The sequence below is a fragment of the Eleginops maclovinus genome, chromosome 16, assembly GCF_036324505.1.
Source record: "Eleginops maclovinus isolate JMC-PN-2008 ecotype Puerto Natales chromosome 16, JC_Emac_rtc_rv5, whole genome shotgun sequence".
Classification (NCBI taxonomy): domain Eukaryota; kingdom Metazoa; phylum Chordata; class Actinopteri; order Perciformes; family Eleginopidae; genus Eleginops; species Eleginops maclovinus.
In genome coordinates this window covers 11107340-11388207 of record NC_086364.1, presented here as the reverse complement: position 1 = coordinate 11388207, position 280868 = coordinate 11107340, and the positions used below count along the sequence as shown (strand labels likewise).

The window sequence follows — 280868 nt, the reverse complement described above, 5'->3', positions numbered from 1 at the left end:
TCTATCATGATTCTGGACAGCTCTCTTTAAAGCAGAAAAAGGATTATCATAGCAGCTTTATGGCAACATTTAGGCATCCCCTCTGTTAGACACCTTTCTCCACTTCAATGTCCCCCTCTTTGACTCCCTCCAAATCCTTTCTGGCTTTTTAAAATCTAATTCCAGCCCACATATTCTTATCGTGACTGCTCTTGTATGAGATTTGGCTCTGTCTCTCTCTGGAGTTGGGTCACCTTGAAAAGTCTCTCTCACCCTCTCAGATCACTCACGTTGCTGACGAGTATTTGCCCTTCTCTCAGTTAAGTGCAGTGAAAAAAAGGAAGCAAGATTAAAAAAAAAGGGGAAGATCTGTGTAATACACCCAGTCCTTGGGGCACTGTTTTTTGAGCACATATTTGCATGTTTGACTGAGCTGACCTACTCTCATGGTTGGATAATGAAATGATGGGCCCTGGGGTACAGACACATAACATGGCTCCCTCCTACCTAACACAACTCTTTAAAGTCCCAGAGCCCATAGTTCACAATGCATGATAAACACACACTCCGATTGAAAGGTTCATGAATACATCCTTGCTGAAACAGGCCCATAATCACAGGAAAAGTTAAAAGCTACTTTTGGGTCATACTTTTACGTTCTTCCAAGACTTAGACAGGAAGATAGACACCATTTACATATTTCCACAATACATACAGCTGAAAACGTTATGATGGTTTCCATTATTATTACAATTGCTTTGTCTAAATTTTACTAAGTTAATCATCTAATTTTTCATTAAATCCCATTATTTTTCACCGCATTTTTTATCTCAGCTATTCATATTTTGATAGCGTGTCAGACAATTGCGACCCGGCCCGGCCTCAGCCTCTCAGCAACTTAGTTTATTTACTAAAGTTGCTACAGAAGTAGCTAAGATAAGCATAAAGACTGCATGACAGCGGGTAACAGCTAGATTGGCTCTGCCGTCGTGAAAAGGTCCGACACAGAGCACCCCTCCATAAGACAGCTAAGTGTTGTTTATGTAAAGATTAAACAGACAAAACCAACCTGGTAGTGAGCTTTAGAGATGCCGGCAGAAGGATTTTGTTACCTTTGGACAGAGTTTGTTCCTCCGTTAGCAATCTTTGTCCTCAGCTTAGCCAACATGTGGTCGGCTTGCTTTGGCCTTTTTATGTTGTCATCTTCTCAACAGTGTTATGTAATATCTTACACTACCTTATGTTATATACTTTGTCATATTGTTTTACAGTACAATATATTACGGTAGAACATACTTTATAGTACCTATCCAGGGATATTTGCATAAACTAGAGGCTGTTATTTCCTCAGTGGTGAAATTGATATACATAACTGGTTTATTGATGATGACTGTGAAAATCTGAGGGGTGAACTTATCATAGATAGTTGCCATGAAGTTAACAGATTGTGTTAGTGTGTGGTGACAGCACTGACCGTTTGCTTTATGTCTGGGATGCCGATGCGGAACACCATCATGGCAATGTGGGTGTCTTCAGACGGAACTGAGCCGGTGCTGCGCTCCTTCAGCCTCCTCTGCTGCTGCTGCTGCTGCTGCTGCTGCTGCTGCGGCTGCTGCTGCTGCTGCTGCTGCTGAACGTGATTGGCTGGTTGTTGGTGCGTGGGTCCAGGATTGGACGAGTAAGGGTTTGTGGTGTGTCCAGGGTTCCCTGGCCGGATCTGTCTGTCCCCCGTGGGTCTTCCGGCCAGTTTACCTGACTGCCTGTGTCCCTCAGCCCTGCCTCCCCTTGACAAGCCACCTCGCCTGACCTCCTCCACCACCTCCTCTTCATAGTCTTCCTCTTCCCCCTCCAGCTCCCCATTCTCCTCCTCCTGGTCCTCTTCACGCTCATCTTCTTCCATTTCCTCCTCCTCCTCTTCCTCCTCCTCTTCTTCGTTCTCTGCCCCTGGATAGAGATGTCGGTTGTTTCCCAGCATCCTTTGTTGCTCCTCGTCGCTGGACAGGGGGCTGAACGGCATCGTCATGGTGACAGAAAGGGCGGCACAAGTGGCAACATCATCATTCCCAGAGAGACACTGCAATGTGAGGATGAAAGAGAAGACATGAATAAATCAAAGACAAAGAAAATCTGCAGAAGTTTGTTCGGAGTAAGTTTCCTCCACGGCTGTATTCAGGCCTCCGAACCACATCAGTCCTACAAACTCTGGTCTCTATGGGAACAGATTGCTGCAGTTACAGACACACAGTACTTCTAACCCTCACCGCATGATGACATACTATTCACACCTCATGTATAAATGATCCCACTTGTGCGGTTCCTTTTCAGCTTTCAGATTCATTCAGACATTCTGCCTGTGCTGTAACGCTAAGATGACAAGACGTTCTACCAGTCTAAGGTGGCCAGTGTGCTCTTCTTTGCCGTGGTGTGCTGGGGAGGAAACACCAACAAAAGGGATGCTGAAAGGCTGAACAAGCTCGTGAGGAAGGCTAGCTCTGTTGTTGGGGTTAAACTGGACAATCTGGAGGAGGTGGCTGAGGGGAGGACGAGGAGGAAACTGGACAGTATCCTGGATAACCCCTCCCACCCCCTCCATGCAGAGCTAGTGAAGATGAGGAGTACGTTCAGCCACAGACTCATCCCACCTCGGCACAGCACCAAGCGCCTGGGAAACTCCTTTGTGCCTGAAGCCATCAGGCTGCACAACAAGGGGTTAACCATGTAACTCACTGACAATAACCCGGATGGCACATAAAGCCTGCACTTTTGCACAATAACTTTGACCTGCACTCTCTTTCTGCACACATACATGTGTACATGTTTAACAATACTTTCGCTACTTATCTGTATATATATTTTTTATTTATTTCAATGTGTGTTTCATATCCCTGTGTGAACCTGTACTGTTTTACCTCTTCTCTGTTGCTGCATAAACAGTTGAATTTCCCCATGGGGATTAATAAAGGTACATCTTATCTTATCTTATGATTGAACCTTCAGATGCTTCTTGTGTCTGATGCATGAAACATATCAGTATTTCACTCTGAGCAGTTATACTATGGCAGTTAGTATTATACGATATTGCAATATGGTCAAACATAGTGACACATATTACTTAACTGAGCTCTTCAACACAGAATTCTGTGTGAGGTGGCTCTGTGTGTTGTATGTAGTAGAAAAAAGAACATCAAAACCTTGAAAATAAAACATTGGAAGAATATATTATAGACAAACAGTTTATGTTGATATGTGTGCCAGGGCAATAAATGGGTAGATTATCATGACATGTGGTGTGGTTATTCAATGCACCTAGTGGATAAATCGCTGTGTTTTGGCATTGTCTTGACCTACCTCGTGTAAAAATGACCACTTTTACATAAGCAAAACCAAAGTCTATTAGACACATTTTCTCAGCACTGTTAATTTCAATGTTGCAACTTGATCATAGTATAAATTAAGATTCAAATGTTGCCATTACCTTTCTTCTATAGCTTCCATCAGTACAAACTTAGCCAAGCCAGCAAGGGTTGAATGTTATGTCCAGCATATTGTTTTGTATATTTTCTGTATTGTCATTCAATCAATAAAAAATCGTAGTCTTGTTAAACTATAGCTGCTGAGACCAATCAACATCTGTGAATATTGAAAAACCCAAAACAGTGTTTCCTTCAAACAATGTTACTTTACAAAGCCAACAATATCCTCAGTAAACTGATTAATTGTTCTAACCTTATATAGCAGACTGCTTGTCACTGCACATCTTCTATACAGACAACAGCTCTTCAATGATAAACTATGCACTAAATTGCTCTTGCCATCACCCATGAGAGAGTGAGAAGCCACTTCAGAGCATCAGTGATGCAGTGCTGTACTCAAGTGCAAGCTGAGCAAGATAACAGATGTGTCCCTGGTGACTACTGGTTGGCTTTGAACACTTTTTCAGGATTTTCAGCACCACTACATCCTGGACAGCTCCACACAGAACCAAACAGCAGAATAACAAAGGGCAGGGAAAAATAGAAGTGTGGATGTGGATAGATCAAATAAATGTATCATTCAATAATAAAAGTTACATTTTAACTTAAGGTATTTTCTACTTGCTATTTCTGTTTGTAGTGGTAATCTACATTCATTCATTGTTTTAAATAATGATTGCACTAGTTATCTGAAAACAAAAAACAAAACTGTACATTACATCATTTCATATGAAGCCTTTCGTCTAAACATTCATATGGAAGAATAATCAGTATCATGTTTGCTTTATTTTTTCTCTGAATGAATACCAAGTACAAGATAGTGAGGCTGTTTTAAATTGAAAATGGAGTTTGTGTGTGTGCTTGTGGTAAGGCAGCGAGGGAAACAGATCCATGTTGTGAAGGCAAGAAAAGTGTTAGACACAAATGTCAAGACTTCCCTCATGGGACGCTGAGCTAAAACTACCAGCTGTCCAGATCGAAAAGAAACAGAAAGGAAGAAGAAAGAAGAAGAAGGACTACAAGACAATGTAACAGAAAGAGGACCTACATTTTGGCAAAGGATCTGACTTTCAATTCCTCACAACTTGTTTGATTTGGAAGATAAAAGAGTGTCATTAGTGGAGATTATTAAAACTTTCTGCAATGACATTTTCCTTTCCTGAAGTATCATTTATTTGCTGCCAGTGGATCACTATCTACTTATTGCAGTCTGTGCCATTTAGAGGCAATACAGAAAGAAAATGTACTTGATCTCACAAGAATATGAAGGTAAACAGCTTTTGAATCTTGAGATTGTTTCTGCTTGGAAGATAAATGTCTGTCTGCTTTCTGTTTCAGTTTCTTTTTCATTCTCACACAACTCACACACTGAGTTCATGCCTGGCCGCTGACTCGGGCAGCATTTCAGCCTCCAAAACTTGTTAGCAATAAAAGTTCTGCTCACAGTCATGAAGAACAAGTGAGAAGCTAGATGATTCTGAATCAAAACGCAGAAAAATGAATAGAAACAACATTCAGATTGTACAAACCAAGCAAGGACAAATAAAGGACCATGATTATCACTTAGTGTCTTGTTCTATATGTTGCAACTTAAATATTACAAAAACAATCCAACTTAATACATCTCATTTTATTATCTCATTCTATGTTTTGCATGTCAAATCTTTACATGGTTGGTGAATAATATAATACAGCCATATGATAAATGAAGTGGAGGAAATGGCTACAAAATGCATAAATGGAAGGTAAATAAAAATACAATACTTGAGCTTGGGGTCTTGTTATAGGTAGCTGCTACAGCTAGACGAATTGGAAGCTTCGGAAAGGATATTGAACCTCTTTCCAATTTTGCAACTTTTGCAAAGTTAATGATGCCTATATAAAGCTATTGAGTGCTGGAGATATAGAAGAAAAGCGGATAAATTAAAGCAAACATGAGACTGAAAAGAGAGAATAGACAACAGGGCAATGTTAGAGGGAATTGAAGAATGAAAGAGACAGAGAAGGAGTGAGATAGAGAAAAAAGCAACGTTTGTAAAGTCTTGTCAGAAAGCTGACCAACCAGAAAGACATACCCAAAGCAGATATGATAATAAAGGCAAGAGAACAATTCATATTTTTGCATATTGCTGAGTAATCAAAGATAGGGGAAGCTAAAGAGGAAGGGCATGGAAGAGGATGAAAGGGAAAGCAGTCAGGTAGGAGGGGGTGATCAGATGGAGAAAAGAGGAGAAGGAGAGAAGAAAAGGAGAAAAACAAAGAAAGGCAATACAACATGTGCTTTAACACATGGGAGGAAAAGCATGCACATAACATACAATGCCAAAAGCTAAATGCTAACACATCTAAGTTAAGCATCTTAGCATTAGAGTTCATCACAACTTATATTGTTGGAATGTCATTAGCTTGTGACCTGATGTTGGCGCTTGAGATAAGGTTAAGGCTCCTCAATTTATTCAAGATCATCCTTAAGACAGGGCTTAATGAATGTGTCTACCAAGTTTGCAGGCAATACATCTAATAGTGTTTTGCTCAAAAGCACAAATCTAAATCTGATACTGGTGCTAGACAGACATTAGGTTACATATGCTCAGAGGACACTGCATAACTTTACCAAATTCCATGGCAACCCCTTCAGTAGTTCTTAAAATGTTTTCTTCTGACCTACAAATACCAACCTCATTTCAATACTCAAGGAAAAGTTAGATGAATGTGACCACTAATATTTGTCCAACATTTCATGTCAATCCATCCAACAATGGTCTAAAAATATAAGTCAGAACCACATTTCAGCAACGAACTATCAGACTGACAATGACATCCTTGAATCGAGAGAAATAAGAAAGATAATGACACAGGGTTTAAAAAAAGAGAGAGTCTGAAAATGAAAGAAAGGAGGAGGATAGAAAAACAAAACACATGAGGATTTGATGATGGAACAGGGATGACCCAAAAGAACAATGAGAGGAAGGAACTGAATGTGAAAGGTGGCTGTGAAATCAGTGGGGTGAAGTCATAGGGCTGGATGTTGGAGAGCAGAAAGGAGCAGAAGGCAGAGAGGATGAAGGTGGGGTTGAACCATAATACTACCGCCAACATTTTGGTTGAAGCTGCCAACAACCAGAGTTAGTATTGCTATTCAATGTATTGAGATATGGCCTTTTCTTCTTTTTCATTTCATCTTTTTTTGCTAAAATAGACTCTGAAGCACACCTCATTAAAGCAGGCAGAAGTATGTATTAATGCAGGTTATAGACTTGAAGCTGTTGAGCAAAATCCACCACACCACACAATATCTGCCTTCCAAGCAATTAATTGATTAATGTAGAAAATAATCTGCAGATTTAATCGATAATGAGAATAATAATTTGCTGCAGTTATTCTTCGTTTCCTTTTTGGTTTTTTTTAAGGATGATATGAGCTATCCTGATAGATGCAACTGAGAAAAATTAACATGGAGTTAAAAGGCTAAATCCAAACTTTTGAGAGAATCACTCAACCTCAATTAAGCTGGAACAGGACAGGACAAAGAGAAAATTATTAAAGAGAAAGTGATCATCAGTTCCCGAGAGAAAAGTCATGACTCACACATAAAAGACCTTCATAATGACTGCTCTGTGTGTGTGTGTGTGTCTATCTGAGTAATCATCTCTTCATATCTCGCTGATATAAATCTTTATGTCTCTTTCTATCCTCTATCAGTCTCCTTGGAAAGCTGTTTGAGGTCAAATAATTAACACTTGAGGTAGCTTAGGTTGCACTCCTCAGCCAATCGACCACTTTCTCTATACATGGTATTGTTTCTGGGCCAGTAGCAGTGAATTCCTGGAGTCTTGTTATCACACTCTTTTTTACAGAGAAAACTTCTGCCTCTAATTATAAATGCTAAATTATAAAGAGTATAATTGGCATAAGGAGATTTCAAACTGTATTTGTTTTACAAGCATTGTGGTGTGTGATACCTGCCCCAACCTTTTCACATTTGCTGTAAATTCACTTGTTCTCTCGAAAATATCAACCAGGTTTTATTTATGTCTGTTCTGTTGGCAGTGTCACTTTCAATTGTTTTTGTTGTTGAGTCTCAGATTTAAGAGACAGCAGGGTATTTGCACCCACAGGCTATTCTTAATTTTAATGATGAGTGGTGATATGCTGCTGTGTTGTGTATACAGTTAAGTTATCTCTGAATCTTTATTGCCTTTTATTTGATTTTTGGTCATTTATTGTTGCTCTGTTGGCTGTAGAAATTAAACACAGTACTCAATGATTTGTTATATTTCGTCCTATATTTATTCTGGTAGTAACCCTGATATAGAAGGAAGGGCATACTGTATTTCCATTTGCTGTTTTGGCCATAGTAAAATATGTTAGGCAACAAACTTTTCAAAAACAAAATGTAAAGATGAGCCATTAACATGTGGCTTAAAAGATGCAAAGCTCACAGAAAGACGTGGCATGCTAAGCAAAACAGTGTTTTGGCAAGGGAAATCTCCTCAATTTCCCTCGGGATAAATAAAGCTTCTTGAATCTTGAATCTTGAATCTTGGAACAATGGATTTGATCTATGTTTGTTAACTCAAGACACAGTTGCTAAGTGTAAATGTTATCCAAATATGTCCTGCTGCATACAAACCCTGGGGCCGCAACTGAACCTGCCGTTGTTTGCAGAAGATGATGAGCAGAGGGAAATAAGGGTTATGAAGCAACAGTTCTACTTTCACTTCTGAAAAGAAGGAAAATTAGGTGACTTTGTTTGGGAACTTGCTGGAGTCTTGACCTGGTTCGCCTAAGCTTCAATCCATCTATCTCTATGATGCCATCAAAAGACTGATATCCCAACAGCAAAGTGACATTTCACCTCCCTTTCTCTTTTTATCTTTCTCAAATACACATGTATGCACATGTGCTTTCTCCCTCCCTCTCATCATCTCTCTCACCCTCTCTGGTTCACCGTCTCTTTTACAGTATGTAGGACATTGTGTGTATATAGATAGATATTTTCAGTGTCTTGGTCCCCAGGAAATTTCTCTGGGAAACTTCCAAAGAACAGATCGCCCCACTTTCTTGCCAGTAAACTGGAACGGCCAATTTCCTTTCCTCCTTGTTTGACATCTAAACACAAGAGCACTCTAAACGCTCAACTCAACTTAAACCTCACTGTAAGCTGTGCATACAGATGGATAAAGGGCAATAATGTGTGTAGCCCTCTGGTGAATTGAGCACATAAGTATCACCCTCCAACATTGAGGCATCCACACTGGAACTGTACGTCACAGAAAATGTCGATCTAAACTGCAGGGACCAAGGAGGGCTAGAGCAAAGGAGAAGCCACGTGTTTTATGCTTGTTCTGATGTAACTATCCCTTGTGCTGTTAAACTAGGGTGAGCACCAATGGAGGAACCTGATTTGAGAGACGAAAGGGCTGGGTGTACAACAGCGTCACTGGTGTTAAAAGCATCATGAAAGTTTCATAGAATTAGGTCCAGGACAACTCTGAAAATGAGACCACCACATTTTGTGTCCTAGAATCTTCTTTCTGAGCACCTCACCCAACCTATTCCCACAGTACTATACACTCAGTACTAGTACATTGGGGATTTAGGCCAAAAGCTAACATAGTGATGCTAAGCAGGTATAATGTTTACCCAGTTCGCCATCTTATATAAGACTCTTAGCCTGTTGGGATTTGCTAGTTTTCACTCAGCAAAACGTCCAGTTGATGGGATGAACGGAAATGATTACATTTAGGATTTATCAACTGAAAGTCATGAATGTCTTTTCTAACTCTTGTTAAAACCCATCTAGTGAAGTGACACATGATGGTGCTAAAAAAAAAGGTTTATCTTTAGGGTACCAAAGATATCTGATCAAAAGTTTATGGCAAACCAATCCATCCAGTAGTTGGATGCTATTTCAATTTGGACCAAAGTGGTGGAAGAACTGTGACTTTCATAAAAACATGATAGATGATAAAAGTCTGGCCTCCTATTTTTCAAATATCCTTTTTCAAGATTATAAAGTTACCTAAACCCATATTGAAATGTTAATGAAGGGCAAAAACACCACAACTGCAAAACATTTGCCAACATATTCATGCTAACAACAAATCAAAAAGCTTTCATGCTGACAATGAGCCCAAAGACATCTATCCAATTCTGCCTCTCTGATATGTGAGCATCAAAAGAAATCATACAGTAGTACAGAAAGAGGAGACAGAGATGGTGGGGGAAAGCAATCAAACAAACTCCCGGAAGGCTCTCTATATATAGAGACAACAGTGGATTATAGTAAAGATGTGAGTGGGTGATTGAAGCTTCTTAAAGACATAAAAAGAAATGACTGTGTGAGCACTTTTTAAGGGGTAAGAGTGACCCAATAACCAAAATTCCTGTGGTTCAAAATGGTGTTTACCAAACCAAACCAAACCAAACATAACTCACAACACAGTGACTAATAAGGTATTTTGAGTTTGAAATCTTGTTTCCCAGACTATTAAGCTCAGTTAATGTTTGCTGACAGCAGGGCCTGTCAAATCCCCCAAAATCATAATCAGCACTGGTAGGCCTAGTGCTAGTTGTTTGGACTGCTTAGGTCACCTGTAATATTTATATGTATACAAATGATTGGAAGGTTGCTAATGTCCCTTAAACCAGAGCATAGCTAATTTTCTTATGTATTAATCAAACGGAGGTCAGGTTGTTTACAAGGTGCTGTCACATTTTGACATCTGATGAATGAATCAAAAATAAAGCATGCTTTTTGACTGACCATACAAGCTAATACTCTTTACATATTCTGCAGTTTGTTTAACCTTAAAGCAAAATTATTAAAGTTATTAAAATAACTGCTTAAAAATATGTTTTATTCTACAATGACTCATAGGGAGAATGGTGTCTCTGTCATCCCACCCTTAGCGAAAAAGGATGTTCTTACACTATTCAACCAAAATGAGTGGGTCATACAATCTCCTGAAAGTAGCGTTACAGAACTAAGTTAATTTTGATGAAACTGGATCATATTCTGTGAAGGAAATGTATTCTGGTTGTACACTGCCTTGACTCTGTGTGATTTACATAGTTTCTTGATGAACAGAAAGCTTTAATAATTACTCAAGTAAGGCTAAATCCTAACTTTTGCTAACAATAGCTGCTGTCAGCTAGTAGCTGGTTTTTGACTCAGTTAGTCGTGCTGCTGCTAGGATATGATCTTTGGAGTGCTTAGAGGACGAGGTTGGAGGTAGAAAATGTTTGGTAATTTTGCTGTAATTTTGTGCGATTGAAATAATTGCTGACAAATTGCTTTATTATCTGCCAATTGACTTCTTGATTTTTAGACTAATCTTCACAGCTCTACTACATTATAATAAAGCAGCCTTGTACCGCCAGTATTTCTCTGAATGCATGTAAGAGGCTGCAGTGTTTGATGAAGCTTCTCTATTCTCCACAGAACAGAGAAAGACAGTCAATCAGCCGGGGAGATCTCATTCAAATAGCTTGCTAATTAATCAACTTTATTTGTCATCTTTGCTAAATCTCAGTGGGACTGCTCAGAATCTGTGCTTTTCAGCTAGTCACTACATATACTGTCTGTTTCAGAGAGCTGAGTAATATCCCAGATCGACAGACTCATCTCCCTTGTCTGGCTGAAGAGCTGAAGAGGTGGTTCCGCTCAGAGTGGCAGGACCCATTTGATGGTATCTAGGGCCGCACTGAGGGAAAAGTTGGGGCTAATAGTTGGCAGCGCTTAGGGAGATCATGAATAAATAAGTCACAATGGGAATAGCTGTAGGGAAGGAGACTGCCTGAACATACGATGGGCTGTGAAATATTAAAGGTGGATGCTGTGTCAAGGCTTCAGGCAACAAATTGGAGCCTGACCATGTGGCAATCTCCATGTTGTTCCTTTTGGTTTTTAATCGACATACAGGAAGCAAATCAACTTTACATGTACACCTCACTGGTTCATATTCACAAGAGCCTGCTGAACTGTTTAGCTTCTTTCTCCTCTGAAGACCTGTCAGAAAGCGTCAGCAGAATCAGCCCAGCAATGGAAGTTTTGATCTCAACCCTCTGGGAGTTTACCAAAGCTGGGATTTGAGATGAGCATGCAGCTCTGACATACAAAAGTCAGCTTTTATATTGTGGTTGGTATTAAACACCATAAACTAGGAGACCTAATGAGAGCTCTGATTCAAATCAAATTGTCTAACACCATAAGGTGTAACAAGCAGGGAGCCAAAAGTAGTGAAAAGCTGTCATTGTTTGAGAAAGCCTTGTTTGACCAACTGAAGGGATGTTTTTATAGCTCCCTGCAGTTCAGCATTGGCTGAATCAGCACTTCTTCCATGAGGGCCTGTGCTTCCACATTTCACGGCTTGGAATTGAAAATCTATTTCCTCAGACAGATACAGACTCCCAAATAGACACAACAATTAAACGCTTCTTCCTGCTACTTTTTCTTAGACATTTTTGGGGATGGGATTTTTCCATTCGAAGATTACAAATTAATTATGTATCATGTCATAAAACACTTTAATATATTTCAGAGGGAAATATCTTTCATTTTACTCTGTTAAATGTATTTGGAAGATGTAGCTAATGGTAACTACACAGTATATCATTTGTTGACATTATAACTCAAATTGATTTAAAATATAAAAGGTTGAATACAGTATCCTCACTTTCATTTGTGTATTTAAATACCATTTTTCATGACTAAACTATATACAGAATTGTTTTGTTGGGATTGAGGATTTTTCTGATCTTTTCAGAATCCGTGGAAGAAGAAAAAGTAAAAATCTAGATATTTACAAGCAATTAACACATGCCCGAATCCCCAAATCCCCAAATCCCCACTCTGGTTAAAAACATTAAATGAACCTGCTTGTCCTTCTACTGTATTTCAATAATCCACTAAGAATTGGATACATTTGATGTGTAACTGTCATCTGTGCTTCTTGTTATCTGCTTAGAAAGTGACAAATAAGTAACAAAGAGCAAAACGACTGCGAGCCACAGATTCCATCAGACTTCACAAACTCCAGGGGGGGGGGGGGGGGAGCCATCACACACTTACTGTTTTAATACAAGCTTTACTTAGGCCAATCATTAAGGCTTCACATTAAATGTTTCCTCTAGGCAACTTCTGCTTCTATCAATCCATTCCTCTATAACAAGCTTGTTTCTCTTTCCCTTCTAACTTAGACTGACAATCTCAACAGATTGTGGATCATCAGCAGCCACACATACGATGCATGTTTTGCAGATGTATCCACATGCTAAGGGAACTGACACTGATATACAGGGGAGCTGGCAAGATGTACAATTTTTTTTATATATAACCAACATCCACACTGCCACAGTGCATATCCACTGTTACTATAAATACAACCAGCTGTGCTTCCATTATTAATGCAGCGATACGCCCAAACCATCCCTGGCCCAAACACTGCAGATTCATCATCTCCCATAAACTTTAAAACACCCACTGCTGCCTACTGCTGATGCAAACTGACAAACATAAACAGGCAGAAAAAAGGTGCATGCTCACACACCAACACACTCTTCGTTCCATGAGAAGTTCACTGGTGGAGGAGGAGGCCGTCAGAGAGGAGAATCGGCATGAAAACCAAAAATAACACATTCCATCTTGATGACAGATCAGTTACTGTTTGAAAATATTGCAAAATGGAGGCACAGGGCTGTAGCTCAGTGTAGGTGAATCAAATTATCAAATTAGGCTCTATTCCTTTTTGCAGGAAAAAGCAATAACACATTAAGATTTAGTACTGTTATGTTAAGAGGCTGCAGAGAGAATAATAGATAGAGGAGCTCATAAACTCTTTTTGTAATGCCAAAGCCAATCACAACATTATAAAAAATGTAGAGTCAAAAGTTAAACCACGCAGATTGCATTTTCCATCAGCTGCATCTGTTTCCAGACAAGATTTGATCTCTGTCGAAAAATAAACAGATGCAGCTCAACACCTTTCAATCTGAAATTGCAAACTGACTCCAATTCGCACAACCACCAAGTCATTAGCAGTGACAGTAACATCAGCAGAAATCTCAACAACACCACTGCTATGGACAACTTCATGTGCTGCCCAAACATCATTAAGCTATGCAAAATCCTAATATTTATTAAACCACGACAGAGAGGCTTTGATTTTCAAGGAGCGACATTAATATATTTTGCAGTATGTAATGCCAAACATGATAAGATACTTTACTTATGAATAAAACGTTTGATTTTACACATTTCTCTCTCTGGTTAAATCAAATAAGCCTCTGATAGATAAAATAGTATTAGACTTGGATACTCATTGAATGCTACTCAAAATCTTATCAGGCTGTAGTTCTTTCTTTCAAGGCTTTTGGGAATAGCAGTGAGATAAATACTCACATATTTTGAGCAAAATATATAAAGTGTAGTTTGTTTGGTTTGTGGTCACTCAAATTTGTTTAAATCCAAATAGGAGTTTATTGTGACACAACAAATTAATCATTGCCTCACAACATCTAATTCTGTTAAATCACTCATTGTGTTTTATAGTAAAGAAATGTACATCCAATTATTATCCAACCACATCTACAGTTTCCAAACCGTAGATTTCCAAGATGTATTTACGTCCTGAAAGCTGAACCACCTGAACAGTGCTTTCAAGTAAGTAGCTCACATCTACTGTCTTTCCCATAGGACCTGAAAGCAGCATTAGATCCTACGGCTGATGTATGCTGCTGCCTTCGATCATGCACATACACAAACACACACACGAATCAAACCCCACCCAGCACCTCTCCCCTGCCGCCATATATCTGCTGCTGCTAAATATAGCAACCCCACTTTGATGATGCAGCGGTGACTGTGGAGAACTCGAAATACCCCACTCCCCACTCCTCCCTCCCCCTTCTCTACTTCTCAATGGTGCAATTAGCCCATTGCGATTAGCAGTAATAAACTGAGAGTGGATTCATGATGCATGGAGGAGTCTGGCCAAAGCCCTGCCCCATTGTGCATGACCTAATGAAGTGGCTAGTATGGCTTTATAAATGTGCCATGAGTTGAGTAAGCAGCCATAGCGTATTAACTAATAGGGGAAACTACTTGGAAAACGTGAGGCAACACGGGCTGTGCCAAAGTGAAAAAGTGATTTCAAAATAAATGTTTGACAAACAGAAAATGTAACTCCTCAGTTAGCATTTTCATTAAAGCTACATCCCACATTTTTTAGCTAGCAAAAACTGGGATAAGGAAAGTCTTAACAAGTTATAAACATAGTACTTTAGGCTAATACCTGTGTGTAAGCTGAAACATTAAATATATTTACTTTTATAATTAAAACTTACATCAAAGCATGTAATCCCCCCCCCCCGAAAAAAAACCCTAAATACCTCCATTCATAAAAGCTACAATGTTTAAATTGAAATTGTGTAATATGGAAAAAGTATTCAGCTTAGCTTCCCTTCAGATTTGTTCCAACTATTTTCATAAATATATTGATATAAATACAATTGATGGGATAGATATTATATCCTTGACGTTCTTTTATTTTTTAAAACATTAAAAAGTTGATGAAATTGTAAGGTAACAAATCTGTGAGCTGCTGTTTCTTTTTGCATATCTGCAAACATATAATTTTGATCTGTGATATTGCCCTATCACACCATATGGCTTGCTTGCAAAGATTGGATTTGCTTTAGTTAACCAAGGTATGTAAGACATTTGAACTAAAGAAAAAATAGATCTACAGACACTCCAAGACTGTCCAAACAGTAGATATCACAGTATTCATTTACTTTTTTAGGGATGTTTCACTTACAGATAACCTGATTTGACCTCATCTAACATTTAGCAGTTTGAACACTCATTCAGACACTTTGAAGCTACACTTATACTATATTAAAGGAAATGGGCTTCGTGGCAGACAGGCATCACTTTTGTACATCAAGGCAGGTAAAGACAAATGTACTGTTGGTATTGGGCTCCTGTCTCCTAAGCACCTTGACACCCTATTAATATTACACAGAACCATCTCTCTGGAATGATTAAACAATCAGGGTGTAATGACTGACAGGGCTGGAGACAGAGCTACTCAATAAAAGTTTGGTGGATAGAGTTATTACAGAAAATAGGAGAAACAAGAGAGAGGACAATGCTGAAGTAGGACAGAGCGCACAGGAGGCCCATCTGTCCCAGATCAGTCGTCTCCTGCCGGCAAGAGAGGTAGAAGGAAAGAGTGAAATAAGAGAGAAAGAGGGAGAGAGTAAACGAGATGGCTAAATCTGGAGTTTTGATCTACATCCCCTTCTGTGCAACCAAAGTGAGGATTCACTCCCTGCACTCAGGCAAATATACCAAAGGAGAGATCAAAAATTATAGTATACGCGTTAAACCTCAAAAAAGGCTCTTGACAAGTTGTTAGCATCGTGCTTACTGAACAAAGGGATATTCAGTTTAAGATACACAGCGGTAACCTCGTTTTTCTTCCTCTATGACCCCGTGGAAGAGGTTTCAGAAAAAACATGTCTTGAAAAGAATCCGAAACATTCCGCTCAATTAACGTGTATTTTCATTAGGATCGTTTGCCATCTTTCATACAAGTAAGCCATGGCGTGGTAAACAATCATTATTTTCCCAAGCTTTGTGGAATCAAATTAGTGGAGAGAAGAGGTTTTGGTTTACCTGATCCCAACATCAGGAATGCCTCTGGTGTAAATGCTAACTGTATGCTGTGTTTTCTGTGTTTGAAGTAGAACTTAAGTGTGGCATTCCAAAACACGGTTAAACAAGAATTAATCAAAAGCATTTCCGTTTATTCATCTTTTAATGGGTGGTAAATTCTGACTGTTAGCTGGACCTTAACTCTGTGCCAACTTACACACAATATGACCACAAGTTAATCAACGGCTTCTGCATCAGTCTATAAAATATGATCAACTCAGCTTCAACTGGCCAAATGAAATGAGCTCCCAGATAGTCAAAATAACAGATAAGCTAAACTGGGCCTAACCTCTGAACCGCATCAGACTAAAGACTACAATTTCAAACACTGTGTACATCTCACAAATCTGCCGTTTGATGGAGCAAATAGCAAGACATAAAGTTGTTTTACCAGATTATTGCTGGACTCTAAAGTCAAAATTCCAGTTTCCTCCTTTCACCCAAATTTTGTTCACCAAAGACTAAATAGAAGGTTGTCCAAGTCAGAGGGTGAAATTATTTGGCTTACTGATTTCAAAAGGGGTTAGCCTGTAGCAATGAACAAGGTGGGGATGACTAGGTCCATACATAAAGAAACATAAACTATTTACTGCAACACATTAGAAAGTGACAGTTTTTTTATAGGAGTGAATGAAGCACAACTTAAACTGATCTGCGGTGCTTATGTTAGGGTGAAGCAACTTCTTGACAAGAGTTTGATGATAAGAGGGCAGTGCGGTTGCACCCGAGAGATTTAAAGAAAAATCAGTACACTGTCCCCGAGGCGACACATCAACAAGAGCATGAATAGTATGTGCAAGTGTGAGTTACTATGAATGTGTGGGCGAGGTGCCCCCCATATGCCATTGTCCAAGTCTTAGTGAAACCGAAACTGAGCAAACAATGCCTCCAACAACAAGTGGTTCGCAATTTAAGTTTCAACACTGTTACATTATGCCGAAATCCTCCTCACAGCTCATAGCAACACTCGCAGTACAGAAGAAGGGGTACTTATGTGTGTCCTGTAAGTGACCTGCCATCATCTTCCTATGGTCTGTATTCAATAGAGGCGTCTATAGATAGACTCACATCAAGTACAGAGATGACGACAAGCAGCAACCAAACACATGTTTCCTGCTGGCAGGGTGACCCAGTTTGAACATTAGCTGTAAAATTAATCTGCTGTTTAATGCATTTCCCACAATTTTAATGCAAGGTGCATCTGTGTCTGTGTTCATCCATGCATTCACTGCCTTTCACGCTCCAGTCAATATGTCAGGGTAGCATAAGAGTTACGGAGGGATTTTATGCGCTGGTTAGCTTTTTAAAGTCAACTCTGTGCACTGAGCTGAGCAATAGAACATCAGCAACCCTTGGCATGCACTAAAATGTATGTGGGAGGGATTATGAGTTTGACAACAGTAAATCCAAGAGCTGACAAGAAGCATGTGTCACACATCTACCTACAGCATATCTCTGTTTCTTATTGGGGGTAACAAAATGTTCCGATTTAAACTTGACTATGCCTTGTGTATAAATCTTTGCATCCCTCCACAGATGCATCCTCCTCTTTTTATTTGCCCACTTTTCTTGTTGTTCCCTCTTCTTGTGCCTCCATGTAAAACTAGAAAAGAGTATTCATCTGCTGGCGTCATTGAATAATCCACAGCCAAACATTGTTTGGTTTGCTTTTATCTGTGCATCCTTTCAGCACATCCTTTAAAGCCGTTTTTCTTATTCAATTTATTTTTCAGTCGACTGTTTATTTTTGTGCAACTGCTGCATATCTTAAAAGGCAGCCTTGAGATAGAGAAGTTCATGTGTTACATCAATGCAGTCAACTTGAACATGCAATCCCCCTCCCCACCCTTACTGCGCACACATACACACACACACCCTTCTGAGTCCAACACTATCGCTCCACAAACATGAAATCGTATTCTCTTCTGCCTTGCCATGCAACCCCCCCCCCCGTTCCATCTCCATGCATGTCTCCTTGAGACAGAATAAAAGAAATGCAGAAAAGACAGAAAACATTCTTACTCTCTTCTACAATCCCTGAAGAAATACAGAAATGCCTCCTCAGAAAAAAAGGGACACAAGTAGAAAAAGAGAGAAGGGGGAGCCCAGCGGTTGCCAGTTGCAAAGGAGTAAGGAGCGAGGAGGGGCGAGCAGGAAGATGATGAAGACTGGATAAAGGGAAAAAAAAGAAAAGATAATCACTGCTGCAACAATGAAGACCCTCCTCTTCCCCACAGCCGCTGTTGCCCCAAGAAATTACAAGGAGCCCGGCGTGCTGCTGTACGCTGAGGGATGGAGCATTATCCTCGCTCCCAGCCCGTCCTCCAGCAGCAGCAGCTCTGTAGTAACACTTCTCTCTGCTCAGTCCGGCAATCTCCCCATCCCTCACTCGCTATCCTCCCCTCCACCCTCCACCCTCCCTTCAGCATGTTCAGAGTCCCCTCTCTCTCTCTCTCTCTCTCTCTTTCACTCATTGTACTGGTTGGTTGGTTTTTTCTCCCTGACCCCCCCTCCCATACCTCTCTCTCTCTGTCTTCCCCCCCTCCTCCCTCCATCTCTCCCTCCTCAATCATTACCCGGATACAGGGCATACCCCTCCCACCCTTTATCTCTCTCTCCCTCTCTGTCTTTGATGTTGTGGAGTCTCTTAGCTGTGAAAAACTGTTTATTTTTCCTTCTCACAGAAAGCTACATAGAACAAACCGGGGTCCACTCAACAGTGCAGTGACACACATATCAAACACACATAAAAGAGTATCCAATAACTAGCATACAATATCAACAACAAAACCACACATCAATTAAAGCGACATTTCTCTTTTAAATGGATGCCTTCCATAATCCGACCATTATTTCCAAACATACAGAGCAGCACAAATTGCAGCAGTGCAGCCAATATGTGTCTTTTCTCTGTCACACAAACACGCACAGAAATATGAATTAGAAATGAAAGAGATGAGTATAAGAGGATGAGGGAAGCCACTGCTGCAATGCTTATTACCATAGGGGGGGGGGGGGGGGGGGAGAGAGAGAGGAGTGTGGGTGGAGAGGGAGCTTTCTACTGACGAGCTGAACTGAATAGCAAGTAGAAATCAACTCCATTATACCAATCAGTGGTGAGTGAAGCATGTCAAACTTGCCTCATGGCTTTAATGAGCTAACACCTCTTTAATTGCTGGATATGAGTAGGAGTATTGGCGGGGGGGGGGCCATAATGGTCGTGTACATGTAGTCACAATAATCAAAGAGAAAACAGATTCTTCTCGGCAGTAAGATCTCCCTCTTGTTGCTGATGGTGGAACCTTTAAAGACTGTGCTGGCTTGCTTGACACTTGGTAAATCAGAAGCTCTTATGGATTAAAAGTGAGATCCCAGGGAGTCCCAGACCTGCCAAAAAAACACATCTGCTACATAGATTTCCCCGGTGCGAAAAAGTGTCAGGTTACAAATGATGTTCACGCTATATGTCAGATGTTGATGGATATCACTGGTTCAGAAAAACAGTACTAGGAAACATGGCTTCTTAAACACAAACATGTTTGGATTCCGATAAGGACTTCATATAAATCTTGTATCGTTTACTGTGCATCTAAAATAGTCAGATTTATTAAACTGGATTTTTTTCTGCAGACATTTAATTTGTATTATTGAGATTGTCTATTTGATCTTGTCAGCATATAACTGCGATATAGTAGCATTTTCTTTGTATGGCATTTTCTATCTTCTCAAAACAATATATCTTGGGAGTTGGGGATTTACAAATTCTGATACCATAGTGCTGTTTTAGTTTGCACTATTTTTCCTGTTGTGTTTACCATTTTGCTTAAAACCGGTTAGATTCAAACGGTGCATTTTAGTCATTTAAACTTGAAAAAATGATTTCAGGGGCTCAGGCTGACAATTGTTTGGATTAATTGACTGGTCTCTGAAACATTAGAAAACTCTGAAAAGGTATCATATGTAAAGTCCGTAAAAACATGATTATGAAGAAAAACAGAAGCAATATCACAAAGGATGTTTTGGAATGGTAAATGGATTATAAAAAAATACTCATAACTCATCACCTAATGGTCAACACTTTAGACATCAGCTGTTTTCCAACTGAATCTGCCGTCATGGCCCTGAATTAAATATAGCTTGCTTACAATTACCATACTACATGTTTCACAAGATGAATGTCATTGCATCATATCGCAGGCATGGTGATGCAGTCCGTGCCAATGGTCATAGTGACGGTCAAAATGTGACCTCAGCTCTTGCTCAGTGGTGATCATAAACATCACCGTCCCTCATTTAAGTTCCTCTCATTAACATTACATCCATCAACTCAAAGCATAGCATTTGAAAACGGATGAGAATGAAATGTAACCTTGCACAGCGGGGGCTGTCCACCTCTTCCCTCAATCATGACTCATACGGAGCTAACTTTTTCACCCTATTAAAAGCATTACACCCTCTGATCTATTGGTTCTTTAAATATGTGTGTATTGATTAGTCAGCGTACACCCTCCAGCACTGCTGCTTTGACTAATTGAGTCTGTATATATGTATGTAAGGGGTTTCTTTAACAGCTTTTGTTCATCATACTCAAGCAGGACCAACAGTATTAATTGGTTGAAAGTAAGTACTGTAAGCAGTTGCAGTAAGCTATAAGGTTTGCTGGGCTTCATCAACACATGCCACTGCAGTTTGTAGAAGGAGCCAGGGGAGTTGCCCTAATAGCAGACAGACAGATTTAATAAAGAAAGATGGCCATAATAAGAGCAATATTCCTGCTTGTGCAGCTGACACACACAGGGTTTTGGTTGTAGTCATAATTTACACTAATACACTGACACCTCAGTCAGTCATTTGGAGCCTCTGCGACCTGTCACCTGGGAAATAATGTGCAATGCTAGTGCACCTTTCTAAAGCACTCTCCTCCTAGCCTAAGCTTGTTTCTCAGGATTACACACTGACTGTGTTTTCTTGCTCTTTCCCCACAAGGGTTTCTGCTCTACTGCTGATGATGGTGGTGGTGGTTAAAGCTGCACAAACTGCAACTCAACACAGTCAGCCATTTCACAGGGCTACTGCTGCTGTGCAACTTTCATATGACAGATCATTGTCCCCAGAGAACTTAACATAGGGAATTGAGTCATGAGGCTACATAGATTTAATGGAACTCTGATGTTCACAAGAGTAAAACAAGAAACATCCAAGGTTACTTACTAATGAAAATTACAATATGTGGAAAACTAGCAGGGTTAAAACGTCGGAAAATATTTGATGTGGCACAAAATTGAATTCTCCCACATTTTGAATAAAGAAACCCTGCATGGCGTACACAAGAATAAAAGCAGTTGCTAAGTACTCAAGATGTATTCTTACATACAAACTACTTGATTATTTATAATACATGCTTCAACTATTTTCCAATCTTCAGAAAGTAGAGCCATGAGTGTGCTATTTTTCTTACACCCCTATCACTTACATAATGTGAAAAGAAATCTAAATATTACAAACTTTTTTTCAAGGCATCAGAATTTGTTTTCCTTTTATTTCCCATAAAATCACCCCAGGACCCCTTAGCTCACCCGTTTTAGGAATCATTGGACTGAACTACCCAACATTATGTCAAAAAAGTTAAGCTCCACGTTGACCATGCAACAGTAAGGAGCTGCTTATCCTGAACAATGAAACATCCATTTTAACCATGTAATACTATAAATAAAATAATAGTTTATCAGTCAAAAAGGGGACATTTTACTGCAGAACCAATTGGTTCTTCCGCCACTGCTCAGCAGAATTATTCTGTGTCCTGTTGTAACAGAGAAACACAGGTTTTTTTTAATATGTACAATCTCACTAATACAAGAAATAACATCTCACCCTCTTTCTGTCCTAATTATAAGAAAACTATTATACTTGGCATCAGAATTAACTGCTCGGCTGTCACTGAGAAAGAAATACACAACTGGGTCATGTGCCGAAGAAGAGGAGGGGATCGAGGAGAAAAGCACTGGTTGTAAATTTCCCCTGTGTGGGACTAATAAAGGTATTCTGTATTCTGATGAAAGAACAGGTACAGAGGAAGGCTGAGCAATAAACCAGGAGGATGAACGCTCTCCCCAAGATCAGGAAACTAAAGATAAACCAAAACTTAAACTCTTAGGAGACAGTTACCAGTGGTTAGGCACATCTACTCAAATACTTTGCTCCTTACAATTTTGAGTTTGCATCTATTCTACTTCTACACATATGTATTTTCACATATATATGGATATTTATAACCAATAGATAGATACATGTTTTCTGTTTTATATGATACTACTTTTTTTTTTTTGTTGACAAAACAGAGCAGCCTTAATCTGAAAATGATAAATATTGAATTATTTCAATATTAGGGACATTTAAAAAGACTATATAAATGTAGGTCACTAGATATGAGCAGATTTGGGAACGAGATAGGGTTCAGGCTTGAGAAGTAGACTCAAATACAGAAAACATATAAAAAGAATGAATTATCTTTAATGATATAGCTACATTTATACATTTCTACAGCAGACTTTCATTAAGACTAACTGCGAATAAGAAAAAAGACAAAAGTTTTCCTGTAACAACTGAAACATTGAATAACATGTTGAATGCTGGGAAATTAAATACTCAGTCTAAATCAATTCATTATTTTGTCCTATTAAATAATAATACAAAACATTTAACAGTTTGAACAATCAATGTTAAATATAAATTACATAAAAGCACCATTTCAAGGATGAGGATATTAAAATAAATAATTGGCCTTTCCTTATCAAGACAGTACAATTTCTTAGTAATGAAAGGCTGTGCAGTCACAACGAACACTCCTGCCCACTAATGGAGAATGGGTTCAACATACAGTACATGAAATGAGGGATTGTTTGCATGACTTTCATAATCAACAACAAGTAATTCTGTTTGTGTAAAGACACAATTGTGTTGCTCCATCAACAACAACAAAAAACATCTCTATGTTTTACTTTCTGTATAATAACCGATTTCCTTGAAAGAAAAAAAAAGATAACAATAAAAAGGGAGACACTCCGGGAGAAGATTGTCAGTTTTCTTGTAACATACATATCTAAACGTTTCAACCTTGCTGACACCCATAACAAAGATGGTGTACTTTACCTCAATCCATCAAGCACAACAGCCTGAAAAATAAAACATTGCAGTTAGTTTTTTAATCTCAACTAGGTACTCAAAAGAGCAGCTGTGAAACCTGCAGTTCATGTGGTTTCCCACTAAAGTTGTCATTGAATATACTGTATATTAGTTACGGTGAGGAAATCTTTTTACTGTACACCGTTCATGCACAAGCCTTTCACTAATGCAAAAATGACTAATGATCATAAACAGTCACAGGAGAAGGTGCAACAACACACCTTAATTTGATCCCTTAAGACCTGCCTGTCAAACACATGCACACACACACACACACACAAAATGAGAAAGGAGCTTACTGTGAGTATAAAAGAGGGTTAACTGTTTCTTTAAAAAGTCACAAGAACATATCAAAGACTGAGGCACAAAGCTGCCTTCTTACACCAATACAAGTACCAGCAAGCAATGATGGTGCTCGTGTCTTGACCGACATACATTGTATAGAAAAAGTCATACTATGTTACAGTACATAAAAGGGCTTTCAATGTTTACTAGGCCTGTAAGTCTAAAGTCACAAATATATTTAATTAGCTATTTTATTCATACATTTTTGAATTTGGACATTTAAAAAAATTGATGTGTATTGTTTACATTTTTGACAAATCATACACAGTAGTTTTAACACACTGTTACATCTGCTTTAGATAAAACTCCTCTGTAAGTCATTCATACACTAACAGTCAATCAAAATGGTAATTTAGAAAAGTAAACAGGCTCTCATGAATGGAAGATTCACATTACAGTGCTTACAAAAACATCTTGTGGCAGAAACTGTATTTCCCCTTTAGCAAACAACATCCAAACTGTGCAGGGGTATAAATCAATCCGAGTACTGGAGATCTAAGTCTACTGTGCCGTCCGTCACCACTAGCCTCACTCTCTTGGGTTTTGTGGGACCCATTGAATGAGACAATGGAACAGGTCCATAGTGTTGTGTGCCTTGATGTTCCCCAGGCTGGCACTGTTGCTGCATGTCCTTTCTGCAATGGTCATCCTGACCTTTGAGCCCTGAGAATCCACCCAAAGAAAAAGATGCTGGGTTAGACAGCTGGGGTCCACAGGGCTCAAGAACTAGTCTTCCTTGGGTGCCTGAAGGTTCCATCAGACAGTGGTAGGTGTAGTTTGTTGAGCCTAATCCTGGGTAACCGTCAGCCCCATCCCTGAGACCTAGGGTCAATGAATGATCTCCACTGAAATTAAGTACGTAAGGAGGACCTTGATAGCCATAAGGGAAAGAGGCCGAGGAGGTTGAGGACTGACTCTTGTTTGCTGGTGCCGGCGTACCAGGAGCTGTAGTCTGAGCCACTTGGGGATTGTTGTGCTGAGGCATAGGAGAAATAGATGAACTGAAGCTAAAATCATAGGGATCTTGCTGAATAAAGCATGACTGGTGCTTATCTGAGGTTGACGAAGTGGATTTCTTGTCTTGTGATGATGAATAACCATCAGACCCTTTGCTAGGAAAGAAAAGGGGTCTTTGCATGTTTTTGAAAGTGAAATTATTTTCACCACTTTCGTGTTTGTCAGATGGCATTGTATTTTTAACAGAAGACAGAGGTAAAGAGTTGGGTTTGTTGAAGTGAGGGTTGGACCTGATGGGGTTGCTGGAGGATCCAAAATGTTCAACATCTTTTCCAAACCCATGAACAGAAATGTTGCCTTTATGATGACTGCCAACACCGACACCTAGTTTCTGACTCTGCTGGGTTTTCTCAAACGCACCAGATTTTGTACCAAATGTTCTAGATGTGACAATCGGGCTGCCAGCAGCCATGGCGTCTTTACATGGTGCACTATACAGGTTCTGACTCTGGTTCCCCCCCTGATACTTAAGCACCCTGTGAATAACTGTGGAGCTTTTCTCTTGGAATTTGAAAGGATTATCGGGAGGATTTGGATTTTTTAAAGTGAAGAGTTGAGCAGAGGGGAATTTGTTAACAGTTTGAGATGGTGGAACAGACTTAGTGAAGCAACTCTGGGGCACTCCTCTTGCTGTCGTTGGCTGACAACTAGAAAAAGTCTGGGATTTACTAGGAATGGTCATACGATGGAAGGGGCCCTGGGTTCTAATGTTCGAGTGGGCTTTCGGTTGGCTGGTGCTCGCCTTTACATTGATGCATGGTGGGGTTAAAGTAACAGGAGTTTGAGATGTAACAGAAGATGGTGTTGCACCAAACAATCGAGGCTTGCTGACCACAGGAAAAGACTGAGTTCTGAAGTCTTCTCTGGACGGTCTCATCCCTGGATTTTTACTAAAAAGTCGATCCTTAGCAGTGAAGTCAATGTTGCCTAGAGCTGCAAAACCAAAACTGGGGTTGGGTTGGTTTCTGTCTTTGGGAGCATCCCTCACTTCACATTCCAAAGGAACAGTGTCACTTTTGGAAGAATTGAAACCAGGAAAAAACTGCAGATCCTCATTTGTAAAGTTATTTCCTGGACTCGGAGGGCCAAGGTACGGCGTCTCAGTGGCCCATGTGTCAGACGGGCTGTGAGAAAGGGGACTGCTGAAAGGATCAGTGGGAGCATCCAGTGAACACAGATCTGATGGGGACGATGGAAGTATATTCTGTGGCTGATAATATCCCTCAAAGTTGAGGCACTGAAAATCCAGAATATCATCGCAGCAGTTTGTGAAGTTAGGCTCACCAGATAGCATGGTATCTGCAGTTGTGAATAGAGGAGACTGGGATGGGGGCTGGATAACAGAATTACAAGCACTGGAACAGGCTATTGGCTTTTCCAAAGTCTGAGATGAACACAAGCCCTCTGTGAGCCTGGAAAGACTGTTGTCAATTTGTTGTAGAGTGTGACTAAGACAAGTGGTGGGTGTTTCAACAGGCACACACTTTCGTGGTCTCTCCATTTTGTGCCTCTGTTTCCTTCCTCCGCTGTTCATCTCTGGCCTTTCAGTGACTGCATCTGCAGTTGAGTATACCACTTCAGTTTTATTGTCATTAAGAGGGGAAGACAGCGACAGTGGTGACAGAGACAAGGAAAATGGCTGCACTTCTGTTTTCAAAAAGGCAGAGTTCCTGTTAAGTCTTTGGAAAGGGAACTCTTCTTTGAGCTTGCTGAAACTAGGACATCCTTTATTTTGTTTCCCTAAAAGGTGAGTGCACATCTCTTTCTTTACTTTTGGCTCTACTTTAAGTTCAGTTTGTATAACCCTCTCTTTGCTGTCCACCTCCCAAATATCCTCCGTCTTTCTGCGCAGTTTAATTACTGGTAATGGAAGACCATTTGAATCTAATTCAGGCTGCAGTTTCTGTTGTGACCCAGTCTCAAACAAGCAGCAATTATTTACATAATGATCTTCAATTTTTGTTTCTTTTGCTACAGCTGGCATGTTACTATCAGTTTTACAGTCCTTGATTTTGTCTTGCAGCAGTTTAACTCCATCTGGATGTTCCTCATCAAGCTTTTCTGTAATCTCAATTTTGGCTTTGGGTGTTTCACTGGGTGCATGTACATTTTCGAGGTCTTTTTCTGGTTTTGTGTCTGAGGAGGTATTTGTTTTAATTTCACTCAGCTTCTCACCTCTTTTTTTCAAATGATGCAATCTGCTCTTTGACTTCTTACTAGCCTGTACATGTGCCTGAGCTGCCTCCATCTCCATGTTTAAAATTGATACAGAATCCATGATTGCTTTAAAAGGGTCACAGGTCATCAACCCATCACACTTTTCTGTTTTTAATGCCATATTTCCCAATCCTGCTTTTTGCATCTCCCATACTCTCCCTCTCCTCCTCTTAAATCGGATCTTAAAATCGAGCTGCGGCTTCATCTCCTCCAAACCACATTGGTGGATTTCTGTTTCAACCTCATCATGTTTTTGGGATGTATTTGGAACAGGCATTTTAGCACGATCCCCAGCCTGTTTTTCCTTTGCAAGCCTATCACTCACTCGAATCGGAGTCTTGTCAATGTCCTGATCTTGCCTCTCTATTTTAATCTTCCGAACTTTTCTCAAAAGTTTGTGTCGCTGAACTTCATTAGAATGGGAACGAAGCAATCGCTTACAGGAGTTTTGTTTTGCAGTCCATTTGGGGTTTAACCTCTGGAGCTCTGTTCTCCTACATCTGCTTTTCTTATCTCTCTTCATTTTGCTACTCTTCAGCTCTGCAGATGAATTTATCTCAGTGGCTTCTTTAGAAGCTTGATCTGAAGCAGAAATCACATGTTGTTCAGAATCTATTTCCACAGAACTGCGAAATGTACGTTTTTTGAGCGGAATGTTGGACTGTACGTGCGCCTGTGTATTTGTACCTGGATGCAGATTACTTGCAGATTTTGCTGTAATGCGTGACTTATGAGGTAGTTGGTTAAAGCATGGGGCCGATGGGTCATTATGCCTTGGTGACGACAGAAGCCTTAAACTGTCCTCACTCAACTCAGTCTTCAGTAAAGCCGAACCTTCTTTTCTAAAGTGTCCCCTTGTTCTTTGATTAGCTTCTGCCATTGTTTTTGCTGTTCTAGGCCTCAACTGTCGTTGCCTCAACATCCTTCTCTGCAACAAACAACTGGACCTGCCTCTTCTTGTTTCACCCAGTTCTTCCTCCCCCTCAGCACTTACTGTTTCTTCAGAGGGCGCGGTAGAAACCCCTCTTCCTACAATATCATTGTGTAATATCTTATCTATTAAAGGTGCATCTCTTAAAATATCAGACAACATAACCCTTGCCTGCTTTATGACAATATCTTCCTCAAGCCTATTTACTGGCCGATTAGTTGCACTCCTAGTCGTTTGTTCTGCTAGTTTAACAGTTCCCTCCTCAGCTTTAATTTTGTCATACTGTATGATATTTGGTTCTTTAGTTTTTTCACTGGGCACAATTTTACATTCTGCCTCTTTCACTTCTTCCAGGCCTGTGTTATTTTTACATTCCACAATTGCAGAAGCTGCAATTTTCTTTTCTTCCTGCCCTTCAACTTTGCCTTTTACAATGTCCTGCTGCTCTTTCTGTACGTCATATATTTTTTGTGATATCGTTTGTATTTCTATAACTTTATCATTTCCCCCTTTCTTGCTGGGGGATAAATCATCTACAGCTTCACTTGCTTGGCACTCCCTTAAATTGACTTTATCAATGGCTTTGAAAAACATTTCCCTTACCCCTCTGTTACCTTCAGCTGAGCAGGTCTCTGAGCTTCCTCCCTGCCTCTGCTGAGATCTGGACCATCTTTTTTCTGACTGCACTGACAGAGGTGCTGGTCTGGGACACTGGCTATGCCTGGTCCTTCCACATAACTTTACAATGTCTTTCCCATCTGCTTTTACACTTTGTGGCAACGATAACCTTGTTAGGTTTACTGTTAGGTATTGCTTCAGGGATATTGGTGGATTGTCTCCAGATTCCTTTGTGTTATCGGTGACACTCTGAAAGACTTCCAACATGGCTGATGCCCTGGTAGTCCTTTGTTCTGTTTTCCCAGCAGCTGGGTTTTGAGCCGTGTTGATGATGCAGGATTCAGTGCTGCTGTACTTGTTGCTTTGACTCTCTGTGGTGGCTCTTTCAATCTTCTCCTGTGTTGTTGCACTGCAGATTTTGTCATTTTGGACAGGTTGACAAATGGTTGTAGTGATCGCTGTGTTGCTGGATCCTGTTTGATACGCGAGCGTGGTTTGAATCATGCTTCTTTGTCTTGAAGAGTACCTCTGGGGAACTGCCCGCCTATCCAACACTTTGACAGATTTCCCATTAAGGCCTGCGCTGCATCCTGTTGGGCCACTTTTCTGAAGAACTGACATGGAGGAAGTTAGAGTGAAAGGCTTCAAGTTTACCTCACTGTTGTTTTCTACACCAGTCGAATTCAGTTCACTTATCCCATTATCTTTTGGCCTCACTTCTTCCAGCTGTTGAAGCAAAGCCCTTTCTTTGCTTTTTGGATTCTTACAATTGAGTAAGAACTCCACCGAGTGGCGCCGTACTCTGATTCTAATGTCCTTCAGAGTGAAGTCAGACCAATAAGGAAGTGTTCGACACTGGCTGTCTGTGGAGGATTTCCCTCCGTGCCTCCCTGATAGTCTGAGCTTCTCTCGTCTCCACTTCTTTGTTTGACAAAATTGTCTGTTTTTCAAAGCATTTCTCCTCATCTGCTGGGTAAAGGAATTCCTTGAAGGGATGGCTATGAATAAAAGACAAAAAATAAACAGTTAAAGTTGAAGCATTTCTTCTTTGCTTAATCCTCATCAGTATAAGCAGTGTACAGAAATCCTGCTTATTTAAAAAAAAACACAGACATTCTATTGTATTCAACTATATGAAAGACTCTTATTAACTTAAGCTTATTAACCTTTTTCCAGATATTTAAATAATGAATTAATCCACTGATGAGTTCTACTAGCCCTGAAAAATGTATTACAAAGATTGCTGTTTTGAGTACCGGTCTTCAAATGTCTTGTCTTGTCAAAAGGAACAAAACAAAGAAACAGTTTTAGTTTTCTCTTTGTCTGGAAGCAACTAATCATGTATATTGGCCCAAAATAACAGCAAAGAGTAAAACATGTTACAGATGGCATGATACTACGAGTATAAAAACAATGAGCATTATAAGGAGATTGTAGAAGTAGTTTATCTGTTTCTTGCAAATAATACAACTACAGGAACAGCTGTCATACTTGAAAATATTTTATATATCCTCATAAGATGCAGGGATTACTCGCAATCTCAATTAATTCACATCACCTGTAGTACATGCTCATACACATATATACTATGAAGATTTAAAAAAAACAAATCCATATCTATTTAGCAGTGTCAAACAATTTGTATGTAGTCTAAATGTTTAAGGATATGATGTTCTGTTTGTTTCCAGAAAGGTCATCACATTATTGTATAGACGTTATGGTTATCGGTTGGTACAAGGTTTTGTTTTGTTATGGTTACACAAGCATACACGTTCTTCTTATTATGCTGAAGATTTGTTTTGTCTTAACCTAACTCATGAAAAAAAAAGAAGTGCTTAAGGGTTGTTTAACACTAAATTAAGCTACAAAAGTAAACGTGTTTCGATATAATGCTACATTGAATCCTGGCGTCACGAAGAGGCAACACACTCTGCTCCCTTATCAGGCTCAATTCACCTTTAGATTATATACAAAAACACGTTATCCAAACAGGGTCTGAATGACTGCATTCACAGTAGTATCTGTTTCCAAAGAGTGAAACTGATTCCATTAACATATCACTGACTGCATTAGACTGAACTTAAGTCAATGCCCCTGTATGTGTATCCTTTGAGTACATCTATGACTAAAACGGCCCCATACCTTGTTTGCTAACAAAATATTGGCAGGGGGGCAAAAAGTCAAATTCAAAATAGAAAAAAAATGTTTAAAATAATTCTTATATCTAAGTTTATATTTTTAAGTCTGAAAACAGAAAAAATGTCACTTAGTTGGCAGAATTTGAGATTTGAGGGCCTAATGTGAAGGACAATAAAACAGGCAAGTGGTGAAATCTGACATTTCAAAAAATATATTTCAACAAATATTTTCTCGTCTTGATTTAAATGTAAGGTAGTAAATCTGGAATTCCAGCCAAGTTTTTTACAAATGATGTGCTGAGTGGACCTTAATGAATGAGCCGTGTTGGTTTTCCTAAAGGCGTTTAATTTGATGGTGCATTTAACAACCACTGAAGTGATGAGAACAACTGTTGAGCTTTTAGTAAAATATCTGCCATTACCAACATCACTGCTTTATAATTCATTGTACAGCTGATATTCCTGTTGGTTTATTTCAGCTACTTCTGTCTTGCTGAGAGGGCTTTTAGGAAGCAAGCAATACAAATGATCTGGCTTTTTTTCTCCTTATTTTAGAAAGATATATATATTTTTTTTTAATCATAAAGCAGTTACCTTTAAAGATTCCTGAGTGGGCTCCTGGTATTATCGTCCTTGCAGCGAAGTGACCCTTCTCTCGGTGATGACGAAGCAATCTCTCTCTAAGGCGGTACTTTTGCCCCACATGGTCCTTTGTTTCTTCACATTCTGGCTGCTTTCCTTTGTGTTTGAAGTGACCCTCTCCATTCCTAACGTGAAAAAATAATTTTAAAAAAATTAACCCAAACAGTATTTTCGATTCTGATAAACAATATCTTCAGTATTTATTTATTTTAAACCGAGCAGTTAAAAAGGTTTTATCGAGCTGACAGACACACCTCTCACAGGTGCAGCATTCACACATTTCATTTCCTTCGCCGAAAAAGCTGGCACCATAGAAGCACGTGATCTCCTCCCCAGGTGAAATGGGTCGAATCACCTCGACACACGCGATATTCTTCTCCCCTGGGAGGAACTGGGCGGGTGAAAAGGGGAAAGAAAAAAAACAGCAAAAGACAAAGGTTGGTTGGCCCATGGGATACATTAACAAAAGAACAGTTAAAAAACAGTAGAGTATATTTCTGTTTCTACTTAGTGTATCTGAAATGCATTAATGCAAACATTTAACGATTGACAGAGTCAACATTTTGAATGATTACCTTGCAGTTTGGTTTGCAGTCTTCAACCCAGGACAAACAAAGAGAGATAAAGACAGAGATAAAAGGTTACAAGTTATTCATTCCGTCACAGCAATGACTGAAAGTCTTGCTATTATGTTGACCTGCTTGTGCAGGATTCATTTTGCAAAAGTCTCAAAGGCGAAGCTGATTAACTCTCAAACGTTATTAAAAGATCTCGTCAGAGAATGCCCTTTGAGTGGACGGAAGAATCAACTTGAAGTTCCCTGCACCTTTTGTACACATTACAATTCAGTTCATACCCTGGGCTGTGATTTTTAAATTCACAATAGCAAGGCCTGCAACAGGGTTTCTTTGTTCATTGGTCTACAAAATGTCAGTAGTGAAGAATCACACGACAATTTCCAACACCCCATGCTGACTTGTTCTATTTGACATTCCAAAACCTTACAAATATTCAATTTCTTATTCTAAAAGACTATGAAACCTTCAAAAGGGAAGTTATGTTTAAACAATTAACCATAAATTATCGTTGACTATTTTTGTATCAATGTATGGTGAATTTGTCATCTCTACAATCGTTGTGACGATACATAAAATACCAAAGTAATTCCTGCACTTTAAGATACCTTCACAAATGGTTCATTTTTTTGACACATTTGAATGTTTCTAGAAACACATTTTCTTTACTATAATTCAAAGCTTCAATCTTGTAATTTATTGGTTATATCTCCAAGTTTGACAAATAATAGTACAAAAAATTCTTATATATATTGTTAATTTGCACAAAATGTAAGAAGTCTTGTGTTGAGACGAGTGATGCTCACGAATCAAACAGAAAAGCTTATCAAAGATAGAAAATTACTCAAATTAATTTTTCAGTGTTTTTGTTTTCTCAATTTTGAAATGAATCTCACAAGCAAGCACACCAATCAGCAAGGAACATTGTGAATTGGTCAAATATCTGTGTGCTTAGAAAATATGAGTCATGGATGCAAATAAACTCACCATGGTTAATGAAAGCTGCAGGCCCAAGCCAGAGCTGAGTGCAGCGTTTGCGTGTTGAATACATCACACTGAAATCATTGACCCCTGCCCTCAAGACAGTGCCGTCGGTGGGGCTCAGTTCTGCTATGCAGCCCAGCAGGACCTCCACACGCTCTCCTGCAAACCTGCGACAAAACATATGAAAGCCACATACCGATATAAAATAAAAAACAAAAGGTGAAGGAAATGCTGCCTTGATAAATGTGCGAGAGATTACCATTGCCTCGTTGAGGTAATCTTTGCTCCATTTGTTTCTGAGGAGTATCTGTCACAGGACTCTATTTTGACTCCACTATCCAGTAGGAAGGCATCAAGGTAGCGATACACCTGCAGACAACAACAAAAAGGTTTGGATTATATTCTCCCATTCAAGTGACAAATTCAGGAGTCAAAATGTAGCTTTCTATGAACTAATCCAGATAATATAAAACAGAGACCTTTGTCAACTTATCTATTGGATTAAATATTTATACAGTTTCACAGACTTAAATATATCAGCTTACATGTTGTCTCAGCAGCTCCAGTCGATGGATTCCTAATGCATTAAAATAGTCACCAGCGTGTTCGCCCACTGTCAGCGCCTCAAACGTAGCATCGAAATCATGCGTACGTTGAAAGCGCAACAGGGTCTCTTTGAGGTTACCCCAGCGCCGGATCTCTGGTTGGGGACTGATAAAGAAAGAAAGCATAAAATGGCTTTTAAGACAAGCAGAAACAGTTAAGGAAAAAAGATAAGTCTATATAAAATCTATTTTATCTAGTATTTTAGATATACATTTAGTCTCCATCAGCATTGATACTTACTGTGTTAATAGACTAGTAATTTAGTATGTCTTGGTAAGATAAAAAAAACACAGAAAAATAAATAAAAATAAAACTTCTCCAAAATTAGTTTCTTTTTTTTTGAGCACATTTTTATTAAGCAATTGCACATCAAAATACAAAAATACAATACAATATTGCAAAATTAGTTTTTTCTAAATGTAACATTTATTTTATGTTGTGTTTTTTCCAAATCCAAGACATCTTTAAATTGTGTCTCTATATTGACACTTCATGGAGGGGTTGGGTGTCATGACACCATATATATACACAAAAATCAGAACAGAAATATAGCATTGGTGCAGTGCACCTAAGAGGCAGAAGTAAACGTTGACTTATTTAATAAGGAGGCAAGCACCCTTTAATAAAATAAGAAAGGATAAGTAAAAATATTCATTTATTTGGGATCCTCCGATATCCTACTATAAAAGGTTAAAACTTCTCCACCTAAATTGACCGTTGTACAACAATGTTGAGTAAGTCATTACCTGATGTTCATCTTGTGGGTGCTGAAGCCCAGCAAAGGGTCCAGCACCAAACCGGTGGCCAGGTCATCGGTCTCACACAGCTCCTTCACACTCATTCTAGTGCATCCGTCCATTGCCTCCCACCATCAGCATGCTGCAATCACCGGGTCAAAGTAACACTACGAATTATATGATGACAACAACAACACACCGTAATCATCTACAGCTTTGCATCTCAGCAGAGAACGCAAATTACGTAACATTAGGTTAATAACTAATTCACTTTTTTAGGCAGGCTCACAGCCCGGTATTATTTGTTTGATATAACGTCACACTATGTTTACAACCACAACTTGGTACGGTTAGGAATGTGACCGAGCCCCATGTTAGCTTCCCCATTAGCTTAACGTTAGCTTAGCATGTCAGCTTGCTGGGAAAATATGCGTTATCAGCTGAGGAGTGAAGAAGCTAACATTAGCATTAACGGTCTGCAGCTAACGTAACATGAACTGTATTAGATTGTTGCCGACCTGTGAAGCAATATGCTCTCATACGCAATGTATACTGTTAATGAGGTTTTCCAAATACATACCTGGGAGGGTTTTGTAGTCGACAAAAGTATCGTCAGATAGACACTTTGTTACAAGATGCCTGATTGCTCTGGCAGGGAAAGTTAGCCTAGAGCACAAACAGCTAGCTTTCTGCCGTCTTTCAGGCTGGTCCGGGCAGCCGCGTACGAAAATGGAGGCTCTTCGTCACTTCTGGAATGTGTTGCTTATTTGTTTACGATTTTGAATCCCTGATTGAATGGCAAAAGGTTGAAAAACACCACGCGTGGTAAAAAGTAGCTTCGAATGGATATGTTATGCTGCTAGCTTACTAGCTTTACACAACCCTCTTCTAGTAGCAAAAGTTGATGGGCAACGTTCGGTGCAACCGAACTAGTTTTGGCAACGCCCACATGTTACGCTATTCGCTGAGGTCAAGGTCATTTTTTTACAAATCAGGGGTTTTAAGCTCAGTGATTGGTCAGGCTTTCTTGTGGGTGGGGGCAACTCGTTTAGCTTTGCTGTTGATCCAGAGCAGAGGTGAGCCATACGTATGTTCCCAGCCCAGCATAATCCTCAACGGGGAAAACATGTTTCTCACTACATCCCGAAAATGATATAGACGTGCCAATAGATGTTGTCCCTATTCCTAATGGCATATTAGCAACGGTTTGTATACATAATTGGACCAAGTTCTGGAAACTTCCTCATTAATAACATGACTAAAGGGAAGTAGTTGACTTTTAAATTAATACGTCAATAAATTAAATGATATACTCTTTAGTGATATTCTACTTGACATGTGTCTCCAAAACAGAATTATGATTATTAATGAACACATTAATAACAATACTTGCTAATACATTTAAATAGGAAAATTAAATGGAAATATGTTTTTATATCTTGTTTTTAATTACGTTCCTCACGTTTTATATATATATATTTGTCATACTCTGTAGGCTAAAGCACTTTGGGCTGCGTCAAGCATGAAAGGTGCTATATAAATACAGTTTATTATATAAATAAAGGTTATTTTTTATTTTATTGATTTAAAGACAAATTTAATACAGTGGTCACTATTTGGCTGCTGCAAAGAATCTAACATAATCATTCACAGTAACTGCCAGCCAGTACAGAGCAGGAATGCTGTCACCAGTTGAAATACCATAGCCGCCTGCTGCATTTTTAAACTTCAGCATAATTCAATATACAAGCCTGTTTCCTATATTGTGTGCAAAACAAAAAACAACTTAACAACATCAAGACTATTATTAAGCGATTGTGTCATTGTCTTGGGTTAATGTATTGATTAAATGGCCCATCAATCGATTTTAATGTGATGCATTTCTCCAATCTTCTGGTGTCTTCAAAGTTTTAAAGTTGCCTTCAAAGAGCATGTTATCTTAAACAGTTTGAAATGTGCAAATCCTCTGTGCCTGATGCACACCTTGCCTTCTTTGAATAACAAACTAACCTTTGGTATCCAGAGAGTCAAAGTCCAGGCTTATTGATCCTGACCCCCTTTGGAAAATAGGCATACAAATAGTTTGCTAAAACCAGAGATACAAAGTTTGTCATTACTGTTTTGAAACCAAGATTGTTTTTGTAATTGCTTTTCCATATGTATTCTAAGATGTTCAATTGAATAGCCTACATCAGGGGTGTCCAAACTTTTTTCACCGAGGGCCACATACAGAAAAATATACGGAGAGCTGGGCCACTGATAGAGGTGAATATTGTCTCATAAGTTAAGTTATAAGTTAGCAAAACAAATCAAATGTAGGTGAATAATGTGCGACACTTGAAAACGCTTTCAGAAAGAACAGCCTACATCCTGTCTGTCTTTAGGGTTCATTTACTCTGTTGGCAGCTCCTTCCTTAAAACAGAAGCCTCAGATTGCTGATAATAAGAGTAAATATGAAAGTTACATTTCAAGCTGGTTATAGAAATACATTATTTAGTTTTTTTTTTATCAACTAAGATTTGTTAGAAAATGTTTTAGATTCTAAATGACTGAACTTATTTTAAATTGGGCTCATTAATATATCTGAACATATATATTTGAGAAGTACAATATAAGACAAGCAGAAGTTTAATTTGTGGGCCATATTCATTTTACTTTTAGAATGTGCAGAGGGCCGCTTCAAAATGGCCTGCGGGCTGCATTTGGCCCCCGGGCCGTAGTTTGGACACCCCTGGCCTACATCAACACTAATGTATAAACAATGAACACTATTCAAATTAGATTCACCTTCAAGGAATATTTTACCCCTATGTTTTTTACACAACTGCCAAGAAAGAAGAACTTATCTAGACTGTCAATCACGAAGCAAACTGGAAACAACCCAGAGTAGTGCAACTGCATATTTTAAAAGGCGTTAAGGCATTCAAGCTACCACAGACTACATCTCCAAGGACTTGAAGGGAAACTCAAACATCACTCAACAACGGGTTAGGGCTCATTCATCCATCCTATTATAGTCCAGTCATTCTCTAATTACACGAGAAATGTATGTTCAAACATATTAACATTTGTACACATACATATATTTGGTCTGTTCACACTATCCAAGGTCATCAACAGCCTTCTAGGATTTACGAGCTGACTGCAGTGACTTCACTGTAGAGAAGATCAGTTTGTACCATAATAAATCTAGAGGACCATCACAGGCAGCCTCAGCCACCTCATGTCAATGTTAATGTATTTGTTTCTACTAGTGGCTTCTTTCAAACAAATAGAGTTTTTTCACTTACAGTATACAATCTGTACTGAATACATTATTACTAACAAGATCTGTTTGATCCTTTTTCCATTTTTAAATGAGATAGATTTCTCAGAGATTTTCTGGGTTGGCTGTTTTGCTGTATAAAACAGAACATTGTGATACAATTTACAGTATCTATTTCACATGTTTTAATTCAGTTGTTTCTTAAAAGCACTCCCAGCAGGTTTTACACCCCAGCACCATTTTTAAAACAGAAGAGGAAGAGGCTACATGGGAATATGGAAAGAGAAAGTCTGTGTTGTAGATATTTTATTCTTAATTGACCTATTACCTATTAGTCAGGTAAAGTCAAATAAATAACTAAAGTAAAGGCACACAAAGGGATAAAGAATCCACTGATACCGAACTATTTGACGGACAGAAAGCATCCGACGCGTAAAGAAATAAGAGACTATAAAATCTGAGGCCTAAAGACTTGTGAAAGTTTCTAGACTAAAGCTGACACTACTTTCCAATTCAGGTAAAAGTGAAATATTGAAATGTATCTGACTTTGCAGTCAGACATGTTTAGAAAGAAACCAAACACAATTATGCAAATTCTATGTTTTATTTTTAGCTTGTAACAGAGACAACTTGTGATTTATTTGGAAACAAATTTAATACAAATAAAAAATACTTTTAATTTCTATTGTTTCTTTCCGTAATTATAATAATCTAATAATCTACCTAGCGACAGTGCATGGTGCAAAACATCCCTGATTGATTAAAAAAATCCTACACTAATAAGCTAGCAGTATTTAGCATTGAATTTATGAGTAAAATAATATGAACACAAAAGTAGTTAAAGACCAGATTTTTGCGGAAATACTAACATTACACATAGAGCAACAATGCTTTAAGCAAAGGTTTGTACAGCTCTGAAAATGGGAATGATTCTGGCCTTTTTTGGACCAATTATTCAGAAGACTGAAATCTACAAGTTCAATAATGTTTCACTATTTTCTCTAAAAGGAGCCCCCACATTGTTGAAGACACATCTCTCAGTTGGGAGATGGTCTCCATAATATCATAACACCCATGCCTAAATTTCCTTTTATCCTAAAAGATTTTATCATCAGACATTTCTGTACATTTTCAGATCCTAGACATCATATCAACTTTATTTACAAAAGGCGGGCCTGTATTGTTAACAAATCAAAATGACCTTTAAACTAACAAATCACTGTGAACATTGTTCCCTAATGGACTCAAGACGCCACAGTTGGGCTCAACCTATTTCAGAAACGGCAAGCCATCCGACTGGTAAATATTACTATATTATTACTTACTATATGAATAAAAAATATGATTTCCTCATACCATTTATTTTATTTTAAATTTCACTTCCTGAGTTGATCTTATATTATGGGGCAGGATGACAGCTGAAAAACTGCTTCCCCACCCTCTGAAGTATGTGCGTATGCCTTGCACTCAACTTCACAATATTTACTGCCTTTGCAATCTGGAACGCTGCTGTTGCATGTGCTCATACTTGGACAGAGGGCTGAAGAATGAGGACAGACAGCAGACTAACAAAACCAGACACACCAAGTATGTAATAGAGGGAAACTATGTTTGGCTCATTAGAAATGGGCAGTGAAATACCCTGAAACACTGTAGAAAGAAGTATTTTCACCAGTTGCAACAGCCAGTGCTGAACTATGGACTGCTTTCACTGGGGACACCCTGTATGCGAACTTAATGCATGGAAAAAGGGAAGCAAAATTGCCAGTTTGTGGCATTATTCCTGACAGAACAGCATTTATTAAAAAGCCTGTACAAACAAGCAGAAACGTCTTTTTGAGTGTGAATTTAGGTAGGTTGGCTGCGTTGTTTGGGAGTTCACAGTTGTCGATGGATCCACTCTGTCTATGGCTCTTTATGCTTTTATCAACAAGGTGCAAAAAGAAAGCAACTCAAAGATGATGACTGCCGTCACAAGCAATGCAAGCACTTCCATATTCTTGCTAAAAATAATTTACAAAGCACAATTGAAGAAGCATTCAGAATGATTTAACAATGCATGTACAGTGATAGCTGTTCTCCTGGTTATTACCCGACATTGCAGCCAAAAATGTAATCTAGGTTTATTTTGGATTTTCTGCAAATGATTGCTTTGGGAATTTTATGTTTTAGAGTAAAACAATTACTTAATAGTATTCCCCATTAAGATTAAAGGATCATCTGCAAGGCTTTGAGAAATGTGGTATAATACTTCTATCCTAACACTTCTGCCTTCAAGGCTCTTGTTCCTAGTTCTAGCCTTCCTACCACCCTCATTCAGTGGGTTTACATTAAAATAAACCCACGCTTTATTTTCACGAGGGTCTTAACTTAGGTGGTCTTCTTGACTAGAGGACTGGAAAGTAAGAGCAATGATTCACCATCATTCATTCACCATGTGGAGAACCTTCTAGCCACTTTCATCAACTTTCTTGAGTATGCGGTTTTAAAAGCTCAATACAGCTTAAGAGTCGGATAAGATTAACTTCCTAGTCATCCCGCTGAAGATCATTAACTACTTGTTCTTAACAATCAGACATTAGAAAAAAGACACATTTAAGAAATTCTAGTCAAAAGCCTTTTTGTGTTAAAAACAGGCAACATCTGGTTCTAAGACCACCTTTGGGCAATTCTTTCTTACATCTTTGAATAAATTACACTAAAGAACCATGTCAAATTATCCTTTGTTTGAAGTATTAATGAAATAAACCGGACCAAAATAATACATTTCAGTGTCTATATCTTAGTGGGTCCAATTCAGAAGACATCTCTTTAAGCTGCTGTATTGTCAGTTTAAGCTACCACACTCGATGACAAGCACAGCCACTATGCTTGATGGCAAAGGTTGCTGACAAACACAAAAGCAATGGCAAACAGAGTGATCAGCGTGATGGCAAAATTCAAATAAATGGTTATTTTATTCATCGTACTTTCAGTGAACTAATTCATGTATCTACAAAAAAAGAAAAAAAATTAAAGAAGCAAAACTATTTCACATCCATGTTTGCGTTCTCAAATCATTGGTTTTCAGGGGGAAAGGGGAAAAAAGTATTATTTCATGTGAATCCATTTCATTCAAGGGTGCACCTGCACATATGTCCACCTGTGCACCCAGTGTGTGGTATGTGCCATTCCCATTTGACCGTGCAACTTGATCCCACCCCACCCTTAACCACCCATCACACAGACATACACAAACCTCTGAAACAGGATGTACAAAAGCTTGTGTTTAGCATTAAACAGTGCAGGGCCTTAACATAAACAGCTAAGGCTCCTCTTTCTCTTTGCCCCTCTCCCTCCTCCACTACACCCAGGTTTGAATTTACATCACAGAACAGGAAGAAGAACCCAGCTCTACAAAATGACAAGGAAAAATGAACAGAGGAACAAGAGGAAGAAAGAAAAAAAACATACATACAGAATACAGCATTTCCCTCTGTATCATTCTCACTTTCTTTTTTGTTTACACACTCACACAAAAAAATGCACGCAAACAGACAAACAAACAGTTGGTTTTAAAGAGAAAAAACATGATTGAACCCTGGACACTTGTCTGCTTTGTTGCCATTTGGTGACGAGGGAGAAACAAGTTTGGGATGTAGAAGAAAGAAGAGTGTTGGGTAGACAGCAGGGTGGCAGGTTGTGGAAGGGGTATCCAGCGCCTGTTATTTCTTGGCCTTGGCAGCCTTGGCTGAATTTCGCGGCGGGGTGACCGGTCTCCCAGATCCCATTCCTCCTCCTCCGCCATAAGGATACAATTTCTTATCTGCTGGCTTCAGAATCTGAGAGAGAAACAGAGGAACTCTCATTTAGTTTGACGGAAATAAACAGTAACTTCTGCAATGATGAACAGAAAAACTTTTTATATAAATAGTAGAGGTCAACTTAAGGCATGAAAACTAAGATAAAACATTAAAAAAAAGTACAACTAATGATCCATTGTGTACGATTATTGTTTAACACAAAATACATGCAGATGATTGCACTTTTTTTGATTTGTTTTATTACAAAGAGAACAAACAAAGGTTCTGCTTTACACACCTGGAAGGAGCACATGAGTGTTTCATCCACACTCATCATGGCACCGGCATTGTCAAACTCTCCACAATAGTTGGGAGCAGAGAATAAGGTGACCAGCTGCCTCTTTGCGAAAAACTCATAACCATCTTCCACCACCTGAGGAAGAAGAGGAACAGTCAACAACACAGACAAAAAAAACAGAAGCCAGAAAATCCAGAGGTCAGTCGGTAGCTCGCTTGTTGGTACCGTTTTGTCCGCTTGGTTGAGTGAACCAACACCGTCAGATTTTCAACTGAACAGGAACACTAGAAGCTACAGTAACTTTGGTTGACATGGGAGATTGTTGAGAATATTAAATATTGGCATATTTAAAGTATAAAATCCTAACAATAAAGCAAACTACATTCAGAAAAGAATAAGAGAGGACTAATGCAAATCCTAGAGCTTCAGTTTCAGGGATACAAAGCTTACTGGCTAGACATTACCTGATGCGCCCTGCATATTAGGTCCATGTCGTGTTTGTGCAAAAATTTGGCCACCACATCCGCCCCAAATGTGAAAGAGACGCCACGGTCGTTTTCACCCCAACCAAGCACATCTTTGTCTGGATCGGCCCAAAGCAGGTCACACAGCAGACCCTGGTCAGGCACGTCTGTGGGTCGCATTACTCTGCGGATCTGCTCCATAGACTGAAGATCAGGAGAGAGGCCTGGAGAGAAATCATAAACACATCTGGTTCTTATCTTCTGATGAGTAAGATTCAAGCAAGTTCAAGGAACCTAGACGAAACATTTCAAGACTCTGAACCTTTATAAATTTAAAAAAATATATATATTCACAAAAAGACTTTATACCCAAAGCAATCCATCTTTATTTTCACTTTTATTATTTTAGCTGTATGTTTGGATGATGGGTATTTAATGCTTAGCTAGCTCCAGTCCGCTATGTGTCTGTCGTGAGACATAACGTTGAAAAATCACGCTTTTTTTTTTTTAATGGAGGCATATTTGTAACTTTCAACACAGTCAAAATTAAGCATCTTTCAGGAGTGACAAACCCTGAATGTGTATCACCTAATCCTCATAACATCTGATTATATATCCTCAGCGCTTACCTCCATGACAGCAGAAGATTTTCTCATCTACAATGGCCGCCACAGGTAAGCAGTTGAAGCAGTCTGTGAAGGTCTTCCACAGCTTAATGTTATACCGCCGCTTACCTACCAGCCAAAGAGTAAATATGAGACACAAGTGCACCAGCCGAGAGAGCAGATTTGACATTTATCCTGTTTTCCAAAAAGGTACTCAGCACTTACACTCGTCATAAAAGCCGTAGATACGATTAATAGAGGCGCATTCATGGTTTCCACGCAGAAGGAAAAAGTTCTCTGGATATTTGATCTTGTAGGCTAGGAGCAGGCAGATGGTCTCCAGTGACTGCTTCCCTCTGTCTACATAGTCTCCAAGGAACAGGTAGTTGCTTTCTGGGGGGAAGCCTCCATATTCAAACAGCCGGAGCAGATCATAGTACTGGCCATGGACATCACCTGCAGAGGGCAGCAGAGGAGTGCAGTCTTAATGCCATTACACTGCTACTGGGTGTAGCTGCTGAGTAACAATACAACTGGCATTTACAGAGGAGCAAACTGTCAAGTTAATCAAGAACCAAACATCAGGTGATCTTCTGTTGCATTAGTCAGTCTGCTGTGTCACCACTATGGTAGTTCACTTGGTTTGATTCATTTCTTAAGCTTATTGAGCACTCCATTAAAGCTCACCGCAGATTTTGAGGGGAGCCTCTAGTTCAAGCAGGATTGGCTGGCTCAAGAAGATTTCACGGGACTTCAGGCAAAGGCCACGGATCTCGCTCTCTGTCAGCTGGACATTCTTCCCTGGTCGAGAACCCTTGACTGGAAAAAAGAGAAGATAAAAGACGTTTTATGGGAGATACAGTAAAAACACAAAGACACTGCCATAGTCCGAGCTGTAAAAAAGTCTGAATGGACAAGGACACAAGGAGTTAGCAATGAAACATGACCCTCAGATATTGAGACTGGAAACCAGACTGGAAGTAGAGTACTCACAACAACCAAATACAGGAAAATGTTAGACGAGTCTCACAGCACATAGGCAGTTCACCAAATTATTTAATGGTTATTGTGAAGGTTTTACTCCTCATTTTTAAAACGTTATTTACTATCACGAGTTACACTTTACATCTAGCCACAACACAGCAAGATGATCACATGCAGTACGCAGAGTTGCAGCATCTGAGAAACCCTGATCAGTGGAAACTTGTCAGCCTCAAAGGCACGTCTTTCTGCTTATGTGGCAGATTAAAGCCAAGCTAAGGAACAAGAGGAGAAACCCACATCCCCTTTAGCTGATCTAGCTGCTGCAAAGACATTGTAAACACGTAACTGGGGCCTTTTTAATATGCACTGTTAAGAATGACACATTGCTATGACACTGGTTCACAACCAAGGCCAGTTAACAGAAATCGAAATAAAATCAGATGTAACTGTATCCATCATGTTATGATGATATTACATTCTCTTTTTGGCAGTCAACTACTTTGCTATCTGACAAATTCAGAAGGCTTGTCAAGTGTGTAATTGTCATAGTTTATACACTTATTATCCACTGTGAAAGGAGCCAACCCAAGATAAAACTTCAACAAGGAACCAAGTTTATTTTACTGAAAACTTATCTTTAAAAAAACAGCTGAAAATGTTACTTAACAGAAAGGGGTCTTACAGGCAATCTGAAATTATTCATTGAAGTATCACCAACGCTCATAATTTAGATCAAAACATTTGCACATTGACATGCCAACTGTGGGGCGCGTACGTGATGCCATGCAACTCTATCTCAGCGACTGTGAGTACACTCTGGCCTTACGCAAGGCTGGTGGAGTTTGGAATCTGGTTTGTTTGCATCTCTGGCGGAATGATATCACACCCTCATTTCCTACATGTGCTTCTTTATGCCGAAGTAAATCCCAACAAAAACGTGTATAATCTGACTAATGGCCACTCTCTTTCCCACCCAACGAATGACACCACAGCCTACAGAACAGGTAGTGTGTGTACAGTCATGACACACTTGCCTACAACTGTCTTTGTGACAATTATCAATATAATACTGGGTGTGAACAGAGCTCTCAAGAATGTTTCAGTTGTGAGGTGGATAAACAGACAAATGCTTACATTTTTAAAGCCAACTAACCAAAGTGAAATAGATCACGGGTGAATAAAAACTGCATAACTAATAGCTCTACTCAAAGTACATTTGTTTAACAACATTAGGTCTGTCTATCATTTGGGAATTATTGTTACAAGTAAACCTAATCTAGTTCTAATAATGCCTGCACAACACTTGCAAAGGGACAGTGAGAGTATATCTTTTTTTACAAATAGTTAGAAAATAAATCACACTTTCCTGAAGTAGAAACTGAAAGTAAGTCCCCTAACAGTGAAAAGTAGGTATAAATAATACTGCAGTGCTGCTTGTCACTTAAACCAGGATTACAGAAGGCTAAGCCCTGACAGAGCTTACGCCAAAGTTAGCCACATAGCCAGTGGGCAACAGCGAGCTTATCAAGAGGGATGCAGACAAAAGGCTTTCCACTACGCTGATCAGGGGGCAGAAAACAAAGAGCTGGACCGGCACAACAGAAAAGCCATTTGGGTTCCGGGATTGCTGGAATCAACAGTTGGTTTGGTCCAGCAACTCCTGACTCAGTGCTGGACGTTCTGGCTGAGCTCAAGTGATGTCACGCTCTCCAGACAAGCTATGAGCAACACACACTCCCAGAGTTCACTTAGTAATCCAATTGAAACAATCACTATGCAAACATGTTCAATTGGGTTGGTCTTGAAAGCAGTCCGCAAGCACGAAACAAGTCACTTGTTCTCCATAGAGGCTGAGCTAGCATGGGATATATTTGATCAGTCTCTTAATGCAGTGAGGCAATTATTCTTCACTAGTCTTCAACAGAGCGGCAAACACAATAGTGCTTTTTTTTCCTGGCAAGAGGGTCACTACAATAAAACCACAAATGCTGACAATAAGGGTCCAGTGAGTTACATAACAAGATACAAAAAATACTGCCACTGTCAGGCTTGTTTGTCTTCCCCTGTGTTTGGCAGACAACCTTATCAAAACCAAAGTATAAAAATCCGTGTACAAAACACAGCATAACAAGCAGGGTCCAGAGTCAAATGCCCAGGCGGTACTGCAGATTCACAAACAGTGTACACCGGCTCGGTTTAGGCTGATCGTGAGGAGACTATATACAAGAAGGTAAATAAACAAAGGGCTAAGGCCAAATGTATTTACAGCCTCGGAAACATTTCAGTGCCCAACATCCAAATGTCTTTTTATAGATGGAGTATGAATCACATTTTTTTTTTATGTCACAAGACTCCTAGATCTGATGTGGTTCCTGCCACAAAGATGTCTGGATACTATATTCGCACCCAGTGAAAAAGGTCAACTACAGAGGTCACGACCTTATTCTGTGTTCTTTTTATGTGAACTGTACAGTTGGGTCAGAGGAGATTTATGCTTCTGTTTGATGTCCACGGGGCTCCTGTTACACAACCATCATGTGAAGATAAAAACAGCCCCGTTTCCCTCACACACAAGCAACTCCAAGCATAACAAATCTGTCTGCACACATTGTATACAGTGGGCATGCAATGGAGCAATTGCTCTTATCAGTTTGTAGAGCCAATGCAGATTACAAATCACTCCATATAAAGTATCTTTTGTGCAAAACCTTTCTAGAGAACACTTTTCACAACTCTTTTGGAGCTATACTGATAGATGCGATCACAAAAATTGTTCGAAAATGTTATTTTAAGTATGAAAAAATAACTGATGCAAACATTACATACAGCTCGGGAAAAAATGATAAGACCCATCCAAATGTTTCTTAAATCTTTATCTCTACATGTATGGCAGCCATTTCAGTGTTTGTTGAATTCCCATAAAGAGAAATGTGGTCAGTAGTTTATAGAATAACATTTTAAAAATAATAATAATTTAACTCAAAGAAATATCTATAAACAATAAAACAAGAGAAAATGATAATGCTGAAGTGGTCCCTTATTTTTTTCCGGGGCTGTATATTGCTTCAGAAACAGCAGTAGAGTAGAATAGAAGGCCGAACAGCAGTTTCTCATAATAGTGTGAGCATGTGCCAATCAAAGCGTCTTTGAACACCTCATTAACAAATCACTCTAGGGAAGGTTGTGGCTGCAAATTGTAATCAGAGCCTCCACTACAAAACAGAAAGCACAACAAAAGTGCACCCATGTAACAGAAGAAGCTCTGGTGGGAAAAGGAGATACAAATGTTTAAAGAAAACTATGATTTCAAGAGTGCTCCTACAGTGAGCAAGTGTCAATGTACTAATGTGAATGAAAACAACGTCTTAAAAAAAAAGGGTATAGTTATTCCCATGCCGCAAATCATCCAACCTACAGGAGTGATTCAATAATTATAGAATGAAATACAAGTAAGATATCACCTCTTAACAGGAAATACATTAATAAAAAACCTAAAGGTATGAGTAGACTTCATTTGATAAAATATGTTACGTTCCTCCTTTTTCGTGCCACTTGTAACGTCACCCATTTCGCCTTGATTTGCATACAACACAGTAACATGCAATCTTACAAAAACAGAAAGCGGAAACCATAACATAAAAGCCTTCACCAATCAAACAACGCAACAAACGTTTAATGACAAGTGTTGTTAGGGTGTATGTGGCTACAATCCTTGGTTTTATCCAAACGCAACCATCGAGCCTGAGAGCACAGCAATCTTAAGTAGGCTACTACACCATACTGTTCCTACCTTTAACTTTAGCCGACTTACCTGCTGTATAAAACACACATCTCTCTACCATCAACATTTGCAATTTGTTTTAAACTAAGTATAATACTGCATTAGGGGTTTAATTTTCCTCACCTTCCAAGAGACGCTGAATTATAGAGTCGATGTTTAATTTGTCCGGCTCCGCCATTTTCTTTATTTTCTGACGTTCTCGGGCAGTCAAGTCCTTGGTTTTCCGTTTTGCACCCTAGATATTAAGAACAGACAGAAAAAGAAACCGAAACTGACAGTTAGTCATAAAATGCGTTTTTCATCAAATCAGTGAATCAATGAAGGCGTTGTACTCAACAATCGAGCAATGTTAGCAGACAAAAAATAATGAATGAGCCTACGCGAGCTTGAGCTAACCAAGCTAGCTAGCTATTAGCCCAGTAACATAAGCTAACGTTACACATACACTAACGGCTAGTTAGCGAATGTTAGCTATGTAACATAGCTGTAAACAGACACAATATCCTCGAACCTTTTTATTGGGGTGGACAATAATCCTCCCTGGGGTGAATTAAAGGTAAATATTTATCCTCCGAGATCAATCTTGGCCCCTTTCCTTGGGTTTGTCCGGGTTCCTTCCCTCTTCCCCCAGGAACTTTGAAAGAGGGCCGTGTCCACCAAAGTGTCTACGGTAACGTAGGAGGCTGAATCAAGCTCTTCACACGTTTCTAAGAAGATGATTGGTTCATCATATTTAAAACCCACATTCTCGCGTTTGATTGGACGGCTGCTGGTCCCTTCGCTTAACCGCCTCCCTAGCCGTTTCTAACAGCGTCAATCTAAAAGAGAGAGATCACAGGGCGCCCTCAAGTGTCAAGAAATGAAATAGCATTTTACAGAAGATGTATTACATTTAGAATCATAGGTCAACACAAAACAAATGTCATGTTTAATACTTTTTATTTTTTGTTTTAAACCATTATTAGTAATAAGACCATTACTAGTTTTTTGAATTAGAAAACAAGAAGTGCGCTGCAAACTACTGAAGAATGTCAAAAAAACAGCAATACATCTACTGATCATCCTTGATTAAGAGGTCAGAATCAGAATACCTTTATTCGTCCTACAGAGTGGACATTTTCATTATTACAGCAGAAAGAGGCAAAGACAGCTTAATATTACACCCAAGATACTAAATATATATATACAAGAATCACACAATTTACAAAATACACAAAAATAAAGGTATAGCAGCCAGATATGTATTGCACAGTTATTAACACAACAGGGGGTGTTATAGTCAGTGTTGTTATATGTGTGGGGGATCTACCTGAGGCCATGATGGTTATAGTCAGACCGCTGCAGTAAGGAAGGACCTGCGGTATCTCTGTGAGACACCGCGGGTGCAGCAGCCTGTATTAGAGGGGACCATTTATCCATTCTTTTTCTGTCGTTTATTTGGTAATAATTATGTTAATATGGTGCTACTAGCCTACTAATGATGTAGCCTATTACTTGCAATATAGCTTGAAGGAATAAGATAAAAGAATGGAAATTAGTCACATACTGTTTAAAGTCCTTTAAGAGACTTATAGTTGTCAGACTTGAACTCTAAAATAATTTCTGAGACCATAAATGAGATCATGATAATGGAACAAAAAAGCTAATTAGGCTATTTGCATGAAGTCATTTTGCTGCTGAAAACAAATATCTTGACTAAAATAATGTTAAGTGGGCTTGAACAATGTCCTTTGGGTTTGTGTTGATGGATCCCATCAGGGTTTCTGTGACATTTACAATGTTACATAAAACAAAGAATAATAGGTAAATCCTTACTGGTCATGTCTTATCTTCTAGTTAGTTTATACTGAAAAGTCATGATCGATCTTATGGGTTTCAATAGCATAAGTTTCCTGACCATGTTACCAACTTAAAAATTAGATCACAAGCACTTTTCGCTCAGTTTACAGTGGCAGGGACAGTGAACAGATGTATGTACATGTATTAAAGCACTTGTGTAAACTAATTTGAGGTACTTGTTCTTTATTTGAGCATTTCAATTTTTTTATCATAATAAAGCAACATTGTAATATATTATATTATAACATTCTATATTATAATAAGGGGTCATGTTCTTGGGTATTTCTGCATTGTATAAGGACTTTAATACTTTTATTTGATCTAGCTACTAACACTTCTATAACTTAAGTACCATGTTTTAATACAGGACACTTACTTGAAATGGAGCTTATTTAGTGTGGAATATTGTTACCTTGATTCACTAAAAAGAAAAGTGGTACAGAAAGTCAAACTGCAGTCTTAACTAATTCAATTGTGGGTTGAATCTGCAAATAAGTAATGCTCATTGTTGCTGACTTTTGGTGTTATTCTTTTTAAATTACAACAAAGATTGCTCTTAGATGAATATTAAAGTTGATGCAGCATCTAGTCAAATTCAGTAAGTATCAAGGTGAAATGGGAATTTTGTTTGATTGCTCTGAACAACTTGGTATATAGAGAATCAGATAATTGTCTGTCTCTTTCACATCACTGAACCCTTTTTGAAACTAAAATCTAAATTGGTCTCTAGATTATGCAAACCAAAACTATGTGTGTAAGTTTGAATTTGTCTGTGTGTTTCTTTATTTGTTAATAAAGTCTAACCATCTAAAGTTACAAAACAATCCTTTTTGTTTCCTCATTTGCTTTCTTCCCATGATCCATGAAACCTCTAGTACAAATCTTGCGCAAAATTCCTAAACCCACTCCGTGTCTTTGTTTCCTAAATTGTTCTCCTTGTTCGTCATCAGTTTCGAAAGAGGTAGGTGTATAGGAAGTAGGGGATCTAGGGGTGGTTTGCAGGTATGGAAGTGTGGGCGTCTTTGTCTGACGTCAGTTATCTTTTATCGATACAACCCGTGATGTTTGCAATCACAATGAGTCACTCACTCTCATCAATAATCACAGCAACATCTCTGTGTTTGTTTTTATACATTTTGAAAAAAGACAACTGATGCAATCACAACACTGTTTTTCCTAGCGACTCTGAGATGTATCCACAGCATTGTGTTTCAGTAGAAAGAAGGTGACAAAAGAGAGGGAAACATGCATAAAAGACAAGTCCAGTCTGGTCTTGAGGTCCTTCCCTCCTGTGCACTCCCCTGTTGGAGTATAACCCCACCCTACACCTCACATTCCTCTACAAATACCCCTTCTGATCTCTGCACAACACTTGTACATCAGAAAACAGCATCTTCAAAGCAACTTACACAGGAAGAAAGGAAGAATCTCAACAAACACTTCATCACTTTTACGTTTTTTTCCCATCAAGTCTACGGGACAACGAATAAAAGGTATGCATCTTTTTCTATCCATTTGTCATTCTAATGGACAGCCTGAACTAAAATATATGTAATTCACAAAAACATTTTTTGTCAAAAATACAATGATTGATGTTTGTCTCATATTATTCCCAAGTTACAATGTTCAATCTGCTCTGTAAGTTTGTGATCTGTGTCGGGCCAAATACTTCAAGTTAGATATTATGCCCTGGTCTAAAACCATCCCAAGCTACCCTGTTCTACTGGAAAAATGTGAATTTATTAAAACGTATTGGAAATATTTGTTCTTAAAAGTGAATGGTCATCTTTGGGAATAATATGAGACATTTCTTTATTGACATTTACAACACAATGTGCTTTTTCTTGGGGTTTTCGGATGCTTAAGAATGATTTGAATTGTCTGTGTGGATGAAGACCAAAGGAAAGGGCTTTGTTGCATGTGACTGGGTTTAAAGCATAAAATATGTTAAATAAAAAACAAAAAAATCCGAAATTATTTTAAGCACATTTGTTTTTAATATTTAGTGTAGTTTAAGCACCCGAATGTATGTACAATTTTGTTTTGTGTAAGTTTCAATTATAAAAAAAAAAACATCAAAAATCACTAATTAGCAAAACAAAACCATGCTTTCAAACTTATTCTAAATGTTAAATAATATATTTCTAAATATTAAAAATCCTCTTAGTTGTAAACAAAAATATTGCTTAGTTTTTTTAATGCCAAGAATTTGCATCGCTCATTATTGTTACCTGCCATTCAGTTCTTTCTACCTTTTCACTCAGATTCAATTTGCATTAAGTTGAATTGTAAACAGACCCGAAAATAAATCAGTAAGAAAGATGTTCCACGTAAGGGAATTTGAGGGAGTGGTTCCACATAGGAAGAGATGCAGAAGTCCAGGACCTGTCCAGACTTGAAGGAGTTTCAAAACATAGCCCAGAGCAACACAATCCTGTAACGGCCTGTCAGAGAGATTAGATGTGTGTGTGTTCAGCTATGTGATCACAAAACCCTCATACAGATTGCAGGTAACACCAGAGCAACAACAGCTAAAGAGCTCTTACAACTCGGATCATGACAGGATTATGAAGGCCTCCTCCTCCTATGATAGCTGCGAATTAAAAGTTATTGAGAGAAAAAAAACAATCACTTAAACTAAACAAAAATTATTTGGGATGGATTCCTTCCCTCATGCATTTCCTTATTGTCCTTTTATAGAATGGGATCTGCTGCAGTTCAGATTTTGTGCGTGACCCTCGGGGTCTTGGGCTTGATTGGGACCATAGTATGCTGTGCCATCCCAGGCTGGAAAGTGTCCTCCTTTACGGGATCTACCATTGTGACTGCACAGGTAATGAAAAGGGAAGAAAATGTATAGGTATGGCAGGAATGTAAACTCAACATATAATTCCCAACATAAATCCAATAACACTGGATTAAAAGCTACTCAAATGTAGTGTTATGTAGTATGTACTTGAATGTTATTTAAGTACAGTGAAAAGCCAGCACAACCAATTTTAGCATGATAAAGATTTCTGATAGGCCTACTGCTTTATGTGCAACAGACAGGATTTAGCCACATTTGAATTAAAACTGATCCCATGATCATAGTCCTGGTGAGTCATGATTGTGTAAATAAACTTTTTAAATTGTTGAAGTAATGGATATTTATAGTATCTATAGGCTACATAGATTGTTGAGTAGAATTGTAAAGTAGCAGAAACACGCATTTACTGTACATGTACGTTAGTTACTTTCCACCAATGAACATACAGTAAATGATACTATTCTCAGATGACTCACCTCTTTCTTTCTGTCTGTGTGTATGTTTGTGTGTGAGTAGAGCACTCAGGAGGGCCTGTGGACAAGCTGTGTGGTGCAGAGTACCGGCCAGCAGCAGTGCAAGAACTTCGATTCCTTGCTTGTTTTGTCCTCGTTCCTGCAGGCCGCCCGTGCCATGACAATCATCTCTTGCATGTTGACCGGCCTCAGCCTCTTGATCCTCTTCTGTGGGGCCGACTTCACTACCTGCATAGAGAACAAAGATGTCAAGCCCAAGATCAGCCTGGTGTCTGGGATTGGCATGATTCTGGCCGGACTTCTGCTGATCATCGCTGTCAGCTGGTTCGCCCACAATGTTGTGCGAGACTTCAACAACCCCTTGGTGGCTTCTTCCCAGAAGAAGGAGCTGGGGCCATGTATCTTTGTTGGTTGGGTGGCTGGCATTCTGCTCCTTCTGGCCGGGGGTCTGACCTGCTGCTTCAGCAGGCGCAGTTCTAGCTCCGGTGGAACCGCCAAGTACTACAGCAATGGCGCCTCTGCCCCCAATAAAAACTATGTGTAGATCTTTTTTAAAGGGGACTGGTGTTACACATAAATTAGCGGGGGTTGATATAGTTGGTGAAAGACTGGCAAACAGCCAAATGGATTACATCAGGGGATGTTTTGGGGAAAAACTGAAATGTAAATATTGAAATTGTCAATCATTGGTTTCTTCTATAGTTATGCTGGTGATGTTTAGGTGCTGGGATGGTCATTAGGTAGTTGGATGTAACGGAAAAGGAAAACAAATGTTATACATTCTGTAAATTACACAGGTTTTGTGATCTTAGAATAAGCTGTTTTATTTGTTTGCTGTACAATATAAATGATATTGACTATGATGTTGTAGCTGAAAGATTTATATATTTTCTGTATTTTTCTTGAAATATTTGACTTTCAAAGTTTCTTTAAAAAGAACCACCAATGTGCAAATTTAAAGGTAAGATTCAGAAAATGTAAAAAGAATATTTGTTAGAGGAACAATCATCTGATAAACTAAGCAAAGCATCTAAAGAATCGCCCAGACTCTTAAGATCAACCCTTTTGATTATTACATGTGTTATCATTTCTATTAGGTCTACTTCTTTCCAATCTTGTTTTTATTTTTCATCTGAGTGCACGTGTTTCTCTGATGATATGTTCTCAAAGGTCTACAAGACATTTCAAACTTGCTATATACCATTTGTTATTGCTCATTTTGTATTTTTATCATTTTATATGACGATGAATCAAAATAACTAAAAGTTGGCATAATTCAAAGATGTGTTTCATGTTTATTTTATTTCACAAAAAAAGTCGAAACAGTATTTTGAAAATACAGAGGATTTTATTTTAAACTAAAAGCATATATTAAAATAGAAATTTAAAAAGTTGATCAGACAAACCAAATAAAAAAGAATTAAGTTTCATGCCACAGAAGTTTCATAACAACTGCTCCACTGTTTCTCTGTTGACATTTGCATTTAATTTATTTTTCTTGTTTATTAAATTCCTCTAGTTTGTTTTTCTCCAGCTCTCCAGCTCCTTCACACGGGTGGTCAGCTCCTCTATTGCTGCTTTCAGGTCTTTCACTTCGTTCCTCAAGGACTGAACCTCCTAAGAGACACAAAAAGAGTCAGGATGGGATGGTGAATGTTTGATTACGCATGTATTGAAAGATTGGGTATAATATCTTGTTGCAGTTCTTAAACTAATTTTAAAGACATGATTTTCCAGAGCAATACAAAAATGGTTAATGTCCTATTCAGTATGCAGATCAATTACTTCTATACCAAAGTTTAAAGACACTTGAGCACAAGTCAAGAAGTTTTTGATAGTACAGAATAATTATCAGTAATGTACATTAGGTGTGTGAGTTATATTCCTATATATATTGTGTTATCATAATAACGGACATCCTAATGTGTAATTAGGACATCGGGAAGTGTGTTTTATTTCATTTTTATACATTATTAGTTGTTTCTAGATGTATCTAAATGGACTATATTTAATATTTAAATTGACCATTGTTGTCCACAGTTTTTTGGATTAGAAGTATAAAGTAACATAACATGGAAATACTGAAGCAAATGTTTTTCATTGTGTTACCTGATTAAGTTTACTTATTACATCCCGCAACTTTAAAACAGTTTGAACCCTAAATGTAAGGCTTTAAATGTCTCACCCCGCTGTTATCTGGTTGATTCCCAGCAGAAGCAGTCGTGGTCTTCAGGAGACTCTTGTGAACTTTGAACTCCTTAGCTTTGGTGGTTGCTACAAAGCCGTCCTTTAGAGAGATCAGGATAGGCTGACCATCTTTTCCCTGAAACCACTCATCAGCTTCCACTGAAGGCTCAGGACCGATGGTGTCTGGATACAGGTCCTCCTGGAACAGATCAGACTGCACAGGCACAGAAGGAAAGAGTTAAGGACAGAAAAACCCAAAATAATTTAAAACCCACAACCACATTTAGATAAAAGTACATAGTAGTGTATACCGACCTTGCGTGGCACCGTCATGACAATGGGCTCACATTTCCTCTCGTGGAGTTTGTAAAACCTGAAAAAAGGATTGTACATATTCTAGGTTAGTCTAGATTAAGATAATATGTTTTCTGTTGAAGAAGTTGAAACATGGTAATATAAACATTATAAACAGGTGATGCATGTATTCACCTGGTAATTTCACATTTGTTGACTTCCAGGCCCCTCTTGGGCATGCAGCCCATCCCCTTTTGGCTCTCCTTGCTGCTGTACATGGACAGGTAATGGACATAAGGGGCTTCATCTGTCACCTCAAAGTAACGGATACTGCTGTCCCCCTGTGAAAAAAATATGTGAGTCAGCTGTGTGTGTGTCCTCGAGGGTGAGACAGACACATTTCATTCGTTTCAACATTCTAACCTTGCCACAGAGGTAAACAACGCCAGTATCTGGGTCAAAAAATGGCAGAAGGACGCCACTACCGGTGTCCAGTTCCTGCAGCGTCAGTGGCTCTGCAAAGTTCTTCTGTTAAACGACAGTAAGATACAAAGAGTTATACGTTTTGTTATATGCAATGTGATTTTATGTATAAAAAAGTCTGCTTGAGCATTTGCAAGTAAGCCAAGGAATTATTTTTATTGAGATTTATGTGGGTTATTGCAAAACAATAACGCCCTTAGCAATGTAAGCTGGCAGTTGTGAAACAGCGGTTTTGTAAATTCAGTTGTAAATAACAGATTAGTAATAAATGACTAACATTTTGAAATTAGCATTTCAAGTATGTCAAACTTTGTGATATTCATTATTTAGCATCATGTATGAGTAGAGCAGAACAGAATGCTGTTTTCACATTTATCTTCTGAAATTCATCAAACCATAACTTTGCTTGCTTCACTGAATTTTGTATAAAAATGAATATTGTAGAGAAATAAAATACATTTTAAAATATGTCATCAGGGGATCAGAATAACAATAATGAATGTTATTGAAGTGAAAATGTTTTTGAAAACAGAGAAGACGGAAAAAACTGTGAGAGACTGTAGTTGTCCAGGACTTGAACACTCACCGGGTCCCACAGCGCCACCTGTCTCTCACTCATGCGACTAAAGCCGGTCGTGAGGATCTTCCCGTCGGACACAAACACCGCCCTGACAGGCCTGGAGCCCTCATGAGGCTTCTCCTTCTCCTGTAGGTCAGAGGAGGAGCACAGCACAAGTTGTTCGACAGAGCCATGTCAGTTGTGACAGATTTATTCATATTCTCATACATTCTGCGTACAATCTTAAACGTATTATTCATATATTATAGAACTCCAAATTATACAATAAGTCAATTCACCAATTAGTCTATTGACAGAAAAATACAGAAAAAACATTGGCTGGTCCAAGCATTTCCATGTTCCTTTTCTTTCTTATATTTTAGTCATCTTCATAGCTTTAGAAAATCTGATAAACTGTATACTGAAGACATAATTTATTTATGAAGCAAATGATGGTCAAGAAAATGACTGGTAGATTTATCAATTATAAAGTAATCCATAGTTACAGTCCTCAGCCTTACAACATAAGGTGAATTTTTTCCAGATGTTTGCAGATCGTTGTATTTAATGTAAAAAGACATGTTTGGTAAGTATTTGGTGCTGAGTCACAGGAAAACCTACGATGAGGACGGTGCCCTTGCGTGGGTCCAGCACCCGCATGGTCTTGTCTTTGCAGGAGGTGAGTATCTGGGAGCCATCCTGGTTCCAGCAGGCGCTGTAGATGAGGTCAGTGTGAACGCTGTCGATCCTCACCACTGCCTCCCCACGAGCCACGTTCCAGAGGATCACCACATTATCACAGCCTGCAGGGACACATCAGCAACAAAAGTGGTTAATAAAACGACTGTGAGGCTTCACAGTAGGTCAATATATGGTTATTCAATTACAGTATATATCAACTGGAAATCAAATTCTAGTATATTTGTAATATTGCGCCATATAAACGCTTTTGTCTTTTTCACTGACTTGCGATAGTGATTCAGCTTCAGCCAAAATAATGAAAGCTTTGGCATTGACTTCCCTAAAAAACCAAGATAAAATCTAAAAATGCTTAAGATGGATACACTTTCTCAGTCACTGAATGCTAAAAACTAACATTACAAACAGAATGAGGTTGCAAGATAGGTTGCAGTTTTAACGTTATGACAGATAATTGAATGTCATTTTATGATGGTTTGTATATTGGATTAATCCAAAGGGGGAAAAAACTACTTATGTTTTGTGCTAGCTGCCACCAAGAGACTACTTTGCTAAGCCACGAGCGTGCTACAGCTGGAACGTCTATTAATTAATGTACTCATTGTATATTAGCAGCGGTTAGAGCTCTTTGATTATTCAATTATGTCTATCTAACATTAATATCCTGAAAAAATCTACTTCAATCACATTGCCCAGTCCTAGGAGCTGTCAGCTGTTGGAAGGGTTATTCAGCAGAAGTGTGTTGTGTTAAAACCGTTCTGGTAATGATGCAAACGTAAGTTAGTGTCACCAGGAGTGTGATCAGTGTTCAGAGTGAACAATATGGGTAGAGGTTGTGATAACTTCCTGTTCAACAAAGGTGCAAGTTTAAGTCAACAAAACATCTGTGAACTTTTACCATCCTGGTTCCTAATGCTATTCATGTCCAAGCTGCAACATATGCTTAGATGGACTTACATGATCTCACGAGCATTGAGCAATGAAAGGATGTGAGGTTTTTTGAAGGGCAAAGTCTGTGCTAAGTAATCTGAAGTAGTACATGATAGAGCTGTGATACGCTTAAAGGATACCTCCTCATTAAAATAACATGTTTGAATAGAAGTGCTCTCCAAACAGGCTTCACTGCTACCAAAGAGATGCGGTTTTACATTTTAAACAGGCACAAACTGTTTCAGTAACAGTACCTGCACTCATCAGCACATTGTGGGCGGTGGGGTGCCAGCATAGGATGCCAACACGTTTGGAGTGACCATCCAGCTTGACAACAGGATCTGTGAGTGGCGAGGTCAGGCCGCTATCCGGGATCTCCCAAATCTATTTTCCAACAAAACATTATAAGCTCTAAATGAACACATTACAGAGTAACATTACAATACAACATCATGTCATGAATAAATAAATATCGGAAACACTTGAAGGATCAAAGTTAAGGGTCTGATACAATAGAGAGCAGTATTGCATACCATGACACTGCAGTCCTCAGAGCCACTGGCAATGATGTTGTCATTGTGAGGACAAAACTCAATGTCCAGGACCGGCCCTGTGTGTCCGCACACAGTGGGGTAGGACATGTCGATACGTCCTGTCTGAGGAGAGGAACATCCAGACAGATTGAAAAAGCGTTAGTTAAATCCAAGGGAATTTCAGGTTACACACAACAGGATGGAGTTCTGAACATGATGATTTAGTCAAGGTAATACAACATATTTGATACTCAGCTGATAAAAATGCCACAGCTATGCCTCCAATTACTTCTAATGTCTAGTGGGTTAGAGAGGAGATCAGGACCAGGGAGAGAGAATCCCATTGCTCCACTGGTTCTCCGTCTGTGGCCTAATCTGAGCTGCTGCGCCTCAAAACATCAGGACTCATCCAGGGCAAAGTTAATGTGAAATTTATGTTTCATATGTTGGACTGGAATTTCTGTATCGACATTTTTTCAGCACATGATGTCAATCATATCTGGTTCCACTAAGTGTCTGCGGTTGTTTTTTATCTAATTGGTTTATTAATACAAACCAGTACTGAAGTCATCAATCCTCCAGAATTAGACAAACACCATAGCAACAATATTCATTTCATAACAGAATGAATATTCCATGTCTCCACAGTAAATTTCTGTGCAATTTCATGCCCACTGGTGCCTTAACAAATTTTATCCCATGATAATTTATACTACAGGAGAGATAAGACCATGAATAATGTGTACTCTGCAGGGTTCACTAGGTTATATTTAATACATTTACCATTGAAATCGTATTTATAACTTTTTCACAGTCATACCGGCCATATGAAAGTATGATACAGTAACTATATGGCCTAGAATGATTTACGATAGCGTTTAAAATAAATAAATAAAATACATCCCAGCAGATTTTCAAAACAATTTAACTGATTCAATTACCATGCCCTGGCCCACAATCACTTATAAAAACATTTTATACCTAACATTAGTGACTGTAAATCAAATTTACATTTTTTTTATTGCATTCTTTTTGAGGAAACGGAAAGTTAGCTTTCAAGACTTTTTAAGACCTGCAGATACCTCACAGTATGAAATGCGATGAAGAAAACCATATGAAAGAATAACTGGGTTGAAGCCACATCCTGCCCTGCCTTAGCTGACACAAACTCCTAATATGGTGAAAACTTCTCAACAGCAGAGCGTGTGACGTGTAGAAAGACTCAAAGTCGGCATCAAACTTCCTTATTTAGCAGAATGTGTGAAGGTGACTGGCAAACTTTCTTTTTATTAATATAAGCATGATAAAACCTCACACCATCTGAAAACATAATCTGAATTGTTTAACACATCCTTAAATGGTATTATGAGAAGTAGAAGTGTGAGATATTCTTCTTCTAATCTTGCCAATGCAAGCATTTCCTGTGACCCACCTTGCTTAGGGGCAACACCATGAAGGCTCCTCCGCCACTGGCATCCACAATCATGGCCACAAACTTTGGGTTTACAGAGCAGAAGTTGCTGTCCCACGTCATCTGAGAGATTCGGATGTCATCGTAGCATTGGTCAGCTTTCACAGCCTGGCCAAAGACGTGACGGAACTTACTGGACCTCACAACCTTCCTGGACATGGTGAACTGAACAGAAAGCAAGGGATATTATGAGGACAGGCACAGAAGGAGAAAGACAGATGTATTTGTGCAGGAAACCTGTGGCAAAATAGTCTCTAACATTGCAAACAGATCTACTGGTGTGCAGTTAAAAATCACACCAAACGTCCTCATTTGATTGCATGTCAAACTAATGTCAAAAAGAGTTACCTGTACAATTTCCTTTTATATCTATGCTTGTAGTTTTTATGTAGAAATGAACTGACAGACACGAAACAGACGTACAGATGAAGAACACGACGGAGGAAGACAAATAAAAAAAGAGGAAGCAAAAGCTTTCACAACTGCTTCCTCTAGTCTGTTTGTGACTGCTGTCTTATTATCACCCTTTAATTTTGGATTTAGTTTAATAATTGCTCACGCTGAAGGCAAGTGTACAATACTACAGTATGAAAATAACTATGCCAGTATTTACATCATTTAGGCTGCATGTTCCTTATGCCTCAGAATGTGAGAGAAACACAAAGCGGCAGTTACACCACTTCCTTCAGAGTGAGCAACAAAACCACCAACCTTGCTTTTTTTTGCTCAAATTGACGTTCACATAATCATTCTCTCATAGATTTTCTCACAGGTGTTCAAACATATTTTGCAAAACAATGTCACATACCAAAAAAGTAGCCATTGCTACTGAACAGGTATATATGCTAAGCATCAAATCATGCACCATCCAGTCGATACTCATTGTATAACAATCAAACCATGCATTATTTTGCAGCAGAACCACCATAAATTACACAGAATAGGTTTTGCTTTACCTCCATTTGTAGATTTTACTTCCTGAAATCTGCAGCCGCGCCTAAGCTCAGACTCAGAGGAGCACAACAGCTTTTTCTGCATGTGCATCACAAGACCTCTCTAGCTGCTCTGCACCTAATTTAATAAACCTTTATAGAGTGAGTTGTAATTTTATCAGGAGCCTAAATGCATGTCAATAATCTCTCTCACTTTCTCTCTGCCCCTCTCTGTTGTGATGGAAAACATTGCATGGTGCAAAAAAGGAAACAATTCACTGAGCTTGAAAAGCTGAAGTCAGGCCATGAGGAACATGATGATCACATATGCTAGACTCAAATCAACATCATTCTGTTATTGTTACCTTTTTTTTTAAACCTTTGGTTTTGTACGTGTCAACAAACTGTGTGACAAACTGTGTGACAAATGTTTCAGGCCTACCTGAGAGTCGTGTGGGGGCGATTCAGCTGAAGGAGTTTCGGCAGAGCACCAAACAACCTGCCACCAGAATGAGGACTTAGAAGAGACAGTAGGTTAAAGTACATTTCAAAAGGACATGGAGGAAGTGAGAGTTTCAAATGAAGGTGGAAGTGGGAGGTGTCTTGCATGACATTTTGGGGTTGAAAAACTGAAGAAGTCAACATGAAGGGGAAGATGGTACAATTTTTATGAGCTCAATCTCTAATATTATAACAAGAATAAATTGTGCGAACAATGTAGATGAGTCTGTTTCTGTTTCAATGAAAGCAGAATCAGGACGTAATTACCAAACATGCTATATTGCAGTTGAGGGCTGAAGGTTCAATTTACCCTGAAATCTGAGAGGAAAAGTTTAGATGAAGAAAAACTGAAATGTTTCACTCTCATTCATTATATGTACCGAACCAAATCCCTATATCAAAGAAAATTGATGATAGTGGCAGTGATGGGCAAGTTACTTCCAAAATGTAATTCAGTACATATTACTTATTACTGTCTTTGTAAAGTAATAAGTTACATTACATTATTACTGTCTCTGAACTGTAATGTGTTACACTACTTTTGCGTTACTTTGAGTTACTTTCCCAAAAATAACCACAAAAGAATGGCTTTAAATGCAGTTTATTGCAGCTCAACAATTAAAGCTATCTATCTGGCAGTACATGCTAAAAATTAAGGAAAGAGCTAGAAATTAAACTCATGCTCCGTTTAAGTGGGCTAAATAATATTTGATACTGGTAACATTACGTCTCTGTGTGTTATTAATAACATGTTAGTGGAGCCTCTGCACGGCCCAGTAACCTGCTGTATATGAACGGGTCTCTATGGCAACGTTAGCTCACCTGATCATTGGTGTGTTAATGGGGATTTGGCTGACAAGCTTTCTAAAAGGCGGTGATTCCACAGAGGACAGAGGCTGCATTTCTTCAACACTCCGCCACGAGTCTCTGAACTTCTCGGGGTTCAAGCAGCAGACCGAGAGAAAGTCACCTATGTTGCTTTGGCCTGCGCGCACTCCTGTCTTTTTCTGTTCTTTTCTCCGAGCCCGCAGCTCTGCATTGTGAATCTGTTTCTGCAGCCGTCTTAACCAATAGTAAACAAGCTTACTGAGTTACTATTCTACCTGCATATTTATTTCTGTGGTGTTGGAATGTCTCGCGATGTTGGTGAATTCTTAGAAACAAAACACCACATCATTTCAGGTTAAAATGTGTTGTAACTGCGTTACTGAGAATTGTAACGGGTATTATATTACCCACATTTCAGAAGTAATGTGTTATATTACTGTGTTACAGCAAAAAGTAATACATTACTGTAACTCCGTTACTTTTGTAACGCGTTACACCCAACACTGGATAGTGGAGATCCAATAAGGAAAAAGTAGACCTTCTGGATTTCACATAATTCAACCAATAGTACACTTCCAATACTACACTCAATTTGAACTTCAAGCACTACAACAATTTCCTTCATGAAAATCAGTTTACGAGTCATGGTGAACTCAATATATACAGTCTATGGGTGAACTTAGCTGTGAATTAAGCCTTGTTAAGACTGACGTTAGCCAGGAGAGTTCCAAAGAAGGACACTGGTTTTATTGTGGAAAATTTAAGATCAAGCAATGCATCTATCTGGTTTTTTTTTTGGTTTTTTTCTCTGATGTCTACAAAGAAGGTATATAACTTTGGTTGATCCAAAAAATGTCCAGATGCGGTTTTACAGGCCCATTGAATTGCCTTATTTGGGGGCTAATTTAAACAATTATGATGAGCTCTGCTCTGATTGGCTGGTTGACAAGGAGCAATCCATGACTGCCTCAGAGCCCACAGAAGTAAGTGAAGTTCGCGAAACTGTAAGAGATGAGCCAAGGAGGCTATTGGCATCCAACCTTACATGTTTGAGCCTTTATCGGAGGAGGAAACCGATGAATTTGAAGAACAGCCAGTTGGTCGGAGATTGGAGAGCAACGTTACGGAGTGGTAAGTGTTAGCGTTAGTGTTTCCAGTAGCTGGTGTATGCAAACGTTGGGGCTGGACTACCGTGTGTTACATCGGGATCAGTGCTCGAATTATGTTTTTGTCTTCAAGGGGGTCTCTCTATTTTATAAAAACAAGTTGGACTCCCCGCCCCCCCCCCCCCCATAACCTAACATGTCAATTAAATAGCCGCGAATAGGTGCGAATGGCGCTTTTGCGCACGGTAGACACAACTTACACACGTAACACACGCACAACACAACAGACAGATTTTTTGGGGTTTGTTTTACAGAAATCGGTTCCATTTAATTTAAACATATTATTGATTGTCCATATTTCATTCCAATATCGCAATACATACAAATACATAGATTAAACATATTCTTTTGAATTTCAGTTTAGCTAGACTGTGAACTTATGCATTATGTAGGCTATATTGGCTTTGTCAAACAACATAGAAGAAAGCGCAACTTCAACAGACATTCTCAGCACTTGTCAAATCATGTAACCCAATGAACGCATATATAGACAAAACACTCGCATCATGTAGGCCTAACAATTCAGTTCGATGCTCTGATCATGTTTGACCGTGTTGGGCTTTACGGAAATAGATTAAACATATTCTTTTGAATTTCAGTTTAGGGACAGGCTAGACTGTGAACTGTTATGCATTATGTAGCCTATGGCTTTGTCAAACAACATAGAAGAAAGCACAAGTTCAACAGCAAACATGACATTCTCAGGACTTGTCAAATAATGTAACCCAATGAACGCATATATAGACAAAACTCACCCATCATGTAACAATTCAGTTCGATGCTCTGATCATGTTTGTTGGGCTTTACGGAGACAAAAGAGACCAAACTGCCCTGCTCTCAGCTGGCTGGGGCCTGCGCCCAGGAATCCATGATGCTGATGTCCGGTGGCCACTCTTAATCCATGAGTGGACAAACGGCACGGGGTTGAATTTCTCAATAGGAGGTCCATTCAAGTCAATGAATAGCAGGGCAGTGAGGCTCGCTGCACGCAGTCCGTTCCTAGTTTTATCGTCTGTGTCATTGCAAGCCGAGAAACCCCTCTCACACTCCGCTGAGGTCGGGAGTATAGTGCGGCATGCGACGATAAGTTTCTTAAGAGTATTCCCCTGAGAACCTTGAAGCTTCCAATCTCGGAATTCCTCGATAGCCTCGGTAGAAGATTCACAGAGGAGTTTTGCGAATCTCCCCACTTCGCGCTCTCCAAATAGCATTAGGTCTGACCTCTCTGCAGGCCAAAAGTGCTGATCTAGAGGCTTGAGCATGGCAATAAGTTCACTGTCAGGAAGACGTGATCTGAGATTATCAAGGATGGACTGATAAAACTGGGGTTTATTAATCTTAGGCTGCATTTCCCTAAGCACAACGCCTTTGAACCGACCACTTGCTATGCCTGCGCGAATCTTGGATTCCGTTTTACCGGCATCTTCTTTCATAGCAGACAGTATCTCGATGGTTTGATGGATTTGTCTGCTGCCATCCACCAGAGACGTGTCCCTTCTCTGTAGTCTCAATGAGAGCCCCTGCAGTTCACGAAGCACATCTTTCATCACTGCCAAATCGGAGAGGAAGCCAGTAGATGTCAGATGCTTGAGTAGGCCACCATACTTCGCCCTCTCCACACCGTTGCGCGAGGCATCTTCGCTGGCCATTGTAAAGTGCTGTGCCAAAACAGGAAAATCTTTCACCACAGCTTTAACTGTCCGGAAACTGCTTGCCACCCACCTGATTGTGAAGACTTTGCCTATTTTTAAAATCTGCATGTTTAGTTCCCTAGCAGCATTTTCAAGCTCCCGTGCGTTTTTGGTGGATTGGTGATACAGACTATGAAGCTTTGAAATAAAAATGTCAAAATGGTTGCACCCAGCCACAGCCTTCAAAGAATCATTAACAGCTAGTTCTAATCGGTGTGCCAGGCAATGTACATCCTGCAGTCGAGGGAAGTCTTGTTTAAGTCTTTCAATGAGTCCTGTATGCCTACCGGTAAGGACAGCGGCTCCGTCTGTGGCTATGCTGATGAAGATCCTCTTAAGAAATTCTGCCTCTATCCCCACATTTTGAAGACTGTCTTTTAACGCATTGTAAAGAGATCCTGCATCTCCTTTTTCCAACTCAACAATGTCCAAAAACACGTTCTCTACATCTCCATTACCTGTTACATCGCACCTCATGTAGATAATCATATAGGAGCGTCCATGCACAGTGCTTTCATCCAACGTTATGCTGATACGTGAGTCGAGTTTCAAGACATGGGAAACAAGTCTTCTTTTCATTTCATCTGCTATATGTTTCACAATAGCAGCACAGGAGTGATCGGAGCGGTGTGCAGGGCCCACTGTTGCACCATTAAGCTCATTAACTGTCATGATCGGCGTCATTTTGGTGTATGGCAATCTCTCTTTGGCTATAGTGTACGCCGCCCTAAATGAGCTTGATGTAACGTCGATGGCAGCCAAACTCAGCTCTACAACTTTGGTGGGCAGAACATCTTTTTGTTTTAATTCTGCTATCTCCACTGCTCTTTTATGAGCAAGGCTGTCCCGGTGCAGGTAAATCTTCTTACGTAATTGCTTTTGCAATGAGCTACTGACGGTCCCATTAACCCATGCATCCGAAAGGTGCACCCCAGTCTTTTTTTCATGGAGCAAGAGAGTTTTTGCTGCCTGGCAGGGAGCGCACCCAAGGCCACTCTCACTTGTACACAACCATGGATTTCTCTCCTTCCACGATCGCCACTGTGTGAGCCCCCAGTTCTGAGGCAGGTGGCGCAGGTGCTTCAGTTCCATATCGGTCCCGGACCCCGACCCCGTCTCCGCAGCCTCTTCTCCGTCCAATTCCTCCTCAACGTCCTCATCGTCATTGGTAAGTGTCCCAGCTAAAACATCATGATGACTGGTTGTAGCCACAACGTCCTCTGGCTCAGTAGAGTTAGGCGCCTGGCTAGAACTAGCTGTTGCTAGGCCATTTTCTGATTCTAAATCTGCAACTATTTTTGTTTTTTTAGTGGTAAAACCGAAACTGGTCAGGGCCGAATATGAATTTGTGGCCTTTTTTTCGGCGGCATAACTGGCAATTACATTTAAATTTAAGATGTGTTGTTGGTCTTTACCTCAAAAGCACATTTTTATGTGACTTCTTCGGACTTGCGAGTGCTGTCAAATCGATCTTATCCAGTTTGCTCACGTAGCCTAGTGGTGTGGTGGTGAAGTGCAGTATGCTGCGCTCTTGAGCGTATAAGCACGTCCGGTATTAGCCTATTTTAATGTAACGTCTTTAATGGTTGGAGACCGCAAAGGGATGGATAATGAGTGTTGTTTACGATTAAATTACAATGCAATATATGGCAGACACCTTCAGATATGAGAGACCCCCTCAAAAATTTGACTTTGTTGCTTTCATGGGAGCCAGTCATCACTCTATGGGAGCTCGGCTCCCTCTGGCTCCCACGTAATTCGAGCACTGATCGGGATTGTTGTAATTCGCTTGTTTTACTGCTGTGATATGCGTATTCATGATTTGCACGTGAAGGAGGAAACAATGGTGTTTGAGGTTCACGGTATGTCAGTTCCATGTACCGAACTGTCCTTATTCAACTATGCCAAGGTAAATACAGTTTTCCATTCTATGGCACCTTTAAAGTCAGTATATCACCCTCTGGTGCTTCAATTATGACAATACTGTCTCTTACAAATTATGGACATGCAATTCTACAATTCTATTTAAACACCTAACCCTGGGCTATAACTTTAAAATAACCAGTGCAATTTCAACTCTAATTTACTTGTTGAAGAGATGAGGTTAAATAATACCCAGGTTTTATTACAGAGCTCAGAGAAATTACATTTTTATGCCTCATAATAACACTGCCGGAGCTCCAAGTCCTAACCCTCTATCTCTTTAACACACACACACACACACACACACACACACACACACACACACACACACACACACACATACACACACCAAGAGAAAAGAAACATGGATGAAAGAGATGGCCAGTTTTAAAAATATAGACTTCAGTTTATTGCACAATCATTGCTGGAGACAGAGGAGTGCAAGAGCCTGTCTGTTACACAGGACACTGATGTTTGACAGATGTGTGAAACAACAGCACAGAAACAAAATGTGTTTGTGCACACACAACGGATAATGAGGCACTCTGGGGATGCAGTCAGCCCCCGTCAGTGCAAAAGGGAGAAATTAATGTTAACAGATTTAATGCTTGTATGGGCTCTGCAGGAGAGCTCTCACACACACACACACACACACACACACACACACACACACACACACACACACACACACACACACACACACACACACACACACACACACACACACACACACACACACACACACACACACACACACACACACACACACACACACACACACACACACACACACACACACAAGGTTAGGAAACATAAATAAAAAATAACTGCAAACCAACGCAGACATTAATACAAGATGTCAATTATTTTCATTTGCCTGCAGTATGGCTACAATAATGCCTGCATCAGTGCACATGAACTTTCACTAGATGGAGCCACGCTTATTCCTTTGTCCGTTAGAAAATGTGACAATGCACATATGAAATGATTATAACAGACAGACCCTCCAGAAATCTCCCTTCATCCTAAAGGAAAGGGCTTGTCTCATTATCTGTACACATTGACCAGTGTCATTATTAGGATCCACAGAATAACAGTTATCAGAATAATTAGAATATAACAATACAGGTAGTCCATTATAAACAGGTCATTAACAGGCTATCCGGCACCTGTGTTATATTAAAAAATGAATTTGTTATGTTAGTAATGTGTTCTTACATCTTGTCATTTTTTTCATTTAAAACACAGCAGAAGGACAACATTTGTCAGGCCAGGTTTCACTCCTGTAACATGGTTTTCTGAGAAATATTCCACCTTCTTTGTCCCTTCTGTCCAATCTGTTAGCCAGTTAATATAAACAAGTTGGACAGGCGGAGGTAAATGGAAGTCTTGCAGCCATGTTTCAGACAGCAGAGGACAGGCCTTGAATGTTACAGCTACTGTTATGGCACCCTGAGAAGTGGGAGACCCAGGATGTTGGAGCATATCCCTCTGTTACAGCGTATCAGAGAGCTGTTTCAAACAAACACTAACGGACTTCACTGTTACGTATCCTTCGGCTGATAATGCATAGATAGACCAGTGGTAGTCACGAGGTATTAACATGCCTGCCAAGATTCCCCACAATAGTAACAAATCATTCTTTACCAACATAAAAAAATACTGGTTACATTTAAATGATCAACGCATTCTTAGTAAGGGTCACAAAAGGTCAAACAACTCTACATTAGCACTGAAACCATTTTTTTCTGTGTCGTTCACATACATATGGACACATCTAAGCAAACACACATCTTGGATATTAATCTGAAGCTCCGCACCGAGCAACGTCCCTCACTCATAATTCCCTTTGGCTGTGATAGAGAGCAGCAGCTTCCGTGAGGCAAAATTCCATTTCTTTTTGTCCTATATTTGATTTCCTTAACATATTGTGTATGTATCCAAAAAAAATTAAACAGGGTATATCGTTTGCATTGTATGTATATATAATCTACATACATGTATTTACATTATTTATATGGACTTTAAATTTTTCAGAACTGTAATTTACTTTCATCCAAAGCCCTTTTTAGAATGATGAAGAGTGCAGTTTATTTGAAAGTTATGTTATGCCTTTTTGATCTTAAAACCTCCCACTACCCGCAGTCTTTTTCTGGAGCGAGTGACATGGCCTGCGGATGGCTACAATAAATAATTTCCTAACACTATGAGACATCAGCATCTGTTTTATAGCTACTTTCATGCATATTTTTTTCAGTTTCATTCAGTGGCCAATAATACATTAGTTTCAGCTTTTACATTGTACCACAGTCCTATAGGTAATCATCACTGGGTCAGAGTGACACTAGCAGACATTAGGTGTCTGACTTTTAATCAAGGAGAGAGGTGGGGTGGACATAGTCTGAGACTTGTGTATGTGATTAAGACCATGTGAAATCTTTATTCACCTATGATTCAGTGTCAGTACAGGAAACAGAGGATGTGCTACACCTCAATCGCTGCTAATTTGGCAAGATGAAGTGTGTCTGAAGGGATTGGCAACTAGTCAGTGGGCGGCTATGACTGTTGGCATGGGAAACAAGTGCAAAGTCATTAAGAAAGTAAAGTCAGCCTGTGGAAAACAAATCATCACTAGTCTTGAGCATGAAGGAACAGAGCAGTTTTTTTTTTTACTCAAGAGAAGTGCGTGAGATACCACAGAGGAACACAGTGGCAAAACAATCATTGACATTCACACAGAACTGATACATAAGAGGAGGGCCCAGGGGTTCATTCCTGTGGGTTCTCAGCTAGCTCAGCAAAACATTACTCCGCTCTCAAAAAGACACAAGTGTTTAACCTCTATTCAGGTTAAAAATATCCTCTCACAGAACACAAATCCAACTGCAGAGCATATTTGGCGCATTTAAATAAGAAAACATAAATATTGGCAATAAAGTGCAGCATTCTGTGGCAACAATGAGTGACCCTTATAATCCATCGATATCAAGTCAATGTCCAGGCAAACATCCAGATACATAAAAACATTCTCCTTCAAGTTTTTAAAAAAGGACATTAAACCTTCAAAGTCTAAGATCATATTCCTATTCTGTAAGACTGTTTGTCTTGCCGATTGGTGTGACTGTTATTGTAAATGGCAATGATAGACAAATCATTTTTTACAATATTACTGAGTGACAGAGTAGTCAAAAATCCTTTTGGAAAAAGTATGTAGTTAGAATATATGAGGAGCTAATCCTCTGGATTTGCACGGTTATAGAAGATTTTCTCTGACATCTGTCTTGATCTGTTGTCCTGCACAGCTACCTGATTTTTTTTAAACAGCCGGCAGAAACACAATGTTACCTGTATCTGTAAGTAAATACAACTGAGTAAAAACATTAACAATTTTAAACATTTCACAACAGTGTTTTGTGCATAATGTTCCAATAGTCAGTTGCATTGTAAAGATATTTAATTGTTTAGGTATTAACAATTACTTTGGGAATGAACAATTACAATTAATATTTCAGTGTAGTATTTGTCATCATAGTGCTTGTTCATGTCTGTTCTGTCATATTAAATTGCACATTGAAGGGCTCTTCTTCAGAATGAATGTGCATAAAAGATTTGAACGCAGCTTAACACTTCAAGGTTATAAAACCTCCTCTTCAGTAAAGAGTAATAGTGGTTACAATCTTCCTTACAACAACACCGTTTTTAAATGTGTGCACTAGTCACATGAACTGCCAACATGCTAGCATCCTCAGGAATGAACCCCTGCACCCATTTTCATTTCCTCGTTCGTCATCTTGTGACATTACTGACAAATCAGACCTACACAGGAAACAAGTGGCAGTGTCAAAAAAACAAGTAAACAAGGACGGAAGAACCCTTCCAGTAAAACTCTGTCAGTTGGACGTAGTGAAACTCTACGAGTGCTTTGTGCAGCACTTACAGTATATACATGTAGTATAAAATAAAAGTGAGAGGGTGTCTGAGAGTGTGTGTTGTGTGTGTGTTGAGCATGACATATGGATGTGCTGCATAGATAGCAACAGTGACATCTGAGAGGACTGAGCATGTGATATTTTCAAGCCTAGAACCGTCTTCCCCAACCAAACTAACTAATGCTTTAGTAAAACTTCTATTATTAGGCAAAGGCTTCAAACTCAGCACAAACTTTTCTAGAACCTTTACTTAAGATGTCATAGTGTTCAATACTCAGTCATTATATTTAGTGTTTAAAATGTACCATTGTGTGTGTGTGTGTGTGTGTGTGTGTCCGTATACTCCTGTGTGTCCATGTTTACGGAAAGACACAGAGTCAAAACGCTTGTGCATGTAACTTGACATACTTGAGCCTGCATTGGCACAAAGTACCTGGATGGATGTAGATATGGACATTCTGAGTTTGGGTGCATGAGGTGAACACATGCACGTACGACACCTCGCTGCATCAGTTCCCCCTGATGCCTTCTTCTTCCCCTCCCCTACGCAAACACCCCCCTCCCCTTCCTTGAACTTTAGATCCTAGTGCTCCTTGTGAGGGGGGGGGGGGGGGGTCAGCAGGGGGGGGTCAGTCTGAGGGACAGTTGTAGCTGTTGATCCACAGCAGGTCGTCCAGCACACCCCAGTGCAGGTAAAGAATGGAGCCTACCACCAGTACATGCATGATCTGGTGGCTGTTGCACCAGTAGTCAAAGAGGCCGGGGCGGAAACGCTCCGGAATGCGTGTGATGTTGATGACCCCGCCCAGCACGGCCAGCGCATCCATCATGAGGAAGTGGCGAAGTGAGGTGGGGCTGCCACCCCCCATGCCTACCCCACGCAGAAGAAAAAAGGAAAAGCGGAACAGCGCCTGCCAGGCGAAGGAGCGGAGCCGGCGAACGCTGCTTCGCGCTGTGACGGCGCAGTAGATGGCGTGGCTGGACAGCAGGATGTAGACTAACAGGGCCACAGTGCGGATGAACGGGTAGCACAGCAGCGTGCTGTAGACAATGGGCAGCGCCCCTGAGACAAGAAAAGAAACAGAGGAGAGTCAGCACAGAGATGGAGCGCTGTTGCCCTACTCAGCACGATGTAACGCCTGGTGCAAGCCACAGCGACACAGAGGTCAAATTGTTTGTACGGAGTAACACTGTTTTTCCAGAGTGTGGTGAGCAGCACTCAAATCCCTTAATGTTTAGCCACTTACTGTTTGTGTTGAATACAACACTCAACTTGTTTGTCCGTTTGGAAACTTCTGTGAATTAAAAATTCAGGAAACAGGAATTTGCTGAAATGAATTAAGCTCATATGGAGGGCGACGGCACTGGGTCATGATTCGGTGCACGTACCCAAACATAGAATACTATTTATGTATGAGTATGAAGCACAAAATAAAATTTCACCATTAAAGGTTCCGCCTGGAAACTTTTAGCTGCAAAACCGTTATTAGGAGATGCTGAGATTAGCACAACAAACAAATGAGCCTGCACGATGATAACACATGAGCTGAAAATGTGGGATATGATGGTCAAGCAGGTGGATCCATTCATTGTTCATTTGACTTAGCAGGAAGAGCTTAGCTGTATGTTTAGATTATAAAACACAGATATCCAGTCTCAAGTCACAATATTAATTATAAGTGTGTTATCATCAGAATATGTTATATTGGCAATCTAAATAGTTTCAACCTAGAGTTGATGAATAAGAAAGAATACTGCTTTTGTCATTTTAATAGGCTGCTACAAGCAGCATGGATAGATCAATAATCATCAACATGGATCATCGCTTACATTGGCTAATTTTACTCTGTAGTCAAATATGTTCGGACTAATCAGTGCTTGAACACCTCGGAACACAACACTTCCATTGTAAATCATTGAAAATCAATAAAGGGTACTTCCACCCACAAAGTAAACAGATCAGCAATAACACAAGGGCGGTTAAATGACAAACAGAGAAGAAATCTGCTGAGCTTACCCAACGTGTTGATCATGCAGATCCCACACACGTCGAGTTTGAGGAGGGTGTGGTAGACGGGCTCCCCTCCCTCGTGGTTCATGAAGAGGTGGTAGAGCACAGAACCCAGCTGGGGCGACAGGCAGGCCAGGAAGTGCACCACACCCAGCCACGTGACGCTGATCTGAGACCAGGGGATGTTGAGCGGCAACAGCACCAGGAAGCAAACCAAAGGGATGCCTGGAGAAACAGAGACAGCACAGGTTGTTAGAGGAGGTTTCACCTTGATTGAAGTTAAAGATGAAGCTAATGTGTAGCTCCTGTCAGGGCTGCACACACACAATCCTGAAACACTTTTAAAAGGAGATGCTGCACTCTGTGGCATGTATTTAATTAATCTAGTGTCCTTCAGTACATTCTTCACACTAAAATATAAATGGATTATTTACTGTTAGAAATTTCTTCTTGTGCCTGGGGTAAAGTGCATCTGATCAAAAACGATCCAATAAGGTTTCATGTTTGTGATGTATTATCTAGCTCAGGACTTTCGGGGCCTGTGCATGTCATTTTTCAAACAGTGCTGAGTGTGTGCAGACACCAGCAATAATAATGTGCAAGAGAGCAGAAATCTACATGATGACCACAAACGTATCATTGTTACCTTGTGAGTGGAAAACGAAGCTACAGCTATTTTTTTTCCGTTTTGGTTCAGCTAAGAGACATTTCAAACGGTCACATAGCTTCAATGTATGTTTCTCTTTTGGGCAAGGGAGAAGTGTTTACTGCTATGTTAGCAGAAATACAGACCTTGAAATGTGATGCACATATAGTTGTTACGATCATTTATCACTCCTTATCCTCACAGCACACATATTGCACTCCATTCCTTTTTTTTTTGCTCACTCTGCCGTTCCCAATGTCAAGGCATTTGTCCCAGCCAGGTGATACTGGCATTGCGTTCTACTGTAACACATCTATTTTAAGCGTGTTATCTCTGCTCCTCCCCCGACTCGTCCTGAGCTGACCGGCTAAAATGAGCCCCACTCAGGGTTAAATACAGTAGAGAGGACCTCCTATGAAGGCATAAACGCAGTGAAGTCTGCTGAGCTGAGCTGCGGGCAGGATGTTTTCAATTTATATGCAAAACAAGTCATCAGGAAGCAGCTCGTGAAACTTATATAAAATGTTACAACACAATAAAAGACTCATCTGAGCTGCATGCAAAGCTCTGCATCTTTTCTATTTAATTCAGAAGACTGGGCAAAAGCTTGTTGCCCTAAACATCACTGCCTTATATAGGCAATAATGTTGAGGGTGTCTGCAAGGCCACATGCTCAGCTGACGTAACAGGAGTGTTATAAGATTGCACAGGGCCACTTCCCTGATGATCACTTCTGCAGTTTATTCTGTGACAGCTGGCAGTTAGAAGTGAAGAAATGACCTTCCCAATTAGGAAGTTGTCAGACTCACAGGAGTCTGTGAACACACTGATGATGTACTACACCTTCCTACAACTGTAGGAGGTTTGTTATTGGTATTATTTCTATATTATAGTCTATGGTATTAAAAGGTCATGCTACTGTGGGGCTACTGTATTGGCAGCCTGAAAACAAGCAGACACATCAGTCTCACCACTGACTGCACTGATTAACATATTACTACAATTAATTTTGCCTTGTACATTGTACTACCCACAGATTGACATTGTTGTGTACCCACAACTTTTTTGACCACATGGAAAAGCCACTCAGAAAAGACATTTAAGGCAAACTTCTGCTTGTAAGCAAAGAAACACAGCTTTAATACTTTTTATTCTGAGGGCCTGAAGAAACGTGGTGAAAAAAGTATTCATATATTTTACTTAAGTACGAGTAAAAGTTCTGAATTCAAGATGTACTTTGCCAGAGGCCATATCATACAACTTGAAATACAGTATTTAACTAATACATTTGGGTGGAATCAGCCTTTACACTAACTTTTTACTCATAGGTATCTGGTTGGGCTGAAGCCAATTTTGTACAGATAATAGAGCTGTAGCCATTTATTTTTAATCAAGTGAAAGAAAAAGTCAACTGAAGCTATTTTGATAATCCCTAAATGGTTTCTGTTAGTTACAAGTTATATGGATTTGCTACTTATGTTTTGAAAAATTAAATAACATTTGAATACCGATATTTTTGGACTGTTGCTTTGACAAAACAAGATATTGAAGGACATCATTTTAAACATTACAAGTTATGGTTGGAATTTGTTTCACCATTATTGTATGTTTCAAAGTCTAAAACACTGATAAAAACAGTGCATAGTTGCAGACAAAAGTTTGTTATATTTTCCATTAACCTGGCATTATATTCGTGTTTTATGTTTCCACTTGTTTTGTCGAGCACACTGTGATGCAAATGTTGGTGCTGTACAAATAAACAACATTGTTCAAATAACAATATCTTAAATCTTAAATGCACATGGTCAAAAATGAAGGGGTTAATTCATGTATGCTTTTATAAACATAAATGGTCCATGCATTAGATGTGGCTTGGCATCCTTCCGCAGGTAAGTACTGTTGTGGGATAATACTCAAAGTCACACAGCAATCTCACCTGCTGACTAAGCAGCTCATGCAGAATTTCTGTACTCACCGTGAGTGTATATGTTTCCAAGTTCATTGTGCAGGTAAAACAGGCTTCTGATGCAGTCTTGCACAGAGGAGCTTGGCCGGTATCCCGTTAGGACGTATTTGTTGAACTGAAGATGTGGGGGTGAACTCGCCCAGTCCAGCAGCCTGGGTCCATTCAAATATGCCATAGCAAACAGCCCCGTCAAAAGGACGCCCCCGAAAAAGTAAAAAACAGACTGTACACCTACATACACATTTAATAGGATTATTGCAACTAAAACCTTATGGGATACCATTGGTGTTGTTTAGGGGTTCTATCTTGTGCTGTTAGCCTCCTAGCTTTGGCGCTAGTCTCTCAACACCGTGTTATCAGCGCCGCCGCTGTTCGCTCTGAAACGCCGGTACCTGTGTGAGTGTCATCCGCAAGGCTGGAGACAGACACGGCCAGCCACGTACATGGTGCGAGCTCGGGACGGTCATTACATTTGGCATCTAAAAAATGTCTGTGAAGCACCTAAAAGCCTGCAGTGGTTGAGAGGCAAATTGTCCCTCGTCATGTTAAAGCCACTTCCTCGTTAGCTAGCATTCCGGTGCAGCAGCAGGACGGGCATGAACGCGTCCCCGGCGGCAGGGATGCTGTGAGAGGTCCATCCAACTCCAGAGGGTGCTAGCTCCTAGCGGTCAGATCTGCAGTAGAGGACTAGCAGGTCATACCTTTAGTGTAATGAGAGCAACCCGGAGAGAGATGCTTGGGTCGGTTCCGTTTGATGCTGACGAGCTTTCGTAACGCGTTATAAGAAAAAAACAGATGAGATCCTTGATTCTGGAGCAGAGATTTAGGGAAGGTCTGCGGGCTAGCCAGCCGGGCAAGTCGGCTACCGATGTCCAGTGACTGGGGATGAGGAAGCAGAAATTTGAGCCGGGTGATTTACAACACATGCAGTCCGGTCCGTGAAGCTCACTTTCTTCAAAATCTGTTCCACACAATTATATCCCAACATTATTTCAGGCTGGCTGTATTCCTTGAAATGCAGTATCTTCCCTGGCGGCCTTTAGGTCCCCTGCATTGCCTTTTACACAACTGTCAAGCTACAGAGAACAACAACAACGACACTTCCGCTCACTGATTTCAAAATAAAACATGGCTCTATAAACGTGCCACAATATTTAGCATAATATTCAGATAAAGACTGCTCATTATGTCATTTTAAGGTAGAAACGCTCGAACATTTGATCATTTACTATGTAAAGTCGTGTTTCTTTTTAATGGACCTGAAAATTAATCTGTCTTATTTATTTTTTTAAATATTTGGTTTATAAAAGGAAATTATTGTAGAAATGCTATCCTTTATTATCCAAACAAACAGATCTAAGCATTTATTGCAAAAAAATATTGTTTTTTTTAAAACACAATTATTAATACACGCAAACTCTTTGATATTATACCTGATTAAGGTAAAAGGGCACATTTTAGGCCACAATTGACCATCTACTTGTCCACTCCCTGCCCTGTGTACAGCATAAATGATATTATACCCTAAATCACTTATCTTGGACTACTTGCACATTATAAGTATCATTGTACTTGTTGTTTATCTTGTTGTCCGCTCCAGGCAAATATATATGTGTTCCTCTACATAATGTAATTGACTATATAAAGATGGATGACAATTAAGTCCCTCTTATGTAACTATCATGTGTTCATTGTTTCTAGGCTTCAGCATTGGGATAAAATTATCCCTATAGGTTTTCTTAGTGTCAATTTGATTTAATACAACTTCATTAAAGAAACAACATAGAGAGTTGCTAAACCTCTACAAGGAGTGCAAGAGTCATCTTGACTGTTGGTACGTATTCTCTAACAGATTTGCAATTAACCAAATAACCCAAGCCTCGGGCACATAGTGACCTAGTGACCAAGTAGTTTTTCTGGAACTCCAAACAAAATGCCCTCTAGTCTATACCCAGTTTGTAATCCATCTTTTTTTCTAAAAAGGCGAAGAGTTTTCACTTCTGGTCTTATTCTGTTCTACTGGAACCACTCTCATGTTGCTCGGTGTCACTGGCAGTAAATGCCGACACCGACTGAACCACAGCTGCCTTCAGCACAGACGGAAATAGTGCAGTGGGCAACACATCTCACATTATAAACAGAGATAGCGTTTTTATTTTTCTCAGTTATTACGAAAAACAAATAATTTAATCAAAGCAAAACATGTTTTTCTTTCTGTAATAATATTATATTTAAGAGAAAGAAAAAGTCATGTAAATCATGTGTCTAAAGGCCTAGACCCATTTACGATCATAGAATAGGTATAAAGTGTGAGCTTTACTCATGAGAAACACGCAAACAGCTGCAGGTCTATAAATGAGTTGCCACATAACACTTTAAGTCCAGAGCTCAAGCTCTGTGCTAGATTCATTTGTATTTTGAAAACAAAAAAAATACTGTCATAATAGGCTTCATTTTATTATTGAGGTATTTTTGTGTCTTTTAACAAATAAAACACGTTTAAAACATAGAGTGTGTGGTTCCAATATTAGGCCTACTGCACAAAAGTAATTCATGCACTTGGATTTAGACTTTTCCGAGGTGCACTTGAAGGCAGCAGGTGACGCCAGTAATCCTCTAATAGGAGAGAACTGAGGATCTGCAGATGAATCACCCCACCTCCACCTCCACCTCCACCTCTCACCCCTCTGCTGCCTGGACCTTTCGCCATGTAACAGCCTACAGCCACACCTCTGTGAGGCTGTGACGTACAAGCACCCCCTCCCCTTTGGACCGACCAAATGTCACGTGTTCATATACAGTGGGGCAAAAAAGTATTTAGTCAGCCACCAATTGTGCAAGTACTCCCATTTAGAAAGATGAGAGAGGCCTGTAATTTTTATCATAGGTACACTTCAACTATGAGAGACAGAATGAGAAAAAGAATCCAGAAAATCCCATTGTAGGATTTTTAATGAATTAATTGGTAAATTATTGTGGAAAGTAAGTATTTGGTCAATAACAAAAGTTCATCTCAATACTTTGTTATATACCCTTTGTTGGCAATGACAGAGGTCAAACGTTTTCTGTAGTCTTCACAAGGTTTTCCACACACTGTTGCTGGTATTTTGGCCCATTCCTCCATGCAGATCTCCTCTAAAGCAGTGATGTTTTGGGGCTGTCGCTGGGCAACACGGACTTTCAACTCCCTCCAAAGACTTTCTATGGGGTTGAGATCTGGAGACTGGCTAGGCCACTCCAGGACCTTGAAATGCTTCTTACGAAGCCACTCCTTCGTTGCCCTGGCGGTGTGTTTGGGATCATTGTCATGCTGAAAGACCCAGCCACGCTTCATCTTCAGTGCCCTTGCTGATGGAAGGAGGTTTTCACTCAAAATCTCACGATACATGGCCCCATTCATTCTTTCCTTTACACGGATCAGTCATCCTGGTCCCTTTGCAGAAAAACAGCCCCAAAGCATGATGTTTCCACCCCCATGCTTCACAGTAGGTATAGTGTTCTTTGGATGCAACTCTGCATTCTTTCTCCTCCAAACACGACGAGTTGAGTTTTTACCAAAAAGTTCTATTTTGGTTTCATCTGACCATATGACATTCTCCCAATCCTCTTCTGGATCATCCAAAGGCCCTCTAGCAAACTTCAGACGGGCCTGGACATGTACTGGCTTAAGCAGGGGAACACGTCTGGAACTGCAGGATTTAAGTCCCTGGCGGCGTAGTGTGTTACTGATGGTAGCCTCTGTTACTTTGGTCCCAGCTCTCTGCAGGTCATTCACTAGGTCCCCCAGTGTAGTTCTGGGCTTTTTGCTCACCGTTCTTGTGATCATTTTGACCCCACGGGGTGAGATCTTGCGTGGAGCCCCAGATCGAGGGAGATTAGCAGTGGTCTTGTATGTCTTCCATTTTCTAATAATTGCTCCCACAGTTGATTTCTTCACACCAAGCTGCTTACCTATTGCAGATTCAGTTTTCCCAGCCTGGTGCAGGTCTACAATTTTGTCTCTGGTCTCCTTTGACAGCTCTTTGGTCTTGGCCATAGTGGAGTTTGGAGTATGACTGTTTGAGGTTGTGGACAGGTGTCTTTTATACTGATAACGAGTTCAAAAAGGTGCCATTAATACAGGTAACGAGTGGAGGACAGAGGAGCCTCTTAAAGAAGAAGTTACAGGTCTGTGAGAGCCAGAAATCTTGCTTGTTTGTAGGTGACCAAATACTTATTTTACCGAGGAATTTACCAATTAATTCTTTAAAAATCCTACAATGTGATTTCCTGGATTTTTTTTCTCATTTTGTCTCTCATAGTTGAGTTATACCTATGATAAAAAATTACAGGCCTCTCTCATCTTTTTAAATGGGAGTACTTGCACAATTGGTGGCTGACTAAATACTTTTTTGCCCCACTGTATGTGAGTGTGTGCATGTGTGTGTTAATATGCAAAGGAAGGGACAGTGTATTGCATCATGACAGGGTAGGGCAGTGATTGGTATAGTGCATAATAAGGTGTGTAATGTGCCATGGGGACTGTGGGCATCCCCCATGGTGGCAGTGTTTGTGCCCCACAAAGTCCAACAGTGTTCACAGACCCCTGAGACTGGTAGGATGGCTGACCCAGGGATTCATATGTCAATGTCTTTGGAGGTCTCCTGTCCCGTACTGGTCGCCTGGCTGGTTCACACAGAGGGGTGGTAGATCTATCATTGTCAATGTCACATCTGGCTGGACCATTTTGATGTTGATTCTCAGTGTCCTGTGCATGGTCACTTCCTGCTGTTTGTTCATACTCATTGTCATTTATCTGTTCAAATTCCTGTTCACTGGATTGGTCCTGCTCCATCAGTACATGTTCCTCTGGTGTGATCCTCAGCTGTCGTATTGCCTCTCCTGTCGGTGTGATCAACCGTGCTTGTTCATGTGAGGATGGAGAAGTCACAGTGTGTCTCTGGGGCACATAGGGAAGCGTGGTATGTGGACTTTGTGACTTAGCTGGCCTGGACACTCTTAACCAGTATTGTGCTCGGGGAATATCATCATCAGACGAATCACTGCTTTGAAATGGTTCTCTCTGTCCATGCTTTTCTGTTTGACTCCTATTCTTCTGTCTTTCTTTGGTTGCTGTTTTGTTCTTGAACTGTTCAGGCATACTCACAGGTAAGTCATTTACCATGTGGAGAAGATTTCTGTGAAGAGTACGTATTTTATTGCCACCTGTCTCGGGACACACTTTGTAAATGGGGCTCTCATTTACCTGTTCTTTAACCACATACACTGTTTGTTCCCAATAGGACCTCAGCTTTCCCGGCCCTCTTCTCTCACTCAGATTACGAACCAGGACTCTGTCACCGGGCTGCAGGACCACTCCCCTCACATGACGGTCATATTGTCTCTTCCCTCGTGCGCTGGACTGCTGGCTGTTCTGAGCTGCTATTCGGTAAGCCTCTTTCATCCTCACAGCCCATTTGTCTGCATACCCCTGTGCTGTTTCCGACTCTTCTTCACTGGATAGGCCAAAGAGCAGATCTACTGGGAGGCAAGGATGGCGCCCAAACATGAGGTAGTGGGGTGAGAAACCTGTGGCCTCATGTCTGGTGCAATTGTATGCATGCACAACCAGTGGTAAGTGTTCCTTCCAGTTACTCTTTTCCTTCTCTTGCAGTGTTCTCAACATCTGGAGTAAAGTTCTATTAAATCTCTCTGCAGGGTTTCCCTGTGGATGGTACGGAGTCGTTCCGGAGTGGCTCACTCCAGCCAGATTCTGCAGGGTCGTGAACAGGACATTTTCGAATTCCTGGCCTTGATCGTGGTGCAGCCTGCCCGGAAACCCAAACCGAGGAATAAAGTCATTGAATATTTTCTCTGCAGCTGTTCTGCCTGATTTGTTCCGTGTCGCATACACTTGGGCGAACCTACTGAAGTGGTCTATACATACTAAGATGTAGTCATATCCTCCTTTGCTCTGTTCCAGATGCATGTAGTCTATAGACACCAGCTCCAGGGGTGCACTGGTCGTGATGCTTCCCATCGGTGCTCTGTCATGGACCACAGGCTTCTTTTGCTTTATGCAGGGGCATTGTTTTGTGACATAGGCCTCAATGTCCTTTTTCATAAAGGGCCAATAGAAACGATCTCTTGCTAGCCCAATAACCCTCTCTGTACGAGAGAGGTCTTGAATATACATTCTATAGTAACTCAGGAACCCAAGTAACTGGCGCACTTACCCCACTGTAGTAGGTCTTTTCTCCCTCAGTGACATCACAGCCTGTATGTCTTTTGGGTCTACTCTCACACCATCAGCTGAGACTAACCTCCCCACATACTGTACCTGACCTCTGACTTAAACAGCTCGCATTTTGTGGGTCGCAGTTTGACACCATGGCGTTGCAGGGCTCTCAGTACTTGACGTACTGCACCAACATGATCACTGACGGACTTGGAATGGAACAGAGGATGTCGTCAAGGTAAGGAATACAACATTCATCACGCAAAGTGGCAAGCATCTCCTCCATGCTGCGCTGAAATGCAGCAGGAGCATTGCAGAGACCAAATGGTATTCTTACCCACTCATGTAGACCACAGGGAGATATAAAAGCTGTCATGTGGCGGGATCCCTCAGCAATGTAGCCTTGGTGGTAGGCTTGGCCCTGGTCGAGAATGCTGAACCAACTGTGGCCTCCTAGAGTGTCTAAGAGGTCCTGGATGCGAGGCAGTGGGTGGCGATCTGGTACTGTTTTCTGGTTCAACAGTCTGTAATCAATGCACAATCTGAGAGTTCCATCTCGCTTCCTGACACAGACTGGTGCTGCAAAAGGTGACTTTGACTTAACGATCCAGCCTTTGACAAGCAGGTCTTGGATGTACTGTTTGACCTCTTGGTAGAGTGGTTTGGGAATGAAGGCATATGATTTTTGGACTGGAATGTCATCTTTGAGATTGATGGTCATTTGGAGGCTGGGGATGTCCCCAATATCACCGTCATCTCCAGCAAAAGCCCCTGATTCCTCCAACACCATTTGTTTTACCTCTTCATGTTGTTCACTTGTAAGATGGCTGACGTCCACAGGTGGGTGCCACAGTGATGCAGTGGGTGATGTCTGGTCAGGGCTGGATACTGGTGAAGAGTTAACAGTATTTACCTGGGTGAGTTTTTCATAATTTCTGGGACAGTCTGTCTCTATGACCTTGACAATGGGTTCAATGCTGCCTAGAAGAGTTCGGCCTGGCAAGGTCACATCATGGTTGGAGTGATTTGACACTGGCACTTTAATGAAAGGTCTGTCTGTTTTGTGAATTTCCATTAATCCCGCCCCTATAACAAGCTTCTCCAACTGTGCACTGTCAGGTGTGGGCTCAAACAGCACAAGTGGCTCTGGGGGGTTAATGTTTGCTGGGACCCGGCACCTAATGTAAGCTACATGACCTGCTGAAATGGTGACTTCTTTAAAGCCCACTTTCACTGCAGCATGTTCTTCTTTTGGAACTCTCTGAGTCTGTATGAAATTGACTATGGTCTTTACATTGGCATCTTCAATCCCCATTGCACCAGCGAGGAGGGCAGACAGGATGGACATAAGCTTAGGTTGGCTCTCATTGTTCTTAATAAGTACTTGGATTACATTAAAACCAATTAATGGTCTATCTAATTCCAGGCGACTCACCAAAAAGGGTGCACGGATGGATAAGTCTGGGTCATCATTGCCTCGAAGGTTTACCACTACCTCCACCCATCCATCATATGGGACGTCATCTCCGTGACGGCAGACACACTCAGATCATCCAACAGTTCACTGAGAGGTCGAGCATCTTGGTCAGGTAAGTAGCTACTTGTTCTTCCAGGCACGGTCGAGTAGGCTTACATTGGCTCCTGTGTCCAGTAGGACAGTGACAGCGTAGCCAGCCATACTGCATTTCAATAGGGATTTGCGGCCAATGAGTGGAGCTATTAACTTACATGGCTGGGTTGTGTTGTCAATCTTAGCTATGTTGGCTTCACTAGGTTTATCTGGTTTTGCTATTGAGTCTTTGTGGGGTCGGGACATGTGCTCAAGACCGGTCAGGGGTTGTCCCTCTGGCCTGGGGGAGTAGCGTTGTTCTGGTGTTTGAACTTGTGTCACCATCTGTTTCAAGGCCTCCATTGCCTGTGTCAGTGCCTCAACCTGTGCACTTAGTCTCTGTATTGTGTTGAATTTTTTCAAAATCACAGAACCGACGGCAAAATTCTCTGTGCAGGTCGTCCAGTGATTTGCAGTATTTCTTCGCATTTCGGGCTGCCTCTTTCTGCACGGCGAGTGTGGGAAAATGTGTGAAAGATTTGTTTGACATTTGCCTGGAGAATAAAACCAGCTTGGATTTGAAGGCTCTCACATTTGTGTGCATGTCGTGCACAAACTGATCTTTCCCCTGTAGCTTCACGTTCAGTTCATTCATGTGTGAAAATATGTCCACAGCAAACGCAAAGTCACAAAGCCAGTTTGTGTCGCTCAGCTCGGGGAATTCGTCGAATTTCCCCATTAACTCCAAAAATGAGCGAATCTCCTCTTTGAGCTCCCAGACTCGTTGAAGCACTTTCCCCAGTGTCCGAACTACGGGGGGACTCGGGGGATCCGACAGCAGCCCGACGTTTTTTTCCAGTTAAATTTGGCGATCCATCCGTGGTGACATTGGCAAGTTTACTCCAAGGTAGCTTCATTCTCTCGATGACAGCAGACACCTGTTCATATAAGTCCTCTCCTCGCGTTTTCCCTTTCAGTGATTCCATGCTCAAAAGCTCCTCTGTTATCTCAAAACTGTCGTTAATCCCTCGGATAAAAATTAGGAGCTGAGCAGTGTCTTTTATGTCGTTACTTTCATCCATCGCTAGTGAATATAACTTAAAAGACTCCGCCTTTTTGTTTAACTCACTGACTATATCTTCGTCAATCAGTTCCACGTGGCGAGTCACTGTCCTGCGTGATAAACTGATTTTTTCAAACTTGGCTTTGCTCTCCGGACACAAGAGACCTGCTGTCTCTACCATGCATTCTTTCAAAAACTCGCCTTCGGAGAAAGGCTTGCTAGCCTTTGCTAATTTGAATGCCAGCAAATAACTTGCCTTGGCACTTGACTTTTGAATCGCAGTTTGTCGGTGAAAAAAGTTCTGTTGACTCTGTAAATTAGCTGCCAACCTCTGAGCAGTAGCCACCCGTTCTTGTGTTGATTGCTTGCTAGCATAGTTTGCATGCTTCGTGGCAAAGTGACGGCTGATATTGTACTCTTTGAAAACCGCAACAGTTTCTTGGCATATCAGACATACAGCCATTGATCGAACTTCAGTGAAAAAGTATTTTGTTGTCCACTTCTTATTAAACACTCGGCATTCGCTGTCCACTTTCCGTTTCTTTGGTCCGCTCATTTTCACAGAAGGGCTCAATTGAAAATAAAGAGTGCCGTATTTACCGCACTATAAAGCGGTTTAAAATCCGGTGCGCCTTATGGTGCGGGAATACGGTAATATTCGCCACTCCAATAACGGTTAATGTGGTTAGAGTGCGCCATCTATTGAGGAAACGTGGGCATTGCAGGGAAAGTGGAAAATGAAGGAGTTTTTACTATAATCTGGACAAGTTCGGCGGGCCGGATTAAAAAGCCTAACGTATGTGGCCCGGGGGCCGTGGTTTGCCCATGTCTGGGCTAGGGTGTTGTGGTTGTGTAGTGACATGTGGTGGTGTGGTTTGTGCAATTGAGATAGATGTCTGTGCAACCTCATCTAAAACAACAGGCATTTCAACCAAATGACATTGATGTATCACCTTCAAAACAACATCATTCAATGACAGCAAATGACCCATACCCTCGTCCTCAGACTCAGCTAAGTCTTCAGATTGCATATATGTAAGGATATGGTCTATGCAGTCTTCTTCATCAGTCAGGGTCAACTTGTCTGCTCCCGGCTGGTCTGTTCCTAGCGCCATCGCTACCTCGTAAGCTCCAGGACCAGAAAGTTTGTATAGCTTCTTTTTGATGCTCCAGATCAGCTCCTTGCGTGCTGCAGACATGATGTGTGTTGACGTGTTGCGCCTGCTGAGCTAGCAGTTCGGCTCCCTTGCAGGTCAAGACCCTCTTCACTGGTCTCCCTTCCTGGACACCAACTGATGACTCCTTAGCTGTAGTCACGTCACCCCACTTCTGTGGTCACAGGCTGGGTGGTGCCTCACTCCAGCAACATGTAGCCGTTCTGGTCTCGATGTTCATTTATCACTGGATCAGCAACCGGTACACCTGTGGCAGCGGCGCCAATCCCGGACGAGCCCCCAAGAATCTGTTACAGGTCCCAAGTGAAGGGACCAGCGGGCAGATTGCTGTTATAACAGAAAACGAAGAGCAGCATGTTGCTTTACCATGGCAGCCCTCGTAAGAATTTATTGAGAATAAAACACATACAGTATTTATCCTTCTTCTCATTACAAAAATGTTTCAAATGCACATATAGCATGTTTCACGAGGAATATGAATCCCATATTGATGACTTTACTCTCTGTCATTCCACATATACATTATACAAATATCTCGATCAATGAGCCTCACAGGCAACTTCTTGAGAGCTAGTGAAAGTGAAAGTTTAACTTAACACATTACACCCTGAAACATAGGAGATGCAATATATTTGACAATAAACATAACACACAAAAAGAATAATGCTGGCACGGGAGGTATCATGTAATTTAAACAAAACGGGAGTTCACACATACACTATCAGCGCTACACTGAGTAGGGTCCATTAGCTTACTGTCGCTAGCACCCATGTAAACCAAAATAAAACTGTTCCCACACTCTACAGACTATCGCCGTTCTTTTTCCCGACATTCTACATACTAATAATCAGGTTTGTGTTTGTTATGCTTGTAACATTTCACTGACCTGTTAAACAGAAAACGAAGAGCAGCATGTTGCTTTACCATGGCAGCCCTCGTAAGAATGAGGAGGTTCTTACTCTCCACAGAAAAGAGACGCTTCCCGGCCAATCAACACACTACTAGTGCCACCTATTGGCCACAGCATGAAAAGGCACTGCTTTTAAACAGGATTACATTATAAATCAAAATACAATAAAACCACAATGTGACCACATTCTGTGTGGGTCACACGAGCTTGGTGTTTAGCACTAGCTAAACGTTGCTGCTAGCATGCTGTAGCAGACTGGCTTGCAAACTTTATTTTTCAACTGAAAGTGGCGTTTTTTTGCAATGAGCAATTGGGCAATCTGTAAGGGCCCACAGCACAAAGAGAGCGAGAGAAAGATAGACGATAATCAGTATAGCCGCTCATTTCCACGTTAAGTCTGCTAAATGTAATGTATTTTGTGCAGGCGGGTGGGGTGGGGGTGAGTTCAATAATCTCTGGATCCCAGGTCACACACCACTGCTTCCAAATAAATTGTATTTCTTCATAAAGTTTATATAGACTCATAGTGTCACATACATGTCATACGCCCAGGACAGCCTCTGACAATAGATATTCATTTAAATAAGGAACATTTTTTTATTCTTATGGTAGGAAACTGGCTGAGGCCATCAACATGCATCAGTCAAACCAGGAAACGGTGAGTCACGAACATGACCTTTTGTGTGTATTTTAAGACATTAGACAGTACGCTGCACTAAATGGCTACATTTTGAGGAGTTAACTGAAATGTAATCCTTCTTGATTAATATCTGTACGAAAATTGAGCAAATAAGTACTCCTGGGTCAGACCAAATGTTGAGTGGGATAATTGGAAAGTCCTCCATCAGAGGCATTTGGTGGAAAAATCTTATCTTTGCCATTCACTTTGCAGGTGTTTGGTATTGGGCACTTATGGCCCTTCCTTTTTTAAGAGAGTTCCTTGGAGTATATTTGTTGCTTAGATTTATTAAATAATGATATAACGTACAGCCTAATTAGAGTGCATATTAAACGTAAAACAGGAGAATATAATATTACCATGTACACATGTTTTGTCTAAAACTGTTCTCTATTCTTACACAGCAGAACCTGGATCAGGATTCCTCTGACCACAACTCTGACAGTGACTCGGAAGACACACATGATGGTGGTGGAATTACTGTAAGTAATCTACTAACTACTACTACTACTACTAATCTACTGGTTTCTGAGTTTGACTATTTCACTTCCTCTAAGACTTCTTTATTCTTACACCTCAGAACCTGGATCAGGATTCCTCTGACAACAGATCTGAAAATGCACATGATGACATTACAGTAGTAAGTAATTTTAACAGGCAATGATCTCACATATGATTTTCATGTCTTCAAACCTTAAAGATTTTCCTAGCTTTTTGTTTTTGTTTTTAATTAACCTAAGCCTTTTTTTACCCTGTATACAACAATGCCACACATTAATATTTTTGTGAAATCTTGATTTTATGCACGTTTCCTAGTGCTTGTGTTTGTGAACTACTCCTTGGACTTAAAGGTGCACTGAAACCATTGCTGCATGGTTTCAGTGCGTTTTTTTAAAATCTCAAATTGTAGGCATCTCCCCTTCATCAGCTAGCTGCCTGCCCCCTGAATACACTGTGAAAAAGTGCGGTCTCTGGAGACTACACTGGCATCACAAACGGCTAACAAACACTAGGGGCACAGTGCCCCAAAACATAACAAACCAAGTTCATGGTGCCTTCCAGCTATCTACTGTTGGATACTCATGCTAATCTATAAACTCTGCTCACTGCCCCCTTATATGTGCACATGCACTAACCAACACCCACTCCCTCAACCATGTTATCGGTGATTGGCTGGAACGTGGTTTGTTATGTTTTGGGGCACAGCCTGTGCCCCTAGTGTTTGTTTGCCACTTGTGATGCCTGTGTTACACCGCGTTTTGTCACAGTGTATTCAGGGGGCATGCAGCTAGCGGATCAAGGGGAGATGCCTACGTTTTGAGACAAAAATAAAATCGCGCTGAAACCATGCAGGAATGGATACTGCACCTTTAACTGTATTTTCCAATTACAGAGCCTGCACACAGACCCTGAATCCGATGAACTATACCAACAAATTTGAGCCAAACAAGAGAATTATCAATCTTCAGTTTTGAGGACAGTGCTGATTTTGTTGTGTTTGAACCACTATGGCACTCTTTTACTGACTCTGAATCCAATGCTAGTGGAGAAGAATTTCCCGTGGAAGACAGCACTGATAAGTCAGTAAATGAAGAAACACATTTGGGAGTAGGTGATAATGAAAGGTTTCCTCCAGTAAATGATGAGCCACTTTACACAGGCTCACAACTAACCAAAGCTCAGAGTTGTTTACTTATACTTTCACATGCTTTGAGACACCCACTTACTGGTGTGGCCCTGTCTGATCTTTTAGATTTTATTAATATCCACTGTCCAGAAAATGTTCTAACTTCCAAGTATCTGTTCTTAAAAGAGCTTAAACCAATACAAGGTAACCTAGAATGTCACATACTGTATATTGTCCCAACTGTGAATATAACATTGGTGACCAAGTCACTGATGGGAAGTGTTCTGTATGTAACTCTACATGGTATAGAAACAGCTCATTGAAGAATGGAAATTTCTTCCTGTACTTACCCATCCAAACACAACTGGAACATCTTCTTCAAAGAGAAGATATTGCATGTTGTCTTAAGTCAGGAAATGGCACATGTATTTATGTACAAAATTATGATGATATATGTTGTGGTACAATGTATCATAATCTGAGCAAAGATGGTGGCCCACTAGATAATCCTCCTGCATTTTCCTTAACATTAAATTGTGATGGTGTTCCAGTATTCAAATCATCCCAGTATGGAATTTGGCCATTACAAGGAATGGTAAATGAGCTTCCTTATCATGTCCGTAAAGAGAATGTTTTACTTTTTGGCCTATGGTTTGGTACTACATTTTAAAAACTTGATTAGATGTGGATTTATTATATTTGTCGATAAAAAACATTTTCAAAGTAAAATTTTCTCAACATGGCTCACTAACATTTTAACTTAGGCCATCATATACAATTTCAAAAAACACATTATGATTGTGAAAGTCTTGAGAAACTCACTGTGTCACATACTTTTATTCACACCTAGTTTGGCCACAGACCACTGCTACGTGAAAAGCTTTGTATCTTCACTCTTGATCATAAAGTGTGATATCCCTTTGTTTAAACACCCCACTATTTATCTCTATCACCATGGTGCTACATTTAGGAAATGTAGTTGGCTTGAAAAAAGTGTTACAGGGCAGGAAACAGGTTTTGATGTGATGAAGTTCAGCAGGAAATGTATGTTAGTTGACCTGCCACATTATGCCAACATTTATGCATGTATACCTCCAAGTTCCAGTGTGGAGGATTGAAATGTCATGTTGAGGATGAAATGTAATGTGTAGGAATAAAACGTTGAGGATGAAATGTCATGTGGGGGAATAAAAGGTGGACTCAAAGAAAACATTTTTATTTGTTGCTGCCATTTTTTATACAGTACATAACCATATATGGTCCATCCATATGGCTAATGTTAAATATAATGAATGTCATGCAAAATCTGATTTGCAAAATCTGATTTGGAGCTTGTTTAACTCATAATAAAAATACTTTGTTTCAATAAAGATACATGCAATAATGTAACACAGTTTTGTTTGCACAGCAATGTATTTTAAAATACATAGATCAATATATAGCAATAGGTTTCCCATCCATATATTGCTATATATCTTCAAATATATCAGGATTTTTGTCATATGTTGAAATATATTTTCTAATGCATTGCAATATAAGTTCTATATATTGCAATATACTTTTGTTTCGTAAGGCCCTAGGCCAGGGGTGGCCAACCCGCGGCTCTCGAGCCGCATGCGGCTCTTTGCCCAGTCTCATGCGGCTCCTCAGCTCATATGGAATTTTAATTGTGTGAGGGTTTTTTTGCGCATATGTATCCAAGTTCAAAAAGGGTTAACGACACACAAGTTCCAGGCCAGTCGTTACACAGAGTTTTCGACACAGAAGTGCTTTAGCCAATCAAAATGCAGATCCTGCCGTACAGGAGGCGGGTTCTACTGCACTCGCGATGTGACAGTGAAGGGAGAGATCTGCTTCTGAACGGCGAAAATAGAACTCAGATACAACCGTAATAACTCAATACAAAGTTGTCAAATCAAAACGGTAACACTTTGCAGTTGTAGTTGTGTGAGAGGGCCTGATCACGGAAAGCTGGCCACCGACATAGAAGGACTCCCGAGTTGCTGAATTGCGATAATGAAATAAATACGAGAGAAAGTGCATCTGTCAGCAGAGCTTCTGCCAGTCATAGGGTCAAAGTTCAGATAGTTATCATGCGAGGATAATTACCTAAAATACACTCCATTTAAATAACTGTCATGAAGCAGTATTTGAACCAACCTTAGTCATGGGTTTGTTTTAAATACAAACATTTAAATATTGTAGCCAGATTTGTAAAGGAGTGTTCAAGGCAATGAATGCCAACTTAGTTCAAAGAAGCAACATGCAGTAATACAAAAATAGTTTTCACATGATGAAGTGAGAGTGTGTGTGAGGCAGTGCACACACTCTTAATGGCTGAAAATAATTGGCCTCTAGTCTTAATACTGATTTCTGTCAATATCATGGTGTGTGACATTTACAAGAAATCTGGCTGAGCAGAGGTATGTGTGTCTGTGTGACAGAGTGTGTCTCTATTGGAGTGTGTGTCTTTGAGTGTGTGTGTGTGTGTGTGTGTGTGTCTGTCTGTCTGTGTCTGTGTGTCAATTATTGTACATTTTTAGATTTTCATTTTCTATGTGTGAGAGATAGAGAGGGGCACAGAGGAATAGAGTGAGGGAGCACACCAGTGGCGTAGCTATACCTATTTTAGGTGAACTTCAGCCCACCTAAAAACAATTAAATCCCACCCAAATGAACATTTTGAAATTGAAGAGAAAAATGTATATATTTTTTTATGTCTCACATTAGTGTTAAGAGTTGTGCCCCCTCCCCTTACCAAGACCACACAGTTCTATGGTGTAGCCTCTTAATTTTGCTCTCAAAATGCACCAGAAGCATGCAATTCACTTTAAAATGTTTTTAAAATCTGCCCGGGGAAGCATGCCCCCGGACCCCCCTAGAGGATGTGAAGTCCACCCCACTCAAACTTCGAAACTAGCTATGCCCCTGGAGCACACAGAAAGGGTGAGAGCAAAAGAGAAAGGGCAAAAGAGAATTGGGGGGACATACATCCACGATGTGTGTATGATGTGGCTCTTTGCTGTAACACAGTCAAATATATGTCTCTTTGTCTCTGACTGGTTGGCCACCCCTGCCCTAGGCTATGTTTCCCCCCTTCATTACGCTGTTTGAAGCTTTTCTCGTCACCACAGGCCCAGGGGCCCAATGACTCTTATGTCAGAACGCATTTGCAATTTTCTCAACATGGCTCACTAACATTTTAACTTAGGCCATCATATACAATTTCAAAAAACACATTATGATTGTGAAAGTCTTGAGAAACTCATGGTGTCACATACTTTTATTCACACCTAGTTTGGCCACAGACCACTGCTACGTGAAAAGCTTTGTAGCTTCACTCTTGATCATAAAAGTGTGATATCCCTTTATTTAAACACCCCACTATTCTCTCTAACACCACTGTCCCCCCCAGCCCCCCTAGAATGTCACATATATTGTCCCAACTGCAAATATTATATCGGTGACCAAGTCACTGATGGGAAGTGTTCTGTATGTAACTCTACATGGGATAGAAATATCTCATTGAAGAATGGAAATTTCTTCCTGTACTTACCCATCCAAACACAACTGGAACATCTTCTTCAAAGACAAGATATTGCATGTTGTCTTAAGTCAGGAAATGGCACATGTATTTCAGAAAATTATGATAATATATGTTGTGGTACAATGTATCATAATCTGAGCAAAGATGGTGGCCCACTAGATAATCCTCCTGCATTCTCCTTAACATTAAATTGTGATGGAGTTCCAGTATTCAAATCATCCCAGTATGGAATTTGGCCATTACAAGGAATGGTAAACGAGCTTCCTTATCATGTCCGTAAAGAGAATGTTTTACTTTTTGGCCTATGGTTTGGTTCTAAAAACCAAATGTTAATACATTTTTACAGCCATGCACACAAGAGTGTCAGTCATTATCAACTGTTGGCTTCAAGTTACACCGAAACAACATTGTAAATCATTGTAGAGTGATAGCAGCTGTTATGATGTGTGATACAGTTGCCAGGCCCAATCTGCAAAACATGACCCAATTTAATGGTCATTATGGGTGCAGCCTCTGCCTACATCCAGGTGAACAAGTTCCAAAGGGAAATGGAACTGTTAGGGTTTATCCATACAAAGATGTTCCAAAAAGGGATCATGCTTCAACTCTAACTGACGCAAGGGAGGCCGTGCGTACCACACAGTCTGTGAGAGGCATTAAAGGGCCCACATGTCTCGTCAACATCCCACACTTTGATATCATATCTGGAATGCCTCCTGACCATATGCATAATGTACATCTTGGAGTTGCGTGGCAAATGACAAACATGTGGCTGGATAGTGAACACCATGAGGAGCCATACTATATTGGTAAACGTGTTCCTGAACTCGACCAACAACTCTTGAGAATTAAACCACCTTGCAATATCACAAGAGTGCCCCGCTCTTTTCAGCAAAGGAAGTTTTGGAAAGCTAGTGAATGGCAGAACTGGTTACTTTTTTATAGCATCTTTGTCCTAAAGGGAATACTACCAAATGCATTCTACCAGCACTGGTTAATCCTTGTCACCTTCATGTTCTTGCTGTGTAAGGACACTGTCACATCAGAGGGGTTACAAAGATGTGAAAAACTGGTTGTTGAGTTTGTCAAACAGTTTGAAACACTGTACGGAAAGGAAAATGTGTCATTTAACGTACAGTTATGTCTTCATTTGCCAGACTCTGTGAGAAATTGGGGATCCTTTGTGGGCACATTCAGGATATATTTTTGAGTCTTTTAATTGGAAGATACTGAAGATGTTTTCATGGCACCCAGTGTGTTTCCTTACAAATAATGAAACAATTCACATATAGACAAGTGTTGCCTCTTTTGAAAAACAATGCACTGAGAAATGCTGTGCCTAGATGTATACAGCTGTATAACAACTTGACTGGTGTAAAAAAGCTGAAATAGTTTGAAAGAGTAGCAGATCAAGTTATGACACCCCCACCCACCGCCACCCACCAGACCCCCCCCCCTACCCCCCCCCCCACCCACCGCGACCCACTGCCACCCCCCCCCCCCCCGCACCCACCACCGCCAGCCCCCCCCCCCCCCCCCCCCCCATCAGGTCCTGCCCTTCATCCTTGTCTATAAAAACAAGTTCTGAAAGTGATGCACTATCAGACTCAAGCAATGAATGTAGAAACGTGCAGGACAAAAGGTTAGTGACAGGTAAGCTGATTTGCTCTTTTTGAGACACCCACATTTTACTTTATGAATACAAAGCCTTCAGGTATCTGTCAAGAGTCACTGTATTCTTAAGTTTAAAACGTTATGCTATTTTTTATTTTGTTCTACTTTCAAATTGATGGTAACAATCTTTAAGAGTGCTTTGGACAGTATGATTGAAACAATATTGGCCAACCATCCTAAATATTGCAGTTCAAAGTGGGAGGACCGTTGGATAGACAGGAGCAATATTTCTACAGAAACATTCCGCTTAAATAAAGAAATAGTGTTAATGTAATTAGGTTTTTTAGCATGTGCTAAAATATGTTATATGCTACTCCAGTTTGGAATTCATCACTCTAATCAGCAAAGTATGGTGTAGTAATAACCAACATCAATTTCCCATGATTTATATTTATTTTTCAACTAATTAACTTCTTCAATTGATAATAAATCATGTTTCTTTTCCAGGCGAAATCATCGTTAGTTTCTTATCACCCAACTGAACAGAAACATGTTTCTGTTAAATATTTGCATCTATGCCAGCCTCATGCTGTCCCTCCCTCAGTGTACATATCTATCATGCACAGAGGGGACACCCAGACAGTGTCTTGATGCAGAATTTGCTCCAGGTACCAATTTGGCCGGCGAAGGCTTTGATATCACCAAAATGGAACGTAAGGGAGCCTTTGTGCTCGACATGAATCAGTGGAAACGCAAGGACAAAACATGCACCCTGTGCAGCAACCCCTATCTGGAGAACAAAAAGCAAAAGCTCCCCTTGTCAGTCACAGACTGGATACCAAAGCAGTCCTGCAACATGAAAGTGTCTAGTACGCTCCACAGATCCAGTGAGTCTCTGGTCAGTTCCAGCTCCTCTTCTGTGGATAACAACTGGAAATTCAATCTTGATGTTAATGTGGGTCAAAAGAGCGGGTCATTGATGCTAGCTGGTACTAATTCCAAATTGGCTGAATATTCCATGGAAAAAACTAAGAATGACAAGTTCAGCTTCACAAGCCACAGCATGTCCTGTGAGTACTACAGGTAAGAACACGGGGACTGGGATGAAACTTTTCTCTACACAATCCCCTTCATGCAAAGAGAGATGTTATTAAAAATGGCACAAATCCTGAACTGTTGTTTATTTATTTTTAAATTATTTTTTTGTCTGGTTTCACTTCAACAGCTACAGAGTGTCCAGCACTCCCAAGTTGCACAGAGAATTTCGGAAAGCATTGACCCAGCTTCCCAAAGTCTACAGTCCAGAATTCAAGCAACAATTTTACAAAGTGATTGACACATTCGGCACCCATTACGTCACCAAGGTAAAGGAAAATTAAAGAAAAAATAAAACAAAAAAAATCACGTATATTTTCTCAAACAGCATGTGTTTAAATATATCATTCCAGGTGAAGTTGGGGGGAAGTGTTCAGTCTGTGACCAGCATCAGGCAGTGCCAGGCCAGCCTGCAGGGCCTCAGCATGGAGGAGGTTCAGATGTGCCTTGAAGTAGAGGCATCCGCCAGCATGAATGCTGCAACAATAAAAACTGAAGCAAAGCACTGCAAGAAGGACATGGACAAGATGGAAAGCAAGTCTTCCTTCTCCAGCCTCTTTAACGACAGGTACTTTCCCATATTTGTTATGTTTTCAATGTATTGTAGGACAACAAATAACGCTTATTGTCACTATCATTAATCAACAGGTTATTTTCTATTTACTATAAAAGGTCATAAATAAAAAGAAAAATGTCCATCCCAGTGAAAACCAGCTGAGTGTTATACAGTGGTTCTCAAACTGGGGAGCGCCCTAGTGGGGGCGGAGGTAGTACTGCAGGGGGGCGCGTGAAGCTTGGGAGGAAGTTGTAAACAAATATTGGTTGTACTTTGTTGTAGTAAAAATATCATAATAATAGATGTCTTATTTCTTATTGCTACATCAAAGTTATCTTACACATTTTGACGAATCAAATTTTACGTTTTAACCGCTCTCTTCACAAGAGAGAGCTCTCTTCTCGTGTGTGCGCGGGGGGCGGGGCTGCTCGCTCACAGACACGATGCAGCCGGGTGCATTCGGATCTGCGGGGGACAGGGAGCACGGAGTGTTCAAAACCTACACTCTACAAGGCTCGACGTGGAAAATGCTCGTTTGACGTACATATTTTTCGCGTAAACAGGAGAAATCCGTCCAAGCAGCTGGCCGAAAGGCATCATCTTCGGACGGAGAGATGCACAGTTTTATATTTATTATATTTCACATCATTAATCCAAATCTGTAAAGTAACTAAAGGTATTAAAGAAATGTAGTGGAGTAAAAGTACACCATTTACCTCTGAATTATAGTGGAGTAGAAGTACAAAGTAACAAAACCTGAAATACTCAATTAAGTACAAGTATCTCAAAATTGTACTTAAGTACAGTAGTTTAGTACATGTACTTAGTTACTTCATGCAGGTATGGTATGTGTGCTAGCAGTCCAGAATCCACGATATATATTAAATAAAGCAATTTTAATTTAATTGTTTTATTCATTTTATTCTGTTTCCAATTTTTGGGGTTTTTCCTTAAACAAATAACAAATAGAAATACCATTAATTTCACAGTTGTTTATGTTGTATCCATAATAACATATACAATTATAGTTGAATCTGTGTGTTGTTATTATTAGCAGAGAAAATGTAAAGTTTGTACAAATACATCCTATCTAGTACGGAACCGGGTTCGGGGAGGGCTTGAAAATATTTCCATTACCCAAGGGTGGGTGACTGTAAAAGTTTGAGAACCACTGGTTTAATAATCAACTGTCCTCCACAGGTTTACAGAAATAAAGGGGGGCCATACCACAGAGCCTGAACTTCTCTTCTCTGCTGACAAGAATCCATCCGCCTACAGAGAATGGCTGAACTCACTACTACTGAACCCAGACATTGTCTCAAATTCCCTGAACTCTCTTCATGAGTTACTGCCTACTAACGCCCCTCTCCGGAAGAACCTGCGTTTAGCCATTAGCCATTACATCCTGGAGAAAGCCCTGTGGAAGAACTGCAGTGAGCGCTGTCAGGCTGGCATCAAGAGCGACCAAAGAGATTCCTGCGTGTGCCAATGCCACAACGAACTTGCTGTAAACCAAGACTGCTGCCCGACCCGTAAGGGCATGGCACGGGTCATCATAACTGTACAAAGGGGTTCAGGACTGTGGGGAGACCACAGCACAGCCACAGACGGCTATGTTAAGGTGTTTTTCAATGGGCAGATGATCAGGCGTACCGCTGTTATTAACAACAACAACTATCCACACTGGTCCACTGTCATAGACCTGGGCGCTCAGGATGTGTCCTCAGGAAATAAGGTTAGATTTGAAGTGTGGGATCAGGACAACAACTGGGACGACGACTTGCTGGGACAATGTGAGAAAGCTTTGACTGCAGGAGACAAGCAGGATCTCTGTAACCTGCAACATGGCCAGCTTTTCTACAAGCTGGAGGTGAAATGTGCGCCGAGTCTGAGTGGAGATTTATGCAAGGACTATAAAGCCACTCCTATGAGTCAAAGTCTGAAGGAGCTGTACGTGTCCCGTCATGCACATCCAGTTCCAAAAGCCATTCTTTTAGAGATGGGTGTGTTTGTGGATAAAACAAGCCCACTGAGCAACCAGAGTCTTACTGCAGAGACTCACAAGTATGATTTGAAGTAACAACTGTGTTAGGCTTTACTGACGCTGATATTCAAGGAATTACATGTAGCAACATTACTCTTATTGTTTTAATACGGTAAACCAAAGCTAAACACATCATCCATATCTGTCCTCACTAACCTATTCTGATTTAGTTTTAACATTATTAAGGTCATCTTGTAGAAATAAAAAAGATGTGTTAGACAAAATACTGTTGTTTTAAGAGCTAGAAAGATAAAACAGGAGTTTCAATATATTCATTTATCTTCATATTTGCATCATATAACGCTCATTATATTGTATTCATTTGGCTAGTCTTTCACTGTTCAGCAAATCATATTCAAGTGATTTTAGTTTAATACTTTGCCGCTTCTACTTACCATATTTTTGGTTATGTTTTTTAAATGCATTTTCTTTTTTTTTCTATACAGGCATTTATTAAAAGTAGGTAGGTCTATTACTATTTGAGTCACATTTTTGCTAATTATATTTCTGACTTGACATTAGAGGAGTGAGGAATATAACGATCAAGCTTTTTGTATCGATCACACATGTATTGCCATTATAAATAGTTTTCATATATGTTATAGTCAATTACTGTACTGCTTTTCTTTGTCTCATACATTGATATGTTTTGAATGTCAGTTTCTAATCTTTTTGTATACTTAAATAAAAGACTTTAATCCTGCTAAAACAATACTTGTTCATATTGGTGTAGGTTGTTTGCAAATATTCATTTTCTTTGCTGAAACAAGCTCAGTTCCTATTACATGGCTAATTAAGAATCTTATACAATATTATACAACTATTTGTTTGCTTTTTGTGTGTCATAAACTTAAAAAATTGATCATTGGAGTTCTCAAAGAATGGCCACAGCCCCCCACCACTTCAGAGAACATAAGGTTTGTGGTATCTGGTTCATTATTGACTGGAAAGCGAGCCTTATAGTTTGATGTTGTCACTATCGGTTTGAGTCAGTCTATAGACCACCAGCTCCTCCCTCTCAGCATCAGGGCTGCTCAACATCCGTGGAACTTTAAAACCACTTTTTCCCCCACCTCTCCTAAAGACCACTGTCACCAAACCCCCTCACCACCTCCTGCCCTGTTTAAAAAAATGCAAAGCACTGATAATAATGCTCACAGTCAGTTTCACAAGTGCAGCGTGAACAGGCAAGACGAAGGTTAGTCCAACCTTATGCACTTATACTGAAATATTCTTTCACTTTATTTGAATATACACCACGACCTGTGGGTTATTTCATAGTGTGTTGAATTATTTAGCCTCCGGTAAACAGTTCATTGCAAAATAATTGGGTAACTCTATGGTAAAGCTTATTGTTGTTACATTTTGGGGGAACAATGGTCAATGTTTCATCATCGTTGGTATTTGACTAAGAATATAAAATGTAGAGAAGCAATAGTCACAACATTTGGGAGTCTAATTATATCAAAGGTGCTTAAGAGATCTTAAAATCAGATTAGGTTTTCATTTTTGCAGTATACCTTATCCAAAAAGAGCTAAACAAAGGACAGTTTTTCTAATGTTAAGGCAAAATCAAAAGGAATACATGAACCTTTTTATGTTGAGGGACATTTGTCATGTGCTCAATAAGACTGGTAAACATATTTTGACCATCCAGTGCTTGTCACCCTTGTGGCAAATGAGAAGAGAGTTTAATGGTGCCCAACCAAGTTTTTATATAGTTCTACGGAAGTTCTTTTATTTAAATGTTTATCATGTTTTAGGATGTTTTAAGTATAATGGAACACTTGACTGAAGAGGTGTTTATGAGTATGAGGAGGTTTAAAAATGTCAAACACACCTTTAAGAAGAAGTGACAAAATGACTATGTACAAGGACCAAGTACTAGTGGTGAAGTAATGAACTTCTCCAATTGATAATAAATCATGTTTCTTTTCCAGGCGAAATCATCGTTAGTTTCTTATCACCCAACTGAACAGAAACATGTTTCTGTTAAATATTTGCATCTATGCCAGCCTCATGCTGTCCCTCCCTCAGTGTACATATCTATCATGCACAGAGGGGACACCCAGACAGTGTCTAGATGCAGAATTTGCTCCAGGTACCAATTTGGCCGGCGAAGGCTTTGATATCACCAAAATGGAACGTAAGGGAGCCTTTGTGCTCGACATGAATCAGTGGAAACGCAAGGACAAAACATGCACCCTGTGCAGCAACCCCTATCTGGAGAACAAAAAGCAAAAGCTCCCCTTGTCAGTCACAGACTGGATACCAAAGCAGTCCTGCAGCATGAAAGTGTCTAGTACGCTCCACAGATCCAGTGAGTCTCTGGTCAGTTCCAGCTCCTCTTCTGTGGATAACAACTGGAAATTCAATCTTGATGTTAATGTGGGTCAAAAGAGCGGGTCATTGATGCTAGCTGGTACTAATTCCAAATTGGCTGAATACTCCATGGAAAAAACTAAGAATGACAAGTTCAGCTTCACAAGCCACAGCATGTCCTGTGAGTACTACAGGTAAGAACACGGGGACTGGGATGAAACTTTTCTCTACACAATCCCCTTCATGCAAAGAGAGATGTTATTAAAAATGGCACAAATCCTGAACTGTTGTTTATTTATTTTTAAATGATTTTTTTGTCTGGTTTCACTTCAACAGCTACAGAGTGTCCAGCACTCCCAAGTTGCACAGAGAATTTCGGAAAGCATTGACCCAGCTTCCCAAAGTCTACAGTCCAGAATTCAAGCAACGATTTTACAAAGTGATTGACACATTCGGCACCCATTACGTCACCAAGGTAAAGGAAAATTAAAGAAAAAATAAAACAAAAAAAATCACGTATATTTTCTCAAACAGCATGTGTTTAAATATATCATTCCAGGTGAAGTTGGGGGGAAGTGTTCAGTCTGTGACCAGCATCAGGCAGTGCCAGGCCAGCCTGCAGGGCCTCAGCATGGAGGAGGTTCAGATGTGCCTTGAAGTAGAGGCATCCGCCAGCATGAATGCTGCAACAATAAAAACTGAAGCAAAGCACTGCAAGAAGGACATGGACAAGATGGAAAGCAAGTCTTCCTTCTCCAGCCTCTTTAACGACAGGTACTTTCCCATATTTGTTATGTTTTCAATGTATTGTAGGACAACAAATAACGCTTATTGTCACTATCATTAATCAACAGGTTATTTTCTATTTACTATAAAAGGTCATAAATAAAAAGAAAAATGTCCATCCCAGTGAAAACCAGCTCAGTTTAATACAGTGGTTCTCAAACTGGGGAGCGCCCTAGTGGGGGCGGAGGTAGTACTGCAGGGGGGCGCGTGAAGCTTGGGAGGAAGTTGTAAACAAACATTGGTTGTACTTTGTTGTAGTAAAAATATCATAATAATAGATGTCTTATTTCTTATTGCTACATCAAAGTTATCTTACACATTTTAACGAACCAAATTTAACCGCTCTCTTCACAAGAGAGAGCTCTCTTCTCGTGTGTGCGCGGGGGGCGGGGCTGCTCGCTCACAGACACGATGCAGCCGGGTGCATTCGGATCTGCGGGGGACAGGGAGCACGGAGTGTTCAAAACCTACACTCTACAAGGCTCGACGTGGAAAATGCTCGTTTGACGTACATATTTTCGCGTAAACAGGAGAAATCCGTCCAAGCAGCTGGCCGAAAGGCATCATCTTCGGACGGAGAGATGCACAGTTTTATATGTATTATATTTCACATCATTAATCCAAATCTGTAAAGTAACTAAAGGTATTAAAGAAATGTAGTGGAGTAAAAGTACACCATTTACTTCTGAATTATAGTGGAGTAGAAGTACAAAGTAACAAACCCTGAAATACTCAATTAAGTACAAGTATCTCAAAATTGTACTTAAGTACAGTAGTTTAGTACATGTACTTAGTTACTTCATGCAGGTATGGTATGTGTGCTAGCAGTCCAGAATCCACGATATATTAAATAAAGCAATTTTAATTTAATTGTTTTATTCATTTTATTCTGTTTCCAATTTTGGGGGTTTTTCCTTAAACAAATAACAAATAGAAATACCATTAATTTCACAGTTGTTTATGTTGTATCCATAATAACATATACAATTATAGTTGAATCTTTGTGTGTTGTTATTATTAGCAGAGAAAATGTAAAGTTTGTACAAATACATCCTATCTAGTACGGAACCAGGTTCGGGGAGGGCTTGAAAATATTTCCATTACCCAAGGGTGGGTGACTGTAAAAGTTTGAGAACCACTGGTTTAATAATCAACTGTCCTCCACAGGTTTACAGAAATAAAGGGGGGCCATACCACAGAGCCTGAACTTCTCTTCTCTGCTGACAAGAATCCATCCGCCTACAAAGAATGGCTGAACTCACTACCACTGAACCCAGACATTGTCTCAAATTCCCTGAACTCTCTTCATGAGTTACTGCCTACTAACACCCCTCTCCGGAAGAACCTGCGTTTAGCCATTAGCCATTACATCCTGGAGAAAGCCCTGTGGAAGAACTGCAGTGAGCGCTGTCAGGCTGGCATCAAGAGCGACCAAAGAGATTCCTGCGTGTGCCAATGCCACAACGAACTTGCTGTAAACCAAGACTGCTGCCCGACCCGTAAGGGCATGGCACGGGTCATCATAACTGTACAAAGGGGTTCAGGACTGTGGGGAGACCAAAGCACAGCCACAGACGGCTATGTTAAGGTGTTTTTCAATGGGCAGATGATCAGGCGTACCGCTGTTATTAACAACAACAACTATCCACACTGGTCCACTGTCATAGACCTGGGTGCTCAGGATGTGTCCTCAGGAAATAAGGTTAGATTTGAAGTGTGGGATCAGGACAACAACTGGGACGACGACTTGCTGGGACAATGTGAGAAAGCTTTGACTGCAGGAGACAAGCAGGATCTCTGTAACCTGCAACATGGCCAGCTTTTCTACAAGCTGGAGGTGAAATGTGCGCCGAGTCTGAGTGGAGATTTATGCAAGGACTATAAAGCCACTCCTATGAGTCAAAGTCTGAAGGAGCTGTACGTGTCCCGTCATGCACATCCAGTTCCAAAAGCCATTCTTTTAGAGATGGGTGTGTTTGTGGATAAAACACTGAGCAACCAGAGTCTTACTGCAGAGACTCAGAAGTTTGATGCAAAATAACTGCATTTTTTCTTTGTGTTTCATGTTTACGTAGCAACATCACTCTTCCTATTAGGTGATACATTAAGCAAGACCTGTAACCATATACTGACAACCGTGATTAAATATCTAATGGACACATAGAATGAGATGCATGTCTTTTGGGAAAGATTGGTTTATGTGCTGACAAAGCGACTGCAATGCAATTAGGATTTTACTAAGGCGTTTTACAGTTTCTGTAGAATGTGTTAAGAGTCAGAAGAGTCCATTTAGGATCTCTGAAATCAACTTCAGCAGAAGATCCAAAAGGAGTGAAATAGGTTGCTAAAATGTTTAAAACAGTTCTGGTATTTTTTTTATACTGTATCTGTGTTTAGGTATTTTAAATTTGATTATACACATTGTTCTGTTCACCATGGCTTGGGTTTTTCAAAGGACAGCAAAGCATATTTTAAAAGTCCTTTCAGTTGCAAAAATGTGAGTTTGAGTCATTACAGTTTTTACTTATTGATATATTTATTCCTTTTTTTATATACTCTAACATAAAAAGAATCATGTTCTGAAAGTCTATGTATAGTGCATTTTGTGTAGTATTTTATTACTTGTGTGATGTGTGTATTGTAATCATGTCATTATTTTAAAGGTGTTTGTTTATCTGTAATAAAAGCATTGCATCTGAACCATTTGAAGTACTTAATGTTTCATTTCTTTATTTTTAGTTTTCATTTGAGTGTTTGTGTTTCTTAGGTGTTTCTGTTGCCTGACACTAGAAAGGAAGTGGTAAAACTTCCTGTGTACGGATGAGGCTTTGCTGATGCTGTTACATAAAACAATGTGTGAACAATAGTTTTACTCAGATGCTTCTATTCAGCAAAATATTACATATCTTTATTGGATTAAAACAGCACATCCTTTTATTATTTAATTTTAAAACATTGAGGTACATTTCATGTACTTAATGAACAATTATGTTTATCGATCACCACACATTTTATTCAGTGTTGACAGAATAAGACTGGTGGGGCACTGCATGTTTAGGACCAACAAGACAAACAGGTAACACATTCCCGCTCACAGAAGAAGACAAAGGAGGTTATGAGAAAAAAACAAAACAAACACAACAGGACAGATGCAGGGAAACACACAGAAAGCTTTAAAAACACATGTAACTGAACACATTATGTAAATGATCCTCTTTAAGAAGTCAAGATTATTTGAATTAGCCTGGGTAAAGACAGAGACAAAGAGGAAGGGGGAGGAACATAAACATATTGAATCAGGAAAAAAAGATGAATTTGATTGGTTTATGATGGACACAAGTATGCAAAACTATTATACAGTGGCAATGAACTCATGCACTTCCGCCCTTTTAAATGTAAATAATGTCATGATGTTTTTAACTGTCCTTCCCGCACTTATTGTAAACCCTCCAACAGTCTCACCTTTGTATCCATTTCCAAGGGCAGCGTTTCCTCCGTCATATTTGCCAGCTTGCTCTCCTGCGAAAGGATCAACCCAGTTCAATGTTATAAATGTGTTGAGAAGAAAAATGGCAGCAGCAAGAACAGGTTTGGACCTGTATTAGCCTACTCAGCCACACACTATGCAGGCCACAGACCCTTGAGTGGGAAATAATCTATAATGCATGCAGTTTGTGTGACAGCAATTTAAGTAAAAGCTCATGTGCATGTCAAAAATGAGAATAAAGCATAGAGTTCATTTTCCCAAAATAGCTTCACTTTGTTTGTTTATAACAGGAAAAGAGCACAGTACTATTTAAACACATGCACGATGGCACAATAGTTAGTTATGAAAGCTCATTTGTAGCACAAATTGTGCAGTACGCTATAATATAGTGCAAGAAGACATGACTAATAAGGTCGCCAGATACAGCTAAGGGAGAGGAAGTTGATCATAAATAAGGAAGTCTGAGGGTTTCTTGCTTACCCAAGATATCTTGAGTGGCTCCTAGCTGTGCACCGTATCCTTAACAAACACAATCAAAGGAGTATCATATTTAATACAGAGAAATGAAAATTACGATTTCATTTTTGTTATGATTTTTGGACATCAGGAGTAGCTGGAGAAATGTGCGCAGCTAAAGTGTCTACTTAAAAATTGAGATCTCAATTATGCAAGACATACTGATACTAAAATACTTATTACTGCCATGCTCATGTAGCTTCATCCGTGAAGTGCAATCTTGTATTCTGGTCTTGACGAAGACATACAGAAGGGCCTTGTGCATTGTGTCAAAGGATGTTTCTTAAGGTGAGAGAGTGCATTCAAAATCACCTGTTTGCTGAGGTACATATCCCCCAGCAGCTCCTAAAACAACACAAAATACAAACTCGAAATTCATTCAGGCACATTTTCATGGTGAACTATTCCTTTGGATATTGTTGTGTTCATAATTAATAAGCAATGTTATCCATTTGCTCTACTATCATCTTTACTGGAGTTGAAACTTGACTGGGCGTTAGTAATAAAAATGAGCCAACACCACGCTACCTCAGAGAAAAAAAGCCAAACGATTTTCCATCTGACAGTTTCTCACATTTTATCGCTCTCTCATACACACACAAACACCTACTCACTCCTTCTCACCATATTTGTTGGCAGTTTTGGCACCTTCAGCACCGAGGTTGAGCTGCTGGGCAGGGTACGGGTAGCCACCATCACCTGAGGGAGTGACATTGTTATACATCAAGTATTCGACTGTTCTGTTTGCATGTTCTGGTAAACTGACTGGATTCCTGACAGCCCATATGTTGATTTCATGTTTGTTATTGTTTGTACAGCCATTTAAGGCACTTAATATTGGTACAGAATTCAATATAGTGACAGGAGTAAATGTAGGCTCACAAATCTCCTGCAAATGTTATTTGCAGGGCCGATGAAAGCGGGGTCCATTACTTTGGCAAATCCAGACACCATAGGGTACATTAATATGCTAACACCATGTCAATCGCATTTTGTCATGGTCAGTCAACACTTACTGTAATAAGTTCCAGTAGTACTAGAATTAGTTGCATTAGTATCGTAGTTTGAGTAAGAGGTAAGGTTGCAATTGCTTCTTAAAGGAATAGTTCATCATTTTGGGAACTGAGCAAGTTTGTATTTTTTACCTGCAGTCACTTAGTTTACATTGGCAACAAAATTAAATTGTATAAAGAGGAAAAGAGTTTAATACTCTAAAGCTTAAATGGGCAGATGGGAAAACTTACTCATGTCTATTTTCTTTCCACTGTTTCACATGTACATGCTGTAAACCAGCTCTGTGCTATCCACAAGTTCATGTTTGACTCTTGCATGGAAAGGCTTTTCGACAGAAGCCTGACTAATAGTGTGACAGAAGGATGAGGTCATGTCAGCGCTGCTCACCAAATTTGCCACCAGTTTGGTCGAGTCCTCCACCAAGTGCTCCTGAAAGACGACAACAGAGGCTTCAGAGACATACTTCACAGAAAATATATTCATGGCGTAGTTTTCCGTGTCTTGTTTCCCATGTGTACATTTATAACACAAGTGCATGGCAGCTAGAGTTAACATACAGTGTAAACTCTGATCATGCCCCATCCTTTAATCTCTTACCATATCCTCCCTGGACTTGTCCAGCATAGCCTCCTGTACAGAGGGCCGGAAAAAATCAGGGAAAAGATCAATAACATGCAGTTGAAGCACTGTTTATCTATTTACACCTTTAAATGTAACTATGTGATAAGCATCTACATGAGGAGGAAGACGGAAACCATTAGATTACCTGGTCAGCTTCTTTAAATAAGAGACAATAGCTACACCCAGTGGATAAAATATCACACTGGGTGTCCTCTTATTTCTTCAGGCGTAAAATGTTGCAGCTTAAAGCGTCTACTGGTTAGTGCCATCAACTCTCATGGGTTTAAGCAGGTTTTAACTCTGCAAAACTGTTACCTTGGTGCTTCCCTGATTTGGTCTCAACACCATCAGATAACTCTGAAGTGTAACCAAGTCCTGAAACACAGTTCTAATTATCATTATACTTTGTCTGAGAGCTAATGACTAACCTTTTTACCATTTTTTTGTCCTTTTTCTTTAAACGACACTCACCAGCCCGATGACCATCGCTGTAACCATTCCCGTAACCTGCTGAGAGAATAAGCCATATGTAAAAACAATTAGAAAAATATTAAACTTTAAAGAATATATATAATTCATTGGAGTATATGACATTTCTGACTTTAAACAGAATTTAAAAAATACAAATGTTCAGGGGAGTTTTCCTGTGATATGCCTGTGGACAAAGCTTTGGCACCAACATCTCAGAAAACAACAAAAAAGACACCAAACTCGGAGGATCCTCCTGTCTTCACTAAACATCATCACTCCTGTCAGTGGTGGTCCTGTCCTGCTTAGTCATTGTAGTCAGACACTTTGGAGGATAAAGTTCAGCTTTTTATATTTAAAGGATCCTCTATGTTGTCTTCTTTAAGTGCCATTATACATGTTTGACTGGTAGTGTTTTGAATTTTGTACAAATGGTAATAAGTTGCCATTTACCGTAGCCATTGCCTGCCATGGCACCCAGGTGTCCTGTTGCTCCCTCACCATAGCCTGTAAAGACACATTCGTAGCATCTTGTATGGGACATCGACTCTTGCTATTTCTGCATTTTTTTTTTTTAAATACATAAATATTTAAGTAAGGACCAATATCATAAATTATGACATGAAACACTTCTATAAAAACAAGACTTGCATGCATACAAAAAAAGAGGTAAAAGCTTCCATGGGAGTCAAATTTACAAAAAACAGACTGAAATGGTTTGTGAGTAATCCTTTGATTTTTAAAAAAACACTATCAATTATTCAACAGAAAAGATAGAAGGAGAAACAGTTTCTCTTTGACCTTAAAAAAGGGTGAAGGATGAAATGAAATGCAGTGGGGGTTTTCTTTCTAGAAAACTCACAGGCAAGTGCTCAGTCTACAGGGAATGGAGCGGCTGATGTTCTGCTCCTTGACACTTTTGTGTGCTCCATTCAGAATCTGAAAAATCCTGATTCTCTTGGTCTGTGTTTTCAGACAAGCTTTGACATTTGCATAATACCATTAGGTAGGCATAAGAAAGGAAACTGATTGTTAATAATACCAAAGCCTCACCACGTGCATTCCCGGCAACATTTAGTAGATACCCACCTTGTCCAAGAGCAGCAGCAGCAGCAGCTGAGATTTAGAGAGACAGAAAGATACAAGTTAGAACAAGGCGCAAAAGAAAAATAATGAGAACATAATCCATATATTAGCAAGAAAAGAGTAATTAATGGAAATATACCTCCAAGTTTGCCAGCTGCACCCCCGAAGTATGCTCCCTGTCCTAAACCTGTAGGCAGGGATTTGACATCTTAACCACAGGTAATATAAAGTATCTGCTAGCTTTTAGGGAATATTTTTGCTTAGGCCTGTAACATTTTGACCCACGTCACCATTTGCTTCCTCACAGTTGCTTCTTCAAACTTAGCAATTACTGTCCTTCCTCTCTGTTCTCCTCTGGCATAGGCTAACAGCCTTGTAGGTGCTGTTATCTTCATTAAGGAAGAGCAGCCTGGGTTTCCTAAGCTTTGTTGTTAATTATGGGAACAAGCTCCTGCTGACCTAAAATAGGTTTATTGTTTTGGGACAGCCAGTTTATCCAGGTGCTATTGTACACATATTATATTGACCTAGATGATATTTTTAGATGTAGTGCCCATTCTTATTTAGTCTGGTGCTTGAAGAGTGTTGATTACCCATTCGGAACTAGTTAAAACCTCTTGCTACAGTGGAGATCTTCAGAATTGGTTTGGCAACCGCTGTGACAACTCGTGTCTGCAGTAAATGTCTTGCAATAACCATCAGTGCTTTGCCATCAAGTTCCAGCTCTCCCGTGCCTCTCTGAGTTTTGTCTCCAATTGCTTCAGAAGTTTCGCTCACACCAGCAATAACTGTTTTCTGTGTTATGTATCAGTGCCCAACATTACCTGCACCATAGCCCCCGGTGCCCAGGCTTGCTCCCAGATCGTTTCCTGCTCCACCCATATAACCTGCAGAGGAAAAAAATACAAGCTTAGCAAACTCATCTGTGATTTTCTGTTAACTGGAAAGGAATATTGTCAGTTTTTATTTGTATTTAAAAACATGAATGTTGATCATTCAGTACTGCTATGGGTTAAAAGTTTTAAACGCATGATGACACCGGGACATCATATCCCGCCTCCTTTATTTGTTTCCGTATACAGAAGATAAAGAGGTTGCTGTTAATGGAGTGTGTGGTGTGACACGTGCAGCTGACAGTGGAACAAAAAGCAAAACACACAATAACAATAGATTTCAACACGTTTGCCAGGATTGTATGGTTTTTCGCAACGTGTGCCCTGGACAATTTCCTGCAGTGAATCCTAAAAACCACATCACCAGATGCTGAATCTTCTTTATCGATCTCTGTTTAATAGCTCTTTAAAGGTCTACATGCACTCAGTGGGAATTAGACATATTTAATTTTGTTTTACATAATGTCTCTGTCTCTCAATCTCAATCTGACCCCATTCATAATAACACTACAATGATTTATGAATAGTGCTATTTAACAAAAAGAAGAGAAAGACAATAGGATATTGAGATATGGTTTGAGGTATTAGTTCTACTTAAGAATCCTGATAACTATATCAGGATGACTTTCTAGAAACACAAAATGTAATAAATTCAAGGACCCCAACAAAAAGCACCAGTTGAAACTATTGTCTCTTTAGTCATTTTACAATAAAAAGTGCAATGTGAAGGTAAAGAGATTAAACTCTAAGTTTAAAAACCAAAATAACTTTCTAAAAAAGGTACCAACGTGTATTTTGTCACTATTCTTTGGCAGTGTTGAAAACTGTAAAGGAAAATGACTTTTCTCATTTAAAAAACAAGTATCTTTAGGCCTGTATACTTTCACATGATACTACATACTGTACATAGATATCAAAGCAGATATCAAAGATATCAAACAATGTTTTGTAGTTTGATATACAACCAGGAACACATCAGAGATGAGAACTGAAAAGGCCTTTGAAAGTTGATTTAGTATAATAAGAAGCCACACCCATCCTGTTACCAAGAAGCATTCACATTTTAAACAGAAAAGGAAACTACTCCTGATTTATCCTCAGTTGGTTTGTTACTTTGGGTATAAAAAAACCCTGAGAGTATTCTACTATTTTTAGCAGCTGAGGGTCCTAAAGCACCTGGACCGTAAGAGACCAAAGGCCCAAGGCCTTGAATCCATAACAGCTACCTTAAAGCAAAATAAGCCATGTATCTGCTTCAGCTATATACACAAAGATCACAAAAAACTAAATAATGTCTTTCTTATTAGTTGTGTGACACTTATTCCAGCTTAGAAACTCTTCTTAATTCAGAAAAAAAGAGAAAACATACAACTTGTTCTGGCCACTGTTCTTGCACTACAAGTGAGACAGGCTGAGCTTTGTATAAGAAGTTAACAAAAAATCTTTCTTGGTTGCATTTTTCACATTGATAGAGGAAGAAGAGCTAAAAATAGGGCCAAAGCTTCAGAAAACAGATCTGTTTTGTTTTTTTAAAGACAAAAATCGGCAGAAAAACAAAGCATACTTGATGAATCATGCAAAACAATCACATGTAAATGAACTGCATTTAATTTGTAATGAAGTATATGTTAACTGATAAACGGTCACATTTTGGCTGAGAAGAGGAAGATCTCAAGAATGCACAAAAGACATTATGATGGTATATAAACACAAAGCTTTGCTCTTACTTGTTGCCTGGTCATTCCTCCCAGTCTGTCCTGGGATACCCAGGGATTTTGACTCTGTGGCATCATGTTCAGCATGGGAAAGGTGTTTAGATTTCTGACCATCAGCAGTAAAGCCTTCAGCTTCCTGCCCTTCTATTAAGGTGATGCCTAAACTGTGGCTGCCTTGAGCTCGAACATTTAGAGAACCACGACTATGATTTTCTACAGCCAGGGCTCCACGGATTCTAGGCTTATTTTTGTCTTTATCCCCAAGGCCAAGCTCTTTGACACCCTGCCCATTTGCTACAGCAGATAAATGGCCTCTGCTTCCTTGCCCTTGTTGAAGAGAGAATATGTTGTCTCTGCCATCTTGATTTTGTGAAATAGGCCGTTGATAAGTAGTTTCTTCTTGAGCTTGGGGATTTGCACGTACAAGATGCTTGCTGTCCTTCCCAATCTGAGCCTGGTGCAATAACCCTCGGTTGGATTGTGTTTCCGAACCCAAAAGCTCATGGTGACTGATTCCTAGCGCATGTAACAAATCCTGATTGGATCCACAGTTTGGGTTTTGCTGATTGTGTTGGATAAATGAATCGTAGTCTCTTGCAGTCTGTACCTGGGCAGAGGCAGAACTCAGACTTTTGATGTTGTCTTTAACAAGAGGCAGTTGGTGTCTCACACCTCCAGTGGCCAGAGCTGTTCCCCTTCTTTCTAAGAGGGTAGGATCATATCTTTCTCCTCCTTGTGGTGGCGAAACACCTAGACCAAAACCTTTACTCTGTTTATCAAGGGGACTTGATGCTTTAACTAGAGGATTAAGCTTTCCATGTGGCAGTGCAGCAGGTCCAAAGCCAGTTTCTACCTGTGATTCAGGAGCAGTAAGTATATTGCCTCTCCTCATGTTGGGCATTTCAGGTCGAACATTTCTGTCTGCATATGAGGGACCGAGTGATATGCTCTTTTCTTTCTTCAGATCTTGAACAGCGTGGCCCAGATTGGCCATCTTAGGTCCACCCAATTCTGCTGCAGGCGCACCTGGCAGAGAAATATCAACATGCATTCACGATGTCTTGGTGGTTCAAAGACAACAGTTTCTTTGAGGGTCAACAGCACACTGTAGTGGCCAGTGGCAAATATATTTAGTGTTCGTTGTTTTTAATTTATGTGTGTATTATAGCAATTAATGCAATACAACACATCATCCATATAGTATTCGGTACTCATATAGAGGTAATTCGAGACCAAACAGAGATGACACAAAATCCATTATGGCCTGACATTAGTCCAGTTTCCGAGCACAGAACCAGATCATCACCATAATGAGAACTAAGAAGACACCCAACTGAAGCCACACGTTGGAAAGACATTTGTAGTGCTTCTCATTAAGAGCAATGACATCAACACATGACAACAAAATGTTGCCACCCTAAATTGTTTAAATGCCATAAAACGCATCAGTGTTACAGCACAAGACAAAGACACAACATGACTCATCATTGTTTCGGAAAAAACTGACAAACAAAGTTTAGTAAAACACTGACAGGGTACAAAAGCAGGAACCTACAGTACAACACTTTTAAAAACGAAAAAAATATTTGCAGTTTCATAGACTTCTACAGAAACTACAGACATTTTTTTGGATTCTCTAACCCAATTACTTTCAAAGCAGAACCAGAACTGTGACTAAAACTACGGTCAATTTATTACTGTCATGGCTCAAAGTAACTTCCCAATCCTCCTAAGAATTAAGTGTGCGTGAAAACATTGTTTTGGTGCCCTAATAAATCAAATAAGTGATTACAATTCTAGGAAGGGTTCAAGCAAAATGCAGCTTTCACAATTTCCGTGTCACAATTTAGCTCTTGTAAACCACTAAGCACTAAGTACTCCACAAATATCAACTCACATTAACTTCCAGGTTTTAAACTGTGGTAATAAGAACTGGGGAACTCATGCAACATGCAACACTGACAGACAAACACAGTCAAACATCAGCCCTGTGCACACAGAAGGAAACAGGAACTGATGATAATAGAACAGATGATAGGGTGATATTTCAAGCACACAAAAGTCAGCATGAACTCGAACTCAGTGAATCACAAGACACTATTTTCACACAGGTTACAGACAAATACAACAGGGGACAAAGGCAGACACAGACCGACAGACAAACACAACAGGTTGTTATGTTGAAGGTTTTACCAGGTTTTTGTTGCTTAGCCCTCTGTCCAGTTGTACCCAAGTCCAATTCCTAATGATAGCAGATCAAATATTAAATCTTTTTTAATTTTAGATTAGTTTTCATTTTTTAATTTTGTTTGGTACTTTAAGTTGAGAATCAATTATTCAAAAAGGATACGTTTTTTGTTTTATATATTTAGTTTTGTTTAGTTTTTGTGGAAAAGGTCAAATGTCTGATAATAATAATAATAATAATAATAATAATAATAATAATAATAATAATAATAATAATAATACTTACTTAAATGTATAGCACCTTTCATATACCCAAGGGCACATGAATTACGTAGCAGCCATTTTACTGCAGCAGTAACTAGAAAAACGTGTCAACTGCAAGTTCATTCTGACCCAATACATTGAAATAATTTAGACCAGCCTGAAGGTGAAAAACAATTGGTATTCATTGTGAAGCAATTGCGGCATAGCGCTATCTACTGGAATGTTAAATCTGTTCAATTCCTGTGCTGTAAGGTCAAGAGTTTTCTTTGGTACTGATTTATTATATAAACAAGACACTGTAACTATTTGTATAGTTTTTTGTATTAATTATTTTATTTTTGTTTAATGGGTTTCACTTTAGTAGGAGAAATGTAAATGATTTCACTTCCAGGAAAGTTCCAGGAAAACACTATGGCCAGACAGTTCTACAGTCCTCAGTCTAATTAGCAAAGATGAGCCTCTCTGTATATGTGGTCAAATGTTTAATATTATTATTTTTTTAAATGTTGGTCATGGTTTTGCAAGAATCTTCTCTACAATCTCATAAACCTGATAACTGACAGCAGAAGTGTGTTTTTGGCAGGAGCGATTGCAGACAAATACTCTCCAGCATACAAATCTCAACAGATGGAAGAAGTAATGGGTTGTGAGGTAAGACTTGATTATTCACTTACCTGGTCGTGCAGCAGGATATCCAATGCCGGCCAAAGCTCCGTATCCTGGCAAGAAAACAAATGGCCAAGTTCAGAGGATGTGGAGTAAATCTGCAACTCTGACAAGCACTCTGATTACATCACTAGCTCCCTGGGTTTTTCAATCTGTCCCTTATATCATGTTCAAAGACAATGACAGAGTGCCACTTAGTGGAGATTCATCAAAAAAACAATCTGAGGGTTTACAGAGAGGGCAATACACAGATTGCACTCTCTTTTGGGCAAAAAAGCAAAAGGAATTTGTCAAACCATAAAATGACTTACCTGGCAGATTGCCAAGACCAGCTCCATAAACTGGAAGATCACAAAAACAGAGTTTTATTTAGAAACATTTCTACCACAAGTACGGTTAACATGAGATGTGCCTTCTTCCTTTCCCCTTAGACTTTAAACAGATTGATTTAATGTAATGCCAATAAGAAACAGGTGAGCAGGTTTGAATAAAGGTGGTGGACACAAATAGGAAGACCCATTACTAAATTGCAACTGCTTTGGATAAATACTTTTATGTGAGACTACCCTGGGTTATGTAGCCAGGCAACTTTAAATCTCAAGTATTTCTCTACCGCTGTGAAATGTACTTATCAACCTCTATATTTTTCTAAATAAAATATCAACTGGATAATAACATCATTCTTTATACGCCAGTCTTACCGCGTTTCCCTCCCTGGCCCAAACCCATTCCCATTCCATTTGTAAGTCCAGTCCCTAACCCCATTCCTGTGCCCAGATCAGCACCTGAAATAACAAGAAAAATGTAATGTCAAAAAGTGGCGATATATTCATGAACTTTGTTAAATATCTACACGGAGCAAGTAAATAATGCACAACAACATTCAAGGGACAATAATAAAAGTTTAAATTGATGTACCATAACCGCCCTGGGCTCCATATCCACCTTGCCTGAGGCCTGCTCTACCGCCCAACCCAAGAGATCTGTAACCTCCTGTGAAAACAATCAAAACTAATATTTCACATTGTTTTTGGATCATCATTCTGACAAATAATGTTTCTGTGAATCACGACTGAAAACATACAAGATTATAAAGATTTGTTCTTAAGACAACTTACCAAGATTAAGCTGAGCCCCTGAATAACGGCCAACTAAGATTTGAAAAAGGAAAAATTAGTACAAACATTACTTATCTGAAGTGAAAGTGATATGAGACAATGCTGCGTGCAGAGAGTTCAACATACTTCCGGTCTTCATTGCTTTGGTGCCATATCGGTTTCCCATTGCTCCAAGGGCACCTGCAACTGAGAAAGTACAAAAAAACCAGATTATTTTGTTTGCATTAAATGTCTTCTACCTGTGTGCTAGTCCTGCGTTGAAGGAAGGAATATGCAGACCTCATATATAAGACATTTTGAATAAATGTCTTATGTCCATCTGAAGCAACTTGTAGATCATTCAAACAGTATGCAGAATTAAGTATAAACAAGAGTTGGCAATGAATAGATAAAGCTGCTAATATTGGGGCATTCTTTTTTTAATTAACAATATTTGCCCTCGAGAACGAGTTACCATTTGGTAACATGTTACGTTATAAGGTAATGAATGCTAAGAACATCACTGACCTCCAGGTTGTACTCCAATGCCGACACCTGAAAAAACAAAAAGAAGGGACGGCTAAGTGACTTGAGCAAATTTCAAATGTATTTGTTTTCATCTTGACATTTCCCTAAAGATTATTATCATACAGCGTTGGTCTTTGCCTTCTGGAGTTAGCCAAACTTAGAGTTACATGGTTGGAGGTCTGGAAAAATATTCAAACTTTGTGACTTACCTCTGGCTGGCAGCATTCTCCCCCAGGCTACACGTTGAGGTCTAACCCCTAAAAATAAAGTATTGTACAATCGGTGGGAGTTTGTTCTTTAAATGTTTTTAAAAAGAGCAAAAATTATAATAAATATAATATTCCAGAAGACCAGTTTGCCACAAAAGTACATAAAGACATCTAAAAATTGCTACAGAAAGGTAAATACGAATATATAGTGACTTTACAATGACTGAATGAGATTATGATCATGAATGAAGTATGAGCTACAGTGCACAAAATTGAACATTGTGGAAATAAACGTCAACTAAAAACTGATTTGAATAGGTATTTCACATTTATAGTTTTCAGTTATTTACCACCTTAAAAAACAAATACATTTTTATTTTCCTGGCTTTAAAGTTTTCTAGAAAATTGACACTGAGTGTCAGTTGTTTAAATGTTTATATTACTTGCAGGCCTTTACCCTAACCACGATGAACACTCCTTGGTAGACAAATACATGGCATTATTAATTAAAACAACACAAATGCCACCATACTGTCAAATGAATGATGCCACCTGACATGGCAGCCAACAGGGGAGGAGAGAGGAACGGATTGCCCTTGATGGCAACAGAGGATGAGACAAAACGGAGCAACTGTGTGGAGTCTGTTTGTTCTTCTCACGATTGGTTGTCAAATTTGACCTGCCTCTGTCATCTTTTCATCGTATCCTTTGATTCAAAGAAATGAAATAATATAAACCGCAGTAACTCCCTGATGGTGGAGTCCATGTGCGTTTCTGTCTACCTCAATCTCACAGGCATGATAATTTAACAAGTGAGTGAGATTGAGTCGCTAGAGATCTAGCAGAGCATTCAAGGTAAAATCCTTTTGACATACAGAATAATGCATCAAATGCTGGCTTTTTAATGACGTGACATCTTACCATGATAAGGACTGCCACGACTTATAAACTGTTATTTTATAAATGCAACATTGGCAATGCAAATGTCAAAAGTTTTTGCAGAAGTAACCAGAATGTGCTTTAAATTTGTGATAAGGTAGAGTCATTTTGTTTAACCTCAACACATTTTTAAGTTTTGTTTTAAGTTTTAATGTTTTTTAACCCTGTGACTAAATATTATTCAACCAAACATTTACATTCAATTATATTTCCCAGAAGTGCATAGTAAGTTTCAAAATAATCAAAATATCAAATAAATGGGATTTTTAAAAGTTTTTATGTAGTAATTATACTGATTAGAGGTAAATGAATTAGCAATTATATGTTTAAAAAAATAAGAGCACAGAATATGTGCTGACATACTGTTCAAGACAATTTGAAAAATAACCAAAATCTGTAAAGTTTTTTACAAAAAAAAACAAAGAAAATAGTTTAACTGTGATAAAATAATATAACTAGGGCTCCATCTTCACATTTTTCTTTCTTTCTTACCGCCTTGCAGAGTTTGCTGAGTCAACCAGAGAACCAGTGAAGTCTGGAGCAGAGCTCGAAACAGCATGATGGATGATATCAGAACTGATCAGAACTGACAGAGAGCAGAGAGACCAAGTGATGGACAGATGAATGGGCTGATGAGTAGGAACTACAAGCACAAATACCCTGATGGCTTATATATGGTGTTCTCTTTGATACACTCCCACTGCCCAGTCCGGCCCTCTGCACACACACGTATGATTGGAAGAAGAAGAAGGCCCATTTCTGTTCATTTCCATTAGTTGAGAATGCACACAAAAAGACTAAGATGTTATTTGCCTGCACCTGGCACCTGCATTCACACCCCTAAAAATACAAGATTTGCATTTACACAAATGGTTTATTGAAGCATAATCTTTCTGAAATTGTTCTCTCTAAATTTCATTGATTTACAGGGTGAAGTTCAAATGCTTTATTCCAGAGTAGCAATAGAAAATAAACTACATTTAAATCTTAAGAAGACTATGGACCAGAAAATAAATTGAAGCATTCTTCTTAAGGTCATGCTAAAAGACTTGTGTGGAAAATAAGGATAAAGTAAAAATAAAACTATTAGTGGGATAAGAATACACAAGTTGCAGCACAGAGCAAATTATTTAACCTGGAAACTGTGAGAATTAGAGAATGCAAATCACGTCATTGGACAGATATCAGCCTCCTGTTGGCTTGAGGAAAGATGTTTTTTCTCAGTTCTGTGAATTGGCTACTGAAGCTTGTATTCGGATGCTTCCTAATCTCACAAGAGCTGGTGCTGGTCCCTGCACAGCAGAGAGCAGTGTTAGTCTGATGGTACGCTCTGCTGAGTGCACCACTCTCCTTAGGGCTCTATAATAATTGACTTTGGGAAGAAGCCTCACTCTTCCTGCAGTTATTTATGGCCATGCTGTTGAAGTTGGTCAGCAGTATGGCTGTGCATTGGGAAATATCTGGCAAATCAATACATACTGTGATACAGGGGTTATGACTCAAAAAGTTAACAGTTTTATTGCAATCAGAGAGTGGGATATGCATTTGCCACATTCACTGAAACATCCAAGAACACAGCACTGTAACAAAGATTTCCTTACCTGTTGTCTAGCAGAGCCGTTCCCGGACCAGTTGGCAATGCCCATGCCAATGTCGGGATGCTTTCCAGAGCTCCACAGTAGAACTTTTCAAACACACACAACATTCTTGTCCTGATGGTAAACCATAAGAAACAACAGTTAGCAGGTCTAAGACGAGATGACGTTTTGCACACACACACACACACACACACACACACACACACACACACACACACACACACACACACACACACACACACACACACACACACACACACACACACACACACACACACACACACACACACACACACACACACACACACACACACACACACACACACACAGATTTGGACATAACTATCAATAAACAACGTCAAAGAAAAACACAATACAAATAAATTGCCCCTCCCCAAACAACAATTATACAAGTTTTTTTATATATATATAATATATATATTATATGTGTTGAAGTCAATGCTTCTTTACACAAACTCACCTGCGACAAAGACATTTCTACTTAGGATTTGTTAGTGGAGTAAACATTACACCGCCCATAAACAAGAAGGAGAAAAGAATGGGAGAAAGCTAACAGCATAAATATCCTGGGGAAAAAGTGCAAATTGCAAAGTAAACATTGCTTCATTTTTGTGAATGTGTGTGTGTTTAGTTAATGGAAAACAGAAAACAGTAAAGACACATATACAATACTGTTGTAGAAACAGTCCTACAAAAGTTAATCATCTGAATTAAAACACAGTTTATAAGGATTTTATTCATTTTTCTGGAGAAGAGCATTGTAATCTTACCCAGCTGTCATTGGGAAAAATGATGTGTGACCGTGTTTTTTGAGACTGTGTACAAGGAGCACCAAATTCCAGGATCATCTACATGGTCCTATAGTATGGGAGGTCCCTAGCCGTTTCTTAATCAACATTTTAGTTTATGTCTTAACCTCAGACACGGCGAGATTTGATGCAAACGTTTGACAGGAAAACCACCTATATTAAGAAATAAGAAACAGGTGAGCAGGTTTGAATAAAGGTGGTGGACACAAATAGGAAGACCCATTACTAAATTGCAACTGCTTTGGATAAATACTTTTATGTGAGACTACCCTGGGTTATGTAGCCAGGCAACTTTAAATCTCAAGTATTTCTCTACCGCTGTGAAATGTACTTATCAACCTCTATATTTTTCTAAATAAAATATCAACTGGATAATAACATCATTCTTTATACGCCAGTCTTACCGCGTTTCCCTCCCTGGCCCAAACCCATTCCCATTCCATTTGTAAGTCCAGTCCCTAACCCCATTCCTGTGCCCAGATCAGCACCTGAAATAACAAGAAAAATGTAATGTCAAAAAGTGGCGATATATTCATGAACTTTGTTAAATATCTACACGGAGCAAGTAAATAATGCACAACAACATTCAAGGGACAATAATAAAAGTTTAAATTGATGTACCATAACCGCCCTGGGCTCCATATCCACCTTGCCTGAGGCCTGCTCTACCGCCCAACCCAAGAGATCTGTAACCTCCTGTGAAAACAATCAAAACTAATATTTCACATTGTTTTTGGATCATCATTCTGACAAATAATGTTTCTGTGAATCACGACTGAAAACATACAATATTATAAAGATTTGTTCTTAAGACAACTTACCAAGATTAAGCTGAGCCCCTGAATAACGGCCAACTAAGATTTGAAAAAGGAAAAATTAGTACAAACATTACTCATCTGAAGTGAAAGTGATATGAGACAATGCTGCGTGCAGAGAGTTCAACATACTTCTATTCAACATACTTCATACTTCTACTTCTACACCTATATTGGTTATGCTTTGAAAGTCACCAGTTCTTTTGAATGCCTCCTGAGGAAAACTGAAGTCACACACGTGCAGACCACCACATCGTCTTCTCTGGTGGTACTGAGCATAAGACAATAACATAACCCACGTCTGACTCATTACTCCCTCACCCATGATTCACTTCTAAACATTTATCTGTCTGCATGTATGAGAGGTGCCACAATCAGATCCATAAGGAGTGTCAATTTTCAAGGACAGATGTCTACAATAAAATAAAAAAAAGAAGAGCTGATGTTGTCAGAGGATGTGCAGACTGTGTTGGCTCATTAACCTGGAGAACATTATGGGAACAGGGAGTGCAGTGTCTCTGGAGACACATCTGGATGACAGTTTGAGTGTGGTCTATTCGAAACAGAGGTGTGCCTCAATATATACATACACATTACATTGTGTGTGTTCTTGTGCTGTCCTTATGTGTCCTTTAAGGTCGATAGAGGAGGGAAAATATCATAAGTCTGGCTGTTTAAAGACCTGCTGGTAGACACAGGATTATGTTAAGGTAGTGGTTTCACTGTCATTTTTGGAATAGAAAAGAACATGGCGTTTAGTGACTCACAATGAATGATAACATATATTGCTCTACCCTCATATATAAGTCCTAAGAGTGGAGTATATAGGGGATGAAGAGTATGCCTTAATAAGTTTATGTTTTGCAAAAGAAAATCAAAAACTATATGCAAATATAATATTGTAAGTTGAAACTATTATGCTAAGCTAAGCATAATGGTTTAAAGGGTGAACAGAGTGCAATTTAAAAAGTAAGTTAAGAGTACTGGGGCCACAAAGGCTGATTTATGATCCTGTAGTAATAACTTTTTCAACTTTAAGGCTGCTATTTTCGTGAGATTATGTTTTGATAAGTGCTTCCTATAACATATCCTGTGTGTCCATAAACAATGGCCAGATTTATCACACAGCTTAACACAACTCACTCATTGGTGTCATAGAATACTCCATTGTTTCGCTTTGTCCTAAAATAACAAAGAACAAAACCACAAACAGGAGCATAAACACAGACAGCAGTGGCTCGGTTAAACTCTGTTCCTGTCTAATGAGGAAACACCTGCAGCTGATTAACTTCCTCAATTCAATTCCTCTAACATCTCAAAATACACAAAGTGCCACTTAGTGGTCGGAGGTGAAAATACAAATAATCTCAACTGAGCATCCAATATGAACATTTTCCTTAACATCTTCACCTTCGCTGTTGAGAAAATACATTTGAAATCATTTTAGTCTTCAATTTGAAGTTCTTTTCTTTTTTTCTTTTTTTTACCTGGGTACTGGAACAGTGTGTTTATCAGCGGTTTTATGCTCTTCTTCTTTCAGCTGGTAAGCCACTGGACCACCTCCAGGGGGCTTAATATTAGTGTTCAGCTCCATTTAGCATATACACATTAGGGAAGGAACAAAAGGCCTACAGAGTGACGGCTCACTCTTTACGCAGGTGTTTCAGTTAAACCTGCATTTGGCTGAAAAGGATTTGTCCCCAGAGTAGAGGAAAAAATGGCAAATGGGTTTACAAGACATAAAGTATCAGCAAATGTAATCAATCAGGAAGCTCATTCAGTATTCCACCACCAACAGTTAACAGTTAAATTGGCAGCTGAAAAACCAAATGAATGAGACGAGTGATGTAACAAAAATGTATAAAAGTGTGAGGAATCGCAGAGATAGTATGTAACAAATCGATTAAAGCCTTTTAGATGCTTTCTTACTGCCACTATACACAGCCACTAGCTGCCAGTCAGTGACACTGTGCGTTTCCACTGGCTTGATTCAAAAACAACTCCAGGTAGTCATACAAAACGTGTAAGCTGTACTAGACCAAAGTGTCCCGCTTACTTGCTGTGTGAGACTGTAGGTAAATAGCTGCAGATAATAGGACATTTAACCGTCTGCAAGGCACCTGCTGATGTGATGGACAGTATATGGAAGTTTCCAAAGTGTCTGTCCACTGAAAGGCAGCCCTCTCATTGATTCAAATCCACTTCTGTTTCAGTGTTGGTCAATATTAATGGTGGATTCTGACTGCTCCTAGTTTGTTTAAGAGTCCGCAGCCAGAGTTGACAGCTCCCACTCTCACACACTCACAATTAGAGATGTCATGTATACAAGCACATTCTTTAGGAACGATTTCCTTTTTTGTACAGTCCTATACTGCCCAAACAAGTATCAGATAGCAGGAAGTTATAGTTTAAAGTCACAAGTTGTGGAAGGGAAAAGTGCAATGCAAAATTTAGCACAAAACATATATCTAATGATGTTGAAGGGCTCTGCATGAAGAGGAGAAAACAAGTCTCTGTCCAAAAGCGGGATAGAACTTCAATAAAGAGCTGTGGGCTGCTCTGAAGTGAATGCAGAAATATTGTAACCAAGTGTGCAGAAAAGAAAGAGCCACACAGATTTACAAGGCAAAGACAGGACAGAGTGGTACAGCGGCTGCTTTCACCTCAGTCCAACATCACACACACTTACTGCATTGCACACAATCCACAGTTGTCTTTCTCCTGGCATAAAATAAACACAGACTGGGGTTATGTGCGTGGGATGTTGTGAAAGGTGACTGGTCTGCAAACGTTTGCATAAGCCAGTTTGCCCACACTAAAGAATGATTTAAATTGCTTGAATCTTTTTTCTGCACGTTATCCTCTCTTTCTCTGTCCTATTCCAGTCTGTTTTTTCTTCTTTTTTTTCTTATAAAAGCAAAAGGCCATGAAGAAGTTGTTTTTAAAAAAGATTCAAAGTTAGGTCTAACTTTTGCAATATATATATAATTTTATTTATACATCATTATATCTGTGTCTGTCCACTTTACTGTGTTGAGTCTACAGTGTTTCCTCTGGCTGCTGTGCATGTGTAAACTCCACACCCAATGATGGAAATGCTATTATTCATCATGTTCAGGTAAAAAATCTGCTGAAATAGTTCATTATTTATGTGGCTACAATAAAGACTGGATGGAAAATGGGAAATTGTATGTCATCAATCAAAAAACAATTATTTATGGAGCATAGAAGCATAGACGTATGCTAGAGGCACAACTCTTAGTAGGATTCATCCTCTGGGCACCATGAATGTCAAAAATTACAATATTGAAATCCTTTAGGGATGCAACTTCTGATTATTTAAACGTATTGGCGTTGTTCGCTTACTCTATAAAATGTCAGGAAAGTGAAAATGTCTATCTCAGTTTCTCAAACTCCAAAGCGAAAGAGATATTTTATTAGTCCAAATCTCAGAGATATTCGGTCTAATATCACTTAAAACAAAGAAAACAAGGAAATATCAATATTTGAAAGGCTGAAAACAGCAGAGCAGCTTGCATGGCTATAAAACAGTAGAAATCTTACATTGACTAGGTTGGAAACGTACACATTATTAACGCAATGAAGCTGATAATAAAATATATAAAATGTCTGTAGAGTGTCTACCTGTGAGTAGCCTACATGTCTGTGCATGGACTCTTCATGATGGTGTTTAACCTCAGCCCACAATAACACAAGTGCGAGACGTTCAGACTGACTGACATCACTGCTGGCTTTGGATGGTGTTTGCACTGCAGCCTGCAGCCGCCCAGTCGGAGACCACAAAGGCTTTACTAATATTGTGTAAATCAAGAATTATATATATATATATATATATACAAGCATGTGTGAAAGTATGTCTAAATTGTACTTAAGTGCAGTACTTTTAAAACATAGTAAAACTTCAGTAATGATGATGGCAGTTTTAAAAGAGAAAACAGCCTTTTTGCCAAACTTTGAAAGTTGCAATAACCTACAATTGAATTTGCTCTTTCATATTTAACACTCATCAACATATCTGTATCTTATTCATTTAAATTCAAATGTATGAGACATATTTTTTTCAAAGGTTATTCTGGGTCTGGATGAGCTGTCAAAACAAAGCTCACCAAGAGCCTTACTGCAGAGGTGAGCCTGTGCAACCCAAATAAATAAAGGAGCATTTAAGGGCAGTGCACTTCCAGCAACACTACTCCATCTGGTGGACAGTCTATATTAAGGTAACAATAAATATGTGTTTGTTGAAACAACAAACAGACTTTATCTCTGCCAAACGAACTACCATTGCCAATATGCATAAACACTTGATTTATAAATATTTCTTCATATAAAGGTAAGATTTTTGTTGATTCACATGCAGGTCTACCAAAGATGTGCAAATGACTCACATTATTTCCATAGCTAAGGTAGAGCATTATCAAGGCACTGTCCGCTATAAGAAAATAAATAGAAGTACTTTCTTTTTTTATTATTTATCTATTTTTATAATGACAATATCCTGTGAGAACAGACTTACTGTCAATAAACTTTTCCTGTTAAAACAAAATATCCCAATGGATTTTTTTTTTAACCTTAACAAGAAAAAATGAAATGTTTGTTACAAATGAAAAATCCAATAGAGGCCCACACATTATTTACAAGGATTATGTGAGATATAAATCCTACTTGACATTTCCAAGAGGTGTACCTAATGGGCCTTAATGGCTTCAATAGTTTACTTTCACTTCACATCAACTTCCATCAAATCTGGAGGCAAAATGAACAAAAATGACACACTGTTGAGGATAAATCAGCCTTATGCTCTTATTTCAGTGATTACAATGCAGACTCTCTCTCTCTTTCTCTCTCTCACACACACACACACACACACACACACACACACACACACACACACACACACACACACACACACACACACCTCCCCCTATTCTATTCGTCACATATCAGCCAGCCTTTGCACTTGACCAAATATAAACGACGTTTCTTGGCTCATGTACAGGTAGGGAGGAGTCAGACACACAAGTTCAGTTTAGGACAGACTGAAGGGCAAATAAGCAGGAACTAGAAGCAAAGATAACTAATTCACCAGGAAAATAAGAAGATAATAAATTAAATTGAATACTGCCTGCCTGAAGAACAGTAAGTTCGTACTGCGTTTTTTATATGTATTTATTTTACAAGGGTTACCACCGCTCTTCTTAAACAGCAACACTAGTAGGCCCAGGCTCAGCTGCCTGCTGCTGTTTATTCGAAGGGAGCCATGATAAATTGCTTTCTATTTCAGCAAATGACTGCTTATAAGAGAAATATGTGATATTTTAAGGAGTGTGTAGAGGTTCTCTTTGTTATTATTTCAACATGCTCTGTTGTGTATTTTGGCTCAGTGCAAAGCTAATGGCTCTTCACATGAAACTAAAAAGAGGAATAAACTTGGATTTTTTGTTTTGTTCTGGTGAATACAAAAAGAAACATCATTTATGGCCAATGTTTCTCCACCTCTCCAGATGTCTGTGTCTCCAGCTGCCTTGGTCGCTCGACGGGCGCTTGCTGCTGCGTCACAATCCAGCCATGAAGGAGGAGGTCAGTGTGTCTTTTCTGTCCCTCAAACCAAATACAAAAAAAATCAAATCAGTTGTGAAAAGTATTAAATGTACCTAGTTGCAGTACATACTGTATATGCAGGTTTGAGCTACTAGCAGATTCAGTAAATTAATTTTAAAAATATAATCAACTATTAATCATACTAACAAATAAAATGAGTTTATCATTATGATCAAATATACATCTTCTTTGATGCCATGCTTCAAGACACTAAAACAGTAACATTAAAGTGAACACACCAATGCATGAATAATAAATAAAATACAATATAATATAGGATATATTATTCTAAAAAAGGAAACTGCATACTGAATACTTTAGTAGTTATTGTATATGGTGGGAATTCGTTTGTACCTTTAGCTGAGTAAAATTTGAATTGAAGGAATTTTACAGAGTTTTTCTGTCCTATTACTACTTTTCCTTTGGAAGACATTTTAGTCTTAGATAGAGTACCTCAGTGAGCAAAATGCATTTCAGCGTCGAGATTTAGAGATTATGCATGCAACTGAACTGCACCTCGTGTAGTTTCTTTTGTTGAACATTGACTGAAATGTCTGCAGAGCTGGTAGCCGTCCAGCACATTCATGCTCCTTGGCAGAAAACAGGAAATACATTTCATTGTTGACAGACGCAAGGAGGGGTGTCAGCTGTGAGGTTGTTTTCTCGTTGTGCCTGTGCCTTATCAGGGCTTCAGTAATGCACTTTCACTGGTTGTTTTCTCCACAGGGAGGACCTGGAAGATTCTGAGCTTTGTTTTGGCTCTTCCTGGTGTTGCTGTCTGCATGGCCAACTGCTACATGAAGATGCAGTCACACTCACACGAGCAGCCAGAATTTGTGGCATATCCTCACCTGCGTCTCCGCACTAAGGTGAATCTCATTCTGTGTACCTGCACCTGGATTTACAAATCATAATCCCTCTGCCAAAAAAAAGGGGTATAAGATCAATAGTATTTTTTGCCCTGTTGTTGACTTGTTTTTATGTCTCCTTCTAGAGATTTCCCTGGGGCGATGGCAACCATTCCCTGTTCCATAACGCACACACCAATCCTCTGCCTGATGGATACGAGACTTCCCATCACTGAAAGCATCAGTCACATTTCTCAGATTTGCTGAGCTCCTTATTAAAACTCGAGTCTGTTGTGTATCTGGCTTTATTATACTGATTGAGGGCCTTGTACCCAGACAGGAATAAAATAACTTTGTGCTGGACAAAAATAAGTGCCATTTATTTTGTTTAACTAAGAGTAGTGTTTATTCAAATCAACCCTTCAAAATGTCTTTTAACCATAGACTGTATACGTCTCATTATCAAGACAATCTTTTCTATTTTAGGTGTCTGAATGCACTCCTATCTCTTATGAAATCCTGCACCTACAGGCTATAAAAGCTTAAAGAAGATTGTGTTGTCAAAAGCACATCAAAGAGTTTCATTGCTGGACCCTTTGACAAAGTCACACTCACCATCCTGCCACCTCATATATTCACAACAGCACAAAGTGCATTATTCAAAAGCTGAAAATAGTCTCCAATAACTGTTTTGCGTCCTTAACATTTACTCCTCGTATAAACTACAATGCAAAGCTTATATTTGTGCCCTTTTTGAAAATTCAAATGATATATTCATGACCTAACTTTAAAGATTTACATCTTCAATAGAGTAAAAATAGGGACAGCCATATCAGAGTTTCTCCACAGAGAGCCCTGGAGTCTGGGGGGTTGTCACCACGCAGCCTATGGCATTATACTTTATGTACAGTAGGTTAGCGTTTTATTACAACGCAGATGTTTCCTTAATCACATCTTTTCCATTTTTACCTGGTTTAAATCCCGGCATCTGCCAAACACCACAGTTGAATTTAAGCCTGCTTGCACTTTTGTTTAGCTTAACATTGTTTGAAGCTAATACTGCTAGCAATAAATTAGTGCAACAGTAGAAGATCATCCAAGTCATTAATATTCAAATTACTTTAATAATAGTTCAACAAATAGCTGTTTTACTCTCTGTTGTGTGATTTAAACAATATTGAAATTGACATAAGCCACACAGTCAGATTCTGCATACACAAACTGAAAAAACAAGAAACGGAAAGCAAAGTGATGTTCCAACAATATATTTAGTGGCATAAACTTATACGGGACAGCTGGAACCTATAAACTGTATACCTGCTAATTCCATATTATCTCTATGTACAAAATAAACAACTGGTTTCTAGACCAACCCTGATAATTCCAGTACGTCCAGCTAAGTGACATTTATCAAATGAATTGCAGACTTTTTACAACAAAAGAAAAAAAAGAAAATCACAATAGAAATTATAATGCAATTTTGTCATGCTGGGAAGGGCCGCAGTTAAACAAATTACAGATCAAAACTCAATTGAAAAGCTTCATTTATGAAAATAACTCAGTCTGTTCTGTTAGTGCTCAAGGCATTCATACAGCAGGTTCTCAGGTAATCTTGCTGATGCTATAACCTGCACTTGGAAAGTTAAGGACATTTGATGAAATTAGTTTAACGGCAACTTTTCTAGAAGCTTATAACAAGCCTTAACGTCGATTCTTAATTAAACTTTGCCCTCCGAGTTCATGCCACAAAACACTAGCCTAATTATCTCCTCCTTGCTCAGCTCAGAGATACTGCAGCCAGATTTAGTAGACCCTGTTTCAGAGTCTCTATACAGTCAGCGTCTCTGGCAAGTCTGCGAAGGCAATCCCCAGCTAGAGAGGAGGACAAGAAGGGCCGAGGAGAGTCCTGACAGCCCAGCAGCAGAGACAGGCAGGCCCGACCCAGCGCAGGGTAGCTGTAGCGCTGAGAAAACCAGTACACCTGGGGGAGTAGAGCAGCCAAGGACCCCCCTTCAGCACTGGCTGTTGAGGAAAACATTTGGTCCTGAGCTGTTGATTTTAGACGCTGTGCTGAACCTTTCAAGTTCTTTGGTCTTAACCTCAACTTTTCTGGATCACATGGTTTGTCCACCCCCGACACACAGCTTGATTTTGAAACTCGAATTACACCATTGATTGTCTTATGGTCTGAAGCACGAGAGGTTATATTCCTGTCGGTCTTGAGCAAGGAACTGTGTTGTTTCTTCTCTGGTACATTTTCAGTTTGAACCTCAAAACCAGTCAACTCTAACTCAGAGGTACGATTAGCCAGGTTCTCCTCTGCAGACTCGAGGCAGTCTTGGTCCGATTTAGATGCAGCCTTTTCAGCCTTGTCCACTGTCGGAGCTGATGCAGCTCGATAAGCAGCCTTTGTGGAGCAGGACAGGAGAAGAGACACGCAGAGATCCTCTAACTCTCTCTGTAGCTCAGTCACTAAAAACCTGCACGCCCCAATCATCACCTCACCTAAAGCTGTTTTCTGGAAATCAAAGTCTTCTGTCGAGCGATCCTCCCGCTCTTTTTGGCAGAACCCTAGTCCATCAAGGACTAACTTGTCCAAGACCAGGCACTGCCCTCTCCTCTCTCCCTCATCACCGTCGCTCGTTGTTTCTGTGTCCTTGGTAAGGCGACATCCATGCAGATAATGCAGAACTGGTTGCAGCATACCTTGGCTGACATCTTTGATGCGGATAGCTTCTTCTGCACTACCCTGAGCTTCTCCAAATCCGCCTCTCAACAGAGCCCAAAAGTATTCAGAGCCAACTCCCTCTGTCCCCTCCACCCCGGCCACTGCCTCCCTGTTGGCCTGGACCTGAGTCCCGTCATCCAGCAGCAAGAGGAGGTCAAAGTTTGAGACTCCATAGGGACAGGTGTCAGTCAGGCGAAGCCTTTTCGAAGGAGGGGGTGAAGTCTTGTCAATTTTACTGATTGACTGTGTTGTAACTACACTAAGATGTTTTTTGCCAAGCTCTATTTTGATACCAACTGTCAGTGTAGACAGGCATCCAATCAGGAGGGAGGACAACAGCGAGTGGCGCTTAGGAGTAAGGCCTGAATGTGACGTGTTAAACCAGTCAGAAAGAAACTTTCCACATTCAGTGGGGTGGTCTTCCTTCACATTAACCTCATCACAACCAAGGGGCTGCAGAGCCAAGAGCAGCCCACCGCTGTCCAGGAGGAGTTTCTTCAACAGGGACTTGTTGCTGTCGGGAGTAAAACAAGAGGATTTGTAAAACATTCACATGGTCACTAACAGAAATGATTCTGGATCCACTCTGCAATGGTTGAAGTAAATATGAAACCATTCAATAAAATGCATGTTTGAGTTTCTGACAAATGTTATTATAAGGATGTGATAAAAAGCAGAAAAGTGGAATTTTCTATTCATAATGAAGGCTTTGTTATATTGACACATTAACAACATTATTACTGCAGGCCTGATTTTAATAAAGCAGGTGTCAGGTGCACATGATTATAAGAAAATACATTTAAATAATAAACTAACTAAAAAACACCTTTTAATTAAAAGAATTAGCAAGTAAAGAAGGCCTCCTTTCTCACCAGAATGTGAAACTGACAAAGAGGTCATAACATTTACAGATTCTCATTTTTACTGAGTTAATTAGATGTACCACTCACCTGCAGATTAATGGCAGAGACAGCGCACAGTTCATCTTGTCAGACTCGGAGCCTGACAGCATCACATGGGCAACAACCCCAGACCCAAATCCAGATTCACACTGGACACGCAGATTATTAAGCAGAGTAAAACCTGCAGAGAAATGAGTGCACATTTAAAAACTACTTGTGTGTGTAACAAAATAACAAATATTGAGTTAGATTACAGAATAGCTGGTTCTTTAGTATTATTCATGTGAGAAGTAGGCTCACATTGATCTGTGTCGGCCCTGATACCGACCTAGTGCAGAGTTTCCAGCATCAGCTAGATGGGAATGATCCACATTAAATATTTAAGATTTATTTTGTTCATGTCATCATCATCATGTGCAGCAGATGACTCGTACAGCTAGCCTCGGCCTCATGTTGCCTAAGACACAATTATAATTGTAATGCTCTTGAATATAATATATTAATGTAACTAATGTGGGTAAAATCGTTATCTTACCGAGTTGTTTGACTTTTGTTTTCACTCGCTCCGTCTGCCTCTTCCCTCCCTCAAATCCTCCCCCTCTCTGGCACAGATGGTGATGAATTAAAGCGACTGAGCCAGTTCGGACCAGCGCCTGCAGACAGTTTGGGTTGCAGCTCAGCCTGCAAAGCATCCGGAAACACCTGCTGCTGGGGTCCTGGTGCTGGGTGAGGTAGTAAAGCAAGCCAGACATGACGCCCGGGCTGATCAGAGCAGCACTTGGGTCGGTGGCGTGGGAAAAGCGTGAAAGCAGCAGCAGGATGGGCGACTCAGGGGTCCAGGGTTCCGGGTGGTAGGGGTGGTAAGCCATTGTGCGGGGCACAGAGGGAGGGGTGTCAAGAGTTACTTTAGTTAAACAAGCTGCTGAATTAGCACGCTGCCTCCTTCTGTGAGGGGAGGAGAACTTTGACGGAGAGACAGGTGTTGGGGTTATTTTAGTGGGAGAGGAGATACTGGAACTGGGCTGGGTTTGGGCTGTGAGCACACTCGAAGATTGCGGACTAGAAGGCGGTGGATTAGTGATTTTAGAGGAGGAAAACAGCTGGGGATGGGCTGAACAGGACACGGAGGAAGGCTGTGCAGCTTTTTTAGAAGTGGTAGAGGCAGTAGGTATGGATGGAGAAGAGTTTTTAATAGAGGAAAGGGAATCAGGGTTTGGGGAGGGGGTTTGAGGGGATGAAGACAGTGGGATCTGAAGACTCCCCCATTCCCCTTCAACACCAGACGTATCAAGTAGGTCGCCCTCTGAGGATATCAAACCTTCAGACACCAACCAGGACCTGAAAAGAGAGAAATAGGTATAAGGGCTGTTCAAATTGACGTAAGACGAAAATAGAAAAACCTTTGCTTTTCATTTTCCATACCTGAGACTTAAAAAGCTTGATGAACAAAGCTCCTTTCCAGCTTCCTCCTTCTTGCAGCCCTCAGGAGTAGGAAAGTCAAAGGATTCAAAGCATGACGAGGGCATGAGCTCAGTGGGAGACATGCTGGCGGAGAAGCTAACATCCATCTTCTCAGCAGATTGTTCCTCGCCTCTGGTGAGCTCAATCAGTCGTGCAACAAGCAGAGGGACCAGCCCCAACTCCTGCAGCTGCTCCATAGCAGACTCATCAAACACAAAGTCTACACAGGCCAGGATGGCGAGTCGGGAAAGTGGATGACTCTGATGGGCAGCCAGAAAGCCAATCAGCACCTCCAATCCACTGCTCTCCTTCACCTTGGCCCGGTTAACTGCTTCCTTGCAGCACAAACACAGCGCCTTGAGGAAGACTCCAGACTTCAGAGGGTCCCTCTTTACCTCATCAGTGAACTTCTGAATGACTCCCAGTGAACCCACAAGAGGGCGCAGGCAGCCTTGGGTGCACAGGTTGGCGAGAGATTTCAGTGCCAGCTCCTCAAAAGGTTTACCAGACTCCCCTGACACCATAACACCGAGCTGAGTGAGGAGTCCAGAGCGGGACACCTCCCTGGCACATTCAACACCACAGCCCCGGGTCAGCTCATGGAGCGTCCTGAGCGCCGCCCGTCTCAGAGTCAGGGGATATTCTGGAGCGATGAGAGGGGTGAGAGAGGATAATGTCCCCTGGGTGAGCAGCAACAGGCGGTTAGAGGGCGTATCTGAGAGGTAGAGGAGAGCCCGAGCAGCCGATTGAGCGCACTCCAGTTTAGGACAAGGTTCTTTGGGTGGAGCATCAGTGGGGGAGGACGGGCCAGAAGAAAGAGACACACAGAGAAGGAGAAGAGGAACACCACCTGTGGAATAAAAAGAAAAAAAGAAAATGATGTTAATGTGACAGAAAAATCGTTTACCTGTGTACTATTAAAATAAACTAGCACTGTTCTTTTATTGGCCTCATATTATCTCATATTTTGCGAACAATAGAAATGTATAAATATCTGACTACTAATAATAGACTCAAATAATTTAGCACACCAGTCGAGGAAAGCAACATCTGCAATGTGTAAGTGAATTGTGAACATCTTACAATTACAGTTATTGTTATTAATCAATTAAATTAAAATAGTAAACCAGTTAGTCAGTTCAATCTGGTAATATGATGAGTACCAAGCAAATTACACTATTAAATCTTAAAATGTAAGATGGACATCCTTTTGCACACATGCTCTCCGAGTACAAAGCTGTAACTACAGCAACACAAATATTGATACACCTACCCAACACCTTGATTGTGTTTGTTAAATTTGACATATAAGACAAACCTGCAGAGTGGATGAGTGCAGAGCTCTGAGGATCCATGGCCAAGTTTCCCAAAGCCCGGGCTGCCCGGTTCTGGACGGTCTCCATGGCCATATTTTCCTTCAGGATTTCCACTAAGAAAGTCAAAAAAAGTTTCCAAGTTTACATTTATGTGTAAAAAAGATTGCAAACGTTGTAAATACCTAATTGTGAGATCAAATTTCAATATAAGAAAGTAAATGACTACATACCCACAATATTTATTCCATCGAGCTTACGAACCTGTTGAGAAAAACATTCAAAAAATGAAGAATTTCACTGGGTGGTTATATAATGAGAGTGTTTAATATCAGTGGTGGAATGCATCTAGGAAATGTACTCTTGTACTGCACAACCAGAAAATAAAATGATCACAACTTTATACATCTACAGAAGTTACATTTTAAGTGCACATTGCAGCAGCAGTTTGAATCTAAAACCTTATACTGTATAGTAAAACCTAGACAGGAAACATTTTACTGCACAATGAGCAGTTATACCATTGCTTTGAGTGTATTTACTGATTCTGATTGCATAAATGTAATCTGGAATTGATGGATCTGAATAATTCTTATGCTACTGTTCAATACTTCTGTTGTAACTTTTATCTTACCTCTATGCGTGTTTGCAGTTCAGTGCAGCAGTTTGCCAGGATGCTCAGAGCTAGGTCGAGGGTTTTCCTGGAGCACTCTGGATGTTTGAGCAGGTCCAGCAGGGGCCTGAGACCACCTTGGGTTCTGAATCTGGCAATGCCAGCCTTGTCCCCCTTAATGTGCTGAGTCCGGATTGCAACCAGGGCTCGCCACTGAGAGACTCTGGACCTTTTGTCACCATCTCTGCCCCCGCTTGAGTCACCGTTGCCATGCCTGTGATGTTCAGCTCCTGATCCAGGTTTGCAGAGGTGAGCCAAGCACCAGGTCAAAGACGACTCTGGTGATCTCTGGTCTCTGGAAGGTGCTCTTGATTGATTGCAGCCGATTTGAACAGGTGATGCAGCCATAGTCCCCGGTTCAGTTATCTTAATGTTTCTCGTCTCAGTTTAGACAGATTGTATACACATTGTGGAGCATCATTGAACGCATCCAGTGAAAAAGAGAGAAATAAAATAACATGTCCGTTCACTTAAAATGTTTTCCACTACACTATTGAATGTGTGCTCTTAATGAGTTCATTCACGTTTTCAAAAGTTTCCTTAAAAAAATAATAACATTCTGGTGTCAGAAAACTACAGATACCATGAAAAAGGAAATGTGTACCACCTGACGCCGCAATCACTGATGGGAGATGGAGTTCCACCAGCTTCGGTCCCCTCCCTAAAAACAGGCCTACATCGTGGGAAGGCCGAACAAGCGTTATTCTACGTGGTATACGTGTATCATCTCAATGTAACACATTTTTACATATGAAATGACGGATTAAAGCTCTAAATGATCAATGTTCTGTTACCACTGGCCGAATAATTTTTGTGAAACAAAATGCAATCGCCTGTGTTAGCCGCTAACGCCATCTTTAGCCAAACAACAAAACAGGGGCGGTCGAGGAAGAGAGCAGGGAGTGAAGAGGTGGGCCGGTTAGATATACACTGGGATTTGTAGTTTAAATCACGCTGCCTTTCAACTCATCCGATGCATTTCCTCCCTTTAAAAACGACACTACCCATAGCGGGGACAAAGCGTTGCTTGTATTGAACAATTTGCAGCGTTTAGGGATTGTAGTTTAGTTGATACGCTAGAAACATTAGTAGCCCATGTATGGCCAACTAAAACGAACTACACGTCCCAAGCGGCTAAGTGACGTTGTTATTGTCATCGTTTTACGCGATGCATCGGTGCTTCTAAAATGTTGTTAAATTCCACGGTAATTACAGACTAATACGTTGGGTACTGTAGAATTAACTCCATGGAGGTACTCGAGACAATTGTGATACAAAGTACTGAAGTGGAAGGAAAGGAAACTGTCGTGTCTAGCATGGACATCGATAAAGCCAAAGCTGGTTAGTAACGTTATGTGGTGAAGTTTAAAACGTTTCATCCAGTCATCGCATGCAGCGAGGAGGGCCTGATGAATGCGCACTAATCTATGATTATTATTAATGTCATAAACCACGATTTATATACTGTCATTGACACAAACAAACCTAAAGATTATCCATTAACTTGCACTATCAAATAGTTGTTTCAATCAGACAGGTTTAGTCAAATAATTTAAAAAAAATAAAAACAGAACAATAAACAAGTTACGTAAAAGGCTGTTTATTATATGATTAAAGCGGTTAAATGCAAGGTAATATATTTGTATCAACAGATGAAATGCACAAAAGAAATTCAGATCTAATTGCTTAGGGGAAAGTACTAATAACACCCTGTAAACATCTTTCACGACAAGAAAAAGTCATTTAAATCCTTACTGAAGTTACTAATAAGTACTTTTAAAGCAAGTTTTATCTGTTAACTGCATTTAAAGTATGAAACGTTTAGGAGGTGATTATGCAGTTATATGGAGATGTATATGCTGCTAGGGTTGTAAAATCGATACACTATCTATCATACTATATCAAATTATCATGTGTGTATTGTTTCTGGCCTGTGCAAACCACTGAAAGTAAAGGTGATGAAAAACTGTCAATCTAAAAGTTACTGAAGCTGCCAGACACATTTAGTGAAGTTAAAAGTATGCAGTTGCATACAATTGAAATACAAAGTACAGTATTGGTGTAAATGTAACTTTAAAACACCTTATATGTTTGTTTTCCTCTCTAGAATTTATATGGACCCTGCAGGCTACATGGCACCTTGTCAACACCAGACTTGAAATGGACCAGGCTTTTGATCAGCCAGTATGCAGGAAAAAGAAACTTTGGGAGATGGTGGCAGAGAAAGTGAACACCAAACTGCAGGAGTCAGAAGTAACCGATGTCACAGTGAAGGCCTACGAGTGTGACCTCAAGTGGAGAAACTTGCTGGCAACATACAGGAAGAATGCTGAGAGGGCAAAAAGGCTGGGGGTGACCAGCATCCACTGGGAGTTTTTCAAGGCCATGCATGAGGTCCTGGGTAAGAGTAGGGAGGAGGTCGAAGCCCAGCGAAGGGCAAAGCTCAGTGGGACGAGAGTGGGCAATGCCATAGCCAGCAAGAGGTTTACCCCAATCCTCCCTACACCTCCTGTTACATCAGCTGCTCCCTGCTCGGCCCGGCCTCCACAAGATGTCCTGCAGCTTTATATGGAGCTGCAAGAGAGGAAGATGAACATGTGGGCTCAGCAGAAAGCCCTAGAAGAGAGGAAGATAGAGGCTATTAACAACCTGGCCCAGGCTATCTCCAGCCTGGCTGAGAAAAACAGCACACAGATATCAAAGGATGGACATTAAACCCCAAAAGATGTTTCTCTTACCAAAAAAAACACTTGACAATGCACCAGGAAAAGAGCAAATAAAAAATTAGGGCAAGTTTTACGATACGAATAGATAATAATTACAGACCTGGGGGAAACGAAGCAGTTTTCTTTGTGAACATTTTTGCCTTCTCATAAATGCACCACTTTTATCTCAGAGAAAAATAATGTTATCACATTTTTATACTTTAATGAATATATTTTATTTTTTTTGAAGATTAATTTGGGCAATCTCACCTTTAATCGAGAGTAAAGCCAAATGCCAAGGACAGAGAGAAAGAGAGGAAACCCTGTCCTTTGCTCTAAGCCTTAGCCTCTGTAAATGGGGTGCCATCATTGAAAGGTAAGCTCCCCAGCAAGCTCCACAATTTTAGGAAAGTTTGGCCAGTCGGACTTCTGCACATTTGAACCTGACACCAGAAAACAGGACATGAGACGCTGACCCCCAAAAAATACCCTGGACAGCTTTTGATTATACTGCAAGCAGATCACAAGCCTACTCAAAGTTGTTCTTTTTTATTTCCTAATAGATGTTTTTTGTACTTATTTTTTTCCTAAAAGAAACGAGTTACTGTACCACCATCACTGTTCATGTTATTGATATTAAATGTCAACGACCTATGCAAGAGTAGAACATGTTTTGCTGTTTTTTATACAGGCCCTACGTGGGCCCCACCTATTATACTCACATTTTACTCTGAAAACAATAGTTAGTCAAACTGATAATGGTCCCTAAAAGAGGTATCGATAACAATTATAGTATTCATAGACATGCTTGTATTGTCATTGTATTTATAGGATACACTTTGTGAACTTGTAGAGTATTCTAATAAAGAGCCTTTACATAAGTTGTCTGTCTTGGCTGTGAGCTATTAGGAGTAAAAAGTCAGTGAGGGTATGTGGGGTGACCTGCTGTCCCTTCTGCCAGTGAACACACTTTGGCATCAAATTAAAGCAGGAAGGTGTGATATGCGGAAGAGCTGTGTAAAATGAAAGGCAAACTCTGTGAGAGGGAGCTCCCACACAGTTGCAGAGAAAAAGCTAACATTTTGTATAACAAAATTGGAAATCAACAGGACTGTATTAACAGAAATATATCCCAAACAATAATAATTTAAAAAAAAAAGTTTTTTGTTTAGTATACATTTTTGTCTGTATGGTCGTTTCACTGTGTATATGTATGTGACATCCCTGCAGCATAAACATTCTGATAGCTTAGTTTGTCCTGAGAAGAAAGGTGAATATTACTTGATGATGAATTACAGGGTTGAGGTTATCCAAGCATTTTTATTTAAGTGACCAGGCAAACCAAAGATATAGAAAGGGGTTAGACCCTAGAGGTTTAAATAACCCTTTATGTTAGCTGTTGATTTACATTTAACAACCAACGTTTCTCCCTACATATCATTACATCATGTATTCAAAGAACTAAAGTTTTTAAACAACAAATCTGAGATGATGTCACGTCTGTGTGCACCTTCTTCATCTTCCTCCCCATCTGCCTCTGGGGTTGTGTCTCCCTCTTTCTCAACGTCTCCTTGAATCACTTGTCCCATGTCCAAAAAAACATTGTGCAAGACACAAGCTGTTAGAACAACAGCTCTCGCTCGATCATAGTTTCCTATATCCAGATATTTGAGCCTTTGAAATCTGGCTTTCATGTTGGCAACAGCTTGATCAAGGACATGAAAATGCTCATCCAGAGTCTTGTTAAAGAGCTCCTCTCTTGGCCCCTGATTTCCTAAATATGGAGTTAAAATCTGAGCAGTGAGTGGGTAGCCAGCTCTGGCCAAGAGGTAGGAGTCAGGGGGCATCAGATCAGGATGCTGTTTGAGTTTGTCTTTCAGAATGTTGCCCCTGTCCATGTTCGATCCTTTACTGATTGTGCAATGTAGGAACCGGCCCTTATGGTCACATGCAATTTGCAGGTTTAGCCAGGAGTCGGGATGAGCCTCCTCTTTCATCCTCTTCACCTCAGGCATTGTGCTCTCCACATCGTGTTTTCCTATAGGCAGGCGGATGGGGATGCGGGTATGTCCCAACACTCCCAGGACCTGAGGGAGACATTGCTGCTGGGCCTGCTCTTTCTCTTGACTGCAAAGTGGGAAAAGGGATTCTAAAGCTTCTTTGCCTTGAGAAGAACAGGGAAATACCATCAATATTATTATTTCCAATGACTCTTAAATCATTGACATTTTACTGATCATGTTCCACAGACAACATTAAAGTCAACCCACCGACTGGCCACCTGATTTGTCTATCTTCCAAGGTGTTGATGCGCTCACAGAAAGAGAAGAAGGTCCTGTGGATGTTTCCTTTCTCTAGGTTGAAGCGGCGGGACACAGAGCGGTAGCTGACGCGCTCAGAGAGCAGAGTGAGGGACAGCTGGACAGTGTGAGACAGGGACAAGCGAGCTCGTCCTGCCATCCGAGCCCTGGATTTGGAGCTTTGAAGCAGGTCTGTGATGTACTGATGGAAGAAGGAAAAAATGAAGATTATAATTCAGCATCAGTCAGACAGTGATTCAAGGTATTTCAGTTGAAATTATTTGTATCACAATGCATTCACTATAATGTATTGTTGCAAGAAAGAGTGCATGCATATATCTCCATGGTCTAACAGAAGAAAACAACTGCTAACTCTAAGGACAAGCCCTTTTATTTCAATTATATGCCCATAGTTTGAAAGAATATCATATTAGTGCACAGCAAATAATTTAAATCATGTTACCCTTTTGACAGATTCTAAAGTTATTTTAACAGTAAGTCGGTTAGTATACCTAACAGACTAATACCTGGACAGCAGCACCGTCTGTAGCCTCCAAAGCTTCCTCCGGTGACTCTTCCTCCGGGGGACTACCGCACGATGTTGTCGTCTGTAAACCTTCGGGTTGCACATTTGTTTGACTCTGCAGTGAATGGTCGTATAAAGCAGGAGGAGGCTGAGTTTTAAGTTTCGCCATCATCTCAGCCTCCAGGACCCCCTCCACTGCCTGGTCCAGCCGCTGCTCCAGCTCGCCGGGGGACAGGGGCTGCCACTCGCGCTCCACCATGTCCAGCACGGCTCTGCCCGCAGATAAAACATACTCCTCCATCTGTGGTGGTTTATGTTGGCCTACGCTTTGTTGAGACATCATGGGTAATCATTGTTCCATACATAGGAGTAGGACACGTTAATTAAACCAACCAAATTGTTTGGAACTGCATAGCCAAGAACCGCTGATTACCGAGGCTGGCAGAATGCTAAGCTAGCCTGCTAGCTAACGGACGTTGCCTTCATGTGTTGAGTAAAGTTCAGTATGCTGCCTTCCAGTGCTTTCGGAAATTTGGAAACTTTTTTTCAATCATTAACAATAAAACAATACACACACAGTAAAAAATAAACAGATACATATGTAAATGTATAGGAAGTCAAACGGCAAGGGATGAAAATGATAGTGATAGTTTTACTCAAGCACATTCTCATTTATTAAAAAGTACATTAAGGAATGAGCTTAACTAACATGATCATTTGCAAAGTGGTATATGTTAAAAGTCATTATTTTATTAAATCATTTATGTGACTGAGAAAACAAGTCATAGTAAAAGCCACCCCATATTATTGACTCTAGTTATGTATTGGGGCAGCAGTGGTTCAGTTTGTAGGGACTTGGACTTTGGACTGAAGGGTCGCTGGTGTGAACTGGTACTGGAGAGGAGCCAGTTCACCTCCTGGGACACTGCGGAGGTGTCCTTGAGCAAGGCACCGAACCCCCAACTGCTCCCTGGCGCCGGCTAGCCTGGCTGCCTCCCCGCTTTGGATCCTCTCAATGCATATACATGTGTGCATGCATATAACTGTGTATTGTATGTAACTTTGCAACTGCATGTGCAAGTGGAAAACGGAATTTTCCCTTCAGGGGATCAAGAAAGTCCATCTTAATCTAATTCGTTAATTGCCTTTCACCTCATTACCTTGCCAGTATCTTTTGTGATTGTATTGCACATGATGATGACTCGTAGCACTGCAAGTAAACACTGTATGATCAAGTATTGTATATGTTTACATTTGACTGTATACAAAACACCACAGAGCACAGGGGTGAAAAACAGATGTTTTAATGTTGAAATCATTTACAAGTGCAACTTTGATCATGTCCCACTGTTAAACAGCCTCCTCTTGCAAATGTTAATGTCAACCATGTTATTCAACACCCCAAGGTCAGAATTTACTTTCCTGCTGTAACTAATAGAGGGTTTACGTTTTTTCTTTAAGTGTCGTTTTTCAGATCACGAGACCCAGTGTTATATTTAAGTTTGATTAAACAGCTTTTGATGTGATTTTTGGATTTCATTTGATTTAAAATTCTCCTTTAAAATTCGGGAGAACAATAAGAATTAAGGTAATCGGGTATAATACAACACAAGTTGCAGCATGAACTAAACCTTAATGGGAAGTGATTCTAGTACAATGGAGTCAGATGTGCAGCCCACTATTTACAGGCACAGTTCATAACTTTGCACATGAAAAACTACCAGTTAAATTACAACGGTTTAGATTTACTGGAAACAATTAGCCCCAGTGATTAAAGTCAAAATCCCATCAACATCTCCAAGATGTCATCAGCTGCAATCAAACATTGGAGTGGAAAATTGGTTAGGTCCCAAGGTAAAAAAATAATCACTGTTAATTTTTGATTGCTTCCTGTCGCACTTCATATTCCACACCAGGTCCATGCCAGCGTTACATGTGTTGTAAATACCAATGACTGCATTCAGTCTCAGTAACTTCTGTGAGCAGCTACAGTAGGAAAACTACAGCTACCGATAGGTAAAGTACCTGGAAAATGCTCATCTTAATGCCAAATCTCCTGCCAACAACTTAGTCTATTTTATTTCAGATTACTATGGTTGTTTTTGAAATACAGATAGTAACTTAGAAATTCACAAAATCCAAGCTATTGATGAAACACATATCTAGGCCAAAGACCAAAAAACATGTTAAATCCTAGTAATAGTTTAATAAAGAAACACACAAACATAAAAGCCTAAAAATGTCACACCTCATCAACTCCAACGTTTAAGCCAGCAAAATAAAAAACACAAGTAAGGCAGCAATAACCTTACCCCAAATAAAGACTAGAATTAATTAAATACGAGGTACAATTTCATATGTTCAGTCGTTACCAATCCCATGGATGACTGACAGTGTTGTGACAAGTCCTCCAGGAACCTGAAGGGGCTTGTGTGAAATTATCAATTTATCTAGCATGCGTTCACCGATTTCAGGACAAATAAATCACTTTGAAGCACCCACCCTCACATTTACAACAAGGGGAATCCGTGTATGTAACAGTTTTTGCCCAGCTGAAGATCTGTTGTCGGCATGGTAAAACTCACCCGTGGAAGCATCCCTTCCCAAAATTCTACCCTCCCTCCAATCCGTGCATCCTCCCTCCGAACCCCCGTGTGTCCCTTTCGTTTCCCTGCCCCCTCCCTCACTGTACAGCCTGCTCGTTGGCTGTGCTGCCCGAGTCCTGGGGCTTCATGACGTCAGGGAGCTCTGGGGGAGTGGAGAAAGACTCGACCCTCAGCTGCTCAAATGAATCATCTGAGAGAACGACAGAAAGTGACAAAAGTGAAAAGAGAGAAAGAGATTACACAAACTGAGTAAACGAGGGCACAAAAAACCCCAAATGAATTGATGGAATTTAGATGAAGACACTACCTGACATTTTTTTAATATGGGGTTAATAAATGGCAACACTACTTACCACTCAGACGGAAGGCTAATCCCACCGTTCCTGGGGCCTGAGGTCGGGCTGTTTGATTTGTAAAGCCACAGTTCCCAAGAGTTTGACTGTCATTGAGCATCACATCATCCTGGAAAGGAAAATGTAGACAAAAAGGTAGTGTTGAGGTTGATTCACTTTATATTTTACACAGTGAGTCACACAGTACAAAGTACCAGCCTTAACAAAGACAGAGTTCAAGGCATCTGAAGAGATCTAATATTATCATATACAGTAGAAGTCCTTTTCATTGAATTGTAACATTACATATAGACATTTAAAAAATCCCACTAAAAGTATCTCATAGCAAAAAGTGATATTTTAATGTGGTTGTTTTGTCTTTCCATAAGTAAGAAGGCTGAATATGTTCAATTTGAGGAAAAAAAACGCAAATCCTCACAGTTGAGAAGCTGAAACCAGAGTTTAATTTGCATTTAACTTGAAAGAGGTCCACTAACTAACATTCCCCTACGAAGGACAGGTAATTTACCTTGTAAAGTCTCTGATCTTCAGGTGGCCTCTTTAAAATGCCTTCCACAATGCGCTTGAGTTCATATACTGTAGTAGACTCTTTGGCATCTGTGAAGATGGTTGTCTTGTGGCGTCGGATCATAAGAAACACATCCTGCAAGTAGATCAAGTGACAGAGGAAAAACTGGACATGAGGTACTGATGACTTCATGGAATATTCTTTACTCCAAAGAAAATCCATGATTCCAGCATGAACATCAATAACACCAAAGCAGATTAGGAACGTTACATCCTGAAGTTAAACTGGTTTCTCCCAGTCATTTCATGAAGCAACATCATGATGAATGTTCTATAGTCTCTGTCTATTGCGGATTATTACAGCCATAAAGTGATATTGGTGTTTCAGACGAGCCGTGTCCAAAAAGAATATTAAACTTTAACACAAGTTGGAAATTTGATACAAAATCCTAATGTAGCAACAAATGACATGCAGTGATGTAGAAGTATCCAAACCTTTAATTTAAGTAAAAGTACTAATACCAAACGTTGAAATATTCTATGCACGCAAAATGTACTTAAAGTATGAAAGATATGAGTATAAATGTTACAAACGTCATATACGTGTCATAGTAATGCGGATTAACATTCAACTTAACACTAAGGGTACATTTGTTTGAAATGAGTAATGATAATAAACACTGATGAAGCAGATATGTATTCAACCGCCTGCACTTAACAGCTTGTAACATTTTTTATTAAACTTCCTATGTTTATGTGTTTATTCAATTCTAATATGGTCAAACTGTTTGACTGCCTGGACGCACACATGAGCTTGTGCCAAACGGAATATATTGCTACGTGGTTATTTGTTAACTCGGGATGATGAAATGCACAAAATCAGTTAACATGTTAAAGGTGTGTATGTGTGGAAGTTGTATTGAAGCTGGCCGGGACAGCAGTTTGGTTGTTTAGTTCATTGGTCTTGGCAATGTACACTTTTTAGGGGTTTAAAGCTTTCTTAAATTAAATGTAGACTACTACAATCAAAGTTGAAGATGTCTTGAAATAAAATTTGTACTACAAAGATATGTTGTTGTGGATGTCTTTTATTTTCATTCTGACTAAATGAAAATACAATTTTGAAGAGCAGTCACGTAAATTTGCATATCTACAATGCAAAGAGTGTAGTTCCTTAACATGATCAAGAAGACTTTCCATAGCAGCTGCTAGCTAGCGTCAAAACGAGCTGAGTTAGCTTAGCTCTGGCTACTAAGGTGGTCGTTAACCCAACTGTTAGCTGCAGTTGTTAGCTTCTTCGAAAGAGAATTCACAACTAAACACACGTGTATGTATGTATGTATGTATGTATTAAATACATTTAACTGTTAACACCACGTTTATTTTAATATATGTCGTTTTGTAGATAACAACGTTAGCTTAGCTACAGCAGCTAACGTCCCTGTCAACTTCAGCTAGTTAGCTTCTTCATGGGAAGCTAGCCATTGCATCAAAAGCAAAGTTTGTTGGTTGAGCTGTCACTTATCCCAAACAATGTCTATTTATATGGCATTTGTTTTGGACCCTGCACCTCTCTCTTTGCTATTCATTCGAGCACTGCAAAGCACAGTCGAAGCTATCTGAGCTACAATGTTGACGTTAACCAACGTTAGGAAGCTAACTCATGTCAGCAAGCGTTAGCTAAACAAAGGCATCAGCTTTAGGAGGACCGTTTTTTATGACAGGCTTAGTTTACCTACTGTCAGCATGTATTTTTAAGCTCAGACAATGTCTAAATGTGAAATTAAAGTAAGGTTTGGTTAGTCAATAGGCAATTACATTCTGAGCTGTAAATGTTTTCCTCACTCACCATTGCTTGCGGTTGGTTGCACACAGAAAAAAAAACTGCCTCCACCGCACAGCGACAACTGAGATCACAGCAGTGCCGAGAGATGCAACTCCAACACCAACCACCAGGTGGCGGTGCTTTAACTCTCTTATATTCGTGTTATTTTAAATCACATTTACTAATAAATAAAACGATTCTTTAGAAATATATGCTGGAATAGACACTGTGTTTATGAATAAATGCATAGAAACCTTTAAATTAGCTAATGTAGTTGAATAGTTAATCGGTTTTCAAACAAAAACGTTTATTAAAGGACTTTTATTTATTTCAGGGGACTTAGATTTTTATAATTCCGCATTCATTTAATTTAGGGGATTTATGATATTATTGTATTTTATATCCTAATGCCACTTGTATCTCCCAGCTCTTCATTTCATATCCAAATGAATGGGGTGTGGTTTGTTACTTTTCAAACAAATCAAAAGCATATTTTAATATTGATTTCAATAAAGATATGTATTGCAAGCTTTGCATTACGTAATTCCCACACTGAAACAATTGTCGATGTATTCTGGTAATATTTGCATACCAGTAAACTGGAAAGATATTTGTAGATTATTGAGCTGTGATACTAGACATTTGTTTTGTGTATTTTAAGGTTCAACACAATAGTACTTTCAAATTTAGATTATATATATTTTTGTTTTTACATGCAAGTACATTTTAAGTAAATCCCCACTTTCATGTTTTCAAGAAAGAAATGGAGCTATTTATGGAGACTTCAGCCTTCAGCATGTCTCCCTCCCTAATGAAACAAACAGGTGTTTATTTTAACTGGTTGCGTTTCTTCATGTGGAAGGACTAAACTTCCTCCTCTCAGCCCGAGGCAGCTGTCACTGCAGTGAGTGGGGCAGCTGAACTGACAGCAGCTGAGAATAACAAATTAAGCAAGGTGTGACAAGCTGTGAAAGAGGTTCGTTTTTTCCTCTAATGACATCTGTTTGGCAGATAAGAGGCTGCAACATAGAGTGGTGCAGAAAGAGGTACAAACATACTAAAAAACCTACACAAATAGGTAAATATACACGTAGTACTACTTTGAAAGGTGGTTTTAAAAATGAATAATTACAATTTATAAACTAAATTTACCATTCAGATGTTGCATTCTAGAAAACGTGTCACTTGAAACATGCTCCTGAAACTCAGATTTCTTATTTGTGTGAAAGCTTTGTTACCACATGAAGCCGACTGCTGGAAAATGGATTTATTTCATAAACACATCGAATTCTCATATTGCAAATGCCACATAATCAAAACAATTCTCATTTAAAAGAAATGCATGTCTATATTTTAATTACATAGACAACAAACAATAAGGCAAAGAGCCACGAAGAAATCTAGCACATTTCCATGACAGGTCAAAGCACTTCCATGACCATAAAATAATCTTCTTCCCCGCTTTGTTAATGACCCCAACAGTTTTCCTTCCACATCAATTGACCTGTAAAAACATAAATAAAATAATTGGTAACACCAAAGTTAACTGTTAGAAAATACCCTAATATCTTCAAACTTGTGAGATTGTTTTCAAATTCACTGACTTTCTCTTAAAAGGATAACACCTTAAAAAAAAGCCAAAATGATTCACCAATAAACCAGAATCTTTTGTTAATATTACATAAAAATGTTAGACGTATTGGAACACATAAACACTTGAAAATGTTTTCAACTCACCAAATAAACTACAAATATCTATCTCACCACAAAAGCACTCTCCCGGATCTTGGAGTAAGCATACTGTGGAACAAACAGGCAAGCAAACAAGAGTCATTTAACTGTGTGTGTGTGTGTGTGTGTGTGTGTGTGTGTGTGTGTGTGTGTGTGTGTGTGTGTGTGTGTGTGTGTGTGTGTGTGTGTGTGTGTGTCATTGAAAACTCAATTGCTCACAACATGTACTTACATTCAGTCCTCTGGGGGAATGAACAGGCTCTGGTCCCTTACAGCAGAGCACTGAAAAGGGTCTTTCCTTGGTTTTTGAATGCTCTTTGAAACACAGACTGAAAACCTTGGCAGGCAAATACACATCCCAGTCAGGCGCATGCTCCTCTGTTATATCACTAACCATCCTGTTAGGAAGCAGCAAAAAGAAAACACATTGTATTATATATTGACGGATATTTAATGCGATTATGTCATTTGACCTGTTTGAAGGTTTTCTTGATTTATTGTTTGATATTCCTCTGCACTAGCTAAATGGCTACAACACATCAATTGGGACCTCTGACATTCACCAATGCAATACAGAGAAAGTAATTAGAGAGCAAATCATGTCTGTATGTAAAGTACAGACCGGTCAATCATCTGCTGTGTGATCAAATCCAAAGTGCCCGTCTGCTGATGATAGACAACAAGAGCCATGGAGACCTTCAGCTGATCTTTCAGTTCTCTGTTGATCTAGCACACAGAATACATATGTGAGGAACTGGCTGATTAGGAAACAATGTTGCACCAATACAATATAAAACAATATGTGTATGGAGCTACAAAATACGTGTTGCTAGGGTCCCACTAGCATCTGTCTATCTGTTACTAAGTGAGATTTATCATAGATGTTTTTTTTCCTGGGGTTTTATGTTGGTAATGACAGCTTCATGGCTGGATGGATAGTGAAGAAAAAAAAACATATGCAGCAGCTGCATTCACATTAAGTGATGGATGGTGAGATGACAAAGATTCTCATATTTACACAATTGTTAGCATTTATGCCATTACTGAACAACAACAGAATTTGATTTTATAGGGTTATAAATTGTATGTATTGGACAATATGCCACTATATCCCCTACATTTGGTTTTAAAGAAACTTTCAATGACAGACTGTGGCTTATTTAAGGCACCTTAGTATTTTTAGTTTTCAGGAACTTCTGTGAATCGATAGGGTTGTGTAAGATCTGTTGAATATTGAGATGAAAGCTATTTACAAGTAAAAAAAACCTGCAATAACTTAAGAAGGGGCAGTTATCAAAAGTATAAATTCAAATTAACAATGTACTTACTTTGTGGACAATGTCATGAGGCAGTCTGGAGAGGATTCTGAACGGGTATCCAAAGTGTGCGATTATTTCCACGATCTGCTTTGCCACATCTGGGGGGAGGCAAGACTGCATAGGCACAGCTTCCACCCACTTGGAGTAGTAGTCCGTTACAGTCAAGATGTATTTGTTCCCGTTCAGTGTTTGATGCAGCGGACCCCTGACATCCAGGCCAAGCCACTGCCACGGCGCCTTCACCTGCCATCACATCATGCAGAAATGCCATTGCAGTAAGAATCCCAATCCATTTAGTTTGTATTTATTTTTGCTATACTACAGATGATCTTGGATTAACATACCTCTATCACCTTTTCAGGATCTTCACACGCTGTCTGTGAACATTACAGAAGAGCAATTGATTAAAATATATCATAATGTAAAAGTCTAAGTTAAAAAGACATAATATTGTATTTTGAAACTACATACGCTCAAATTGTCGTCTGGAGCCCACTGAATATCCTGAGTGTGTGAAAATTAAAAACAACCATATTAGAAATATATACCACAATTGCCCAGATGTATGCTATAAGCAAATATAATTAGTTTATTAAGTTATCAAGACACTGATTAGTAATTATACTTTATATAATATAATGTCACTTACGCGTGGTTCGCAATAATCTCCATGGAAGAAATGTGGAAATGACTCTATTTTCAACAGCCCTTCATCAACTATAATCCTCCATTTGTCATTTGACTTTTTCGGGTCTTTGTCTCTGATATTAAACAATAAAAAATAAATTTAAAAAGCATTAAAAAGGCAAGAATACAAATGGGTACAAACTCTATATATCTATATTAACATACCCAGCAGGCTCTTCTGTCTGTCTGGCCTCTTTGCTCTGGACTCTTCTCTTTGCCCTGACAGGAGTCGTTGTTGGAGACTGGGCTGGACTCCTCTGTGATGCTTTAACACCAGGGGGCTGCGTTCACAATACAGAAATACACAAACTGTATCAGAAATGTTTGGAATTGAGGTACATGATTTATATTTGTAGCTTCAGTCAATGAAAGCTCCAATGTTTTATTACAGTTAAATGTCGTTACAATATGCTCTCACCTTGTTTCTCTTACTTCTTGGGGAGCTGGAAGCCTGCATCAGTTGGACAGTAATTACATATGTTTATTTAGGTAAATTACCAAGAAAGGACAGAGACGGTTTTTTTTTATGAAGCAGCTAGCCAATTCAACAATTTAACTATCGTGTTTGGAATTTTCCAATTAAATGAGGTAGCCCATGTTATTATGATATCGAATAAATAAATACAAACCTTCCTTTTCTGTGCATCGCCAGGGGGTGAAAATATGGTTGGAACTGCATCTTCTCGCAGTTTCACACATTTTCCGGTTCTGTCGATGTATTGTTCCTCGAAGTGATCGATGCACAGCACTGAGAAGCGAGATGGGGTCCAGTCCTTCCACTTCATGTTGAGAAGCCATTTCTTCAGTTTTCTGGGATTGTACAGGGGAAACCTGTAGTAGTAGGACAAAAATTATTAAAACGGTCCTTAATTTATAATTGTTTTAAAGACAGCCACATTTGCTTATATTTTTGATGGGTGAAATTACTTCAAATTTAGCCATTTTCTGTGGCTTTTAAGTTTTAAATGCTGTTATATCTGGTATATATTACATGTAGGAGAGCGAATGCTGAACTTCTAAAAAAGGCTAACTTTTAAGTGTGTTTAATGTTTAAAAAAAACACTATACATGGACTGGTCAAAAGGACATTGTAATCATATACAACGAAGGAAAACAGCAAACTGTGAAGCTGAAACTAACGAAAGGCCATGTTGGTCATTTCAGCTTTAAAATACTTAAACAATTACCAAGTAATCCAGTGAGGCTCATCATGTTACATTTATACTTAAAAGCATTTCTAGATAAATCATCAAAACGAGCTGGAAAAAACGTGGCCAGGAAAACCTAAAACTGGCTACCTATTGTGATTCATGCTGATGTTTGTGTTAGCTAAGTTAGCTTCAGTATCCACAAACCTTCCCTGTTTCCGAGGGATAAATGTTAAAACTCACTTAAAATACTTCACATCTGTCTCGCTGGAGCTTCCGCAGTTGTAGGCACATTTATATCTTCCCATTTAGGACACTATGTTGTTTAATTTGAGGCTAACAAACTGATATTGTGCCAAGATATTTGATTGATATAACAGTCAAGTACCAAGAAAAATACCACAATATCCGGTCATATTTTTCGAAATAATAATCATGAGGGGTTAGAAAACTTTTAAGACTAAAATAAATCCTACAGGTTAAAATAGTATTAAGCGTTGTGTGCTGTTTCTTGTATTCAAACTTGTCGTTGAATATTTGACGGTATTTGTTCATTATAATATATACAAAAGCCGGAAGTGATTATTTTCTACTACAAAATGTTGCTAACTTGACGCAAAGGTTTTCTAACGGATGTTGTTTTTTTGCAAATGAAGCGACAGGAATCTCCTGCAATGCTGCCTTGTGGATAAAAGAAAGAATTGCAGTCATATTGTTTTTATTTGACACATTTTAACACATTTACATGCAATGTATTGTACAGTTTCAATTTAACAATAAAAAAAAAAAGTTGAAAAATTCCCTTCAATTAATATTCACACACTGACCCAGCTTTGAATTTTAATATACCAGTAAAAATCAAAGTTCTCACATACAAAAATATGTTTTTTATTTTACTTTTATCATACAAATTGATTCCAACAAGGGATACATAAAAATGTCACTGTTTAATTAACATTAAGAAATGTTCAATAAACAGTGCAATGCAGAAGTCCCACAGCTCAGTTGCGTTTTGTTTTCCACTCCACTCGCCACTCGTCCCAATCCAGCAAAGTTCGTTTTATGTCCCATCCTGCAGCTTCCACACCTGGAAATGTATTGGTTAATCCATTTTCTGTTGTTAAAAATACACAGGACAAAGTTGGTGAAATGTAAATTAAAACTGAGTGCTCACCTGTGAGAAATGGATTGAAAATTGTGTCCATCAACTTGTGACTCTCATTCACCATTTCCCAGTTACCTTTTGAAACATAAAAAAGCATGTTACATCAGAAAAATCCCTTTGATTTATGTAAAAAAAATGAATGGAGGTAAAGCCTCACTCTTCTGATTCGGATGTTCTATGGAATTTGGAGGACTCAGGACGCTGCTGAGCCACACAGCTTGGCACATCACTCTGATTTCATCATGCACTGATGCTTCTGGTCTCAAACAAACAAGTACGCATCCTGGGAAAAACACTGCAGAGTTATGGATTGTTTCAGAGATTTTCAACAAGTTGTTCTGTAGTGGGAATTGGAAGATTACATACCATTTTGTGCTCCCAACAGGTAAGGCATATTGTTTTCTTTCAAAGCCAAATTCAGCTCAGCTGGGCTTCAAAATAATAAGCAAATACATTTTACTACATTTATATTGTTGTTTCATTATTCTGTTGTTTTAAGTCATGAGCGAAACATGATATATGCTGATATACCTTAGTACAACCTCCTGTAGCTTCACTCCAAGTTTTATTGGCATAGTTTTTTTAAACTCTGGAGAAAAAAAACAGAACATTTCTTGAGTTATCCTATTGACATGTATCATCGCTGAAACAACTTTTTTCTTTCTCTATATTGTGGAAATCAAACCTCACAACATATGAAATTAATACAAAACAGCTGACATTCAGGGCATAACTATATAATGCATGACTTAATAGAATGCTTCATATTTTCACATAGTAGCAGGAAATAATGTAACTGTCATAGAGCTATAACATATATAGGTTTAATTGTTATTTTGCAAAAGGAATACGACAATAAAATTAATAGTTTTAATAATATCTTAATTTTATGTTTACAAAATAGATAAAAATACATAACAGTAATTAAAGTGTCAGCAAATTCATTATTATTACCCAGAAGAACAGGTTCTCTTTGATTGGCCTCCAGTGGACTCAGGATCCGTTTGTCTGTAAGGTACTGCTGCAGCACGATCGAAAGTCTCGCCTCGTTGAATGTTTCCATGATAACCGCGCGCACAGCCTTGTAGTTGGCAAAGAGGTGGAGGATGGTGAAGAGCAAGAAGAGGCTGAGAGTCAGTCTGAGGGGTAGAAAAGATGTAAAAACAAGACATTAGGGACTCAAAAATGATTCCCTATATAAGAACCTTATGGTAGTTCATTTATGTTTTTTATAACAACACTTACATTGGATTATCAGTGACAAGGGGAATGAGGATTAAACTGACCAGCAGTCCAGCTAGATTCACTAAAGTTTCCTGTGAGAAATAAAAGACATGATTACAGGAATGAAATTCCTTCTTTGCAACCAAATCAGAGCAGATGTGGTACAGATATGCATGTTCTACTGTAACATGTCTGTTTGGAGATGTTACAGTAGAACATGCATATCTGTATAACAAAATCAATTCTAGGATAAATCTATTGAGGTTCACGTTCAAGGTCATGCATGATGGATCACTGTTACTAATCACAATGTTATTCATCACAAGTAATCAAGCTGTTCACCCTTACCTACAATAAACAGTCTGTTATAGGTAAAAAAAAAATACCTGACTGCCATCTTTGGCAGAGATGTCAGCCATGTTGTCTCTGCGAGCCTGATGAACAGTCAGAGCAGCTCTGGTCGCACCACCTGCCACTCCAACAAGAGACTGGAGAAGATAACGGAGTCATCCTTTCAATAAATACCTTGATTTGAACAAAAACAATCTATTCCTTTTAGTAAAAGGAAGTGTTATCCTGCGCAAGAATATTGACCCAGGGTTTGGGGACCACTAGTTTAAGCCTATTTGTCAGGACTCTGTTTCTTTCATTTGTAAATGTAGAAGTGTATTAATAATTGGAGTACCTTGAATACCCCTGCAGTACACACAATAAGGGTAAAGCAAGCAGGAAAGTATGGAGCCGATATTTCCATGAACATGGCAATGTCATTGAGAACATCAGCAAAAAGTCTGGTAAGAATTTAAAAGAAAAAGTTAATGTCAATAAGTAGACTGTAAATTGTGTTAATTTAATGCCTGTTCACCATGCATACCTCCATTTTTTGGCCTCAGAGTCTAATTTACTCCTGGAATAAAGACAAAGAATATGATCATAAAGCAAAATTTACATTAGTGAAAAAGGGGCACAAATGAAAAGCAAAAGATTGTCTGCAAACTGTACACTGAAATATTGCTTACAACACTTTTAATGAAATTAAAAAAGACAAATGTGAGCCTACCCTTTCTGCCAAGCGAAGAGGATTCTTCCCAACATGCCAGTTCCATCTGCAGGGGAAACATTTGTTAGCAAGTTCCACTCACAATGCAAGAGTAATGTGCAATCATGGTATATTTGAAGGTGTCACCTCTTAGTAACCAGGTCACTGTAGCTGCTGCTACTGTTGCCTCTTGGTTTCCAACACCGACACCTTTGAGAGAAGCTTGCGTGGCCAGAGTCCCTGACAGAGAGCTACAGAAAGCCTGAGAGGGAGAGAGAGAAGGAATATGGAGTTTTAATCTGATGAAGATGGTGATGATCTTAATAGCTGTGGGGAACCATTTACTGTACCTGCACAGTATCCCAAAACTGGTAGTGTACGTAATCCTCACTGACGCTCTCTGGATAGCCTTGAGGCAGAAAGACACTCTGAAATAAGAAGTTAAAATGTGTCTGAGTGGGGAGAGTGCTGGATCTTGGATTTGTTTTCCAGACCAGATTTGACATCTTATTATTTATTTCATTGTACATAGAAGCGTTATAAACCCTTACTTTAAAACCTCGAACAATTATGTTTCCTCTTGACTCCCCTTCACTCCCGTCTCTTTTCCTCTCCAACACTTCATCGCCTGCACAATACTTCCAGGACTCGGCACTGCCATATCTCTCTGTGGCTAAAACCACACATCTGTCTGTCTCCATTTAGACTGTAGGAACCAAGAGAAACGCGTGCTGACTAAACTAAACAAAACAGAAATATACTACAGTGTGAAATCTGCTGGAATGTATTTACTTTAAGTCCATTTAAATTTGTACAGCATGAAACTCGACACAACATACGCGTCGTGTTTATCTCTGAAGCGCTTCCGTGTTTATTTCCGCGTTAACGGGTTGGAGATGTCTGATTGGTCAATTGGGAGTTTAAGGCGGAGTTTATGGAAACGGTCCAATAATCAATAAGGGTTTCACAACTCAAATCCATTTTTAACTCCTGAGTTGAAACAACTTAATGGAAGTCATTGTGGCATTTACTTTCTTTATTTTTTTGAGAAGTACAATTTAAAATATAACACTGGATTTATACCTTAAACCAAATGTTTTCAATACTTAATTTGCAATAAAAATACTAAATAATAAAAAATACAGTCTGTAATTCTTTGTATGAATTCCAATATAATAAATTATGTTGATCAGATATAGATTATTTAAAGATAAGTGTAGACTTTTTTTAAATAAAAATTATATTGAATGCAAAACACAGTCATTTTAAACCTCATAATTTGAAATATTGATTGCGTCTATTTTTGTCATTTTGCATCGCTGTGATTGTTTTACTTATTTCATTCATGTTCTTGTCTTTGTAGTAGTATACGCTTGTGGACATGTTTCATCCCTTTAGCCAATGTGTTTTGTTTGTAGTTGTTTTGTGAATCTCTGTGACCATTTAGTACTTTTTTCTTTTCAGCCTGCTTTTGTAAGTAAGCCACCCCTGACCTATTGGGCACCTGGGCAAGTGCCCAGTAGGACCGTTAAGTAATCGTTTGATTCGTGTTTCTTTATTATACCAGTAATTCTGATGTGAGACAAAACCTGGTTTATTGATATTATAGAGACATCACAACATTGATCATAACGAGGAGTTTCAACTTCACTGAGGTTTCTTTGAAAAAGCACATTTTTAAATAGAATTTTAACATGTGGCGTCACTTCCCACTTTTGTGCTGTCTGGAAACAGGGAGGAATTCATCAGACATGATGATTAATACTTAGTATTTGATGCAGACAACAAGTCTGTTGAGCCACAGCAATTGAATGAAAAGACACATAAGATTCCTCCCATACTACTTTATTTTCAACATGAGGAAAGATTTGGTGGTCTGATAGGGTGTACAAAGGGTGGTGTGTAGAAAAATGCAGTCAGGTATTCATCTATCGTCTAGCAAAGTGGAATTAAATATTTCTTATCTCTGGGTCATAAAGCAGATGGAGGCAGAAGGCAAAAATAGATATTGTGGGCAAGAAGAAACCTATTCGAACTTGAGACCAAAGCAAATAGTATGTTTAAAATTGAGATAAGGTGCTGTTCAAAGATAAAAACACAAAGTCTGATACCCTAAATATACAATGAGGCAGATTGGAATCTGTGGCTGTTTCACCCTAAGGCAAAGACAAGTGCTGACGCACCTTTTCCAAGTCCTCTGGTATGCTGTATGGGAAAGAAGTAGGTGACTGTGTAGTAAAGCTGTGACTAACTAAAGACAGAGGAAGTCTAACCTTCGATTACAGATAACCGGATATGAGCACTAATGTAACTGAATGATCTAAGCCTGGGTTTGACAAGTAGCCTATGTGTGGGAGGGCAAGAAAGAGAAAAAGGGAAGTGCCTCCACAGTAAATGGGCGTGGAAGTTTCACTGAAGAGTTTCACTCCCAGCTCTCTGTCCTGCCATTCTACAAGGTATATGGCACAGGGCTTTCACAGGGACAGGACTTGGAGCTGTACGTCTTTTGGATTCCCACTACATTGACATTCATGGTGACTTGAGATGACCACAGGTGGAAATCTTAACCCGACCTTTCATATTTAAAGGAAAAAAGAAACTTCATGTGTCAGCTGTCACCTTAACTGGAATATTGTTAAGTGCAAAAGAAGACAAAACACCTGCCGGCCACTTCATTAAGACTTTAAAATCAATCTGGATACACACAGGAGAGACTGAGGAGCATTGCCTTTTCGAATTAATCAGGTATGTACTCTAAAGTAACAATTGAGTTATTGAAATGAGAGAACAACTTGAAAACGAGGTTTAATTGTGTTTAAAAGTGAATTCCTGTGTGTTGACTTAATATTCTCTAACACTCTCCTCAAGGACCACCTGCGAGATTTGGTTTTACATTATATAAATCTTTATCTTTCGTTAAGTTATCGGCACTGACAGGACATTTTAAGTTTCTCATAACAAATGATTCACTGGCATGTGCATCATTGCATGAGGAAACTATTATTAACCCAGTCCAACTCTCTGCTACTGAATTCTTCGTACATGACAAACACGCGGAGTAGGCTGGTACTTTGATTTATTTTGAGATAAGATAACCCACATTTTATATGTTATGCTACCAAGACAACTTGCCAAGCAGGAGGTTTATTCATTTTCTTAAAAAGTGATCATACAAGATTTGTTGTTGTTAAAAGGGAACACTGTGACCCATGTTGCACCATTCAAAGGATACTGTTGGTTTCATATGGAAATAACCTGTTGAGTGAAATTCCTATGCTTAAAAACAAACCACACTTTGTGAATATTTTTGAAGGACATGTTTAGACATGTAGGAAACATTTATTTGAACTTGTATTGTGTTGCAGAATAGTGTAGCCCAAACCGCTCAGACTTAACGCATCAAGCTCTTTGATAGGTGAACACAGGACACAAGGGCAACTTAGGATAACATTCTTTTAGCAATAATCAACCCAGCAGCATGCACCCCCTTGGCCATTAGGTAACGGAAGTAGCAGCATTTCTCACAAGGAGATCACGTTTAAACCCTTTAAAACAACTGATATTCCCTTTGGGACATGTTGAATAATACCTGAACTGATTGGGGCTTTGCCATCATTTTGAGTCCAAAAACATATAGAGCAGGTTTAAGAGAAGGTTAATCCAAGAAGTAAACTTCAAAGTACACACAAAAACACATAAAAACAATATAGCAACACCAGGTAATAACAAACCCAACAAATTAGGATAAAGACAAAGGAAAAATGGAAAGAAAAAAGCATTTACTTCCTGTTGTTATTCTGTGTCTTTAAATCAAGTGTGCAACAATTTGTGCAACAAGAGATATCGACATCATGTAAATACATTCCCATGAAAGTACAAGTTCAATTCTACAAAGATAAAGAAAGAGTTTGTGAAATTGACCCTGACCTTTATAGAGATCCCTTTGTCATTTTTATCTCCAGAGGTTCAAATTTGAGTCTTATTGTAAAGGGACATTTAAAATACACTTACATTTGAACAAATCTATTATTCTCTGTGACGATTTTTGATTCATCATGTGCAGTCCTAAACAAATAGGGATGAATGCATGCAGTGTTATGCATTGTTTTTCAAGTTGAATAATGAAGGGAGTTGCTCTGGCATTGTGCCTTTGAAGTCAGTAGAAATGTTATGAGGTTCAGATTGTAAACAGCAACAAAATTAAACATAAAAGATCAAATACAATACTTATTTGGAATTATGTCCCATTGTATCTGACCAACATTCCTAAAAGAAAAAGTCAAACTTAACATTTACCTATGGCTGTGCTTGCCCTTACACAACAGCGAAACCAGTTCCTCAAATGTCTGTTTATCTTTAAAACAAACAATTTTTAACAAACCTAAAACCCTAAATCCATCACTTAAACAAATCCTGAAATGGTTCTTTGCTTTTCAGACTCCATTTGCATATTGCTTCCACAAAACGTTTTCTTTTTTCTTTTAGTAATTATTACTTTCCCCTTTCTTACATGCTCTGTAGTTTGCAGAAATGTCAGAATCTCAAGTGAGTGGAATTCAAGAGGAAGTAGTCCAGTTGAACACCATCCCAGGGACCGGGGGCACACAACATAATGGCGATACAGTAATCAGCATCTCTGAACGGTGTGCTCCCTCCTGCTGCGAGGACAGCCACTACAGGAAACTCGCCATCAGCAGCATCATCTGTGGACTCTCCTGCATCGGAATCTACGCTCTGATAAATTCAATCAAGGTATTTTGTTCTCTCTTTTTTTTTCCATCTGTAAGTCAAAATGTCGAAGCCTTAAGATTTCACACTGCTGCTGAATTCTCTAAACGGCAGGAAAGTATGTAAAATATAAATTAAATCACAAAAAAACAACCATAATTAAAATGTGAAAGCAACATTTGCGACAGAGGAATAATTACCACTTTTAGACTTTTTTACCCACTGGGTTTAAATTAAGATCAGGAAAAATATTTCAAATTTTTTATTTTAAATCACGTCTTAACATTAACAGCAGTGGGGTTAAATAGTGTCTTTTTAAATCCATCAACTACTTAAAACAACATAGTTACATATTATATCTGCCAAGGAGTTCATATTTTAAATTTCAGTTTGACTGTCAGATCACAGAAAAACTATTGGCTAGATTTTCAATAACTTGGTGGCAGAACCATTTACCTTTTCGATTAGGACTGGAATCACAGAGCAGATACATTAACATTGATAGATTAGATATTTAGCCTTGGCTCTCTGAGTGCACCTCTAGTTTTCTTTACTTCTTTCTGATTTGACACTTAATTTAAAGTATGGTTTTGTCCTTACTTCAACAGGCTGAGAATACTGAAGGTCAAAAGAGAAAGAATGCATCCCGAAAGGCAAGAAAATTGGCCATCATCTCCATCGTGGTATGGTTGGCCATTCTGGCTTCGATTCCCATACTGATGGCTCTGATCTCATACATCATCACACTGCAAAACTGATAAACTTTGATAAACCTCTACAAGAGAGTGACTTTCGGATGTTGACAGACAGTGGACAGTACAAACTAAAATCCTTTAAGATATGAGGAAACTGTAGTTACACAAAATGGCGGCTTTAGTGTTTCTTGTACTGAGGAAATGTCTACTGTCCCAGTTTACACTTTTTTTTACCTCTAAACCTTTTATGTTTTTTATACTACCCTTAAAAACAGTACCAAAATCTTTAAAACTTGGACTTGTTTTTTACTGTAATATTTATTTAACAATATGTGAACAAAACTCTGAATCTAAATGACCGTATAAAAATCCAGCATCAACAATACTCTGAGACAAAACACTACATGACACATTTACATTACATATATTAAAGATAACATGTCATTACCCAGTAATGACCCAATCCTTATATATTTCCACCTTAAATGCCATTACAAGATACTCATTCTTAGATACCATATATACAGGAACTCAAGGAGAGGGTCACTTGTTTTGGCACTATTGCATTGTTACCGTATTACTTTTATTAATATCAAATGTATGAATATGTTGTACTTTTATACATGTATATAAAAAGAAACTATCTCATAATAAAAACCTTTGTGCCAAGAGTTACTTGAAAGACCCATTGAAATGATGCTAACAAATACATCTACAACACATCTAAGGCGAGAACATCTTACAGTTAAGGCAGCTTCTTAAAAATATACACACAGATAAAGAAGTTACTTTTCCAAATCAAATGTAGACACCATAAATCTATCCAGAGAGAAAAAGACGTAATAAAGCCAGCAGTGGTATTTCAACACCTCGACTCTTGGTGAAGTGCTCTCTAAAGGAAGCTATATTTTATACAAGAAAATCCCCATTCTTCCATGAATGTACAAACAACATGCATAAATATTAATATAACATACCAAGGTAGAAAGATTAACAAGTCGCTTGCAGACACAAACTACTGTACATACTGGTTGTGAGATTGGCTACAGCGAATACAAATCTCTGTGTGGCATGTTTTAAAGTTACATTCAGCATTAATAAAGAATAGCTGCCTTTATGGATACACTTGCAATACTGCTGGAAGTGAGGTCAGGAGTATGTTACAATGCTTTTTCTCTCAAACAACAATGCAAAAGATATCAGCTGCATACAGCATTCGCCTGACAAAACGGCATCATAACTTCCCCAGGGAGGATGCATTGATTTGAAAATCTGAAAAAACTGTAGGTTATGATGAAAACGTCCTTATATTGTCTAAGTGTTTAATTTAAGGCTGGCAACATTTGTTTCTGGACAGTTTTACTCATCACAGATGTAAAGCTGTGGGGGGAAATGGACGGCCAAGGTTCAAGTGCATTAATGATGAAAATACTATGTATAATGCGATTAACCACTGTGTTTATAACCAACGCGAGGCAACACTTTGCTGGTGCAATGATGAATTGTTCTTCCGCAGGGCTAAATATTTTACACAACATTACTCGTAAAAAATAACGTCACAACAATCATACACAGATTGTGCTGGCAAAAAAAAAAGAGCTGAACGATTCACATGTGAATCTTTATGTTAATGCATTCCAAATATTTGTATGAACAAAATGATCACTTGCAGTGTCTTTTAAGCGGCAGCTGTCAACTGTCTCTCTGATCATCTATCAACCACAAATTCAGCTGATCGAGTTTGGCACAGAGAAGGGAGTCTGAATCCTGCACGCTGATGGAAAGCTCGTCTTTAGCAAAGGCCCCTCGCCTCGTCCTGGAGGATGAATTTCCTGACTTTCCAACACCAACAAGTGGCTTCTTTGGTCTTCGGACCTCACCGGCATCCAAGAATTCCAGAAAACGTTTGACTCGCCTCTGGCCGAACCAGGACTCGGAGCCATTTTTACGATTGAGAGGCACTTCGAGAATGGTCTCCAGCCGGCTGAAACCCGAGAAACAAATTCTAATTAATGAGCGAGTTGAGGAAGTTAAGGGAATGTAACAAGTTCTTAAGCAGTAGGTATTGTGTTTCACATGTCTGAGAACACATTGGAGTAAAGAAGGATTCTCTCTCTGGTGCCACCCTGTGGTCAAACTGCCTTACTAGCTGTGTACAAATCCATTCTGCACACTAAGCAGGTTCTGAGGGTGTTCACTGGGAAACGTGATAAATAAAGGACCCTTAAACCATTTCTATAAGTCTATGTGGACAAGGTACTGCCGACAGCTGGATTTGAAGAGATATCTTTAAAAAAGGTAAAGAATATTCCTGATTTTAACTATACTTGATTTTCAATTCCTAAATTCAAAGACAATCTGTTGATAAATCTAAACAATCAAAATAACCAAAGATGTTCTTATATGTTTGAGCGGCGCTGACCACTAAACTTTCAAGTTTAAATATGTACACATTTTCTAATAATACATTCACAGTGTTCACAGCAAGGCTTCAACTAATCCCTTTATTGAGATAAACTATGTGCAAAAACAATTCTGTCCTTTTTACTGAACCAGAATTTTTCTAAATCAGAATGAAATGGCTTTGGAAGATTTTGGAAAAAGTCCATGAACTAAGCTTGGAGCCAGAAATACATTTAGTTTTACTGTTCAAAATTCTAAATGTAAAGCTGTAATTGATGTTGTCCAAATCATGCCACATATACCTATAAGAATTACATATTCTGTGTGTGCGTGTTTGTGTTTCTATGAGTCAGTGCTGTAATGTTGATCTTACCCCTCAGGAGGTTGGCTGAAATTCTTATTGGTGTAAATTTCTTCCAAACTAAACTCCTTCTTTTTCAGCCTGTGATGTGACAAAGAAGAAGAAAAAAACACAATTGTGATCAGTCGGAATATTGATCAAAGTGAACAGACATGTATTGACAATTTCCCTTTCAATGGCATTTGTATTTGACCTACTTAACACGCTAACCCCATGTAAAGGCAGAGAGACCTTTACAGGTTGTGTAACACTGGAGAAAAACAGCAAACTAGATTTTCAAAATTAACAAACCAAAACACCTGGCCCATGTTTTTTCCAATTAAAGTTACTCATTTTTTATTAATCAAGCAAAAATGTCCCACATTTTGCAACGCGTAAAATGTTGCATAAAAAACAAACATGGCGATTTTTAAGGACTTGACCGCAGGTACGCTGGCAGTTGAGCAATAAGTGCATGGGGCGGGGGGGATTATTGTATGTTTTTGTCAGACCATTTGATTTATTCATATAACTAATCACCCATCTTAGCTTTAACAGAATGATATACGAGTTTAACTTGGCTTGAAATGATCGAACATGACCTTTTATATGTATACTACGCACACATGTTCTTTTATGACCTTTAAATGCAACTTAAAATCACCAATTACACAGAGTCAGCTCCATTTGCTGATGAAGGCAGTGAGATGCCTTTTAAATACCATAATGCACATACTGTTCCCAAGGTCTAGAGTGAACGGTTGCTCCTGTGTTTGAGTATTCACCTGATGGCTTTGGGCAGGCCCATGGGTGTCAGGTTGTTTTGAGGTTTGGGCAAAGTTTTCCGAATTCTAATAGACGACACCTTGCCGCGTTCCTCATGTTTTTGCACCAGCTGCAAACATGAACAAGGGGATTAGTAAGCTGAATCAAAACCACGTTCTATACTTTAAGTTAAAGATGTCCTTACATGTATGTTAAATCATGTATACCTTGATTTCTGAATCTGAAAAGGCCTTCTCTTCTCTTAACCCTATATCTTCAAACTCCTGACTGGAAGTGCTCGTGTCCTCGCCATCATCCTCCTCTTTACTCTGTCGTCTTCTCTCAATTTCACTTTGCCCACTGCAAAAAAGGCAAAAGTTAACACCAGCCAATTGAGAAAACACTCTTCAGAACCATTGATAAAAGTACTAATACCCCACTGTGAAAATACTCCACCAAGGGTAAAAGCTCTGCATTCAAAACCTTACTCAGGTAAAAGTAGTTATAGGTTTGAATCAGCAAGGTGTACTTAGTATCAAAAGTAAAATAATTGATATCAAAACAGTTCAGAATCATTAGAGTATCACAGGCATCATCATAAAAAATGTAATTAAAACAAGTGAAACCCGTATTACCTGCTGCTGAAGTCCAACGGAGCACTAGGGTCGTCAATTCTTTGGATGGATATGAAAGGGTATAAAGGAGAACAGAAGGAGGGGGGGGGGACATGACTGGATGAGCATGGGCTGGCTGCAGCTCCTCTGCTGTCAGCTTTCTTGGAAAGGAACGCCAAGGGGCTTGAGAGGAAACAGGAAGCAAGAGCTGAGAGGGCAGAGCTGGGAGAAAGAGCAAAACTGGGAGACAGGAGAGACGGCAGAGATCTTCTGGAGGGGTACACCTCCTTACGGAGGCAGAGAGGGGCGATCTCCCTCTCCACCTCTACACTGCAGACCGTGTGTCGGCGAGCCCGTCGCAGGGATTTCTGGGAATGATGGACAGAGGGAGTGTGGGAGGCTTGGTGCTGGTGTGTGCTGTGGATCCTTCGGTGATGCGGGGAGTGCAGAGTAGAAGTCCACAGCGTGTCCTGAGACTGAAGGGACGGAATCTCTGGACAAGAGTAGCTGCGCAACAGGCCTTTTGACGTGCAGTTTCCTGAGGAGCGTGAACTCGCCAGGTCTGCATCATCCATAGTGATGGAGCTGGTCACCTCCTCACCTTTAAGAGTCCTACTTAAAACTCTGCTTTTTCTCCTTTGGTTATCGGCTCTCCTTGGCACAATGTTAACCCTTCTTGCAGTAGACCTTAGCCCACACACACTCGTTCGGCTTTGTTTACTGGCCTCTACCTCTTCTGACACAGAAGCAGCCACCCTGTCTTTCCCTTCAACAACATGTTTAACTTCTTTATCCAATTGTACATTAGAGTCTCCATCAGATTGACAGGGTGGAGAAACAGGTTGTTGAGTACTTTCAAAAGGAGTCATTTCAAAATAAACAGTGTGCATTGAGATTTTACATTTGCCTTGTTTAGGCTGGTTTTCTTTGGCCACCAAATGAAGGTTATTTACACACTGCTTTGTCTCTCGATTCCCACACGACACAGATGATTTATCAGCAACTTTTAAAGCCTTTTTGGATCGTTTGGACGGCAGCTTGAGCTCCTTTTCCAAGCTCTCCTCTTTCTGATCATCCCAAGAGGTGTTCCGAGCTGTGAGTTGTAGATGCTTCATTGATAATGCTGATGAGGTAGTAACCAAAGTGCAGTCTGATTCTGAAGTTGGACCTGATTGGGTTGTTGCTTTCCGTTTTAGTGGTTTGCTGTTTATATTCCTGCGCTTGCTTGTGCTTTGGAGGGGCTTTATAGAAGGACGGACAAGGACTAGTGATAACAGTTCCTGCTCAATTTGTTTCGCAGGGTTGGTTTCTACATCCTTACTGTTCGATCGTGTCATTAGTTTTTTTGTCGGCTTCACTGTGTGGCCGCTGCCCTTTTGGTTGTTTTCTGACACAGCACTGATTTCCTCCGGTGAGCAAACCAACATCGCATCAGAGGAACTTTCAGTCTGTGCGTTCAACACAGGCTGCAACTCTTGTACTACTTTCCCTTTCTTATTTTCTCTTTTTAAAGCAGCTTGTCTTTTTCTAGCAGGCTTCAGTGGTTCTTCCTGATCTACAATGGGATTTGTCATCACAACTTTATTTATTGATGGTTCCACAATGCCACCTTCTGAGGCGACATTTAAAAACTCTTGTCTTTTTGTTTCCTTTTTTGATTTATCTGCAGTCATTCTCTTCTTCTTCACAGATTCTTGAGAATCACAGTCCAGTTCCACACCCCTCTTGGCCCGGACAAGAGTTGAAGCTGAGTCAGAGTCAGGGTTCAGTCCAGACTCCAGCTGCTGAGTATTCAAGGAAGGCCTAAGTGTCCGTCCATTATTAGAACAGACTGAATCAGGTTTGTCTGATTTTACAGAATTCATGAAAGAAACCTGCTCATCACTAACCTCCGACTCTTCCTTCTGGACTTTGGATTCGGAAGACTTAGGGGTAACTTTCTTTACTCTTTCTTTTCTTATTCTATTAACGGTACATTTCCTCAGCAGTGGTTTCAGCTGGACAGTCACATTGCCTACCTGGTCTTCCATGACAGCAGAAAACTTGTCTCTGGAATCATGCGAGGCACTTACAACTTCCTCAGAAACAATGCAGGGTAAGGGAGGGTGTTGCAAAGGCAAAGAATCAAGAGAACTTATTTCCTTTTGGGTTATTGCACTTTCGTCTGACTGTTCAGAGCTGTGTGTTTGCAACTCCACATCAAACAATAATTTCTTTGAATATTCAAGAGCAGCAGTTTCTGTGTTTTCTAAACCTTCTACTTTACTGAGCGTCTGCTGATCCTCTTCAGCATCCGATTACTATTCCTGCTTTGTGCTTCTGGATGAAACGTACCGCTCTGCTCTGAGTGTTCGACATCAGATGGTGCATCGGCTTGTAGCTCACACTCATCGAGTTTGTCTGGATGTTCCGTGCACGGTGGAGGACTATGAGCTTTGAAGAGTTTAACAGGACTCATCACTATCTCTGTGAAACTGGCCATCTTTGACTTGAAAGACTGAAATAAGGGGCCGATCACCCATCCCATCGGAGCAACAGCCAATACCTCGCATGCGTCCATCTCAGATTTAGCGGTGTCAGGATTCTGTGTGGTATCCTCAACAAACTGCTCAACTTCCACATCCAAAGCAAAGACGTTTGGTTTCTTTCGCGGGCTTTTACAGGTCTTTTGCCTATTACAAAGACGGAGAAGGGAAATTAGACTCTCAAAACACATTCCACCCATAAGAAACTGCATTGTTATATCAAATAACAACAACTACACACAGCTCTGGAAAAAATCAAGAGACCACTCCAAATGTTTCTTAAATCTTTATCTCTACATGTATGGCAGCCATTCCAGTGACTGTTGAATTTCAATACAGAAATTTTGTCAGCAGTTTATAGAATACAATGACAAAAAATGACCTCAAAGACAAACCTATAAATAATAAAAGAGAATATGATGATGCTGAAGTGTTCTCTTAATTTTTTCCAGGGCTGTATAATAGTTTTGTGAACATATGTAAGGTGTCAATACAAGGTCTGAGTTCTTTATTTATTCAAAATGCAAAAATCTATGCACGATGTTGTAGGTCGGATGGAAAACTACTCATAGCGTGCCTGCATCATAGATTCTGACCATGGTTACTCACAGAGATTATGATATTTAAATACTGTTTCTAATTATTCACCAGTATCGAAAAACAGTTTTTTTAACCACTACAAATTAAATGAGCACATTCATAAAAGAAACATGTTGGCAGGCAGTTTTTAGATAAAGTAAAACGTAAACATTTCAGACTTACTTGTTTTGGTGCTCCGCTGTTAAACTGACATCAAATCCATCCTTCAAAGAATATATATAAAAAAAGTTTAGAGTCCTTTCTTATAAAAATCAACTAAACAAAATCAATAAAACACAAATGCTGTCGTTCATGAAATGTATTATTGTTAGTTCATTATAAAACAAAGAGTATACATTTAAATTTTAGTGCTATAATTTCAGATTTGCAAAAAAAGCTTCATTTTGATCAGATGTTGTTAAAAGACTGAGGACGTTCAATTATTTAGTACATATTCATTACCTTGATTACTTATTCTGTGTTTATTCTGAGAAAGTGCTATTTATTCACTTGCAAAACAAGTGAAAGAGAAGACAATAGAGACACGATGCATTGTTGTTCTGCCTATGCTTCACTGGGTCACATTAAGACAGTGGACTGCTCGTCAGATGCAGTAGACCGTGAAGGAGGATTACAATCCCTCAATTAACCCTCACACTCTGTTCACTGTACAGGTCTTCAATGTTGACATATGCAGCCGTACGGCAAAGCTGCTGCACAGATTAGACAGAAAGCTGCATTACATTAAAAAAAACAGCATCAAGTAGGGCATGAAGACCAACAGAGACACAGAGAGAGTCAAGTGTGGAAACCTCTGGAGCAAGGAAAGATGCCACTGACCTCGTTTTGATTCTCCAGTACATGTGTGCCTTCAATTCTAAACTGCTCGGACTGCGACACTTGTACCTACAAGCCAGAGATATGCATAAACAGTTACTAATTGGATAATCGTTACATTGATTATCTGAACCAAGTTTTTTTTTTATTCAACCCCTACCATGTTTGCACTCTCCCTTTGTCTCTTTGTGGGAGACAGATTCTGTCTGGATGATTCCTGAGCGGCTCCGCTGTCTGAAGGGCTTTGCTTTTCAGGGGTTTGTGCTTTGATCTCTTGAATTCGGCCACTCCTTCTGTGTCCAGATATTCCATCATCTGCACAGCTGTGAATGTTTAAAATGTTTTCAGAAAATCAAGTCAATATTAAGTTGGTTTTTTTAAACAGTGAGAAAAACAGTACTTTAGGTCTTAAAGAATGCTTTAGTATTGGTGATCTTCTGATATTAAATCAACATTATGGATCTTTCATAATTAGTAATGATTTAGTCCCCTAACTTGGCACACCTAATTCTTCAAAAGCTCGAATTTCTATGGGTACTTAATCAAAAATATAATGTTTTTGAGCTAAATTATTTGTATGATACGGTTAGTTTATTAGAAAAGCGCATGAAATCAACATGAAGTGATAAGCTACAGAGAGGATGTATGACTGTCGGAGTTATTGCTCTGCTTGCATTGTTACGGAACAATGCTTCATTTGCCTCTTTAAAAAAGTGTGGCTGAGCACAGACACAGACAACAGCCAAGTTTTATTTTAGTCTGCCATCAAATTACAGACCGTCTTAACTAAAGCAGTGACAGCCAATACGACCTCCGTCTATTTAACCGGCAAAAGAGTCACATCAAAATGAGTAGCTGTTAGCTGAGCATTTTGCAAACTGCTCTTTGCTAAGATTGAAATAAGATATACCAGATTGCCAACAGCGGTGTCAGAACTCCGTCACCAAAATAATGACAGACATCAAAGTTTGAATGATGCATGGCAGTCCAACAGATGAAAAAATACACTTTCCTAGTATCAGAACTGATGGAAAGGATCATTTAAGAAATAATAGCAAAGTTTCCAGAGCATGTTCTCGTTTAATCCGTAAGTCCTAAACTGTGAAAAAAAGTGTCACAAAGCAAGGAGGGGGAAACAAACTCACAGCAAAAGAAAAAGGTGCCGGGACAACTATACCTGGGAGTGACGGAGGAAAGGGGGAGGAGAGGTTCACTGTGGGGAGGTGCACTACAGAAACTGTTTGAGGGAATAGCATGTTCATCCATTGGACAAACTATCTGAGGGAGCGAGTCACAGGGATGAGTAAACATCCCCTTGCTCGCTCTTTCTCTCCGTGTCTGTCCTTTTCTGTAAATAACAAGAAAAACACATGCAGGGTATCACATCAGCATTAAAGCACTTCAAAATAGGTGTTAAACATTAACTTTCACCTACTTTATGATCTCTGGGATGGTTGTTTGATCTGAAATGAGCAACAACATCTTTTAGTAATTTCCTTTTTGAGATTGGTTATTTACATGATTGATTTCAAAGCTGGCTCTTTTTCAAAAATAAATCACTGGGTATAGAACATACAAAATACAGACAAATTGGGAAAATTGCCTTCTCATTTTTCTTTAGCTCAAGATGATTTATTCAAATGTGTTGTTTATTCCAAAAAGAAAATAGTGCCTTCAGAATCATACAGTTTGTCTAACGCAAAAAAGATTAGAAAAAAAAAGATTTAAGTAACAACTTGTAATAAACAACAAAACATGTTTGGTAACATGAATGGGATGACAAATATAAAAATATAGGATTATTTCACAGGCAAGGTCAATATAATTAAGAGGAATTCTTTTCAGAGAGTAAATAAAAACGTTGGTAAATCTTGTAAAGGCTATTTGGACACCTTTTAGAAAGGAAATGGATGTTACAGCCTATCCTTTTTATTTTTTACATGTCAACTTGCGCGAAAATATTTTCAACAAGCAATCTAGATGTATCCTATATGTTGAAGATTATTTTGCACCGGTTTTACTTTCTCTTACACAGTTTCAACAGAGGATGCCATATATTGTAACACACATTATAGGCCTACTTGGTGGATGATGTAGTTATCGTCTTTTATATGTTCGATGTTAATCAGTTAATGAGAATAAAACGATGATATACATTTAAAACGCCCTTTGCAGTCTCAATATGAATACAATAATAGGGTTGGTGGAAAAAACACATGTTTTGGATTTGAGCTGGTCATTGTCGTTGGCACATTAATGAGTTTACTCATACTTACGTTGGCAAAATGTTGGCTAAATCTAACGTTGGATACACAACCTTAAAAGCTAAGCTGCTAGCTATTTAAATAAAGATTAATTTAATTGAATTGTTTCAATCAAATAGAAGGGCAATTGGTAACACTCGGCTAGGTCTAAATGCTGGAAGGGGCACTGTTTCACATTCAAACTTTTATGTGGGGGCTAACCAAACGAATGGAAATGTTAGCCAAAGGTGTTGTATTTTATCCAACGAACATCTTTTAAAAATGGCATTAAGGCCAACTACCTTAGAGATATATCTTAGCATAGCTTTATTGTAACAATCGGTAAACACTGCAGGGTATGGCTAACACCGATATTCACAGTGTGTGATATACAGTTAACAGTGTGTGCACCGGGGAATAGCCGTAGCCGCCGGTAGCTGTCATCTCTGCTAACGCTCAAACGTCTTCTATGTGGTTACTAAGGACGTCTTGGTAACGCAGTTCAGTTGCTTGTGGGTTTTATTGCAAAATCATAGTGAACAAACCTACCAGAAACGACCAGCTGGCTGGACCGAGGGTAGTATTCCGACCTCACAGTAAACAAGACATGCCGGACGGCGCCACACAAGCGGCTCGCTCATGCAAATGCTTCCGTTTCACAAATCCCAACAACCAGACAGACAGATCATCCAATCACAAGAGGAGTTGTGTTTCCCTTGTTGAATTCTGACCAATGACAGAAGACTTTGAAACGTCGTAGGTTGAGGGCGTCCAATGAAACTAGCGCTGATAAAAGACTCAATTAAAAAAAAAATGAGTCTTCTAGTATGTCCTCGGGTGACCTAGTATCTAAACACACATGTTTGATTAAGTCGAAATGATGAACTTAAATACAATTAAAAAAACGTGAACAGCGACCGGTAAAAATAAATAATCGCACGTGAAAATGTAAGGATAGGTCACATTCATACATTAAATCAGTTTTTTCCAAGTGAGGTAGACTCCCGGACACCAAGAGCATCTCTCCTTCTCTATCTGTGCTCATCATCTATTGACGCATGTGACAAACTAGGCATCCAGTGCATCATCTCCAGGTGGTGCTCTCTGGTCTTGCAGGTTTCCACTTGTAATGGTTGCATCTGGATCATGGATTGTTGCTGCGCTTGCTGCCATGTTCCTGTTTGATTCTAAGAGCTATTATTTAAAAGATGGTTAAATTCGTTTTTGTTGATATTCCTTGTATTAATGTGGTTAAAAATGTAGGCGAAGCCTTGAAGTGGCCTGGCATCCCAAGGATCCATGCCTTGAAAATATGTACACATGATCTTTTTTGTCATATTTTTAATAACTACGCACTTATTTGGCCTCTGAATGCAATCTCGTAAGAAACAGGGAGCATTTCCCATTCAGTTGGTTTATCAGTTTCCATAAGAATTATAAGGAAAAGAAGAAGATTCATCTGCCAAATATTTGCAGGATATAACATTTGTTAAGTCAAAGAAACATATACAATTCTCAAATTTCGCAAGCTGCAAATATTGGCCTTTTTTGCAAAGTGAGTTCAATGCAGATTGTGATCAATTTGTTACACACACGATTTTGTATCGTCACTGACCTTTTGCATATTTGAAAGATTATATACAATTTGAATTTGCACCGTATTTTATAACATTGTGTATTATTCAAGTGTAAGAAAGTTAAGTAGATATAAAGGCATCTCACTGAAAACGTGAATTTCTTCAAAATAAGGTTGCAATTTAATATTGGCGTTTAAAATAATACCTGCTAAGTTGACAAGTTAGTACAATAGTACATTTTACATACTAGTGTTAAATAATAAATTGAAATGATTACCATAAATGTCAATCTACAGATCAAAGTGGAACAGCCATTTACATTTTACTAAGTGACTAAAATTAAATCAATTCAAAATTCTCTTAACCCCTTAGTTTAAAAAAAGAAAATGGTTAATAGCATGAGTTATTTATTTAAAAACAATGTACAGAAAACAAAGCCGCTGTTAAAATGACAGATTTAACGAAAACTCCTTGGATGAATAGACAGAATATAGGCTTAGGCCAAAACATGACTGTCAAGACTGATTGTGATTGTAATTAATTAACTACACAGAAATCATGTGTAGAGCTCAAAATCTATTCTCTTAGAGTTGTAGAACTGAGCTCCCTCTTGGTCGATCCTCTTGCAGTAAACACCTGTGCTGAAATAGCCTTCATCCACCCAACCCTGGAGAACAAACAATAAGAAGATTAAAACCAACCGGGGGAGATTGAGGTTAAAAGGTAGAAGCAACATGGAGCACAATAAGTTCAAAACATATAGTATTGAGTTTACACGTACAATAGTTCTGAGGAGGACAATCAATTGTAATAAATAATTAAATGATAATGATAATGAATAATAAGTGGAACTCATTCAAACACTCCTACTAATGCACATTCATTTGTGTATTTTGTGTTTCTATTATACTCTCGTTTTTTGGGAATTCTCAATTAAATCTTAGCTTTACATAGGAAATGCTTTTTAGTTCTATAGCCTATTGTGACCGGTTATCTTTTGGGAAAAGTGTATGTTCAATGTTCGCATAGTGTTAAATGGAAATATGTGAAATGTTCCTTATTATTTTTATGAAATAACTCTACCACAGTTGTCAGTAAATTGCTACTTCAGTCCAAAACAATAGGATTGTGTTGAACTACTCTGCCTTAATATGTTTTTTTGCTGCTGTACCAGACTCACACCAAAGCATGAATCCTTAACCAGGGTATGACCCAAACTGTAACCGAAACTGCTTTATCATTTCAAAATTGGTTTAATAGGATACCTGCATCTGCTGACTGTTGAAGGGACCAAAGACCTCAGAATCATCCTTATTTTCCCATTTGTACTCCCACATCACCTCGTCACTCACTGAAAAAAAAAATGAAAAAACAGAATTAAACAAAACAAGATATTTTGTTCTATTTAAAAAGGGAAATTAATACCATTAAAACCAAAAAACCTGTGTTGTGCTCTTCTTCATCTGATTTGCCTGTATGCTTCTCATCAATTTTGTCTGCGAACATGTCCAGTTCATCTTCTTCTTCATCACCACCTGGGCTCTTCTTCACTGCTGGGCGCTTGCTGTTCATGCTTTTCATCAAATAGGCCAGTTTTTCATATGTTTGCTGATAGATCTCAAACATACCGGATCCAACCAATCTGTCAGCTAATGCTGTGAGTCTGTCAAGCTTATCTGTGTCCCTCTTTGCCTCCACTGCGGGTTTATTCTCTTCCCTCAGCTTCCCCTTCTTCTGTCCTCCAAGGCCTCCTAGCCGCCGGAGCGCTTTTGCAACTGTCTCCCCAGGAAGTAACAGTTCGACAACAGCTTCAGTGAGCTGGTGCTGTGTGAAGGATGCCAGCGGGTCCTCTGCAGGCTCCATTTCTTCCTCCTCCTCTTCCTCTTCTTCCTCATTGTTTACTTGGCCTGCCTGCTTCTCTTCCCTCTGTTTCTCTTCCTCAGCCTCATCCTCATCACCCACTCGGCGTTTCCGTTTGGCTCCAAGACCTTTTTTTTTTTGTTTGAAAGGTTGTTCTTTTATTCTCACCTGGAAGAAAGGACTTATATTATTGCACAGTGCTTGAAAGGTTTTCAGAGATTACGAAAATATCACTAAAATTCAACTACCCAGTCAATGTTGTCAAGCCAGTTGTCTCTAATCTCTTCCTCCTTTTTGATGAAGTAGTTTCCTTCAGAGTCAAAGTATCCTTCCTGCATCTCCTCATCCAGGTTGAAAGGTGTAATAGAAACTCCCTCGTCACAGTCAATAGTTGCTCCCTCTTGTCCTGAAAACATAGTGAGTGTGGTTTAATTTGACATTATTAATGACTCTTCATGTTTAGACAAAATACTCACGTTAAAATGCTGCTCAGTTTGATATAGATTTAGCTACACTTAATTGTGTTATAACTATTATTATTATTATTATTATTATTATATTTGTAGAATGAGATATTTTGTGGTGTCTGCACAAAATTGTTTCAGAATAATTTGATCTAAAGATTTCAAAAAGATACACAATTTAAAAATGACATCACAGATCTAGTCCGTAGCAAACATGGTAAAACTATAAATATAAACCCAAAAGTGTATGTGCCATTTTGTTTTTCAATAAGTGTATACTTGAAGCAATATGTCATATCATCGTTCAAACAATTAAATAACACTTACCCTCCACGTCATCACTGGCCAGAATATCATATTTGTTGGTGCTTTTTATGTCTTCCCCTTCATCCTCTTCATCACTATCAAGGGAGTGTTTGCCCTTAAACCTAGCGCCTGGTCCACTAACAGCCTCACAAGTCTGGTTCAAGCACAATGAAAAAAACTGAAATGCACATTAAACACAACTTAACATTTCCGTAACATAGGATTGCATTTCCTGCAAGTTTTAGCAACTTATTTCAATGTCCTGATAACACTGTTGTTGATTTGGGTCTAAGGCCTACTACATGTCCCTTAAGAAAGACTTACATTTGAAAATGATACTTGTACTTCTTGTGTTTAATTCTTCTCCACTATGCATTTCAGGGGAAAAGTAAAATATATACGCCACACCTTAATGAAAACCATGCGTCTCAAAATGTGGTGATTCTTCTGAAAAACGAAGAGGTGGATATTCCTTTACGGTTTGAAAACATTCTATTTCTCAAGCTAAATAAATTATTAATAAACCTACTTGGATGACAAGGAGGCTGTTTGAGGGCATACAACGTTAACTTTTGATTTATGCTTTAATGGAATTAGATATTTTGTTTGTAAACATTGATGTTAACGGGACGGTGGTACCTTTTTGTTTGGGATGTCTTCTTCCAGCTCTAACTCCCCTTCCCCGTCCTCAAATGTTACTTTCCTCTTCGGCATGGTTCTACAGAAGGCAAGACGGTGGATCTTATTATTCAAAAGGGGATGAAACAGTATCAAGTGGCTGTGTTACTTTGATCCTATTAACGTTGTGAATATGAGCGGTAACCTCAGTGCTCATTAGCTTCGTTGCTAAAATATTAGCCAACAAAGTTGGCACGCAGCGTGTGCAAAACAAGAGAAAGCAATAATCTCAGTCATACTCATGCTTGGAAGTAAGATAACATGTAGTAAACTAGTGCAATACAACATGCATATTACATTGGTATAACAAATGAACTGATATTTAGCAGAAAAAGGTGTCGAAACCTGCTGAAATGAATTCAAGCAACGTTCGTTTTCGTTTCTTCTTCGTTGGTTTACTTCTTCTTCTCTTTCTCAATGTTTGTGCTAGGTTGGTAAATAACAACACGGCGCATTACCGCCACCACCTGTTAAGGAGTTCGGATCACATTCTGTACGACGGTGACATTTATTTACAACATACGGAAATAATTATAACAATAATGAATATAACAAATGTAAAGGCTCCTTAGCAATACAAAGTATTAAGTGTTTTTCAGATGGAACAATAAAATACCAAAATTCTAGAAAGATCTCAAACTATGGAAAGGTTCATAAGGGAAATACATTATCAAATATAATCTGGAGGCAGGTCATGATAAATGTCTAGAAACTGTCAATAAAAAGATTATAAAATGTATTGTCTCTTGAATGTCACATATAATAAACAGTTGAAAATCTAAATCTAAAAGTACATTTTAACCATAGTTTTCTAAAGTAGCTACAATTTATTTTAGGCGCACACACGTGTTGTGTCTTTTGCATAAATATGAATTAAAACTCTTGGCATTCAAGTTCAACCTTTGGTTCTGGATTGAGGCTGTGGTGACGCACTCCCCAGTAAAATGAACCCTGTAAATCTCTTCACCTTGGACTAATTTAGACTTTGAATCGCTTGGGGTCCTTCAGGATAAAAAGGATAAGTGTGTATCAGAAATAGAAACAACAAGCAAAGAATTGAAGTGGCACAATTCAAAGGTCATGGAATGACCATCTTTCCTTACATTATATAAGTATTTTAGAGCTAAATTCAGAGCAAAAGATCAGGGCATAGCATTGAGAGAATTTGACACAGGACAATGTAGAAAAATAAGTTTGACATCTCCTCTGAAGAATCAGTATTCACCAAAGAACATTTGCTTTACACACCGTAGTAGTCGTTAGTTACACAGAATGCAGAAGTGAGAGGGCCCAGGAAAATAACATCAGATCTTCACTTCAACATTCAGCATCTCACTTCTAGCAGTTCTTATCAGCGACTGCTTGGTTCGGCTGATCCACCAGGCAGCTCCGGGTAGACTCAAGCGGAGAGGAGAGAGAATATAATATGTCAGGATTTTGTTACCAGGAAGTGGGGCGAGTTATTTATATTTCAACACTCATCCTCTCGTACTCGAGGGAGAACCAGTGATAGTAACCTGAAACTATATATTCAAACATTGTCTGGTTCTGGATGCGACGAACTGATGAACAATTACCTTAATGCTTAGAAACTCTGAGGACCCTTCGAAGACAATCTGCAAATGTTAATAATGTAATGACTGTGTCGAAGGATAAAGTGACCCAGTGAGGGATTTAACATTGGCTGAGGTAAGTCTGAGTCACTGTTTTCTATTCTGTCACTGCTGTCTGAGTCACTAAAAGAACTATATACTTTTATTTGCATTACTTTAATGTTGTTAATGACAAGTCATTTTAACTTATCAATTAATTTGTAGTATTTGAGTAAATGGTCCTGGATTTAAGTAATCTTGGGGTCACTCTATAACAGCATTTTAAACCTCAAGCATAATGAATATGACTATTAGTTGAAAATGAAAACCAATTGTGGCTCCTATTTTAAACAAGGTTATTTGATGATTTCAATTGTTTTGCTCATTCACTTACTGTTATTACTGACACATTTGTACCTAAGAAGTATCTAACTGTTAGAGCTGATTCAGATGGGGCCAATTGATCTTCGTTACATGCCAACAGTTACCACTTGTTTTCAACATGGTGGTTGGCTAATACACCTGTAAACGTTTAGCTGAGTAAAAGGAATAAATCTAAGATCAGAATAAAGTATAAATTAAATGGAAATATTGTGTTTTAAATACTAAATAGATGAACCTCAAAGAGTAATTATATGGTATATTAGATGGACGAATAGCTGCTTTCAAAGGATAGTTGAAGAATATATAAGATGTATTAAATTGAACTTGATAATTTATTGTAGCTGGAGTTGTTAAATGTATTTACACCTACATGTCGAGCAGTTTCAATATTTGTCATCCTGAATGTAAAATCACTTTCTGTTCTCAGGTGGTGGGATGAAGCTCCATGAGAAGCTTTTGACCCATTACCTTTCATGCACCTCTCCGGTAGATAAAGAAGGATACCTTTACAAGAAGGTTTGGATTAACAAAAAACACAGACAACATGACATAACTAAATAATAAATTCTGATCTCCTTGTAAGGGCAAATGTGATAATCCTGTTTTATTTTACCATGTTTCTTTGTAGAAAGAGAGAAATGCCACCTACCAGCGGCGGTGGTTTGTCCTGAAGGCAAACCTGCTTTTCTACCAGGAGCGCCCCGCTGACAGACACCTGCTGGGTGTCATTGTGCTGGAGGGCTGTGCGGTCCGGCGCTCTGAGTCTGACGGACAGTTTGCCTTTTCCCTGGTGTTTGAAGGGCCCGGACTCAAAACATACAGGTTTGCAGCTGGGGATGGTCAGATTCAGGAGAGCTGGGTGAAAGCTTTGCTCTCAGCCAGCCACTGCTACCTCTCGCTTCTGGTGAGGGACTTGGGGAGGCAGTATGAAGGTGTGTTTGTGTTATTTGTTTATTGGTCTCATCATCTAACACTAAATGTCCAACTACTCCATTGCAAAAGACTTTATATAAATGTGTATTTGTTTTTGTAATTTGCTTCATGAGGAGTCTAAATACGTGTTAATTTCCTGTTTTCCATCTGCAGACGCTAAACAGCAACAAGGCTCAGGTACATCTCGTCACAGTTCCTCTCTCAGTGCCCTCAAACACTCCACTCACTTCCTGCCTGTGCAGGGCCGAGCAGCAGTGGTCAGGGAGGGGAGAAGCTTCAGCGCTTGCCCTGTTTTACAAACACAGTCAACAACACCTAAAGTGGTGGCTAAAAAATCCCCTAAACTGTGGCCCAGGAGAAATGCTCATGTTACACCACTTAATGGACCGGCTCCTTTGTACGGGGAATGGCCATTGGTTGGTTTTGATCCACTGGAGGACTTCGGCAAACTTCATGATTACTATGGCCAAGAAGTGAAGAAAGCGAGAGAGGAATGGCTGGGGAGTCGACGAGCAAAAGATGAAAGCATCGATGGACATCTCATCGACCTTGGGTGAACCCACCTGGGGGTTGCAGACCATTTAAGAGGAAGTGAGATGGAGTGGTTCATGCGTGTCAAGAGGAACTGAACCTGAAGGGTTGTGGGTTTATCGGTATTTAGGAACATAAGAGTCTCAGGCCCTGACACAAACTGTAAATGTGCTAAATGATGCCAGTGTTTAAAAGGATGAGTTTAGATCCCTCCTATTTTAGATTTGTTTTTATAGAAGTTGTTAATTTCCTGAGCCAAGACGGCCTTCATGTGACAATGGGATACAACAGAGAACAAGCTAAGGAATCTGCACAAGAGGGTCGGAATCTGGAGCTGCTGTTGTCTGCACATCTGCACTTTTTGGACATAAAACAGCGTCTTTGCCTGCAGCACCTCGAATGAGGTTAATGAAATTCACAATGTATCAATTTTAGTAATTAATACGGAACAATGTAACAGTTAGCGAACAGGAGCTACACACCTGTATATACATATTCATACATACAGTATGTTGTGCAAATGATGAGTATTAGTATTAAGCAAAGAGTATTATACACTTACAAAATTGATCTGTCAACACTTAGGAACTATGATTCAAACAGAGAACAAGACTTTCATATAGTTCAAATCAGAAAATACTTTTGAAGCAAAAAAATACACATAAATATTATATATATATAACACACACATCATTGGTTATGCATCAAAATGTCCTTCATAAAAAATGCTTTTGTATCCTTGTTCGTTATTTTATCAAGCAAATAGTGTAATACATTTTCTTTGCATGAAAAATAAAATTGGTTTGACTTCAACACCATCATTTTTCTTTCATCATTAAGTTGACATAGACAGACACAACCATACCTTTGAACGTAAATGGCAGTCAATAAAGGTTGGTCAACAGTAGAGGGCACTGCAGGCGCAATGTGTTGGAGGGAAACACCTGCTTTACAGAGTAGGCTGTATATTTAGTCAGAAACAGCACAGATATTTATAGAAGTAAGCAGGAAACCAAAATACAAAGCAGCTGTTGTTCGACCTGATCAGTTAAATATTTTAGAAAGTTTTCTTAATCAAGTTATCTAAACATTTACTTGGATCATTACAACACATCTGACTGTCATTTCCATTAAATCCACTGGATTAATAATGACACAAACCAACTGCTTGAGAGACAAACGTGTACTTTTTATAAGCTTTAAATGAGTGTAGTGCCAACAGACACAAAAAGAAAATGCCGTCATCTCTCCTTACCCAACACTTTAAATGAACTTTATTGTGATGCATGTTGCACAATCCTATATGGGGTCAAATGACAAGACAGCGCAAGCGAGGTTCCCAAAGACCAGCAAATATATCATACAACTCTGACATGTGGCATGTCACCGAGGTTCCTTGAGGTCGTCTTTCTCCATAGGTCAAGCTAGGAGCTTCCCTACATTCCTCAATCTACAGACAGACATACCAATCGCCTAAAAAGTGATAGATGGCTTCAGAGGAGCGTGGTGACACGTGTCACGTTACAGCAGCAAACCCCACAAATGTACTCACATCTGTATAGAAACACTTCCTCACCGGAGCGTCGTACACAAACAGTGCTAGGTCAGACCATATCGTTTTTTATGTCTTTGAAATATATGAGATTATTTCCAATGATATCTGTGATTATAGCATATAGAAACTAGTGGGCCGAATTGTATTGCAATTCATTTATAAAAGGAGAATTATCCTTTCTCTTCGTTTTACCTATTAACATTTTTCATAGTTATGAGACATTTGAAAAATATAATCAATAACAATATTTCATTTCTAACTTGAAATTAAATAGTGTGAGTTAAAAACAAGAATGCAAGTACACTTGTCTTCATGGAAAGGCCTAGCACTGACTCTTCAACATGCTTTTAAATGTAATAATCTTCACTTGACTCAATGCACAAATATCTGAACATAAATATGTAAATAGCTGAACATACTGCCATAATTTACTTAATTTACAGTGTTAGGGGACCCCTTTAATTTACTGCTTCCATACTCATTCCACCTTAATTTCAATATAAAAGTCATAAGGGGAATTTAAGAATGAAGAGCATCTTGATTCATATTAAATGTCAATGTGTAAACATATAAATTATATTATAAAGTATTAACCTACACCTCTTGTTCAAAACAGTCAGAACATGGGCTGTGCTATAACTCATTCCTGCAACAAGGTGATGATAATCTAGTGAACCTTGGGTCAAAGGTCAAGTGGGAGTCTGACAGCTAGAGTCGGGCTCTGGATGTCTGGATAAATAAATGCCTGTCTGATCCTTATTACTGCAGGCGTGGAAACCAGTAAAAAACCGAGTCATGATAGACCATCAGTGGAAACAAATGCAATAATGACCAAAGAGCTGAGACAGAGGGGGGGAATACATTTCTCCATCAGAGAAGATTAGAACAGTTGTTAATCAAATAAAAAGAGATTATCTCTGAGGAAAATTTGGATATTAAACCTTGGAAAAAACGAATGAACAGAAAGCTGTTTGTTATTGGGCCCCGCGTATTGGCAGACTGTCAAGTTTATTTAGCTATTCTGATCGCCCTCAGCTGTCCCTTTTCTGCTATTCTGGGAATGTCTGCTGCCATCACCCTGCCAAGTAATCCCTGTATATTTAGGGGGGAGTAATGGTGGGTACACACAAGAGGGGGGGCCAGGGGGGCTAACAGGTGGGAAGACGATCATGACTGAGGCCAATCACCAAACACACACCTTCATAGTGATGAGAACCCGGACCGCAGCCAGGGGAAAAAGGTGCCTTTAATTGGCTGGCATGGTGTTGTTCATTTAATGCTGACAGCAAAAACTCATCCCGTCCAAAGGAGAAAACTATTAAAGTATGGTAAAAATTAAATATATTTCTTATTTAATTTATTTTTCGTTCTTTAATACCAGACAAACAAAGTCGTTGACAGAAAACCACACCATGGCATACAGGTGCAAAGAAAATGAATCATAGAGAAAATTAAAGAAAACATTTAAAAGAAAATCATGCAAAGACACTCTCAATAAAAGCAGGGCTTCGAAGAAGTGTTTGAACACACATAGATAATACAAAATATATGAGAACATTTACAAAAGAATAACCTCAAAACAGTCAATGATCAATCAATCAAATAAGATGCTGCAACATTCAAACCGCTTTTGCTCATAGTAAACGTATGTAATCTCCATTTTGGTTTCTTTATATCTTTGTATTCCATTAGATTTCAGAATAAACTATTTAATTATGATTCAATAAAATGTTTTACTATCTGACAGTGTTTGGATCTCAACAGTCCTTGTCCATGGTATATTGTGTTTATCACAAAAAACAATTATGTTAATGTCAATGATGTCAAAGAAAATGATGACGATAAAAAGTATTGTATGTTGAATACATTTAGTTCTTATTTTTAATCATTACTTATAATCTAACCTTAAAAGGTGAAGTGGATATGAATTTTGCCGATTGTACAGATTCATTTTACGTAGTTTGAGTATTCAACTAAAATGTTAATCATTTTCAATTTTGTTATACTTTCTTGTAATTTATTAGATCACCAAACCATCTCAATACTACAAATTCATCAAGATAGACAAGTACATTTGAAAAAGCAATGCAAATACATAAAGATATGTCCTTAGTGAACTGAAGCCTGGTAAGCATGATTGCATCTGTAGAGTATGTAATACAAACCTATACATGGATTAAATTCAGTGTGGGCATGCATATCTAAAAGTATGTAATTATTTTATATCTTACAACAGTTCATTTTTTGTTTAATATTGCCTTGTGCAGTTTTTCAAATACAAACAGGATATATTCTTATGTTTGTTGTGTGAAAAGATATTTTGATGAGATGATATTTTAGACATGAGTGAGAGAGAGATCCTTTAATAGTACATACTTGATGTTACTACAGGGCCCCTCCCCATCACCTTGGATGGAAAAATCCCAAATTGGATATTAGCATAATTAAAATTAGAAAGTGGAGCTTTGCACATAGTAGAAGCTGCATCGGTTAAATCCTACTATGTAATATAGCAGTGGACATCACAAACCAAAAATAAAGTCAGTGATTGGCTGGTGCGCCTCTCTGCAGGCAGATGGAGGTGGACAGAGAGAGGGTGGGGAGACAGTGTCCAGTGGTCAAACAAGCATCTATGTCCCGAATGTCCTTATTAGTCCACGTGGGACTGCAAACCTGCAACATGGTCCCTCACATATCAGGTTTACTTAATTCCAAGACTCCTGGGTCTATTTCTGATCTCCTGTAAGGTGATACACCCCACCGCCATTCTGTCTCGATCACTTTTGCCATCAGTTCATCCCTGACCATCCTCACTCTCCCTCCATCCCTCTCTCTCTCTTTTTTCCCCATCCAAACTTGAGGCTGTGGCTAAAGTTAGATTGGCCAGCGGAGGGGTATATAAGCCCCCCGGGGAAGTCTGTATGATGCGGCTTCCCAAAACCTTCTCCTTCTTCATCAGCCAAACCTCCACTCACACCGTCTAAAGATGGTGAGTACCAGGTTTCCCCACATCTCTGCACTCCACTGGTGGAAATATCTACAGGGAGATCAAAACCAACCATATGGATTAACTATGATTTTGATGCTTTTTTTTGGTAGGAGTTTAAAATAATACAAAAGATGGGAGCATTACCAGCAACTTTATTAGATGAAGGCATTTTGGACAATTTTGTGGATTTTTGGATAGTTCCAGCACTTGGTGATGCAGCTTAAGGATGTATGGGTTCTGATGTGTCGTTTAATTCTAGTTTTGCATCATGCATACAATCAAATTTCATATTGGTTTTCTGATTAAACTAACTAACCTGAGGACTGCACATTAACTTGTGCCTGCTGCTACAGCAGTACCAACAACATTTAGGGTTAAGACCTCTTTATGGTTAAGAACCTCAGTCTGAGGGTCAGTGATGTGGACATGAAAGAAGGAAAATAATGTTTGGACAAAACTAATTTCTGCCTTTTTTCTAATCATTGTTCTTAGTAGTTTTACCCTTTTGGGTATCATACAATTATTCATATTTTAAAATAAAAATGAAAGAAGTTCATTGGAGAAAGACACTCTTTTTGGTAGATATCTGCAGGTATCCCTTAATGCTAAGGGGTCATAAGCAAAAAATGTTGTTGACCTCTGATTGTAAAACACTGGTGCATTACTGTGAGTTTGAGCAAAAATATAACTGACTGTACTGACTGATTTCGACTGATGTGTTTGTCCTCCAGGCACCAAAGAAGGCAAAGAGGAGGCAGGCAGCAGGAGACAGCGGCTCCTCCAATGTGTTCTCCATGTTTGAGCAGAGCCAGATTCAGGAGTACAAAGAGGTAAGGTTTGTCCGGCCACATAGCAATACTCTCCATATAGGAGCCCCTTTATTCTACTGTATGATTCATTGATAGTTAGATGTTTAGAGTCTCGGATTCTGAATTTAAGGTTACGTTTGTTAGAGTCGCTTACCAAAATACAGTACAATGTATACAGTTGGGTTGGGCAGCTCTTGTATCCGTTTTCACAGCAGTTGCTATTTTGCGAGCTCCCCCTCATCCCCCTGGACAATTTAATCAGCTTGAGAATGTCATTAGGGGGAGCTCGGAAATTTCTGTCGCCATCTGAAGCTCTCTAAACTTTGTTCACCTTTGATCCACCGCCTTAAGGCTGAGGCCAGGCAGAACAACTGGATCTCATTACACACATTGTAGTGCCAAACAGACAATGTGAGGCGAGAAAGGAAAAAGCTCATATACTCAATTCCATCATTACTTTTGAACCTGATTTGCTGAGCAGAGAAAGAAAAAGGGGGTAGTGTGAGGCGTGAAGGGTGTGTGTTGAAATTCAGGAAGGTCAGGGAGATGGGATTTTATTTAGGATGTGTGCCCTGAGATGGGATAATGATGGTGCTAGTATTTTTAATGTGTGGTCAAAGCATATGTGCTGTGAGTAGAGGAACCATGCCTCCTCTGATAAGGGATATGGGCTGCTTGGAATGTATGACTGATGATTAGGGTGATCTTAACACGTCGCATAGATGGAAAGATAGCAGCCGGGGGAGATGTGTTTTGTGTGTGTGTTTGTGTGTGTGTGTGTGTGTAGGGGGTGAGTTCAAGTTAAGGCGATTATCTTAGGTTTCATGGACGTAGGTTGCCTGGGGTGAGGAGATCAGACAGCTGTTCCCTAATGATACTTTCCTAATTTAACAGCCCCTCTTCACCCCCCTCGGAAGGCAACTACAGTCACTTCTGACTTTTTCGGGTGCAGCCTTTTTCTTGCACAATATCCTCTCACAACATTTGTAAAGACACTCACCAGTTGCCACTTTAAGGTGATGACAGAGGCTTCCCTAAATGGTCTCCGACTGTCCATCAGCGCAGTCCAACTGTCACAACTGCTTCCATCAGGTACAAAACAAATCTGCTTGTTTCTTTTTTAGGCTTTCACAATCATTGACCAGAACAGAGACGGTATCATCAGCAAAGATGACTTGAGGGACGTTCTGGCCTCAATGGGTGAGTACTGGTGTCTGTGTATATCATGGGTGACTTTGGCATCTTGTACTTAACGGAATGTTTGGGGGCTTTTCAGGCCAGCTGAACACCAAAAATGAGGAGCTGGACGCCATGATCAAGGAGGCCAGCGGCCCCATCAACTTCACCGTCTTCCTCACCATGTTCGGAGAGAAGCTGAAGGGTGGGTGTCTAATTTTAATCAACTGTCTCTCCCACATTGCTGGGTGATTTGTTTTGCCATACATTAATGATAATCCAATAAGAAAAAATATGAGACTTTGGGGCTGTTCTGTACAAGAAGTATTTTTACTTTGATACTTATAGATTTATACTTTTGAAAGAGTTTCACTGATAAAGGCGTATATTTCTATTTTGTAGTATTGCTACTTTTACCTGAAGTTTTGAATACTTTGTCCATGGCTGTCAGTCTTTGCAAAGGTTAACTAAGCCTCTCTCTCTAGGTGCTGACCCTGAGGACGTTATTCTTACTGCCTTCAAGGTGCTGGACCCCGAGGGTACTGGAAGCATTAAGAAGGAATTGTGAGCATTTTTTATTTTTATAATTTCAATGTCACCATGCATGTCCAAATAGGATCAATTCAAATTTTGACTCCCAAAATCTGTTTCTCCCATTCCAGCCTTGAGGAGCTCCTGACCACCCAGTGCGACAGGTTCTCCAAGGATGAGGTAAAATCACTAACCTGTTGAAACAGGAATAACACATAGGATCCAATTAGGGAACACATTTCATGGTCAACTGCCTTTATGATCATATTTGACTATACAAAATCCTGATAGTATTTTGACAGTGAAAGTGTCCTTATTACTTTTCTTTATATTATGTATTTCTCTCCTTTTCTGAGAGCCCCCATCCCTCCTTATTCCATAGAGATTATGTTAGGTCTTCGACCCCATTTCCTATGACAAGTTCTCAAATGTTGTGTACATGCGCAATGGAGACTTCTATCTTCTCTCAAATATAATTAAACTACACTGCCCGTGACTTGTGTTTGTATAAATTGTAGTATAATATTTGTACAAAAGATCATTAGTTGTCGGATTGCTAAAGTTTTACCTCAGCTACCAGTTTTAAGTATGATTCCTTGTGAGTGATTATTTTATTTCTTCTTCTGTTTAAAAGCGAGGGGAAAAGTTGACCATACACATGTCAAAATGTCAGTAAAATATTCCCTCCTCTGCCATGCTGACTTTCCGACACTCATTTCCTCCCTCAGATTAAGAACATGTGGTCCGCCTTCCCCCCAGATGTTGCTGGCAACGTAGACTACAAGAACATCTGCTATGTCATCACACATGGAGAGGAGAAGGAGGAGTAAAGAGAAAGTTAGAAGCCCAAAAATACAGCAATCCCTATGCTATTCTGCCTCCCTTTCCTCCTCTTCCTCCTCACTATCCCTTTGTGTTAACCCATGTGCTCTGCTGCTCATGATCAAACCAAAGACTTGTCGTACTGACACATGAGAGTGCCGATGCACATGGGGTGTCTCTGTGTCTGCTTATGGGAGCAGGGGTGATTTCCAATAAAAGATTATCCTTTAACATCATTTCCATCCACAAGCTTTTCTCAAAAATCTTTCCTTGCAACCATCTTCTGTCTTCTCACCTCCACATCTCTGTCTGCCCTGTCACTTCTGCCTCCGAGGTGTTTGTGTTAATAACATGTGTCCCTATCCCTCCTGCAGTATCTGTGAAGAACACAGCTTTACTACTGGGATAAGGCACTCACAAAATATGGGGACCTCATTCCAAATTTTGAAGATGTCCTCTGGGGTGGAAAAGGTGAGAAGAGGGAGAACATGTGCAGGTCAGGAAGGGGGAAAAGTTGCGTCCTTAAAGTGACGTCAACTCGTTTTCCTTGAAACGTGGGGGAAAAAAACAAAAAATATATAAAAATATAAGACTGATGTAGGGGACGGAAAGGGTCGAAAGAAAACATTAACGTCTTCGATTTCTTTACCTCCGCTACTTCCTGCAACTATGAAATCCCCTTTTTTCCCCATAAGCTGAACTCTTCCTAGCCTTTCCTCTGTAATGAATAAAAGGGACAAACTGTGAATAAAATCTCTATTCTTTTGTACAATAGTGTGTCTGTTCAGTAAATGTGATCTTGTTGAGCAGCTTTACATCTGCATGTATAAATAGAAGCAGAAAGTTCAATCTAATCCCAACAGATCAACACCATGTCCATTTGTGCTGATAGCAAATAACCAATACCAACCCACTTTCATAGCAGTGTCCATTGATGGTCACTGGCTAAAAATAAATGCTATATATATACAAATCTAGCCAAAGTAATGCAACCGAGTATATGACTAAGCTTTATAGCTTTATCACAACTGTTACTAATTCATCATCACCAAAATCATATATGCAAATGGATCCTTCGTATTTGAAACCACAAGAAAGACAAAAGACACCTTGATGATTTAATATATTATGGTTTATTACTCATCACAAATGTCATTATCATCATCAATTAAATACATCAGTTGTAGATCTGAAGGAATGAATTCATTTAGCTATGATTTTATTTCACTTTCGCCACAGAGAGTGACAATGTAAACTTAAAAACACAAAAGACAGAAGGGCATGGGGGGAAACAAACAGCTGAAACGCTTTTTTAAAAATATCTTCATCAGTTTGGGACGTCATTCCCAATTAACTACATCAAGGTTGACGATTTCAGGATCCATGCAGAAAGGATCGGATAGAAATGTATTTCTTCTGTCGTCCTGATTTCCACAAGTTAGCGTGATCATTCATTTGATCATCACGGCATCTCGAGCCCTCTGAAACTGGGCAAAATGTCATTTTCATAAAGACATGAGCTGCGATGACATATTGCTCAGAAAACATTGAAATCCATGAGCATGAAAGTGTGCTCAGAAATATACCTACTGAGACAAAATTCATGTTTCCCCATGGCACCAATCTGAGAGTGAAGTCAGTGCTGCTGCCACCACACCAAGGTCATGATGGAGCATGGTTTGCATAGATGTGTTCAGGCTATCCTCACTAACACTACGCTAATCTGTGCACTGGCATCAAAATATAAGAGGGAGAGTGTGTTCTAATCATATATTTCAATGACAGCCACGTGAAGACCTAAATAAGTGACAAACAATGAATATGCAGGACATGTTGGCTACAAATACACGAAAGTCCCTCTAATCCTTAACTACAAAAACAGTACAGTTAGAGAGCATCAATGTTTTTTGCCATCAAATGGTTTTACACTAACTACCTGACACTATTCACCGTATACTGATAGGGTTCAGTGCAGTTTAATGTATGCATAAATATGTTACAGTACAGAACACTGAGTGTAAATAGGTTAGGGAGTTAGTCCATAAGTTATCATGAATGTTACAACACAATTTGGTGAGAAAAACATACTTAAGATCTCCAATTAAAGAACTATTCCAAGCTCATAAATCTTAGTCAATTATACAGTACATTTAAGACCTTCATCTCCCAAATAATCTGCCTGAATAACTCCCCTCACCGTCTGTTCTGTCATTTTTCCACTCAAGTCTTTTTAATACTGCACTTCAGTAAACAGGAGACTTGTGAACCTACAGTTGACCGAACCAACAGTGACAGTAAACTTAAATAATCGCAAAGACATGCATCGACTTTGTTGTATAAAAGCAGAGGACTTAGCGTGCAAAAAAAGGGAAAGAAATTTAAAAAAAATAAACACTTAAATGCTTTCCTGCAAATAGAAGTGTAGTCGGCCATCGTTCCAGTCAACCAGGTGTCTCTTACTCACATAGAAAAATAGTCAGATCAAAAATAATAATAATAATAATTCATAATATACTATTTGATTAAATTAACCACTTTGTACATAAATACATAAGAGCCCGAAGGTCAAAGGTCAGAGGTTCATGCTACATTGGCACACCTGGCACCTCCAGTCCAGTGGCTTCCTATATCGCAGGTCTCTACCGCACTGCACTAACGGAGTGGTCGACTTCAGTGGTACTTTGTGACAAAATCACAAGTGCAAAAATCATCCTTCATTCTTTAAGAAACATGAAATCACATTCTAACGGGTTATTGAACTCGAGTTCTCACCCATGCTGAAATTTGGCTAAATGAAATATGTAGGATTATGTTCGTCAAAAGCAGATAATACTAATGTTGAGGGACATTTACTCTGCAGGACTGGTGCAGGGTCGCTGCTGGGCATTGCATGTTGTCACGCAACCTGTTTATCAATAAAAGTTGCGCCGGCTTCTTGTAGAAAACAACCTAGGACACAACATGTAACTTAAAATAATAAAAATGAAATGCTCCCTGTGCGTGCTTTTGTCAGAAACAAAACACACACAAATCACTAAAAAACACCACGTCACGGTGTATGGTTGTACTCTTAATTTCTGCCTCTTACGTTCTCTCCATTTACTCCTTCTACTGTAAGAAGAATTCGGGGAGGACCAATCAGGAATGAGTGGTCTTCAGAGAAAAGAAGCAGCCGGAGGGAGACTGAAAACCGGGAGGCCGAACACAGAACAGTAACACATTTCACTACACTACTAAGGCACACACACTCACTCACAACATTTAACAAGACAATAAATACATCCTCAACAACACCACTAGCATTTCTGCCTTCAGTGCCGGTTTGTGACGAATGGTTTTCTTTTTTTTTCACTCACAGGCATCCAGATAACCTGTGTACAGGTGAGGCATGAGGGGGCATGTAGAGTGCTAACAGGGTCCTATGTACGGTAGGTAGACTTTATATTTACATACGCTATGGCACCAAAACTACTTCTGCAAACCTTCAGTTCAACAATCCATGGAGTCAATGTTCATCTAACCACTGCTACCTATCTGATTAAAATAACAAAAACGACAAACAGAATAAAAACTAAAAGACTGAACTTCAGTCCATGCTCCAGTTGAAACAGGAAACGTTTCCCATCTTACTAAAACTTGGTGAAAAAGAAAGCGTTGAGCGAGGGGCTAAACCCCCTGAGGTGCTATTAAAACCATGATCCAGTTTTCCCCGCCATAGTCCTGGGACTACGTTTAGTCTTTGAAATGATGCGCTGCACAGGAAGCTATCCCATTTTTTTTGTATTAATCACTCTTTCTGTTTCCGGGGGTCTTTTGTTCATCTGACCTGTTTATTTGTTTAGCGTCCCTTTTCATTTTCCAAGAATGACGGGGCGGAAACTAGGCCGAATCCCTCGCTGCGGCTCCGTTTTTGTCCTCAGCTTCTCCTCCCCCTTTGTCTTTTTTCTTCCCCCCTTTCTTCTTCTCTTTTTCTAGCCTCTCTTTCTCCTTCCTCAACTTCTCTTTGTCAGCTTTTTCCTTTTCCTTCTTGTCCTTCAGTTTTTTCTTCTCGTCTTCCTTTTCCTTCTTCTTGTCTTCTTTGCTCTTCTTCTTCTTCTTCAGCTCTTCCTCTCCAGTCGAGGCATCAGTCGCTGTCGCCGCGTCCTTCTTTGAGTCTTGGATTGGCGGCAGAGTGGAGTTGTTAGCAGTGGGAGAGGGGAGAGTCGGAGTTATCTGCTCAGAGACAACCCTCGGGGAGGGGGACAGAGTGGTGGGCGGTGGGGCTGTGCTTTGTGTTGGGGCTGAAGCAGGAGGCTGGTCATGTGCTGAGGGGTCTTCTGGGGCCTGAGCAGGGCCCTGTGATGAGCCATCTGCACCCCTGACTAAGGGGCTCCGAACTTGGGGTGCCGCTGCCCTTTGACCTGCCCCTGGAGGAATTGGTGGTTTGTGGCTGGGGCTTCGTTCCGGGCTTGATGTTACTACAGGTCGAGATTCCACTCCTGACGGTCCCGAGAAGGAGCCCTTCTTGGTTTGGGAGTGGAAAGGTGCCTTGGACCTGCGGAAGCCAGGGAGCGAGAGGAGGCTGGACGAGGCCCTGAGGGGTCCTGGGGGAGGGATCTGGCTCCCCAAGAAAGAGAAGCTGCCGCCCGAGCTAATGGAGGCGGCGCGGCGTTTGTGCTCATAGAGGGCCCTCGTACCGTGGATGCGGCGGGCAGTCTGGTGTGTCAGCTCCCCCCTGGACTCCCTCCACTTCCTCACCTGGATGTTGCACTCCCTCTCGATGAGGGACTCCGTCACCGGGAGAATTATAATCTGGTAAAAACAGACAAGAAAGAGACCAAGGTTACTACGTGAACTAAATCTGAAACTAAAACCAAAGTAAGCAGTGAAAATCCTGTGAGTAACCTAAAAGTAAATAAAGTATAATCTTAAAAAAACTTTGAACAATATTGCCTGGTTTAAAACTTAAAATAAGAGTGTACATTAAACATTTAACGTAAGGGCTATTTCTACAGTTGAACAAATATAGATGTTATTATGTATACATGTAAATATAGCTACATACTGAGGCCTTACAGCCGTCTCTAACAAAAACAAACTAAATACACAAAAACTAAAATGTAACATTCCTAAAAAGTGGAAACTAAACTAAAACTAGTGACCACCTGCAAATTCAAGTCAGAATTAAAGTAAAATAAAAACAAATTGAAAATTCAAAGCTATTAAAACCCACGATGAGACAGACAGGGGAAGCTATAAATGCTTGGCTGGGTACTACAGGACACAGTGACTCATAACTCGTGTTGCCGAGTAAAAAAACAGAAGCAGATTTTGTTTCTCTTCATAGTCTGAAGAGGAAGAGACTCACCTCCTGTACCAATATGTCCTCTCTGATAGCATCAGGCGAGATGTTTCTGAGACGCTCCATAGTTTCATACATGCCCTGTAGTTCTCGAAGTTTATCCACAGAGCCCAGCATCTGTTTCAGTAGAACCAAGCCCACACGGAACACTATCTTCACCCCTACGAACAGAGATTCATGTCAGGTTTCAGTCAAACTACAGAGCAAAAATGCAGTAAAAGAAGCCGAGTTACACAAGCAGGGATTTTACACATTTAACATAAAAAACAAATGCACTCTTAAAAGCGTTTGCAGCTTGACAGCGGTGTTGTAATCAATGTTCATTTGATTCCATTACCCTAATGTAACAATGTATACTAAGACAGGAAGTAGCACAAGCTCTAGCCTACGATCAGTATGGATATGAATGGTACCTTCACAGAAGAACATGTCCCATACACGCAGTACACTGGCCCAGGGTAGGGTGCGAGAGAAGATGCACATGAACCACTCAGTCATGTAGAGAATCGGGTCGATCTTGAACTTCTTCAGATGACGGTACGCCATCGGACACGTACGCCTTAACAGGGAGAAGAAGATCTCCCCATCCAGCTGAATCGCTTCCTAAAAACACAGAGATGATAAGTCAGTAAAGCTGAGAGAACCGACAGGAAGGGCTGACAGAGTTCCGTTCATTCACTCACCAGTCCAGCGCTGTAGTAGCCAGGGAGGTACTTCTCACATATCTGGACGAGGCACCAAAAAGCTTGCTGTGAACAGAAACAAGAGAGAAAGAGGATAAGACTTTAAAGTTATTCATAAATAGGTAGGGGGGGGGGGTGGAAGTTCAGAATCAGAATCCTTTATTTGTGACGCAACGGGGAAATGTACATTATCACAGGTAGTGCAGATAAAGTGAGCAGAATAACAAAGTAAAAAAAGACTTAGTATGCACACGTTATTAATAACATAAAGTAAAACAATAAAAAAATAGCAGATCAGTACACCACGGAACAAAAGTAGCAGTTTATTTATTTGTAAGAAATAAAGTTATCACTATATTTACATTAACAACTATTTTCTCCAGAGGAGTACAGACGACCGACAGAGAGCTTGAATCACATGGTGCAATGACCTGAAGCTCTATATCAGGTGGAACGGTGTGGCTAACCTTCTGGGTATAAAATACAGTCACTTTATCACAGGTGACTTTATTTACTAAAGTCACCTGTGTGTTAGATTTTGTCATAATAACAATTTTAATTTTTGAGACATGTTTTGTCACAGTGCCCTCGACCTTTGACCTCTATGTTGCAGTTAATCTTTGAGTCTTGTGGATGTTTGTGTAATTATTTTAAAAATCCCCTCTAAGTTACTAAGATATAATATTCACAGGAATAGGGGATCCAATCGGAAAATAACCCCTGCCTCTGGCCACGATACTGGCACAACAATTATATATAGAGCGTTTCCATCTTTCTGTTCAGTAGAAAGTGTGCTGACACATCAGTAGGTAGTCACACTGTGTTTGCTGCTACTAGGCATTAAAGTTAAAATAACACACTGCTAGTCGAGTATCACTAGATCAGAACAAAAGCCCCTCACACTGACACCCATCGGCTTATACCCTGTTTGTATATGGGACTGAATGACGGTCAGAATATCGACTGTCCGGTCATCTTGATGTAAAACGGTGGGCCAAGCATCTGTAACTCGAGTCCTGTCCATATGGTACGCTTGATGTCGTATGCAGTACACCTTGTCCATGTTTTAAAGTCTGTTTAGTGAAGTTTTAGCAGTGTGACCAGCCTGCTGTCTGTGGCAATTTTTAAGTAGTTCTTTGTTTCGCTTTCTCACAAGGCTTCTCTTTTTCTAATGTATCCAGTGAGGAAAACAGAAGGAGTTTACATTTACACAAAAAATCTACCATGATGTAATCCAAAGAAAAAACAAAGAAGACCTTTAAGCAAATTACGGTGTTAGTCCTGTTGCCATAACAGCATTGTTCCCAGCAAGGACAGCTACTTGCTTCATCAGCATTTTAGATCTATTCATTTAAGCTTGCTTTGCTCCTCACTATTGAGAGTCTGGTGCTCCTTTTAAATGTAGCTTTGATTGGGCTTCAAGTGTGTGTTCAAATGTGTCCTGGTTTCTCTTTCAGCTAAGTAATCTGACTGTTCAGAACCGAACCTGACTATGTTTACATGCACAAAATATGAGTGGAATATTAGTGTGCACGGCAACACATTCACTGGACCCTTCTCCCACCTAAGGATACTGTGCAGCCCCTTACCTCAGCAGGCATATGCATGAGCAGCACTGCAGCCACTGGAGCCTGAGCCTGGCAGTAACCCTCGTCGGGTCGGTAGATGGTGTACGCCTTCAGGATCCGGTACAGATCCTGCTGCCTGCAGAAACAAAACACGAAGTTATCCAGTGGCCAAATCTACCTAAATGCTGTAGGGGCCTCATTTGGAGATATAAAGGATGTCAAAAGATGTACCCACAATGTGCAAATACAGATAAAAAGCCATTCCTGGAATGTATAAAAATGCGTTTGTTTGTCTGATTGATGGATCCTTCCTGAGAGCACAGATCATTCAGGAAAATAAATTCATTTGATAATTGATCAGGTTATGAAAAGGTATTCTCTTAAATACAGAGGGCCAGACTTACAATTAGACTGACGCCGTTTTTAATGCCTTATATAGCTCTCTGTTTAAAATGTGTTTTGTTTTTATCCAAAGCACTTTAAAACCTGTGTTTTGAATGGTCCTTTACAAATAAAACTCTGATTACTATAATGAAAAAACTTTATAGGCAACCACGGGCGTTACATGGAGTTCCCAATCGGATCTGCGCATTTTGAGTTGATCGTGATTTCTAAAAAGGTACACCTTAGTAGGACGTGTAGTGTACGTTTTACTTTGTCAATCATGTGTGTTTACTGGGATGTAAAACAGACTGTATGTTGTTTTTACCCGTGGCCCCCACGAGCAGCAAACATCTCGTGGAAGGGAAACTGTCTGTGGAGATCCTTCTCTATAATGTCCAGCCATTTAGCTTCTCCTGGCTCTCTCTCCAGCTCCTGCAATTAAAAAACATTAGAGAAAAAAAAGATTACAAAAACAATCTCCTCTACTCATGGAGTCAGTTTTCAGATTACCAATCCGAGTGGTTTAGACCAGTGGTTCTCAACTGGTCAAGCCTCGGGACCCACTTTTCCCTCTGCAATAAATCACGACCCAAAGTCACGACCCATAAGGGTACATAGCCCCCATAGTTCTGTATTCAAGAGACTGCTGGGGACCCCCCCCCCACCACACACACCAACCAACGTGGACCAAGGCCAGGGCAGGCAGGATTACCGTCCCTGATAAGAGGCTTACAGTTCACTAGGTTTGCGCCTGCGCCCCTTTAGCACCCCCGAAGCTCAAATTGGCCGACTCAGCTCCCCGCTTTGAGACAGTTACTCAATCAAAAGACTCTATTCATTTATCTTCTAAACCAGGATGAAAATAACTTCTTAAAAAAAGAGATGCTCAAAAATGAAGAGAGTGGATTTGAGAGAAACAGTTGCAAAAATGTGTGTGTATGCTTTCAATGGCAGTTCTATAATCAAGGAAAAGTCTGAATTGGAAAGTCAGACAAAGATTTGGAACACACCAAGAATATTGCAATCATGAATCTCATCTCATTTGGTCTTTTATCCTCTGAGTTAAATGTAAAAGTTAAAATGACCACAACAGCCACAGTCATACCTCGAATTTCCCAGGGTTGGCGTCTAGGAGCTCTTGGCTGTTGGACAGAAGCTGCCAGGCTTTGGATCTGAGAGAAGAGGGAATCCCCTTCCTGCAGCGCAGCTTCACCTTTAACACACACAAAGACACACTGTGCATCAGCTCAGGCATTATGTGAAGTATAACCAAACCAATTATGTATAGAAACACAGCCTGTTCTTTTTGTTTCAACAGAACTCAAAAAAATAAAAAGACTGGGTGCACATCATTTCAATACTGATGTATTATTTAAATGTCTCCGCTACGAACAAGGCTTTCAAGCATTTCCTTACAGCTCTACAAAGCGGACATGCCTACCTTCTGGAAGCGATGTTTCACCCATTTGTCCCAGTGGTGAAACATATCCAGCCATTTTACCTCCCTCTGTCTGGCAACTTCAACTCGAACATCCTTTTCACTGAAGTTGTGGGGAATAAAGAAATGACCTCATTATTGACAGAACTAGGACATTTCCAGTCACACTCCTAAATATTTCACTCTGAAACATGAACTTTGATCTAATGACACAAATAAAACACCACTATCTCTTTTTTACATACATTTGTACAACATTCAGCTAAATTGCTCAGATATAGAAGATCCTCTACATCGTACAGAATGCACTGCCACTGCTCACAGGGAATCAATATATTTTCAATTATTCAGCAGCGGAAGAGCAATTAGCTTGTGAGAAAAGTAGAAGCAAATCGGACAGAAAAGAGGAAGAGAGCAGATGGGCGTGAGAGGCGACACCAGAGAGACACACAGTCAGTACATATTGAGTCACTGAAACGCTCTCAGCATTATCTGAGTCAGACCAAAGAGAGATAAAGGACGGACAATTTTACAGCAGCAGAGAAGGCAATGAAGACAGGAAAGAGGCAGAGAAGAGAGGAAGTCTCTTTGGGGCAGATGGAGGACAGTTCATAAGATGTTTGGGGAAGGCAAAGTGACAGATTCAAAGGAAGATAGGCAGGATTTATACTCTATAATTCTTGACTATTAGTTCCTTTTTTTATTCATTAGTATCAACCCTGAATTCGAAGACATCACCACAGTTGAAGCCCATAAGATGTGACATTTTGCTTTTTTTATTTTATGGTTCTGCATCTGAGAAAATGTTGGTACTTCAATGCACTGAATGGTGTAGTTTTTACAGACAACATTATTGTGTGCAATTAAAATGTTGATTTCTCTATTTGATTTCTTATAAGTTTACTTGATTTATTGATGGAATAAACTCACATTAATTAATGTAATTGATAAACGTAAAAGAAGAAAAGCGTCTCGTTCCCGTCCTTCAAACAGCCCTACTAAATATGCTTCTTTCATTTCTAAATATCTCTGACCTTTCCGTGATCAATACTGTGCATATAGCCAGGAGTTTAATGCTTACCCGCTATCACTGTACTGATTCCCGCCTAGGAAGCCATATTTGTCAGTGCGTCTGACAGACATGCCGTTGACCTCGGAGTCTGAGCCCACAGAGCTGCCATCCTCTCCCAGTCCAGATAGAGACTCCAATGTCCCCGACATCAAGCTGGCTGACTCCAGGTAGCTGAGGGTGTCAGGGGCCGGCCGGGGTTTGGGGTTGGGGAGGGGCAAGGGAGAAACTGGCTCTTGTATTAGTGGGACAGTAGGGCTGGGGTGTTCGGCTCCGGTGGGGGTGGTTGGCAGTTCTGCTTTAGTCGCTTCCCTGGGAGTTTCAGGCTTTGGAGAGAGAGGAGGAGGAGGAGGAGGCTGACTTTGAGGGTTTTCTTCATGTTGAAGGGGCTGAGGTGTCTCCTCTTGGGCTGCTGTGCTGTCGATGGATGCTGCAGAAGCAGGCGTGGAATTGGAAGCTGCAGGGATCTGGGGTTGGCTCGCTGTAAATTGCCCATCATCCATGACAGGGCTTGGATTGTGGGTGACATGCACATTGGGGTAGAGATTAGGACCAGGATTAAGATCAGGGGAGGGTGATGCCTGTGGCACTTCACTTGGAGCTGATGGCTCACTCAACGGTGCCAGGGTCTCTGTTTCAATATTCAAGAGTTCTGCAGCTGGTGGGTCACATGTCTCCTGCTTCATCACATCAGCTACAGTCTCTGCATCTTTCCCTGGTGTTTCTTCTCTCTCTGGAGAAGCCTCATGTACTAATAAGGAGAGGGGGGTGTCAGCAGTGAGTTTGGTAGGACTCAAAGGTGGGTGGGTGGTCAAGGGTAAGCCCCCTGACTGTGCTGCAGGAGTGTTTCCAGTCAAAACTTTGTCAGTGTAGAGGGAAGACTTTGGTGAGGGCTTCTCCGTGGCAGACTCTGGAACAGGGTTGTTGATAGCCGGTTGCGCTGATGAAGATGGAGGCATGGATGGAGCTACATGAGGATCACCCAACGTGAGGGGTGATGGGGATAGTGTGGAGAGTTCGGCCATGGTTCTGCTCTGATCTCTCCTTTACAAATGAAAAGAAAGATGGAGCTTAGCATTTCTTTTTGCCAAATAACAACTGTCAGTTACATCATAATTCTTGCCATTAGTTAAATACAATATAATCAGCTTGGATCATATATAAATATATTGTTTTTTAAAGTGGACAGAGATGCAAATCTTCTCAGCAACAATGCATGAATGTGGCAACATTTAAGGTCAAAGTTTGGCACAAAAGATGACATTAAGAAATGCCATTTTTTCTAATGTATAAGCACCAAGTTCCTCTTCTGACATTTGAATCAGAACATTGGATTGGAGAAGCAGCTACAGAACTTGAGTTTAAAACTACGGATTTTTTGGGGAGACTCAAACATACACAACTTTAAATCCACATTCAGCTTTAACTTTGTACGTGTAACTTCGCATGTGGTATTTAATTCGCATTTAATCTTTTGCTACACAGCACAAACTATCAGGCATTCAAATGATAGCATAGCATAGATAAGAAACTTTTATAAAGAGAGAACATATAACCCCGGTTTAGCACTTTGATATAGTCAGTGAAGAGCGACAGACAACCATTACTGTAGATATAACGGTTTAACATTGCACTGGCATTTAACTAACGTTGTCAACAAAGCATTCCAACAACCATAGTTATCCGCTATTCTGCTGATGAAGCAGGTTGCTGTCTGTAGTTCCAGACACTATATCTGTTTCATGCTAGCAGCTAATTTGTTGTCATATCCTCTCTAGAGGCCTCCCTCGGAGCGACTCAACTTCCCGATTCGGCACACAGGAGCAATGGTTTACTAATAGCTAATAGTCAACACCCTCCCTCTCTCCCTGCCAGGCCCTGGCCGAACAGCGTCCACGGCCTTGTCCACCCCGCTGCCCTGGTCAACTTCAGCTCCGCTATTTAACTCACCCAGCACCGGCGTGTCACTGTGATCCGTCCACCTGGATAGCCAGGGGGTTCCTATCCGTAAGTTCCCCCCGCCACAGCTCCAGTCCTGCAACCTGCTCCGTAAAATGAAAACACGATTAACCAAAGGGGCAGGAGCCACGGCACGGGGCGAGGACCTGGACGAGCAAACGTCCTGCAATCGGCAAGCTAGCTGGCTAAATTAGCAGCTAGCTTGGCTTAGCATAATTTAACCATTAGCATTAGCGCTGATAGTGTTTCAGTTAGCATAAATTGCAAGCTGAGTGTTTCGGTTACCTCGGTTAGACAGGCGCTCTTTTTGCGACCATTCTTTCCTTTTTCAAATAATCATTCTAATTTATAGTGTTCATTCTGAAACAAAACGGAATTTATTTGTTAAATGTATCCAAGCACAGCGGCACGGCTACATCTAACACCAGCCTGCATTTCCTACTGACAGCTACGTGCGTGTTCTCGTCAATGTCGTCGGGCACACGCACGCACGGAGCCTCCCTTCACAGCAGAAAGACGCTTTATTGCACTTCAATGCATTATGCATTCTACACAGTTTAGTAAGTGACTTATCGCACTGATTCAGCACTTTACTTAACAACAGATACTTTTTTGAATGACTATGTATACTGCAGGGTAACTTGTGAATTTACTCTAGATTTAACTAAAGTCTTGATTATATATCCCATCATTAATCCAAAGCGATGAAGTAACTAAAGGTAATTAATAAATGTAGTTGAGTTAGAGTACCCGATTCACCTCTGAAGTGTTGTGGAGTAGAAGTACAAAGTAGCATAAAATGAAATACTCAAGTAAAGCATTGCACTGAAGTGAAAAGCTGTCTGTACTTGTACTTCCTACTCTCCTAGAGCCTTCACGTGAACACAATATTCCCTAACATTTGGTGAGTTTTAATGTTGGCCCACCTGAAGGATAAAGTGTTTATTATGTGTTTATAAAATAATAATACCCTAAGTTAGTACATTATTGAAAAAAAAACTCTTTAACTGGAAAATAATTGTCAAAAAAGCTAAAAACCAGGATGTTCATGTCTTACTTTTACTGTGAGTATTTTACACTCAGATGTTTTTATTTAAGTTAATTATGTTAGTACCGCTGACTGATTGTTCTTGGTATTTTCATTCTATCACAATCACACACATTAATTACACTATTAAATAATCAAATGTGTCTTTCTGTAAAGCACCCTCAAAATGCTTTTACAACATTCTCAATAAGTTGTTATTATTAAAAGAAAAAAATCATTTCCAGTGATGGTAAGGGAAATGGATACATCTTATAATAAAAACAAACGATTATCTGTCATTTCGATTTTGACTTATGTGTTTTTGTTGAACCAGTAGATGGCGGTATCCCGTTTAAAAAAAGCAAACCTGAAGGTTCACAGTCAAATCCAAAACACATCTATTAACCATACTTAAGACGTGTAAAATGCAGAATTTAACAACATACTTTTGTTAGCAGACAAATTAATGCTTATTTAAATACTATAACAGTTCAACAACTTTGTTTTGTTTTGTTTCGTTTGGAAGTCATTTAGGTTCAGTGTGGGGACTGTGAGTCATCTCTCTGTGATTGTTATGAGGATTACCATGGTTAAAGCCACAGGAATGGTGGACAGCCAGGCTTGATGTCAAGATATTCTACAAGGGAACTCCCATATGATACGTCATATACAAATAAATACCATCCAGCTGGTTGTCATAGAGACTGATGACAAGTTTCCACAAGAGTATAAGGAAAGCCTGGGTCCTCTGTTGTAAACAAAGTTAATTGTCTCCATGGAAATACAGTTGGAGAACTCCCATTAACCATGTGGAAATGTTAAGGAAATATTTACACATTAAAAAAACCAATGATTTAGGACTTAAATCCCGAAGCTGAACAACTGCACATTACAAATAAAATCAGTTATGGAAAAAAAAAGAAAAAAAAGGGGAAATGTATCCTTTATCTTAATGTGAATCAAGTGCAAAATCCCAACAACCAGAGCCATGAAGAATATATTAAATAATCTTTATTTCAGATAACAAACAAAACATGTTATATTTCATCCTCTATGTCTTTATAACACTTTTTTTCTCAAGTATGCAATATAAACCATTACCTTCAATAATATGTATTATTACAATACAGGTCTAAAGTCTGGTTTGTTAATGGTGTTTACACTTGTCAATTACAAGTGCTGATATTAAACACTTTCTGATGTAGGAATGGTAAATATCTGAATATTATTGCACATTCTTAACAAGCTTAAAATTATTGACTTACATAAACATAACTTTTTATACTGTAAGTACAGATGGCTTTTCTTGCTTGCATTGCCAACTAATGGCAGGTTACTCCTTGACATTATATCTGGAGTCCTGCCTGTCTACATAGCAGCTTCTGCCGCATGTTGCGGTAGCTGAGTTCACATTAGGCATCCTTGTTGTTATCCAGAGGGAATTTGTCAACCCATTTCTGTGTTCGGGCATGACAATGTTCCCAGTCGTACAAAGGCGAGTACTCGAAGTATTGCTGGGCTTTATCTGTGCAGACAGTGAAGGAGGTAGAAGCCACAGCAAAGGTGTAACTGTTCATCAGCGGTGTGTAGTTGTAAAAGGGGCTCACTATCCATCGGAACAGGTCATTGAGCATGGCCAGGAACCAGAGCAACAATAAGGGAATGCGAACCAGTCGGAAGTTAAATTTGGAGAGAAATAGCATGTTGAAATCCTCGTAGCTCATGTAGGGTGAGTCATCATAGCAGAAGAAAGCTTCACCGCCGATTGTCATGGGCCGCTCAACTAGGGCTCGGGCGGCTAGAATATGCATCCAGGCCACGTTGCCTAGAAACACAAACAAGTGGGTGAACACCAGATTGATTGACGGAAAAAGAATTCAAAACATTTAACTTAGTAACCTAGAGATATTTTATTGTGACACTAGGCAATGTACATCAAATTTGATTGATAAGTAGAAATAGTTGAACTGTTAAATGTCCCCGAGTACCAAAAGACTAAGCAGCCAGTTCGATGCTCTTTCCTACTGCCCCCCACTTTTGTTTTACACACTTTCCCATTTCTTTCTATAAACACGTTTATAGCCCATAAACCTTTGGACTCATAATCTATTATTATGAAATATATCGAACTTGTGTTTTATTAAGTAAACATTTATTGTTAAAAACTAAATGTATGGGTGTAATAAATGTAACAACATCGATGTCTAATGCGTAAACCAACGTTTTATATAAAATTACAATCTTCTCTTATAACTAGTACAACAAAATCCAATGGTGTTAAATAAATACTTCTCTTATATCTAACTTGTGCAAAACAACTCTCAAGTAAACATGCACAGCTGCTTCACAGCAGTGAACACATCACAGGGACAAAGGCCTTAACGTCAGCTGACTTCAGTGTCTATTTTATTAATAGTGAACTTCACACCACAATAGTTCAAATGTATCAACAGTAGATCCTTTTTAGATTTAGGTTCTGCTATATCAGCACACACAAAAAAAAGGTCAGCAAGACTTTAAATGTTCACTGTTACTCATGATTACTATTTTGGTCCTTTGCCAGGATTGAATAAAAAAAACTCATCATCACTGAGCATGTTGAAACTGGTTTGTGGGACGTGGGAGACATGTATTTAACAATGTGCTCATATGGCTGTAAATAGATTTATGATACCGTTCACATATCACAGCCACGACATCTGGATTGACGTTTCCTCGTTGCTCATGTTTATCATGTTTTACTATCCCTTTATGTTACACAAATTCTTTTAGCTCACTGATTAGCAGCTGTTGAGGAAGCGACTTAAGAGAACTTCATCTTTTTTAAAATCTTTGTCTGGTCTGGCAACATCAGATATAAGACAACGCCTGTGAATGCAAGGAAAAAAAGGTTTCGCACAGCAACCTTTCTTCTGCTTTTAGTTCTGGTGTGAAAAAAAGCCACGCTCAGGAGGTATACTCTTTACTTCTGACATGTCCCTGTTATTGTGCCTATGACTCACAAAGGCAGTAGCATTACCTGCATAGACACGTCCATGTTCAGAGGACTTTGGGATACCACCAATGATCACGCCTCCCCGTTCTACACCCTTAGTGTAGAAAGCCTTGATTAGCTGGTGTCCCTCTCCATAGATCCCAGTCGGCCTCAGGGAACACGTGTATAAAGTCTTTCCGCCGTTTATCTGGAAATGAGAATACCAGGATTGGGAATTGAGACAGCAGGCGATTCAAATCATATACATGGGGTGGACAAAGGGAATATTGTTTTAGAGTTTGATTGTGAAAGCAAGAGTGACACCACAGCAAAGCCACAAGGGGAGGATTTAGCATTCTGAGGCAAAGTTGCACAAGAAATCCTGTTTGTTTTTTTAATAGGCGGTTCCAGCATAGATAACAGTGTGCTTAGATTTTGTTTCAATCTAAAAAAAATACAGTATAACATGTAATATGCCCCATTATAGTACGTATAACACTCTATATACTCTTAATGCCAATACATGTTTTTTCTATTTTGCATCTACAGCTTTACTTGTTTCCATTGCATCATTTTATGATACATATTACCACAGCAGTATGTTTTTTTCTTTAAATCTTTCTGTTAAAACTTGTTTTTAATAAATCTGCATTAATAAAAACACCCTGAACCATAACATTGTTAAACATAAATTACCTTGGTGCCATTAGCTTCAAGCACAATGTTCTCAGCCTTTGCCTTGCTCTTAGGATAGGCCATAGTGTGTTCCACTTTGTAAGGTGTGTCTTCATTGCCCCTGTACAGAAAGAGTTCAACAGTCAGAAGGGAAAGGCTCAGGAAGAAATAAGCAGAAAGTGTTTTCTTAAACAGAGGTAGGGAGAACTATTAAAAGGAAAAGAGTGGCTGAGGCAATTTTTTCATTCTTTCCCCATGACTCCGAATCTTGTGAAATAAAGAATTCCAAATATTTCTCTGAGGTTGAGCTGTAGCAATTTTCTGTACGTGCAAACTATCACATTGATCTTCTGGGAGACTGACTGACACTCCAAGCAGATAGCCGCTGGAAGTATTTCCTGCTTTTTGTAACAAGGGATATAGGTTAATACGCAGTTAAATCTACAGGAAAATAACACAATGATAACATACCAAAACAAATCTCAACACATGGAGATTTCTATTATGGGAAAATTCTAGCCTTTTGGTTAGGTTCTCCTCTTTCTTTTGTTTCACAAAACTACCCATACATTCAGCATTAGAAATACCACTGACTTACAGACCACAGATTTCTGATGATTTTCCTTTGTTTCAAATCCAATATTATTTAAATTTGAGTCTCATGAGTGATTTGCCTCTTGTGTGCATTTATGTATTACTTGCATTCCAGCGTTATGTACAGTGTGACTGACATACCAGACAAGCTCATGCAAAACATAACTGAGGGACAGTGTGACAGTAAGATAGTGAGTGAGTCTAAATGTGGAAAATGGCTCAATTTGATGTATTTTTATTCAAGATTCCTTCTCCCTAAAGTAGTTTTAAAAACCCTTGATTATACCGTCATGGCAATGGATACTATGTTCTGTGAACCTTTGTCTCCACCCTATCATATCTTTTCCTCTCAGGCCTTCGGTTTTTCCGTGATAGTGCATTCAAGAGAGTAAAAAAGAAACGTCTCTCTGTAAAAGCGCTAAGCAAGAATACACTTGGACTTGTGCATTAGGTTACTTGGTCAACAGAATACAATAATAAAAGTTTAGCAACATGTAAATAAAGAACAATTGAATATTATATTTTATAATTGAGCCTGACCTGACAAAGTGGTCTCCGTTGACGTTGGGACCAATCACTTCCATGCTGCTGGTGTACACCAGGCTCTCGATGCCACACTCCACGCAGGCATTGATCACATTCTCGGTTCCTGAGAGGACAGAAGTCATTATCATTTACGAGATTTACTGGAGTTGGATAAATCGGACTCAATTTGATTGAGTGTCACAAAGATTGGTGAAAGGTCCAAAGCCACAGGACTGACAGTTGGATTTTTTTAGTACCAAATTGAATGACACATTTACCGCTTGAAAACACAATTGGACCGACATAAGATTTTCATTGGACCCATAAGGAGAGGGTCAACAGGAAATTAATTCAAAAGAGCCAGGAAGTTCCAGCTGTCTCTACTTTACACAGACAAACAAACTGTAATTTTGTATGCATTTGATGACATTAAAACAACAGGTTACAGCGCTACAATAAATAAACAAGAAAGAAATAAGAAAAAAAAAAGAAAGTGATACGAAGGCCTCAATGATCCAGGCAATTCAAGGTCAGTTGTAGTCATGTTTTGCGGAAGAGAGACTCTCAGCTAACACGTGAAAGCATGTTTTGTCTATCTGTTGTATATCTAGACCTTGACCTTAGTTTTACAACCACCATCATGAAGCTAGACACAGATACTGAATATGTAGACTGTTTCCACCTCTTGCTTCATTAGTTTGAAAAATATTCTTGTCAGGAACTAGTTTAGGTTATTTTAAATGTACAACTATTTCAAATGAACGAATGTCCACAGAAACCTATTAATTCATACAAGCTAAAACAAATGTTGAGTTGTTTAGTATTATGGCCAACAAGGGCAAAGACACATCCTTGAAATTCATTCAAAACAGGAGAAGGGGTGGGTTTCCTCTTTTTTTATCTGATTTCCCGCAAAAAACATGCAACAAAAGAAATCACTGATGTTTCCCCTCCATTCATTTCCCTTGTAAACACTGCCTTAAAGCCTCACCTGTGACGTTGACAGAGGCAATGAGGCTCTCTGGGATTTTGTGCCAAACGTCCACAATGCTGGCTGTGTGGATCACAACATCGGCACCCCGGGTGGCCTCCAACACGCTGCTGTAGTCTGTGATATCCCCCTGAATTACCACAACCTTTGTCCGCTCTGAAGGAGAAACGAGAACACTTTAGGTCAAAATGACATATCAGAGCCAGGGATGTTTCACTATGAACTCTTGGGTCAATTTACTATTTGTTTCTGTTACTACTTCCTTTTTTATTTTATGTTATCATCTTTTTATTTATTTTTGCAGATAATCTGGATCATCTTCCCAAAATTCCTCTTCTTTAACCCTTGTATGGTATATGGTTATCAAGCAAAAAAATGATACGATTAATCATTTTTTCAAACTCAGACTCAATGGCCTAGGCTCATTTACTATGAAGAACATATATCAGAACATTTTCAATGGCCACCCGTTGTACACCCCCCATACACATTTACATTACATACAGGATGTCCCATACACAGTAAAAACTCTGCCCCTCATGTGTTGTATAGCCTGGTGTGAAAAGGTAACATGTTCAATGGAACTGATGTGTTGTTTAGACTGACTGGTTGCTGTATGTGGTCAGCTTGTGCTGTGTAAACTCACGCAAATGGGTTGAATTTCAGATGAAAAATCTGTTGTTATGTAAAACCTTGCTTCATTTGTAAATGGGTTGCATTATTCTACTTATATCTTTATTATAATATATTTTCTTATTTTAGTATATTTTATGAAAAAAACAACAGAAAACAAGTTGCACTTTAACTCATTATGTGTTCTAATAAAAGTAATGGACTAATATTAACCATATATGCTGTTTATATTGCTTGTAATTGGGGAAATGCAGCAGGTCCACCGGAAGCACAAACACTGGCTGAGTAACAAAAATATGAACCCCATCGCAAGTGTTAATTGATAAGATAATGTTGTTTATAGATTATAAAAACAAACATACTAGAAGTTTTGTTTTTAGCTAACACAGTTTATTAAAAACCTGATGTGCTTTGTCACATTGATGCAAAAAGCCAGACTTCTGAACATTGAGTTAGTGATCCTGCTGCAAAGCAGACACTCCTTCTCTCATTCTCATTCCAATACAGAGAGTGGGTTGATAAAAGACTTCCCCACTAATTCAAAATAACTCGAATATCAACCCAACACACATTAAAACATATTTTTCAGCAAGGCCTACAATGGGTGTTACTGAGACTGAGCTCTCCTGTTCCTGCTTGCTTATCAGTCAGGGGCTAAAACAACAGGCCTCAGTTGTTCCTGACAATAAATTATGAAAGCAGGGAAAAGTATTTTTCACTGTGACATACGAGAACAAAAGTGGTTGTGTTTGGATTAACTTTGTGTTTGTATCCCCAAGAGGAAAGGCATGTGAGAACCTTTGGTTCCATGGAAAACACAACACACCTCTCTTGTTCATGAAATCTAAGGGTAGTGACGGCAACTGTTACGTGATTGTATAACTTCTTTATCCTGACAGGAAATGTGAGTGAGTTGGCTGTCCAGGGTTCACAGGTCAACTGTAAACTCTGCAGGGTGACCCGGTGACCTGGTACTGGATGTTAGGGAAATGAGGGATGAGGGACTGGAGGGACATATTAATCACTGTACTTCAACGCCCAAGATAGATAGAATCGGAGGATGAAACCCTCTTTATTAGTCACATGCATGCACACAGCAGAGCACACACAGTGAAATTAGTCCTCTGCATTTAACCCATCCTAGTACTAGGAGCAGTGGGCAGCTATCGTGCAGCGCCCGGGGAGCAATGGGGAGGGGGGATTGGAGGTGTCCGGTGCCTTGCTCAAGGGCACCACAGCAGGGCCTAGGAGGTGAACTGGGACCTCTCCAAGTAGCAGTCCACTTTCCATATTTCAAGTCTGTTCGGGGACTTGAACCGGCGACCCTACGATTCCCAGTCCAAGCCCCTACTGACTGAGCCACTGCTGGACCCAATCCACTCCTTTCATGCTCAAAAACTTTTCAGAAACCTGATGTTGTGCTATTTATAACCTGCACATATCATTTACTCCACTTGTGTGTCATTCAAATAACAGGTGTTTGTTACCAGCTGGCAAAGATCATACACTACAATTATAACCGTCTCCCATCTAAGTTTATGATCACGCCTATGTGGTGATTATAATTAAATTAATAGTGCTATTCATCAAGAGGAGAAAAGGCACACATTCTATAGGACTACTATGTGAATGAATAATAAAGAAATCGTAACAACAACAATCTGCACAGAGAAGAGTTCCAGCAACACTCCGTTAAGATAAATACAAACCTTCATGCAGGAATGCGGTATAATGTTGTGAACCTTAAATAGCCTTAAAAGAAATTGTAGTAAGACATTTTTAAGTGTAACAAACAATAACAACTATTCTTGAATGCAGTTTGGTATATTTTAAACGGCTTACCTGTGCTGAGTGCATTCAAACTTGAGTCTACGTGTTTGTCAAACACCCGGACTTCTGCCAGTCTGTCCTCCTTTTCCAGCAAAAGCCTCACCAGATGGTTTCCGAGGAACCCGCAGCCTCCGGTGATCAAATACACGAGATCAGTCATAATGTTGGGGGTCCGATGGTATCTGGATCTCCGCTCTGTTAACCGTCTGAGATCTGCACCGCTGACTCGGAATAGGAAATAAGAGGCGAGCAGTGTTTATGTAGAGGACGAACCCGCCTCCTGACGTACTCACACGTCAACCAGCAGCCAATGGCACGAGCGCATTTGGTGCGAGCGACCGAGAAAGCGAGAGAGAGAGAGAAAATGACCCTGTGGTCAAATTATTTTCAGTCTTTTCTAGGGGAACCATCATTTTTGTCCAGGCCAGTTTCATTATTTTGTTTTTAAATGATTCTGTTGAACCACAATGCAAAAGCAATGTCTTATTTTCATTCCTTATTTTTCAATACATTTTTATTTATTATTACTTTTGTCAGTTTCAAGTTATTTCAGGGACCATTGTGGGTTTTTCTTTAACTGAAGGGTACCAACAATTTTGTCCACGTCTGTATATATATATATATATATATATATATATATATATTATATATAATATATATATATATATATATATATATATATATATATTATATATAATATATATATATATATATATATATATATATATATATATATAATATATATATATATATATATATATATTTGAAATGTACAATTGTCGGGCTAAGCCCCCGATGTACTAGATCCAAGCAACGCCCCTGATGTAGGAGTATGCTGCACTCTGAAACATCATTCAATATAGAAGAGGTCTATTTGCTTGATCTGCTCTGGAGGATATCATGACTTAAATTGAGAAGCACTTTGCTACTGCAGGTTGACCAATCTACATAAAGTTCCTCCCAGGAGGAAGTTATCAAAAAGTGATTTGCTTTTTTCCCCTATTAAAGTATTTGGAGGAGGCATGGCGTGTTTGAAAGCTATCCTGTATTATTGGTAATAACACACAATTACAAGTTAAAACACTATTTTCATTTTAATAATTCACATGGTGGCTTTAAAATGACCAATAAAACAAAATCAGAGACATTATAAATAATAGATAAAGTGAGTCATCAAACACATTGATAAATGGTACATGATCATTGGATGGATAACAATGAAATTTGTTCTAACAAAGGTTACTTTATAAAACATCTACTGGGGTGAGGATTTAATGACAATGTGTGTGTAACAGAGGTTGATTTGCACTTGCAGTGGTGCTTCTTCCGAGTGCGTTAAGCTAGTAAATTATGGAACGATGTTTACTAACAAGTTATTTACTGTCGATTGCACATTGTTGATCTTCTTTGCACTCGTTCACTGTGCCTTATATGGTGGGACTTCAGAGGGGTCTATGGTTAAACATGAATATATAATATAAAAGATACATCATAAAATGACAACCTGAGATGTTATCCAGACCATGTTTCTAAGTATACAGCATCTTCAAGCAGCACTGTTTTCATTTTTGTCAACCATTTGTATGTTACTGGCCACGGATTTTCAGAATGTACACTTGCTTCTTTTGACTGATAATAACCTCTGTGTTTTGAAAGAATTGCTGACCTTGATGTAACACCATATATTATTAAGGGTTATCTTTTCAAGGCTGTTGCACACCCTCTTTTGGAGGTCATGCTAAGGAAGGCTGGACAAAGGGAGGTTTAATTTACTGGGTTATCTAGTCCTTTTATCACTTTATCAGACTGCTTGGCTCTGCTACAACAAAAGGCTTTTTACCACATCACATTCGCAGTAATGGTCCCTAAAACTATTAAACATGGTACATCCAGTATTAGGTTGAGAATAGGTCGACTGAATTGCTATTTATGGGCCCCTCCAGCCCTTCCCTTGTATGTGTGTATTTCTGTTCAGTTTATTCAAAATGAGCCAAGATCCAGCCAATTATCATAGTTTGGGAACCAAAACAGGTGAAGTGCGTTTCCAAGGAGAAGTTATCTCAGGTCTAGTAAATAGTGATTATCAAAGAATGATGTTGCAATTTATTTATACTCACGTCACCTCCTGCGCTGTGAGCTTCACCAGGTCTTCCTTTCCTATCTTCATCTTGTTGGAAAGATTACAGCACTTCCTTTCGTTTCTCAGAACAGGAAGCAACAAAGTTGCAGGTGCATAGTAGGAAGTAATTTCAACCGAGGTAATGGGACTTAGTAGTTTCCACTATGCAAGCAACTTCCTGTCGAGCACTGCATATAACCCCATAGTGTTTTAAATGTATATGTTACTATAATGTGTCAACACTGGCGGAGCCTGTAGACAGACTAAAATGTTCTCCAACACTGGCTGAACCTTTGTGCTATGAACAGCAGTAGGACACAGTTATTGAAAAACATGGTTTCATTTATTTAAAAAATATTTTAATGCACCATTAATAAAGGGTCCAACGCATTAATACAAGAAATATTGCAAATAATATTAAAATAATCATCAAATTAAAAGGAAAAACAATAAAAAATAAATGAATGGAAGGTATGTACATGTTTCATCCTCATGGAGAGAAGAAAAGGAACAACATATTTACAGCTTGAAATCAGTGTGTTTCTACGAGAAACAAACACTTCTACAATATTTACATGTACTTCTTTGATTTCGTCTTTTTATACTGTAGCAAAGAGGGTTTGTTTGTGATGAAACGCTTTCATTGCAACACAAAATATCTTACACATTTTCCTGTTTGGGAGGGAACAAAATAAAACCAAACTTTAGTTAAAAGTTTAAAATGAAAGTTAAACTTTGGACGGCCATAGCCATGGGAAAAACAGAGACACAACATAAGGGCCATCTACATCCTGCTGTCTGTGGCGTATTGCAAAGCCACGGAGCGTATCTATGTATACCTTCCACCCATCTACACTGCAAACAGATCCTAAGCTGGACACTTGTTAACATTAGGCCGATGCGTTTTCAGGGAGAGATGTTTCTTCGGGCCGAACCACTCAACACTTTCAAATAAAATACATACTAATGTATTCTTGAAAGGCCCTCAAAACAGGGAAAAACACTTTACAATCTAACCATTTCAAGAGACCTGACCAAATCCAATAAATGTGCCTTTTAAAAACATATGTATCACACAGACTGACTAAGTTAAACACTGAACACAGATTTGAACAGGACCTGGCTGAGTTTGGTGGTTTTCAGTGCCTACTTTTGACCTTTGCTTTGATGGAACGCAGATAAACAGATAGAGAGATTATGCAAAAAAACATGGTTCTAGTTCTCGTCACAACACTTGATTAACATTGCTCTAACTTTGGGGGAAAAAAGGAAAAAGAAACACAGGCTAAATCCCTGTTGTGCTGGTCCTTGCAGACAAAAATTCAGGAGCGGAGGAATACAAATAAAACACAATTTAGCTACAACATAACTGACATATATTCACGAGGGTCAAAAACAATATTTGAAAGGTTTTTTCTCTCATCCAGAAGAAAGGTTGTGGCAAATCAGGGGAGCAATGCAGAGTGTAAAAGAAAAATGAGGGTTTCATGAGGCTGGTGAAAGCCACATAGGACAGTGGGTTGGGTACACTGAAGTTCATTTCACTGTAAGATACTTACAGCTAATGCAACTAAATAACAAATGTATTAATAACAGCAATAGCAATATTATTTTATAATACTATGAAATGAAATTTAAAAAAAGCTCCAAAACAATCTTCACACTTGGAAATCTTGCATAACTGAAGACCAAATTGAATGAAGTTTGACATTTTAAAAGTGCGCCAAAAACAAGCACTTTTAAAAACCCTGAATTTGTCAGATATTCCTGTGCGTCTGTGTGCGGATCTGTGCGGATGGGTGCAGGGAGAGATTGGACACGGCAAGAGTGATCCAGGATGTAGATTATGTAAGCTGACGTAGACATAGAATCATTTTCTGTTTTATATTTATTGTCTAAATTCTATCTGATAGTGGCATGGAAATAGAAAGAAAAATGACGCCAGGCTGCACGAAACATCCTGGCTAAAAAATAACAACCAATGGAGTCCCACAAAAGAGCTGCTGAAGCGGAGGCCCCCCAACTAGTATTCTCATGCCAGGTGACACTAACCTCTCACACTGGCTTGTGAAACTGCCAAGTGAATGAAAGTGTGCAGGAAAAGTGCAAATGTGTGTGTCTCTGTTTCCTGGGTAATGCGAGGAGGGGGGGTTCATAGCGTGGCCTTGTTTCGAAGTACACTCTACGAAGGGTAAACCAGGTGGGGTTCCGGGTCTGGGTGTTGCCAGGTGAGGAAGAAAAGCTTATCCACTAGTTCAGTGTCCCGCGGCAGTTCTCCGTTCCACACAGGCAAGGGATCTTGTTTTCCTCCAGCGGGAACTTGTAGTCGTAGGTGATCTCCTCATTGACGGCAATGGCCTGCTTTGAGTAGATCACAATCTTCTTCTGGGACTCTATTGTGATAACCTTGGCGTAGCAGTTTGGCTGGAGGAACAAAGCGAAAAAGGAATAATGAGAACAGTGCCAGAAGTGCATTTCCCAAACATTTGAAATTTGTCATAGTCTGTGAGCTCTGACATACGACATGTTTTTTGCGTCATACATTGGAGAAGGCCCTGGAAATATTCCTAAAGGTGTCAGTTAAAGTTACACATATATATTCTGAAGATTTTTAAACTGTAAATAAAAAGAAAGAAACACAAAATGCTGGCTCTAGAAGAACCCTGCAGCCGTTGCCCTTCTTATCGACACAATCAACTCTGCTGAATAAACAGAATTCAACTTCAACTTCAAAATAATAAGGGGGCTTAATACTGGGGAAAATCGAACTGAAGGTGGTCGAGACTCACAGTGCAGCAGTGGTTGATAAATCTTGCCAGGTTGCCGAGCTTGGTGGCATCAATAATCGTGTCGTGGTCCACTCTGAACAAATAGCTGCTCCCGATGCCCTGCTGTGCATACCGTTTCTCTCGATTGTCAGCCACCATCTGTACACACAAAACATGTTGTTCTTATGATAACACTGAACCAACAGCAGTATCTGAAGAGTTGGGCTGCAACTATTGATTTGTTTCCTTATCAAAGCCAATTTGAAACGAAATAACAAATATCCTAAAGCAGCGTTTAGGTGATTTTTAGAAAAAAAGGACTAATGGTTTATAAAAATAGTTATCATCTGCCATATGACCTATCAATAATCAAATGACACAGTAATGTAATGGTGGAGCTTTCTAAACAGAACACTTAACATTTTGCATATTTAATTCAGTCTGTAGCTGGAATTTCATCACAGCATGAAACTCGATATGGATATCTGGAGGGTTTTCTTTTCCAATTCTCCCTGGTTTAACACAGAATGACACAGACCGGGGGCCATACCTGTCGGATGTTTTGGCCCACGTACTCAATGACCATCTCATCAGCAGCTATGGGCTCCATAGCGAACAGACCCCACTCGTGGATTCTGCTGCGTCCGAAGCGAAGCCTCTTCTTTCGGTACTGCACAAAGACAGAAAAGACTCACTGTAACAAAGATCTTGGTAACAAATATGCAAGCACTCAAATGAACATGTTGAAACTTTTTATTAAAACTCTTGTACATGTAAGAAGTAGATGCTGATTCTGCTTTTAAGTGACTTAGTCTGTAACTGCACTCGTCACAGTTCCAGCGATAAACAGCCTCCACCCTAAAATATGATCATCACCCTCCTTTAGGGGGTTGTTAGTGATGGGTGGGCACTAAGACGGATTTCCTGTTGTGTTCGACACAGGGTTAGCTCTGTGAAATGTTTGGCCTTGGAAGCAGCAGTAACAGGCGGCCTGCGCTGAAGGATTAACGCCTTCCTAGGGAGCAAGTTAATCACCCGTACAGCCATGACTCAAAACTGCACAGCTGGCAACTCCTCTTTGAACGCAGGACCTCTGAAAGGCACCAGCCTAGTCTGTTGGTTTCGAAAAAAAAGCTCTTATGTGTAAGCAAAGTCATTAAACTACACTAGGGGGGCTGTTTGTTTTAACGTGGCAGGCATGGCAGTTTTTAAATCTGTGCTATACTGTGCAACGGGCTAAAAAGTTCCTTTTGCTGCACTAAAGAGGCATCACGCACTGCTGATTAAACATGAACTTTGTCAAGGCAGATAACTGTTTGGTGAAAAAAAAAAAGCTTCACCAATGGCAATTACCTTTGAAGAGGTGTGTTCTTTCCTACTGCCCTGAACTTTAAGGAATTACTTCCACCAAGGACATTATAAGTATTTTTTATCTTATTTTAAGAATAATTAAATTGACACAATATTAGATAATTGTATTGTGACATTTTAATGCTGTCTGTAAAGAAATGTGAACCCTCTGGGCTACAATGTGAATCTGGTTGCACAACATGAGATAACGGTTGTCTGTACCTTAAGCTGGTTGAGTTTGAGCAGGTCAGAGTCCATGACTGCCGTGGTGCCGATGACAGTGAGGAGACGGCGCTGCTCTGAGCGTCTCTCTGAAAGCACTCGGTTTGCTCCCTGGCAGAAAAACAGATGGCAAAGAAAATTAAAATAGCAAATCTGGCACAATCACACATCACGTGACCTTGACCAAGAGTAGAATGACCCGTAATTTGAACTTTGACAAATATGTGTTCATGTAGGTGAAGTTTATTTGGAATCAGTCACTGTGCATGCACATATAACTGATTAAAGGCTAAGAGGAAGCACGACAGATGACTCAAGTTTTCTACAGAGTGCTCGACTACATTAAGACACAACCCTTTCCTCACCAAAAACAGCTCTACTGTATATATCACACAATCCAACAAATACTACTTGTGAATTCTGAAGGCTTTGAAACAATGATTACAAGTTGTTTTGAATGGATCCTTAATGATTAAAATCTCAAACAAAGGAGTTTTACTTTTGTAGATGTTGAAAATCCTTTTCATATCATACAGTCCTAACTCACTGAGCTTTGAAAATATTTCCTCTACAGTCAGACCTCAAGGTACAAATAAAACAGATCCCTGTGTACCTGAGTCAGGTGCTGATTTAATCCTGACATCACGTGCTGACTGATGTGGTGTCTACATCTCATTTGAGGCAACATAAAATCTCCATGGTGCCAGTGAGGCACGGCACAAAGCCAGAACGGAAACCCGTTACTGAAAACAAACGTTGCATAGGAACACAAAACAACCATACGAGTTTTCCCTACAAATGCCAAATATGTCAGCAGCTGTGAAGATGTGGCGGCACAAATCTCAATCCCATTACACATTTGGTGAGCAGCGACATAAATGTTTTGCCAACTGAAGCTTTTCAGGATGTGAGGTTTGGTTTTGGGGAACATTTGGGACATCTGTCATCTATCTGTCTCGCAGAATGCTCCTCCAAATGTGTCACAAATCATTTTCAATACAAACAAATAAAAGAACTACTCAGGAACTGTGTAATAACACTTCTTCGGCAGCAGAAAAGGGAGTGTTCAAATGTTGCTATTGCCATTTTGTCTTATTTTCCAAAATAGCTCGGTGCCGAGCAGCTGTTTGGAAAACCTGTATCACTTTTCCACAGATCTCAACAATTTGATCTGTACTGGAAACTAATATTTTTCCATGATTTCAATGTTTTCCTATCCTCTGTTAAATCACTTAAGAAGAGGATAGAATGTTCTTAAACAGAGGGAGAACAGATCCATTGAGCCTAGTTGATTATACACTCTTCTAAGAACAACCTGTTTTCACCAGCCAAAACCTGTTTTAGCGGTGCAGGACATTTGGAAACCAGAATAAGTTTTTTCTCCCTTGCCTTAAGGGTTTCATTAACCACACAACCAAAGAGGCAAACCTTCTTGAAAGGAGTTGGCAATATCATTGAAGAAAAAACGATTTGAGTTCCTCACTTATAAACTGATTCTTCTGAAAAGGAAAATAAAAATGATGGTCACTAGAACTAAAGAGACAAAGGGATTTCAGAGTGAAAGGACTTAGGAGCATGCTTACCGAGAGGTCGACATTCTCCACCTCCCGGATGACCTGCTCTGGCAGGTCCAAGTCCAGATAGACGTCCTTCTCCTTGCGGCTGATGGCGTAGTAGCCCTCACTTCTGGCAGAACCGGTCACATGCTGACGCAGCTGTCCACCTGGGTTCTTCTTCTTACGTCGAGGGTTCGGCAAATTGGTTAGTGAAGCTCGAAGGTCAAGGACAATAGCAGACCACACAGTAAAATGGAAACATAAGACATTTGATCTATTTAAATAGATCATAAAGTTGTTTGTTAAAATCAGCTTTAAATTGGTAACTGGGGTTCATTTCAACACCAATCACACGTACTTAATGCAGAAGTAAACCATAGAAAAGGATATTAGTGTGATTGACCCAGTGAGTATCGTTGAGCCAGTCAGAGCTGTGGTTGTCCTGTAACAGCTTCTCATAAGTCTTCTTCAGCAAACTCAAGTCCTCGCCGTCAAGACCCGAGTTCCAGATATCATACAGGATGGTCATCTGCTCAAACTCACTGCGGTTATCATACTTAATTGCTGTTGGCTCGGATGCAGGGACGGGTTTTGGCCAGCGCTGGGACGATGTTACCCCTGCTTCCTGCAGAAATAGACGCTCACTCTTCCGAACGTCTTCAACAATCTCGTCCTCTGTGTCCGAGCTGGAAAGCTCCCCAGACTCAAGCTCCTCCACATCGACTTCTTCTTCTGAGTCCTGCACAGGTGAAGATGTTATGATTATTATTGTGTTTTTGACTCATGATAACAAGAAGAGCAATACTAATACCAATGAACTGTAACCACATTGATCACAAGAGAAATCTGTTTGAGTCAGATGATGGAAGATTTATTCCATCCTATATCTTAGTGTTAAAGTAATTATTTTAAAAAGCATGTCTGGTTCCAGCCAGAAGCAAATGGCCAAATAAGTCAGTCAACCATGTGTGCTGTAGGCCGAGATACTTGCTGAAACCAGTACGTTGGAACACATGTTCACTAAACTGTAGTTTGCTAGGGAGGAACAGGGCCACATTCCGGTTGCTTGCCAAATAGTGAGCCCACATTTATCTGTACTGCCAAACCTTTTAATGGCTACTTAGTGAGATGCCAAGAAACATCAAGATGGATGGGGGGGAGAATCAAGTCAGTGAACAACAGACACCAAGCATGTTGGCTGATGAAGAAGACGAAGTAAGCTAGCTAGCCAGTATAAGGCTTAGTCATCTTGCCAAATAGTGAGCCTGTGTTGATGTATGAAAACGTTATAACTGGTTTATGAATGGTTCTTAATGATTAATAAAGTGTTTACAACCTAATTAATAACCTAATTATAAACCCTTTATGAATCCTTTATAAGGGTAGTAGGTTGTTGTAAAGTGGTAGCATTATATTTGAATTAAGCTGCTAGATTGTTTTTCGAGTGACCCAGGAAGGAAAAAAAAGATGTGTCATGAACAAACTTTGATCAACAACTGAGTCACTCTTCTTTGGTCTCACAAACATTGTGACGGGTTGTAATCCACGACAGGTTGTTTACTGTTAAGACATCAGCAAACATTTACAGGAACAAAGCAGACGTGGCACGCACCTCTGGTTTCCGCTTCCTCTGTTTCTTGCTTCCTGGCTGCTCCTTCTGTTTTTGTGTGTGCTGAAGCTCAAGGTTTTCTTTGTCTTTCCTTCTCCACTTTTTGCTCATATCCTTTTCAAGTTCGGGACTTTTCCCAACTACGGCTTTCTTCTTTGACGATGGAGGTCGAGATGCAGCCTGGCCGGCGTCATCAGACTCACAAAGCACCCCCATTGTAGATAACAATTCCCCTTTATCTCCTCTGGATGGAAGGGCTTCTCCAATGACCTCCTCTGGCGCTTCAAGCACCCCAGAAATAGTGTTAAGGTCTGCTGGAAGCAAGACTGAGGAGTCTTTGGAGGAAGTCCTTTTGGTACCGGATGGTACTGTGAGAACAGGAGGTTTGCAGTAGTTGTGTTCCGTAAGGACCAGTATACCCCCTTGGCTCATTACCAGGGCCAGGGACTCTGAGGAGAAGAGATCGCCTTCCATCTTCTGCTCTTCTGCCTCATCAGATGTCTCTGTCTCCTCTGAGTCCCCAGTGTCAGGGTCCATTTTCAAAGCAACATCGGCCAACACAGACAAGTCAGTGGTTGAAGCTGAGGCAAGCTGCAGGAGGCTTGATGCCCCCAGATGCTCTCTGAATCTCAGCCTCTGCTCACTTTCTTCCTCCTCCTCGTCTTCCTCTCTGAGGGAGTGACTGGATGACGCAGACACACTGGCCGTCCGAGGCCTGCCTCTGGACCGTTTGTTGGCTGGATGTGGAGGAGGGGCCTCCTCGAAGGCCATCCTGCACAGAGAGGCGTGGTCCAGCGGCAGGTTCTGCACCGTGCGGCACACCATAACAGGAGGGACGGGAGATTTGGGGGACTCTTTCCCTGCACCCCGTTTTGCCAGCGGATTTGATCAGGGGGGTCTGAGGAGAAGCAGGAGGTCCCTTTTTGCATTCATCAAAATCTTGGTATCCAGACGGGGGCACAATGAGGGCATTGCCTTCCCCTGGTTTGGAGGCGAAGGGAAGGAGTTGGATGCCCTTGGAGGGGCGAGCCGTGGGTGATGGAGAAGCGGTGACGGGAGAGTCTGGGTGCCTCCCAGGGGAGAAAAAGGGAGATTCACCTGCCAGCTGTGAGGGAGATGGAGATGCGGGTACAGTCGGCAGCTGCATCTTGCTGTCGTTCTCGCCTGTGGAGAACGAGACAGTCTTCCTGCGTTTCTTGAGAGGGGGCACAAGAACAATAGGGGACGAAGGCCTGGGGTACGGGGGCGATGGAGGACGCTTGCTTGGTGCTGTTTTTGTATCTGCCTTGCTGTCCTTGGCTTCACCTGCGGGAAAAAGTGAGTTTTGAGAGACCGATCCAAACTTTACACAGTGCAGTTAAACGTTCCAATTGATTCACTACAACTTTGAGAGCAATAACAAGGAGTAAAAGGCACAATTAGTAGGATTTATTAAAAACAATGTTTAGACTCCGATGAATCCAGTCTCAATGTATGACCTAGTAGAAGTGTGCTGCAGGGTCACTTGCAGAGACACTGCCCTTAGCCTTTCTCTCTTATTTATTTTTATTATGATGTGTTCAGCAGGTTTCTAAGATTAAACCTCCATAAAAAATGTAGGGTGCCAGATAGGGTGGGGGAAATTTCCTACTTGTGTTTTGTGGTTATAAACACAAAAGCAAACAATTCTACTCATTGTGCCTTTGGTGGCGATAGCTGCTGTTTGCGTTGGATAATGTGATATGTTTAATGACATGAGGACTTTTGACTAACCTGTTTTGACTTCTGCCTTCGAGAAAGAGCCTGCATTATTTTCCCTGAAGAAAAAAGAAGAAATACATTTGAAGCCGGTGATATTGACGATGAAAATTACATTAAGTTGAACAAAATAGACAAAATGTATTTCTGGAATTGATAGACATTAAACATGGAATAAAAACAACATTTCAAACTCCATACCTGCCATCTTTCTCATTTGTGCTGTCCATGGTCGACTCATCCATGGAGTCTGGCCCTTCACTCTCAGCCCTCTCTCCTTCCTCTTCATCCTCATCTTCAGAGGAAGAGGAAGATGTAGATCCTGAAGACGAAGAGCCGTCAGAGGACGAGGAGAGGCTCTCATCATCACTATCAGCGCTAAGGGCGTCATCTAAAGAAAGAAGAGGATATTTTGGATTATTACTACCTAAACTGGAAGTAAACAGAAGTAAATGTATTGTGATAAGAATGTGATTTACCATCAGAGGCCTTTTCACTTCCCTCCTCCTCTTCATCCTCCTGCACATAAAAAGGATTATAGTTACAAACTAATATATCAAATAGAGATCACAGTGAAATGCTGCCATCTAGAGTCAGAACACAACTCTGATCAAACCTGAGAACACAACACACATTTAAATCAAACCAGTTGCATAAAAATCATATTTTCTTGCTCAGCCTGGTACTTTAGTGAATACATCTGATATAAACAGGTTTCCAAAAGTCTCATTTACGCATACCTTAGGTTTGTTTATGTGCTCTTGTTTTTTTGCTTGCTTACAAACGAAGATAACAACCCAAACCTTTTCAGTGGAGGAGTCGTCAGATGTTTCCTCTCCCTCACTGCCAAGTTCCCAAGGTTTACGATTCCTTGGCTTCTTTTTCCTCCTCTTGTTGTCTCTTTCAGCTCCATGTCTGCTGGCCTCTGGCATTCTCCCCTCACGAGCTGGAAGGAAAACATCCGTTTGATAGTTAAATGCAGCAGTTCTATTAAATCAATCCCTTCTTTAATTGGATAAAGAGCTCAACAAACCTTCGTCATCCTCGTCTGGTGGGGTCGAGGGTCGGGGCCTCTTCATGTCTCCCTCTTGAAGCTCCTGGGGTTCTTTCCTCTTTACCTAAACAAGTGGAAAAACAATATTTGTTATAGCAATGACACACAGCCACTGATGGACTTTAACATCAACATAAAGCATTTCTCAATGAAGTTTCACTTGACAAAAATCAACATTTCTATGTTTAAACAAGACAAATTATAACGGGCTCCTCGTGGTAAGTAACATTAAAAGCATCTACTGTACATCTGGGACCAGCATTGTCAGGGAATATCAAAACTAAGAACGGTTAACAGGGATGGTGATTTCTTTGTAAATGTAAAATTGACACTTGGAAGTTATGTTATCAGGGGTAGATTAGGTTGATCACTTGTTTGAAAAATGGATTCGACAGAAATGTAACATTTAGTGTATTATTAAAAATGCTATTTGAATCTTGCATCGACCAGAAAAGTTCTTAAAGGTTTCTTAAAAATAAGTATTTGACCCAAAAGTAAAGAATTGACTCGAATATAAGGGAGCGATCAGGGTGTATGTGTGTGTTTTCATTTATCTAAATCACAGTGTGAGCTGTTGAACATTACGACACAATCACATTTCTGCCAAAGTGCTTTTACCTTGAAGGAAGGAAGTCGCACTGCTCCTCGGAGAGACAAACCCTCCATGCCGCCGCTCTTCGCCCAGTCCACAAGAGACGTGAGAGGCTCCCGAGGACGGTTGATCTTTTCCTCTTTCTTCTCATCGTCCCGTAATGCAGACACCCCTCTAACCATTGTCTGGAAAGGCTAGAAGAGGAAATATATACATTAACAATTTTGTATTTATTTCCGTTTTTCAATTCAAAATACAACTCTGCTGCCTGATCCATGTGGTCGGTGGCATCATCTTGCTACAGAAAATAAAGGAGGCAATTCAAACTGCCATCGGGTGGTAAAAGCAGGGGCAGTTTTGGAAGGCACCCAGTGGATAATCAGCAAGGTTTTAATACTTTTAAATAGTGAAAAAAATGTGCATTTCGAAGTCTCAAGTAAATAATTCATCAATTACACTTAAAAATATTTAAAAGTATTCAATATGCAGAATGGCTTGTTCAGAATCAAATAAACTGGACTTTAGTAATACATTAATGTGTTTAAAGGTGGATCCAATTTGATTTACTGCTCAGGAGTTCATCTATCGGGTTTTTAACTGAAACATTTAGAAAGTTATATACACACACAAACAAGCTGTAAGATGTAACAGCACATCAGCACTCTCCCTCACCTTGGCCTTGGTCTCTTTCCTCTCCCACCACTCGTCAAAAGTCGCAAAGGCAACATTCTCCACCATTTTGCGGTTCAGGTCCCTCTGCATGATGTTTTTCATTTCCTGGATCAGAGTGCCCAGGACCATCTGCACCGTGGCTTCATGCGGATTGTCAGGCAACAGAGACATCTCCTCCCCATCTGGAGCCCTGTATTCGTCTCCCTCCCCGGGCAGCATGGTGCCATAGCCCGGTGGGGGCATGTAAGAGGCGTAGTGGGGGGGCAAGACGTGCTGCGGCCAACCAGTATGGGGAGGCGGGATGCCATGGTGTGGAGGGGGTGCTATCTGGGTGCTGTGGGGGTCAGGGTAGGCGTAGGGCATGTGGGGGGGCATGTAGCGGTGGTCCTGGTCATAATGAGCGCCTGCTCCACTCCCCTCTTGGTCCATATAGGGGTGGTGTGTGTGGGGCGGCGGCATAGAGTGGAGATGGTAGGACGAGTAGTCAGCGGTGGCGGCCTCGCCGGGGCCCGGGGTCCCGTTGGAGGACGACACGCGCAGCTGGTGAAGGCGGCTCAGCATGTGGGTCTGCATTTGGAAAGACATTGGAGCGCCCCCGCTGTACTGGTTCATCAGCTCCATGGACGAGGCATAGTCATACATGTGATGGGGCATGGGAGGATACTCAGGGTGCAGCTCCATGTGGGGCAGGGGAGGGATCCCGGGCGGAGGTGGAGGTTGGAGGGAGTAACCAGGAGGAGGTGGTGGAGGCAGATGTGGAGGGTAGGAAGGTATGGGAGGGTGCATGGAGGTGCCAAAGTGCTGTGCAGAGTCCGGTTGGGGTGAAGATGAGTGGTCCGCTTTTTGTGAAGGCATGGCAGCCTGGGAGGAACAGGGGGAGGAACCTGAGGTGAGCGAGGCCTGATGAGAGGTCACTGTTGTTATGGTAGTCACCTCCTCTTCCTCGTCTGAGATCTCCATGTCTTCTCCTGAGGAGTGAGGGGAGGACTACAAGAAACAGAGGTTAGAGTGTTAGTATACACCATACATATGTAATACACACATACGCTAGGGGTGCGCCACCACTGCAGAAAAATAATAATTCCCCTGATGCTAACAAAGTGGCAAAAAAAGGGATTGTGCAACCTTTAATGGTCAGAACTCCGCCTTAAAGCTTTATTCTGCTACTGATCTCACCTGACTCTGTCCGTTGTAAGGGGGGGTGTGTGCTCCTGTCCTGCTGCGTGTATCAGCAGATCCAGTGTGTGAAGATTCCTCCTGCAAAGCTCCAGCCACAGTGAGGCCGACCTGTGGCTGAGTTTCTGGGGGGATGCGAGAGGAGTAGGAGGAAGAGGATGGTATGGCTGCTGTAAGTAAACTGGGACTCTTCCTACCGTCTCCCCCCTTTCCCCGTTTCCTCCCTCTGTCTCTTTCCCCTTTCTTCCTGTGGTCCTTCTCCCCATTGTCTCCAACCAGGTTACCACTGGTGTGCTCCCCTGTCCCATCACCTCTTCGATCGCCTCCGTCCCCACGTACAGCCCTCTGCTTCTCCTCCTTCCTATCCTCTTCCTCCTCCTCGTCGGAGGCAAGGAAAGAAAACTTAGCCTTTTGTTCTTTGAGGAGCATCTCAATACGAGAGTCCAGGCTGCTGCTGTGGTAGACGAACGGTAAACTCTCATTGGTGGAATCTGGCTCTGGAGAGGAGGAGTCACGCTGAGGTGGGGAGCTGGAGGAAGAGGGAAGATGGTGGGGAAGGGAGGTAGAGGATGGGGAGGTGGAGGAAGAAGCAATGGGACGTTGGGGCGAGGAGGTAGGGGGGGGGGCGTTTTTGGGGGTGCTGGTGGCGTGCTGGGACGGCGCTTTGGCTTTGTCCACTGCTCCTCCCGGGCCGGACTGTCCTGGTTGAAGTCCAGCGTTCCCAGGGTCTCAGCTACAGCCGCTGCTATGACTGAGGCTGGCGGGAGGGGGGGCGGCGGCGGAGGAGGCAGTGGGGGAAGAGCACTGTGGTGACCAGTGTGGTAGTCTTTGTCAGCACCACCCGACGGCAGGGAGCCCCTTTCTGCAAGGCTTGTGCCTGCAAGACGGGTGGAAGAGTCCAATCCCTGAGGAGGGGCTTGAGCGGGCTCTTTGGACGTGGGGTATGCAGTGTAAGAGCAAGGGGGGGGAGACATGCTGTTAGAGGAAGAACGGTAGGAGTTGGAATTGTATCTGGGGTCAGAGCTGTTGGAGTAGTCACTGTCTCTGTCCCTGTCTCTGTCTCGATCTCTGTCCCGGTCATGGCTGCTCCTCCTGCGGCTGCTGCTGCCGTGGTGATTGTGAGAATGGTGGTGGTTGCGGTGTCTCTGGTGGCCGTGGTCACCAGACCGGGAGCCCAGGCTATCTCGCCGGTACGCCCTGTCCTCCCTGCGCTCTGAGTGGTGATGGGAGTGATGGGAATGGTACTTTGTGGAAGAGTTTGTGTCTTGCTGCTGGTAGGACGACCTTCTGGAGCCGATCCCCGCCGGCCCGTAACGCCCCCCTGAGTCTCTGTCACGGTCCCTGTCTGCCATTGGGGGCTGATCAAATTGGGCGGCAAGAGGTGGAGGAGGCATTGAGGAGTGGTGCGCCATGTGTGGCCCAGGCCCTGCAACATTGGGGTATGGGGGGTAGCATGGGGGCTCGTTGGGACGGTATGATGTGTTCGGGGGGTATATAGGGCGACCTCGGTGAAACACTGAAGGTTCCTGTGCATCCTCTGAAAAACGAGATGCTTTGTATCCTCCAACAGTAGAGGAGACTGCAGAAGACGAGGAGGAAGAAGGGAGCATGTCCTGGGGAGGGTAGCCACTGCCTAAAGTGCCAGTGCTGTAGCCAGTATTCCTGCATGACACAAAGGAAGTTCTTTTCAATTATTGTTTAAAACAACCATGCAGACAATCACTTCAATTAATCATGCTGTATTGGCAAGTAACAAAACCAAGTTATATTGAGATTACGAAAAAAAAAGGTTTAATAAACACTTGCCCTGCTTGCACGTGCACGTGAAAGACTGTGGTTGTTTTTATTGTTTTATTGATGTTATAATTTTAACTGCCACGCTAAATCTCACGACCTCTAACAACAATGCCAGTTGAACAGAAGATCAAAAGAATCCATATCCATACTTATTGTTAATAAAGCCATTTATTAATTAAGTTAATCCAACAGAGAATCTATAAAGTACACAATGGAATCTTCTATGTAGAGCCTGAATAATAACAGCCGCACCAAAGCAATGGGACAGTTTTAACGCAACACTCTCTTTGGGCAAGTAGCATCGACTAACCTTCCGCCAGTGTAGCCCGAGTCTTGTGAGAAAGGAGTCCCAGATCTGGAGCTGTACGGTGTCCCTCCTCCAGCACCCTGAGATGAAGCAGTGGAGCCTGGTGTGAAGGGGCCTGATATGGAAGAGGGGGGCGTGTCCAGACGCTGATCACTGTAACCAGCATCCCCAGAGGAAGGGTCGGCACTTCCTGATGTTAGGGCCTGGACCCCTGCTGCCAAAACTGCAAGATCACTGGAAAGCCTCCGCCTGACTTCCGATGACTGCTCAAAACAAGCATAAGGATTCAAATGTAAGTTTCCTTGAAATCCATTATCTATATAAACCTCAGCAGATCATTAGGGAGGTGAAGGCGGGCTTTATCAAAGGGTTAGAACATTCATTCACTACATTTTCATGGCACATTTTCAACATTGTTTGACATGAAAATGCTGCGATGTTGAGTGACAGTTCATTGCATGTTATACTGATGTTTCTGCACAGCTTTCTGTAAAGATAAAGCTTCACCAAAACAATAATAATGAAAGTATTGGTAGAATTAACCCATTTGTTAATCCATTTGTGGCTACATAGGATTTTTTCTGTCTTGTGTGACCTGAAACACATCTCCATAACCTGAGAGTTGTGAAGTCCAAAAGGTCAAATGTATTGAAAAAAGAAAGATGCAAGCCTTTCTAAAACAAAAAACATGTTTTTATCTAATGAAACATTTGCTTAAATCCATATTTATTGGTATTTTGGCTGTAAAAAAACACATTCTTTTTATTTTGTCAAAGAAATGATCTAGCAGCAATCAAACAGCACCATCCATCTTCTCCGTCAGGGTCGCGGAGGTAACAGCTCCAATCAAAACAGCACCATATATTACAATTAAAGGCTTCATTTGATTCAATATAAGCTTTACAGAATAGGAAAATAACATTTTCAAAAGCCCTAAAGTGAAGTGAAAACGATGCTATGATAATACCGTGTCAGGCTGTGGCTGCGGCTGTGCTGGGGCCGGAGGCTGGAGCCTATCAGTCAAAGCCTTGCCTCCCAGGGGCACAGTCTGAGGAGTGTAGGACCCGTTTACCATCAGGTCATAATACTTCTGCCTCTGCTGGCCTGTGGAAACAAACAAAAGCCATAAAAAAATAATTACAGACCATAAAATCACAACAAACATAACCCATATCCACTGTCTCCACCCAGGAACAGCTAATGTCTGTTTTTTCTATAATTAACAGGACATATAGCATAAAAAGTTTGTTAGTTTGGACATAAGGTGCAGATATGGGAATTGCAAAAGCATTTTCCTCATAAGCCCAATCTTTAACGATATAAAAACCTGGCACATATCTCATGATCTTTTTATCTTTATGTTTTTCTATGTAAAACCATGTCTATATAGAGCCTACTACAAATTAAAAAATGACCTAGCCTTTTCAATTATAAAACAGTTGAGCTGTGTGGCTCAAGGCGCATCATCATTTGTGTTAAAAACTATGCGTGTACATCTCTTTTTGACAAATAAATGCATAACATGTTTGTACTGGCAATTTATTTCTCACTCCACAAAAAATGCTATAGTATGATTGATCACTAGGACAACTTTGTAGATGCCTGAGATAAGGTGTTTGAACGTACCTTTTATATCCAGTTGAGCATGAATGATGTTACCCATGACAGAAGTGTTGTGCAAATGCTTGACTGTGTCCTTAGCTCCTCTGGTGCTGGTAAACAGCACCCTGGCCAGGCCCAAGTGTTTCCTGGTCTTGGGGTGAAACAGGATCTCCATCTCCTCCACCTCACCAAACTTTGCACACATTTCTGCCAAAAAGGGCTCCTTGATGTTGTCATTCAGTCTAGCAAAGGTCACCTCCTTGAGGGGTATGGGACCCACATAAAACTCATCAAGCTGTGAAGAAAATCAAATACAATAATTGGTCAACATATTAAGCCTCAGATGAAGTATGTGTTAAGTTAGTGCTCAGAAGCTATCCTCACCTTAAACTTTGGCACTGGCAGGGACATTTCTGTATACCTGGACCATAGTCTCCGGGGTCTAGGGTCCCGCAGTTCACCCACAGGAGGAAATCCAGAGTCCTGAAATTCCAGTAGTAACAAAACTTGACAACACATACTGTATACCTCATACAGAAATTAGAATAAATCCTCTTATAAGCAGTTTCGGATGACCCTCACCGTTCACAGTTAGCTTTAAGGCAAATGTTGATGTTTTTTAAATTGCACCCTACTGCTTTTAATCACACAAACAGTTAACCTTTTTACATTTCAGGTATTGTGTACATTTGTCTTTTGCAAGGTACTGATCCTTTCTATTGTTTATATTTGGTTTTCCTGCAAAGTATATCTTGGCACTATTTCACACTTTATATTGTAACTGCCGCACACCAATTCCTCTTGTCAAAATACTTTATTGTCTACTTTTGTTTTGTGCAAAATGCATAAGTGTGTCATTTAGTCTGACAGGATCAAATCTGGACAGGATAATTATAAAACACATATGAATGTTATCACAAAAGAAGCTACTAAATGAAGCACCAGGTATTTGATGGTGAAAACTGAATCAAGGTGCAGAACAGATAGATAAAAATATGCTTTGCTGTGTGCTGACGTAGCAAGCCGGTTTCATAATTCTCCTTGAGGAAAGTCATTTTCATATAAAGTTGTATCCATCATCAATGATACAGGTTGTAGTTGAATTAAAGAAACACATTATGTATTAAAACAGAAAGCAAATCAACTCACTGGCACACTAAAATGCACTCCATCATATCTGTAGATTTTCTGTGCAACTCGACGAATGGCTGGATCCTGGACAAGTTTGTAGCTCTTCCACTGCAAACTGACAGCTTTTTGAGAATCTGCCCCACCGTCTGGATCCATCCTACAACTGAAGTGTCAAATAGAAAGCCATGAATGCTACTGTATGGGGACGTACACATTTATATGTTCCCAGGGTTCCATGTTCAGCTCAATACCCTGTGAACATTTAGGAGACCTTTCAAAGCTCTTCTGTTCTCATGTATGCTTTTCTTCCCTAGGTCAAATGTTCAATGGATGACTCCCTTGGTCAATATATTGAAATCGAACACCTATAGCCTACTGATGTTATGCTTCTCAATACGCCCTCAAATGTGTTCTTGATTTCAAACATTGGTATCTCCTTAGTAGCAGAATGGATTTGTGCCATTTCAACTGCATTTAAACCCTCTATCTTTATTCGTGCTTTAGCCATTCGAAATGTATATAAAAGCCTTAGCAATTTTTTTTTTTAAAAGCCCACAGAGAGATGTGCTGATGAGAAATACTGCAGTAATTACAGACAGTATATTTGGTTGCTGGCAGAGGCTAACGTTACACTGTATGGTACTGTAACAGAACGGTGAGCTGCGTCACATCAGTTAGACACATGTTAACTTTTATAACTATTGTCTGTTACAAAAAATAATCAACAAAAAATAATAATTAAGAAAGACAGTCATATGCACATTTTAGGTCTGAACTAAGATGCTGCGTGCTGTCAAAACAATGCCGAGCGTTACGTCACTGACCAGTTAGTTCAGTTAGCAACACGCTAGTTGCAACAACTAAATTCAAATAAATCCTTTTTTCAGACGTCAAAACAGACTTCACGTAAACGCAATATAAACCGGGTGCCTCACTATTCTGCAGGAGCAACATAACTGTTAGCTCTTATGTTATATAGCGTTTACAAATGTTAAAATTACGCTATAGCTAGTGCAAGTTACCGCTACCGTTGGCTAATGCTAACTAGCTAGAACATCAAGTTAGGAGTCAACTCTGATAATGTTGCCCTTCTGACCACTTCGGTAACATTTTTTCAGTAACATGCACGTTAAGCACCTCCTTTAGAACCTCTACGGACTTGTTTTGACTCCTAAATTCAGACCCCACCTCTTCAAGACCTACTGCCCGCTCATCCGAAAGTAGCAACCCGCCGCTACAGTGTAGGCAGCTTCATCCAGGCCCGGGAGACGAACAAGAAAAACACTGAAAGCCTAACAGAAAGAGGACATCTCCGATCCGGCGCTTAAGCAAATCTGACGGGCTAAAACACCGCCGCTATCATTCCGGTAGCTAGTCCAGACATCAACAATCCTCTCAGAGCGGCAAAAACATTGTTTTCGCTTTAAAATCCCGATATTGTTGAGAGAGCGGCCATCGCGTAACCAACCTGAAAGCCTCGCCTGTTCTCCATCAGTGTTTGCGAATGCAGCCCACGATTCCTGACCAGCACTTTCTTCAAAGTAAAACAAATAAACGAAAGCCAATACAATGACATATTATGTCTATATAATTAAATATTAAAATACATTTAATATTAATAGACAACTGCATTTTTAATAGTCACGTTTTTGCACTTTAAAGATATATATTTGAATCTGCTAATGCAAAACCAAAACCGGGGAAGTTATCACAGCGCTCTCTATTGGCACAACTCGGCTAACGCAGACTATTAATATAATGAATGACATTTCTCAATCAATTGTGCAGTTATTATATTGAATGTGTCGTATTATGGTATTTCCAGCAAAATAAACAGAAAGCCAAATTATATTTTGGGATGAAAAATACAACCTCAACAATGATCAAAGCCCTAAAACACTAAAATGCAAATATTCTGTTGAGTAATGGAATATTGATTGAACAAATGTTAAATATCAAAACAGGGTGATAAACACCTCAGAACTCAGTTTATTTTCTATACAATGCTTGATCTAAGGAACCACCTAACTTTTGCCAGAATTTGTATACAATTAAAGCGTTCCATGAAAGGTTTTCCTATATATTAAGGTATACATTTTTTAATGATTTTTCTTCTACTCCACTTCATCTCAGGAAACGATGGTACTGTTTACTTCACTGCATTTATGACAACATTAGTTACTAGTTACTTAATGTATTTAAGGTTGCACTGCTGGTTGACTGAATACTCCAATGTTGTAACTTTGGGCTCAATTCATCATATTTTATAACTTTAAGAGGTTTTGTTTATAAGGTTTTTTTTATCTATTGTTTAAATAATATGACCACAGATGTCAAATAAATATCAGTGAGTAAAAAAAAAATGGAAATAATATAAATTGTACATTACAGATATTGAGTAAATATAGATTCCATGAATGAAGTTGAATTATTATACAAAATAATAAACAATGTGATTCTGATTGGTGAATTAAGTCAATATTTAGTCTGTTATTCAACGAAAAAACTGCTATAAATAAACAGACCATTCCTACGGATGCAGCTCAAACTCCAAACACAGGGAGTAAAGGCAACACAATAGTTTTTAAATCAATATTTTGTGAGAGTATTCATTAGAACAATGCTAGTTTGGGATAAATAATGTATACTTAATCGGATTTTACTAGTTTAGTAAACTGCCTAGTAATACGTTTGATACTGTAAAACCTGCTGAGAGCGCTATGATGTCTACTTGATCGCAGAAATGCAATATCGTTTGACCATATTGAGCCATTTCTGTGCCCTTGTTATCAATGTGGACAAAGGAAAATTGTGTTTTCATTTACCGAGGAGGATCATAATTGAAATCTTACAGAGTTAAATCAGACTAGACGTGGTCATTGTATCCATTTTAAGTTGTCTAGTGCACAGATGAAACCAAATCTAGTTCAGAGACTGCTGACACAATCTCAAAGTTAAATATAGCATTAAGCCTCACCCATTCTGATCCCCGTTATAGACCACTCTTTAAAGTGCTACCAAAGTGTCTGAGTATCAGTTTCTAAGTTGTACATAGTGGTCTTCATCAATAGCCATTAAATCAAGTAGATGAATGTTCCAGTAAAAACAGACAAACAGTTTCCAACAGACTCCAGTGCATTTTATTATGTTTGCTCAGATATTCATCAGAAACAGCCTGCAAGAAACCAAGCTCATAGCAGATATAAATTAAAATTTTATTGATAGTATCATCTAAGATTATATTAATGCTATTAAATTTCCTTTTAAAATGTGGCTCAATAAACCACCAAAATAGTTTGTTCCTTCCCAGCAGATGAAGTAAAAAAAAAAGCTCCCAGAGCTACACAGCTTGCAAACAGAGTTCAGATTAATTTTGACAACAAAATTAGACAGAAAAATAATTGGGAAACATGGTGATGTGATGGTGAAAAAGTCCCTCTCACTTGACATGGACAGTTCACTCTCAGTCATTTGGGTTTAGCCACACCAAATGGCGCAGGTGGGGACAGAGACAGCAGAGCTTGACACACCCAGAGGCACAGGATGTCTGTTTGGAGCAACTGTGAGCCAAAGCTGCGGACTGTGGTGACTCGAGAGAAGCGGAGCACTGTTTCATGTGTGCTTGTATCCCTGTGCCGGGGTTTCACATGGCTTTCACTTTGATTTGCTTCATCTTCATCTGCTTCTTCTCAATCTTCTTCTGCTCACGTCGCTGGGCTGCTTCCTGAGAAAGGCCAAAATAATATATAGGTCATAAACAAGATTGCTGTTACATTTTAAACTCTTCACTTATTTTAGGTTCTCTTTTTCAGGTTTTATGGGGACCTAAACCAAAGATTTCAAGACTCTAGATCATCACATGTAAATAGTTATTTCTTGTTAAAAAAAGAAAAAGTAAGAATGTGTTTGTAACTTCAGAATCAATATGCCAATTGTCACTTTGTTAAAAATAGAATGACAGCATTGTATTGTATTAAATATTAAAATATTTTTGGTCTTAATGAGAGATTCTTGCTCTAGCTTTTTATTTACCTTGAACTTGTGTTGATGATCTGATACAAAAGGACTTCATTACTTAAACTGTAAGAATCATGCAACTACATCAGACGCGGCACATATGCTGAACTACGTGATGCATTTATAAACAGTAAGGGATAGAGAATGACTTTATCAATCGTGCCTCATTTACATTTCCTAAAATGTCAACAAAACTGTCTTTTTGTGTGTGGCAGTCCCAACCTCCAGTCGACGTTGTCTCTCAGGGTCTTCCTCGGCCATGATCCTCTCCTTCTCGGCTCTCTTCTTCTCCTCCCGGCGAGTCTGCGCTGCTTCCTGACGCTGAGCATGAGTCTGCTTCAGGAAGTTCTCCTCCACACGGGCACGGTTTCTGTCAGCTTTTATTTTGCCCTAAATATACAGAGAGTATTAAAAAAGGGACTCATAGCCTGACTTTAAATTTAAAAAGCACAAAATACTGTCAACAATTGAGTGATCAATTGGCTGCAATATGAAAAACCGGAGCACTGAAATCCTGCTCACCTCTCTGTTGAGACGCAGCTTCTTGACTTTGTCGATGCTGTAGATCACCATGTTCATCAGAGGCAGCAAAGCGTCCATGTCTTTGGGAGAGGTGTTGCCCATGCCAGGCACTACAAACACACAAGAAATAAAACATTCATTGTTTATTACATTACAAAATCTATTTATGGGGTATTCTAAAAATAGGAGAAACTGAATGCTTACCATTAAATGTAAACAACAATGACTTCTTAGTGTCAGGCAGCTTTAAGGGCTGACCCTCCCTGTAAAACAACAAAGGAACTTTTAGTACCGATAAACAATATCTAAAGAATCCTAAATAACCCGTGTTAGAGATAAAAGATAAAATAAATACTTACTCTTGCATAACTTTTGGACCAGAAAATTGGTCCGAGAAATGGATGGACTCGATCTTGTCAGCATGATTAGTGATATAATGCACCATCTAAAAAGACAAAAACAGACCGAGACACATGTGGTCAGACAAATGCTGTATGCTTTTTATAGTGATACTGTGTGATGCGAGATAAGCAGTGGAGAGACATTACCTTGTTGTCCATCACCCCATCTGTGACCTCGCCCATTTCACTTAGAATAGATAGGGATTCTGGGAGCCCATACTTGGCCCCAGACTTGGGCTTGTCACCGCAGAACTCACTCTACGGAAAAATAACCAAATAAAGACAAGACCATTGTTAAAGTGTTTATGTCTATGGGTAACACTGTAACAGGGTGACTACAGAAAAATGTATTCTTTGTGTAGTTCAAATTTACGAATAAAAAAAAGCTTGTTGTAGACAAGTTTTTTAGGATGTTTACCAAGTCCTGCATCTCCTTCTGAAGCTTGGCCATCGACTTCTTGGTGCCAACAGCAAACACAAAAGTGTCCATGTCCTCTTCATTTAGAGTCACTTTGATTTGCTACAAACAAACAGACATTGTTAGTGAGACAATGACTGTGACAACGAGAACACTTTTAGAAGGCACTTTACAAACTCCACACCAGGGTTTCTGTATCCGGTAGTTACTGTTTGTAACCAGGAAGATATGTTAATGTCTGATAAATCTAGATCTCACAAGTCTTATTGTCTGCTTTAGCTCAAATAAGACGTACGGATGTGAACCGTTCTCAGGTGTGCAGCAGAATGTCTCTTTAAGCCCAATAAACACAGGTAATACTTGACCAGAATTTTCTCCCATTTTTCTGCGAGATTATAATCTTCCAGGACAAAAATATTTTCCAAAAAGGAAACCCTGCTCCTCACAAACGTATTCGATTAGAAATACCCACCACTTGATCACCGGCAGGCCTCATCATCCTGGCCAACACGTTAAGCAGGTCCTGCCTCTTCAGAAACTAAAACAAAACCACAGGGGTAATTACATAGCTGTAAGTTAACCCAATACAGCAGCCACCACTCACTCCTTTACATGAACACGTTGCCCATACCTTGAGTTGGATCAGCATGCCCTCGCAGCACACACGTCCGGAGCACCACAGGTTGTAGATGTGCTCATTTTCCTGATTCAGCTTTCCAGTGCTCACTGCATCTTTACTCGTGCCGTCATCACCTGAACATACAAGTAATTGACAATTAAGACAAATTGTGCTTCAAACTGACGCCACCATGTCATACGGTAATTTATTGTGGAGAACACGTGCAGTGGGAGTTACTCACCCACTAGAGCAAAGTTGCTCTCCAGCAGCTCTTTGTGAGAGTTGAACCAGGCCTGAGCCAGGCGGCTGTTCTTATTCTTGCCAATGATGTAGTTCATGATGTAGGCCAGCAGGCCGGTGACCATCAGGATCTCCATGTAGTAACTCTCCCAGCTGTTCTGTAGATGTGCAGGAACCTGCAGAAAAACATCGGGATTATAGCTTCAGAAATAAATCATAACTATGCAACAATCCTCTTTTAGATTTAAGAATTCAATGTGTAAAAATACATGTTAAACGCAGCTAAATTTCAATAGACAAAACTTCTACTATCTCTTAAATATGAAGAAGAGACAATTTTGTAATAACGTCTATCACCATTGGGACATCACAAATATTTTGCACAAACTAACTCAATGTAATTACTTAATGTTTTTTATTTTAAGTGATTAAGTGGATAAGAATCTCTGTAGTTTTCAACCTCCTGAATGTCAATATAAATATATTGGTCTTTATTTTATTGTTTTAAACGATAAATTGTAATGAAAACAAAGAAACTATGTGGACAACTACTCTACTCTAACAATTGATATTCAGATAAAAACAAACTAGGACAATTTAAATTTAGACTTTTGGACCTTGCAGAGCTCTGGAGTTATATGACATGGTGGATCAAACAGGTCTGAAACGACTCAGCAGAGCTACCGCTGGATTGTACTCAGCAAACAGTATCACGCTAAATTAAAATGAAGCCTGTCTATAAATGTGCAGAAAAAAAACGGTTAGGAAAAGAAACTGTCAAAAGTCAACATTATGAATATATTTGCAATAAACTTGTATTGGCAAATTATTCAGTTTAGCTAATCAGTATCAATGTAACTGAAATAATTGTAATGGCTACAATTCCAGTGTCTCTGTTGTTGGTCTTCCATGTCAAGAGTTGTTATGATGCTACTCGTCTCAACTTGCAATGGCAACACACAACAACACATGTTTTGTGAGCAGCACACAACTTGTTCACATTCAGAGCTTCAGTGATCAGCAGCAGACAGAAGAGTGTGAAACTCGCTTGTGAGAAGATTTAACAATAAACCCGGCTTACAGTGTGGATTATGAGGGGGTCCTTCATGGAGTGGCCTGGCTTCTCCATGTCTCCAATCCCCTCAAACTCCTCCTGGTCATAGTTGCTGTACATGTGTTGATCCTAGGGAAATATGCAGTTGAGTTAGCTTCGCTACAGATTCTGTGTAATTTCATATAATACCATAAAAAAAATATATATATATATAATGTGGTCAAAAATAAAGCTGTTAACAGAGGAAATGTACCTGTGTCTCTGAGTCGTCAAAACCATCCATGCCATCCTCCAGCTCCACAGTGGCTTCATCTTCATCTTCATCCTCTTCAGGCTGTGAGGACGGCAAGGCGCGAGGGGAAGGGGCAGTTTCTGCCTCTGCTGCTTGATCGTCGTTCATGTCCTCAAACTCAGCGAAGTCATTGTCATCAAAGTCTGCTAGGTCCTCACCATCATCAAATTCATCATTGTAGCGTCCCCTGGAGACGGGAAGAGCCAAGAGGAGCAGGAGCGCAGGTATCAGGATGAGATACGCGCTTCGCATGGTGGGACCTGCACCAGAGAGGAAAAGCAGAGTCAAAGAGAGTTGATGCAACAGACAGCAAAACATGTCAGTAAGGGTGGTGTAATAAGTGGCAGAGAAAGTCAAATGCAGAAATGTAACAAGGTCAACACAAATACTAGACGAAGAAGGGACATTTTTACAGACTTGCCAAAAAACAAGAAGTTTAAGAAATTAAGCCTAAGTGTTGAGTGTCTAGAGTTCTATAACAGTATAACCTGCTAAAGGTAAACACCAATGTTACTCTAAACCAGGTAAATATTTAACATGGGGGAGTCTAAACTGATGCTTCTGGCAATAACGGTCATTACTGTGACAAGAGCCCAGGTAAAACTGGTTTAAATTAGTCCCTGCTCACACAATGGGTATTCATGTGACAATTCCCAAAGAGATAACAAAAAATCCCTATGGACCGAGACTACAAAACAATAGTGACTAAGGAAGAGAAGGAACTCCACAGCGTCAATGTCGGGGATGCATTTTTATCTCCATAAACAGGATACTTATAGAATCAGACAAAAGCTTTATTTACCAAAAGGGGAAATTGCCTTACGTTAGAGTCAAGGTTTAAAAATGATGTAATCATGGAGAAAAATATATTAATAGATATGTTCATCATACGAGAGTTTCATCGGTTTTTTGTTTGGGTCAATGCAAATGGCTTAGTAAATGTTTAGATGTTTCCACCATTAACTCAATAGGTAACACTTTGGTAGTGAGTGAAGCATAGTTAGCTTTCACTTTGTCCATGTTTACCAGCTTTTTGCTGATGCTAAACAATAATGATCCTAAAAGAGCAAGACATACAAATACTGGTTAATGTGTTCAGTACAAACATATTCAGCAGAATTGTCATAGTAAAGATGAGTAATTCATAGTTGTGTTATCTGACGCTTTATCATTGCTAATAAATGAGTAACGCAACACACATCAAGATAATACATTTTAATGACACACGGCGACATATCTGGGTCGAAGTAAAGGCAACGCTCGGTCAAAGTTAAGCAGCTACAGGATGGGGGTGAAATCTGTTGAGTTTTAAACCAAGAGAGCTGTCGCTAGCCCAACTAACTTTAGCCAAAACGACAGAGACACGCTTGCTAACAGGCTAAATGGATACTTCTATACATGTTGTGCACTTAAAGACAACACTTGAACCGTGTACCTATCTAATGACACCAGAAAGATTAAACTTAAAATACCGTAACGATACCCAACCCATCCCCCAGCTCTCACCCACTTTTTCATTAGCTGTTAGCAAATCTGGCATTATCATGCTAACGGTGGCTAACTAGCATGGCACCTTGTTGCTAGCAGCCTACCTGATCCTAAACGAAAACCATCAGTGTTTTTCTTTTTAACACAACTCAGAGTTTTATTTAAACAAAAATTGACAAACCGAACTAAGAGCTTACCTGGAGAATTACTGTGACAATAACCGTATCGCTGGTTGAGCTCAAGTACCCTGAACTGTCCTTGTAGTGATGTTACGCCTGAAGCAATGGTAGGGTACTCGACACAGGAATGGACCTTCAAAGTAAAAGTATCCAGCAGGATGTACGTTGCTGATAATCCAACCGTTTTATTTTGAAATGCTTTTACAGGAAGTGTGACTGCGGTAGTTATCTTGATCTTTTTATGTGCAGGTTTGCTTTTTTATTTAAATTAACAACTTGAACTTAAAGTTAGGCAATCATTACAATTATAATTACATTTTTTATAGTGAGCAGGATATCATTAATGAATATAATTTCATTAATAATATAATATAATAATAATTCATTATTTATAATTTCTATTGTAAAGGTTTTCACATACAACTGTTGGCGCATACTTAGACAAGAAACATGCATGCTGTGACGCAAGTCAAATTTCAGACTTGATCTGACCATTAAAGTATTATCGTATCGTATCGTATACATATAGTATGGACAATTAGAGAATAACTTATACATTACAATATTATATTTAATATTAACAATTATTTTAGGGGTCAAAATAGGCGATGTTCAGAGATAACAGTCCATAAGATAAAACAGACAGGCCTTAAAAATATTCCAAATAAATAAACATTGTATTTGTCGGATCAGTCTTTGGCACATTTTGGTTTCATTATGAAAACATAATGGTTAATGTCATAGTATCAAAGACTTACTAATAGGATCATTTGGAATAACATACGTTTTCAAAATTGCTAAAACTATATAGTGGTCAAATATAAAAGAAAGTAATATAAGTAGAAAGTTACTTCTGACTTTCTTTAACAGTTGAACAGCTGACGGTAGGGGATCTTCTACTGTTAATCAACATGAGAACGTCTTCTCTCTAGCAGCTACATGGGGTAACTACAACTTGTTGTCAAGCTAAAGGTAATAGCATCGTGTCACACTACCGATTTAAACATACACAATAAAACTCATATCCAAACTTCGGTTAGAACACGTTTTTGGAAGTTAAGCAGTGGTGGAAAGAAACAACATAATGTTATTTAAGAAGTGTTCTTAATTTGAATACTTTCATTTTACTTTATACTTAATCAACTAAATCTCAGCCAGTACTTTTCAGATACTTTTCTACAGTAGATGTTTATGATTAACAGTTCAGGCTTTTTAGTACAAAATACATCACTTTATGATATTTATGATCTTAGATAAAACTACCCTGCAGTACTATAAAGGAGGCTAGCTAAAATTAGTTCAACTTTCATATTTTAATTGTTGACCACATTTCATCAATAAAGTTACCCAAGTTTACCCAGCAAGTTGGATTGGAGTGAATGTGATGTGTCACTTGTGGTTTTCCTGTTGGTTTCACTCATTTTTTTAAATTTGAAAACACAAGAGAATTGATTTATATCCACAACATAAGGAAGAGGATTAGGGAAATGCGAATTGAAAATAGACACAATTCTAAATGTAATTTCCGAACTAAAAATACAACTTTTGGTCAGATCTCTAAAGAAAGTGTCCCTGATCCTCTTCAGTAACAACGTAATAGTAAGTCAATCGTTTTCCTTTTGTATTTACAAATACATTTTAAGTTAATATTTAAGAATACAGAAAAGAAAAATGTTATTATTATTATTTAAAAGAAAGTCCATAAATACTACAAGAAGCTACTTCGACTGTGATGCCTTTCTGGGCCTTTATTTTCTAAAGATAAATACCGGAAAATGCATGTGTTTTGTTGGACTTGACAGCGCTCTAAGTCACAACGAGCAATGGTACTCTTTGTTAAGTAAAGTGTTGAGAAATCTCGCTCTTAATCAAGTTTAATGTTATTAAATGCTCATTACCGCCACACTGCTGATATTTGTCATTGTCGATTACAGTAAGGGCTGGTAGTTGACTGCACGACTACTTACTCTGTAGTTAGCAAATGCTAGCGTGTTAGCTGCTGGGACAAGAACTGCAGTTAGAGAGGATGTCGCTTCACGGAAAAAGGAAAGAAATCTACAAATACGAGGCACCATGGACTGTGTATGCGATGAACTGGAGCGTCCGGCCAGACAAACGCTTTCGGCTGGCACTTGGGAGCTTTGTGGAGGAATACAACAACAAGGTGCGCTGTCAGTGTGGTCCTGGTCATTCATTAGTTTAACGCAAACAAGCTAATGCTAATACTGATTTTCTGCGCAACACTCTGCCGTATGATAACAATAACACAAAACCACCAACAGTCCAAGTGTCAACATTCTGAAGCTATGTCCTTCTATCTTTGAAAGCAGCATGGTAACACCATATATAGCTGGTGCTATTTCTAACCCTCGTCGCCCGGTAAACAGTGGTTTAGCTCGTCTTGAAGTAATAACAGAAACTATTTGTTTGTTCGTGTCCAGGTTCAGCTGGTGGGTCTGGAAGAGGAGAGCTCAGAGTTTGTCTGCAGAAACACATTTGACCATCCTTATCCCACCACCAAGATCATGTGGATCCCAGACACCAAGGGGGTGTACCCAGACCTGCTGGCCACAAGTGGGGACTACCTGCGCATATGGAGGGTAGGATGTTTGATCTGATTGGATTAGACTGGTTGGTTTATCTTTAGTTTGACAATCAGTGTTTGTTAAACTAGCAAACTATGGAACTGATTACCAACTTAACTGCACACATATTAATAAGCATGAGTCAAAAATACCCTTTTGTGTTTATGTATCTACTTTGACTTTTTTTTTTACGGCATTCCGTGTACAGTTTTTGTGACTCGTGACTGATACATCAATGGCTTTGGAACAATGTTGATAAAAGACTTAAACATTGTTAGTTTTGCCTTTTCAATACAATATTACCCTTTTAGCTTCCAGCCTTTCCAAGTAAACGACAAAAGTCCAGAACTACCTTACAAGAGATAAAAAGACATCTGTTCCTGTATCTGTATCTATCATTTTCAATTCCAATAAGAACACAAACTACCCAATGCTGTGGAGGCTCTTATAGCCAGCAAAAAGACAGCTGTGTAATGGTCACATTGAGTTGAGTATAGTGATGGTTAAGTAAAGTTTTCACTCTCTTTGACATTTGTTTACATTAATCACACAGGTCAGCGACACTGAAACACGTCTCGAATGTTTGCTGAATAACAACAAGAACTCTGACTTCTGTGCTCCCCTCACATCCTTTGACTGGAATGAAGTTGATCCCAATCTGCTAGGTGAGAAATCCACTTTATAATGAAGAGTTAGGAGGCTGCAATTAGACTTTGTTGCTCTTTCATTTGTGTATTTTTTTAACATGTTGGCTGATCCTGCAGGTACGTCAAGCATCGACACCACCTGCACTATCTGGGGGCTGGAGACTGGTCAGGTGTTGGGACGAGTAAACCTGGTCTCTGGTCATGTGAAGACCCAGCTCATCGCTCATGACAAAGAGGTCTGTGTGTGCCGGTGCTTTGAAATAAAGCCCTATGTTCGACGATCAATCACAATTTCAATTACGAGTTTGGCTTCCAACCAGTATTCAAACAAGATGTACAAGAAAAAAAATATAATAATTATATACTCACACTTTTGTCTTGTTTTGAACATGAGCAACCCGCCTTTCCTCCACAGCCGAGTGTGTTTGCCCATAGTTGACTGCAATCATTTTAATATAGTGTGCTTAAATGTTGAACATATGTTCAGGAGTTTTCAGTAGGTTGTGTCAGTGCAGTACAACATGTTTAAAAATGCATGTTGTTGCAAGTCAGTGACTTATTATGTTAAATAATCATGATCCCAGCATTGACCAATAAACATTATCGTTATTTTTGCTTATGTGTACACCTTAACCAGATATTTAGATGACTGTTTTTAACGCGTGTCTGCAGGTGTATGACATCGCATTCAGTCGTGCAGGAGGGGGAAGAGATATGTTTGCGTCTGTGGGAGCTGACGGATCCGTCCGCATGTTTGACCTCCGGCACCTGGAGCACAGCACCATCATCTACGAAGACCCCCAGCACCACCCGCTGCTCCGCCTCTGCTGGAACAAGCAGGACCCCAACTACTTGGCCACTATGGCTATGGACGGCATGGAGGCAAGTTTGCTACAGATTCTTTTCCTAGCCATTTTTTTGGTACCATTTCTGAATTATGAATTCATTCTTAAATTGACTTTTTTATGTTTGACATTTATATTTACTACTTAGATAATATAATGCTGTTAAAATACCTTGATATGATCCATCTTTGCATATTGGGTGTTGGTGTTTCTGTTATTCTACAAGCATTATGCTTCTTTGTGGTAGGTGGTCATCCTGGATGTACGTGTGCCGTGCACTCCCGTGGCTCGGCTGAACAACCATAGAGCTTGTGTCAACGGCATCGCCTGGGCCCCTCATTCATCATGTCACATCTGCACGGCAGGTAAATGCCCCTATAGATTGTGGGTTATAGTAGGGAATACAAAAAAAAATGGGATCAGAGAGACATTATTAACTGTCATTATTCATCTGTGCCTTTGTGTTTTTATATTTGGATCCAATCTGAACTAATCTTAACTGTAGTAATCTGCTGCTCTTCCCTGCTCCCTCAATCTGAAATATTTTACAACGCCGTCTCTATGCCTTTCATTATTTCAGCTGACGACCACCAGGCTCTGATCTGGGACATTCAGCAGATGCCACGAGCCATTGAGGATCCCATCCTGGCCTACACTGCTGAAGGGGAGATCAACAACGTGCAGTGGGCGTCTACGCAGCCGGACTGGATCGCCATCTGCTACAACAACTGCCTGGAGATCCTGCGTGTGTGAAAGCCACAGACACTTGGAGGAAGGAGCGAAACTCCTTTTTGTTTAATATTTATGAATTTTGAGTCCTCGTACTATTACAGTGAAGACAAGGATGAGCTCACGAGTGAACTTTTTGAACATGTTTGGAGTATCACACACACACACCTACCCACAATAATCTGGTTGACATATTATCCTATGTCTACTTCACTGCTCTTCTATTTAACTTGTTTAAGCTCTTATTTATTTTGCTCACAAGGTAGTGTTCAGAAGCTCTGAACTCTTAAGCAGTTGCCTATGAAATTAAGATTTTGATATACTATCTTGGTGTGATTTCAGCCCACTGAGATTATCTTGAAGGGTTTAAATGTTGTGAGTCACATCTGTTGATAAAAACTACTGTAGGTGGCAGAAAATGACCTCTCCAATACGTAGGAATATATCTTAGCCTTGTGGTGGACTCACAAATTGATGATTCAAAAATCAATTTATTATGGCCTTGTTTGCCCCTGTACATTTTTCAAATGGGTATATGTAAAGTATCCTCTCTCAAAAATGATCGAGGCTAAATCTTTTGACCTGTGCAATTTTTATAATTTGTAAAATAACCTGAGAGGGATTCCTATTGTCACTGCAGTGGTGTCTGTTATCATATGATGTGTTTTAGTTTGGCTGGTAACGCTTAACGAGGCAGCCATGTACAGCAACACTCAGAAGCTAGCAGAGCCATGTCGTTCAGCCCTTTTACTCTCACTACTTTATCAGTTCTACTTTATTTCTTGAAGATTGTGCTTTGAAAGCTGCATTTTCTTTGTGTTCTGTGACTTTTGGAATGGATGATTGTGAAACAACTTTCTGAGTCTTCTCTATTTGTTGTTTTTGATAATCAAAGGGTCATGTCCTTGTAGCATGCCATTACCAGGCACAAATGTACATATATAAAAATATATCAACTCAAGATGTTGGTGTAGGAGCCAGATGTGTTCATGTGGGAGCTTTTTCATAAAGTTTATTATTGAATTTGCCCTAATAAATTGTATTCCTCCATGACCTAGGAACACACTTGATGTACTGCTTCATTTTGTGAAGTTACATTTGGTTTAAAGATTATGCCTTAAATAATAAATGCATATTTTTATAAAGAAAATACAGGAATATATAAGTGAACATACACACACATATACAAATATATAACTATACAAGCATAGTTGAACTTAAATAAAGAAATAATTTAAGATAGTTATGTCCTGTTACATCAACAATACTGACTCAGAAATCTATTTTGTTATTTATTAAGTACGTTGTGTATTTATTTATAAAATGTTTTGATTGTATCGTCATTTTTTTTTCTGCTTTGTTATATTTTTAAAGAGGGACCTCTGAAACGACCACCTCTTGATCTGAGTCAAAGTCCCTACCACTGAGCTATACCCCCTTATGTAGATAACGTTTCCCTCAAACTCCCTCGCTCTGTCTCTCTCTTTCTCTCTCTGTCGATGTATTGCTTCACATTACCTTATTGAGTTGTATATAATAAAGCATACATAACTTAGCAGCATTGCACTGTTGTATTGCAGTCTGGTGCCCTTTGAAGGGGCCATACAATTTAAGGCTGGCATTCACTTCCTTCACAAGTACCTGCACTTGAGATCTAATGAAGTTTATTTTGACATTTGGAGTACGATACCTCCACCCTTTACAGTTTTGTTAAACCTTTCTAACAACCTTTTTCTGGGACAAGTTTAATAAGACACTTATGAAGATATTGGTGAATGAGGCCCATACTCCTGAATAATTTGCTGATACAGTCTAAAATTGATTGTTCTGTTAATGATTGCAAACGTCCCTGGTCCTTAATGAACAAAGCAGCCTCGAATAACAATTATAAATAAACGCTAACACTTTTATATAAACAAAAAGCTTTTTTGGGCTCACATCCACAGAACATTCTTCCATGCTTCTGGGTTTATCTTTATGGCTTTTAGCTAGCAGTGATGGCTTTCTTTGTCATTCACACCCTTTTATTGTTTGGTGTTCTGATAGTGGACTTACTGTATGAACATTGACATTAGCCAATGCAAATGAAAAATGTTTGTTCCTTTTGACCTCTTGAAATTGTACATGATTTGCCTTAAAGTGGATTTGTAAATCAAAAACATTCAGTATGATTTTTTAAGTTCCCAGTATAGGTTTTCAAAATCTCAATCTACAAAGCAACTGTTAAATGAATTAACTGTGGTAAGAAGAACAATATTTCCAAAACAGTAATTTATAACATACTCATCAATTTTACATTCTGCGCGATCTTACAAAGGAATCAGTTGGATTAGACTGTGTAACTTTACGTTGGTGGTGCAGTTTGTATGTCAGTGCTTTGCTGAGTAATACAATAAAAAGGATGTTGGTCTCCCAGGGTAACTCTGTGGTGTGTCTTTAATCTAAAAAAAAGATAAAGAACAAGAATTTGTGCTTCAAGAAACATTACACTTATTTATAAATGCTTAAAAAGTTATTACTCTGTGTTTGTATCTGACATACAATTACTATCCACTTCACGTGCTACTCATTAAAACAACCTTCTGCAAATGTTCCCTGTTTGAATATCATTGCTTAGAGAACACGTCCTCTGATGTTGGCACTTCCAGGACAACACAAAATCAGGTGTCTTATGAACCATAAAAACATTGACAGGTTTAAGTTTCACAGAGTAGATATACAGACACAGAAATGCGGGAAACAGCAAAGCAGTCATGATTGAAACAGAACTGTTAGAGCTATTTTTGAATATAAAAGAAACTGTGACGTTGTTCTGCTCTGCTCAGTAGTGTACGCTACAATACCTTCTCATAATGAGATGTTCACAAGTCTCTTGATTCATGTCAGAACATGAAATGAGATTAAACTGACACTATTCTTTGAGCCCGTCACCATTCACAGTGTACCAGACAGCTACCGTATGCCTTTTGATATTTTTTCACCATACACCAAGTCAGTTCCTAACTTATCACTTATAGTTTATCACATTTACTAGACGTACTGTTCTTAATGTGACCAATACATCTCTAATATTAGGAAAATAAATTATATTCCAAATAAATGATTACATTCTACTAATTCTAAATGTGCAATTCTTATACAAAGTGAACTCAGATAATTCATCATATGTGAACATAAAAGACATTTCACCTCTTTTGTCTGAGATGCAGGTTGTGTAGTTTTCAGATCTGGCGACTGTATGACGAATGTATATGTTTGTATGTGTTTATTGTCCACTCATGTACCACAGTTTTCCCACCCTGCTGGGCAGGAATAATCTCTTTATTGCACAGGACCTCGGGTGTGAAGGGATACTGAAGCACAAAAACACAGCCGCCTGTCAGGGCGCTATAGAGTCTGAACATCAGAAACAGGGGGCACCCTGAACCCTTAGCAGCATCTGAGCAGGACAGGAGAAGTTTGAAGGGATCAGGAAGTAACAGAGTGGGGAACAAATTGCTGTCCCATCCAAAGGACCAGGCTTTTGTGAGGTGTTGGTGATTGCTGTTCTAGCTCCCGGGCAGGCCAGGGTCAGAGACATGCCTCTGGAACTGCGGTGCTCTGGAGGTCTCCAGGTGCTCAGGGAGGGAGGGGAAGCGCTGGCTGACCGATAGCAGTCCAGGAAGCTCCTGGGCCCCTGAAAATTGAGGAGGGGTGATTTCCACAGAGGGCAGATGTGGGGAGACAGCGTCTGGTGACATGGACATTGTGTCATCAGAGGCCACAGTGAGATGGATCCCGCTGGACAGCGAGTCCTTAGATTTAGGATTGAAGTCCGAGTCTTGACTCTGGAAAGAGAAAGAAAGATTAAGCCTAACTCAGTCAGGAGTAGTTTGATGGGGGGGACCCCTCTTCACATATCAGTGTTTAAAGGAGTAGTCACTATCAACTATTCAATTACCTCTCAATGTTTGCACAGTAAATATGTTGTTAGAGCAAGCATTCTGTTATCTTATCTTATAACAGCGGTTCCCAAACCCCCCCCACCACCGCAGTCCAGTGCAGACCTATTTATCATTTACATTTAGCCTTGCAATGCCCGTCTTTTTAAAACTTTTGGCCCTTGCTAAGGGAGTGCCCCCTGGCTTGGGAACCACTGACTCTTGTCCGGCCAACAGTGGACACTCCAGAAAAGTTACTGGTTGAGTAATAGTCTGGCAAATAAGATTTTTTATGGATTTAACACATGTAATGTAAAATGTTTATCAATGATCTTTAAAGGAGCAGGTAGGTGGATTGTGTTACCTTTACAGAGAACCAGAACAATTACCCCAAATGACAAACTGTCCCATTAAATACAAAAATAAATAACAGGTAAGTGAAGTATGTAAACTGAACACAACACCTGCAGGAGTGAGACAGTGCTGCTGATCTGTACAGGCTGGATCAGAGGGACAGTGTGGATTGCTCCTGCGCTGAACAGCGTGGAGGGGGGAGGCGGGTGAGGGCTGGGGGACACAGCGCTGTAGGCTGGAGGCACCAGGGCCATCTGCCTCTGCAGGAGCTGCAGAATCACATTGATGTCTGCAGTCATTCGTGTCTCCAGCCTTGACAGGATAAAGAAACAATTTATATTCATGATCGGAAAAACACACATCTCAAAGGCTTTTGATGTTATTTTGATGCCGGATGGAACGCGTCATAATCTTTGTACAGAGCCCTCTCATCTGCTTTTTCCAAAATGTCCACTAGGTTTCTCTCTTACTCCCTTTGCAGTATCTCACTGCCTCATATTTCAGTACAGATAGAAAATGAGGAAAACAGATGACTGACTTTACAGAGAATGTTTCTACATATGTGTATCTCACCGTTGACCCTTTTTAAAAATCTTTTTTGTATCCTGTTTTATCTCCTCCCTTTTTCAATACAAATGCAGCTCACATTACCACCATACACACAACTTGCTGGGAACTGATAAGCAAACACAACAGGAGAGGCAGGGAGGAGTTTCCAAGAGTATTATTATAATAGTGACATTAAAGTAAACATAGACTATGAAATGGAAACAAAATCCAATATCAGTTCACTCCTTTACATTGGGGGTATAGCTCAGTGGTAGAGCATTTGACTGCAGATCAAGAGGTCCCCGGTTCAAATCCGGGTGCCCCCTCTTTAACCAATTTTAATAAAGTACACATATAACCAGCTCACCTGTTCAACTGGGACTGCAGCAGCTCCAGTCTGGACTCCAGCTCGCTGGGCCGAGTCTCAGTGCACAATGGCCGGTGGAAACTGGCTCTGACTGAGGACGCTCGTCTCTGACTCTCGGAGAACTGGCTGGCTTTGCGGTCTGGCCAGTAGCCATACAGGCCTGACATGCTGACCGGGTCTGCTGCTGTTTCGAAGAAGGAGAAAACATCTGTTTCTATCTGAAGTACTTTTTTTGTTTTTATTTAAGAAATAATAATAACTATAATAATAGTAGGAGGTAATACAATATGTGGGAAATCCACACTGTCTAGGAGTCAGGAAAAGCCAGTGTGTATTCTAGTATGGGATTTATAAAATATTTTTACATTGATATAATAATACCATTTTTAAACTTAATTATTTTTTCAGTATTTGTTCTAGTTTTAGAGCAGGGGTAATCTGGAGTATAATTGTTTATAACTTAAATTTAAAAAATGTGTTCTTTCACTTTTAATTTGACTTTCCTTTTTATTTAGTTTCAGTTTCATTTTACAAGTATTGGTTGGTTTGTAATTTTGTAAGTTTATGTCTGGGTAAAACGTATTTTTCAGTTCTTGAAGTATTAATCATATTTCATTATTACAACATCACTTAACTGCAGCCTTAATAAAATGTAACATTAACAAAAGTATGGTACACTTTGCAATTTTATTATTTTATAAAAATATTACAACTCCTACAATTCACTTAACTTTATTGTCTATGGTAAATTATCAGGAGGAAAGAAGAAGGAAGGAACTGATGTTATTGTGAATTTTTGTTGTTGTACACCTCTGTGTTTAATTTATTGTAAGGCTGTAACAAGACATGATGGCTCAAGAATTGCAGGAAGTCTTTACCTGAGTATTGTGGTCCTCCGGGGTCAACAGGCGGTCCCATCCCAGCTGAGGGTCCACTGCGAGGCAGGACATTGACCACCGGGGGGTAGTCCCCACTGGTGTCCCTCGGAGTGGGGTACAGCTCCCCCTTGCTGTGTCCCACAGGCTTTATCTCCTCATCACTAGACTGCGAACAGTTGCTAGCGCTGCTGCAGAGGTCTTCCCAATGGGATCCTGCCATCATGCCTTGGTGGTGGTTTGCTATTGTGCAGGACTGATCGGGGTACGAGTCTTCACGGTCCATACCGTCTACACAGTAAGGGTCCCCAGGATAAGATATATAAGACTACAATTCAAGCACTTTCAAAATATCTTAACCAATTATTTCTGGACTCACAAAGCATTAAAAAGCACAAGTTGTTCCTACACATGCAATTTAAAAACATAAAGTTTACAGAGCTGTATGTATTTTTAGCAGCTGCTCACTTTGACACTCAGTTTCATGTTTTATAATGATCATTTAATGCTTTGCTTACTCTGGCCTGATGTTAGACGCCAGGAGAAAACAAACATTCGAATGATTGATTGTTTAAATATAACACCAGACTATGATTAAATTCAAACCTTTTGTATGAACCCTGCAGGTAACATAAAACAAAAACATATGGAAATGTGTTGAGCATTGCCCCTCACTCACCTGGTCGGTTTCGACGACGCAGGGATCTTCTCCGCCGCTTTGTCCGCCGGTAGCCACAATCAGAGTCCCTGCCAGGGGTTGGTTGGTGTATTCTATCTGCCTGATACATATCAGCTTCAGTAATTAAAAATAAACAGACCTGATCTCATACTTAAAGAAAATATACAGACTTTAAATATCTGGACATCACTGTGATTATGTATTTATGTTTATTGCAACTGCGGGACCTGTGCCTTTTCTTTGTAAAATATAAATCAGAACAACTTCTTAAGATGGGGATTTAAGAAAGAAAGAAATATCTACTTTGAAGCAACCACTGATCCACAAGAATACAAAATACACCAAGAAAAGGGCCAGATATGACAGGTGAATCACCAAAATTAAAACATTTTAAAATGTAGGTGCAAGGCATTTTTTACTTGAAACTTGTCCTGGTTTTATTTATTCATGAAGTGATGAAAATGACTCTTAGATCCTGAGGCAGAAACAGCAAAAGGCCTGCGTTAACTGTGGGATGGTGTTTTTATGTGTAACATCGCCCTCTGGTGGCACTCACATCTCTCAGGTTGAATGTGATCTCCAAGTTGGTCCAGAACTTGTCAGCGAAGTCGGGATACATGTCCAGCACCTCCAGCAGGTCTTCTCTCTGGATCTTGTGAAGGTCGCAGTAGGTCAAAGCCCTGACGTCAGAGCTGGATTTTCCAGGCCTTCCATACAGACTGATGGGTTCACCAAAGATATCATTTTTCCCTATGGACCCCAAAGCAACATGAAGGAAGAGCATGAGAAAAGAGTTACAGATAATCAATTCATGTTTGACCAAGTAAACAGGATACTGCAAGTTTGAATTAATTCATCATTACCATCAGATTAATCAGATCCAAAACAAATGAAAAATAAAAAGTAGTATAGCAGGGGTGACCAAACCTTTCTTGATTGTGGGCCATATACTGTATATAAAAGATCACAAGGTTATGCCACCCCCAGTGATAAAGTAGCACTGATATTCAACAGCACTGCTGTCCAAAACAAGTGAATGATCCCTCAAACAGAGGCTGGAAAAGAGATGACCTATGCAGCCTGGATCTGAGCACTGCGCCTATTGATGATCAATGATACTGTGGAATGGAAGTGGAGCTGTGCCCAAGCACCCCTGGCAACACAACATACAGAGGGCACACACAGTTTGTGTGTGTGTGTGTGTGTGTGTGTGTGTGTGTGTGTGTGTGTGTGTGTGTGTGTGTGTGTGTGTGTGTGTGTGTGTGTGTGTGTGTGTGTGTGTGTTGTTGCTGTGGTTTTGTGGTAAAGAGACGAAAAGATTGACAACAAAGATACCCAAAAGGGCTAAGTAAAATGTTTTTGTTACACATTAATGAGAAACCAATGAAATTGATAACCTTATTGATTAAAAAGGACCAAATACGCAGAACCTCCACTGAGGCTCGCAACTCACCTAGTATGGCCACCACCACATTATCCCTGAGGATCTCTATTGAGCCTCTGGAAAGGAAGTAGAGGGCGGTGAGAATGTCCCCACTGTGGACCAACGTGTCACCCGGTGGAGCGTGGGTGGTCTTGAATCGCATGGCCAGAGCTCGCAGGCAGCCTTTGTTGGCACCTCGAAAAGCTTTGCAGTTCTGCAGCAAGCACCGGTTCAAATGGAGGCAGATGTCTGCCTGAAGACACTCAGGGAACCCTTTTAAAACCTGCAGGGCAACAGAGGGCATGGTTTTTGTGTTTTTTACCTGCACACATGTGTCCTGTATCTTTAAAAGTGTGTATCAAAACTCCAAAATGAGTTTAAAAGGTGTATACTAATGAAAATATGGGGTGAGAGAAAGGGAGCAGACTGATTTAGGCTGGGCACAAATTACAGTGGCTCTAAGTGATTATCTATTCTCACATTGAATTGGCAGGCACTAATGCTGCTTTCTGGCTGTGACATGCTCCAGTGCTGTTAGCAGCTGTCCCAACCAGCAATATGACGCACATCCTCACTGAAAATTAAGTCTCCCAGAGAATCAGCCCGGGTGGAAACCCTAGTGATCGTTTAAATGTGAAGGGGGCACCCAGAGTTGAACTGGGGACCTCTTGATCTGCAGTCAAATGCTCTACCGCTGAGCTATACCCCCTGCCTATTACAGTCAGTCTGAGGTTGGATTTGATCTACACAGTATCAGGTATGATCCAAAATTAGTTTTAAGTAAAGGAGAAATAGAATTGATAAAATCTCTCAAAATAGAGATTGTGAAGCAGAAGTAAACATGCTTTGTCATTTCTTCTGAAAATGTGTTCCAGCTGGGTGGCCAGTGTAGCAGTTGTGGTTTTGGATTATGTAGACAAAAAGGTTCACAATGAGTTGAGAGGGGGCACCCGGATTTGAACCGGGGACCTCTTGATCTGCAGTCAAATGCTCTACCACTGAGCTATACCCCCTTAAAAATTGGCATTAGCCCTGTTGTTAAATTAATTAATGAAAGTTTCGATGTAAACCTAAACAACAAACCTTAACACAGACATAGGGGTCTTAACTTTAGTGCACATTTTGTGTTTTTAGGAATTTTCTAATAAGACTTACAGCGTTCATGTCGATGCCGTTGGTGTAGGACCAGGCATGTTGAAAGTACTCCTCCAGCCTCTGTCTCAGGCTGCCTGGGATCTGGTGAAAACGGATGAACTCTTTGACCCGCAGCATCTGGGTGTGGTACCGTGCCGTTCCTGAGTACAGTCTCTGAATGATGGCCGACACGTTACCAAAGATGCTGGCATACATCAGAGCTGCATGGGACAGATGACAGAAATTCTTTATCATGGAACAAATGATGATACAAAGATGAACGTAAAGTTTTGTATTTTATTTGTTGGTGAGTGCTCTCTGATTTCAGACCCAATCCCACTCAACTCACAGCCAATAAGCATGACACAGATGGAGAAGATCTTCTCTGGGTTGGTGTTGGGTGAGACGTTTCCGAAACCCACGCTAGTCAGACTGCTGAAGGTGAAGTACAGGGCTGTGACATACTTGTCTTTGTCGGATGGACCTGCGGCTGGATCACTGTCATTGAACGGTTTGCCAATCTGGTCAGCCAGGTTGTCTAGCCAGCCGATCTTCATGCCTCCGATGCGGGCTGAACCTGTTCGCTCCACATTGCCAATGGCGTACCAGATACAGGCCAGCCAATGAGCAATGAGGGCAAAGGTGCACATGAGGAGGAAAAGGACCGCAGCTCCATATTCTGAATAACGGTCCAACTTCCTGGCGACCCGGACCAACCGCAGTAGTCGAGCTGTTTTGAGTAATCCAATCAGAGTTGTTGTCTGAGGCTGTTGAAGAGAGAGTGGACATCATGTTAATGATATTAGCAATTCTATGTGCCAGTGTAAAATACAATATATTTGTATGTATATATATATTGTATGTTCAAACAAATAAACACTAACTTGTTGGTCAGAAGTTTGGACCATGCAAACAATCACCATTTAAAATATTTAAAAAATGTATCAAATCATTTGTCTAAATGAAGCAGAAACCTGAAAAAAATGCAGACAATAGAACATACTTCCAAGCTCCAATTTATGATATAAAAATTCATATTTCTCTCAAGTTAAGTCAGAGAAAAAAACGTATAATCAACCAAACCTGTGCCATGTACATCGGACAAATCAGTGAACTGTGCAAAGAGGTTTAGACAACAAATTACATAAACATAATAGTGAACAATGCTATATTGCTTATTTTCCGTGCTGGTACTTCTTTTTTATCTCAAAACTGGAGGTGTGCCGACTGCCATCTAGATAATACACCGAAATATGCCTTTGACAGAGTCACCAATAACGTTAGTTGCTGAACAGAGAGACCCGTTTGGTAGTTTGACCTTGTGTCTGTTGTGAAATAAAATATGTTTATCTTTTTCACACAACATTGGGTAGTAAAAGAAGACAAAAGGCTCCTGTCTCCCCTTCTTTCTCACCTCTTCAGACCCAGAGCGGAATATGAGCAGATCGAAGGGTATGGCGGCCACAATGTCGATGAGGAACCAGCCCTTGAAGTAATGCTGCGCGATGCGTCCCGGAAGGCTGACCACCTCGTCGTTCTGGTTGACGTAGGTAGTCCTGAAGTTGATGAGGATGTCCACAATGAACATGACATCCACCACCAGGTCCACAACGTTTAGCGGGTCACAGGTGTAGCCGCATGTTCTCCTCCGCTCTTCCTCCACCTCGTTGAGAAGGAAGGCGGCCGAGTATGGAGTGAAGATGGCGGTGTAGATGACCAGCAGCAGAATGACCCAGTCCCATACTGCTTTGAAGGGACTGTAGTGAAGTATGGTCCATTTGTGGATGCGTGGGGCCTGGAGCTTGTACTCTGGCAGCACGTCAGCACCGAGAGACAACACCTGAGGAGAGATGGACAGGATAATGATAATGTTATCATTAACAGAGCTATCACAGTAGGATACAAAGTGTGAAAGAGTGTTCTTTAAAGAGATGAGCTGAAAACAAGGTTTTTCATGAAACATGTCAAAGCCAATCAGGCTGAGAGGTCAATGGATTCAAAGGCAAGTGACAACTTCCTAAAACAATTCTCACCAACAGAGCACACTGACTGCGTTTCACAATATGCACATTTCTTAATGCAGCTAAAAAAATCACGAACAACACCAGTGTTTGGCCAACGACAATAAACAAATGCACGTATGACATGATCTGGAAACTTTTTAGTTTTTTCATGAGTTAGTGCTTGTTCCTATGGAGTTTTGCATAAAAACCAAAGACTTCTACCAAAAACACAAACTCAGCTCTGACACTGTGTCTCTATCTGCTCTCCACAGGCACAAGTCAAATCAAAAACTGTTGTTTTAAAGTTCGCCTTGCAGCTTCAGTTGCTGCTGTTGCCCCATGTGATCCCTTCCTACTGGTAGTCTGATCCATTTTCGTCCAGAATAAGTGCCGGCATTGATTAGGAGCCATGCAGAGGAATGATTTTAGTTAATTATACAGACATCACTTTGACTAATTTAAAATATCAGTGAGTAGGATTTAGTGCTTTCTAGTGGTGAGGTTTCAGATTGCAATCAACTGAAAACCCCTACGCTCACTTCCCATTCATTCATGTAGTTATTATGTGGCCATCAGGTAACGTACACATGTAAAGGCCCTCTATAGAGCAGTTTTATGTTGGTCCAATCTGGGCTCTTGTCAAAATATGGTGGTGCAACATGTTTGACTCTTGGGAAGGGGACCTGCCACTTTGTATCTATGAAGAACTGATTTAATCACAAACACAAGGGTCCTACAAACTAGGCCTTTAAAAACCCTGCTGTGAAAATGCTTTCCCGTTTGAGTTGTATATTTCTGTGGACTTCCATGTTCACACTGACCAACTATCCCATGTAAGATGTGAGACTCTAATTTGCATTATGGTTTGCATAATAACCATAACAACATGTAGGACTTGTATGACAACTACCTTTACAGCCAACAAAAACACAAACCAAAAGTAAAGTCTAATATGGTTTCTAAACTCTAGTCTAGGAAATTGTGTTGATTTTTACTTTCCAATCTTCAATAAAAACAATACTCTGTATCTGTTTTTTAATGCCAAATAGACAGGGCATAGTATTACAAAAAGAGGTTATAGTGGGAGACCTCATAGGATTTAATGAACACACAAACCTCTGGCTCTCCTTTGTGTGTCAGCAACTGACCACAGTAGCTGAACAGATGTGAAAAGACAACATGCTAATGAGAATGTAAACACGAGCAAAGGTTCACTCATCCAGGAAATGTTGTTATTGATGTTGTTCGCAGCTCTGTTTCATAATGACAACCAGAGAACCACTGCCACCACCAGTTTGCACGCAATAACTCTGTGTCACTTATCTGACTTTATAATTGACATTGCAAGTTTGCTGTCTAAACAATTTCATATATATTAGGTTGAGGCCGACAGGTGAGGTGTTAAGTAAAAGGAAAGTCTAAAGTTTGAGCCAGATTTATAATGACGAAAGTTTTAAATATATATGAAATGCTGGTTGTAGGACATTAAAAGTTGAATGAACAGCTTGAATATGCTATACTCACATCTGCTATTGAAAATAAATCTGGCACATTTCAGGTAATTTTTGCGAAATGTAACATTTCACCCATAAAAAACTACAGAAAAGATAAACCACATAATCCTTCAATGCATTTTTTGTTTCTCTTATTCTATGCTAAACATAAAAACACAGCTACTTCCTTGCTTAAAACCCCTTAAAGTAAACCTTAAAAAGTAGCAGCTCAAACGCAAATTGTAAAATCACAAAAATTTGTAAACAACCTTGTAAGGTGACAGGGTATCAGCTTAACCTGGACAAAGATGCTCACCTGTGCAGTTACAGTAGGGGAGCAGGAAGGGGCGAGGTAGAGGATATGAAGACAAAAGAAGGAGAAAGAAGAGGAGAGGTGACAACCAACAACCAAACAGTTAAGTGGAGCTGAGCAGGGAAAGGCAGAGTTTTGGGAGGTCACCAGGTGGCTTGAGAGACCCAGTAAGGCTGAGGTACTCACAGGCTGCAGTTTATGCTTGTAGCTCATGGTGAAGCACACGGCCGGTTTAACAGCAGGAGACTGAGAGAGAGAGAGGGGGGAGGAAACCCCTATCCATTTCTCTGTATCTTCCTCTCTCTTGCTCTCTCCTCCCTCCCTGTAGTCCAGCCCCCTCTGTAGGATCCTCCTTCTAATATAAAAATAATGATCTAGTGGCTCTCAAAAACTTATTTCGGGGAATTAACACAGCCAATCGGACCGTTTTGTAAGTTGCTTTGGACAAAAATGTCAGTTAAATGTTATGTGGATTTCTATGAGGTCTCCTGTTATAAACTCACTCAAAGCCAGGGGGCAGCATAAAGACCCTTCTGCTGCCTACAGTTACCAGTGTTTTACAGCTATGGTCTGGTGAATCACACTGTGTGCTTCATGTTATGCAGACAAATCAATATGCCAAAGATCAATAGCAACCTTCATTTCCCTTTTTGTAAGGTGCCAATCGAAATCCAATTAGAAAAACAAGATAATGAACACAATTATTGTATAATACAATAAAAATAAAATAAAAGGTAAAATATGATTTTAGATTGAGTAACATTTATTTAACCTGATTTTTTAGAAAACTTGGTATGCTTATTGACCAATGCTACATTTTTTTTCCAATATGACAGCAGCAATGATTACTGTGACCCAAAACATGACCTTCATGGCTTCACATTCGCCTGTGACCCAATGAATATGATATGACTTTGCTCCCATAACATGTCCTCTTTAGAAAACCATCCAAAAATGATTTATATAATATTTTATTCCATAAAAAAGTGTGAAAAGGATTTTTTTAAAGAGTGTTGACAATATTTTCTGATTACTGAAGCAATAGAAAGGAAGATTTGAAAAAATAAAACATTCTGTACGGACCTTTGACTCTCATATTAAACCCATATTTCAACCTGAATTTATGTAATGCTCAGATTCTGTTCTGGAAATGTAGTCAAATTAGCCCATCCGAAATCAGATGCCTCATGAGAGTGTTCAAATATATAAAATTCACAGAATGTGTAATACAAAAAAGTGAATATTTTTACGCAATTCGCAAGAAGTATCTTCTCTTATCAGCACATAAACAAACTGGCACTAGGATGAAGACGCTTAGAGAGGACTGCAGTGTGATTCTTTTTAGCACAGTTAGAGGTCTGACGGATAAGAGCATGCCCACTGCTCTTTACTTCCATTAGCTCCAGACACCAAGGTCACTGGCATCAGCCAACGAGTGCCGCTCAATAGCCTCACAGCTGTTGCCCTTTTTACTCGCTTTCATAACTATATCTCACCGGGACTTCTCCACAATCCTGTAGACAGCTTTACAGTCAGCCTGTGATCCCCAATCACACCCACACAATCACCACATACATCCTCACACACCAAAGGGTGAGGACAGTACTGTAGTCTGTCAAGATACATTTTATAATGACAACAACAACACCTAATATAAAACACACTTAGCAAAACCCTAATGCACTAGGATTTCCACAGAATCTATCAAAAACAAATCACCTAAACACAAAAAAGACAACCCTCTAGGAGTAGTGGTGGGGTTTCAATCAAACAAGATAGAGTGTTTGCAAAAATGTCCTTAAAGTGATTGTTAATGTAATTAGTGTTAACTGTCCCAAAAAATAAATTAAACTGAAATTAGGAGTAACAATTCCTCAAGTTAATTGAATTATCACTAGGATGTAAAACAGCTACTTAAAACACCACAGGAGTAAATATCCTGTTTGTTGTCTGTCAGCCGGAGACATAACAGAGACAGATAGTTCTAATAACTTTCTGTTTTTTACCTCCCAACAAAAACATATCAAAGAGCAAACCACTGCTTACTCACACAGAGCAGCACTCTTTATCCACACTTGACATCAGCAAATTCAAGATTACAAGTGAAGTGTTCCTGCCAGGCATTTTATGAGGCCTTATGCTCTTCCTTTCAGTTTTTCCAGGGCCACAGAAGCCATATTGCTCCACATTGTGCAGCCGGCTGTTGATACCACTCACCCAACTGGTGTGAAGAAGTGATCTCCTAACAAGGTATGTAATAGTACTTGTTCTTTTTTTCGTTAATGTATGTTCTACATAAAGCAAAACTGTAAAAAACAACTGAACAAAAACAAATGCAGATGTGAAAGTAGAAAGCAATCAAACCTCCCCTTGCGGACTTTCATTATTTACGCATAGCAACAGTCAATCATGCTGAATGTCTAACAGTGGCAATTCTTAAATGAAGACAATTGGTTTCATACATGACAGGAACAGCGTTCTGTCTTACGTTAATGTGGCCCTTTGGACTCAAGTACTTACAATTCTAAGTTGTTTCTATTTTGAATTTGATCACTTTATTACTATTTTCTGTGGTTAATATTCCACATTTATCAAACAGCTGAAGTTAAGAGCTACTTTGAAGTTCATGATTATTCAGTATGTTCTATTAGCAAAATCAGCATAAGCTTTTACAAAAGTGTTCCTCAGAGTTTTTAAGAACGTGTTCTACAAGAACAGAGGCGTATTGAGAGCTTTAATTGAACCAATTAACTCACTTATACTCTCCATTTTCAACATTCAGATAGGGACCGTTTTAAAGTCAAATTGTAAAAGCAGAAACCTATTAAAGTATTTTTCCACTGTCTTTTTTTCTTCATGGCGCTGTGTGAGGTTACAGTGGGCCCAGAATGTGCACTGACGCACAGTGGTGTGATGACAGGTGGCTCACACCTCAGGTGAGATTATTCTTTCACACTCTCACCCTGCGACTGCAGATGTCTTTCAGCATCTTCACTGAGCCAGCAGCAAGCAAACATTTATAGACGTCTTTGTCTGAACTATGTGCAGAGACAATGATGAATGTGACAGCGCAAGGAGATCAACGGAAATAATGGCCAACACGCTGGACATGTCATACAGGACGACAGGAGAAGTAACATGATGTGAGGGATATTAGTTATATTCCCAATGAGTGACAAGTGTTTACTTTCAGGAAAATAGCTACTTAACTAAGCTTTTGAGAAACCTCTAAATATAAGGTTTAGCTTGACGTGAAGTTATCAAAAGAAATCCAAAAAATGTAATCCTACAAAAAGCTATCCATCCAAACCAGCAACAAATGAATCCAATTCATAAATAATAATACAAACAGGAGACCTTTTTATTTCAACTTGGAATGGAATCAGCTCACCTGATTTGTTTTAGTATTAAGTCAATTAAGTTGTGTTATATTTTGTCAGTAGACTTTATATTCTACTATAATCCTTTTTAACGGATTTACTTTGGAACAGAAACTCTTTTAGAAATGATGTTAATCATTTCTAATTGAAAAAATACTACAAAATTAATAACAATTAGGTAATAAGTAAGACAATATTACATTTTTGAAAAAGAAAACAGGTAGAAGCAACCAACAACAATACTGTCTCCAGTAGCTTTGACCAAAGAACGATTGAACAAGAATGGAATACAAATAAATAAAGACAAATAGGATTTATCGTCACTCTTTCTTCACTGAGATGTTCAAGGCCTTGACTTACCTGAGTGACGTGAGTGACCTTCTCTGTGACGTTTTGAGTTCGGTCTTTAATCTTGCTGGGTGCAATGATTTCAATTTCCGTTGGCGAAGGAGGTCTCATCCTGTCGGAGCCAAAAGTGAGAGTCACCTGAGGAATGCGGCCGATGGTTCGATGTCTGATCAGGTCTGAGTCTGACGTGGAGTTCAGAGCGCTCGGCTGCAGATCTGCAGCAGAGAGCAGCAACATCAGAAATTAAGCAGATCAAGGACATTTATGCAGATTGTACAGATAAAAAAAGAAAAAGAAACAAGTACAGAATCAATTGAATATGTGTATTTGAATGATGATACATTAGCTATGTCTAGTGTCTAGCTGTGGATGTCAAATCATGACCAAATCTTAAAGCAAAGATACATAACACAGTTATAATGTTTTCAGAAGCTAATTGTTTTTGGTCCCCTAGATCCTGGCATCAACAGGGGAATCAGGACAGCATTTCACCTCAGCTTCAAAGACACAGATGGCCGTAAAGGCGTTAACACATGGTGAAATTGAAAGAAAATGTTACATATGGAGAAAAACATACTCAGCCGTTTACGTTATTACACCTATACATTGATGTACTTGTACATATATAAAGAATATAATGGACTTGGTGGGGTCAACCTCTTTTCTGCCTTCATTATTCAATTCTCATTGTGAAAATGATCAGCTTTGGGCAAAGGCTTAATGCAAGCAATTTCTTAATGATCCACATAACCATTTTCAAATGTGATGCGTCTGTAGTCTTTTTATAATCCCTCTTGCTTTCAATTTCAAAGACTGTAGTTATTAGTTTATTTTAACAACATTGAAAATACCATATTTGTGTTTACACAAAGTGAACGAACGTTCAATCATTTCTTTTCAAAATTACAGGTCATATGTGATTCAACTTACGTAATTTGCTGTTTTCTAACCACAAAGTCAGACACTCACTACTGTTGGTTCGGGAGTCTCCAGGTCGAGCGCTCCATTCTGCTCTCATGCCATCAATGTCGTCCAGTGATGAGGCTCGTCGGAGGCTGCGGATACTCTCCTGGGAAGAGCTAAGAGGTAAAGTTCCTCGGGGGAAGGCATTCCTGGGGTCCAAGTGGTCTGTCAGCAGGGAGCGCCGCTTGGTGGAGGACCGGGCTGCAGGGGAGGGAGGATCCAGGTCCTGTTCTATCAGGGCTTCTGTCTCAGACTGCATGCAGCTCTCCTTCGACGGGATCCGAAACTCTTTGAGGGGGACTTCCTCGCTGTTAGGCTGTCAAGGACAGAGAGCAGGAGGCCACGTTTTAAGTGTAGAGATGTGATGATGTGAGAATTTACTGTCTATAAATATAACACACCAACTCTGTGTGATTGGGTTTCTTCTTAGATAATATTTAATGTATATTTTATTATTTTATCAGACTCTTTTTAAAACTTCCCTACCATGACAGCAATCTAGACACCTTTTTCAAACCAGTCATATGAGGATATTTACAATATCTGGATAATGGTAATTCACCACAATAAACCTATTAAAAGTATTATCGAGATACTATCTCATCCCACTTTGGTGTACAGAATTCTTTAAAAAATAAAATAAAAGATTGTTTTAGAAATTAAACTTGTAGCTTACAGCACAGCACTAGACCTGAAACACAAAAGACTGTTTCATCCCTGCCAAAGAGTCTCAAAGTTTACATTCGTCTGACTTGATCCAATACAGTTTCGGTCAGGTATACTGACTCTCAGGAAACATTCTGCACTAGAAGTCACTAATCAAAAGAGTGAGCAGTTGCTCTGAAAGTAAGTACAAGGAGATTCTTTCTGTTGGTGTATTTTTGGCTGAATAATCAGCCCTCAAATTTCAAACAATTCTTACTGCTATTTGAGGCCGCTAACATTTGAAACAGCACAATGGTTGTAATTAAATGTGAAAAATCAGCACAAAAACTATTGGTTATAAAAAAATAAGATTAGAGCAGACTGCTTTTTGTTTTATCCCTTCCTAAAAGCTTACATTTTTTTTGTCAGTGAATATAAAGATTTAGTCACTGCGATGCAAAGTAAATATGTCTTAGTACTGTTTGTAGATATTAGCTACTTTCACTACGTACTAGAGAATTGCATTATCTGTGAGTGAGCTGTGAGTCGGTTTACACAACCTTACCTGCAAGTAGTCCACTACTACTCCTTCAAATTGGTCTTTGGAAAGTGAAGATCGTCGCATGGACCGGAGCACCGGCAGCCTCATCTTCATCCTGCGATTCTGACCTAAGAGGAAAAATCTGTGATAAATGTTATGTATTTATTTTGTATTTACTCAGATGTTAATGTAGTATGTTCACGATAATTCAATGGATTAGATACAGTAATAATAAAAGATGTCAACACTGATCACTATAATAACCTAAAACGTATTCATTATTATGAATAACTGAAGCAAAACATGATCATTCCTACATTCATTCATGTTAACAGTTGCAAAATATGAATATGCTATGAAATATGTCAAAGACTTTACAGTAAATCAGTCCTTGGGTGACTCTGTTCCTGAGGCCTGACTTTTTGAGAGAAGGATCAATCAGCTCCTGGAAGTCGAGAATAAACATGATGACAATTCCTTCCTCGTTTTTTATGGGGACGATGTCCACCAGGCATGGTCTGCAGGTACCTTTTGACACAGAAAGAAATAGAGATCGACTTTAAAAAAACAGGGGGCATCCGGATTTGAACCGGGGACCTCTTGATCTGCAGTCAAATGCTCTACCACTGAGCTATACCCCCACACAGAGCCAATTACTCCCACACAAGGTAGGATTTTACAGAGAGGTGTATGGGTGGGGGAGGGGGTGTCAGAGTAGAAAGAGAGACGTTCACAAAGAATGATTTGAATGGAAATAGAAGGGACTGATTTCAAACACTGAGAGCTAGAAGGCTACACGATCAACACATGTCAGGTCTCCTTTCACTCTGCAATCAGTGGTCTAAAAAAAGTAACGGGGGAGGAAAGGGAGATACACGCACACACACACACACACACACACACACACACACACACACACACACACACACACACACACACACACACACACACACACACACACACACACACACACACACACACACACACACACACACACACACACACACACACACACACACACACACACACATTCAGTCCCCTTCACACATCCAATCTAAAAAATACTCTCCCAGGAATTTCTATTCAGGAAAAAAACAGTCATGTACTGAATGCGGTCGAATCACATTGTATCCACTTTTGTTCTGCTTCTTCAGTCTGTAAGCACAGCAGGGAGCAGGAGACAAAACAAATATGTAGATGCTTAGTGGATTTAAGCTGGCATGCTGATTGTATTTCCATGACAACAGTGCTATAGACTACAAGGCCCATGCCCAAATGTCCAAAGATGCAAAATGCGTGTGTATCTGTGTGTAGGTAAATGTACTTGTGTTTATGGTGGATGACAGTAATCTTCCTGAGCTTGGTGTGTTTGCTGGCCCCTATCATATGTTTCTGCCTCAGTGCAGGTGACAGATAAAAAGGTAAAAAAGTAAATAACCCTGTCGCAGGTTAAACAGATCAATAGGCAAAATGCAGGCCCGAGCACAGGTTCAGTCTGTAACTGACAGCAGCATTAAGATCAACTCAGAGAGTCTAAGGGAAATAAAGCTTTGAGAGGAAAGAGCACTCAGTAAAATGCCATGATTGACAAGTTTAAATGGCTTGCTTGCTTTGTTATTAGTTTGTGTTCTCTCACGCTGTTCTCTCATTACAAATCTAATATCACCATCTCCACACCTTTCATTCCATCTTGCTTTCCAAACTTTTTTCTAAAAACCCAAGCTTTGCACTGTAGAAAACACAGGTGGGAAATGTGAAAAGAAACGCATGGGTATGATATTTTCAAGAGGGAGTAGAGTAAGGATTAGGGTTGTACAAACAAACTAATATGGGAGGAGACCAAAGAAATACAGGAGGTTCGGAACAAATGTTCATCCAGAAAAAAAGAAGAAAACATGTGGTTTTGCTGGGGAAGCTACTGTGCTTAAAACACACACACACACACACACACACACACACACACACACACACACACACACACACACACACACACACACACACACACACACACACACACACACACACACACACACACACACACACACACACACACACACACACACTTTATGATTTAATTCCTGATTATAAAACTTTTCACTGATTTTGCAGATAATAGTGTGCAGATGTCTGTAAAAAACATGGCAGATCAATGTTACACATTGTCTTCTTTAAGAAGTATTACTGTAAACCTCATCTCTGAAGTGGCTTTCCAGCCAAAAAACAACAGCATGTTCCCACAAAAACAACCTCCCAATCACACAAATAAGGAATTTCCTCGTTTTGAATCCACATGCATTTAATCCAGGGAAAATTCATCTTGCAAGGTCAGAAACAGCAACTTACATTCTATACTAAAGGACCTGCAATGCTTATATAATTTAGCACAGTTACAAACAATCTGGTGGATACAACTAATGTCTCAATTTTTCAATTAATATCCAGATTTAAAGCAGTGAAGGGATTAGGAGCATGTACGACAGGGTTTTTGTCAGAAGATGATTATGGGGACTTTGACCCAAAGTATCTGAGGTTGCAAATGTCCCCTTCCTCCAGTATCTTACCTTCCTTATCATAGTAGAGGATCTCCACCTTGTGCTCTTCGGAGCCGAGCAGGGCCTGAGCCAGCTGGGCGAGGGCACTTTTCATGGTGCCGGGCCCCACCAAGAACTGGCAGGTACAGGGCTGCTGCATGATCTCCGCCCTGGCAAAACCAAACATCTGGCAGAAGCCTTCATTGCAGTAGATGATGCCACAATTCTTCATCTGGGCATTGGCAATGAGGAACTTACGATCTGAGGGGCAGAAGGCACTCAGTGTCATATAGTTTTAAAAAGGAACTTAATCAATGTTAAAAAACTGTTCAGCGATTTTGGGTTAAAGTAACAAAGTAAGTAGGCCTAGGGAAATTAGGCAATTATTATAAAAACTTTATTGTTTTTATTTCCCGTAGTCAGGGTTGCATTTCTTTAAGCAAGGTATTTTTGCTTTAAAATTCTTCAAACCTCTATGGTGTCTGGGCTGAGATGGCAGTTACATCCAGCTAATATTACTTTGCTACGATGGCTAATAATCTTTAGCAGTAATGCTAGCTGCTGTAAGGCCTACTTTTTGCCATGGTTTGATTAAACTGCTACCTCATTCATATGAACAATTTTGGATTGTCAAAGTCAATTACCCGTAAACTTAGGAAGCATGATGTAATGTGGAGTTTGAGAGTTTAGCTATAGCTAACGTTAGCTGTGGCTATATCACAAGCTAGCTTTCCTTTAAGCTGATGCTATAAATGCTAATGGTGTTAGTTTTTAGCTCTGTTTTGAGCTTTGAAACATTACTGTTACATGCAAAAACATTTCTATGGAATAATAATATTTCATAAAGTAAAAAATAATGAAAATGATATTAAATAAAAATCCGATACTGATCTTTATCTATTTTCTGAATATGTAAAACAGGTACTGCTAGTAGTAACATTACACATTTATAATAAATAAATCCTAAGGATGTTTACAATACAATTGCACTTACGCTGTTTGATCTAATCAAACAAAATCAAAATCAAAATCTCCTGCATGGTCTCCTCTCGACAATCAGCTTAAGTGGAGCTGATTAAGTGTACCTCTCCATGGTGCTAATTTCATAAATTTCTCTGGTAGGCTGAAGAGAATAGCTGGGCACTTTAACGCACCTCCCTGCTCTCACACAATTCGAGGGATTTTTTAAAAGTAGTTGCAAATTGTTACCTGACATTTGACTGATATATTGTTTCTATTATTTTTCAAAGGCCCCTTTGACTGTTGTGCTTCTATAGGACTACTATTTCATGAGATTATTGTTATTCATTAATGTAAAAGCATGAATTTACTGTAGTGTTATTTTCATATTTGAGGCCCACACAGCTCATTCTTACAAGAATTTCACAAAAGAAGCAACTATTTTTAGATAATAAGGAAGAATTAGAGAGATTTGTTGCCTGAACTTTGTTTTTTCTTTCTTTTGTTACTTTAAATACATTGAGCTCGAATAATTTCTTGTCATTTTTATTTTTATTGGATTATTTTCCATTTTATTTATACTAAAGCATCATAACCTTCACTACCGGCAACTGGACCACAGACATGTTTTTTCCTGCGATGTCAATCCTTTGAGTATTCACTCAAAGTTTGTCTGCACTCAGAAAAAATCCGTAATAGTAATTCCAAGCAAATATACTATCCTGTTGCTGTTATTGATGATTGTAATGTATGTGTCAACTGCAACAGTATGCCAAAACATTGCCCACCATAAAAGTGAAGTAGGACAGGTTGCTAATGGAGTAGTATAATGAGCTGTTTTAAAAGTAGATGCGTATCCACTGACTGACCCTTTTATTATCGCGTGGTGGAACTGGTTGAAACTGCTGCCCTACACACATGCATGGAGGGAACTCTTCCCCCAGTCCCTCTCTTTAGAGTAAATGGGTGAGTTCCTCTGGTGGAAATCTCATCCTGTCCAAAGTCATTATATCTGGGGCTCAAAGCGGAAACACTGATCGTCACACGGTTGCTAAGCAGCACCACTGTGGCATGTGCCTTCACCTGGCCGTGCACATGACTGCACACATACACACTTGGGAAAATACAGTAGTGGTAAGTTGAGTTCTTCAAAGAATAAGCCTTACAGAATCTAGCATTCTTGGCCCCAGATGTTATCAGACTAAAACCGATTTAGAGCAAAAAAACATATTTAGCTGTTTGGGTCAGAATCTGCTCAGGATGTCGGAGTTAATTTCACTCCTAAATCCACAACACTGTTATCTGTCAATAGTGAGGTTGTTAAGGGTTAATGTGTGAAAAGATAAAGGGTAAATTGGGCTGACTTTAATATATATTATATTGGATGTAAATACTTGTACCCCAACAAACAATATAAAAACAAAATAAATGTAAATGACTGATATGCAATGTTGGATTCACAAAAAAATGACCAATCCAACATCTGAATGTTTTCTTTCTAAATGTGTGAGCAGTGGTCTTTCTTTGCAGCCAGTGGAACATTTGAGATAACGTAAATTATTATTAGGCATGAGGTGAACACACACAAACACAAGTAGGTGCAATAACACATACTCATAACTCAAACATAGAAGGAGCAGTTGGGATATGGCTGTTAATGGCCCTGACACAAAGCAAATACGTTTATTCTTTGTAACATTAACTCCAACCAGTCTCTGTCCTGTTCAGGCAACCACAGTCAAAAATTCAAATACTAAATAAAAGGTATTTGGCACCATAAAAAGAAGAAGTTTTACACTCATTAAACAATCGGCTAGTTTAATTTAAAAGTACATTCAATCCAGTTCCTCTATTTTTTTTTACAATCCATATAATGTTCAAGTTCTACTGATGATAACCACTAGCTCAAAGAGTTGGGACCCTCTTGGTGTGTTTCAAATACCTAGGAGTTGTTAGCAGTTCTAACAAAATGTTACTAAAGGAGGCCTCTTTTTATGCTGTTTTAACGCACACCAGTCTTGGGCCTGGCAGCCGACAACTTTGAACAGATTAATTAAAATCATGTAAATAACATTTCATCCTGATCAAAAACAATATGGCTGTATGATAGGCTTAAAATGGACCAAAAATATTATACTTTGAATTATTTTGTGTTGCCACTTGTTTTATAATCCAAATGTGCATCTGTGTGTGTCCTAACTTTGAAAGCATGTCATGTTCACAACTAACCAGGTGCACTTACTCTGCTCGTCGAATTTCCTGATGATAGTGTCCAGGTAGGTGTTTTGGAGCCCCACATGACCACGTCTCACAGGCATTTCGGTTCTGACAGGAAAAACTTCTCCGACACATAAACCTTACTATTAAAAAAAAGTAAGAAAATAAAATAGAATAGAAAAAAGGTTTGAAGTGGCACCTGTGGAGAAAACAGCCTGCCTCACTGGAGCGTGAAAAACCAGGGTTAGCTCTCGGAGGCAACTGATGGTGAGGGATAAAGCAAGAGGATGATAGAGAGCAGGTCTGGTTGCCAGAACAATTGCAGGTGCAAGATGTCACACGCAGCAAATGCTTTTTTGAAAAGTGTACTATACTGCCAAAACTACATTCATCTCTTACGCAAAAAAACCCCAATATTTCCCCCACGATGTTGTCTTCCCAAGGGAGAAGAGGGAACCTGTTTTGGGAGAAGAAGTTGAGAACAAAGCCGGGATATCTCAGTTTGTTAATTTCATCGCAGCATTCTCTCTCTCAAGTTTGGCCACTGCACGATTTGCAGGGCAGCGAAGAAGCTCCTATCAGACCAGATTCCCTGGATCCACTCCCCTTCCACCTCCCCCCGGAGCGGCTGATAGCAGCGGCGAGTCAGCCTGAGTTATCCAGGTCAAAAACGGAAGTCAATTTTGTTACACTTTCAAAATAGAGGCACATGTATTTCGTTTTCACTAAAACTTATTTTATGTAAAACAAAGGGCATAACAACTATTATTATACTATACAAATTATATTCAAGCCAAAGGAATCCAAAGTCCATTCATTTACAATCTGTGAAAAAAAAAAAATGAAAAAAAATCTTCGAAGTGTGTTTTTTAAAGTATGGAGTCAGAACATTTTGATTTGGGGTTTTGGGGTTTTACCCAAAATATTCAGAAGCTGATTGAATTCAATAAACCGGAGTTTAGTGGCCATTTTTAATAATCTTTGAAATGTAAAAAGATGATTAAGGTAATCCCTATCCATACATTATAATAAATACAATATAATATTATATTTCAAAAACATTTTCGGTAATACTTAAAGATGCAATGACCGATTGTTTTAAAAGCACCCTCAAATGCCCCCCAAATCTTCTGCAAGTGAGAACCTTTAAGTGTATAATGGATTGCTTCAATAAATGTAAAAATAGGGGTTACGATTTGGGAAGATAATACTACAGTTGTGTTGAGATGGGTGGACCTTGCATGACTTAAGAACCTTATATTTCTTAAACGAAGGGATATTTTATTTTGAAAACCCTGTCCCGAAGTGATGTTTACACTAGCTGTGATTTGTTGACAGGGATCTGATACTGACAGAGTGCAGACCCTCATCAGTCTACTCTGCTTCACTTCACATCACAAGTCTCTGAGCTCAAAATAGCAGCAACCTCTCTCTGTCTGTGGCTGCCATCACACTTCTGGAGCATTATATCAATCTGTAGTGATGATAAGGTTTAAAATGCCACCATTGTGTGTAGTCTTTTGAGAGTGTGTGTGTGTGTGTGTGTGTGTGTGTGTGTGTGTGTGTGTGTGTGTGTGTGTGTGTGTGTGTGTGTGTGTGTGTGTGTGTGTGTGTGTGTGTGTGTATGTGTGGTATCCTGTCACCTTTAAATCTTTCAGAAAAATTACATGTTAAGACAGGTTGTCCGAGGTACAAATGTGATTAATTCATAAATTGCAGTTTAACTGTAATGCTGGTGTTTTGACTTAAACTTGAGTATCATGATTTTTAATGAATACAAACATCTTCCTGAACCCAAAAAGGAGACATATATCTGGCACAAGCTCTGTATTCAGAGACACAGCAGACATCCAGGCTAGGAGTTTCAATTGTTTACCTGAAGGTCACATGAGGGGGGCTTAAAGTGGCTTCTTGTCTTACACACACACACACACACACACACACACACACACACACACACACACACACACACACACACACACACACACACACACACACACACACACACACACACACACACACACACACACACACACACACACACACACACACACACACACACACACACACACACACACACACACACACACACACACACACTACGGATTTTTAGTTTTATTTGGGAATATCTGCCTCAGAAGAGTTTCACTGACCATCTTGGCTGAGTGATGTTTAGAGCTGAGTGTTTTTTACAGGCCAGTCTACCGCATTTCACTGTCTCTAACAGCGCGGAAAGCACTGAAGCTGAACTACAATCCTTAATATTATTTATTCAAGTGGTTATCTGAGCTTCATTGTTAGTTAAATGATTAAAATAGAGGCTGTCATTACTGCCCATGCAGCTGTTCAAGAGATTATTTGCAAAATCCCAGTTTTCTCAACTCATACAATTTTGAACCCCTCACAATAGGAATAATACTAAGATAAGGAACTTTCTGAGGACATATGGCAAGATGATATATGGACAGCATCGAAATATCCATTGAACCTTTTGCAATCATATTAATATTTGGCACAGTACCATGGTATCTCTATCTTAACCAATGTGGCAAAAACATCAAAGCTTAACTTAAACTGCTTAAATGGAAAGAAAGATAAAAACACATTGCTTTACCATCTTATTTTACGCTAATTAGCAACCAATTTCAAGTAAAAGATGGACGCCTGAGGCATTTTATTTTTTTTCTCTTTGGATAAGCTAAAAGATTTATACAACACTTTGTACACAAAAGACAGATGCCGCCGTGGCGCAACTGGCTGGGGCACCTGCACCATACGCCGGCGACCCAGGTTCGATTCCTGACCCGTGGTCCCTTCCGGATCCCACCCAGACTCGCTCACCCCCTTTCCTGTCACTCTCCTATCTGATTAAATAACTTTAAAAAATAACTTAAAAAAAAGACAGATACTATTTGTAGACATTCATGACCTTTTAAGCGGGCATGTTGGTGACCTATACATCTAAGAAGCCATCTTTCCACTTTGTCCAAAGAAACATTGTTGGTTTTAGTGTTTGTTGACAGGGGTCCAGCCTCTAAAGGGTGTTTGGAGATCAGAGGGAGTGTGGGTTCACAGGCTGAGGTGGTTGCTCTGTGTTTTGTCTCAATGGCCTTGATAAAATGAGGGCTAAAATTAAACAAAGAGTCAACATGCCATCTCCTGACCCCTTAGTGTGAGAGCCAAGTAGGACAGGACAGTGCAGTATAAAGGGCAGTGAAAGACAAAAAGCCATTAAGACAAAGACCATTGGTTCCAACACTGGATAATAAGTGTGACTTTGTGCAAAATCAATCATTGAAGTCACATTTTTATTTATTTACCAAAGATGTTATTTTCTGCCCCTTTTCAGATTTTGCTTGTGTGTTTATTAGTCAGCAGGCTATATTAAACTTCAAAGTTTAGTGTTTTTTTTGTTTTTGTATTCACTGAATTTATCCAGAAGTTTTTAATTATGCTTGTTAGATTTTGAAATATTCAGCAAATATAAAAAAATGCATTCCACAATTTCCTGGAGCCTAATGTGACCTCTTCAGATAGCTTTTTCTTATCCAACAGCTGTCCAAAACATATTTAGTTTACTCTCACATGAAATAAATAAAAGTGGCACACAACATGTGTGGCATGTGTGCTTGAAATATTAATTATCATATTAATGTTATAATTATAAGAAATCGGTTATCAAAAGAGCCTCAGATTATGTAGTAAACAATGAACCTACTTATTGTTGCAACTTTATTTTTGATGTCGGATCAGTTCAGATAAACATTTCTAATTATTAATTAAACAATCTGTGAATCTGGGGTATGCACTTTCCAGTATGTTGAAGTTATTGCTGCACCCATTAAAAAAGCAACACCAGAATTCATTAGGGACGTAAGGAATTACTTTATGATAGCAAACTATAGGGAAATCTTAATATCTCAAAAGGTATTTGGGTTATGCCTCCACACTTCCTGGAATAACATGCTTGTCTACTCCAACTAAAAGTGTTGGCATTCTCTAACGACATTGGCTGTCATGTTTTCTATAGCTTACATGACAGCTATTGTCACCTCCCAACCACTGTGGAAAGACAATGAACTTGAAATTGCTCATCATTGCCCCTTCCCGGCCCTATGGAACAACTCTAGACGGGAAATTCTTTCAGAGCCAGACCTCAGGACCAGATCCCCAACCGCCTGAGAATTTTATCTCCCTCAAATTCCTTCAGCTCAGGGTCGACTTTTGTGCAGACCTGAGACCCACCATTCCTCTGATAAGAGCTGGGCAAAACCGACACATACTTTACTTCACACTTAGTGACAGTTCGACTTACACTTCAATACACATCAACCCAAAGAATGATACATTGTATGTAAGGTTTTCATGTATTTATCAAAATATCACTATTACGTGCAATAGAAAGCTTAATCCTGGACTCCCATGTTGGGTCTTTAAAAGCCTTGAAGTAACTAGTACCCACATATTTTTTGTTTGGCTGATATCAGGCTGATATGTATTTGTATTGTAGCATTTCTTTGCTACATTGCTTGAATAATCACAGCAGAGCAATCATAACACTGGATGTTCTAAGTGGGTTCACACTATTTTAATTGAGAAATAGTTCAGTATGTGATGACAAGGTAGTGTATGGGACCCAAGATGATTCAAAAAGAGCAACAGCTCGTAAAAAGGATGTGTTTAGGAAGGGAAAAACATAAAGCTTAACAAATAGGTTCATATGTTTTGGGAAGTCCGTTGTAAAACTAAACTCAATTACCCACATTGAAATAGATGTTGCTCTTGTTTAACTCAGACTACTGAGGCATCATTTTTGCTTGGTTAAATCTCTTGTGTGTTTTTGCACAGACTGGAGGCTGTGAATTGTGTCCCCCATCACTGTGGCTATAGCAAGGGCAATCTTTTTCATTGAAGATATGTGCACCTGAAAATTGTGGATCTATCAATGAAGCAATGACACAACCTAAATAAAAGTACAAGAATTATGTATGAGGACAGGACAAATCAAATTCCTCTATAACTATCCCTTGAAAAATACAACCCAAAGCACAATAAAGTTTCCTTAAGAATTCAGGGGTTTGAAAATCAAGTGTAAGTCTTAATCTGCAAGTGTGGCTGAACCATTACCCTAACTTTCCCCATCAAGCTTTTGTAGTTGAGCAATTGCAAACTTTTGAATGGTATGTGTCAGTATTAAACCACAAGCCAAAAAAGAAGACTACAACTGTATGAACTATTAAGAAAAATCAATGAAAAAGTGTGAAAAACCAAACAAGAGACATCGACTTTAACAGACGTATGTTTTATTCTTGTTAAGTAAACTTTATGTAGCAGGTCAATACTACTGTTATCTTTCCATCTGCAGATGCAGGATTCATTTATCTAAGATCAATATTAAAAGACAAAGAGTGAATACAAGAGACATCTGCATGTTATTGGGAGAACGGGTTGAGTGACAGCAGTGGAAGTTGTGGAGGGGAGAGGGTGGGAGGCACAACTCAAATTCACAGTGTGTCCTTGGCAACGAACCCAGCAACAGCCAGCTTCAGTGTAGCACCACTCATTAGTGGCGAGGCCCGGCTGTCAGCAACACAACTTCAGTCAACTTGACTTCTAACCAATCAGGAAACATGGATTACAATGTTTTTGCTGGAAAGTCAATCAATCATCCTTCCTTACATCCTCCTTTTACTTCTAATCCCAGCGTCCTCGCTTTTATAATAAAAATTACAGTTTCTGCTGCTTTGAGATTTGTTGGAGGTCATCTCCAAAGCACTCTTGCTGCTATCAGTCAAACACAACAGAAATTGGCTTGTGAATTTGGAAGAGGGAGTCTGCGGATATATTGGAGGCTCGAGGAGAGGTCTGTATCCAATTAGTTTCTCCACACCTTCATCCTGGCTCTGTCCCTTGATAATGCTCTGAAGCATCCATGTGTCAAATAATGTCTTATCAGGTTGTGTGAGAGACAGTGGATACCAACAGCTGAGTGTGCAATGAATAGAGAAAGCAGAAGAGCAGAAGTTAGGTGATGGAGAAAGTTTAAACACAATCACAGCTGTTTATTTTGACTTGTGAGTCTTCCTCTCAGGACTGCATAGGTTCTCACACACTGTACAGTTGTGAGCTTTGATGCACCTGTTGATGGGACACCTTTTATATGTATCTAACATCACAGAAGAGGATGCAACGATCAGTGTCCTCTGAGTAAGATGCAAACATTCAGCAATGGTCAGTCAACACTGTTTCTTTTAAATAAAACTACTGAATGCTGAAATCAAATTCTGTCAAAAACTCACCACAAACATCCTAGCTTCGATCAATATAGACAATATAGAATATAGACCTGTCAGCTGTCTCTGTTTGTCTGATCTGTCTTCATGACTAAGTCAATGTCTACTACGGCTGCAACTAATTGTTCGACTAACTGTTGCAGCTCTAATGTCTACAGAACGCTGGATGTCCAGTTTGTCATACCAAACAATTGCTGTTAAATCTGCTGTTTTTTTTAAAACAAAAGTTCCCATCAAAAGCAGCCGTAGCAGACTGTTTGGCTCTCGAGAGGTTTGTGGTTGTAAAAAGTGAAAAAGTAACATCAACACATTAGCTGGAGTTTGATGATTTCCACTCAACTCCTATCTAAGCACATGTGTTATCAACCAGAAGCTGTGCAGCTCACACAAGCTGTAACACACAAGCAGAGGTGGCTGCTGCTACAACAAAGGAATCAAATGCAAAATAGCACCAAGCATAGATAAAACTAAAAACTGCCAAATTCACCTGCCCTTCTGCCAAAAGCTGCTCTAACATACACACAACTCTTATTTCCTGCCGCTATCCAATTCTGGTGTCTGCAAACCTAAACTCCCTCTGGTACTTCCCTTGCCACATTTCACATACACAAAACATGTCAACCTCCACCATGCTACATATTAGCTTAACACAATTGCTAAGTTTTAGAGCCTTCTCTATGGCAGCTAATCTGAAACAGTGCTAAAATCAGTTAGCCTAATTTAAAATGAAACAGGTTGCCAGTGGTTTCCCGAAGTTTTCACTGGAACAGAACAAAATGGTAAAAACCATTTCAAGATGAGTGGTCTATATGCTGCTTACAGCTGTATAAGAGCTAAACATGGATGTTCTTTTGCAGAAATTCTAATGAGGAAGTCTAGGAGAGTGTAATGGTTAAGTCATGGTCGTTAAAAAGGTCCAACAGGTGATGATGAAAGGATAGCTAAATGAAATAATGGTTCTGATGGGGCAGCTTTGGGGTTTGGAAACCAAACAAATAAGTAATAATTCCAGATTGTGACAAATCGAACTTTAAGGAAGATCTTTGTGTTCAGTTGTTGATTCCTTAATGATCTGAAAACAAAAGGAACCAGAGTTAAAAATAGAAACAACAAACAACTCCCCAGCGAGTTCTTGCTGCAAATGGCATCAGGTGTGCTGTGAGACAGTGAATGAGTGTGAAAACCTGCAGAAGGGTTCAACATTGCCCTCCAGAGGGTAAGGTGAGAGTTGCAATTTGCACTTTTATTTGCTTTAGTGGATTGTTCTGTAAAACTCATACCTCCCCATCTCTGGTCTCCACAGTTCGAACCAGGATGCTCCTCTTCACGTGGGCTTCGGGGGTTTTAGTGTCCAGGTTAGTTTCTAAAAGATGAAAAGACTCCAGTTATTGTAGCGTAGAAAAACTTTTTTAATCCTCTCTTTGAAGCCAAGTTCTATAGTGTACACAATAAACACAGTAAGAGTGACTATACTATTGTAATTGCCCCCAAAGAAATTACTAATCTTATGTGAGGGCGAAAATAGACTACCCAACGTTTCAAAATATGACATTGAGGGGAAAAATGAACTTTTATATTTTTACAAATACCCAAGAAAACTGGCCTTGTTTTGTTTTTAGTTTTTTTCAGGATTTCGTTCACTTTTGGAAAGTTGGGTGAAGACTTAGTCTTTACTTATGACTTTGATGAACCCTTGGTCCTCTATATTAAAAATAAGGGGTCCATGTGTGCTACTCACCTTTAAACTGCATGTTGGAAAAGCTCTGAACTGGAATGGTGATCCTGAAGGAAAAAGAAAAGATAATATTTAATATCTTTACCTTTACATTTTTCGGTCATACTAAAACAACAAATCTGTAGCTGACCTGCTCTCTTCTCCCTCCAGCAGCTTCCTGTAGGTGGCAATCTCTATGTCCAGGGCCAGCTTGACGTTGAGAAGGTCCTGGTACTCCTGCAAGTGTCTCGCCATCTCGTCCTTCAGCGAGTGGATATCGTCCTCCAGACGGCTCACTGTATCCTGGTAACCAGAAGTCTCCATGGCAAAGCGGTCCTCCATCTCCCGGAACTGGCGTTCCAGAGACTCGTTCTCAAAGAGGAGAGAAAAGACAGAGAGATGAACACCAACAGCAGACTAGGGTTACTGTATTTACAGATCTTATTTAAATGTTAACCACAAACATTTATTCTATTCGTTACTACTACATCTACCTCGACTGCAATGTCTGCTTTTATAAATCTAATACCTACCACTCCAATGTAGCATTCACTAATCCCTCTGCTTCTATTTTGGCTATTTTATTTCACCTACTGCAAATAACTCTATTAGTACTTTTATCACTTGACAAGATTTTTTTTGTCAGTGATATGATCTCCTTCCAACTTAACAGGTATTTTACTTACTGAAGACCAGACTTAAGGTAAATATCTCTACGTGGGTCATTGACTGAAGGCAGTTACAACGTTTTTGTTTGCTGTTTGTCCATAAGACCCCTTAGATAGGAAATGATGTATAAAAAGGGGAATAATTTTACACGGCTCCATATATAGAACCAGTACAACAAAATGTGTCTTGATGCTGTCTGACTTAGCTGTAATTATGTAACATCAAAACATATCATTGAAAAGATTTCATATAACATAATTTCAATCTTACTAGAGCTTGATAAGACTAATGTTATGTTCTCACATGCACTACTTTCTGGTGTTAAGTGGACTTACTGTTCCGCGGAGAGCCTCAAGATCACAGGTCACCACTTGGACCTGACGGCGGTATTCATTGGCCTCCTGCTTGGCCTGGCGCAGGGCTTCTGCGTTTCGATTGGCTGCATCTGTCAGGTCAGCAAACTGTACAAAGGCAAAAAGCCTGTGAGTAAATCGTCACAAGGATATTTTACTGTATATTCTGTAATTATCATTAGAGCACACTTAATGGAAGGCTCCTGACCTTGGATCGGTACCAATCCTCAGTCTCCTGCATGTTGGAGGTGGCCATGGTTTCATACTGGACGCGGATGTCCCTCAGAGCAGCAGTCAGGTCTGGTTTGGATACATCAAGGTCAACATGCACCTGCTGGGCCATGATCTGCTCCTGTAACTCACGCAGATCCTGAAAGGGACACCAGTAATGAAAGAATGAATACAAATTCAAATGAGGTTCTTAATTGTGGTTTGTAATAGCTAATGCTTATTTTGCAAGAATTTTATTTTTACCTCCTCATGAGTCTTCCTCAGGAAGTTAATCTCATCCTGCAGGGCATCGATTTTCCTCTCTAACTGGACACGATTAAGTGACGCCTCATCCACATCCTATGAAAATAATGAAGTACATAGAGGGACAAAGGAGGGTAGTCAGAGGGCAGTATGAATTGTTAAAATCATGAATTCAGTGAAATAAGCTGAATTACCTGTCTGTAGGCATTCAAGTTGTTTTCTGCATCCTGTCGGAGACCACTCTCATCTAGCAACCTGGGTAAGTCACAAAGAAGGAGAAAAGGCGTGAAATAAAAGTGCTTCATACAGTCGGTGATCCTGGACAAAACTGATTTAAAACACCACACTTTTTGAAGCCCATACTAAACCTTTTTTTGATTCATTCTTATTTAACAGTAAAACGTATGAGGTGTTTATGTCCAAACATACATTTTAGCAAATATTTATTTGGGAAGTTAAAAAAAAAGACAAATTTAATCTTTGCTCTATGCCTGATAGTAAGGGAGCTCCACTGTAGCACAAGCGCACAAGTACAATGAGTCTGTCCTGTTTAATAATAGACAAACTAAAACAAAAAACTATTTTAAAAATGTTGATCAAATTTTTACTGTAAGCTTCAGTGCTGCTCCTCTAGCTCCAGGAGGCGACTGGGGCTCAGCTGAAAGGGCAGCTCATGCATCATTACACATTTACTTCAGTCTAACAGCCAGAGGACTTTCCCACGGGATGGAGTTCACAGACAAATACAAATGCACAAAAGGGGGTCCATGTGTACACATACAACTTTAAGCACAGTCACAAAATAAACTGAAATCCGTCTGAGGCATGGCAACATAAATGTCGAGACTTTTGGTAACATCTGCACTGATTCATGCAGGGCAGTTCAAGAGAAGCAGCAGAATACTGATCTTGCGACCTTTTCAGCCATGGCCATCACTATTCACATCGAGTTGAGAGGAGCCTGAAGTACAACTTATTTTTACCCTCAGGTAAATAAACTGCTTATTTTCCTGGCAATTTTTAAGAATACCCAGTTAAGTAAAGTAAAAAGAAATAAAAACCTGGCTATGTGACTGCAGTGAATCAGTGTTTTAGAGTAACAGGACAAGAGAACATCTGCCTGCCTGTCTGCTTCTTTTGTGGAGGGCGGCCATTGTGTTTGCCTTATTCCTCCGCACTCACTAAATGGCAACTAGGGGTTCAGACAGGATCACGTTTGTAAAGAGGGATCCAGGAGTAAAGCTCGGGGCAGAGCAAGGCGGTCTGTATTGCAGCCAATCGGAGACAATCCAAATCTGCATATAAATGCATTCCTAATTAAAAAAAGAAAAAATCTCAGCTGTGCAACAAACAAACAAACTGTTGTGAGTGTTTAAAAATATGCAAACTGTCTTTCTTCTAAGGGTATTTTACTAAATCCTAAAGCAACCACTATACAACGCCAAGTTGGCCAAAAGTAGTTTCAGATAGTGTAAATGTAAGTTCCACTTTAGGTAAAAAAAAAGATGCATAGAAGAGATTAAAAAAAAGATTATGTGTCTTGTAGAGTATTGGTCTGTTAACATGTATTTATACTTTGAATGTCTAGTTTTATTGTCCAAACAACCACATTTACAGATATTATGCTTTGCTGTCGAGGAAACTTCCACTTACTATTTGTGGCCATCTTTAACTGCATTGTCATCATCAGAAAGGTGAGAAAGCAAAAGTCAGTCATCTTATAAGCACCTTTTAGAGGCTGTGCATTGCACTAACATGATTCCACCCACTGGAGTCCAAACCTGCTTCCTCTTACCTCTGCTTGAGCATGTTCACATCTGCAGCCAGGTTGTCCTTCTCGATCTCCAGCCGAGCTTTGCCAGAAGTGAGTCCGTCCACCTGTCTGCGCAGTTCTCTCAGCTCCTCCTGGTAGATGTCTCCCATGCGGCTGGGCTCCCTCACCTTCAGCTGGTTCAGCTCCACCACCAACATCTTGTTCTGCTGCTCCAACAGGCGCACCTTCTCTATGTAGCTGGCAAAACGGTCATTCAGCCCCATCATCTCCATCTTCTCGTTGGTGCGCGTCTCCTTGAACTGGGCCTTCATCAGGGACTCAGCTGGGAAATCCAGCCGGTCCACAGGGCTCCCCAGGAGCAGGCCCGTTGAGCCTAAGGAAATCCTTGACACAGGGCTGGAGTGGGTGAAGTTGCGAGGGGTGCCATGCCAGGAGAGGCGGCTGGAAGAAAGGCTCCCAATTCTGACTCCTGTGCTGCCTGAGCCCTGAGGCCCATAACGCTTCCTGTACGAGGACTGGACTCTCTGACTCTCCATGATGGGAAATGGAGCTTGCTCGGGGCACATACAGGACTTTTATAGAGGCAGGCGAACCCCCCCCCAAGTCCAAAGCAAAGAGGCCAGAGGGTGCGGCAGAGAGAAGGGAGGGTGGCAGGCGCCGAATGGGACAAAAAGGGAAAGCGAAGGGGTGGTTTACATGACACTCAAAGAGCTGTGTGCCAGGGATTGTCTGTGCTCGTCCACTCAACTACAAATGTCTCTGGGCTTTCTCCATCTCTCCCCCAGTCTCCTCCTTTTTCCACCAGCCTATGACTCACTCTCTCACTCTTACTTTCACACTTTTTTGTCTTTCTCTCTTTCTTTCTGTCCCTGCTGAATGAAAAGGAATTTGTATGACAGGGTCTGGCCACCAATTCAACCTGACCACACATGCACTCCCACAAAAACAGTTTGATCGAACAAAAAGAGTTGGAGCTTTTTGGAAGCGATCTTCAAACTGGAAGGAGCAAACAGCAACAGAATATAGACAAGATAAATCTGACTCAGAAATGGTTAAATGGTGACCCCTTCAGTGGCCTCCCATCACATATCATAATGAAAGCCAAAAAAGCACCATGATAATCTTTTTCAGAAAAGGGAGTGTTTGTGAAATGCATTTTAAAAATCTTATTTCAAGGCATGCAAAAATGTTTGTACACCAAATTAAGTATGCGCAACTTGGCACCAATAACACCCCTGTGTCAGCACAGATGGAGGATTCTAATGAGCCCATGCTCTTGTTGCTACACCATTTAAAAAATATATCAGTTTATTAACTTGACAAAGTCATACAATCTACATTTTGATGACCATAATGCTGCAGGATCACATGCACACTTTCATTAGTGCAGGGGTTGTTTCTAGAGGCTCCAGAGAGACGGTAGGATTCTGGGCTGTTCACTATGTTCGGGTTATAAGACGTCCTGTTTGGCTCCAAAGACAGATGGATGGTAGAGCTGGAGAGGGGAGAGAGGGAGTGCAGGCCTAATCTGAACTCCAGGGGGACTAACAGAGGCTGCGTTACCAAACCATTTTCACCCATTACCTTGACAACCGCAGGGCTGGCTACATCACCACAATTCAGATGATATTTTCTGACTTATTTTCGAAGGGCATGGTTTGTGGAAATGAGATTGACTTACTGCCTGCTGCCCTTCTCCGAGTGTAGATCCATGAAGACGGGAATATGTGAGGAATAATAAGGTATACAGTCCTATGACATAAAGCACTGTCACAAAAATGTTTTCTTAAAGTTGTAAGAAACACATATTTTCCTTTAACTTGTCATCATGAAGTAAATGTTGATTGTACATACAGCCTCGGAAAAAGACCACGAGAAATGTTTCTTAAATCTTTATCTCTACATGTATGGCAGCCATTCCAGTGTCTGTTGAATTCTAACACGGATAAATGTTGTCAGTAGTTTATAGAATACAATAAAGTCAAAGACAAACCTATAAATAGTAAAACCAGATAAACTGATAATGCTGCAGTGGTCTCTTGATGTTTTCCGGAGTTGTATAATGGCTATAGAACTATGAAGACAACTGCCTCCCTTCATCTTGAAATTCTACCACAAGGTACGACCTCACAGAAAAATGTAGGATCAATTTACAGAGTTACGTTAACCATTTTGCAATAAAGGTAAAGGAAAGCGCTTTTGCGTGCAGCTATTGGTAGCTCACCCCAGTTTGTCTCAATGTAACATTTTGCAGTTACTTTCCACAGTAGCAGAAATGATCCATCAAAATCGAAGAAAATATCAGAAAAGAATGGAAAGCAATGGGTGCCATGTCTCGGGAACAGCAGGACAAAATTGTGAGCACATTGAAAATGTTCCAGCATTGATTAAAAAGTAAATTCCAACATTATTTGTAGTTAAGGAAAACAGAAAACAGTGGAATCATTTAACTGTGGTGTTGCTACAGGTTATTAAACTGCAACAGCAGTGGGACATAAAGGACTTCTTTGTTTGCTGATAAAACACAGTGAGTGGAAACCAGTGGTACTGGGAGACAGTGGATAAAGCACCGTTTGACTTTACTATCTGGCCTTTGAGTGTTGTTGCTGTTAAAAAAGCTAAACAACAACACAGTGTCTTGAATTCAAATTGCTCTCTTGGTAATAGAGGTTAAACAAGATGGCACACTGTAAGTCTGGCAGAGATTTGTTGATTAAAAGGCTCCATTGCTAAGGATTAATGCTGGGGTTGCATCATTAAGGTGACACTAATTGTTTGGACTCTCTGGATTTTTTAGACAATCACGGCCGTTGCCTCAGATCTGGTCACTGAGGTAATATGTCCCAATGATTAAACATCCACAGAGAGAGAAGAAAGGGAGTTGGGGTGCAGACCCTTCCCTCCCTGCTGCTGGAGTCACTGTAGGGCCAAGTCAAACAGCTGATTCATGTGTCCAACATGAGGAGAGCACATTTCATTTGCAGGACTTACAGGAAAAAAAGGGTGCAGGCAGGGTAGAATCTTAATGCTGCTGGACTCATTCTGATCTCATGCCAGGGAAACATGGCTGCCAGCTTAGATTTACTCTGTAATGCTTAACACCTGCTTTGTACTCTGGGCGTTTTACACCCACAATCCCTAGTGTGAACCTCTCCTCAGCCATCCCTCAACCTCACTGAGGGCCACATACCAAATTGAATCCTGTCTAACGAGCTGGAAAAACGACCAATTTAGCCCCACCTTCATAACTACATCATGGCCCTGAATCCCCAGACATGGTATAAATTAAAAGGGGAGGGGTAGGGCTTGATCTAGAATATTAACTGAATTAATGAAACGTGTGATTTGTTACTTCTTTCCATAAATCATGAACTGAATTAAACAACATTAGTTTCCACCACCTGCGTTAGTTGTCATGACTGGCAATTTGAAATGGATCGCAAAAAACACATTTTATTGTAAAAAGGCTTAAGAACACCGGCAAATAAACAAAAAATGATATAGTAGCATGAAAAGAGTAAATGTACCTAGTTCCTTTCTTTCTCTACTAATGATAAAGTATTATAGCATAAGCCAACTTCAATTTACCATTTATTTTAATGTAGCTGAACACTTTACTGTGTGGTTGATTTGTGCTGCTGAACCTTAAGTGGCCTATGTTTCTAAACCTTGAGAAGTGACAACTTAGAACAAAACAGATAAATGCTTGGATGAAACTGAACCAGCAAGGCGTCATGGGAATGAGCTGTGTTGAAAATCAGGGGGGCTTAAGCAGGCTATATGACTCGGCACCACTGGGTCCAAATAGAGCGCAGCCACAAAGAGGGCCGGTTCAGTCCCGAAGCTGCAGTCTGCCTGTCAGCAGGAATGCTGGAGGCCCAAATACACCACACACACCGATCTGCATACCAAACAAACACAGTGCATAATAAGCCTAGCACTCAGACACTCACACATATTCTAGACTGGTCAGAAATGATGGTTGTTTGTATGTTGATACACACAGTGATGGTCATCAAATCTTTAAATGCGAGATAGATCTGATCAGACTTTTGACGTTATCATTACACAGGTCTGAAAATATAACCATGCTAGCTGCTCTGTGAGGCCACCGAGTTATGCTTTGAGCTGAATATGTTGCGACTGAGAAAACGGGATTGAACTCAAATGCACGACTCACACCGGTTTTGAAAAAAAAAAAAAGGTTTATTCAAACCAAAGATCCACTATGATGGACAAAAAACAAAAGCAACTAAATCACGACGTAGCTCGAGGCTTTGAGGCGTATTCGTGGCTTGATGACACTGGTAGAAAATCACCATGAACAAAAACGAACTGGCACAGGCCAAAGGGCGACAAGGACAATAAATACACCAGGTAATGGGAGAGAAACAATCAGGGGCGGGGCGGACAATCACAGGAGAGGGAGGCACACAAGGAAGGGAGGTCAGAGATTCTGAAACGAGAGGGAAGGTTACTTTTCAAAAATAAAGGGAAAAGTCACAAGACCTAAAACAGCAAAAAAGCACATTTCTGCAATTAACATGAACAAATCATTTGAAGACTTCACAAAAATAAATCCTAGAAGCATCAAAATGTATCAAAATCTTTAAGCTTATTTTTCGAGGAGACAAGTCGTTATTTTCAGGGAGTATTATAATTTCTTTACAATTCCAAGTCGTTATTTTGCAACACTTATGTTACTTTTAGTTTTTCCTTATATTGAGAAATATTCTTCATTATTATTTTGAGAAACAGAGTTAACAATTTAGCAATAATTATTCATTATTTTATGTTTCTCATTATGACTTACAGGTTCCAATCACATTGGCAGAAATGAGTTTCCATAGGTTAGTTTGCGGTACAGAATATGTCTGCTTCAGGTCTGTATCCTGCAACAATGTTGAGTCCTTAAGTCCATGAAGATGGTCCTGATGTCCACTAGAATTTACATTTATAAAAGAGCTGTTATTTCAAAACACTAATTATTTAACTGCTTTCAGAACTAATTATATAATTCCTAACATGTTAATAAACAAGCACATATATGATTTTGATAATAAAAATAACAATAGATCAATATTTGACATACCCCTCCTCCTCCTATAAAATGTTTTTGTTAGTATGCAGGCCATTTTGGATCAAAAGAAGGAGGAACTTCCCAACATGAAATTTTAACAAATGAGATATCGGAAAGTCCAGGATGCCCCCTGTACAGTGCAGCAGGGTTTGATAGAGTAGCTCAATGGAGCAAAAGGAGATGCATGTGAAAATCCACTACAGAGGACACAAGTCAATGGACTGGGTCTCAGGAGGATAAATGAAAAAACATGTAGCTACAGCTTCATTGTGAAAAACAAACAAAAACCTGAACAAAAAATACTTGAATCCACTGAAGCTATGTTAACAGTCTTTCATTATGAGGGCATACCAGAATGAATCAACTCATAAAGGCAATAAAAACCAAACCTGTCAAAAGCAATGCATCTCTCAAGAAAAAGACCCTTTGTTCAATACAATCTGCTTT

General features: G+C 39.7%; 27 protein-coding genes, 2 long non-coding RNA genes and 4 other non-coding genes across 49 annotated transcripts in view; 10 read left to right on the top strand and 23 right to left on the bottom strand.

The window, feature by feature from the left end:
• shank1 (SH3 and multiple ankyrin repeat domains 1) overlaps positions 1 to 18493 on the bottom strand; it is a 64939-nt gene extending 46446 nt beyond the window's left edge. The window contains exons 1-3 of the mRNA XM_063904643.1: positions 18199 to 18493; positions 1616 to 2053; positions 1454 to 1558 (exon numbers count right to left, since the gene is read on the bottom strand). Of these exons, the coding sequence (XP_063760713.1) occupies positions 1454 to 1558; positions 1616 to 2002 (492 nt within the window). The 5' untranslated portion in view covers positions 2003 to 2053; positions 18199 to 18493. The remainder of the gene's footprint in view (positions 1 to 1453; positions 1559 to 1615; positions 2054 to 18198) is intronic.
• A 4170-nt stretch (positions 18494 to 22663) lies between these two features.
• kmt5c (lysine methyltransferase 5C) lies at positions 22664 to 35080 on the bottom strand. The gene is made up of 9 exons (XM_063904013.1): positions 34749 to 35080; positions 34178 to 34310; positions 33371 to 33536; positions 33085 to 33194; positions 32829 to 32992; positions 31842 to 31861; positions 31521 to 31657; positions 31219 to 31391; positions 22664 to 29484 (listed from the first exon to the last, which is right to left on the bottom strand). Exons 2-9 carry the CDS (start codon positions 34288 to 34290, stop codon positions 24179 to 24181), a joined length of 6189 nt encoding a protein of 2062 aa, XP_063760083.1. The 5' UTR covers positions 34291 to 34310; positions 34749 to 35080; the 3' UTR covers positions 22664 to 24178.
• Positions 35081 to 40372: 5292 nt separating this feature from the next.
• ppp1caa (protein phosphatase 1, catalytic subunit, alpha isozyme a) lies at positions 40373 to 48039 on the bottom strand. The gene is made up of 8 exons (XM_063903408.1): positions 47860 to 48039; positions 47472 to 47583; positions 43271 to 43402; positions 42809 to 43039; positions 42608 to 42712; positions 41979 to 42202; positions 41515 to 41649; positions 40373 to 41255 (listed from the first exon to the last, which is right to left on the bottom strand). Exons 2-8 carry the CDS (start codon positions 47524 to 47526, stop codon positions 41139 to 41141), a joined length of 999 nt encoding a protein of 332 aa, XP_063759478.1. The 5' UTR covers positions 47527 to 47583; positions 47860 to 48039; the 3' UTR covers positions 40373 to 41138.
• A 2480-nt stretch (positions 48040 to 50519) lies between these two features.
• cldni (claudin i) lies at positions 50520 to 53750 on the top strand. The gene is made up of 3 exons (XM_063903553.1): positions 50520 to 50680; positions 51888 to 52020; positions 52513 to 53750. The coding sequence occupies exons 2-3, from the start codon at positions 51889 to 51891 to the stop codon at positions 53011 to 53013; spliced, it is 633 nt and encodes a 210-aa protein (XP_063759623.1). The 5' UTR covers positions 50520 to 50680; position 51888; the 3' UTR covers positions 53014 to 53750.
• Positions 53751 to 53797: 47 nt separating this feature from the next.
• Positions 53798 to 61148, bottom strand: coro1a (coronin, actin binding protein, 1A). The gene is made up of 11 exons (XM_063903552.1): positions 61000 to 61148; positions 59587 to 59790; positions 58155 to 58277; positions 57876 to 58005; positions 56614 to 56795; positions 56020 to 56139; positions 55374 to 55478; positions 55146 to 55291; positions 54972 to 55029; positions 54655 to 54870; positions 53798 to 54086 (listed from the first exon to the last, which is right to left on the bottom strand). The coding sequence occupies exons 2-11, from the start codon at positions 59782 to 59784 to the stop codon at positions 53985 to 53987; spliced, it is 1380 nt and encodes a 459-aa protein (XP_063759622.1). The 5' UTR covers positions 59785 to 59790; positions 61000 to 61148; the 3' UTR covers positions 53798 to 53984.
• An 8161-nt stretch (positions 61149 to 69309) lies between these two features.
• On the bottom strand, positions 69310 to 76287 carry paqr4a (progestin and adipoQ receptor family member IVa). Its single transcript, XM_063904862.1, has 3 exons — positions 75228 to 76287; positions 72613 to 72831; positions 69310 to 71658 (listed from the first exon to the last, which is right to left on the bottom strand). Exons 1-3 carry the CDS (start codon positions 75499 to 75501, stop codon positions 71225 to 71227), a joined length of 927 nt encoding a protein of 308 aa, XP_063760932.1. The 5' UTR covers positions 75502 to 76287; the 3' UTR covers positions 69310 to 71224.
• Positions 76288 to 79731: 3444 nt separating this feature from the next.
• Positions 79732 to 81205, top strand: LOC134878691 (uncharacterized). Its single transcript, XR_010167708.1, has 3 exons — positions 79732 to 80646; positions 80722 to 80831; positions 80916 to 81205. It is a non-coding gene; the product is annotated as an uncharacterized LOC134878691 (long non-coding RNA).
• A 12389-nt stretch (positions 81206 to 93594) lies between these two features.
• On the top strand, positions 93595 to 98006 carry LOC134878697 (perforin-1-like). 2 transcript variants are annotated; one of them, XM_063904889.1, is made up of 5 exons: positions 93595 to 93627; positions 94107 to 94682; positions 94825 to 94963; positions 95048 to 95262; positions 96451 to 98006. In XM_063904889.1, exons 2-5 carry the CDS (start codon positions 94150 to 94152, stop codon positions 97328 to 97330), a joined length of 1767 nt encoding a protein of 588 aa, XP_063760959.1. In that variant the 5' UTR covers positions 93595 to 93627; positions 94107 to 94149; the 3' UTR covers positions 97331 to 98006. The 2 variants fall into 2 exon arrangements, with proteins under 2 accessions (XP_063760959.1, XP_063760958.1); XM_063904888.1 differs by having other exon boundaries at positions 93595 to 93638.
• Positions 98007 to 98416: 410 nt separating this feature from the next.
• LOC134878577 (perforin-1-like) lies at positions 98417 to 103107 on the top strand. 2 transcript variants are annotated; one of them, XM_063904710.1, is made up of 5 exons: positions 98417 to 98492; positions 99235 to 99810; positions 99953 to 100091; positions 100176 to 100390; positions 101570 to 103107. In XM_063904710.1, the coding sequence occupies exons 2-5, from the start codon at positions 99278 to 99280 to the stop codon at positions 102441 to 102443; spliced, it is 1761 nt and encodes a 586-aa protein (XP_063760780.1). In that variant the 5' UTR covers positions 98417 to 98492; positions 99235 to 99277; the 3' UTR covers positions 102444 to 103107. The 2 variants fall into 2 exon arrangements, with proteins under 2 accessions (XP_063760780.1, XP_063760781.1); XM_063904711.1 differs by lacking the exon at positions 98417 to 98492 and having other exon boundaries at positions 98570 to 99810.
• Positions 103100 to 117778, bottom strand: LOC134878578 (uncharacterized). Of its 5 annotated transcripts, XM_063904715.1 has the most exons (22): positions 117694 to 117778; positions 116585 to 116678; positions 115154 to 115201; positions 114945 to 114971; positions 114564 to 114623; positions 114438 to 114470; positions 114238 to 114312; positions 114021 to 114104; positions 113631 to 113660; positions 113328 to 113372; positions 108419 to 108481; positions 107734 to 107781; positions 107598 to 107624; positions 106962 to 107015; positions 106512 to 106550; positions 106017 to 106049; positions 105807 to 105848; positions 105030 to 105104; positions 104718 to 104750; positions 104370 to 104408; positions 103865 to 103921; positions 103100 to 103646 (listed from the first exon to the last, which is right to left on the bottom strand). In XM_063904715.1, exons 2-22 carry the CDS (start codon positions 116649 to 116651, stop codon positions 103642 to 103644), a joined length of 984 nt encoding a protein of 327 aa, XP_063760785.1. In that variant the 5' UTR covers positions 116652 to 116678; positions 117694 to 117778; the 3' UTR covers positions 103100 to 103641. The 5 variants fall into 5 exon arrangements, with proteins under 5 accessions (XP_063760785.1, XP_063760786.1, XP_063760782.1 ...); XM_063904716.1 differs by lacking the exon at positions 117694 to 117778 and having other exon boundaries at positions 106512 to 106547; positions 116585 to 116729; XM_063904712.1 differs by lacking the exons at positions 115154 to 115201; positions 116585 to 116678; positions 117694 to 117778 and adding exons at positions 110215 to 111228; positions 112396 to 112444 and having other exon boundaries at positions 114945 to 114970.
• Positions 117779 to 118924: 1146 nt separating this feature from the next.
• Positions 118925 to 119411, bottom strand: LOC134877831 (uncharacterized). Its single transcript, XR_010167621.1, has 3 exons — positions 119342 to 119411; positions 119142 to 119216; positions 118925 to 119008 (listed from the first exon to the last, which is right to left on the bottom strand). It is a non-coding gene; the product is annotated as an uncharacterized LOC134877831 (long non-coding RNA).
• Positions 119412 to 124280: 4869 nt separating this feature from the next.
• Positions 124281 to 126098, top strand: LOC134878312 (cytochrome c oxidase subunit 6A, mitochondrial). Its single transcript, XM_063904265.1, has 4 exons — positions 124281 to 124492; positions 124858 to 124933; positions 125681 to 125823; positions 125949 to 126098. The coding sequence occupies exons 2-4, from the start codon at positions 124858 to 124860 to the stop codon at positions 126036 to 126038; spliced, it is 309 nt and encodes a 102-aa protein (XP_063760335.1). The 5' UTR covers positions 124281 to 124492; the 3' UTR covers positions 126039 to 126098.
• An 808-nt stretch (positions 126099 to 126906) lies between these two features.
• Positions 126907 to 133750, bottom strand: armc5 (armadillo repeat containing 5). The gene is made up of 7 exons (XM_063904261.1): positions 132841 to 133750; positions 132440 to 132470; positions 132212 to 132322; positions 130855 to 131743; positions 129968 to 130770; positions 129481 to 129613; positions 126907 to 129044 (listed from the first exon to the last, which is right to left on the bottom strand). Exons 1-7 carry the CDS (start codon positions 133225 to 133227, stop codon positions 127580 to 127582), a joined length of 3819 nt encoding a protein of 1272 aa, XP_063760331.1. The 5' UTR covers positions 133228 to 133750; the 3' UTR covers positions 126907 to 127579.
• Positions 133751 to 133922: 172 nt separating this feature from the next.
• On the top strand, positions 133923 to 136465 carry si:dkey-66i24.7 (uncharacterized). Its single transcript, XM_063904263.1, has 2 exons — positions 133923 to 134220; positions 134987 to 136465. Exons 1-2 carry the CDS (start codon positions 134127 to 134129, stop codon positions 135592 to 135594), a joined length of 702 nt encoding a protein of 233 aa, XP_063760333.1. The 5' UTR covers positions 133923 to 134126; the 3' UTR covers positions 135595 to 136465.
• Positions 134480 to 139552, bottom strand: LOC134878308 (uncharacterized). The gene is made up of 3 exons (XM_063904262.1): positions 138412 to 139552; positions 137855 to 138086; positions 134480 to 137748 (listed from the first exon to the last, which is right to left on the bottom strand). Exons 1-3 carry the CDS (start codon positions 138751 to 138753, stop codon positions 137030 to 137032), a joined length of 1293 nt encoding a protein of 430 aa, XP_063760332.1. The 5' UTR covers positions 138754 to 139552; the 3' UTR covers positions 134480 to 137029.
• Positions 139553 to 139698: 146 nt separating this feature from the next.
• elob (elongin B) lies at positions 139699 to 143827 on the bottom strand. Its single transcript, XM_063904264.1, has 4 exons — positions 143726 to 143827; positions 141878 to 142012; positions 141370 to 141478; positions 139699 to 141206 (listed from the first exon to the last, which is right to left on the bottom strand). The coding sequence occupies exons 1-4, from the start codon at positions 143726 to 143728 to the stop codon at positions 141094 to 141096; spliced, it is 360 nt and encodes a 119-aa protein (XP_063760334.1). The 5' UTR covers positions 143729 to 143827; the 3' UTR covers positions 139699 to 141093.
• A 1150-nt stretch (positions 143828 to 144977) lies between these two features.
• zgc:153292 (uncharacterized protein LOC100003014 homolog) lies at positions 144978 to 149069 on the bottom strand. Of its 3 annotated transcripts, none has more exons than XM_063903157.1 (12): positions 148830 to 149067; positions 148068 to 148269; positions 147857 to 147889; positions 147604 to 147719; positions 147401 to 147512; positions 147223 to 147255; positions 147096 to 147128; positions 146761 to 146994; positions 146055 to 146158; positions 145665 to 145830; positions 145439 to 145501; positions 144978 to 145205 (listed from the first exon to the last, which is right to left on the bottom strand). In XM_063903157.1, exons 1-11 carry the CDS (start codon positions 148892 to 148894, stop codon positions 145457 to 145459), a joined length of 1143 nt encoding a protein of 380 aa, XP_063759227.1. In that variant the 5' UTR covers positions 148895 to 149067; the 3' UTR covers positions 144978 to 145205; positions 145439 to 145456. The 3 variants fall into 3 exon arrangements, with proteins under 3 accessions (XP_063759227.1, XP_063759229.1, XP_063759228.1); XM_063903159.1 differs by lacking the exon at positions 148830 to 149067 and adding an exon at positions 148626 to 148763; XM_063903158.1 differs by having other exon boundaries at positions 144979 to 145205; positions 145466 to 145501; positions 148830 to 149069.
• A 218-nt stretch (positions 149070 to 149287) lies between these two features.
• Positions 149288 to 152902, bottom strand: rusf1 (RUS family member 1). 2 transcript variants are annotated; one of them, XM_063904979.1, is made up of 14 exons: positions 152566 to 152901; positions 152365 to 152442; positions 152162 to 152276; positions 152036 to 152081; positions 151850 to 151882; positions 151661 to 151766; positions 151362 to 151463; positions 150997 to 151067; positions 150706 to 150890; positions 150283 to 150340; positions 150118 to 150182; positions 149909 to 150034; positions 149761 to 149826; positions 149288 to 149673 (listed from the first exon to the last, which is right to left on the bottom strand). In XM_063904979.1, the coding sequence occupies exons 1-14, from the start codon at positions 152713 to 152715 to the stop codon at positions 149588 to 149590; spliced, it is 1287 nt and encodes a 428-aa protein (XP_063761049.1). In that variant the 5' UTR covers positions 152716 to 152901; the 3' UTR covers positions 149288 to 149587. The 2 variants fall into 2 exon arrangements, with proteins under 2 accessions (XP_063761049.1, XP_063761050.1); XM_063904980.1 differs by lacking the exon at positions 149761 to 149826 and having other exon boundaries at positions 149288 to 149700; positions 149827 to 150034; positions 152566 to 152902.
• Positions 152903 to 156989: 4087 nt separating this feature from the next.
• Positions 156990 to 168407, bottom strand: prr14 (proline rich 14). 2 transcript variants are annotated; one of them, XM_063903656.1, is made up of 11 exons: positions 168293 to 168407; positions 166936 to 166963; positions 166678 to 166848; positions 165661 to 165823; positions 165504 to 165569; positions 164847 to 164887; positions 161581 to 164231; positions 161173 to 161305; positions 160966 to 161075; positions 160214 to 160282; positions 156990 to 159421 (listed from the first exon to the last, which is right to left on the bottom strand). In XM_063903656.1, exons 7-11 carry the CDS (start codon positions 163587 to 163589, stop codon positions 159130 to 159132), a joined length of 2613 nt encoding a protein of 870 aa, XP_063759726.1. In that variant the 5' UTR covers positions 163590 to 164231; positions 164847 to 164887; positions 165504 to 165569; positions 165661 to 165823; positions 166678 to 166848; positions 166936 to 166963; positions 168293 to 168407; the 3' UTR covers positions 156990 to 159129. The 2 variants fall into 2 exon arrangements, with proteins under 2 accessions (XP_063759726.1, XP_063759727.1); XM_063903657.1 differs by lacking the exon at positions 166936 to 166963 and having other exon boundaries at positions 168293 to 168389.
• Positions 168408 to 169710: 1303 nt separating this feature from the next.
• cd2bp2 (CD2 (cytoplasmic tail) binding protein 2) lies at positions 169711 to 174082 on the bottom strand. Of its 4 annotated transcripts, none has more exons than XM_063904277.1 (7): positions 173877 to 174082; positions 172590 to 172668; positions 171972 to 172128; positions 171429 to 171586; positions 170763 to 171348; positions 170586 to 170671; positions 169711 to 169987 (listed from the first exon to the last, which is right to left on the bottom strand). In XM_063904277.1, exons 2-7 carry the CDS (start codon positions 172662 to 172664, stop codon positions 169877 to 169879), a joined length of 1173 nt encoding a protein of 390 aa, XP_063760347.1. In that variant the 5' UTR covers positions 172665 to 172668; positions 173877 to 174082; the 3' UTR covers positions 169711 to 169876. The 4 variants fall into 4 exon arrangements, with proteins under 4 accessions (XP_063760347.1, XP_063760350.1, XP_063760346.1 ...); XM_063904280.1 differs by having other exon boundaries at positions 171972 to 172104; positions 173877 to 174075; XM_063904276.1 differs by lacking the exon at positions 173877 to 174082 and adding an exon at positions 172974 to 173108.
• pheta2 (PH domain containing endocytic trafficking adaptor 2) lies at positions 173937 to 176857 on the top strand. The gene is made up of 4 exons (XM_063904281.1): positions 173937 to 174317; positions 175032 to 175120; positions 175233 to 175536; positions 175691 to 176857. Exons 2-4 carry the CDS (start codon positions 175040 to 175042, stop codon positions 176092 to 176094), a joined length of 789 nt encoding a protein of 262 aa, XP_063760351.1. The 5' UTR covers positions 173937 to 174317; positions 175032 to 175039; the 3' UTR covers positions 176095 to 176857.
• A 3544-nt stretch (positions 176858 to 180401) lies between these two features.
• Positions 180402 to 184722, top strand: mylpfa (myosin light chain, phosphorylatable, fast skeletal muscle a). The gene is made up of 7 exons (XM_063903370.1): positions 180402 to 180612; positions 181344 to 181442; positions 182546 to 182621; positions 182698 to 182802; positions 183083 to 183161; positions 183260 to 183308; positions 183857 to 184722. The coding sequence occupies exons 1-7, from the start codon at positions 180610 to 180612 to the stop codon at positions 183956 to 183958; spliced, it is 513 nt and encodes a 170-aa protein (XP_063759440.1). The 5' UTR covers positions 180402 to 180609; the 3' UTR covers positions 183959 to 184722.
• A 342-nt stretch (positions 184723 to 185064) lies between these two features.
• LOC134877746 (TBC1 domain family member 10A-like) lies at positions 185065 to 196849 on the bottom strand. The gene is made up of 11 exons (XM_063903369.1): positions 196678 to 196849; positions 196384 to 196475; positions 194446 to 195477; positions 193368 to 193467; positions 193032 to 193139; positions 192252 to 192358; positions 191564 to 191678; positions 189975 to 190040; positions 189705 to 189894; positions 189298 to 189452; positions 185065 to 188741 (listed from the first exon to the last, which is right to left on the bottom strand). The coding sequence occupies exons 3-11, from the start codon at positions 195456 to 195458 to the stop codon at positions 187830 to 187832; spliced, it is 2766 nt and encodes a 921-aa protein (XP_063759439.1). The 5' UTR covers positions 195459 to 195477; positions 196384 to 196475; positions 196678 to 196849; the 3' UTR covers positions 185065 to 187829.
• Positions 196850 to 198412: 1563 nt separating this feature from the next.
• hsd3b7 (hydroxy-delta-5-steroid dehydrogenase, 3 beta- and steroid delta-isomerase) lies at positions 198413 to 205880 on the bottom strand. The gene is made up of 6 exons (XM_063904291.1): positions 205654 to 205880; positions 203179 to 203334; positions 202203 to 202311; positions 201090 to 201189; positions 200439 to 200601; positions 198413 to 199244 (listed from the first exon to the last, which is right to left on the bottom strand). Exons 1-6 carry the CDS (start codon positions 205799 to 205801, stop codon positions 198832 to 198834), a joined length of 1089 nt encoding a protein of 362 aa, XP_063760361.1. The 5' UTR covers positions 205802 to 205880; the 3' UTR covers positions 198413 to 198831.
• Positions 205881 to 208097: 2217 nt separating this feature from the next.
• Positions 208098 to 226815, bottom strand: setd1a (SET domain containing 1A, histone lysine methyltransferase). The gene is given in 23 exon segments (XM_063904087.1): positions 208098 to 210184; positions 210550 to 210687; positions 211079 to 211198; positions 212101 to 212211; positions 213684 to 213865; positions 214047 to 214395; positions 215269 to 216135; positions 216137 to 216570; positions 217018 to 217061; positions 217204 to 217393; positions 217482 to 217521; positions 217806 to 217948; positions 218036 to 218120; positions 218675 to 218842; positions 219321 to 220307; positions 220497 to 221119; positions 221122 to 222158; positions 222604 to 222863; positions 223568 to 223704; positions 224227 to 224497; positions 224587 to 224685; positions 225352 to 225496; positions 226802 to 226815. Coding segments are annotated over 22 exon segments (6597 nt in total). The 5' UTR covers positions 225490 to 225496; positions 226802 to 226815; the 3' UTR covers positions 208098 to 210010.
• Positions 226816 to 228450: 1635 nt separating this feature from the next.
• ccdc47 (coiled-coil domain containing 47) lies at positions 228451 to 234726 on the bottom strand. Its single transcript, XM_063904823.1, has 13 exons — positions 234582 to 234726; positions 232858 to 233156; positions 232632 to 232733; positions 231552 to 231726; positions 231323 to 231444; positions 231164 to 231229; positions 230692 to 230793; positions 230421 to 230531; positions 230232 to 230317; positions 230077 to 230135; positions 229873 to 229982; positions 229573 to 229740; positions 228451 to 229057 (listed from the first exon to the last, which is right to left on the bottom strand). The coding sequence occupies exons 2-13, from the start codon at positions 233146 to 233148 to the stop codon at positions 228977 to 228979; spliced, it is 1473 nt and encodes a 490-aa protein (XP_063760893.1). The 5' UTR covers positions 233149 to 233156; positions 234582 to 234726; the 3' UTR covers positions 228451 to 228976.
• Positions 234727 to 236362: 1636 nt separating this feature from the next.
• dcaf7 (ddb1 and cul4 associated factor 7) lies at positions 236363 to 240434 on the top strand. The gene is made up of 7 exons (XM_063904420.1): positions 236363 to 236727; positions 237005 to 237163; positions 237702 to 237813; positions 237913 to 238031; positions 238468 to 238677; positions 238888 to 239005; positions 239221 to 240434. The coding sequence occupies exons 1-7, from the start codon at positions 236590 to 236592 to the stop codon at positions 239391 to 239393; spliced, it is 1029 nt and encodes a 342-aa protein (XP_063760490.1). The 5' UTR covers positions 236363 to 236589; the 3' UTR covers positions 239394 to 240434.
• A 1189-nt stretch (positions 240435 to 241623) lies between these two features.
• kcnh6a (potassium voltage-gated channel, subfamily H (eag-related), member 6a) lies at positions 241624 to 264676 on the bottom strand. 4 transcript variants are annotated; one of them, XM_063904416.1, is made up of 16 exons: positions 264090 to 264676; positions 260918 to 261148; positions 258735 to 258884; positions 258381 to 258484; positions 257138 to 257486; positions 256220 to 256422; positions 250085 to 250510; positions 249020 to 249437; positions 248692 to 248891; positions 247567 to 247819; positions 246670 to 246863; positions 246114 to 246213; positions 245438 to 245725; positions 244560 to 244743; positions 243754 to 243955; positions 241624 to 243196 (listed from the first exon to the last, which is right to left on the bottom strand). In XM_063904416.1, the coding sequence occupies exons 1-16, from the start codon at positions 264163 to 264165 to the stop codon at positions 242918 to 242920; spliced, it is 3657 nt and encodes a 1218-aa protein (XP_063760486.1). In that variant the 5' UTR covers positions 264166 to 264676; the 3' UTR covers positions 241624 to 242917. The 4 variants fall into 4 exon arrangements, with proteins under 4 accessions (XP_063760486.1, XP_063760487.1, XP_063760488.1 ...); XM_063904417.1 differs by having other exon boundaries at positions 244560 to 244740; XM_063904418.1 differs by having other exon boundaries at positions 257177 to 257486.
• On the top strand, positions 244447 to 244518 carry trnac-gca (transfer RNA cysteine (anticodon GCA)). The gene has a single exon. It is a non-coding gene; the product is annotated as a tRNA-Cys (tRNA).
• Positions 248174 to 248245, bottom strand: trnac-gca (transfer RNA cysteine (anticodon GCA)). The gene has a single exon. It is a non-coding gene; the product is annotated as a tRNA-Cys (tRNA).
• Positions 248478 to 248549, bottom strand: trnac-gca (transfer RNA cysteine (anticodon GCA)). The gene has a single exon. It is a non-coding gene; the product is annotated as a tRNA-Cys (tRNA).
• On the bottom strand, positions 258926 to 258997 carry trnac-gca (transfer RNA cysteine (anticodon GCA)). Its single transcript has one exon. It is a non-coding gene; the product is annotated as a tRNA-Cys (tRNA).
• A 4694-nt stretch (positions 264677 to 269370) lies between the features above and the next one.
• Positions 269371 to 275902, bottom strand: gfap (glial fibrillary acidic protein). Its single transcript, XM_063904788.1, has 9 exons — positions 275363 to 275902; positions 273762 to 273822; positions 273568 to 273663; positions 273302 to 273463; positions 273076 to 273201; positions 272223 to 272443; positions 272096 to 272139; positions 271638 to 271720; positions 269371 to 271429 (listed from the first exon to the last, which is right to left on the bottom strand). Exons 1-9 carry the CDS (start codon positions 275875 to 275877, stop codon positions 271388 to 271390), a joined length of 1350 nt encoding a protein of 449 aa, XP_063760858.1. The 5' UTR covers positions 275878 to 275902; the 3' UTR covers positions 269371 to 271387.
• Between the last annotated feature and the right edge of the window lie 4966 nt (positions 275903 to 280868).

Coding starts and splice junctions, on each gene's coding strand:
- elob (XM_063904264.1), bottom strand. Junction 141,479..141,877: donor AAGATCAGAGACTTTACAAG/GTAAATTACCTG, acceptor TTTCCTTTCCAG/GATGATGTGATGCTCAATGA. Junction 141,207..141,369: donor ATTAGCCTTCCGTCTGAGTG/GTAAGTAGTGTT, acceptor TCGTTCTCTCAG/ATGATTCATTTGAGCAGCTG.
- armc5 (XM_063904261.1), bottom strand. CDS start 133,227: ATGGCTGCATCACCTGTTCAAATCGGCTGCAATCAATCAAGAGCACCT. Junction 132,323..132,439: donor CGATGGAATAAATATTGTGG/GTATGTAGTCAT, acceptor TGACTTTCTTAG/TGGAAATCCTGAAGGAAAAT. Junction 131,744..132,211: donor TGCACTCATCCACTCTGCAG/GTTTGTCTTATA, acceptor TTTATTCCACAG/GTGGTGTTCCTCTTCTCCTT.
- dcaf7 (XM_063904420.1), top strand. CDS start 236,590: ATGTCGCTTCACGGAAAAAGGAAAGAAATCTACAAATACGAGGCACCA. Junction 237,164..237,701: donor ACTACCTGCGCATATGGAGG/GTAGGATGTTTG, acceptor TTAATCACACAG/GTCAGCGACACTGAAACACG. Junction 239,006..239,220: donor ATGTCACATCTGCACGGCAG/GTAAATGCCCCT, acceptor TCATTATTTCAG/CTGACGACCACCAGGCTCTG.
- pheta2 (XM_063904281.1), top strand. CDS start 175,040: ATGAAGCTCCATGAGAAGCTTTTGACCCATTACCTTTCATGCACCTCT. Junction 175,121..175,232: donor AAGGATACCTTTACAAGAAG/GTTTGGATTAAC, acceptor GTTTCTTTGTAG/AAAGAGAGAAATGCCACCTA. Junction 175,537..175,690: donor CTTGGGGAGGCAGTATGAAG/GTGTGTTTGTGT, acceptor TTCCATCTGCAG/ACGCTAAACAGCAACAAGGC.
- hsd3b7 (XM_063904291.1), bottom strand. CDS start 205,801: ATGACTGATCTCGTGTATTTGATCACCGGAGGCTGCGGGTTCCTCGGA. Junction 203,335..205,653: donor TTTGAATGCACTCAGCACAG/GTAAGCCGTTTA, acceptor TTTCTCCTTCAG/AGCGGACAAAGGTTGTGGTA. Junction 199,245..200,438: donor ACATGGACGTGTCTATGCAG/GTAATGCTACTG, acceptor TTGTGTTTCTAG/GCAACGTGGCCTGGATGCAT.
- kmt5c (XM_063904013.1), bottom strand. CDS start 34,290: ATGGACGGATGCACTAGAATGAGTGTGAAGGAGCTGTGTGAGACCGAT. Junction 32,993..33,084: donor ATTACCTCAACGAGGCAATG/GTAATCTCTCGC, acceptor GTTTTGTCGCAG/GTTTGCAGGAGAGCGTGTGG. Junction 31,862..32,828: donor TGCAGCTTTCATTAACCATG/GTGAGTTTATTT, acceptor CCTGGGTTGAAG/ACTGCAAACCAAACTGCAAG.
- si:dkey-66i24.7 (XM_063904263.1), top strand. CDS start 134,127: ATGGAGGTACTCGAGACAATTGTGATACAAAGTACTGAAGTGGAAGGA. Junction 134,221..134,986: donor CATCGATAAAGCCAAAGCTG/GTTAGTAACGTT, acceptor TTTCCTCTCTAG/AATTTATATGGACCCTGCAG.
- paqr4a (XM_063904862.1), bottom strand. CDS start 75,501: ATGGTATCCCATAAGGTTTTAGTTGCAATAATCCTATTAAATGTGTAT. Junction 72,832..75,227: donor TGGAAACATATACACTCACG/GTGAGTACAGAA, acceptor CTGTTTCTCCAG/GCATCCCTTTGGTTTGCTTC. Junction 71,659..72,612: donor CTGCATGATCAACACGTTGG/GTAAGCTCAGCA, acceptor TTCTTGTCTCAG/GGGCGCTGCCCATTGTCTAC.
- ppp1caa (XM_063903408.1), bottom strand. CDS start 47,526: ATGGCGGAGCCGGACAAATTAAACATCGACTCTATAATTCAGCGTCTC. Junction 43,403..47,471: donor AATTCAGCGTCTCTTGGAAG/GTGAGGAAAATT, acceptor TCTTTTTTCCAG/TCAAGGGTTCTCGACCAGGG. Junction 42,203..42,607: donor AATCTTCTGCTGTCATGGAG/GTAAGCGCTGAG, acceptor ATTTCTCTCCAG/GCCTCTCTCCTGATCTTCAG.
- LOC134878697 (XM_063904889.1), top strand. CDS start 94,150: ATGTTTCTGTTAAATATTTGCATCTATGCCAGCCTCATGCTGTCCCTC. Junction 94,683..94,824: donor ATGTCCTGTGAGTACTACAG/GTAAGAACACGG, acceptor TCACTTCAACAG/CTACAGAGTGTCCAGCACTC. Junction 94,964..95,047: donor GCACCCATTACGTCACCAAG/GTAAAGGAAAAT, acceptor ATATCATTCCAG/GTGAAGTTGGGGGGAAGTGT.
- LOC134878308 (XM_063904262.1), bottom strand. CDS start 138,753: ATGATGTCTCAACAAAGCGTAGGCCAACATAAACCACCACAGATGGAG. Junction 138,087..138,411: donor CAGACGGTGCTGCTGTCCAG/GTATTAGTCTGT, acceptor TTCTTCCATCAG/TACATCACAGACCTGCTTCA. Junction 137,749..137,854: donor ACAAATCAGGTGGCCAGTCG/GTGGGTTGACTT, acceptor GTTCTTCTCAAG/GCAAAGAAGCTTTAGAATCC.
- mylpfa (XM_063903370.1), top strand. Junction 181,443..182,545: donor AGATTCAGGAGTACAAAGAG/GTAAGGTTTGTC, acceptor TTTCTTTTTTAG/GCTTTCACAATCATTGACCA. Junction 183,309..183,856: donor ACAGGTTCTCCAAGGATGAG/GTAAAATCACTA, acceptor TTCCTCCCTCAG/ATTAAGAACATGTGGTCCGC.
- rusf1 (XM_063904979.1), bottom strand. CDS start 152,715: ATGGAGACAGACAGATGTGTGGTTTTAGCCACAGAGAGATATGGCAGT. Junction 152,082..152,161: donor AGTGACCTGGTTACTAAGAG/GTGACACCTTCA, acceptor TTTCCCCTGCAG/ATGGAACTGGCATGTTGGGA. Junction 149,674..149,760: donor TTTCAATCCATTTCTCACAG/GTGAGCACTCAG, acceptor ATACATTTCCAG/GTGTGGAAGCTGCAGGATGG.
- gfap (XM_063904788.1), bottom strand. CDS start 275,877: ATGGAGAGTCAGAGAGTCCAGTCCTCGTACAGGAAGCGTTATGGGCCT. Junction 272,444..273,075: donor TTGAGGCTCTCCGCGGAACA/GTAAGTCCACTT, acceptor CTCCTCTTTGAG/AACGAGTCTCTGGAACGCCA. Junction 271,430..271,637: donor TGGAGACCAGAGATGGGGAG/GTATGAGTTTTA, acceptor TTTTGTTTTCAG/ATCATTAAGGAATCAACAAC.
- cd2bp2 (XM_063904277.1), bottom strand. CDS start 172,664: ATGCCGAAGAGGAAAGTAACATTTGAGGACGGGGAAGGGGAGTTAGAG. Junction 171,587..171,971: donor GGCCAGTGATGACGTGGAGG/GTAAGTGTTATT, acceptor CTATGTTTTCAG/GACAAGAGGGAGCAACTATT. Junction 169,988..170,585: donor TCAACAGTCAGCAGATGCAG/GTATCCTATTAA, acceptor TTTGTTCTCCAG/GGTTGGGTGGATGAAGGCTA.
- coro1a (XM_063903552.1), bottom strand. CDS start 59,784: ATGTCCAGGAAGGTTGTGAGGTCCAGTAAGTTCCGTCACGTCTTTGGC. Junction 55,479..56,019: donor AGGTGGCGCTGTGGGACCCG/GTGAGTGTTCAA, acceptor GTCGTTTAACAG/AAGAACTTTGCAGAGCCACT. Junction 54,087..54,654: donor ATCAACCAGATAACAGCGGG/GTGAGACATTTA, acceptor TGTGTCTCTTAG/GAGGTTCAGTCCTTGAGGAA.
- prr14 (XM_063903656.1), bottom strand. CDS start 163,589: ATGGAAGACCAGGTAGGCAATGTGACTGTCCAGCTGAAACCACTGCTG. Junction 160,283..160,965: donor GGCCTGCCCAAAGCCATCAG/GTGAATACTCAA, acceptor GTCACATCACAG/GCTGAAAAAGAAGGAGTTTA. Junction 159,422..160,213: donor TTCAGCCAACCTCCTGAGGG/GTAAGATCAACA, acceptor CTCGGGTTTCAG/CCGGCTGGAGACCATTCTCG.
- cldni (XM_063903553.1), top strand. CDS start 51,889: ATGGGATCTGCTGCAGTTCAGATTTTGTGCGTGACCCTCGGGGTCTTG. Junction 52,021..52,512: donor CTACCATTGTGACTGCACAG/GTAATGAAAAGG, acceptor GTGTGTGAGTAG/AGCACTCAGGAGGGCCTGTG.
- LOC134878578 (XM_063904712.1), bottom strand. CDS start 114,059: ATGGAATGGGAATGGGTTTGGGCCAGGGAGGGAAACGCG. Junction 104,409..104,717: donor ATATGTACCTCAGCAAACAG/GTGATTTTGAAT, acceptor GTGTTTGTTAAG/GATACGGTGCACAGCTAGGA. Junction 103,922..104,369: donor AGCCACTCAAGATATCTTGG/GTAAGCAAGAAA, acceptor ATCCTTTCGCAG/GAGAGCAAGCTGGCAAATAT.
- ccdc47 (XM_063904823.1), bottom strand. CDS start 233,148: ATGCGAAGCGCGTATCTCATCCTGATACCTGCGCTCCTGCTCCTCTTG. Junction 231,445..231,551: donor GAGCAACTTTGCTCTAGTGG/GTGAGTAACTCC, acceptor TTGTATGTTCAG/GTGATGACGGCACGAGTAAA. Junction 229,741..229,872: donor AGCTGCGTCTCAACAGAGAG/GTGAGCAGGATT, acceptor CTGTATATTTAG/GGCAAAATAAAAGCTGACAG.
- zgc:153292 (XM_063903158.1), bottom strand. CDS start 148,894: ATGGGAAGATATAAATGTGCCTACAACTGCGGAAGCTCCAGCGAGACA. Junction 146,995..147,095: donor ATCCTGAAAAGGTGATAGAG/GTATGTTAATCC, acceptor ATGTGATGGCAG/GTGAAGGCGCCGTGGCAGTG. Junction 145,831..146,054: donor ACACAGCAGATGATTGACCG/GTCTGTACTTTA, acceptor GCTTCCTAACAG/GATGGTTAGTGATATAACAG.
- LOC134878312 (XM_063904265.1), top strand. CDS start 124,858: ATGTCTGTGTCTCCAGCTGCCTTGGTCGCTCGACGGGCGCTTGCTGCT. Junction 124,934..125,680: donor ATCCAGCCATGAAGGAGGAG/GTCAGTGTGTCT, acceptor TTTTCTCCACAG/GGAGGACCTGGAAGATTCTG. Junction 125,824..125,948: donor ACCTGCGTCTCCGCACTAAG/GTGAATCTCATT, acceptor GTCTCCTTCTAG/AGATTTCCCTGGGGCGATGG.
- LOC134878577 (XM_063904710.1), top strand. CDS start 99,278: ATGTTTCTGTTAAATATTTGCATCTATGCCAGCCTCATGCTGTCCCTC. Junction 99,811..99,952: donor ATGTCCTGTGAGTACTACAG/GTAAGAACACGG, acceptor TCACTTCAACAG/CTACAGAGTGTCCAGCACTC. Junction 100,391..101,569: donor TCCAGCCTCTTTAACGACAG/GTACTTTCCCAT, acceptor TGTCCTCCACAG/GTTTACAGAAATAAAGGGGG.
- kcnh6a (XM_063904416.1), bottom strand. CDS start 264,165: ATGCCTGTGAGACGTGGTCATGTGGGGCTCCAAAACACCTACCTGGAC. Junction 244,744..245,437: donor CGGAGGACCACAATACTCAG/GTAAAGACTTCC, acceptor TCTTCGAAACAG/CAGCAGACCCGGTCAGCATG. Junction 243,956..244,559: donor CTGCAGTCCCAGTTGAACAG/GTGAGCTGGTTA, acceptor TATCCTGTCAAG/GCTGGAGACACGAATGACTG.
- LOC134877746 (XM_063903369.1), bottom strand. CDS start 195,458: ATGGCCGAACTCTCCACACTATCCCCATCACCCCTCACGTTGGGTGAT. Junction 191,679..192,251: donor GCTGCTCGTGGGGGCCACGG/GTAAAAACAACA, acceptor TTGTTTCTGCAG/GCAGCAGGATCTGTACCGGA. Junction 190,041..191,563: donor TCATGCATATGCCTGCTGAG/GTAAGGGGCTGC, acceptor TTCTGTTCACAG/CAAGCTTTTTGGTGCCTCGT.